This window comes from Varroa destructor, unplaced genomic scaffold, assembly GCF_002443255.2.
Source record: "Varroa destructor unplaced genomic scaffold, Vdes_3.0 BEIS01000001.1, whole genome shotgun sequence".
Lineage (NCBI taxonomy): Eukaryota > Metazoa > Arthropoda > Arachnida > Mesostigmata > Varroidae > Varroa > Varroa destructor.
Window position 1 is genome coordinate 25,441,579 of NW_019211454.1, and position 224,683 is coordinate 25,666,261.

General features: G+C 40.5%; 6 protein-coding genes and 3 long non-coding RNA genes across 31 annotated transcripts; 5 read left to right on the plus strand and 4 right to left on the minus strand.

Moving 5' to 3' along the window:
• Positions 1-5,089: 5,089 nt before the first annotated feature.
• Positions 5,090-15,455, minus strand: LOC111251070 (arginine kinase Lit v 2.0101-like). 5 transcript variants are annotated; one of them, XM_022807328.2, is made up of 8 exons: positions 10,839-11,165; positions 10,178-10,621; positions 9,527-9,615; positions 8,402-8,864; positions 8,050-8,198; positions 7,366-7,531; positions 6,546-6,729; positions 5,090-6,385 (listed from the first exon to the last, which is right to left on the minus strand). In XM_022807328.2, the coding sequence occupies exons 3-8, from the start codon at positions 9,601-9,603 to the stop codon at positions 6,243-6,245; spliced, it is 1,182 nt and encodes a 393-aa protein (XP_022663063.1). In that variant the 5' UTR covers positions 9,604-9,615; positions 10,178-10,621; positions 10,839-11,165; the 3' UTR covers positions 5,090-6,242. The 5 variants fall into 5 exon arrangements, with proteins under 5 accessions (XP_022663063.1, XP_022663084.1, XP_022663074.1 ...); XM_022807349.2 differs by lacking the exons at positions 10,178-10,621; positions 10,839-11,165 and adding an exon at positions 15,303-15,455; XM_022807339.2 differs by lacking the exon at positions 10,178-10,621 and having other exon boundaries at positions 10,839-11,166.
• A 17,465-nt stretch (positions 15,456-32,920) lies between these two features.
• LOC111251060 (uncharacterized) lies at positions 32,921-178,664 on the minus strand. Of its 6 annotated transcripts, none has more exons than XM_086977396.1 (19): positions 177,289-178,664; positions 162,379-162,890; positions 161,723-161,781; positions 94,429-94,936; positions 78,821-79,021; positions 53,154-53,195; positions 52,514-52,927; positions 51,433-51,506; positions 47,270-47,760; positions 46,640-47,018; positions 46,115-46,265; positions 45,550-45,921; positions 42,656-42,796; positions 41,904-42,194; positions 41,335-41,489; positions 40,943-41,012; positions 39,633-39,808; positions 38,671-38,844; positions 32,921-38,434 (listed from the first exon to the last, which is right to left on the minus strand). In XM_086977396.1, the coding sequence occupies exons 3-19, from the start codon at positions 161,776-161,778 to the stop codon at positions 38,350-38,352; spliced, it is 3,780 nt and encodes a 1,259-aa protein (XP_086833522.1). In that variant the 5' UTR covers positions 161,779-161,781; positions 162,379-162,890; positions 177,289-178,664; the 3' UTR covers positions 32,921-38,349. The 6 variants fall into 6 exon arrangements, with proteins under 6 accessions (XP_086833522.1, XP_086833525.1, XP_022663002.1 ...); XM_086977399.1 differs by adding an exon at positions 95,203-95,338 and having other exon boundaries at positions 161,723-162,890; XM_022807267.2 differs by having other exon boundaries at positions 51,433-51,503; positions 161,723-162,890.
• LOC111251124 (uncharacterized) lies at positions 75,993-88,424 on the plus strand. 3 transcript variants are annotated; one of them, XR_015319134.1, is made up of 5 exons: positions 75,993-76,235; positions 80,998-81,078; positions 81,653-85,321; positions 86,290-86,510; positions 87,557-88,424. It is a non-coding gene; the product is annotated as an uncharacterized LOC111251124 (long non-coding RNA). The 3 variants fall into 3 exon arrangements; XR_015319135.1 differs by lacking the exon at positions 75,993-76,235 and having other exon boundaries at positions 79,910-81,078; positions 81,653-81,828; positions 81,946-85,321; positions 87,557-88,423; XR_002673645.2 differs by lacking the exon at positions 75,993-76,235 and having other exon boundaries at positions 79,909-81,078; positions 87,557-88,423.
• LOC147758433 (uncharacterized) lies at positions 95,388-100,197 on the plus strand. Its single transcript, XR_015319131.1, has 4 exons — positions 95,388-95,920; positions 97,404-97,593; positions 97,984-98,083; positions 98,570-100,197. It is a non-coding gene; the product is annotated as an uncharacterized LOC147758433 (long non-coding RNA).
• Positions 106,146-107,493, minus strand: Pburs (bursicon subunit partner of burs). Its single transcript, XM_022807368.2, has 2 exons — positions 107,164-107,493; positions 106,146-106,838 (listed from the first exon to the last, which is right to left on the minus strand). Exons 1-2 carry the CDS (start codon positions 107,455-107,457, stop codon positions 106,680-106,682), a joined length of 453 nt encoding a protein of 150 aa, XP_022663103.2. The 5' UTR covers positions 107,458-107,493; the 3' UTR covers positions 106,146-106,679.
• On the plus strand, positions 111,458-124,884 carry Burs (Cuticle-tanning hormone bursicon). Its single transcript, XM_086977422.1, has 3 exons — positions 111,458-111,784; positions 118,885-119,001; positions 122,819-124,884. Exons 1-3 carry the CDS (start codon positions 111,479-111,481, stop codon positions 122,921-122,923), a joined length of 528 nt encoding a protein of 175 aa, XP_086833548.1. The 5' UTR covers positions 111,458-111,478; the 3' UTR covers positions 122,924-124,884.
• LOC111251106 (uncharacterized) lies at positions 149,520-183,263 on the plus strand. Of its 3 annotated transcripts, none has more exons than XR_015319136.1 (6): positions 149,520-149,629; positions 174,503-174,742; positions 175,167-175,311; positions 180,727-180,922; positions 181,483-181,689; positions 182,946-183,263. It is a non-coding gene; the product is annotated as an uncharacterized LOC111251106 (long non-coding RNA). The 3 variants fall into 3 exon arrangements; XR_015319138.1 differs by lacking the exon at positions 149,520-149,629 and adding an exon at positions 159,170-159,472 and having other exon boundaries at positions 181,483-181,713; XR_015319137.1 differs by lacking the exon at positions 149,520-149,629 and adding an exon at positions 164,734-164,919.
• A 3,069-nt stretch (positions 183,264-186,332) lies between these two features.
• Positions 186,333-188,470, minus strand: Srp19 (signal recognition particle 19). The gene is made up of 4 exons (XM_022813734.2): positions 188,114-188,470; positions 187,543-187,618; positions 187,039-187,225; positions 186,333-186,736 (listed from the first exon to the last, which is right to left on the minus strand). Exons 1-4 carry the CDS (start codon positions 188,215-188,217, stop codon positions 186,501-186,503), a joined length of 603 nt encoding a protein of 200 aa, XP_022669469.1. The 5' UTR covers positions 188,218-188,470; the 3' UTR covers positions 186,333-186,500.
• A 67-nt stretch (positions 188,471-188,537) lies between these two features.
• On the plus strand, positions 188,538-201,690 carry LOC111253765 (piwi-like protein 1). 10 transcript variants are annotated; one of them, XR_002674809.2, is made up of 21 exons: positions 188,653-188,842; positions 189,081-189,162; positions 190,217-190,293; positions 190,964-191,036; positions 191,673-191,771; positions 191,957-192,104; positions 192,259-192,487; positions 193,122-193,223; positions 193,436-193,626; positions 193,831-194,050; positions 194,206-194,320; positions 194,822-195,093; positions 195,366-195,557; positions 195,867-196,110; positions 196,382-196,533; positions 197,295-197,506; positions 197,895-198,066; positions 198,317-198,469; positions 199,271-199,319; positions 199,521-199,608; positions 200,824-200,922. XR_002674809.2 is itself a non-coding variant. In XM_022813692.2 (19 exons), exons 3-19 carry the CDS (start codon positions 190,261-190,263, stop codon positions 201,442-201,444), a joined length of 2,715 nt encoding a protein of 904 aa, XP_022669427.1. In that variant the 5' UTR covers positions 188,538-188,646; positions 189,081-189,162; positions 190,217-190,260; the 3' UTR covers positions 201,445-201,690. The 10 variants fall into 10 exon arrangements, 6 of the variants coding, with proteins under 6 accessions (XP_022669427.1, XP_022669436.1, XP_086833527.1 ...); XR_015319128.1 differs by lacking the exon at positions 199,271-199,319; XR_015319129.1 differs by lacking the exon at positions 198,317-198,469.
• Positions 201,691-224,683: the final 22,993 nt, after the last annotated feature.

Consider the following 224,683-nt stretch of genomic DNA (forward strand, 5'->3'; position numbering starts at 1 on the left):
TATATATACTGTATTGCGAACACTGAGACGCTCTAAAGGTTGGCAGAATCGTACACAATCTCACAGGTTGCGTTAGGTTTGCAGGCGTGTACAATATGCGTATGAATTGTGCCTTTAATACAGTTTCTTAGCAGTCAGCAATATTAATAATCTGACTGGACTCAAGGGGTTACACCCTATTATAATCCTTTTCCCATTCCACCCATATGTAGATAAACTGCCATGGATATGTGTTGTTAAATGAAGGTAAAATTCTTTCTATCAATCTAATAGCAAGCAAGAATAATAGTTTCTTAAGTAAATAAATTTCTTTAGTAAACAACCGTCACAGTTTTGAAAATCGTGTGACTATGCTTCAATGAAGGCGGAGGGGACTGAAAATTTGAAATCTCTTGAGAGGGCTCGTTCCACTGAGGGTTATCATTAGTATCCTATCGCTGTTAAAGTGAAATTTCTTCTTTGAACAAATTTATGATAATGTGTTTCTCAGCATGGCTTATAACTAACTAATACAAACTGACATATATACAAATGGTTAACGTACAACTCGGCCCTTATAAATCATCATCTATCGGAAGTGGGAAGTGAAATGAGCAAGGGGGAAAAAACTTTCACTCTCAGTATTTCCCATATTTATTCTCTTTCCTTCCATTGCTGAGTGAAGCTTGGACAGGGCGACAGAGCACCGGCCACTGAGACTTCCTATCTTGTCAAGTCACTTCTTGTCAATGTAAGAAAATTTCTTCTCCGAGAATCGCAGACGTTTTGCTGTGCACGTCACCGGAAGACACAGGAAGGTAGTGTTGGCCGCATGGGCGATCAAATCGCCTGATTGCTTGTCCCTCGCCACCGCTCTCAGCCTGTTCGCATCAAGGCATTCTTCTTTAGAAGAGCCCAGAGACCACAAATAATTGTGTCCTGACATCGCTTTGCCGACCCGCCGCTCACGTTTGAGAATTTAGGTCGTGGCGTTGAACTCTAGAGAGGGAGCGTTTGGACTAGTCCTTGGAGCTACATAGTACGAAAATTAGCGGAAACTTATGGGGTTTTTTTGCCTTTGGGTCCGATGAAGCACAGTGAGTGGGAAAGGCCAAACTGGGTAAACAGACATGTCGTCACTCGCTTCGCTGTGTTTCAGTGTCAATATTGACTCTGCGGCGAACCGGATTTCCAAGAACCGGACAATACAACTAAATGCTTCATATGCGAGGAAAATTGTGGTAGATATTATGCTGCTCGGTGTTTTCTGGAGCTATGTTTAGAACGTACTGGAATATATTCGATATACTGTCTTTGATGCTGGAATATTGTGTTGTTAATCTGTGTCTGTATGTTCTCACCAAATGTCAATAAGTAAAATGGAATCCCTTTAATTGCTTTAAAAACATCAAAATGTCGTGCAGTTCCGTGCAGGATTGTCTCCAATTAGGTTTTATGTGTTAAGAAAGTCTATCCTAATATATAATCGGAACCTCATTGGTGAATGAACTGAGAAATATTGAAAGCATTGAGCAGTTTTTATTTGAGCTCCTGGTTTCAACTTAACTTGTGTGAGTAACGCAAACATCACTACACTGTTGACCTATAATGTATGGGAAATTTTTTACCGGTTTACAGACAGCTTGCAGGTATATAAATGACTGCTCTTAATCACAAAAATGATATATATATATATATATATATATATATATATATAAAGCTTTAACAAAAAGATATGTAATTTTCATCAGTCCATCTTGAAAAATCTTGAAAAGACAGAGGCGTTTTAATAAACGCCTCTGTCTAGCGTAAATCTAACGAACCACACCATCTTGTGAACGGTTAACAATTTAGGAAACAGTCAAATTCAAAAGTGCGCTGGCTTTTCGAATATTTTATATTGCAATAGACAGGTTATATCGCCGAGATCTCAACGGAGGAATAATCGCCGAGGGATAGGAGACTAAACGGACTGTTTTCGTAATAGCATAGTTTATAACGTGTTTGCCTTCTAATCCTAAGGACACGTTGTAGTCAAGGCTTGAATCCTGGCATAGATGCACTTCGTTTCGTGCCAGGCATCTATCTCATGAAATGTTTAACGGCGGTGCCGGACCTAACGCTCGAAACACAAGGACTAAACGGATTAGGCTGTGTGACAACTTAAATAAGACGACGGGTTAACATTAGCAAAGGGATGGATTAATCGCACCGGGGAAAACAGGACAATTAATACCGATGAATGCACGTACAGCGAAAGGACCAGAATATATTCTGTAATGATCAAAACTTCTCAATATTTATACCGCTCCCATAGGCATTATTGAATTAGGATTCATGTGTAGCTAAAATAAGGCACCATAAAAGCAGAGGGCAGCGTTCCTCCGAAACAAGGTAACTAGGAATTGTGTTATGATGGCTGAGACGAAACATGAAGTATAACTGCCTACGGATGACTGGATTTACTGCAGTGGGGCGACAGAATATCTGTACACAAGCTACGTCCCTGTGATGATGCCATGGTGATGCGTCTCTTTATCCATTTTAGGTCCGCGTGCGAAGCTGGGCGTCGAGACACCTCTATCCCTAGAAAATAAGGATAGGAAAAGCAATGATGAGGCCTTCAAATTGCATGTTCTAAACAATATTGCCTCTTATAAACCCTTGAAGCAGTGCTGCACAAAGCGTTTTGTCTTTGCGACTGCTATGAATCAGGTATGAAAAATGCTCAGATTGGACTCATACAAAGGCTAAAATAGGAACTCCGAGAACGCTATTACATGGTTTCTGCTGTATGCCAAGAAATTTTACGATATTTGTAGCTTCTACTATTGGCTACAGCCATATCTAATTGCAGATAGAGGAGCGCAAAAGGTAAATGTTTCATGTGTGGACTATTTGGGTTTTTGCATGACTTCACCGTGTTAGTCGTTGTTGCTCAATAAGACACCGACTCTTGCCATGAAGTCGAATGACAGCTAACGCGGATAACAGTATATTACAATTACAGTTTCAAAATTGTGATACTTTTAGGTACCACCGGCTATAAATATCGCTTGCCGGGAGCAGTGAGCCTTATTAACAGAACCTAGTTTGTCCTAAGGCCTTCAATTTACAGAGTATATCTTTCAATCTATGTCATAGGTGTCACGATTTTTATATTGCAGGCTGACAGGTACTCTCAGCAGACAAGCTTCAGTATTCTTGCATGGTGTTGCTTCAGAAGTCTTGCAGAAGAGACGATATGATCCAAGGTCTAACGCATACTATATGTGTAACTTCCGTTTGATCTTCTAAATGGCCAGTGTACGTTTTCGCCGAGATTCGTATCTAAACCACACCTTTATCACCCCAGTTAGAAGGCAGACAGATTACCACTGCACTATTATGGGAAAGATCGTGAGGAGCTTACGTGTCGAGACAACATACCATGACGATGAACTTTTTTTTTACAAGGTGGGTTTATTCTTATTGATAGGATAGTTCAAAAGGGTCAAAAAATCCGATCGTATTGTTTGCAATTAATGTGAATTTATTTATTAATAGGCTTAACCAGCAGGGTAGAAGCTATACACACATACTCAAATTAAATGAAGATAGCCATGGTCAAAGTTATACCTTGGTATAGAGATATGGGTTCTATTCTCCTCATGACTATTATTAGCAACAGTGTGTATGACGTAGACTGAGATAAATGTAGTTCGTTTACTGTGTCTATGAAAAATAATGTTTAATTCAATTCCGTTCAATCCGTAAGCTAAAGTATAGTTTCATACATATTATGAACTTTACGTATATTATGCATTACGTATATTATTACGCATATTATGAACGTTTAACGTTTAAATTCAGCTCACTTACTGCTTGGTGATGCAGATTATGTTCTGATCCACTTCGCAGCATCATCATCATTTATTATAAAATTTCGCCCTTCAATGCAATTTCCCGTTTAATATAATACCCAGATGTAATAATATATGCACAATTAGACCTTACGGGTTATATGTTACGACAACGGGTTACTTATTTTCTACCTTTCAACGGATCGATCGCATAGTCAGCCTAACCCGTAAGCGCTGTGGGTTACCAAATTTCGTTGGCGCTATTTGGTCATCGTTGCCATCAAATTCCAAAAAGGAAAAACACAGCATGAAAAAATGCATCAGTAGACTACAAAAAAATGAAAAGCACATAAATAGATTGTGTGCAATTGTGCCAGAGACGACTGTAAAATGGATACCGTAAGAGCGCAATTCACCATTGGTTGGCTAATTTGTCTTGATACAACGGACAGAGTTTATCATCATGTCAATAATTAAAAGACGCGTTCTCCGCGGGTCAACAAGCGATTGTTGTTCTCAATAGAACCTTTTTACGAGATCCCCTGACATTTAAAAGTGTCGTTCCCGGTCAGCGCCTTTGAAACGGATGAGCAATTCGTACTCAGTTTTGATATTGCGGAAAATACTGTGACAGAATTTACCGCATGGACAGATATCGATTCATAGTGTTCACCAGCAATTAATTATTAGTCGTATCGAACTCCTGCATTTCGTCAATTACGACACGGACCTCATCTGTATAACTAAACACATGATAGTTGTTATCTACGCATCGTCTACTAAATTTCGGCTTTTATAGTCTTAATAAAACGGCTGTAGTTGTTCCTAGACAACTGCGCTTGTTAGCCACGTGTTACTCTTTCGTATTTACCTAGTGTTCGTTAAGCTTGCCCGTCAAATTTACTCAGGAACCTTCTATTCAGATTCTGCGGGGCAAAGCTATGCAATTTTCGTACCAGCATATCATAGCAAATTTGCTATTGTACACATACCAACCAGTTGCAGTATACAGCCGATACGTTTCGCGTTTGTCTCTTCATCGTTGAATCGTCGAATGACACGGTCCGGATCTCTCAGTGCTTCGGACGTATATAGAGTGGCACGAGGCCAGCTTCAAAATCACATACATACGATCCGGAGCACCAAGAGACCTAAACTGTTCTAGAAAAAAAAAACAAACGACTCTCGAGAGCTGTTGCGCCATGACGTTTCTTGAAGCGGTTCATCAATACTTGGAGAACTTACCCAACAAAAGTAATAAGTTTGCATTTTTACCACCTCAAACAGGGAATTTATTCACAATATAGCCTTATGTCCATTACGTCTCGTCTTGTTATACGTGTTGAGCGTACTATAATCGTTCGTAGTCAATATTTGCCCGGATTAGCAGTTAGCATCGTTGACTGGTATGGAGTTCGTCTGCTGTCTGAACCGATCGTATCACTTGCTTATTATTTTTCATAGCACCGAAAGTTCCTGATCTTCGTACCACCATTACATTTTGTTGTCATCGCTCGTGACGTTCACAGAATTCAAATTTCGTTTTTCTTTGCCTGTTAATTATTTTTCGATCGTGGACCAACGACTTCGTTGTAGCCATCGGCTTCATCATTAATGCTAAACTGTACTACATAGGGAGGAGTACACCCAGAAGCGGGACAGTTGAAAGTACCAATCAACGTTACCTACTCACTAACCGACGATGGTGTATATATTATCCGTTTCCAGAGAGGCCCTTTTGTGCGTCTGATCGCTGCTCCCGATTAGGACAGGACAATCAACTACATTCATCTATCTACTCATCGAAAGCATAATGTACACTTCTAGAAGTTGTAGATCGTCGTTCTTGTTTTCTTGTCTGCACCTCGAACAGCCGGAGAAAATCTGTTTAAAACCATGTTATTCTAATATTGCACATGGGCCTGCGTGAGCCTTAAATTCACGCAGCCTCGTTATTAACCCTTGTTGACTACTCTTTATCTTTAGATCTGATGCAGTCAAATAGTCACATTATTTGGCGATCCTAGTTAAATCTGATATTTTCCAATATTGAAGTGATTTTCGGATTATTCTTTTCGTCTCCCTAATCAAAGGGTGGATATAAGCAACTGTAGAGGCTCATTGTTTTATTTACCTAAATTCGACTACGGTTTTCTTTCTATGTCTTTTATTTTATTTGAATGGTGCTTCCTCTTTGCCGATTAGTTCTCTATACTAATTAATAAGGTCGTTTCAATAGCCGGCAGCCTAGTGGAGCAAGCGTTTTGTTGTGTGAATAACATTTATAAACACACACTTATAAAGTGTGGTTCAAGATTGGTGACAAGATTAGAACGTTCAGTGTGTTCACCGTTAGTTTCAAAAGTTACGGCCTCGCACTAATAGGTTCTCTTGCCACTCTGCCATATAGAGCTGTAAAGCTCAAGCCTCTTTTTCTAATTTAATTAATTCAAGGATTCCGTCCTGCATTTCCTTGACAGCCTGGTACTCTGTCAGGCCCATGCGACGTTTATTAGAGATGTCGTAGACGCCGCCCTCGGACTCGGTGTGCTCGCCTCGGGTTCCTGAACAAAGAAAAAAAACAACCGAACAGAAAAGGAAATCCATTCGGATTATGTAGGTATTGAAGATCGGAAGACGTATGATTTATACACGAATTATGTAATATCCTCGTCGCCTGCATCCACAGAAAAGCCGAAAATCATGTTATTGATATTTGCTAACCTCGAACTTGCAGGTTATACTTCGCGGCAACCTGTTCGAGACGTGCTTTGTTTGCCGCGAGCTTGGGCAACTTGATGTGTACGGACGCTCGGATGGTCGTGCCCAGGTTCGTTGGGCAAAAGGTCAGGTAGCCTAAACGACTGTCGCGAGAGAACGGAATATGCCTCTCGATTTCTTTGATACCCTGTGGAAACACCCGTATTAATGTGCAGCTAAAATTACTGTTCAAAGCGCGGTGTCATCAACGTCCGGCAGTTCTACAGTCAGAAAATTTTCATAAGGCAGCTGGTGAGTGTTTTTGATTTTGAGCATTTTCATTGAGCGAAAAATTCGCGGATCACAGTTGTTTAGAAAACAAAGATTTCCGTGGTCTTGTTTGTGATGCCTTGCAATGTCAAAAACACAAATAGAATGAAAAACGAAAACGCATATCTATTCAAAATAACCAATATGTTTCAAAATACCAAATTACCATTGATAGAACATTTTCCTTTTTACAAAAATGTCGTTTAAAATACGGCAGCAGAAGTAAGCTTTACAGAGGGTACTATGCCCAAAATAAACATACGAGAAAATACAAGTATAGATGATCGCCACGGAAGGTCAAGTTATGCAAGTGGCAGCGGTTTAATTGGCCGTATATTGCACGGTCGTATGACTAAGTAAGTTAACTTTTTCCCGCACGAAATATGTGACGCTGAATAGTAAATATATGCCGAACACAACAAATTAACTAATAAACAACATATACATAATGGAAGCTATCATGACAGACGATGAAAAATCGTATATATGGTACAGGCAATGAGAAAGCGCTTACATTGACCAGGCGGGTAAAAACTTCTTTAAGGTCTCCGCCCTGCTGCATAGAAATAATCCGGAGATGATCCTCTTCATTTACCCAGACAAGGAATGTTTTCGCATCGTTATGGTAAATGCCACGTCCGGTGGGCCAAAAGCGGCACGCGTTCGCCGCCTGTAGGAATCTGGAACAAGCGTTGATAGCAGTCAGATGCTGAGTGAACGTTATAATGAAGTGTAATATCAGGTATTCCTTTAATATCTAGTATAATACAACTAGTACAAGTAACAAGAGCCGGTTTAGCTATCAAATAACTTGATGTATTTGGATAGCTCAAAAAGATAAAAACAATCGGAATTGCTGAACTGTCGGTCAACAATAAGCATACGATGAGTTGAGTAGGCCTTTCAAGATTAGAGCCAGTGGTTTCATAAAACCAAACGTCAAAACGTTTCAAAACATACTTTCTCGAGGCATGCAAATACAACTATGAGATCATAAGAGGTTACTCGGTCACAGATGTTAATCTGCTCAACGGTACAGGTAGAAAATTAGCGAAATTTATATTCAATCGTAGCATTGCTCGATGGAAAAAACATAGATAGCATGTTTGTATGTTGAGATTTCGGTTCGACAAAGGGCTAATGTGGAATCAGTTTCACCATCGAGATCAATCGCTTCAAGAAAATAATTACAACGTACCTGTCACCTTCCTTGAACAAGAAGTGGTCGTCGATGAGTTGCTGTTGCGTAGCTTTGCTCATTCCGGTGAGGGGATAGTATGTACCCTTAAGTTCCCCTGTCAGTCCTTTCAGGGTTTTAGACACAATCTGCTCCATTTCTCGATATTGCTAAGAGGCAATCGTACCAAGGAAATGATCTTTGTTGTAAGTCTCGATGCAAATCAAGGAATAACAACTGCTGATTATTGGAGAATTTCATAGATAATGCTATAAGGGGAACACGACCTTTAAAACAACGCATTTCGTTTACGTCACGCTTTACTTAGTAATGGACAAAATGCTAGTTATAACAAGCATTCCTGTACACTCACTGCTTCTGTAAGGCAGGGATTGAACGGGTATCCCTGCAGAGAGCGTCCACAACGTACACGTGTGGAGATGACAAACTTCCCATCGGGATCGACGTTTTCGAACGTGTCAAGGTTGCCGAAGTCCGAAGGTGGGTGCCGGTCCGTAGGCTTGAATCCCTGATGATAGTCGTCAATGATGGGATCAAACAAAGGAGCGAAAATCTTGTACGATTCAGCGTCAGGAGCGTAAACACCGACGCCCGAGTCAATGTTGGCAAACCCGGATTGCACGACATCGAGAAGTGTCGCACCCATTCGAGTGCTTCTGCTTTGCAGACTCTCGAGCACATTTTTTGTCAGATACTTTTTTAGCAAAGACTTGCATTGTGGTGAGGCTTGGAGCTTCTGGTAGCCGGCCTGTAGTTTATCTTTTACATCATGGGGCACTTCCTTCCGTGGAAAAAATGCCTTCAGCGCGCTGGTGCTATTTAACAGAACACAATAAAAAAAAATCAATGTTAGTCGTCGCCGTTTACTTCACTAACCAACTCACTGTAATTACAACTTGCCTTGTGCAATGTGAAATTTACGTATTTAAAGCATCCAATATGTTTAGCCTGCGTACCGTCTATTAATAGCGGTGGTTGAGCTTACTGGAAGTAGTACAGCAGTCTTATGCCAGCGTATTACTAACAGTCGGTGTACTGCTCGACGACAGCGTCGGACATTCAGCATTCAAAGAAACACTTCCGAGTATGGAAAAAGAGGATCAGACATATCTAATGGAGTGGCTTATTCGCGTAGCCGGTACAATGGTACCTGTGCCGACTTCTCTACTCTGTTGCCTTTCATTCTTACGTTCGTACTACACTGGCATTTTTCGCGTGACTAGGACAAATGTCTTATCGTATTATGTACTCGCTTAATTGCGCAAGGATACTCTTTTCGCATGTATGCACGACGCTCCTATCAGCAACAGACAACAACAAATTGTAGCGAATGCAGTTTACACGAATATAAAGGTGTTGTCGCTTTCGCTGATGAAAGCGTTTTGCATGAGGCGGGAGCTATTGTATCTGTGTCCCTCTCTCTAGACTTCCGTCATACCATTGGAGGCCCAAACATTAGGCGCCAGGTACCACTTACCCCTGGTAAATAAGATAGCACAACACCGCCAAGGCGGGCACTGCGATCGCAGCTTTCTTCAGAGTCTCCTGATCCATCGCCAAAGTTATCTGCCGAAAAAATCACTAAAAACTCAGCAGCGCTTTTTATCGGATTATTTCACTATGCCTATATCGCTTCTCTGCAAAATTTCATGCTTCTCTCTTTCATATTATGCATTTGTAGTACACATAAGTCACACCTAAATGTTCTGCGCACTCTACGAGGAATCATTATAAGCAGGCATAAAGAAAACAATGTACTTCGGCCGCGGATGGCTAAGGAAACCGCTGAGTGGATGAGACGATGGTGAAGAAATGATTTAGGGAACAAATGCGAATATCTCTTTTACCGTTATCGTTAATTTGTCACTCCAGTCAGCGGGGTCACTACTCCCTCCTCCGGCAGAGCTAGACGATACAGCAACGATTCAATAGGGCAATACAAAACGGAACAAAAAGATCAACAGAAACGGTGGCGCCACTGCCAGCTGCCGAGATAGCAGTCGGTAGCAATAGCAATACGGGAGAAGAAATACGCAAGATTCAGAAGTTAAGTCACCCGTTCATTGGGTGCTCACACTGGGTCAACTCAACTTGGACCGGCCGCCTCATTGCCTGCGGGAAAACCTACCGACTGCGTCAGGACAGAGCAGGACTGCTGCGAATCACTATCCTACTGAGTAGACTAAGCTGGCTGGCTGGCTGGCTGGCTGGCTGGCTGGCTGGGGGGGAGGGGAGGGGGACGGGTTGTGGGTTCCTTGGCCGCCCAGCAAATAGGCACAGGCAAATCGGTAGGCTGCCGGCAGGCTGCCAGCAGGTTGGGCTGGGTCTTGTGGACTCTTGATTAGAGGGCGGCTTGAGAGCTGACGGCACGGCTTCCCGACTAGCCGCCACTGGTACTGCTGTTGCTGCTGCGGCTGCTATTGTCGACCAGATAGCGAATCGGTTGCCTTGGCAAGGCAGTACAGCACTGCCACGCATTAAGCCTAGCCCAGGTTAATCGCTTAAGCGCTCGCCGTCACGGCACTTGGGAACGTCACAACCGAACTCCCTTTACGAAGTCTTCTCCAAACACCTACGCACACGAGCAGGCAGACAGTCGACACTAACACTTAGTTGCCCCTTATACGGAGAGCGGAAAGATGCTGCAGGGTGGATCAGGAAAAATGAGGGGGTACGGACACACGAAATGGCAATAGCCGAATTCGAATAGTAAACTCCCAAACGCTTTTGGCTACCAGCACTATCACTGCTGCTCGTATAGGGTCATAGCGGCAGGCGGCTGACCTTACCTCAAGTGGCACCTCAGACGAAGCTGACTTCTTGAGAGCATCGCGGCTAGAACATCGGCTGAGGTACAGCGAACTCAAGCCGCCTGCAGGAGAGAGGGTTTTCTGTCCTGAGACTGAATGTAGTACAGTAAACAAGACACAACACGCTTCACCGCTTAGTGGATAGCGGTAGCACGCGGCCCTACAGCGGCCACAGCAGTGTTTGTACCACTAGCGAACCGTCTCTCGGTCTATCATCCCGGCAAACGCTTAGCGAGGCTAAAGCAGTAATAGCAATTCACGACATATATTCGGAATCATGCAGACTAAGTCACTGGCAGTCTGTACAAGATAAAGCTTGCTTTTCACATCAGACTCGGGGACCGACACGCATACACAAACCTTTGTTTGACCTGTACGCAAATAGACAAGCAACCCGTTCATTCATAGCCAAGGACCAGCAAGGTCAGAACGTGCTACAGTTGGCTTATGTAATGATAACCCCGAAGGGTCGAAATAGAAGGCTGTCAATCACCAACGTTGCTATATGACTTTAGAAACGTCGTTGTCGGAAAAAATTTGGTGTCTCATCTGCGTGTCGTGCGTAGGGCGATTGAGTGGCCTACATTTCGAGATAGGTTTTCCCATTTATTGTAGATGATACAAATAGTAAAATTATATGAGTAGTATCACTTGGTATAAGCAGTGGCGCACTCTGTCGTACCGTACTGTGTCGACAACCTAAGTTGAAATTTTAGTATTATACTAATAGGCACACCGTCATTGTAATCATCTTATCGAAACTGACTGTCGCTACGTACGGCAGGCAGCACCAGTTGGTTTCACCTACTTGGCTTCAGGCCCAACAAAAATCTATTGATGTAGTCAGTGAGTTCAGACTGGTAGAGGATTTGGAAGTTGTGCTCGTATAAATCTCATTCGTTGCTTGCAGAAATTTTTCAAGGATTTACTTCGTAATACACGGCGTATGCTGAGCCTCTTAGTGGACATTCAAGTGTTTACCAATGTCTTACGATAATCGTATATCTCCGGCGCTTTTCAGCCGCTGTTAACCTAAAAAAGCGTTTTGCATATGTTTTTACCAATTACCAAACAACAAAAGACCGAACGACTAATTTTGTACTCATCGTACTGCAACGAACTGACCGCTCGGACGGTCGACCAGTCTAACAACAAAAACGAATCGCGACTCAACCCATATCAGTGACGCTTGAACTTTTCTTGACGTTTGTTCTATTTGTTTGTCTGTTCGGCAGCGCGCTGATCTTCTGAATGGGTTGAGGGCTTAGAAAGGGGTGGCAGCATATGACAGAAAACACTAAGTCGCCAACAGCCGATCTGGAACGAAGATAAAACATTCCAGCACCACCGGTAACTGAATAACATCTCTGTTATCGCTTGGAGCCGTCTGCTTCAATAATTAATCCGGATTGTCATAAAGGGCGAAACCGATTCGAGGAGCGAGTGAAGACGCAGCATTTCCAGCAAACGCGCAAGAACCACGGGGCTTCTTTTCTGTACCCATCCAGCCTGACGTCCGCTTAACCGTATCCTGGAATGATGGGTTTGGAAGTAAAATAAGGCTACAGCCTTCAGGTACGTGTTGCACTAGTTGGTTCTTTGTTCTCCGTCAATATCGAGAATCAGTCGCTATACGCTAAGTCGGTGATGGAGCCGTCAACGATTTTAGGTCGAACGGATTGATTTGGCACGCTTGCCTGATACATCATTCAATCTTTGAACAGACAACATTGATCGCTTCTACTTTTTCAAAGAAGCTAAAAATACGCCCTTAAAGCGGATAGGGAAAAAAGCATATTGTGTGTGCGTAATTGCTCAGTCTTCATATCAATATATAATGGCAATTTATTAAATGCAAATAGTTTAGCTTATGAGAGCTATTTGCTGGCGTGTAGCGAGCGGTTTTATGTACACGTGACGTAACTTAACTTCCCCTGAGAGGTTTGTTATCAGGCGCAAGTGCGAACACAGGTCTTCAAGTACTCGACCCTGAGACCCAAATCTCACCTCGGTATAATGTTTTCTAATTAGTGGCCCTCCCGGGCCGATGTGCTATTGTCAGCGGCACGTGGTAGTCAGCTCCGGCAGGTTAGTTTGAGGACGCATCTAAAGCTTTATATTATATCTGAGTTAGCGTAAGATGGCGCACTCTGTTCTGTGTTCGTTAAAACAAGCCCGTGACCAGCTTGGTAGATCAGCCGTATGGTTAATTACTTGTTCGGCCTCGCTGGCGTATCTACGGGTAACACTGCCTTGGGACATGTGTCAGCTTGTTGTCCAATTGAAACAAGCATCCTTAATTGGAGGTCCTATGACAACTCACCCTGTCGGCAGCGGCTTAAGTGTTTACTACTTCCTCTTTCCTCGCTTACTTTCACTCACTAATAAATACAGTTTCAAACCATCGCAACGTGGCTTTGAGGCTGCATAAGGAACAGCTAAAAAGTGCATGAAAAACAGTACCTATATTTTACGCGAGTCTGCTCTCTTGTACTCACGCTTACCATATCATCATAAAATGGGTTTCCTGATCATTTCGCGATAATACATTGCGTTTTCTACATGCACACATATGGAAACGTTGCAGCCAACACCCGCATTTGTTTGGAGTTTCTGCACCTCTTAGTGACTCAGGAGAGGTACTCGGTAGTACTACTGTGTTTATAATTGCTCTCAGGGCAACGCTATCCTTTCCCTCTCATTGTCGATTCCCTGTGTTGTTTTTGAGTGCATATTTGCCAAACGTTCGTCTCAGCGGCTGATCTGAAGATGCCAAGTAGAAGCACTTGCGCGCTGACACCAAGCAAGGCAAATGATTGACCCTTCAGCGTCGATGACGGCACAAAAATGGAAACAGCCGCCTGCACCAGAACCACAAAGAGCGCGTTTCAAGGCTTCGAAAATCGAGTTGTTTCGTCGCTTGTCTTCGTACGGCTCAGTACGTTCTTCGACAGCCGTTGATTCGTCATCAAATCGACAAGGGGAATAACAGAAAACGACGAAAAGCGACTATGTAATGACAACCTCGCTGTTTTCTCCCGACTGTAAGGGAAGTCTACGGGAAAAGTATCCCAACCTCCTAGATCTTTCGACTTGACACGCGTGGGACGAGTGAGTTAAAGAAAAAGCGACAGTCTTTTTTTTTCACTGGTGTAGAGGTCTGGGTAGCCGTAGACGATTGTAGCGCTGGAGTCCCTTAACTCGTTTGGTTTATTCACTGTAACCAGTAGTTAAAATGATCGTGGTTATGGCACCAGCAGCAGCAGCAGCAGCAGCAGCAGCAGCAGCAGCAGCAGCAGAAGTAGCAGAAGTAGCAACAATAGTAAATTTACATTCGGTAACCTCGAGCCCAGCAGTAGGGGTAGTGGCAGCGACGTCCAGAAACGAGCAGAAGGGCGGGATGTTTGCCCCACCAAATCAGGTTACAGGGGAACGAAACGACGAACAGACCGGAGAACAAAGCTCGACTCGCTTGAGAACTTTGTGAAGGAGCTGCCGTGGACCATGAGAAACGTTTGGAAAGCTCACCCATGAAGCCATAGAACGAAGGGTGCGGATGGATCAAGGATCGACAGCTGAATTGAAGGAAGGGGAAGAAGACGTGGAGGACACACAAGGGCGACGGCCACGCAGATGGTAAAGGCGTGCACTAATAGCGACGGTGCTGGAGCTGCCAGAAATGGCGACACCTGCTGGTGCCGCTGCTGCTGAGTTCAGTGAACAGACTGTGCCCTGGTAGAAGGGAACAAGTTCATAGCCATACTTCCCGCTTGTGCTTAGCGCGCGCGTGCACACATCCTTAGATGGCCATGGCGATCAAAACCGTGAAAAATCCACTCGTTGCTATTCTTGTCTTGCTTAAACCCCTCGAGAGTAACGATAAAGGTGTGATACGACTTAACTCGTATATTAGTTTGCCTGCACTGTACCATGTGAAGAAAATAATTGACATAACTAGCGTTTCGGCTATGCTCCGTTGCTGGATAGATTTTAGGATTGAACAGAAGCAGTTAGATTTTCATTTGGGTAAAGTTCCATGCTGACTACGGATTACGAATCGCGATTGAAAACTATTGTGGGATATTGAAAGGAAGGGAAGCTTAAGTATCTGCTACATCTATACATCAAGTGTGCGTCACAGTGTACTCGTCTATGCGAACGTAGACAACAACCCGTTACTCTTTGCAACGGACGAGTATAGATGACAAAATGTGCTCGCTTGGCTTAAGTGGGCGGGGGCCTAGAATGTAGAATAAAATATTATGGACCTCTCAGTGTTTTTTTGCGCAACAGGATCGCAAAAGCGGTTCAGTTGGCTGACCCTTTTCAGGGACGTGAGGGTCACGGTAACCTGGCGCTAGCCGGTGGTCTAAGCCGAATACACTTATCTACGGGACAAAAATCTGTCAAATGTTTTAGTTTAAATTAAAATTATCTACTTACTCTTCCGCCACCAGAAACGCCTCCCACAGACAGAACATCCTATGATGACGGAGCACGACGCTTCCTTCAATGGCTGGCTGATTTTCTGTGTCCACCGAGGGTTAGGTCCAGATGAGAGCGTTTGGTAAGCCAGGCAGACAGCTCAGAAAACGGTACGATGGAGGGCAGGAGGGAAGCAGCGTCCTCTAGAGGAGCCGTCGCTCGCCAAACGCCAGCGCCCTCTGGTCCACGCGGCGAAAATCATTTTGGCCGCCAGCCGCCTCCGCCATAGCACAGAGTGCCTCTCCATTTTCCTACCCGCCCGCCTATTTGCTTAGCAGTTTGTTCTCCTGATGCACTGTTCTTCTTCAGAGAACTGAAGGAAACAGGCCTTAGCGGCCACACACATCCCCTAAGTCAGTCTCAAGCACGCTCGTCTTCGGTACTTCCTTCTTCCGGTGGGTCAGTATCTTCCTCTTTCTTACTGCTTAAGGCTTTCTTACTGCTTGCATGGGGTTATGTTCTATAGGAAAAACGCAATGCGCCAGCAGGCGGCTAGCCAGCAGTCCAGTAGAAGGTGAGGACCCTGTTTGCTTAGCCTTCGTTCGGCGCTCGACTCTTTGCTGTGTGCCGTTTCTCTCTTCCTCTGCCCGACGTTTGGGCAGGCCTCTAGTGGGTCGGTTTGAGCTGAGCTGAGTAGCCCAAGTCGAAAGCCGGAGGACTCCGACTGACTAGGTGGCTGTCGCTGTTGCTATTGCGAGAACAAGGAGATGGGGTTGTACACACCGTGTATTGGGGAGAAGTAGTGACATGCGGAACGTGACAATTCAATCTAAACGCCTCGTTTCATGCCTCTTGGCGTGCCAGCCTCTTACCATTTTCTCCAAGCTCAACTATGTGCTCTTCTCCGCGCGGTGCGCATTTTTCTGCAGTAGTGTAAGTCTGGCACGAGCTGACTCGGTTTGACCCGACGCTGGCGCCCCTATTGTCCGTTGCCGCTGGCAGTCGGCTAGTGTCGAACGAGTAACTCTCGAGACAGGTCGTAAGGAAACCAAACATACCCAGACAAAGTGTAGGAATGTTCTCCGACTTTTTTCTTTCCTAAATCTCCGTTCCCAATTTCGTCCGTCCCCTGCTCGTCGTCCTGTATCTCAGTTCGTTATCCCTACCAGCGTGTCCCTACAGAACCTAGCGGACCACCACGCCTTCCACGCTTTGTTTTCTCGCCTGTTTTCTGTGCCTCTACGTCTCTCGCTACGTATCGCTTTCTTTGTAGCTGCTTAACCAGCCATTCTCTTTCCTCTGTACTCTCACTATGTTCATTCCTTTTTTTTTTTTGTTTCTCCACCCTTATTCGCTTATTGGGTCTTTCGAGTAACCAAGCGAACCTCGCAGCCCTCCAGATGTTTCGTGTTTTGTAGCTGCTGATTGACGAGAAGTTAAAAGCCCCTGCTCCTGTGACTAGGCTTCGTTTAGAAAGGAATAGGCGTCCCGTCTTTCCCGCAGGCACGCTGCATCCCTCCTGTCGTCTGCTTTACGCTGCGTATCTCTTGCGCTGCTTAAAAGATAATCCTGAACCCTCATCGCATTCTATTGCATCAAGCTACCTGCTCAAGCTTTTACTCAAATGCTATCCTCTTAACGGGTTTTCTTTTTGTGGCGTTAGTCTCGACTCTAAACCTAAAGAGAAACCCGGACGGCCCTGTGGAGTCGACGCAATGGTCCGACCAAACGAACAGACGGAAAACTCTCTACCACCGTATATGGTAAGGCATCCTGCTTAGAAAGCCGTTCTGCGGGGATGGAAGGAAATGGGTTCGTGATGTTGCACTCAGCACAGAACAGTATAGTGTCGACGCATAAACAGCCCTTTTTTATCACTCGTTTCGACCACGAACACACACACACACACAAATTTCACAAGTTCTTAAATTGAACAAAAAAAAGTCGAAGACAAGAATCAAGGGCAGTAATATAATGCTAGGAAAGCAGATGGAAGATACAGTTTGCCATTGTAAACTCGTCGTCTCGCGATATCTCAAGGTAGCGCCGACTGTGCGTATACAAATAAACGCGACCGAGCTGGGTTGGAGCAATAACAGTAGGAGGATTTACAAAAAAGGAAATACTCCTACACTAAGATAGCTATTATTAGTATAGTTTCTACTATATTTCATCTAGTACAAAAGCAGAACTATCGAAGCAAAAGAGACAGCCACTGTGCTACGGTACCTCATCTATGCGGCGATGCGATTCATAAAAAAAAAAGATCATCGTTTCTACTCAAAGACTCCGGAGGGTCATCCCCATTGTCCTTTCATGATGTTTTACCCCATATTGAATGTTGTATCTCACTCTTCCCACAACTTCCTATTTGCCGACGGGAATGCTGCCCGAGGGCAGAAATTGCAGTTAACTAGCAGTCGAAGCCTGCTGGACCGTTAAAACTAGCTGGAACGAGGCTCAAGTACGGCTGGATTAACACCGACGCACAGTAACACGGCGGAGAATAGCTTGGTAGTTTTGTTTATTAAAAGGGCCGTCAACCTCTTCGAGAGAGAGAAGACTATAATTGGTTTTTTATGACAACATAGCGTTCTTGGTTACGACGCGGTTCTCGGTGATTTTTCGTACCTAAGTGATGCCTCATATGCTCGCAATACACTGCTGTGTAACACAATGCACCAGATGGCTAAAGCGATAAAAACGGAATCTTTCTCCATTTTCAGTCGGGAAGCAGTCAGACTTCAATATACTTGGACTCTTTCTAAGACCTACACCTAATAGTGTACGTAGGTGTACGTAGGTTATGACAAGAGCTAGAGCAACTAATAAGCCGTCCGGTCTTTCCATTATGTAGCCATCGTGTGCCACCTTGACAATAACTCAGTGTTTCTGTTCAAACGTTGAAAAATGAAAAAGACAGTTTCCATAGATTCGCAGTGGCTTACTAAATTGCGACGAAACCACTGCTTCCCCCGGTATAAATAACATGATATGGAGTATGTTGATCATATGAATAAATTTATAGTACATATTACTGACTAGGTCAGAAGGAAAATGTATTAAAAACGTTTGGACCACAAAGCGATGGTTTGAAACGATATCAGTATGGTTCTCAGGCACTGGGGAGCAACAGTGAGTGGCTGGTCAACATGGGCCTGCAAGGAATTCCTAGTCTATACTACATGATTTGTCACCACGTCGTACAGTCTACAATAAAAAAAAAATTCTTAACTTAATTAGAAGAGAGTGCGTGGATGAGAGATGTTGGCCCGAGTCCGCTAACACAGCGTTCAAGTCAATGTGGCGGATATGCTTTCTAGTAAGCACGCGATATTTCAAGTAAAAGCCAGTTGGATGCCCCTTATCCATTCAAGGTCCCGAACGAGGCAGAATATTTATATTGTTACCACTAGCGTACGTGCTTTATCGCATACACGTAGCTATCAATGCGCGTGATCAGAATGATAATACTAAAAGCTAGTATACAAGCCATCTTTACCTGGGCAATAACATTCAAAGATGCTGTACCATTAAATGAATTGCTTGATCGTGTATCTAACGTAGCATCACCTTTGACCGCTGAATAGAATCTTGACCTATTGATAGGTGATAATATTCCTAAAAAAATAGCAAAAGAAAAAAAATCTGATTCTTAGCTCTCGGAATACAGACACTAATTCCACGGCGTCCAGAATTTTGGGCTCAGTCCCTGAGTGAGATTCCGTAGTTTGTTTAAATGATTCTGATTTTAGCTCTCTGCATGGTTGTAGCTCAGTGAATATTATCGTTCTCAAGCAAGTAAGCTGCCAACACTGTAGATGGTTCTAATGAAGTAAACGCATGGAAATGGTAACCCAAAAGACACGCGAGCTTAATTACCCAAGGGCTTCTACAATAGAATCAGTCAAATTTGGCAATTGTTAGTGACTCCGCTATACTTTGAGTATAATAGTTTTTGCGTATGTTCTGTCTGAAGCGCGAGTACCAGTCTACGGATTTTACCGTTCGAAGTAACGAACCGTTATAACAAGCTCGAATAACGAGCTATTGGCGACTGCAAAGAAAAGCTCTCTATCGCTTCCCGTAATCAGGCAGTGCGTCCCTCTGCGAAATTTCTGTCAGGTAATAGGTAGTTAAAAACGACGACCATCTACAGTGCCAGTTGCATGACGAAAAGAATCAGTAAATTTCATTGAAATCATTTCTGCCAGGAGCTGCATTAAAATGTTTCAAATAAATTAGGACCTACAAATACGCCGGGAGACTGCTTACGATTGTAAAGAAAGAAAGCGTTACCGAAAAAAAATATCCTTCTATACTTACGTATATATGGCCTTCATTGAAATTCTACTGGAGTGGAACTGTAGACTATGATCGGATAAAAGGATTTCAATTTGTTGTAGTCAAAACGCCCTATCGATTTTTCATTCGATCCAATCTATTTATGACCTAAAAAAGAATTGTCCCTAAAAAAGAACTTAGCTACGTTACTATTTCATTAATTATGTTAGAAACTTAGCTGTAAGAGGACGTTCCATTTAGTATAGAGCGTAATTATCGATTCGCGGTGTTTCAGTGTAACAGAGACCACGCAGAAGTCACGTGGAAACAGTCGGTGAGATGGACTGAAATTTGCATACAGGATCATTGGACGAGTATGCTAGCTAACTGGCCACAATGTGTGTGTAAATAGGAAAAAAACCCAGATGTTCGTTTGGTTCTGAATTGCAATGTAATAATATGGCATTCGCAACTAACGATGAAGACACGAAACGTTTGTTTGCGTTTGCGAGCGCTTTGTTGTAAATTGTCTGTAAACAACACGGCTATCTTCCTCCTACTTACATAACGCTGGCAAGCTAGATCGCAATAATTAAAAAAAGCAAAACTAAGAAACTATGAAACTATGTTAAAGGTAAAAACAAATATGTTTGTTTCAATCGATATTGAGCAGCATATTACTGATGGAAGGTAATTTCGCTATGTGTAGTAAATGGAAACGTTCTTCTAAGATAACCGTTCGTTAGGGTGGAAACTTACTTGTACTTGTTGGCGCTACGTCAGTAGAATGCAAACGTTCATGTTACTCAAGTTATATGTGTAACGTTTAATAAGTTACGGAAGGAGTCGCTAGGAAGGACGCTCTCTAGAAGCCTAATCTAGCTTCAGAAAATCTTCCCTTGCGCGTCTTCGTACAAACCTAAATATTCACCTACGACCTAGCACGAAAAACACTGGTTGAGAAAAGTACACGAGTTAAAATAGGGAAGAAAAAGCCTATCAATATCTGATCAAAGAATGTCCTGAGGATTTGTCGCTCCTCAATGAATATCCGTTGGTATGGACTGCGTAACCTTTTGAACTCGCTGTACGTTTTGTACTCACCATATCAACAGTGAATGTTAGAGGGATACCTAATATCTTCGCGCAGGATACATTGTGAGCTTCCTTTAACTGAATCATAAAACGGATAAATGGTAAAACTATTTACCAATATTCTTTCTATTATAACGACATCGGTAAGGTCTCTGTCTCAATGCTGGTTTCGTGGTCAGATTAAATTTCCGCTCACGTCGGAGACCGATTTAGATAACATTCTCGCAGCGCACTATGAACTTACTATATCGAAACAACGACTAGCCGTGTAACATGTAGTACCGCTACGCTGAGCTGATCGAATAGATATGTTCGTATATATTTATTTATAACTGTCCCATTCGTTGTTAGACTGAACATCACCGGCTGATTTTTCAGCAGCGGCACTTGCCACTTCAAGCATCCTCACTCCTTAACGTGTCGGCGATACTGATAAATTGTAACGCTGATTCGACAGGCCGCCATCGATCCGAAGCTGTTGTCTAATGATACTTTAAAATAGTATGACCCCGGTGTGGCACTACATACGGCCGACAGTTTGAAATAGTAGCTTTGCTCGAAATGGCCAAGTGCGAAATATCGCTGTAGTCGTCTTTTCGTATCTCGGTACAAGCTTACTGTTATCTAGGAGTGTAATTGAAAAACAGTGGGAATGGACCTAAAAGCTCTGTTCGTATGTTTTACTGGTATAGTTTTGATCTGTCCACTTGTGGTGGTAAGTACGAAATGCGCAGCTTTATCTATGCAATAGTACCTTTGTTGTGCTATCAGAATGTTTTCATCACTACGAACGCGTTTATTGCGACAGAGGTAAAAAGTAGTCCTCTTGCTTTGAAGCAGCCCTCTAATGACTTGGGCTTACAAAGAACTGTAGTCACTATTGAGCTATGCTAGTGACACAATCGGCTGGGAACAGCCAGCTCTGCTTTAATCTAGCACGTTAGCTTTTTTCATCTATCCGGATGGCGCACGGCGAGCGTTGCGATTATGAGCTTCTCAGTACATCACAATACCACACATTGTGTCAAGGGCCTCTTCCGCCGCCGCCGCAAGTCATCTATCCTATATACTTCACAGCAACATTTTTGATATCGAGGCACCACTGAAGACAATGAATAAGATTTGTGCCGTGCCATGCCACTCTCCGTTGCTTATCATCATTTGGGACCTTTAGCCCCCCCCCCCCCCCCCATCTCAACCTTTGCAGGTCACAAACCGATGCGGATTAACCGATCGAGTTTTGTTAGATACTGAGCTCGGCTCGCGTCCATTCTACCACTGATTAATTCAGCTCGCCTGATTTCAAACTAGCCTAACTCCGGTATGCAATCACCCTGCGTTCGCTGTTCCGTTACGTGTTTGCAGTTATTTGGGGGGCGGACCTGAACTTCGTCTAACATGGAACACACTCCGACTGGAAGCCTATATCTTTAGAACTGTTTCTGACTAGAATGCTTCTGAGAACTTGTGGCACAGATTTCGTTATCTTGTTGTAGCTATTTCGTCACAGCGACAAATGTTGCCCCACATGTATATGTAAAGTGATGCGCTGTTCAAAGGCCTTGCTCTGTTTCAGTTGTTTTCGCGCTCATGTTCAGACCTTTCCGCAGAGAAGGAGAGTCAGTCTTGTCCTTCTGCAGAGACTCCTGCTACTCCCATACTCTCCTGCACTTTTTTGTTTCGGCATTTTAATAAATCCGCTCCCAAACTTTCCACGAATGTACGTTAGGCGAGGACCATCGTTACGCCTGTAAGCTGAAAACACAAAAAGCCGCGGTATACCTGTTTGAGCCCGGTGGTCGATTAATGGCCATTAATACAGAGTAAAACCATAACTGCTTTTTGACCCCGGAACTTCGCTTTTCCGTTTATTTGCTCTTGAGCAATAATGTTCCACGTAATTTGCCTTACTCATTCGTTTCGTTAACGTATTCCACCAATGACGAACGATTTCGCAGTTTCATTTTACTTCAAATCAATCATTTTCTTAAAAAGTAACTCTTCAAGCAGGTATTCCGTAAATTCTCTACGGCTGTCAAAGAGAATGCGCCGACTTTGACCTTGAGATTCTTCTTCGAAAAGATGAATCATACGATAAGATGATTCATTTTTAAACGACGTTCTATCGAAGGAAAAACTATCCTGGCAAGTATTCTTACATTTAAAGAATCCCTATTATATGTCCGGATGGTTTGTAATTGATGGACTCCCAAATAACGACGAAGACACGATAACTGTCTTGTACGGACTGAAAAAACAAATACATTTTTTTCCATATAAAGCATTGTCAGCTCTGTACGGTGGCCATCCCACAGCCATATACACAAGCTTCCACCGACATGTGCACATGCACACACCGATAGACTAAAATTAGTTAGCCTAATAGATAAATAAACGGATCCTAGGCCTTTGCGGTGCGCGTTTTGTTTTGCTGATTTCATTGATTCGATGCGTTATGATGTTATACTCTGGGCTGATCTAAGCTATATGCTGGATTTGCGTCAAATGTCATTTTCCTGCAATTTTCGCGCTTTACTTTCATAGCTGTTTTATCAGTCTGTTATAATATGAATGAAGTTGACACGGATTTCAACATGTGCTACTGCTTAATTGCACCTCCACTCCGAGTACAATACAGCGCCCTCTGTCAGGAGCACAAACGCACGACGAAGGAATACTGCGCGAGCTCGGTGAAAAGCATACCACGAATACACGTATTTTTGTTCCTCAATTTTGAAATAATAGTTCAGAACGCTCCAGCCAAATGTTGACCAAGATTATACTTCTTTGATTCTGACAGTCTGTTAGCATCACTTATCAGGCTGCATTTACCGCCCAAAGAACGATGCTCCTGGTACAGCTAGTTCATTGATTTAGTATGATTTTTTTTTAGCGTTTTTACCCAATAGCTACTTCGTTACTTGGTTGCGATTAATCCATTAACGCACTTGTATGTATGTTGCTGCTCACTGAGTTCAGCTTCGATATAGACCCGAACGAGTTTAGACGTCGCTTGTAGATGTGAAGTAAACCTCTGGGCCGCGATTGCCACGCCCAGACCCCAAACCTACAATTCTTCTCGCTGTCTTATCGGAATGTTGTTGTAATCTCGATACTCTCTTACAGTTCTCCCTTTTCTCTACTTTTGCCAATCTGCTTCCAAATGTCCATTGGCTCATTAAAGCAATTGATGGCAAACGACCCCCGAAAAAGCATTTCTTCTATCAGAGATGCCTAATATTTCATCGATTCCCAATTATTTCGGAAGGAATCACTACTTTGTCAGTAATTCGTAGAAATATGAACAATTAACAATGATTCCCTTAATCCGCTGCGGGCCTATTCTGTAAGGCCTGACAAATTTTCAACCAGCTAGCCTAACTAGTTAGCATTGTACTATCTCGTTTGGAGAGAGGAGCTATTTTCAAGGAAATAAACACTCGATTAAACTTTATCATCCACTAAGTTTATTTCAGGATAGAGCCTAGAAACAATCGGCTCAATGTGGCCATTCTAATAGCTAGGACAGACGCACAGATCGATAAACAGACAGACACTCAACTGTAGCAATATACTGTGTACAGGTTACAGGTACTGTGTACAGGTCGAACGGCTTTTTGTTTATCGCCGATAAACACATTTTTGTCTAGCTGCACGGGCCCTAAACAGGTGTAAGCTTCTACCCGAAAAAGCTGATTAATTGTATTAGATAAGTGACATTTAACGCTGTCTTCGAATATCTTGGCGTGTCCTTCTGCGATGCTTCATCTTGGATTAGGTGCTGTTTTTTGTTAGTGGCTTGGAGGAAACGTCGAAAAGGATCCAACCTTCTGATTCCAATTTTCTTTTGAATAAAAAATCTCAGCATTGTCTATTAAAATTTTATTGCAGAGTATTACGAATAAGGAACTTTAGCTATCTTTTCTATCGCTCGCTTTAAGGCAAACCTTCAAGTTCACGCGACTGCGAGCAACGTGTGGCTGATCCTGATTTAAATTGATTGTCTTCAAGAGAGATGAAAATCTTTCGATCTTCCATTTTTTGTCCTTGTACTTCGCTAATTGACTGAACAAATAATAATCTTTGAAATGTTTAAACCTTTTTTAAACAGCAATTAAGATGGGCTTCTTACAAAATCGAGTATGAGATTTTTCTGTTGTTGTGGGGTAGGTGGGGTCCGCGCATATAATCCTGTCTCACTGTTTTTTGTCTCTGTAATTTCGCTAAGATTAGTTTTTCGAAGTTCACTTTTAGCGGTATTAGAAACGATTGCAAGTTGTTGATTGTCAATATCGTTCAGTTATTATTAGTGATGAAGTTGTATGTATTGGAGTCTCTACAGATATGCCTTTGATACAGGGGTCTGCATCATCGGTATCGCTATTTCATTCACCAACTGGCAGTAGGTGTCATGATTTGCCTAAACATACAATTAAAATTAATCCGAAAGGTAAGCTTTAACCGAATATATTAGGGAGCGTCCAAACAACGCCTCTCGAGGCGTCTCGTTTAATCATGGGGCCAGAAAATACGTTTACAGTTTTTGAGTTTTCCTAGAAGTTACACACTATATTTTTTTAGATATGAATAGAGATAGATAAACTGTTACCGACAACGTCAAAGAGGCATATGGGGGCTCCGCGGCTACAAGGCTACTCGCACCTCATGATTTTTCCAAACAGTGTCGAAAAAACTTCAAAGCTGAAAAGTTATAGGGCTTTTAATGGCAAGAGTCAACAAGAAAAGAACCTGCTTGCATTTCTTTTTTTTGCACGGAAGTGCTGAAGCGGGAATACGCAGTTCAGCCTCTGAACATTGAAATTGACGGGGCTCTTACTAATGCTACTGCGATAGTCGCTTTTTTACTTTTATTTACTTTGGTTTCGATTAAACAGCTAGTGAAGGTCGTACCTGCTCTTTCTGGGGCGTTGAAATTGTTACTTTTATTTAGACAACCGAACATCTTCGTGGAACTTTATTTAAAAGTGGTTCGTGGACGTACACGATTTTATTTGCCTACAAATATTGTGTAGGGGTTTCTATAGAATGTCAGCGTTATCGTTTACTTTGTTGATTTTGGATGTCTGGTTCGAATCTCCTAGCTTTTTGCTCATGTGTCCTGGAAATATGTAATACCTTTATCATGATGAAAAGGTAGGATAGGCAAAGTAACGTTCTTCCTTGACAGCAGATTTTTACAGCAATAATTCTGAGTCGTCCTGTTATTGAAAAAGTTCTGTTTAATAAATTTAAACACCCAGAAATAATTTCGGATTCCCTGAAATATCTTCGTTTGTTCAGCATCCTCTATAGTTTGGTGCTAATGCTCATCTTCCAGAAGTCGCCCAGTGTGTAAGCGAGGATCCCGCAATGTAAAGAGGACGCCTTTATGCCTTCTCAGTTAGATCATGCATGTCGTTCTACACAGATGATGAACTAATAGGCTTGAGTAATAGACTTTATTCCCACGCTAGTTTGTTGTGGAGAAACGTTCGCCTTCCGTTTGTCCTAGTTACTGTTGGCCCAGGCCCAGTTTTGGGTACGTCAACGCGTAAGTTAGTAATAGTTGCGAAAAAGCTATGAACGGCGTTTTTTCCCGAGGGTTTTCCTTACTTTCTCTCACTGATGTGAGTACTTTTTCGTGGAAGTGTTTTTTCTAATGATATAGTCGTTCGATAAACGAATATCGCGCACGGATCGGGAAGCTAGATGCTTCTGTTTTTATTTACTGGTTAGTTATAGTTGGGGTTTATCCAATTCAAAAATAGCTCCGTCACTTTTTTGTATGTGTGGTTTTATCTTACCTTATGTGTGGTAATCTTAACTATTACTTTAATTAATTTAATACTTGATGATGAGTGTATTTAAACCCCGAGGTGGCAATCGAAGGTCTTCAGAAGCCCGGCATTCTATGGAACGATCACGACGTGCTCTTACAAGGGAGACCTTTGATTATTCAGGTATAGAATAGATCTTCAGATCCAATCTTTGTGGCCATATCGACGAGGTGTCATTGAAAAGGACAGCGTGCTCACAGTGAGTAAGTAAATTGACCTTCATGACTTATAATTTGTATTATCATAATGATATATTAGTTTTTCTTTTCCGTTGATTCTAACTATTTTCACCCGATGGCTCGGTATTGTAGGTAGCCATAAAACAAGCATGATTTGGAGTGGCCTTTGTTATGTCTGTTTTAGTAGTAGTGGATCATCTTCATACCTTTACGATGTATCGCGTTGTGCTTCTCCCAGAAATGGTTTCTTAGTTTCTATTCACGAAGTCCTGTCCGCGGCACTCAGTGTTGTGTTGCGGATTCATCGAATACAAAAGGATTCGTAGCGTCAATAGTTATTAATTCAAAATTAATGAGGGATCATAGGGTTTCTTCAGGAAGTCGGTGCTCTGTAATAACGCTAAATGAAGTCATTGTCAATTGTTTCGGACAATGTCTGTTGTTAATTTAAAGCTGGCATCGACTCGTATAGCGCTCTAACGTGTTGTATGCTATTTAATTCATTTGTTTTACGTACGACAAAGAGGCGATTCTATCATTGAATGTATGTATTTACTGGCAATAACAAATCTCATTTCATCAGTCAGTTTTATATTGCTTACATCTTCCATTGTCAGCGTGAGGTGGATTCTGTTTTTTGCGGCTTTTTCATTCTGTTTGCTTTCATCATCTGTGCAACGCCGTTCTGTCGTCATGAAAGTGCTGTTAGATTCAGCGGTTCTCTTTGCCCTATTTGCGTTTCTATCGCTTGACGATGACCGTTTCGGCATGGGGTAAATAACGATTACCTGGAGGCAAAAATACAACAAATACAATGGAGGCAATACGGGGTACTTGGCTTGAATGTAGCTTCACACATACATATTCTATGTATATATGTAAGACACATAAATGTTATATATACGAAGATAAATATTATACTGTAACCGTCACGAGACTTTTACCCCACTTCGTATAGCTCGTAACACAACGTTCTCAGCACAGATTTCCTAAACCTAAATAAATATATATAGACCTATATAAAATATAGGTTATGATATACATATAGTTTTAGGTTATTTTTTCATGCATAACTACAATATACGTTTCCTTGCTTTATATTTGATTATATTGCTATAACAGAATTTTGCTTAAGTGAGCGATACGCAGCTGAACTGAGGAAAGAAAAAAACAGAACTCGAGACGATTGATGTTATGATAGATAATTCGTTGAGTCACCAACCACCCGGTCGTGTTTACAGAACGAACCCGTTCACAGCAGTGACCCTCTATCAATGTGCCGCAATGGCCTTTTGAATGGTTTCCCATCGCAAGCAATGCACGTGTTCCATAAAATCTCAGCACGTACAGAGAGAGCAGATTATAGTCAGGCCCAACAGATAAAAACAATCGATTTTTTTATATAACGATTTTTGATACGTCTGCATCCGAGGCCATGTCCAAGGATGGACATCTGAGCCTAAAGCAGATATAGACCAAAAGGCATGTTTATAGGCGGGGGGAAATGCCGTTAGCTATACATAAAAGTATTATATTAAAAAACACAACTGAACAGCAACCCTGATTATATAACAATGTTAGATTATCGTTTTTGGCCGTTCGACACGCTCTTTGCTCACTCTTTTCGTGTGCAGCAACGTAAATATGCGCCGCAGACATAAACGAAGTCGTGTAAAAGGCACTGCAGTAAATGTAACGCTGTCTGAAACAAAAAAAATTTCATGTTCAAGCGAAAATGTCTTCCGATAGATTTGCGTACGAAAAAACATCTATACCTCTTGCATCCTCTATGTAAAAACCGAAAGAGTCATATACCGGCAACACCATGATGTTTCACCTGAGTTCCAACAATTTCAATCAGAAATCACAATTACACCCCTTGTTGAATAAATGCTTAAAATATCGTATTGTTTGTTAACACTTTCTATGTGGGAACCAGAAAAGTTCTTTTATACATACTAAAATATTCCATCAATTCCTAACAAATTCGGCAAAATCATCATTTTACTTTTAAATAGTAAAAATGCGAAAATTAAAGAAAAAACTTTATGGAAAGACGATATTTGAAATCAATCTTTCGTAAGCTGGTAACGGGCATCGAGAAGATCGTCGAAAAATAATCAAGCTATTCAAACGAGTAATATGCCTTGGGAAAACTTCCCTTGGAGAAATGTGGTGGAACGCCCACTCCAGAATGGACATTGAACGGCCTAGGAAGACGACTCTGTTGTATGTTTTGACTCAGATAACCGAAAATGAACGATCTTCAAGTTAATTTTCACTTAGGAGATATATAGTCGATTTAATCGGTCATTAGAAGAATGTGAGGCTCGACCTGATGCAAACAATGGGTAGAAACATTTGCATTGTTGAAGTTGCTATGCTTGCCAAGACAGCCATTCAATTCAAGCAAGTTGGCTGTGAAGACATATCTTGAGCTTTCCACGACAGCGTACATAGAAGCTAAGAAAGGTAGCTTGAGTACATTTGTCATGGTCACGATACAGGCGTGTTATATTTAGCTCTGTAGTAAACTGCTTCTACACTTTCTCTGGTCGTCATAATAGCGGTGCTACATCGAGTGCCATCATAAACATGATATCAGTAGATTCCCTAGTTAACGAAACACGATCCTTCCGTAGGTAATTGGCGTTCATTAATCTTCTTATTTTGGTCTAGTCGTCGTTTATTGTAATAATAATAAACTCCCAAATAACCTCAGAATCAAAATCGGAACTCGGTAAGCAAGGGAAAATATAGTCATATCGGCACGTAGAGCAAACAGTGTAACGAAGGCGCAATGGCCTGACAACTCCACGGCAAAATTTACCGCACTGTACGGAAGGTAAAATTAGGATAACGTAATGACGGTTTCCGACATAACGTGATTTGTACAAAGACATGGATCATTTCATACCTACCCTCTTCCGCAAAGCCATGTAAGTGAGCAGCGTGCGAAGTATGCTTTGATCTGAGGTAGATTTTGATTGTATCAGTCATGCCTTCGTACTGCGTGTGGTCATTTAATAGATCTGAACATTATCTGATCTGACTCTCCGTGATTACAATTACGTACGTGCGGCATTTAATAGTCATTATACACGCATCAAGTCTGGACCCAATATCGGATATCTTCAAAGGTGCTTTGGTACTCCTGTCAACATCCAGTTCGTTAGGCAGTCTACAGGTGGCGGAATATGAAGAATGAGGTCGTTATGACAGCATTCTCGTGTAATTGTGTTTTAACCTGAGTCAGTAAATAGATGATGCGAGAAATCGACACTCTACTTCTAAAAACCCCCTTGGATAAGAAGGCAATCATCCCCTTCTCAAGATATCTATGAGGCGTTCAAAGAGCTACAAAGAGCACTCTTAACGTAAACAGCCGTTACTTCGGAAGAAACATGACGTTTTTTTTTTTCATTTCACATTTGATAGACACGTTATGGATGGAAGAGTTGGCCCGAATAGTTGATTGCAGTAATCTTTTCAGGGACGGGCTGAGCTAGCGAATAAACGATAACTTCAGAATGCTTTTGATATACTCACGACACTCATTAAAGAAAAAATACTGAAACAACATTCGTTAGTCGGATCCAGATAGGCCGCGGCTCTTACTGTAATCCCTAAAGCTCTTTAGTGGATATTTTTTAAAGAATATGTGCCTACCGCTTAGCTCGAGCCTACTGTTTTTTGCAATCATATGGCTAGCTGAGGCATAATTCGAGGCAGGCTCGGTTGGTTTACGTTGCTATAATCAGGTGACTAAAAAAGAGCGCTGATAATTAGGCCCTTGCATTTTATCTTACCTATTCTGACATCTGTGCTGCATATTAAAATTAACACTCGCGTTTGAAACAACAGATGTTGAAGAGGCGTCTGGGGCAATATGCCATCTGGTACTTGTAAAGTTAAGTGTGGAAATTTTAGCAGTTAGCGATGCTCAGCTCATTTGTTTAGCCATAGCTGCTTTGCCTGTCGTTCACGCGTGCCAAGGAGTGTCGACGGATCCGTCAACGTCGCGTCACGTCGTTGGCCAGCCAGTCACAAGAGAACGTTGTTTACCATGCACCGATTCCATATATGTATGGATATGGTGCACAAAACGAGGGAGGCCACCATTCGCATCGCGAGGTGAGTGATGGACTGCGAGCACGAGGATCGTTCACGCAAACGCTCTCCGATGGACGAACCAGAACCATCGAGTACATTGCTGATGAGAAAGGCTTTCGGGTAAGCTAACCTTCGTAAAGTACGCAGCGCTGACGTGGATTTTTTGTTGATTTCGTTTTGCTCTCGATTCTACTATTGAGCATTATATTAGATCTTCTAATCGATGGGTTCGATTTTGACTAAGCTTACTGTGTTGCTCAAGATAGGTTCAGTCTGCGAAGTGAAGGAGCTATGCAATATCGTCGACAGAGACCTTTAATCTTCGCTTTAAGTGAGGATGTTATTCCATTGTAAAAGCGGATTATTTCGGGGTATAGTTGCACAGAAATGACCTATCCTCAGTGGTAACAGCTGCGAGGCGATATTACCTGCTCCATGGCTATCACGAGCTGGCCCTGTCCCTCTTTCCATAGGGCCCAAAGGGCAAAATATGTGCATAGCGAAATAGTTCGAACGTCGAAAGTAGAATTTCGAAGCTCCGATGTTAGACGTGTGCTTAGATCGGCGCATGTTGCAATCTTTCTATCACCTTCAACAACTTCCACGGTGTGAACAAGTCCTCACATCCTCAGTATGGTATCAAGAACTAGGCCCTATTACGAGTTCTAATCAGACTGAATCTTACTGGACCTATCTGAAGTTTCTCTAGCAGATGACATAGCAACCAGGTGCCATGGCAGAAATTTCGTTGAATGTTCATGGTCGGCACGGTAACGCACTGAAACGTATATCGTTCGCGTGCTATGTTACCACTGTTAATGTGCACCGTGTCACCGTAGTTATGAATAACTATAGAAAGTTCTGCACATTTCTGCTATGGCAAAAAAAATACAGCATGATAACGCTTTACGTTATGATATGATAATTATGATTGTGAGTCTCATATTAATGCTTTTATTTACTGTGGAAAGTTGCTTCGTTGGCTCTGACATATGCTTGGGCTTTATGTTACGATTGATTTATGATGCAGTATTGGCCTCGTCGTTTCTTACATTGTCATGCCCGGAATAGTATACCGAAGAAATATTTCGTCTGCTTGACGCATGGCTCAGTCCAGCATCATTGCGCCACCACTAGCTTTGATTTTAAACTAATGACCGCGTAAACTGAACATGACGAGAGGTATTGCGTCAAGTTATCTAGCAGCGTTTAGCTGTTTCGCTTAAAATGTTACTACGTACTTTTTATCATAAATGACACTCAAATATTTATGATCCATATTCGATGACGTATTACAGGTACTAGCTATGAGGGATGTTTACCACGACCCGAACGCTATCCCGTCTCCGAAGCCAACGGTCAAGCCAATTAAGGACGAAGCCATACCGCGATGGAATCCCGTGCGCAGGAAACCCAGAGAGGGTGCGCAAAACTCAGTCTGAAAGTGCCAGGGCCCTTTATGGTGAAAATAATTGAAATAATTTTTGCAAATGGCTGGCGCTATACATAGTCATTCGATCAATCGGAAAGCTGCCAGTGTTTCATCTTCAGATACTCGTTCGGTGCTTCAATATGTAATTGAGCTTTCTTTCACTCACTCGTCGTTTTTCATTCCGGAGAGACCAACAAGTACTTGGACTCTCGGACATCTTCTTCAAATTGAAAAGAGTCGCAAGGGACATCTCTATTGCTCCAGGCTTAATAGATTAAGAAATATCATTTCAACAAACGTGTCGATTCGAAATGCAATATGGCACTAAAATTCAGTGTAACCAACGTCGTTGTTCGCATGCTTTTCTGCAAGCTTGCTTTTTTTTTTTGGTTTGTTCTTCTGCTGGGTGAGGAACATCGTCTTGGAAGATCCCGGTACTGGGTCCCCCCATTGGAGAATTGCTTGCAGCGTGCTATAAGGCGCCATGTTAGCGAAATGTTTATTATCGGACATGTCGAAAACAGGGACATCAAATACAACATCTAAAGCTGCGTTAATAAATATACTTTGGTAATCGGAATAAGCTTTGTTTGGTAAATTCCACTTCTCGAAGCCCCATAGCATCCTGACTCTAGCGTCATGTATCGATTACAGTATAGGTCCTATAGCCCTATAAAATATAGAGAATCAGCAATATTAACAGTAGAAAATGACCAAAAGTGCTTTATTAATAATCATGTTTAATACTTGATGCAAAGATTGCAGTAGCGACAAATCGTGTTGAACCTTTACTTCAATCGATGTATATATATATATATTATAAAAAGTTATATTTCATATATGTAACAGTGCCAACACCAACGACAGTGGGACGTCTTTCAATGTTTTTTTCTCTATCGCCGGCATATAAACGCGCATCAGTAATTTCGACGCTTTTTCTCACTATCGCTCTATAGGAGGTTTCGTAACACGTTTCATGGTTCAATATCCTGTCTATATTGTTTCGTTAGATGGCTGGCTATTGTTTTTAATTTCGTTTGTAGGTGCTTTTTATGAGCTCGGCACATGACGCTATACTATGTACACCGTCCTTCGCTGCTACACCGTTGCTTAACTTGATGTGTACAAGAAGGGTACACCTTTTGTCTTGTCTTGTCTCGTCGACGTATAATCTATCTAATCATGTCTAGCGCGCTTCCATCCGAAGAAGGACTAGACTTTTTTACGACGGCTGGCTATTTGATTGTAGTTATTTGTAAATCGGGGGTGAAAGTTTGAATGCGCGAGTTAGCAAAACACTTCGAGGGGTAGTGCGCGTGCAGATGTGCGCCACCACGATCGCTTCGACCTTAGCGTCGTCATTTATCGTTGTAATTATTTTATATCCATTGGCTGCGATTTGTGTTTGTCTCGAGGACCTTTACTCATCATCATGAAGGTTTTCACGAGATGAGATATGGGCACATATTTGGGTTTGTGTGGGTGTGTATATGTGTAGTTTAACTCGTCTAAGTTGATGCCGACAAGAAATGATCGTCCTGAAGGAGTTCTTTATATGCCTATGTCTACACGGGAGTAATCCAGAGATTGTGTAAAATGAAACAGGGTCACGCTTTGCGGATGCGGTCGTGGATGAAGTGTGGTGAAATTATATTGTTTATGCTGTGCCCATATGTAAATAATGTGATTGATATTAGGCTTGCAGTTTACTCGCAACCGCTTTTATTAGAGATGTAAAACATGTGGGAACTCTATCTGCGAAGACCGCATTGAGACGTTTTTCGTAGGGGCGCAACCGTTTTCGCACGTCCCTTCGCGAGAACCCAGCTCAAATTTGAGGACCAAGCACTGAAAATTTATATTTTGATTTGATGCTGTAAAATGTTTTGAGCCTTTTCGTACATACCGCCCCATCAATTACGTCTGCTATGTTTGTTTGTTTCTTATTTTTTAGTCTCCTGTTTTCTTGGGCTGTTTGTTTGTTCTTAACGAGCCTGCAACTTACGCTCCATTGTCGTATATAACAATTTTTACGAGTGTCTTTCCCTTCTTCCCCTGTTATCGCGTACCTCATAAGTCGATATGGTATTAGTTCGTTTTAAGTCATTCATATATATATATATATATATATATATATATATATACATCAGTAAAAGACTTCGACTGTGATTCGTAGTGTTTTAACATTGTTAAAGGGCAGTTTTAGCTTTTTTGTATGTACTTGATCGATTATTATGACTGAATATATTTCATTTATTATTTGTTGCTGTTTTACTATGAGTATTATCTTCGGTCGTACTCATTGTTAGGATAATTAGTTGTCAATATTAGTTATTAAGCAGCTTTTTTGTAAAGTGTCGATACGGGACGACCGCTAAGCTGATAGACCGTGGGTGCAATTTTTTCGTGTTTATTTCTAAACGAAATTAGTTAGCGTAGGTGTCGTGTTGTAAAGCGGCATGTTCAGTACGACTCGAGATATTATACATGGGTCTTTGGGTCGGTATTCCGACTTACCTGTGTATCCAGTAAATGATGTGCTAAACACGTTTACTGGATGCACCGGTACGTTAAATCACAATAAGCACATTAAAAATGTGCTTATTGTGATTTAACCCGCCGGCGACGTACAACATCATCACGAACGGCAAGAAGTATAAACTTCTTCACCGTTTGTTTCATCTGATTTTTACTTGAACTAGTGCGATCTATATAGCACGCGTAGCGGATAGACCGCCGTGGCGTATGTGAAATTTCACTGAGTCACCGGTTGAGGCTATGAACATATCTTGCGAGGGTTGGATAATAGCTGGTAATCTATTCGTGTGTATATGTGAGTCTTCTTGTTGCTGCTGTCTGCGTTCCCATCAATCAATAATCACCTCGTGTATGCGAGGACCTGAATGATGAAGATTATTATAATTTTTAGTTGAACTTTTGTCAATCCCTTCCTTACCTCTTGCCTACGTACAGAAAATCCAGCACAATTTACAACTGTGTAGTTATTCTATCTATATATAGATACGTGATATATCTATATATGTATACCACCTATCTGCTTTCAGTGGATAAAGATCGAAAGGTGTGTCCTCAGCTGTCGTTGTCGTGACACCGTGCCTGTCATACAATGGTGAAATAATTAGCCATTGCAACAAATCCTAGGGTAGGTAGTAGTAGTAGTAGTAGTAGTAGTAGTAAGAATTGATATAATATGAAAAACGTGCGATTCTAGCCAGCTATCTTGAACAGTACCTATGACCTGGTGTTTGTGAGCAGAATTTTATGGTGGGGTCATATGTTATAAATCATTTCCAAAAAAACGCTGCAGCTACATCTGTGTAGCTACTACGTACGTATAGTAGTATTATATGTCTGCAGTTACACTGTTCAAGGAAAATGTAGATAATAGACTGATACGTTTTTGTTCACCTCTTTCTTTTCGGTTAAAGTTTCATTTGCTGGTGAGCGAACGTCATATACGGTCGGAGAGCTTTAAAAAGACCCCAAATTTTACCCTGTACAATGCAACAATTTGAACATTTCCATGAGATAAAAATTTCCCTTAGAGGTAAAATGACTACATAGACTAGAATCCAATTTAGGGAAAATCGGGAGACAAACAGAAAAAGCTTAAGCGGTAACTCATAGATAGGGGACACAAAATAGAACATTAAAATATATAACCCGTGATAAAAATATGAGACCCAAATCGCGTTATGTTTCAGTAGTCTTTTAGAGTTTTTCTGCGTTTTTTTTTCCCAACGAACCTCTATAAAAACCGCTTCAGTGGATTTTCTTCGTCGATCTTTTTTTCTACTTATTAACATATATTGTTACGGAATACTCCTTTTTTTTTCCTTTCTCCTTTTCGAAAATGGGCTTTGCGCGACAAAACGACGGCAGCAGCCTCCGAAAAAAAATCTCCCCAACGAAAAATTAGAAGCAAGGAATACGTAAGAACGGCTAAGGAAGTTGCATCAACTAAATGCATTTCCGTTGACGGTTGCAATAATTAGAGCCACGTTTCAAAGCATAACTCAAGTCTAAGTTGACTCCTATAGAATTTGCTGGTAAAATCAGATAGTCTGGCGGTTATTTAGAATCGAACAGCCACTTCAGTCCTATAATAATGTCTAGTATAACAGCTATTATAGGCTATAGGTCACGATAAGTTATTATAATACGTTACTGGTATTAATTGAAGCAGTTCCCGTTCGTCAAAGGCGGCCTATACTCCAATAATAATGAACTTGTATGATTTGATTGGTAATTTTTGTTTTCTTCATTGTCCGAATATGATGATCATGACGAAGATTAGTAAGTATTGCTGCCTTTCAGGATTATTGCCGTACTTTAATGCGTTCGATGGGTCGTAACGTCACACATTTACTTAGCTCGATTACTACCGTTGTCAATATTTGTGGTAACTTGAACAACGATCGTAAATAAGTAATTATATTATTATTGCTATGATATTATATATACAAGTGACAGAACGGTAACAATGGCCAACGGTATTCGGTACATTGAGAGTTCGCTGTATGAAATATGAAGGGGCTATCTGGTTGCTGGAAAGCTGCTGGGGCGTAGTTGTCGAAGGGCCTCCTCCATCTATAAAAAGTATCTTGCTGTTGATGGCTAATATGCCCCCCGAATGCTAGTGCAATTATTGGCGATCGCATATAGAAACTCATTACGTTGCTATTGGCATACTTATGAAATCAATTACTGTTCAAAAACTGCAATCGTGCTCATCAACGTTCTTCTGTTAGCAAAGGGCGTTGTAAAAAAAAAATCAGTTTTTTTCCCACGTCCCCTTGGCTAATGTCTACAAAGATATGTCAGCGTATATATATAATAGCTTTTTCATTGTCATAATATTTTGGTTTTAGTAATAAGTTATCGATAGGCATCTTCGTCATCATGACGAACTGTTTAGTATGATAGAACAACAGCGATAATGACAGTAACAAGTTTGCTCCATAAATTGGTCTGAGCTGAACCCGACGTATCACTTAGGACTTTATTGCCTTACATTTATGGTCGTTGCGATCAGTTACTTTGAGCTGATATCCGATCAAGCTTTAATTATCGGTAATGTCTATCAGATATCCTTATTTGATACTCAGCTATTACCATTATCAGGCAAAGGAAAATTTTATTTAACTGGAAAGTCTGCACAGGTCTATGCTGTAACGTTATCGCCGGATCGTCGCTCGTAATATCCTGTACGTGGCATAAGTGATGTTGCATTTCTCTCTATTCAATTGACGGGGCAAAAAGGTAACAATGGTTCCGTTGTAACGAATCCTTTACAGCATTTTCATATCGTCACTGTATCTGTGCATCTGCATAACGCGGTCTCCTCGAGTGCCCGCTTTGATTTTCCCAGGGTTAATTCATATCAAGAAGTGCTATGTTCCATTACTGCTCCTTAGTTGTCCTCAAAAATCTGTCGCCGCTACGACTCGTGGACCTCAACGAAAATTCAAACTGACCACTGAGTATAGGCCCGATTGGTTGTAGTGTTGAGTTCAACTTTTTCCTCAGGAAATATCAATGGCCTTGTCTTAAAATTCCAACTTGCTCGCCGTAATCGATGAAAAGGAGCGAAAGAGGGGCTTCTGATCTTCAGCCGTCACGTATGCGCTATTTGGCTGGGCATGTGTGCGATTGATTCGAGTAGATGAATTAAGTATGGAACTGGGCATGTCTGCGTGTGGGCCGTTCGAAATTAAATGAATGCTAACGCGCCATCAGTTCGGCACTCACAACCATCGAATGAAAAAAAAATGTGTTGCGAGGGTTATTGGCAAACAAGAAGATCATCACCCACCCAACATGAGGATGAATGAGTCAATGATCTAAAGAAAACGGATGATTTTATTGACTCCCTTTAGCGAATCACTACACAGCCATCATTCACTGCTGCTGTTATCAGTGGGTCCGTGGTAAATTAAAGGAAAAAGGGAGGGAGAAGCAGAATATTGCTTCCCGTTGGTGGGTATTGGACGGTAAGGCTTCTTTGGTTTTGAACAGAAGTTAGTTAGTTAGTTTGTTTCTCTGTGGATTAAGTGGACGTGCCGACGGAAGTGGGTTTAGCTGTTCTGAAGGGAACAGGCCCGCTAGACATTGGTCTCGTCCTTACATGTGGAAACAATAGAGGCCGCCAGCTGAATTAACTTGCGCAGACTTTTGCGGCTCCCGCCACTGCAAAGCATAAAAACACAAGGCGTGCAAAATTGTTAGCTAATGTAGAAAAAGAAGCCCATTTGGGTAGTTCAGTTGTCACCGAAGTGGATCAATGATGATAATAATATGATATGTATTTAGAGGAAACTAACATGGATGGTGGCATAGTGAAAATTAATCCCATACCCATACACCAATAGCAATGTACCATAACTAAAGTACCAACAGTATGGAAATTTTTTGGTTCTGCTTACGCCTTTCCTGCTTTGCGGTACTTCTCAAATTGTGTCCAAATGTTTTTAAGAAGCGTCCCAACCTCCTCCAAGTTGTATTCCTCCACCATATCCTGAATGGTACGTCCAAGTGCGTCCTCACGGCCCATGTTTGCTCCCCACGCCAACAGCGTTTTTACACAGTCAGCGTGGTTGCTGCGAACGCAATCACGGCGCAGACAATCACAAAAAACACATAACCCCACATAACGTCAACGATTTCTGTCCACATCCTGAGCTTATGTACAGGTAATTTACGAATTTGTACTGCAATGGACATTGTGTTTCAAAGTGTATATAGGCAACGATAGTTGAAATTCTCGTTAACAACGTATGTATCTATTACAGAAGCGTATTCGGCTGACGGCTACCAACAGATCTAACGGTAATACGGAGATACGATTGTTTCAACTGATGCATTCCGTATTGGCTTTTCGACCCGTGAACGGCGTCTCGCCTTTGAGCACAAGTTGGCAGCAGACGATTCGTTATCGATCACATCTCATTAGGAAATCCTTTAAAATTTTATATGCATCATTGTTCTGTTTGTTTCGTAAAGCTGAAATACATTCGGAGAGAACAATGTATTCAGAAGCTTATAGACGATTGGGCGTTTCGAAAAATTGGTCCTGTCCCATAATGAAAAACGGCTGTTGAATGTAGGCGGCTAAAAATAAAATCCAATCTATTGTACTTTGGCACAACAAGAACGTAGCTTAGTATTTAAATTTATGATTGCAGAGACCAGCAGGCGGGAAATCTATACATTTCCAAAAGTTCTCAGTCATATGCTGAAGATGCATTATTTCTGTTCGTGAAGGCTGCCTAGTCGAAACAGCGTATCCTATATGGAGCAAGCGTGTCGTACGAAACAAATAAGAGATGCAAGCTATCTAGTACGATCTAGTCGATCGTTGCGAATACCCTTATTTCTCAATACGTACTTGAGAGTGGCGAGATGTAGCGGTGTGAATCCGTCACTGGCTTCATTATCTACATCAGCGCCCATCTTAAGAAGGACCTGTAAGCACGGCTCGTTTCCATTCATTGCCGCTACGTGCATTGACGTATAGCCCGTCGGGTCCAACGCGCGTATATGTGCGCCCTCACTGCACAGGTACTGTTAACGAAATCAACATGTGTTAGCAGTAGAAGCTTCTGTTAAGTGTCGTCAGGAGACTGTGTGTATACACAACATGGATGAGATTAGCCAGGATCTAATGTTGAAGTACCGCGAAGTCAGCTACCACGTAACTTCCGAAGCATAAAAGCAATAAAATGCCATTCCAGAAATTCACTTCTCGCAGTTATTTCCATCTGGGTACCGCTAGTATAAATATATCGTAAATGCGTTCGGCAACCAGCTGACAGCCAAGATCAGCACTTACGTTCCTTCCTTAAGATTTCCTAGGCTACTAGCAACGACCGGATGTCATTACGGCACGATGGTACCTTTGTTATTGTTTTTATATTGCAGACATTGCCAAAAACACATGTCGCACAAGGCGGAGTTGAGTTATACTCTGAGCGAGAGACTTGAAAGGTACATATTTCGAAATGAGCTGAGTTTTATTCTATCGATAGATCTTTCAAGTTCTAAGATCCGAAAAAATACTTGTCGCTTCCGGCAGAGGTCTGGGGCCATAACTGCTCAGTTCGTGTTAGATGCACACTAGTAGCGATACATTTCGACCTTCGAATATGGTTGTTCAGCTTTGAAAAATAAACACCACACAAATAATTCAAATTGTCATCACATATGATTAAACTACCATTGCAGCCAATATCACAGTCGGCAGCGAGACCTGATATTTGACAAGGCTCAGGGCCTTGTCAGATACCAGTTGCAGTATCACATGCACTTCTTCGCCAACCGCAGGCCACACTTGATTTTCATATAATATTTTAATAAATGATATAGTAATAAAATTTGGATGTCCTCCATATTTTCATCTAATGGATTCCCGCGCGTGAGGAAGCTAGTGGGATCTTTTCATTGGCGAAGGTCTGTGCCATCGAAAACAAAGGCCACGGCGATAAGGGCGAACGTTGAGGTTGGACTAAGGTTAGTTGCGGTATCACTGTTCGCACACAGCTACGGATTCTCACTTATTTCTATCGCCAGATATTGTCATACAATGGTCGTGCAACATATTGCTAAGTGAACGTCAGCTGTCGATTTGATTTTTACGACACACTGTGTATATATTGAGGTACGATAAATCGCTCATAGTAAGGCGTCAAATTTGCTGACCTTTACAATGTCGGTATGCCCGTTCGCGGCAGCTAAATGTAGTGGAGTCCAACCCCGCTCGTCCACAGTTCTGAAACCAGCAACAAATAAAATTGACAATCTAACGCGGGAACGTATGAATTACGACATTATGCGTTGAGCTTGCCCGAGATAGCCTATGCCTTTCCAATCAGAAAGACAAATTCTTGAAGTTCTTGAAAATGAGATTTACTCGCGCCCAACTAATCCGAACCTGGGATTCGTAGTTCCAGATTGGATTATATATATTCTTAAGGGAATTTGACATTTTTCGATTGAAATGGAGAAGTATTTGGTGGCTAATAGGGTATTGCAAACTAAAAATGACCCGTTTAGTGGACAAGCCACGCATTGTTATTGCACTATATACTCACTCCATTCGTTTCTTATCCCGGCGAATCAGGAGTTTGATGACATGTAGGTCGCCCGTTTTGGCGGCATCATGGATGCTCAGGCGGGAGAGATACTCTGCCTCACTCATCTTCTTATACGTTGGTCCAATTCCATAGTCGCCTTCGTCGATTTCGGGCTGTAGCCGATCATCAATCGTATACGCATCAACGCGCGGATCGATAGCGAAAAGAATAAGACGATACCAAAAAAAAAAGCACATCATTTAGCTGTGCCAATGCTTTCTTCATACACTCCTGCTGACGTTTAGTTCGGCTGGGACATAAAGGGCTTCCACTGGAGATCCTCGATACGAATAAAATCTAGCATGTAAGCGTACCTAAGCCTGACTATCGACTCGAAATCAGCGCGACGATTCGGATGGGTCGAGTACAGCTTTGCTGAAACGCTCATCGTTCATTAGAAATTCGTGTCCTCCTGCACGCGAGCCGTCTTATATTGCTAAGCATTACCTAGATGTACACGTGGTTACGCACGCGTGTGCATATACATAGATACGATGCTATGATTAGTAGTATATTTTCAAGCGCACCTTGGCCGTGTGCAGCTTATCCCCGAAGTCGCAATCAAGCGAATGTTGAACGCCGAGTGTCGGAGTGGATGACGAGAGGCGCTTTTCCCGGCCTCCAGCTTGTTCGCGTTCACGGTCCGACTCGCGATCTGTCGACGTCTTCGACGGTTTGCGCTCGCGTCCGCCTGGAGGTGCGTCGTTAGCGTTGTCACCAGCGGTGCAGCGTTCCTGATCTTCTTGAGGTTTCCGAGGTCCGTCAGCACCCTCCTCAGAGTCGGACCTTTTTTCCATACTTGAATTCGTTGAAAGAACCTGCACTCGAATCAAAGCAGTATTCTTACTTGATTACTACGCATATTCTGACTGCTTTGCTTCTGTTCTTCCTTTCTATGGGCTGTAACGTTCCATCGCGCAGTCAATAATTATCTAGATCTATAGTTTAAACATAACATATGACTGGTTATAGTTAGGGTAAATTCTATAGAAATTTCGTAATTGTCGCAGACGTCCAGTAATTAGCTCCTATCGTGTGTCTTTTTTCAGCACATTACTAACACTTATAAGAGTAATACTGAGGCAGTCAGCCACCAAGTTCTTTGAGCTTGTAAACATCAGACGTTGGTTGTCAAAGACGGGGGAAGCAGCAAAAAGCAGATCAGGAACCTCCCATTTCGTCTTAATGTGTTTTCTGCCCTAATGTCGTTTAACCGCCTGGGCGTGCTGTACTAGTAGTTCTAGGAACATAGGTACAGTGTGCGAGGGCAAACGGTTACCTTGGATGGAGAAGCAGTCCCTCCAGTGGAACATCCATCGCTGCCCTTGTTCGATCGGGTATCGGTGCTGAGGGCCCTCGTCAGAGAAGGGGACACAGGAGAGCGGTCTGTTAGCTGGGGGCTTCTGCACTCTGAGATCGCCTAAAAAGATAACCGTAGCGAGTCCGGCAAAGATACGAGCATAATAAACATCATCTGCCACCATTTATCATGAAATTTGGTTTGTCCTTAAAAATAATGTGATTTGAATTTGCACTCGATGTAGATCCTTCTGTTCTCGGAAAACTTTGTATAGGGGAAGGGGTAGAGAGCGATGCTTGTAGGCACGCTGCACGCGTCGAATTGGACGGCCTAAGCTAGAAGAAGAACTGACTGAAAAACTGAGCGGCATCAAAAGTCTACGTTTTGCTTCGCCTGCTAGGTCAACAATCTTTTTGCGATTGCTTAAGGTCTGCTGACCTTGCCGAGAGAAGCAGAAGGCACGCCGACACCTCGATGCAACTAATCGCAATTACCATATAGGCGAGGTCACTCCTACTTTATGGAAGAAACTATCAGTGCAGACGCATCAGCCGTCTAAATCAACAATCGAATATCAAACTTTGGTGTTTCAAAGCAAAGATTTGATACCCAAAGCGCGTCCTACAGTTAAATGCTTTCTGTTAGCGGTGTTTCATTGCTATTTAGCTCATGTCTCTGTCGTTCGTCTATATATATATGAATATAAATGTTGTCTTCTTCTGAAACGAAGCATTTCGTTTATGTGTGTGACTCTTTTCCTTTTCTGATTAGATCTATCGTTTTCACGTTCCGTAAATCAACAGTTACCTCTTAACGACAGTATTAGATATCCTCTACGTCTTGCGGCGTAACATTGCTTTGATAACTTTAGCCCTAATCAATTAATGCCTGCACAACGGTGATAATATCTGCGAAAACTTCCTCAATGATGTATCCAATTCGAGTAAATCGAAAGTCTATGTCCTAAATAAAACCGCATATCCTCATGTATGAGGCCGTTCAAATATACCGCGTACGCCGGCTGTACATCCTATATTTTTCAGTCATATACACTAATTCTCTTTCATTTATATTTATTCAACTATAATATATAAGCAAAAGGGCCGCACTTGATTGAAGAACTGTCTAGGAGGTCGCTTTTGCGAAACTGTTTTTACAGTGTTTTACGGCTGCACTACCATAAAGCATCTATATGCGTAATCAGGCTTCTGCAGCGTTCAGATTACGTTATTGCATACCTGTGGTTACCCCTTCTCTTTTTTCTGTTACGAGATACAAGGAGCGCACGGACCAAGTAAGCGAATTTGTATGTATGCGTGTGCATGCGTGCGTACGTGGCTCTTAACAATATAACCCGGGCAGGATGAATCTTTCTCGCCACCCATGACGCCTTGATTGAGAGAATTCTATGAAACGTGCTTTCACTTTACTTTTGGAAATTATAGAATAATACCAGTTTCGCACATGTTGTCAACGTCCCAACGCTACAATAACACAGTGGACTAGTGGCCTTTGTAGAAACAAAACATGGTTACAGCGTAGTAAAAAATGTCTTTGCGAATATTTCACAATGTATCTTGCAATATCAATCTGTTTAGCTGTACGTTCGATACAACTGAGGCCTGCCTAGGTAAGCATGCCTCAAAACAGTATCAATTGATCTGGTCGTAGAGAGCGCACTGGGAACGAGATGTCTGATACATCGTGGTGTGGGTTCGGATCCGAGCAGGGGACCGAGTCCCCCATGCTGGGAGTCAACTGTCTGATGAAGCATTTAACGACGGTGACGGACGTAAAAGTTCTAAAAGCTAATTGCTGCAACAGGTGACGACAATATCAGACCTAGAATTCGAAATATTATTTGATTGTAAAGGAAGTTACAATGAAAGGGTAAAATTTGCTGCATCTGCTGATGAAAACGCGAAGCTTCCGTAGCGGAAAGGTGTGCGCAAGTGTAGCCTTCTTTTACACTGTGCTGAAGTATAAGGTGCGCCCGCAAAAAGCAATACACTCTCAAAAACCTCTAATCCATAAAGTAATACGTGGATATTTTCACTGTCAAATGTTATAAAAAGTTTGTACAATTTAGAGCAAAACCATGAACTCGTTACGGCGGAGCGTTATTCAGGACACGGCTTTAAAAAATTGCTTCTGAACATGCTTCGACGTAATGATAAGGAAAATGTGGGAAGTACTTGGATGTAGTTTATTCTCGAAAATCTCCTTTTAAAGCTGTTAAATGTGTTTTATTAATCATTCAGACAATTTCCTGTTACTCAATGTAAATTCTCATAACTAGCACTTCGTTTACGGTTCTGCTGAATTCTCAAGTTGGTAACTAGTCAGAAAAAAAATATATGTTTTTGTATGGATGAGAGTTGTGGTGATTCAAACGCTTCATTGTCTTTGTCTAAGCATTTGTTCTTTAGGAAAAGACGAAAGTCAAGTCGTTGGGGAGGAAATAAAGAACTTTTCTGTTATCCAATTTCACCGAAGCTACATTGACCTTGTCAACGAGCAGGAGCAGATGAGCGGAGTACGAAGAGCATCCAGTGGATCGGTTCTTTTCTATAATTTGAGGCAAAAGATTGAATTCGTAATGAAAAGATAAAGAAAACTATATTTCCATTTTGCTAAACGTAGCTTTTATGAAACGATCGCCTGAAAAGATCAGCTTACGGGGTAAACAAGAAATACTAGTCTTAAGGTCAAAAAGCTATCGGCAAATTTTTGGTGTGGTATTCAGCAAATGGACAGGAATCTCAGCGAGTGCTATGAACCTTTAGCGTTTACAAATAATAACGTTTAGAGTATTCCAACATTTTTCTTAATATATCTTTTATTTATAATAGAATATGAATAAACTCACGTACCGAGTCTTTCTCAATGCAGGGGCTACTTCGGTCGTGGCAGTAGGGATTACTATGTGGAGAGGCGCCAGCAGGAGACGGCGACTGGGAAGAAGCCGCCAACGAGATGAGAGGCGTCAACGGTTCCACGGACGACCCCGCGTCCTGCAGATGCGTAGAACTCTCGCGAAGGGACACAGGGGTTTGCTCGCTGACACCAATGATTTCGTGGGTGGTTTCATGTGATAAAAGGCTTGTCGGTGGCCATACAAAATCGCCTCGGCTACGAAGCGCCAGCGGGGCAGGGACTGCTAGCAAGGTGTCCTGTAAGTCGCGAACGGCCAAGAGCCGTTGGGGCCATGATGTGGCCACCGGGCACGACTTAGTACGACCTACCTGCGCTCGACACAAAATAACGAAACGGTCTGGGTAAAATTGCTTAACCCACGCTGGAGCTCTTCATGTACAACTGAAATATTTTAAATGACTCATATACGTTCAGGCCTATCTGGCAATATTTGTATCATATGAAAATAAAAAAGCTTCTCTAGGCGTGTGTGAGCAAATAGTGAAGTAATTATAAACTGACCTTTTTTGAAGGTTTTGGCGTCTGCTGTTGCTTTGAGGACACATGTTCATTTTCGACCACATTGTCGTCATCATCGTCGTCGTCATCGTCGTCGTCATCATCCGAAACTGAGGCCAGCGCTCCAGACGTGCTCGAATGATCGCTACTTGAGCTAAGTTCCGTGCAGTAAATATCGATTTTCCGAAAAGACACGTAAGTGTATATAGTTTATGAGTAGTCAAAATAACACTGATAATTCTGTATCCTGTAATAAATACTGGCTCCTCAAAAACAGATTTAACTCTGCCTAAAAAGTAATATGATTAAAGTTAATCAGCCACATGTCAAATGTTACAAAGTAAATCACTTTGTAAATAAGCTCAATTGTCTACCAAAGAAAGGTTAAGTCAGGTAAAATTCCTACATTGGATGCTATATATCCCTTCGAAGCTATAGACAGTATGCTGCAATAAACAACATCATTTAGCAGTTGGGCAGCAGTTAACGAAAACATCTAAGTGATGAGTGAAAATTGATTAGGTTTACCTGGATGATGAACTGGATCGGCAGGTCCCCTCGCTATAACCAGTGTCCCGTGAGCGCACCGACGACATGGCCGTTCTTGAGGGTGACAACGCGGGGCTGGTTAATGCGTTCGATAACGAACGACGCACAACTGACGTCGAGCTAACTCCGCGTGTACGCGGACCGTGGCTTCCCACATGTGGCCCATGCCCCCCTGTGAGCGGTACTCCCCCCTGCGAGTTGGCCGCGTGCATGGCCGACGACGAGCGACCAGAGCCCGCCGTTGTCTCCTCGCAATGCCCACCCCCGCAACCCGATGATATGCCGGTCGTCCAGCAGCAGCTCGATGATGCCGAGCCACTCATAATGCTCACTTCGTCCCCCGAGAGCCAGGCTTCATCTGGAACAACGATAGCAACCAATGGACGAATCATGACGATGTATTCTATTAGAAATGTAGTGCTAAAACTACTATAAGCTAAGATGTTGCAATTAATACGACCAGCAAAAGCGAGTAAAGTCCATGTAATTATTATATTAAAAAAAACAAGGCCTGTCCTACGTTTATTGTTAATTATAAAAGTAGCGTTGATAGGTGTAATGAAACTATTATAAAATAACCGAGTAACATGTCTTGAGGCGGATACTTACCGCAGTTACCATAGTATTCAGGCGTTGCATATGGATTAGGGTGAGCGTAAAGGGTGGCAACCGACGCCCGCGTCGGGGTGGAGTAGATGTCGACGCTTGTAGAGCGCGTCTTCAGGCGACGCCGCTGGCTGTTACTGTCGAGGGTCCCGCCCGACGAATGTTGCGCAGAGTAGCTTCCGGGCAAGCCCTGGAGTGCCGTCTGACTAGGACCGTGGCCCAGAGGCCCGATCGGTTGCGGGTCGGGCCTTCTTTGAAGTACGCAGCTGGCTTCAAGATCAGGCTGGATCGAGAAGTTCCGTGTAAGGCGGCGCGATTGGCGGCGTAAGCTCGCCCGCTGCTGCAGCAGGTGGTGCTGGGTAAAAGTGCTACTTCTGCCTGGACCGTCGATTCCTTCTAATTCGATACCGGATTCAGGGTTGGCTAGCTTTGTACTCTCGATCTCTATAGGGGCTGAAGACTCGAAGTCGCTCGACCTCATCGCTACACGCGAACTGAAATACACAAAATACCATGACATATGAGCCACTAACAAACAAAAGCGAATCCCTAATGGGCTTGGCGGATAGGTATATAATTTAGCCGATATAAGGTGTTGAACAGATGCATGTTGTGAGTACAGAACTTCAAGATATGGTCATAAGAAGTTTACGACTTTTTATCAGTTAGCGAAACGTAACAGAAGTAAGTTAGGACGTAGCTTAATAAAGCAATGTTTTCGGATTTGTATATGCGCGAAAATTTGGCAATATTGGTTTTTAAGATATTTGTACTGGGTTCCGTATGATTTAATCATAGCCAAAACATGCTATGAAAACGGAGATTTGAGTCTTTGTAGCATTCAAGTAATATGTAGATTCAAATTATCAGGTTAGGGATATTAGCCTCGCTCGGTCTGGGCCGAATACACTCCGGTCTGTTTATTGCTTGCTCAGTCGTTCAACTCTCCCAAGTTCCGGTCGGATCCAGCACAAGTATAGCACCGTTGTTTTTGTCTTTAAAAGAATTTCTCGAAGTTAATGGCTGAAACATGTTTTATGTCTGCTTTCATATTTTTCGATTTTGTCAATAGTCTTTAATAGTTTTCAGTCGTTTTTCAAGCTTTAAATAGGGAAAAGCAAGAGCGGTTTGACCTGGTTAATATAGGTGTTAAGGCAACACAGCAAAAAAACAGTGAAGTAGAGACGTATAATTTAATTCATTAATATTGCGGTAAAAAAAATGTATTACTTTTTAATTTTTCTCTCGTATAGCATATCTAATTCGTGTGCTAGTCATCTGACGATGATCTAACGATTTTCCAGGACGAGTTATTTTGGTTTTCTTACGTATTTATCCGTGCTCGCGCTGACGGACCGCCTAAGGCGAGGGTCGTCGTAAGGCTTTTTCGTCCGTTGCGAAACCGTTACGCACGAGTTATACTAACGGTGTATGCTTAGTATTAACTTAAAGCCTAGTCCTAAAAATCCTTCTATGCTTTTCGTGAACACTTTATTTTTAGCACTAAATATAATGCAGACTCTTTAATAGTCCATTTAATTTCCTTAAATAAAACATGGCCGAATATGCTTCTATCGAAGTGCTTGCAAAACACGAAGAACAATTCAGAATGTTTTAAAATGGGCTTTCAAATCGGAGGTACAAAGGCGAGCAGAGCGCCACAGCGTCTTTACAAGTTGGCCTGTAATCAGTGACGTTGGATCAATACTTTTGTATATTTACAAATCCAGTACCTAAATGTGCCTCAAAACGGGCAAACTTGTTATTGCAAACATCAAACGCTCTCACGTTCAAACAACATCTCGCGTATGCCCACTGTAGCTCATTGCGCTAAAAATGCTCGTTATCTGTGGGAATTCCTATAACGATGTATCATTCATGCAGAACAAGCTACGTACTCTCCTATACCATTGCAACAGAAACTTAACTTGAAGCGCGTCAGGGTTTTGTCAACATATTAAAGGGCTGGCCAGATTGTAAGCAGGGTTCAATGCCGTCTGTAAAAACTCTAGATTTGCCCTGCTCTCGTTTTACTTTGAATATACAGTATTATGTAGATACGTACTTAAACAAAAAAATATTCCACGGTCACCATGTATACCACTGGACACTAGTTCGTCTTCCATAGAATTGCTTGACTTTTTGAACGTCATAATCATAGAAGAATTAGCTATAGACAATTAAGTTTCCTAACTGCAAACTAGCAGTTAAGGGGTCTTCTGTTCGTTGTTGCGAAAATCTCATCTACGCATGGAATAAAACATCCACAGGAAACGATTTATGCTTCTAAATTCTGGTCTTTTTATGACTGTCGAATCTGGAATTAAATCCGTTGCATACTCGCACATGAGTAACAAAGGGTTGCCCCTATAGCTTGTCCTGTAGTTTCGGTATCCCGGGTGGGGCTTAGATTGAACATATTTGAAAAACTGAGCGCTTACTGTAGTATGACTACAAATTCTTTGCCCGAATTTTTTTAAGCTTAATCGGTCGAAGGTACGATACATACCGAAAGGTCGTTTGCGAAAGTTATGATGATAGGCTGGAAAGTGATCTAGAAGTCGGTGCCCGAACAATCCTTTAGCCTTAATAGGTTGCGGACTAGACTGGACTACAAGTTCAAAGATAGATTAACTATTTGCTGCTTCAATTATTAAGGCTTGACTTTTGAGCGCTAGAATATGTACTCTGAGCATTTGCTCGATAGTTTTAGTCGGGAAATTAGCATATTTACAGTTTCCGTTCGATAGCGCGCTGATAATAATCTTATCCACTATTGGCCGGGCCTCGTTTAAGATGATGTTACAAATTTGCTTTTGTGCGTGTGTGCGTATTCGAAAATAAACCTTATTTTCATAAGTGGTCTATGACCATTACACTTCTTAATTTCGAAAAAATTCGGTGTCAATATGTTTTTCAACTGAAATCATAATAACAGATCTGACAATTTCTGAATCAAAAAACATTCGACGTTTGTTTTGAATACGATGTGATGGTACTCTCAGTAAAATAATTTTACGTGTTTTTCTTCCTTATTTTGATAAGAGTGATAACATTCACAAATTTCATAATGTTCGATAGTAACAGAGCTCTCCTATATATTTTCCCTAGTTTCAGCAATATCAGTATAGAAAGTGTGAAGCAACTAATTTACGACGCATAGATAAATTTACCAGCTGAAACATTATGAACTTAGCTCTAAGTTTTTTAAGGATTAGATTTTTTTAATAAAACCTGCTCGAGTCTAGACATGGAATGTCTGAGAGCAAACAGGGCAAAGTCCAAGCTGCTCAAGTTTTAGAAAATAGATTTCTTTATATGGACAATAAAAAGTAACTTTCATAACTCCTCTTTTAACTGTAACAATAAGGAAGATTTCTTCGCCTTAAGTTAGGCCAGACAGATATCAAACCGTCTTTTTGTGATTAAATGTAACACTTATCGAAGCGGTTCTGGCTTTTTACTTGAAAATGAAAAGCTTAAAGCAGCTAATTTTGCATGGAAAATAATCACTTCAGGTTTTGAGTTGGTTATGTACTTACATTCCCCGTGCATGCCATGATACTTGCCAAATTACTTCGATGAAAATCACTTGGGCAGCTAAGAAAACTTAGCGTGTATGTAGGGTCACCCAAAAAGACCCAAGCCTATATTTTACTCAATTCTCTTTCACGCAAACCAAAGAGGAAATTGATTTGAGCTAGAAAAATAACTTTCATTGTACACAAAAATTCTACAATATTTATAGTTGCTAGAGCAAAAGAGCTGAAGTAAGAGACGGCAGCGGTTCGCGCGTCGTAACAGCAGCGAACATCGTTGCGATAAGTTAATTCCCCAAACGATAAAGCTTTCTTTATTCCTTGGGGAATCAACTTTAACTAGCATATAACTCTATTTGCCCTCGTCTGCGCGAGTAGTTCGATCGAGTGGCATATCAGTACTACGTCTAGGAAGTATAGAAATTCGTACTGTATATACATGCATATGTATAATGTGAAAAAATTTGGTGTCAATTAAAAAGCCACGATTTGAAGGCCAATTAGACTTTAACTCGAGTAGATCGTTTGAGAATGGTAGAAAATGAGGTAATGCCCATGTTGTTCTGACTCGTTCAAAATCAGTAAGCAATATATAGGTATAGGTGAATGCAGGGAACGTTTACGTACTTGTGAATGTTGAGGTCAGACGAATGATCCGGATCCCGATGAGGATCATAGCACACTTCACGACCATAACTCTGCTGGGACACAAGTTTTTGTTAGGCTTTAAACTCAAAAAACAAAGTAGTATAACTTCAAAGACATTTAAGTTATGCTCTTAACTATAAAAAAAAAAAAAAAAAAAATGTTGAGATTTCAGCACAGACTAGTGGTAGAATGACTATTAAATGTATAAAGTACACAATATTTTCTTTCTTTTTTGCAGCGTAGCACACATTATAGACCTTGCTAGTGAGACGACTGTGTTAGGCAGCGTATATTTTAGGTATCGAGTCTGTCTGTATTATAATTGCGGCAGAACACGCTAGCAGGATCAATAGTCTCTACAATGCAGTATCATGTAGACGTGCATATATATATTGCAGGAAACATGCAGTAAGGGCATTCTCGAGTGTAGTAGGAGCAGACATTGACAATCAGTTTTATTTTCCAGGCGCCAACAAACTACAATTGACAAACAGATATCGATATGCTGTGAATAGGTCTTCGAGTCAGGTCGGGCAATTAGCTTGCCCCGTTTCTAAATGAGCTGTTCGGTGATGCACTCTAGAAATCTACGGTTAAATCGAACTACTGGCTACCAACTCTTCAGACTTCATCAGACATTAAGCTAACTTCGTGTGAACGACTAGAGGACCTGGTTGGCTTTTGTGCTTCTACCTTCGGGCAGATACGCCATCTGCGCTGCCGTAAGCAGTTATAGCTTGCGTTGTTCAAAAATGCCGTAGCACACATCCGCAGAAGTATTGTTTCCTAGAACACCAAATGTACATAGGTCTTGTCCTAAAAGTGTTTACGTGAGTGACGGCTGAAATAGGATGTGATGTAGCCGAGCTCTCGTCTCTGCTGCTTTTCAATAGCTAATTGTAGAAAACGTGCAGTTTCAAATATGTGCTTTTAGGCTCTTTAGAAAGCTGTTTACGAGGACACATCCATCGCAATGTATCGGCGGCAGCAGCAGCAGCAGCAGCTGTTATTGTCGCTGCTGTTATTTGTGCCAGAGGAAACTGTTCGTATCATTTCTCACCAGATCGAACCGGTGACGATACTGCTGATGGCCTTGGTGATGCTGTAGCGGTGGTTGGCTTCCCGTTGTCAGCTGCTGGAGCAAGCGGTGGTGAGCTGGACTCGACCAATTATCCCCGTGAAGCTCGCTGTGAAGTTGCGCCAGTTGCGTATGTAATCGGCCGCTGCCGCCATGTACTGGAACTGCAGCACTGCTGCCGTATTGCCGTTGAGTCACCTTCCGTTCAGCGCTTTCTCGTTCCCGATCAGACAGTGTATGATGTTGGTGAGCGAACGTATTCCGCCGTTGGTGACGGTATGACCTCGATGCCGGACGTTGTGGACTGTCTTGTTCACTTACCCGATTGTTGACGTACAGCTGCTTCCTGACTCTGCGCACTTGGTCCTCGTTCAGCCACCCCTCGTGGATATCACACTGTATCACATGAATAGAAAGTAGTCTAAATGTTGAGCGTCGATAAACATATCGAATAAAGGATGTCTGATGCGTAAACCACTAGGATATGTAAGCCTTGCCACGCTTTTATATCAATCACATGGTGCCTAATTGTATTTAACTTGACATGGTTGTCACATGTGCTTTGATCTGCTGACCGTCGCCTATTGTTCTATATTGAACATACCTTCTTCAGATTACTTACATTCAGATTGCAGCTTCTCCATTGGTAGCGAGCTGGTGAGCCCTATAAGTAAGAGAAAACAAATACAAAATGTCAAAAATTAAGGTTAGATGCCTCGATTTCACTAAGTGTCAATAGTAACGTCTAGATACGTTTATACTGTTATTTCAAAAAAGTGGCCAGTTCTTCCCCAAAAGCTGTTTAGTTCATCAAATGAAAAAGACGTTCTGCTTTGAGGCAGGCTGGGACACCTCTTTTTGAAGCTTCAGACCTGAGTTAACGAGCTGTTACGCACTGTTCTCTCATTATTATTATCTTTTTGATCAAGTAGATGCAACCGTGTCTGTTGATACGACCCTGTCTGTTAGTTGAGAGTATTTCGGGTTTGACGAGAAGCGTTGGTCTACTAGATTACCGGCTAAATCAGGCACCGTTTGTTTTCTAATTTTAACTATTAAAAGCAATCCACACCACCCATATGTACTGCAGAAAAGCTAGCCTCTTTGAATGCATGAAAACCTTATATATATATATATATATACATAAATAATGTGCGTTTTTTATTCTACTTACACGTAGGGTCATTAATAACTTATTTGCTCTCAGTTCGTTTCACTTATATCCGTTGAGTAGTGAACGATGTTAGCATTGTTTGTTCCGGCACAATTCCGGTAAGTATTCCGGAATGTATAAATTCACATATATGTATACAGTAAGCCAGCGGTAACAAGTAGAACCTCTCTGGCTTTGAACAGAAGGAAGGCAGGAGACGGACGTACGTTTACTTATCACGATCGTCGGGAAAAACCACGCACGCACGCACGTACATGATAATCCATAGATCCGTAGAACGAAGTTTCCACTTTATTGGTGCATATGCAGGTGGTTAGCATTTATCAGCTACTTCAAAACTATCTCCGTCTATGAGAACGGAAAGCTCATTCCTATTCGTATATACATATATATGTATATATGGATACCGTATCCGTTGATATCGTATACCCCGATATAATTTCTCGCAAGGTGAAGCATGTATAGCAAATATATACCGAATAGAAATACCGAATTTAATCGCAATGGTAGCGGCAGGAAACTGTAAGCGTTTCCTACCAGCTATCCTACAAGCTACAAAATGCCCGTGTGTCCTTTGTTCATAAAACATAAATTCAAAAAAATGTAAGCTTTTTGCTTATATCAGTGCTGTTCAATTGGTAGACGGGTTCATATAAATGATGTTATTTCCTGCAATAAAGAAAAGCAAAACAGACCCTTAAAGTGAAAAATAGCTTTCGTTTGTCAAGCCTCCAGAATGCCCAGGTTCAAAATAGCATCAAAATTTCGTTAAAAACCTAAATAAAGTTAAAAGTTCAGCTCGACATTATGTTTTCCATAGTTTTTCTCTTCGTTCTTTCACAGAATACCTCCTGCAGGAATATAGAATCCTTCGCTATATAGACTATCTTTCATTATCGATTGACGGCGAAAACGAAAGCTGCGGGCATCACATAAAGACAAACGAACCACTAAAGGATTGTTTTATAGATCACGAGCTAGCACAGACCTTGACGCTATTGGGCGAACCATATGTAAGGCTGACTCTAACCAAACTACAAATACGCTCTATTATGTTGAACTCTTACTGAATAGCTGAAGCGAGCAAAAGTTTCGAGCTAAAACACGAACGATTATCCACAGGGAACATATACGGACGCTCATGGACCTCGAGCTTATTCAATTGGAAACAAGTCCACTCGAAACTTCTAATAGATCAGTTTTATAATCGCGGTGTCGAACTCGATTTGCAGGTTATCCAGCTTCCGATACCGTGACGACACAAAATGTTCGATTGGACGCAGAGCACGTTACAGCATAGAAGTTGGAAAACAGTAGTCTTTTCACCTAAAAATGCTGGGCTAGCTTGCTTGCGTACTTTATCATAGTGTCTGGGTGAGCTTCGAGAATTTTGAAGAACCAGCTACGTGCAGGTATTTGCCAATGAATTCTCCAGATTCACCAACCTCATTTGAGACCACTTCAATACCTGCCGTTTCGGTATGTTTGGGTTATAGGTACTCCTCTTTTAGTAAAGCTGTACGTACGCATGTGCCACAGCTGCCACAACTGAGAACGTTATATTACTCGGTGGCGAAGGTTCCCTTCGTTCATATCATGACAAATCAGCTAGTGTTGTTGGCAATGCCGAGCAATTGGAATTATCAACCCCCCCACTAACCTATGGATAACTCGGAAACGCCAGGGCCACGTTGGCCCCGCCCTAAGAACCCAGGCTCTGTGGCAATGGGAGGCTTTGGGCCTCGCATTCCCGACGATAGTACGGCACGATATAATAAGTCAAGGTAGCCTCCGTGAAACCACAGTGACGATGGCACCGCATTTTAGGCGGGAAGTACGACCGCAGGGAGCCAGGGGCTGGGCAGATCGGAGCCTTTGAAATGACCATTCATACCCCATAGGATATTATAATCTTCAAGTTATTGAACTTCAAAAGAGTCAGCTAGCCACGAATTTAAAGTCGAGTTACTAAACTGCCAGGTAACAATAGTACTGTGGCGCTGTCTAGAGAACGGAAGCATAAACATAGTTCGAAGTTTTAGAGAGCTTCGATATGCTTTGGCAAATTTTGCTTGACTAAATGGACTGTATTTAGCCTGCAACTTCGACTGAAACTAGGAACGAACTTTAAAGCCAAATAAAATAGTGACACTTCTAAGGAGTCCTTAGGTTCAAATCTCATCGTAAACTCAAAAAAAGTTTAGCACTAGAGGCTAGCAGTTTTTTATAACAGTGTCGCGTGCAAACCATAGCTATGTAATACAGTTTGTCTATGACGAAGATTATTTAAGTTTGATACTCCGCACCTCATAAAAAGGTAAAGCTATGTGGGACAATTTCGAAAGCAAAAAAGGGAGGGTTCAGTCGACAGAGCCCAGTTACTAATGACTTTAATAAGTCATTTTATCACCTCTAACTGCACATGTTTCTCCAAAAAAAAACACTTACAAAAACGTTTTCATTTTTGCTTAATTGAAACCGAAAAATTTTCTAAGCTAAGTAAAAGTAAAGCCTTTGTTGAGCAAATTAACAGAATAAAAAAGTTCTTCAAGCTTTTTAAAAGATACCGCGCATTTTACTCCATGATAGCCAAAACGCGATGCCCTCCAAACGACCACATATATACCATGCGGTAGTAGGACTATTAAGGCCATCATTATTTATTCAGCCGTTACGCTGACCTCGTCCCCTTTAAACACGCGGGACCTCGGGGAGCAATTGGTTGCTGGAAACAATACAGCGAACATTGCACTTTACTAGTGACCTTGTCTGTTTGCTTTGCAACTTCTTCTTATGCGGCGAGGGCTGCCCTTTTACCTTTTAAGGCGATCTTCGTTAACGGCCTGTAAAGCTTGCTCGTGCAAAGCCTCGCAATGAAGCAACTTAGTACTGTACATGTAACATGTTGGTAGCGAACGTACACGTGCACAAGTATATAGTTCTCTACCTTCGCGGACTTTTACACCTTGTTTCTGAGGTCCTCTTAGAAAAAGAAGCAATAACGATGGCGTCGTTATGACGACTTTAAAACGTAAAAAAAACGACTGTTTGTATGCGTAAAAACGTACCTTGAATACGCAAACAACTATTTTGTTTATATCGCAACCACCAGCATCTTGGACATATACCAGACCAAATCGCAGTTTGAATTATCATCATAGATAAAACTGAGGGTGATCATTTCAGGATATGGCAAAAGCTAAAATTAGAGCATGATTTCACACCTATAAATAGTAAATTTTCCATCTGTGAGGTGCTGTCCGATATCCTCTTCGAAAAGAGACGAACTGCATTTCTTTCTAGATTTTATTTAATACCCCTTCTGAATGAGGTTTCGAAGTAAACCTATCTTTTATTGGATACTAAAAGGATGGATGCATCTTGCCCTTTATATGTTACGCAATGAAATCTGTAACTTTTGTATTATAAACATAAATACTCCGCGCCAGGTGTCTTGCTTTGAAAACGCGAACGTCGTCATTTCCGGAACGATATTCGGTATACGAGTAGATACGCACGTTTTACTTACAGATCGAATACAAAATTCTCGCGTGGCAACCGGGTCCCTTCAACGGCGGATTGATGAGCCAATAAGGCGATTGCATTGGTGCATCTCGATCTCCGAGAGCGAACGGTTCAGCTTCGCTGGGTCAGAACACGCAGTGTAGCCCAGTGGGCAGATAACGTCGTGTGTAATGTAAGTAAAAAAATTCAGCTTGTATTTTTATGTTTAACTAAATTGCATAAACGAATGGGTCTTGAGTGCTCGATTTCGCTGGCCAGAGGTCTTCTCCTCGGAACAAATGAGGAGCAGAGGAAACAGATAGCGATAAACTTTTGTCACTCAGCACTCGCTTTCCACAATCGGTTGCTTCTGATACAAAGTACGTTACTATCTCCGAACGGCATCATATAATGTGTTGTTCTTTCGCACGCCATTGTTATTCAACGTAGATCCGTGGCATCGGCGTGAAGCTTAACTGTCGGTGATATTCGATTTAATAATACTTAACTTTTCGATGAAGATTCATGACTGGGTGAATAGTTTATTGAGTTTGTTGTTATCGACTTATGGTGTACAATCCCTTTGTGTTTCTATTGTTTGGTTCTTCGTATCTCTTCCACCATGACAAAGCTCATTAATTAGTTTGATTGGGCTCGCATTTCAGGTTATTCAATTCTATGTACTACAGATTATTTCTCTAACAGTACCGACAAGATGACCGTTGCTCCTTCGGACGTTTCCGTTTGATCAGATTCATTCTGAACACCGGAGATTAATAAGTTAATCATGTGATCGATAATTAAGTGTAACTAGGACAACGAAATGAAAAAATATATATATCTGGAGGCAATAATGGCGCCACTTAACTTTCCTGTTAAATAAAATCGCTTTAACACGTTAGTTGGTATTACGTGGAAGTTTTTATCATTTGAATGAAAAGCAAACAATCGCTTGTTTCAAACCCTGTTGATCCGCAGACTTCTGACGAATCCAAGTGAACTAATAATAAATAAAATTACTCTCTATGGAATGCTCTCAAATACAATAAGCCGCGATTCATTACTTAAACATACGATTAGATCGTAATCTTCGATAGAACCTTTACTACCTATTCCAACGATGCCTACAAATGCACGCTGTTAGCAACAATGAACTAGTCTCGTTTATATCGTTGTTCAAATCTAAACATACCTTCCCCAACTGGGGGAAAAAATCACATTTTTCATTATCTATTTTTGCGCATAATTACTGGAATCTGCCGTTTTTAGTATATCTATATATATATATATATATATATATATATATATATATATATATGTTTAGTTTGTTGGAAATTGGGACACGTCAACTCATCCACAGGAAGCGATGCTTGCTGCTCCTCATTAGATTTTTGTTCTCCTGTGGGGTTCGGATGTACTGTAGTGTTCTGCCGGAAGGCCTTAGGTGTTCCGCATATTTCCATAACAAGAGATGCCCCTATTAAAGCGACTCTCATGCTGAACCAAAAATAGTGCCGACTGGTAGGCCAGACTCCGCGTATGTCCACATAGACACGCAGTGCCATAAACTGCAAAGCTCTGTTCACACAGCCTGTTCTTCTGAGCCTCTGTACCAAAGTTAGATCTTCAAGACCCATCCTGGTTACGTAAATTGAGATAATAAAGCATACTGACTAAGGCCTCGACTTCTACGCGTATGAGTAGAGAAGTAACGCATCTATTTGCATCTTATACTCATGGAAGAAGTGTTCTATCATATACGTTCAGCTCTGTAATATATATATACGTCCTACGCGACGAATGAAACGCTTCTTGCGGTTAACGGAGGCCAGGAGTATAAGGCACTGTCTCTGTATTTTTAGTGGGCTATCTGCCGGGAGCTTCCTCATTCAAGTGGTAAAGTTAAGCTTTGAACCCACGACCGTCCAATAACATTGTTTACAAAACATGCCATTTGTATTCAGTGAACTTGCTTTTAATTTTTCGCGGATCCATAACAAACAACGCTACATTTCAACGTAGTAATTAGCTTATGTATGCGAGTAGCACCAAACAAGCTCCCCTAATATATATGAAAGAATGTAGGGGAGCATCATCCAACCATAAGAACAGGTGTAACGGCCCAACGTACGCCAGAGTACCCGTCTTAAAGTGATTTCACTCAGCTTTAAAATGACATGAAGAATCGAATATTATTATTAACTATTACTCTGAAAATACTCACAGAAAACGAAAAAAGGCCCGTTTAAGGCCTTCAGATCGTTGGTCATAGTTATTCGTCATCATCCGAAATGTTTAACTTGAGTCGGTCAACTGGCTCCTATATAAAAAAAAGAGTAAACCTAACCATACGTTGGCGATATTCTCTTATGGCCTAATATACGACAGTGGCGGATAAAGATTTCAAAATAAAATAGAACATCTGCGCTTTTCGATAGCTTTAAGTTAAAGTTCTTTTAAATAGCTGCTAAGAACCCTTAAGTAAGTTGTTTTTGGACATTTAGTAAGCTTGCAAGCCAGATTGCTTACGGGTGTGGCCGGCGCTTTGTAGCCGAACTCAACGCATGCTTCCGCTGTAAGAACCAGGCCTGAACTGATAACATGAAGAAACATAATTTTCATTAGCTTCAGCTATAAAATACGCTAGACAAAAATTAGGCAGCACGAATGGTCTGAAACAAACATAATTTCAAATTAATGCGCCAAACAAAAGACTCGCTTATTCCGGTCTCAAGCAAGCTAACAAATAAGCTATAAATAGCTTTTACAGTTACGTGTAGCGACCGTCATGGGCGTATAATTATGGGAAACGGCGTTAACTAAATAGGCGCGTTTTGGCACAACCTATAAACCAGCTACAATGATCTGTGGGTGCTCCTGCATATGTTAATTGGCCACTACTAGCTTACATAATGCCTGCTTCTATCTAAATGGTACGAAAAATCAATATCTGATAAAATAGACCGAAAAGCTTTGTGCTTTAAATTTCTAAAGCTTCAACAAATTCATTTTGATTAACATGATGAAGCTTATATATGATGGATGATCGCTAATTCAAGAATAATGTCACATTGTTACCCGTCTGCTCAAACAGGATAAGCTTTCTGGATGAGTTACCTTTAAATAAAAACTGAAAAACAATGAAAAGGTTATATCATAAATCTTGTAACTCACTTAGTGCCTGTAGAATATTTTACATAGGTAAATTAATCAAAAATGAGTTATAAAAAGAGGGCGACACAGCAGGTATAAAATTAGTTCTGTTATCCTTCCTCGTTTTACGCAAAAACCCACCAATACTATTGTATATTCCATCCCAGTTAATCTAAGGCAAATTGCAAAGAGAAAAAACACATGGTAGTTCGCCTACAAAGCGGCAATATGTATCGAAGCTCAGCACCGACCTTCGAAGCTTTTCAGAATCACCGGATTGATTGCGTTCCCCTAGAGATAACAACAGGCCTTGCCGATCCGACATCCCGTAAGACATGTTGTCGTCGTTGCTACGTATAGGCTATTACCGTATTACGAAATATGCGCCGTTACATACGAGCCTATTAGATTTACTGTTACAAATGGCCAGCTCTTTCACTGTACAAGCTTTCAATAGCATACGACTGATGAATTACGGCGACCGTACGCCCGGGCAGTGCTAACCTAACACAATAGGATATTATTGTTCTTTCTGTGACATAACGAAAATTTACAATTTACCGCGATGTATTGCCTTCGTGGTAGTTGAACATCGTATCTTGTTTTTTCGATTGAGTTATTGTATATATAATGCTCGTTCTAAGTGGGAAATTTCTATTATAGGTTGTTTCTAAGACTGTGTAAATAAAAATAGCTAGCCCAGTAACAAATTTAGATATGTACCATACGCCTCATTAGCTATAGTTACGTTTTCTCAATGTAATCACCTATTCACAGATTTCATTTTTCTCTAAACCACCATTTTTAAAAGAACCCTTTAATATGCAGATACTTTTCTAATGGCAGCCATGCATCAAGCGATAATAATAGGTGTAAATTTGCTAGATGATTCAAGTGTGCTACATAAAGAAGATTCCAACGCCACAGAATTTTGGGCCTGATAGCAGGCCGAAGGTACGAAAAATCAACGACTAAAAGTAACAAAAAGTATCAAAAAACTAACCGTTCGAAGTTGTCGGAAAGACTCGATTAGCAGTTAGTATACTACTCTCGAAAATGGCCATTAGTTTCCAAAGTTAAAAATTCCATATGAAAGTTGTTTGAGCCATTGTGATTAATTTTTGAGAACTTAGATAGAAATTCCATTAAGGAAAACGTTTGCGTAATGAAAATCTACTTTAAATCTTTCAGAAACCGCATAAAAACTTGCAATAATGTAGATTGTCGATTTAGGCCAAAAAAGAAAGTTTATAATCTCGATGAGGGTTCATCCCGGGTGTACACGTCTGATAATAGCTGATCTCCGCTCAAATTCCAAAAAAAAAAACGGGTTCCCGCTGTGGTGAGTTTGTTCCAAAATTGGCCTTGTTGTAATAGAAAGGCTAGTGAATGAACGCACGATCAATAGTTCACAATAGCCTAGGTGAGTTCTCATAGAGCAATAATACATAAATATATACATATATATAGCATGCGCATTTACAGTTCTAGACCGGTTCCGTTAAAGGACCGGCATCTACTCTCCAGTAGTTTAGGTCTGTCAACCCCCACAAGGCCCCAATACCCTTAGCTACAAATGATCAAGAGTAATTTACCGTTTTCTATCCCCTAAGATAGTTCATCACATGAAGAGTTAGAAGAATATTTCTAGTTATACAGCAATGGCTTTAAACCGTAGGAGACAATCAATCTGCACCATTTTCCGTTTCGATGCGGATGGACCAACGTCAATCTAATTTTATCGAGGAATGACAATGGTCCAAACAAGATAAATACTTGCATATCTCCATTAAATTTATCCGCAAAGGATTAGAACCCTTTGGACGCTTTTTCTGAGAGCTACACTATTAAACCTATCGTACATGAAGTTTCGCTATCAAATGGATAAAGCAAGGAGCGAAGTATAATAAAAGAGATTTTTAGTGTAAGCATCACTTAAAGGGTACTTCTAATCCCCAACCCCCCAGTCCTCCCGGTCCTTCCGGAACCCGTTTCTCTATTTAGGAACTGTGAGAACGACGGTAAAAATAACAAGCTACCCACACACACAAATCAAATCTATGCCTTTAGTCAGAGCTCAGGATCAAATTGCCTTGAACATGTCCCAGTGGACGAAATGTAAAGATATTTATTGTTTATACCCCCAGACTTGGACCAATAAAGTTTATTTGATTTACTGGTAAGTGATTTTTGGCTGAACTCTCGATTTCGTGGAAGGGAGAAAAAGGGAATGCGGACTCAAAGAGAAGTGATATTGGGAAAAAAACGGTATCTGATTAATAATTAGTTGATCGCTGTGCGCATTATTATTTATTAAGATTCGCAGTACCACCGCTGTTAAGCTGAATATAAGCATAAAAAGATCCAAAAACGTCCGTTGCTGCTCAGATCACGTTTACCATTACAAATAGCAATACCTTATCTGATATTACTATTTCTGTATATATCTATTAAGCTGTCAATATATTGATGAAGTTGTACGGCCAGCAGGGCCAGGCACCTGTATAACACAGTCATGATATAAGCCGAGTTGGGTATGTCGCAACGAGACTCGAATGCACGTAATAACCATCATTGTACATCCATGTTGTGGTACTTTATAGCTAGCGCCCTTGCCGCTGCAGTTGCACAAAGCTAGTAATAAATCAGCCCCGTTGCCCAAGCGTTGCTATTATGGTACGAACAATTCGTGTGAATGAGCTACTACCTTGTATCGATCGCCACAAAGCATACTATCGTCCTATTCCAGCCCTCTTTCATTTCCCTTCAGTTCCACTTCGTAAAGGCCACGCCACCGCAAACCGTAAGCCACGACCTGAGCTGTAATACGCGCTGACTACCGCCATTATATGCGGCTTCTTGAATAAACTATATAGCACTATGCAGGACATGGATGGAATTAATTGATCCTGCTTTCGAAGAGACAATGTTATTGACGTCTGAAACAAACGTACGCAGTACCCGCTCTTCGACCCTCAATGAGTTCAAATAAACATCCGATAATCTCCTACCTTATGTAAATTTATCTCATCGAATAGAATCAATATTGACGAATGGATAGTTAGCTCTATGACAGTAGACGTATCAATCCTCGCGACGCCCGATCCGACAGGCTCATAATAGTTACGACCTGCGCTCTCGTTTCTGTTCGCATCTGTGGCTTTGTTATTTAAGAAATCTATTACTAAGCCGTTCCTTTAGGAGCAGCAACGACGTATGTTAAATCAAACTCAACGAATTGCTGATTCGGTGCAACGACATACGAAGTCTATAGCGTATGGGTACTGCAATGAACTTTACAAACTATTTCAAGTTTTTCCGTAAAATATAATGCATTCTTTCTATGCCGAACTTGTTAATCGTGTTCTCGCAACGTTAATGGATGTGTCCACGTTACAGCCGCTTAAGTTACAGACGCTACGAATAGTTGCACGCAAAGACCTGCCTATTGGATGTATGATCCGCGTGTTTCTACCGTTAGGAAGGTCCAGGTTGTCGTGGCTTTCGTGCCTGTTCTGTTTTTGCTGAATTAAATTTGCTTTGCCCCTTAGCAACTTAGCGCTTGTTCCAGCAAACGGCGGTTCTATCTCCGGCATACCCTCTTCTGGTATTTGCGTGGCGGTTTGCGCTCCAGAACTCCGTTGAGAGATCTTGAAGGAAGAAGAACGCGAGAACAAGACAAAAACATCCTGCGTTTCGTTGCCATTAATGGTCTTTTCGGGCTTTAGACCGCCAAGGCAAGGGAGGGTGCAGGGTCAGTGAGGTATATTTTTCGGACCAGCTGATGGCAAGCGTATAGAATACCGAAAGTGGGGACTCTCGTAGGAGTCACTTGTCCAACGAACGGAAGGGCGGGCGATGCTCGTTAATATTTCAACACGTTCGCCTGCAGCGGGTTTGGGGAGATAGAAACGCCGGATGCGGGGGACGCCACCAGGGGTTAATTTCACTGAGGACCGAACCCAATGCCTTCGCTGGCTTACTGGGCTTATGCATGTGCGTGGTGCGTACGGATCGTTACCCAAAGACAGCCAGTCACAGCAGCGTGACAAAGGTTTGCTGGGTCGACGCTATCGCTGTCGCAGTTCTAGGCATGGTAGCCGATGCGACCATCTGTTCCCTATAGGCTCGCTGCAACAAACATAGGCAAAGCGGTTACATCTCTTGCAGACACAGCAAATTCTACGTAGTAACTCTAATTGACATCCGCAAAAAAAATCCACAACGGTCCCTAGATAAACGAGTTCGTGTAGCCTTATATACTTGATTAGTTAGACGACTGCAACAATAAAAAAGAAATGAAATATCTAGAACGTCCTACTGCAAATTTAAATCAGCTCTGAGGCTACTGATACATAGGTTGGCACTTAATCAGAATCCCTATATTTGCGTATCTTCGTGATCCTCTCTGGGCCGATATATATATGAGAACGTTCATGTTTTGTTTTCGAGACTATGTCCAAACAAAAACAAATATGTTTACGATTTTTTTGCTTATGCTAGAAGAGGTGCCATTCCTAGCGGCCATCTACGCCTGGGTAGTACTCGCTCTGACCACTTTAAAAGTAGAGAAATAGCGCTTTGATCGAACCTTGTAGTTTGAAACGTAAGAGAACTATGTGATGCTTCACTTTGTAGTCAAACATTCATTCATATTTTCTCTTCTATTATCTGAATAGTATAGTTTTCTTGGGCGAATCGCGCATATCCAATGAACTTTACAATGAGCTGTATCACGCACTTGGGTAATCCCCGAGTACTGATTAAATATGATAAACATATGATAAAAGCTGCCTATCGTTCGCAAATGATTCAATGAAACCTTGTTCGTCTTTAGTGGCAATAATCGAAAACTACATAAATACAGACCACCAATACAATATCCCAAGATCAAAGTGAGCATATCGAACCATTCAACACGCTTAGCGTCATATTTGCTTATGCGAGTCTTGTTGTACTAATTTGGGAAATTTGTTGGATGTCCTATAGACGATACTAGGGGGTAATGAGCGGTATGATATCTATCACATTTTTTTACGTGTCTAGAGTACCTACATATATTAATAGATTTACGAAGACCCAGTCTCCTACGTGATGGGACCCCTGCACAGGAAAGCGAGTGACGACATGTTTGCTTAACCGGTTTGTGCCTTTTCACCTGTTGCTTTTCATCGTACAGAAATCCCTATTATTCGCGCCCCCTGTTATCAGATAAAGGAAAATTTGCTTTTTACTGTGTACTCGATCTCGTTCAGATGTAAAATGTTTGCCATCGCTGGAAGTCGCATAGCCTGCTTGAATGCGTACCTAACTATTGATGATAACTGCAAGAGCAACGACTGCTCTTACTAATCTCGACATGCTTCCACTATTCGACAGCACGATCGATCTTCCTACTTCCTTACGGCTAACACGGTTGCGGGGTAACCGGTACGGCCGCCGACGACATCATTCTTCGTCTCTCTCTCTCTCTCTCTCTCTCTCTCTCTCTCTCTCTCTCCACTTTTTGGCTACTTCCCTTTCCCTCCATCTAGCCACTCCCCCCTTTCCTGTCCATTAAGCAAAAGTAATGTACAATAAGTCAGTGTTTACCTTCAGATGAAATGCTTAATAAATTCCTGGTCTTTGCGGCCAGAGGTTTTCGACTTGGCAAATTGGTATGTTCATCAATGACTGCTGATTTACGACTTGACACTACCTCAATGTAATCTTTATAATTTGATTCTATTTAAAATTCAAAGCTATATTTTCCTTTGATGCATTGCAGGGGGTATGGCGCAAGATTCAATTGTAAATATAAGTTATTTTTGAACCCTAAAACACTTATCTAGATTTTTGTTCATAAGTATGAGAGACGAGTATTAATAAAGGCTTTTGGGTTACACGGTTCCACGCTGCGCTGTTCCAACCTAATGGAACGTCATCGATACAGCTCAAGTGCATTTTTATAAAGATAAAACAAACGAATAACGATTTCCAGCCCCGTGAAGACATTAAAATGAGTATATTCAACGAAGACCAACAGATGCATCAAAAATACAAAACACAGAGAGAGCCGGCTGGTATATGAGAAGATCTCTATATGTGTACTTTTCCGATGGTACAGTGTAATTAATTCATCGCCCTTCGTCTAGGCCGCGACGTGTGTGTGCATTTACACACGTATGGCTGTTCATCTGTTCTTTCGCATTTTCGTTAAGAACAACCTTCCGCCCTAGCCGTGGGCAACTGTTTGCTTTCGGTACTTCGCTATGCATGGAATTTATAAGTGAAGCATAGGACGACAGGGGATACCTTTGCTTCGCGATGGTCGTAGCTGTTGAGGTGGCGAACTGTTTGGGGCATACATTTTCTCCTGCTCTTTCACGCTTTTTGGCTGGGGTCACAGAAGGGGGTTAAGGTACTAGAGGCTAGAGATAGGGAATATGGAAATCGGTCGACCGGCCTGTAGTTTTGATACTACAGTTGCCGGGATGGTGCGGCCGGCATGTTGCTGTTTCAGCCTTGTTGAATTTAGTGCTACCCCACGCGCATATGCTCTTGGAGAGGTTTTTTGTGGTGCACAGCTGCGTAAGATTTTTCCTGCTTCTTTTGTGCATGAATGTTGTCGTCATTCTCTGAGCGTGCCTATTGTCCGGCGTCATAGTGCGCTTTGTTACACGATGTACGCGCAATCGAAACGCGAACTTGCTTCGCGATGCTTCAAAGACGATTTCAGCGAGCATCAGTCTCACAGGCTTGTAGTCAACGGCGCGACCGGACCTCCCGTCCCAAGCCAGCCAGAGCCGCCGCTGTACGCATTTACCTCAGTCGTTAACCCAGAACTAGAGTTTGGCGGTTTAAACCAGTAATATATATATGAGAAAGGCGATGAACTGCGAAAAACGATGAAGCCGTATATATACACACAGAGCTTTAAAATTTCTTTTAAATTTATTATAGCAACTGGGGGCCTAGACCATAAAATGCAATGCATCAGATCGAAATAACTAATAACGCTTGCAAGAGCGGCCCCTATTTTATAGTTATGTATATATAGAATATGCATTTACTATTTACGGTTAAGAGGCCGTTATCGTGTCGTCGCTACTACGACCGTGGCCATGTATATGGGGTTTGCTGCAGGGAATAAGTAATCGCAACGGCTGCACCCTTTTATGAAAGATCATTCAATTCTCGTAACTCAAGTAGCTAGGTCATTAGAAGTCGTAGTTCTCTACGACTCATCATATACATGCGCATATTACCCTCTATTCCTTTCACAAAACAACCTCTGTTCATTTCTCTCGTTTGGTTTATCTTTTTCAGTTTATTATCTAATAAATATAGAGATAACGTTACCCATATATTTAAGCTAACGCGTCACAAAAGTGTCTACGTATTAGGCTATGAAACATAAGAGACTAGGAAAAGATGTAACTGAACAGAACCTGATAAATGAAGTCAATTTATTATTGGTTCATAGTAACCAATCAGCAAAGACACACGTCATTTCATTTACTTCTGGTCGAACGTAAGTAAAAACAAGAACAAGCTCGTGCTGATCTTTCTTATGGCTAGCAAAACAGCTTTTCCTATTTTTACTGCTACTACTATTTCTATTGATACAATTACGATTCTCCAGTTAATGAAAGACATTATACGGCAGCAATATTTTACTGTATTGGTCGTCTCTTTGATTTGTTTCCCTTTTTTCAGGTTCACCCCAGTCTAACACAATTTCGTGTATATTGATTAATTATCCTGGCAGGTTTCACATATCTCATATAATACATAGGTGTATAGCTATTCAGCATTGTGCGTCATATATGTCCAAGTATGTATGTATGTGGTACAGAGTCAGTTACAGAAGATCTGTCCGCAAAAAGTTCGTTCTGGGAAAAACGTGAGAAACGCCTAGACGAAGGAAGCAAGAATGGGCCTCACCTCGTACAGACTTTGTCAAACCAGCATATCGTTGTGTTCGTCTCTCTTATTCACCCCACTGCCCATGGCCCCCTTCCCTGAAAATGTCGTCAGCCAGGTCTATCAAGTCAGATGGAAGGCACAAGTCGGGAAAATAGCAGGATGACGTTCAGTACAAGTCGACAGTCGACAACTTGCCGCATATACAATAGGAATGGTCGAGGAAAAGGATATGAAAGGGTCTTATCGGATTTGCTTTTTACCAGCTTCACGTATACATGTTGAAAGTAACATTTACCTTATTAGCCTTGCGCGAAAACTGGGCATAGTAAACTGACTAAGAGCCGAAGTCTATCAGAAAACGTAGGGATGCTGTATTACCTACTATCAAGCTACTTGATATAATGCGTACACACATGTAGATTCTCATGCGGACAGCACTACGCCACTCCAATGCTGCCATTACTAATTCGAAGTGGAGGCAGTCAACTGATTCAGCCGAGCCATAGTCACGGATAGGGACGAACGCTTACGAAGACACGACCTCGACCTCTTCGTGGAAAGGGCTACATGTAGTAACCTGTTTATATATGCATATATGAAAATGCTGACGACGGGCTTGACCTTTTTGGGGTTTGCTTAACCGCGCAAGATTTAACTACTAGTCGAATGTGCTGACGCCAAACAGTGACCTATCAGTCTGCGGTGATATCGACCTTTAAGCGAGCGTCTTCAAAGATGGCTAGCGTTACTGGTGAATAGGTCCCGGAAGCCTATCCAAGATTATGTTGCACCACTTAATGTACCATAGAAATTTCCTATAGCTATTTTTGCACTATTGGTGTTCAATATAATATCCCGCGCTGGTTGCAAGCGATACGTGCACTTTTCTCGGTCTTCCTCCGCGTCATACGACTCTAAATATATAGATATGCTTGTATTTACGTTGAGATGGCAAAGAAAATCTTGTTACGTACGAACTCGTACCATGACCCCAACAAGGACCGAAATTGCACAGTTCAGGCACGTTTAAACATAATCGGAAATCGATAATACATTGTAAGCAGTGCCAGGTACACCGAAAGTGATCTCGATCGGTTTCTGCCTTCTATCCATGTACTGATCGACGATGTTATCAACATAAACAGTACATATATTTGCATATCTTCCGTGCAGAATCGCCAATATTTCTTCTTTTATATCGAAGAAGATTAAATCTTAATAAACAGATTCAGGTGTGATGTAAAGAAATATAACGATGACATAATATATATATATTCAGCCTTAGGTCGACACGGTTCAAATGGTGCAAAAAGCTAAAGTAATCGCAGATTTGACGGCCACTCGTTGATATTGGCATTGCGAATATGACGCATGTATATTAAGTTAAGATAAAAAACATATTGCGTTTTGTAGACTGTAACAGCATTTTATTGAAGCCTTGCAAAAGGGCGTTAGTAGGGTTGAAAAATAATAGAAGAAGTAGGATTTTAGGAGGGATAAATTTAGGAGGGGAACGAGCTGCGTTCGCAGTAGGTGACCTTCAGCCGTACGCGGTGAGTCGGGGTGGCGGTAATGTGACAGTGAGAATCCCAAAATCAGCGAGTGTACATAACGATGACGCGGTGTTGAATTGAAAAGCCGCTTGTGACAGCAGCGTGCTACACGTGCTAGGACCGAACCCGACTTTTTGAGCCTTAGTGAACCTGCTGGTAGCAAAGCACTATTCTCGCTCACGTTTTTCCACCTCTTTATCATTTGCTCTGAAGATGACGGTTTGAGTGACCACAATCGCTAGTAATGGGGGAAGCAGATTGTGTTTCAAAAATGGTGCGACCGTCTAAGTAATAATAATAATAATAATAATAATAATGGCAGTTTTAGGAGTTCCCAAACTAATGGGAAATGAATAAGAAATCAGAAAAAACCTTGTCTAGATGAGAAGCAGACGCGTATGCACAGAGGCACAGTTTACTCTACGAGATGTGGAGACCTGATGCTGTACAACGACTGCCTAGCGTACATACATGTATATCGAGAGAAAAAGAGTTAGCAGACGAAAAGGATATCAAGCTGTCTGTACGTCGACATTCTTACCCGTTACACAACAAACAGCTGATAGTTTAGTGATAGTTGGTTATTCCAAATAAACCTTTTCTGATCATGGTTGAGCGGAATAAACGTTGCTCTTTGTCCAAATTTAATTGGGTGCCTAAGGGAGTTAGGAAAGGCTGAATAAGCTACCTATTTGCGGTAGACAAAGGCCCTGCGGATCATAAAACTTGTGCAGTTCATATCTCAGGCTAATTGGACCAGATAGCCTTTCTTATACGATATATGTTAGACCCTGTTTCTCTCAGTGTGTATTACCAGCATTTTGGAATTCCATCTAAACATATAGATTAGATTTTCTATTTGTATGCTGTGAGAGAACTTTTGGTTAATTTAATCAGATCAGAGAAGGTAGGTTCCTGTCAAACCTAACCTTATTGATAATAATGTAGATTCGTTCAATACTATTACACGGATACGTGTATGTCTGCTACTCTAAAGCGGAGCTGGTGGTAAACAAAAAAAAAAACGTTATAATATTTGGTAAATTGGATTCTGGTACAAGAAACGAAACCAGACGCACTGGTCAAGCCATTGGAATATTGCTCTATAATTTAATGTACGGGTGGACATCAGCGTGGCATCGCTTTTTCTAGAAAATCTAACTTTGCAAGGTTCAGTTAGTTTTCTAACACGTGGCGGCACGTTCTATATCGTTGAAATCGAATTATCCAGAAGTTAGAGAAGTAATTTAACATGTCTGAACTTACGCGAATTGTAGAATATCTTATACTTGATGTAATACTTAAAAATGCCGGCATTACTCCCTTGAATTTGTCACGTTCATCACTACTTGATTGCTCTTGGGCAGTCCCGTTGTTGGGTATGTTCTTATTAGTAAACACCAGAGTTAATCCTTGGAAAGTAATTCATTACGGCGTCGTCACCTAAATCTAAACTGTCGCATTTACTGAACCCCAAAGCCTGCCCAACCCATAGTAACAATCCGAGTGAGAGGCGACGTACTTCCAAAGCTTGTTGGAAATTGGCAATTATAATAGCGGACCACTTCGACTGACTGACGTTGACAAACCTAACCCATAATGCCGATAGTGCTTGACTCTTCTTAGCATTATGTTGCAAGTGCACGCTTGTTTCTGCCTAGATTAGTTTACAAGAACGGTTTATGAAAATTTACACATATTTGGTATATGGCGTAAATATAACTAGGGGGAAAAGGACGGTTTTTCAGACTAACGGTGACGCATCAGCGTGTAACGGAATTTTTCTCTGTTACGAAAAATTGACATAGTTGAGACGAATGAAATCTTTGCGATGCTCCAAGCACACAATATTAACAAATTTCATCCATCCGATGTACGGAAACGAGTGTAAACATCGCTATACACACATAAATCTGTGCTTCAGCGGCCTTCTTGAAGCCTTTCTGGGAACTTGCCTGTCGGGTACCGCTTAACTAAAACAGCGACGTTACAGCGGCGTTTGGTCGTCCCGTACGAATGGCCTTTTTTTTTTTGGTTGAAACCAGCCAGCCAGCCACCCGCTGATACTTGCTTTTACACGCGACACGCTCAATTAGCTGTCGGTACATCGTTAGGTTAACACTTTTTTAAACCTATTCGTGTTAGTACGCGCTCCGAGTGGGATGTTTGGATGCCAATCTGCTCACGCTTTGGCCGTGACGAATTTTCGGTCCGGCAACTCCGTACAACCGCGAGGGCGAGGGAGGCTCGTTTCGGTGACCGAATGAACGTTCTACTTTCGACAAAACGTCGGCGTGTGCACGACGTGGGCCCGCTCATCATCAGCAATGGCTTTGAGGGTAAGTTCAAGTGGCATTGGCTTGTAGAAGAAGTTGAAGTGAAACTGCCACTGCGACTGCTTTCTCTAGTGTGTACATATACAAACACCCGCACCAAATCGAAGGCTGTTATAATTAAGTTAGTCTAGATCCCGATCTACATCGAGCTACTGAAATATAGACCAGTGTCAACAGTTCCCAAATGGGCGTGACGGTCGGCCGAAGCTGGATGCTGATTTGTGTCAGTTGGATTGCGTCAATATTTAATTAGCCTAGCCCATCATTCCAAGAATCAAGGATAGCCCATTTTACCAAAGATACTATTGAGATTGTGCTTATCTTAGTGCAGGAAGCCGTGTAAGATATATCCTACTATATCGAAAATATATCCATTCGGCCTTGTCTACCGTTCTCTTTCGACAACTATAATCCACTAACGATGTTTGGATTGGCACCGTGTCAGTGAAGTACACCGAAGTGTTAGAGATATAAAATCGGTGGACATAGAACTATAAGCGTAATAGTGCTATTGATTTCTATTAGCCTCCCATTTATTTAATGACATACATTCAAAAATTGATCCTCGGCATCGAAACTTCCACACTATCGAATGTTCGGCCGAAGTGCCCGAAGTCGAAAGGCACTACTGCATTGAACACATATCTCTGTAGCTGGTACGCATATTCGATACGCGTGTAACAACAGATCCTGCGGTTTTTAACTTTGTGTTCGCTACGACCCATTAGGCAGCGGAAAAAAATAAGTGCTGGAACTGTCGCTTCGACCTACTGGCGCTGATGTCAAACTTTGATCATGCTAAGTGATCGAAGCTGCATGATGAGCACGATAATAACAATAAGTCTTGGAATACATTTTACCTCGAACTAACTGGCGTCGCACTATACCGGCAGTCTCGTGCATGTTATGGCGCCCAGTGAGTGCAACTGTATTAGATTCAAAGCTTCAAACCAATATGAAATCCTATTACCGTGACCTTTTTATCAATAAGATCCTGACAGCTGTTCGCTCAATAATAGACAAGTACACTTTTTCAATGGGACGAATCAAGCCCACAAATAATTGGTTCGGCGAGAAGCCAAACGGGCTGAACTGATAGGTTTACTGTAGTTAATCAAACAATGGTACCTTGCGGATGGTGTTCCCGCTGCTAGCCTAGTATGAACGTTACTTATAACAACAGAAGTACTGCGCATATGCTCTTCGAATGAAAAACAATTGCAGTTCCCAACAACATAGGACAAAGATAAAATGTCCGTCCATTACCTATTATCATCAATCACTCGGAAGTATACCTTGTTAAATCTATTGCTTCTAAACCATTATAATGCTGCCGTAAACTTCCTGTTGTTTTGAGGCAAACAGCAGCCTCATGTCAGCGTCCCGCTACTAATTGGTGATAATGTTTACAATCAAGGCTTGGATCTGTACACATAGTAAGGCATTGCATAGATGAAACGTGAAGGTTAACCTTTTTTGAGTCTAATTTAGCTTTATTTTGGGTATCATTCCAACCAGGCAAAGGATAAATCCTAGGGCAAATGGCATCACGCGGATCTCCTAGGTAGCTGGCCAACTACATTAGATCAGAATCGAAGTTAGATGAGCTACGTAGAAGTATCAGAATCTATGAACTATAACACGTTTTGATGTATACCGATTCAGAAGAAGAGATCAAATGGTATAGTAATAATACAGTCCAACAGATCAGCGCGCTGTCAGCTCCGATACCCTGCTCTCAACAACGCGCATCAGAGTGGGACGGTGGTGCATGCAGACGGCCTACTCGTGCAATCATCTTCTCGTCTTCGTCTTTTTATCTGCTAATATGGTCCGCTACCACTGACAGCAGTTAATCGTTAAGTTAGAATCCGGCATAAATGCGGTCGCTGACCTGATGCTTACTGCGCTACTCGTAGTATTGAATCGAGGGATGCCTTTAGCGTTTGGTACTTCACAGTTGGGATAGAAACGCGCGAAGGGTTACGCGAAATCAATCTGGCGTCCTGAAGTGGGAGTGCCAGCGTTAATATGCTTTAAATTAAACATTTTAGTGCACTAATCGCAGAGGACCAAGTGAAAGTGGCCACGCAGACAAGCCCTACTCCATCCGTCTGCGCCGATCATATTAACCCACCGGCATGTCCGTAGAAACATTACATACAACAGACGGTTTATAGCCTGCTAGTTATGTCTCATAGACCGTACAAAATACCTTTTGCCACTCTAATAAATAGAGCAAATCAGGCCGTTTCTGTCCTATAACGTGCATTTGTGTAGAAAGCATCGTTGTGATATTTTGTCGAGAGAATCTACATAGCTTAGTCCTTCAGTTTGGATTATATATCGTAGATATATGTTTGTATCGGCCGCATAGGTAATCTTTAGCTGATATGCTTCAAATATATTTGATTTCGACGAACTAGCAACTTAACCACGTTTAAAAGGCTCTAAAAAATGGGTCCATTGGACCTTATCACACTCATTTTGTTTTGAACAATCATAACATTCTGGCGCGAAATTTAAACACACCCTTAAGGTCATCCTCCATCGTACCGCTAACTCTGATTCGTAAACGACTAAATTTAGTTCGAAAATGATTAATCTACTTGTGATAATAAAACATCCAACTAGCAACATCATTCTGCTCGCTATCTGTGCTTTATCTCGACCGAGTTCAATTGTTAGCCATATCTAATTCATACTGATTTTAGCAAAAACGAAGAAAATTATCAAATACCTTATACCAAAAGCTTCATCTAACTAGGGGAATGCTAATATCATTGTAAGGTGATCATACTTACAATATGTTGATGTCGGTGACGTTCGTAAGCTGCTATTGCAGATATTTTTTTTTCTATCTTATGTAATTTGTTTTTTGGAGCGGCTAATTTTGACCGGGAGATCAGCTCATATCAAGCGGAGTCAATTGAATGATTTGTACCAGAGAAAAATATACTTGTACAGCGTGCAATGTAGGCCAGTCGTCTTAATACTGATAAGCGCGGATCTCCAGGTAGAAGTGTAGCTCTAATCCCGCTAAGTTTTGACCAAATCACTATCGTTGATCAATAAACAATCATGTCCTTCCGTCACGCACTCATATAGACTTACTACTATTGGTCCTCAAGCCCACACAGAGCAGTTTGCAAGACACACGATTTCCAAAAAAAGAGGTTACCACTCTAATTTGGCCGCGCGTTTTACACGTATACCGCACTACACGATGTTCGAAGTACGACGATGCTCCTAGAAACACAGCTGTACAATGTAACAGAATGGTGCGATGGTACGCATAGCACGACAGGATAGATATTCCCTGTTGTAGGCAAGCCTCACCCAAATATTACCATAACTCTGTCTCCCTCCTGACAGCTACCTTGTTTCGTAACAGGACAAAACGAAACAGAAAGGTAACTTTAGAATTCGCCTGCAGTGTCAGTAAAAGCTAGCGAAAAGCGAGCAGTGGCCTGTAGCAAAACTAGCAGACACTAGGAGTGATGGAATCGGCTTGACTGGATCAGCCACTAACCCCAAGCTCACTCAGTTTACTCGATTGGCTGCTTCACGCTGTTTTGCTCCAGTTGGACGCTGGTTGGGCGGCTAGCTAGCTGGCAACCGAAATGCCGACGCTCGTAGTGTAGGAGGAAAGGTGGCCTGGTGGCTCACGATGGCCCGTAGCTGCCGCTGCCGCAGTTGGTAATGAACGTGCCTCACACCGACCGGTGAGGGCTGCCGTCTTCCGTGCTAGGCCAATGCCGCGCATGCGCCAAATGAACGAGGTACAAATTCTATTCCTCACGCATCTCTCGGCTCCTGAGCCCTGGCTACGACATCGCCTTACCTTTTCGGCTTACAAGCTAAGCGACGGACGAAGGCCAAAAGGGAGTTGTAAGCTAGGATCGTAAGGAGCTATGAGGAGTTCTGAAAGGAAGCCATCTTCTGTAGCAATTGCAGTCAGGAGCAAAAGCAACAGCAGTAGTTGTAGCTACTACTCCAGCCGGAGTGACTCGGAGTCATCTGTGTGATGTCCATCACTGATAGCCTTGCTGCAATCGGAATTATCCCGCTAAAAGGTTAAACAATATAATCGTTTGTTATCGAATGAGTAAAACTAGTTGGTAAAACTGGTATAAGTAGTAGGTCTAGAGAGGCCCCGCGATGGTGAAGTGGCGATGCATTTGTCTACTTAACTAGAAAACATTTGGTGATCAAGGTTTGGAAACATACTTCGTTTCGGGTCGAGAGCCAGCCGTCCCAAGCAATGCTTAACGATGGTATTGGTTCCTGACGGTTCGAAGCGGGAATTCAAATCATTGATTAGAATCAGTAATAAATCAGTATATAAGAACAGATGACGACGCAATACGTCTTGTGTTTTGGTCGAGTGATACTGACTTCCCAGAAGGTGCCATCCCTATGTAATACGCCGTCTAAACGCACGTACGACTTAAAAGTGAAAGAAGTGACACCCTCAGGGGTGTCAGCGTCACGCAACCAAAAAACAAGACGCGTCGCGATGAGTATTTATTTTACAGGTTCTAACAAAACTCAAAATTCTTCAGGTCCCTTGCGTGGAAGTAGCTCAGTTAAATGTGTCCTGGTGATAAAAACAAACAAAAACATTTCTTACCTTATATTCAGTTAGAATTTCGCACTGAACCGATAGAAAGCGATACTAACCATAGCAAACGTGAACCTGCAGAAAGCAATGGAAGTGCGGCGCATTCACGCCGTTCACTAATGTATCAATCTAGGGCTGTCTAACTTGTGGAAGGCCCTGGTGGTTTCAGCGTGCCCGGAAAGTTCACCAACGGCGCGAATTATCGACAGGTACTGAGCGATTTGTCCCATGATGGCACTAACCAGTGCTCAAAGCAAAACAAACACGTATTGCGCTAAATAAACGCGCAGGCCAATCCTTTTCTTAACATGTGAGCATGCCTAAGATAGCCTTCAGTCAACCTCCTCTCGTTAGTATTGAGATCGTCTGGCATGTTGGCTCTGAGCTTTCATGCAATCTCGTCCTATCCTGGCGCGGTACGATAGTTCAGTAGCTGCAAATGCCAACCTATTCGGTCTTTTGCCTTTCACCACCGATTCGGGTAAGATGCCACACGCAACACTGAACCATGATGGGCAGGTGAACGGCTGGCCTTTCTTTGGCCTGAAAGGGTGCCATGACCTTTAGTGAGATCATTTAGCACACTCTCGCTTAAATGTCATTATCACAATTATGAGCAATTGGTTAATGCATTACTGGCACTTAATCCGCTAAGCATCTTATTATACCGAATGTTCAATGTAAATGATCACGATTTTGAACATAGACAAAACGAACGCTAAGAAGATCGCCTAAAATTCGCATGAAATTATGAAGCACAAACAGTCCATTCCATAAAAGAGGCTAAGGAAACAGCTGTCTCTTTTGTGTGTATCTATAACTATATCAAGCTGTAATACTGTTTACCGCGTAACAGTATTTGAAAACAGTTTCATAGAAACTTTCCTTTTTTTTCGGTGAGTTTAACCCAGATTTTTTGTCGTTTGTTTATCAAATTGTCCCGTATATAATATACACAATCGCAAATGTAAAGTATTGTTCCACTCATCTATAATAATACCAAAGCCCTTGTAACAGAAATTTGCTGCGGTCCTTTCTGCTGAACGATTTTCATTGAGATTGAATCTATGACGAATGCATCGTACTTAATTTGGACTCACCAGACGCGCGAAATATTGATAAAATTAAGGCTTAGAACAGACAGTCAATTGTGTGCTTTTGTAATATGACTATCCAGTTTCAATCTGTGAGGAAGATCCCCACGATGCACCCTATAAGGTCAGCTCAAAATAAACATGGTCGAATTTTGACACCGCCGCCAGACAGGCACCTGTTTCCATAAATCCTTTTCCCTTTCATTCTTTAGTCTTTAGTTCAGACATGGCCCTTGCAACGTTATGCAATAGCTTTGGGAAAGTATCCAAGGGTCAAAATTTACCCTTGAAAAAGAACAGGCGATTTCATCGATATATCGAACATCTCTGCTTGAGTAAAAGCTGCTACGAGGTGTTTTCACATAGGGTAAATCTGCACTTCAGAGTGGGGCAAAAGGCTGGACAAGGCCGGAGCACCTTCTAAAATTCCTTCAAGGTACCTATACCAACGCAAACACCCCGTAAACAGCTGTATATATATATATATATATATATATATATATTATGTAATTGTTACTGGCTTTGTGAGAAACACATGTTGAATACCAAGAATAGCTATTTCGACGACCAGATAACGAACACTTTCCCAAACTGCGTAGATTAAAACCTTGTGTTATTCCTATTAGCTACCTCTTTACCTGCAAATCCATTAGCAAGAGATGATTGCTATTTTCCGGTTACTACGACCGCTGTGCTATAGTGTGATTTACTAAGTTATCAAAAATCTACCCTTGAATAGAGTTCATTAGACATAGAATAATAACAATAATAACGACTACGACCACGAACCTAGCTAACTTCAATTGAAGTTAATTTATCTAAGCAATCGCATCACCACCATGTTGCGTAATCGGTGGTCGTGATTTGAGTCATGAGTTTAGCGCATGTACAGCAAAGTCTAAGTGCCAGATTTGTTACGGGTGTGTCACTGAATGCTACAAACTTGGTCCAGATAGCAGAATATCCTTTGCGGGTGAACGGATGACGAGTCTGTATGACGCGAAATATGTACCCCGGCAGAAGGGACAGCTGTCGAGACTGGTTGAACCAGGCCGCGTGACGCCGTTCGGAACAAGGCATTGGCCAGCCGATTACCATGCGCCTCGCTGTATTCCTCTTCGGTGGAAGACTGCTGCACCACGTCCTGCAATACGTAAATATAGCTTGAGATGGGTAGCAGAGCGTATGATATAAATACGCAAAGCCTACACGAGCCAACCGCATTACTGTTATAACAATTGAACGTCCATATGCGCAATATGGCTTTTGGCTTAAGGGTCCAATCTGCAGATTATCCCATTGGAGTAATTGAAAGCCGTTGGAACGAATATTAATAAATAAACATGTACTTACGATGTCATTCGAGTGTTAAGAAGTCGCACGCATCTAAATGAACTCTACCGTTTTTCATCTTTATAAATCATCTTCGCGAGAAAGACAGTACAATTTTTGAGCGACACAAATGAAGTCATGATCCGGCTTTGAATCCGCTCTTTTCAAAGAGAGGCCAGATCTAATCGTTCGGAAAATCTGCTTATTATCTGTCGCCCATTCCTGAACGAACGATACCTTTTCTCTGAAGGAAGAGCTACACAGGTTACGGTGTTCGTTTGTGGACCCATTGTTCATGCCTGGGGCCCTGTTGGTCTGGACTCGCTTTTCGTTAAGACTGTCTTTGAAGACAAGTGATAATTTAATTTGACTTTCATCAGTTGATACTGGCCTTTCAGGCATCTCTGTACTAAGATGACATCCGAAAGGAAACTATAGCAAATAGCTTTGTCTATGCGGTGTCCTAAACTGAACCAGTTTACTACCCTCAAAAATTGAATATTACATGGCAGTTTATGGACTATATTTTCTACAATTTTATTCCACAGTTTTGTCCATTGGACAGGACAGACACGTTTAGCCGGTGTCGTAAGTTTTGCCTCAGGGCTAATCCTTTTTTTTTCTTTGATAAGAAATTTCCTAATTCATTTTTAAAGAAATTGAAAAATTTGAACTTCCAGTTCCATCTATAGATATGAGAAATGGACATTTCGGCCGCCTATAAAGAACATTATTGTAACAAATGGGCCGCCGACGGGTTAAAGGCGTTTATATGTGCTTAAAATATCGAAAGTGAAGGTTGAATTCCAACAACAGGAGGAATGGCTTCACGCGATCAAATTATTGATGGAAGCTATTTGAGCTTATGTTAGTTAATGTTTTCGGAAGATATTTGACCGATAAGAATACGCTTCACGAGGTCGTATTAACAGATCTCCAGTTCTTGCCGTGTTCCATAGCTCAGTAGAATAACCATAACCTCAATGACAGGCGCCTGCTCGACCGCTCAAATACTTGAACGAATCGGTCTACGGCGGTATCCTTATTTGGCTTCTATGAAAATTTCATAATCAAGGGATACCCGTTGATTTCTCACCGATTATTATATCGATATATAATAGTTTGGCTGAAATAAACCTTTATTTCGATTCATTCGCAATACTGCCAACACGCAAAGCTGTGTTTGACATAACTGGAACAGACACTTCGTTCAAGCAAAGGACGAGTACTGAAAAATTTAGCTGAGTTGTTAGCTAGATTAGTCTATTATACGCAGGATTATTATACGATTTTTAATCCATAACCGCCCTTCTGTTTCTATCAGCTCCACTGGGTATGTTTCAACTGGAAAGAGAGGCAAAAGATCGTGATATTGTTATCATAGTGCTTACGTGTCGGACGAACTAGTCTGATTGATATATCGTCAATTGTGTGTATAGTAGTCGCAAACACAGACGAACACATAAAATTTTTACTATGTAACTGAGACGAGGGCCAGAAGGCGCAGGATTAGTGTTGGCTTCCGCACGATACGTTCGACATAAATCTGGTGAATCAAATGGAGCGGGGCAACGCCCTGTGCCGTAAGTGTGTTGTGATTCAAATACGCAGGAAAAAATAGCCATCGCGCCTACAACTTGCTAGTGATAACTACAGTTGAAACTGTCGCCGAAGCAATCCTATGCTAACGATAGGATCCTCTGCATACGATTTCCTTTGTGACAAACGCTCCACTAAGAAGGAAAAGTTGGCTTAATGCCCAGTTTTAATTGTGCCCGTTCTTTTCAGCGCGCACACTGGGTCGGTTCGGCCCGTACGAGAAAATTCGAAGCGTTGACTTTTGATTCGTTGCGGATGAGCGCTGTTACGGTAAGTAAAAGAACTTGTCTCGCTAAAGCCTCAGGGTAGAACCCCTTCCCACGATCGTGCGAATGACGATTTGTTTCTTTTCTTTGAACTAATTAATGAGAAACTCGAAATAGAGTTCTGTACATGATTAAATCAAGTAACTTACCCATTACTATATACATACCATCGTTACAGGTTTGCTGTGGCTAATTGTTGATACTTAATTGAAAGTATACGCTCTTTGGAAGCAGAAAGTGCATATAACGGTATAGGAAATTGCTCTTACTAATATCGGAAGAGGTGGCAGTCCATATATTTTAGCGGCCACTCAAGTTGTGTAGGTGGTTTCATACATTATTTATGCTTTCTCGATGTTTCGTCATTAGAAACGTTGCATTCGTTGCAATAACGATGAACCAATTAGAATTGCATGGCTAATTTTAATTATTTCCTATATATATATATATATATATATATATATATATATATAACTATTTTCGTTTCATGGAGCGTCAGCATTTCGCAGTGGTGGCCGTCACGAACGCATCGGTAGGTCGTACAAGCAATTCTCAATACTAATATATCTGACTTACAGAGGAAATGGAATCGACACGAATAGAGAGTGATCAAGGTTCGGCAGGGAGGACACAGAGGAGAGTCGAATGGAATTGGGGAAAGTGGTGCAGCTAATGCAACCACGGCCATAAGCGAAACGCCTATTAACTCCCTTACGAACACCTACCTCTGGGGAACTTTAGCTCATCGCATTGGGTACGACCTATCTAACCCACACTAACGTTACGTAACTGGCATTCGGCTACCGTGCAGCCGACAAATCTTACCCGTTCGAATCATGGTTATATTCGTCTGTTCGTATATTTTCAATAGGTTACATTAAGTGTCGAGTCAAAACAAACGACCTGACAGGACGAAGGATCATCGGCTCGGCAGGATTGTCAGTCAACAAGAATAGCCGTGCTTGAAGGATGATGCGTCTCTGATGCGGAGGAATGGTCTCGAATTCTTGAAATTACGTAGCGACTTAAAATCAGCTTTAGGAATCGATCAAATTATATGAGAAGACTCGTAGTGCGGAGCTTTTTAAACGTTGTGTACATAGAAGCCTCTTTTGAGGACGAGTGTATGTTGATGCAATTTTACTTAGATACCGCCAATAAGCTATTCACAGATAGAATTATCTCAATAGGAACTTTATATGCACGTTCGAATCTCTTGTGTTGAAGCTAAAACCCTTAGGAATATTTTACTTCTATACAGTATAGTATCATTCCTCCAATAATAGCAGCGGATAGTGCAGACTCATCATACATAGACTAGTTATGTTTGTTCCCGTTAAGTGCACTGTTTACCTGTCTCGATCAAGCAAGATGGCTAATCGTTGTACTCGTTGAAACGAAAAATTTGTACGAAATACGAGTAAATATGAAAAATGTAGATCGCAGTTAGATCAATTCCTATAGTAACTAAGACATCGTCCTTTACGTTGCCTACGTCCAATGCTGACAGCCTCGAAGTTCCTGAGGGGCGTAATTTGGCTAAATGCCAATTGTGATTTATGTCGATTCTGCCAATCACTCTTGGCTATGACTTCACAGCTTTTCCTTAAAAGGCTTCCGTAGAGTCCAACAAAAGCTAATAACAGTCGCCTCATTTATGTGTCCTGGTTCAAATGACTTTAATCAAGACACGTGGTAGGGCAGACATCACTCGCTTTTCTCATCATATGTGTTTTGTGTTTCGTTCCGCTGTTGGTCAACAAAAATAGGCTAGCTATCATCCTTTCGGCCAAAAAACAAAGTGGACCTTCATCAGACTAAACGTTCATCTCTAAACCCTTTTAAAGACTATTGTTTAATATATATAAGGTTTAAAAAAAAAAACGAATAGTTTTTAGGAGCGGAATTATCGGCTCTTCGAGCGCACACTACTACAGACGATATAATCTCACGTTCTTCCATGCTATTTAAGACAGTAGACAAATCCTGTTTGCTAACCAGACCTACTTTGCACAGAGGATGTCTCTTAATTTATTTGTTTTGATGTTACTTTAAAATTAATTTATTTGATAAAATGTAAACCTTTATGAGAATTCAATATTGTTTCACTAGAGACCCATCAAATATAATAAATCGTTTATTTTGAATGAGACAAAGCCTTACACCTCATCTTCCAATTACTGTAGTCAAGGGGCAAGATTTGTTACAATCTACAGACTATATAATTCGCGGAAAACGCTGCATGTTTATCCGAGATCAGAGATTAGGTGATCTACTATCAGGTTTTTTGCCTCGGTAGTAACAGACCATCATAGTCGATGCTTCTCTATGTAAGTATATTTCAATAGCTTATTCGGTTCGGTTTGGTACCTAGGTCCCGTGTTTAATACCTTCTTGCCAACCGCAGATTTGTGGTATCTGAACAGACAGATTTCGATGGTATATCTGGGCGAAGAGCTCAAGTTCACTCTGCTTACCCGTGTCACTACCAACTTATATGCTTTAGTAAAAGCTTTTATGATTTCATCGTGTTGTGTCGACAATCCAGGCTCGTCGGTAGTTAAAGTTGCATCTTTAGCAATATTGTTTTTGATTCAGATTGTAACGCTTCTTTTACCAAATACGTTTACATCTATTATAAATATGTTCTCGTCTCTGTTCTTTGTTTAACTTAAGGAGTGCTCTGCAATATCGGATCAGAGTAGCTATTGATTGCGTGCCCTATATATTTTGTTGCCACCAACCCCGTTTCCGCGGCGTTGATATGAGATTCGTCTAGTAAGCTCGACGTGAAGTTGTTCACAGCTGTCGTGATCAATTAAATGGTTGGCTGATCTAGATAGCGAAGGACTCAGTAGTCATAAATAGAAGGCGTCCTGTAACTTTACCTCAACTTCTAGCACCTCATATTTAAACATTGCATGTAACCTCAAACGAAATATGAAGCTATATTTCGATCACGATGTCACTTTGAGCGCTTCTGGAACAATTTTAAGACAAGAACCTATTAACTTTTAACGTGGCCGTATGGAATAGGCGCTTTCATTTCTCTGATGGTGCGTATATTTGCGTACGTCTGATAGTGCATATATGAAATTAGAACGGAAGCTAAAATTTGTTGTCGACATGATTTTTGGGAACTCTTAAGTTATCGCTAAAATTTAAGAACTTAATTTGAATAATAACGCAACACAACAAAGAGATACAGAACACAAGATTGTATGATATCTCGTATTCAACGCATGTCATCTCGGTCGATAAATTCTCCCAAATTCAACTTTAGCAACAGACTAAATTTCTTCCACTTTTCCTGTAGTTTTATGGCAGAACCTTTCCGTGCTGTGTAGGTTAACCAGAGCATGTAAAGCATACATTATTTTATTGTATATTATAAAGCGGTGTACTTGGTGTACAATTGAACCTGCACTGTTTAATGATAGACACCTAAGTTTGTCTTAACTAAATATCGTAGACTAAAAATTGGGTAAAGCAAACATTTCATTCTATCAGCTGACCCTAAGGCTTATTTTCAGGCTGTTCGAATTCTAGCCGAGTACGAAGTTCACTGTTGCACAGACATTTGTCAAGTTAGCGGCAAAAATTCCAACTATAAGCTAGCGATTGAGACATAGGACGTATATTCTTTAAGAAGGTCTAAACGTTTCCTGCTTTTCATACGGTACTAAAGTCGTATAGCTTCAGAGCGAGGTCTGACTGTCCTATTCTAAGTTAGATGTGCGGATGTATTAGACGGTCCCCAATAGCCTACTCCGTATACCCTTGATTGACTTCTTGACGCGCTCGAGCCAGCTAGCGATTCTCAGAAGAGATCGTAATTCAAGATAATCATGAAATTTTAACGCCCGCATTGATTACACTGCTGTGGGTCGTAGAGCTGCTCCATAGTTTGGACTAGGCGCAAACTGCCAACTGTTAGCGAACCACCAGGATGAGTCCATCGAATGTCATTCTCATTACCAGCAAATCCCTCTGATCCCCTCCTTTGTCCCCCCCTCCCCCTGTAATACACTTGGCTACCACCTCCGCTGTAGCCTTCATTGTCATCGCTTGTATAACCCTCGCCGTTGTCGTTGCCCAAGTATTACCACTGTCACTATACTTCTTTCACACAACTCAACCCTCTCCTTCGAAACCACAAATAGATTGGCAGCACAAAGAACCGTACGGCATTTTGGATACGTTTGCATGCCCGCGAAGGGGCCTGCCATGCATCTCTACGACTTAAGGTACGTTTTCAGTATTACGGGTGCTTCTTTGTACGCACAAAGGACATCAGGTATATATATATATATATATTTTATCAAGCGTTTTCCTAGTGTTTCCGGTCATGTTTACGAAATATAATAAACGTTTTGATTTTCAAAATACAGGAACTCATGTTTTGCTTGTTCTTAAAGAGAAAGCCACTGTTAGTAACTTCTACATATGGATATGCATGTATATCCCAGTAAAAAACAATAAGGTGTCCCTTTTATTAAAAATAGATAAAAAGGGAACTTCTATAATCTGAAAATGCGAAGCATCCTTTTTTTTGTACGGCCGTAACCGGAAAAACAAGATATACACCTTTATTATCATAAACAAGATTACACAAAATAAGGCCACGAGGCGCTCTGCAAGCAAGGCTTTTTACACCAAAAGAATTACACTATACTTTTCGTTGGAGTAAGATAGTCGGATCTAACGCAAGGTACTTCTATGTGACAAAATAATCGCTGCTCTATGGACTGTAAAGGACCTGGTAATATTTGTCACTCGCAAGAGGACATAATTGATATATAAATTAAGGGCGCCTATCTATTGGGTTAGATTCCCCGTACATTAAACCTTGTATCCTCTCATAAAATCAGCTTCTTGATTTTTTCAGAAATATTCTGTATTAATTTCCGTTGCCTAGCGTTAACTTTGTCAGCGCAGGCAACTGCCATGTTTGTGTTCTTGGTGAATCTATTCACTAATATATATTTTGGGGAAAAATATAGTGAAGACATTTTAGATAGTATAAAAGCGTGCATAAGCTAAGTCACGATCAACAGTTCTGTTTATAGTTGCCGATAGATAAAAATTAGCACACGGCTTTATAGACTTGTCCTATATATATACAATAGAATTATATACAACGGTATCAAAGATGGTAGCCTACTTCCAATTAATAATTTTTTTCCATTATTTTTCTATGCTTTTTTTACGTCAGTGATAATGGCGGAGTGCAACAGAGAAAGTGGAGAGACGCGCCTTTCATTTTGACGATGTAACGACGACGACGACGACGACGACAATGGTGAACGAGTCGCGGCATGGAAAAAATTGCCCTTGGCTATGCTGGGTGAGACGCGGTTGATCTCGAGCTATGGACCTGTCGTTGGGAAATAATTGGTTTGAGGGGATACAGCGGACAGGGAAACAGAAGGCAAAGTAAGTCGTAAAGCCGATCGGAAGTCAAGCGGCGAACTGCTGGTCGTGGCCATTGGTCTTTGATGGTTGCTTAGCATGTTATTCTTTCCATTCAAAGATAGATGCTATCCATGTAAAAGAAAACGGCCAATTCGGCCGATTGATTCCAACCAGTCTGCGTATTAGTGTTCGTTTACAGATAAGTAGTTAATTTTATTCGAAATATAACAACGAATTAATATATGAGGTAGGAGTCATCGCTTCCCACGGTCCCTTCCCATCTGTCGATATATTCCTTTTTGCTAGAAATGTTCAGGTTTATCGTTGAAACGCTCCCAGAAAAATACAGCTTTTGAGGCTCTCTACTTTATCGAATGTACATGTACTAATTTCAGTTGTCAATGATCTGTAAAAATAATCCGTACGTGCAAGGTCTAACAAACGTGTTAGGTGCAAAATGGACCACCCTGTCAGGGCGTGTTTCATAATCTTTGCTATGTGCAGCCTGTGAAGTAGGAAGACTTTGCATTAACTATCGCATCTTTTTTATCGAATAGCCTTACCGGATGCACTTGAGCCTTGTACGAATCTTTGTCCTGCTTCTGTCAACCATTTCGCAGTGCATTAAACTCTTCTAATTCAGGTCGGAATCATGATCTTTTTGGGATGCGCATCTGGGTTAACTCGGAACTTAGGTTTAGCTATTTGATGCTTTCTCTTTTCTATATGACGTAGAGACAATCAATAAACAGCGAAATTCCTTTGTACATTTCACACAGTCAACAGCGTATTCAGACTCCTGATTTACGATGAAGTTTCATACATTCAACAATAATTTGGTTTTCTCTACTTGTTTTCTTGGTCAGTTAACGAGGTTCTCATCGATTTCGCTCGGTTGATTGGCGTGGGGTATATTTTATAAATTTACGATTTCACTTTTGAACTTACAATTTTTACTTTTGAGCCCGCCCATACAACCCTCCTAGTTATATGATGAGGTTGCTTCGCCTAATTTAAATCTCGATACAAAATACTGTAGGTGCTGATATACACTTTTTTTTTCTCAGCTCAAACCTCCATTTTCAAAGCCCGAACTAAACATAAAAATTCCTTCACTGCCCGATAAAACGATGGAAGGCTTACAAAGGAGCACAACAACCTACGAATGATAAATCGAAGTTAATAAGCAGTAAATATGTACAAGGAACAAGTAATATTAAAACCATACGAAAATTACGTACGTTGTAGCTTAACACAATACCGCATTTTTTATCGCTTACCAACAATGTCGTATGAATCATGTCTAACCTCCGGGGAACATAAGACCCTATGTATTATGTCATTCTTTACAATATGAAACTGAGTAAAAGAACAATTCAGTCAAAAGGTATTACGCTAAAAGGTAACTAGATTGATATAACCTAATTATTTAGTGAGAAGTAAAACAGTTTTGTATTAAACAACAAACGCGGTGCTTTTGCTAAAGAATCGGGTCCTTAATTTTCTTAGGTAGGGCGATACTCGATAATAGTGAAATCAATTAAGAAAACTTAGGTTAGTAATTCTTATCTTGGAGAATCTAAACCCTATTATGCTTCTACTGTGTTATGCTTATTAGTAGAACTAAACCTAGCCTAGTTACGCTACTGGTTCAGGCCAAGTATCGATCCTACAGTTGATAAATGTCCTTTCCGCATACCCATTGTTGACCACGTTCTAAATGCACGCCATCGTCGGCTGCTCTACCTGAATCAGCAGACATTTGGTCTATCTTAAAATTGCTGGCTCGCATTGCAATGCGAACGGAAAATAGAGACCAGGAAAGGACGGCGCCGAAGTAAATTGCTCTACGACGACCGGCAATAGTTATGCAGTGGCAGAAATGGCAGTGGTTGTTCCGATCGGCGTGAGAAAAATAAGCGGTGTCTAGGAATGGTTAGGTGACTTGAATAGGCAATGCCTCTATATATTTTTTTTTCGCCCGTGTCCTAGTCAGGTTGTTCCTACGAACCGCTTCCGTATGCTGTCCGAACGGGCCGCGCTACCACAGCGCAATGGAGACTGAGGCCTCCGCGATCGCAGCTCCACACGGTGGCCACCATTGAGGCGGACGGATACACCTGAATGCTACGAATCTGCTTGCCGCCGTTCACTGAAGTTGTTCGGGAGGAAGCGGCGCCCTGGCGGAAGTAGTTTGAGATGGTCACGCCACAGTGTGAACAGCGATACTAAGCAAAAGCGGCGGAAGGAGGGTGCCTAGTAGGGGATACGATTCAGTTCACCAACGCTGTCCTGGCACGCTGACATGCATAGCAGCGGCATAACGCTTGGCGGAGGACAGTGGGTTCTGTACTAGGCTTTCCCACTTCTGGAAACACCGCATGCTTCTACCAAGCTTACTTCGCTAAAGAAATGATTGCACGCTATGATTCCTAAGAGCGAGGAAACAGAAGAAAGAAATCTATGACGTAAAGAACTTCCTTTTTATACAGTGGTCTTCCATTCTCTCAACTTTACCACTGCGTAAGCCCCATTCGGTTACGTTCTTAGGCGGGCCTTCCTTAACCTGTGCCCTTTCTAAGTAAAAGTGGATGGTTTATTTTTGAGCAGTTCTTGGTCAGTCTACTCTTCACGACGGATATAGAAAACAACACTTGGTCCATAGCTTCGTAAGGCCACTATTTATAGAAAGCGGCTGTAGCTGAACTTGCAAAGGCCTCTACGTTCGCCATACCTACAGTGTCTATCGAGCGAAGCGGCACACGGTGGGAATAATATAATTCATATCATTGTGCTATACACTGCCAATATAGAAGGCTTAACTAGATAAACGTTTCATTACAAGCTTTGTCTACAAGTTCTGCAAACACGTTTGCTGATCATTTTCTTGGTCAGCTTGAAACGGAGATGGCGGCAAACTGCAACTATGCACTTTCCAATTTCTAGGTCATCCTTTGTTTCTTGCTGCATGAATCGCGGGCTTCTACCTTTAGCAGACCTTAATCGATAGACAGATCTGGAAAATGTCTTTTCTGCCATTGCAAATGACGTTCTACTTACTACAGGAGCACTATGATTGCAGAAGAAATTCTTGGTCCCTATATAAATGATACGACAGGAATATGCTTTATACATGTAGGTGGTCATACAAACAAGGCAAGAAAGTTTTACTGAAGAAAATTTCCTTGGACGCTGGCTTTTCTGTTTAGCGAAACCGGCCACTTCAAGCGCTGCGACTTTGTCAGACTTCAAATCTAGTGCGGTGCCTGATTCGAAGCTACGGACTAATGGATCTAAAAAAACATAGTAATGAAAAACTTCAAATAATTCTCTGACGACTGGGTGCCTTAGGTGAAATTATATGTAGCTAAATGTTGGTGAACGCGCTGGGACACGATCCGTTAGCAAAGGAACCCGATATGTGAAACTTTCAGAACTAGCCTCCGCATCCAGCTCGTACTAGAACTTTATTCTAAAGCGTACCGTAACGTATGCCGTAGTAAATTCGAATACTTTCTTCTATTTATTTATAGAGTGCCAGCGGTAAAGGGGCAAATAAGCGGTAACGATTCTAGAGACGACCAGGCTCTTTGATTTGAGTAACCCTAAATAATATTTACCTAATTCATAAAAAATATTTGTTCTGCGTTATCATACGCATTAATATAGTAAGTATTGCTTTTCTTTGAGAAATCAGCAGGCTGTAGACCAACGAGCGTGTGAAGAGTCGAATGGTCAGAAAAGGGCTTTGATGCAAAGAGTTTGTGTCCAGTGGCCACGTTCTATTGTAAGCCCACGTAAGCCCAAAAGACGGTGACGTGGAGCTATCGGAAATAATCGTACGCATAGTTCGTAATCAACTCCGCAGGTTTCCGCCTACACTACTGATAAAAACGATTACTCGAAAGTCACTACAGCGTCTGAGTAGATGCGTTAAATCTATGTCAACGTTTTTATCTGTACTTCTTAAAATGTTGAATGGACAAGGCTATTGGTGGATTTCTAAGGCGAGCTTTTCTGAAAGTTTATTCGTGACAGAGTAATATAAGTACGCCTGCTCGTGCATTAGTGTGTAGGAAAGTATACGCTAAGAAAAACAGTGATTATCTTAAGTATTATTAAACATTGATACTTCAATTGGTACCTGCAGCAGATACACATAAAGCTATAAAGCAAACCACGTAGGCTGTAAAATAGTATATAAAAACAATTCATGAAAAATACCATCGATACATTCACGTTATTTAGCCACCTAATCCGGTAGGAAGAAACGTTGAACGAATGGTAATAGTAGCGACGGCTTAATAACAAAGGATTGGGCAATAGTTAATGTTGGGCTCTTGGCACAGGGTCGCAGGATGCCCATAACACGATGGTGTCATATCTAAATTAGAGAACTGATTAATGAGCGTAAGATGATCGAATCACTAATGATAAAATCGTTGAAAGGTAATCAAACAAGGTATTAAAATATAGAAATGAATGGATCATGAAGGAACCACAGCGGCTAACTGCGACGAGAAGACCGTAAACGAAGCAGTAAAAAGAATAATTACAATTGGGGCGGTACAACGACTGCAGTGAATTTGGATCCTAAATTAGAGTTTGGGCTGAGCATGTCTGACCTAGGTCTAGGCTAGATTATGGGAGATAGCTTGCAAATATGATGAGCCTAATTTTAATAGAACTGCTAACGATGTGAACATACTGTACAGCCAAACCTTATCTTGGAAGTTTTATCCAGACACTAAGAACAAAAGTATCGTTGTGCGGCATATACTGGACATGGGTATTGCTACAGGTCCCGAGATTCATTATTATTAAGGACGTAAAGTTTAAATAGAAAACAACAATTCGAATCACTTACTGTTATTCCTACTATTACTATGATTACTTACGTAATTGCCACTAACTATTTGAATAGAGGTCAACATCCGCGTTTCGGAGATTATCTAATATCGCCTGGCCAGTATTACATCTTAGGCGTACTGCAGGTATGAATAGGTCCATTTTTAGGTGCGACGATAAAATTGCACATTTAGACGATAAGAAAACTATTACAAGTCTCGCTATGCCTACGAACTTAAGCGTCGCACAATAAAGATTCGTGTGACGTTCGTTGTGCCCTTGGCGTAACGTCCTTCATGTAAGAAAAAAAAGGTAAGCCGATAGGGCCAAAAGGCTCAAAAAAGAGTATAGAAATGAGATTTTCTACATGTCTAGTCTTGGATGACGTCTATTTACTTGTATAAAAATTATCTGCTGGCGACAGCTCTGTGCTGATATCTAAATGTGCACGCACAAAATAGCAATTAAAAATTTGTAAGTGTTTAAAAAATTATAGGTAATATAAAATCCTAGATAGGTAACCTGGGTTTAAATCTCGTTAAAGCTAGGTTAAAGATCAGAATAAATTAAAACACTAATTTTACTTAGAGAGAAACATGCTTAATCAATAGAAAATTTAATGTTGACTCTATGCCGTCAATTGTACGTAATGTTAACGATATTTCTACTGACTTTGATATTTATCAGCCTCCAATTGCGATTGCTTTGTATTTATCGTTTAGAAAAGCCTAAGATTGTATCGATTTGGTTGAACACATCGTGAGAAAATTAAGGTCATGGTTTGTTATATTATATAAACCCAGAAATATTATGAACTTAAAGTCCGTGAAACCACGTATTTTTGATTCATGTACCTGCACCTAAACTACGAAATACTGTTACATGACGCAAGTACCTACTTTGTCTTATAGTCTAATTGTCTTTTTTTTTTTTAATATCTAGAAAGCATGCTCTATTCAAGTTAGGATATGTGATTATATCACAGATCACACCTTGATGGCGCACACACGTACACTGTTACTATTTGAGCAACGGGGAAATCGCTTGCTCTAGGGAAAAAAAACACTAACACAACCCCTATCAGGCCCTATCGATCCTAGTCGACAGGGAAAATAACTAGCTGTTATCCACAGAACCTGTTGCCGATATTACACCTATGGTCAGCACACAACGACACCCAGATAATTGTTATATTATGCTACCAAAAAAATAGGATCTAGTCCTAGCGAACATAATTCGTCCTGCCACGGAAAACGATGATACCTGTTTAAAAAATGTTTATCGCATCTTTTTAATGACTGTTTTTTTAATATACGGAGGCGTAATAATAATAACGGGAAATAATATAGAAAACGTCAACTTTTCATGAAATTCTTTTGCCAGTGGACCTGTAGTAGGAACTGTGTGTTTTTTTTTTCCATTATGCCTATTGTCCTGCATCATCCCTTTGGCAAAAGACGCTGCACATTTTTTCTGGTAGTGTAGCTAAGGTCATATGCGGAATAGCACACCTAATTTTGCGGCCTCACTGGTCGTATAATGGGAGCGATTGTGAAGCTAGCGAAGTTATTACAAATATTATAGACAAATTTGTTTTACAATATATTAGTTGAACGTTCTTGTAACGAAGCAAATCCTGTTAGTAGTAATTTCTACCTCAATCCCAAGCCCAGCGTCTCGCTTAGGCTGTGTCGCATGAGATTTCGGCTGCACTATCGACGGCTGGTGGAAAGGAATTTGCGTAAACGAAGGCCTATTTAGGACGCAGATAGCGTAAATTAATGACCAATTAATAAAGTTCTACGCTGTCACAGATCTAAAAAAATATACGAACGACGATAGATATAGACGATATCTAAAAAAATGCATGAACACCGCGGTGGTTTGATATTTTTCTAATTTACTTATAGATTTTTTCATTGATACTACATTTATTCTTGTCATATAATTTCATTAGGTGCAATATATTTCATGGTATCGGCTACACTTATTGCACTAAGAAAGTATTATGAGAATGTGACGTACTGTATTGGTTCGGTCTGAAGAAAATCCTAAGAAAAAAATTTCCTTGGCTATTGAGATAATTTGTTTTGGATTTCTATTATCTTCCTCTACCGTTTAAGCAACGCACAAATCCTTCGACAAAGGAGACATTTGCAGAGGCTATATATATATATATATTTTTTTACTTTTACTTTTACTTATATTTTATATATATCTAGGCGACATTGAGTTCCAATTTTTGGTGCTATTCTCAATAAAACGAAGTATGAGAAGATAGCGATGAAAAATCATGTGGTTTAAAAATCATATACTAACTCGAGTAGAAGCCAGCTGCTGACGAAGGTATGTATTCATTATGATAGACAGGCACCGACTGTCTACGAAGAAAGTTCATTTATGAACCGTTGTTCCTCACCTGAATGGCCAGCGACAGTGACAGAACGAACATGTTCCGTCACAGATATACAATAATGACCCACCCAAGCTAATATGCCTCAGCCAAAAACAAACAAATTGGTAATCTACGTTTCGATTTCATTCTGTGCCGTGTGCTTGCGGCTGATCGAACTGGCTCAAATGGTAGGGTTTATGAAGAACTAAGGAACCTAGTTTTTAGGAAGACTTTCAGTGCTACTATATGTCATACGGTGCGAAATTGGATGATGGCCAATTGCAAGTTTAGCCTACAAAAAAAACAAATAGCACGTCGCGTATGTTTTAAGTGTAACTTCAAACGTTACACATGGAGCAAATTCATGGTTAAAAGTTACAGGTAGGAACATATACTGCTGTCGGACTACACCGTCCTCTAAAAAAAAGTATGATCTTTAAGAAACCTGTAGAGAAATAGTGAAAAGTGAACGCCTTTAAACTGTTTGATTACATCATGCTCGTTCTATAGCTTGATAGATAATTTCATCACGAATAAAAAGACATTAGACGAGAGTGGTGTTGCCACAACACGCCAATTGATAGGAGGTAAGCAGTTTAAATCTGGGTCAATCTGCTCATTGCGTTCGCTCTCATGCTTTCCGATTTATTTCCGTTCCTTCCACCCGCTCTGTCTGTGCGAAAGCGGCGGACTTACCTTTCGGGGAGGTAGGCCGTCTTGTTCCATTCGATTGGAGACTTGCGGGCTGCTGTGCAGGTGCAGCTGTTGCAAGCCGCCGTGATGACGTGAGGGCCGGTGGCGCTGATGGTAGACAGCTAACTGAGGGCAGTTATCAGGGGTCGCGTTGGCACTTGGAGTCGTCGCCGACGTCGTCGTAGGCGTCGAGTTGTTTTCGCCTAAAGGGGAATAGTGGTGCAGATCATGATCATTTGCCTGCCTTGTAACGCCCATCTGCTGTCGATTGTTGCCTAATTGAAGTTGTTGTTGTTGTTGTTGTCGTTGAGGCAGCTGGTTATGATGATTGTTGTATTGTTGTTTGTGATGTTGCTGTGGCTGCGCGATGTGGTTTTGATTTTTCACTTTGTTTTGGCTGTGCCCGCTCCGGCTTCGGGACGGCGATGCGATCCGACGCAATATAAGACGACGAGACGCTAACGAATTTACAACGTCGTTCTCGTCACCGAGCTCCCACTCGTCTGCCGACCTATAATAATGATAATGAAGAAGCGGCAAGGCAACATTATAAACGTGAATTTGAGGGAACCGTACGGGAATTAAAAACAACATAAGTGTTGATAAAACTATTATATTTGACAACAACAAAATCAGGATCAGGCAAAATTTTCTTATATACGTTAAGCTTTCTTCATTTAGGCACTAATTGGTTTGCAAATAAGCAGCAGGCCTGCACTGAAAAGCAGCGTCCTTTTACACTGTAAATCTACTTCTAATAAGAAGAACTAAACTTACGGCAGGACAAATCCTTGGCCCAATTTAATTCCCAAGCGTTAGCCGCCTATTCCCTTTCTACGTAACGATTACAATTAGGTAGACGATAAGGCCTTTGCAGAGGTGTCGGTGCCAAGAAGTCTCTGAAAAGATTCGCCTGCGTGCGCAGGCACAAGCATCTAATTTACCTTTGTGCTTGGAGCGTCGATACGTTGTTTTTGTCCCTAAGACATCGCGACATGCCAATCACCCTCTCGTTCTCACTCTACATGTATCGAAAATTTAATAAAAGTTTGAAGTTCAACCTAATTTCCGCAGGTAATATCCGCAGGTCATGGCGACAATTAGAAATCATTAATCAGAATCTGGCAGCCGGATCACCTCACGTATAAAGTATTGCTGCTGTTAAAATGTTCGAATGAAAGGAAGTAAACATTAGCTAGCAAAATACTTTAGGAACAGACGAGGCCCATTCCTCCGTGTGTCAGCCGTCAAAGAAATCGGCAGATCTGCTGTAGTCCGCCCCATCTGCACTTGGCCTAACAGTCGAGCCTGCTGAGCTTATGTGTCAACTGATTCGTGTTTCCTGCATTTCCTTCTACGCAGTCGAATAACCATCCTTTGCCGTTCGTGGAGTATGTCTTATTTTTTTTTCAGACGCCAACTAAAAAGCGGGGCAGCCATATCCGGATGTCAACACTACCGAATGGGTGGCAATAGTTCGTACATACACGGAAAGGTAGGGGAATCCAGGGGGAAATCATCGCCCCTGTGCAATAAATTCAAAAAAAGTTATTAATGAATTGCATTACTGTTTGTTCCATTGTTCATAACAGTTTCTGGGTTGGAGCTTTTGCAAGGCATTTGAAAATTAAGTTCTGTTTGTTGTACGATACAATGTATCGCTCAGTCCAACGTTGAGCTTAAGCTTTTTCGTATTGTGACCTATTAGAGTTTTAGACGCTGCGGTAATAAAACTTGCCCAGAAATGCTTGAACATGAAGATAACGTAGATCATTAATTGCTCGATGGATTTGTATAGAAAAACGTTTCGAAGATAATTCGACTTATCGATTCTAACTAGATTAGTGAGGCCGTCGTAGGAAGCTTGATAGATATTTTAATATGTATATATATGGGTCCAATAGAACGTCTGATATACTACGTACGTATGCTGGCATATGCGCTTCAAGCAATATTCCATCAATGCGGTCAGTTTCCTTCTATACAAAGCAGTTTTCGTCATACACTCACTTTTAGATAATAGTGGTGCCATATGTTACCCAAAATTCAGCTACTGGAATTGATTCACATCTTATCTCATCAATATCAGATATCTGATATCGATAGAAGATCTCAATAAAAAAATATATATACATCTATATATTTTATTGAGAGCAAGATCATTCATACTTCCAAACGAATCCTTCTTATTCCTTCGTGAAGCAAGTAGGACCAAAGACAATCAGCTTTCTGGCGAAAAATGTTGTAAGCATTAAAAATAAGCCTCGCTCGTACACACTTACAAACGTTCCTTTTTCAAGGACTCGAAATGCCGTCATAAATACTTTTGCTGAAATTCGTATTGCTCTAGAAAATACAATTGTACGGGTTTATATAGTGGTTCAGTTTCATACAAGGGATTTACATTTTGAACGCGCTTCCCACCCAAAGCTACGTTCCTGTTTCAATGATGAGGTGAAATTAATAGCTAAAGAGCATCAATAGTTCAGTTCTGCCATCATAATTTGAAAGCTGGCTATGTCAGATCCTATAATAAGAAATTGTTGGGAAAAGAGTACAAAATAGGAATGTGAATTTGTCATTTGTTGTTGATGGGAAAAATGCAGGTCTGACAACGTTCGCTTTTCATTGCCCCATAGCCTATCGCAAATCTGTAATTTTTCAGGCCAACTTGTCAATTCGACAATAAAATAAAATGATAATATGGAAAATTGTACTGCGCTAGAAGCAGTTCAACCTCCCAATAATAAACTTTTACCACAAGAAAGGCACTTGTTGGCTAGGACAGTTGAGCCGTAAGTATGAGCAAAGTAGACTTTTGTTATTGGTTAAGTGGCTAAAAAATTGCAGGTGTGCAGAAAAAAAAAGCACCCAGTCATAGTAGAGCTAAACAAAGCACTACAGCACGATCGTTTGATGTTAACCATTTGTTATGGATGCTATATGCCTGCTTTTTGTACATTGCTTGCTCTCCGTAGAGGAAAAACGGCCACTGTACAATCTTCAGTCTTGATAATCTTGGGACGGGACACCGATTCAGATGAGTAACAGCTTTCGTCGATCTGATACAATAAGGAACCCCAAATTTTTGCGTGGATTAACTGTAGCTAGACAGTCGGAACTCCATCATGAACAGCGTTTGCAAAATGCACGTGCCCTACTACAAAGGTACATGCGCTATGAGGTGTGCGTACTTAGAGGTGCACCGCTTAATTCTAGACGCTCTTTTATTCACTGTATCTAGACGTAGAATACAAATACAAAAATAACAGCTTCATATTTTTTTAAGCTAGCCACTTTTTAAACGTGCATGTCTTAAAAAAAATTAGTACCAGGAATACGGATGTGCTTTAAAGGGTTTAAAAGAGAACCCCGCAAAGTACGCGGTTTTTATCTTGCGACAGTAAGTGTTTCTACCGATATACGCGTCTTCAATATGAACGAACTTTTATAACTTATAATTTTTATAAAGGCACACAACATTAGTCATGAAAATCTTGGACGTTTTATTAACAATGTCAACAGCCGAACCGAATGACCCAAAATCTACTCTCGCAGGAACTCAACCTGACGCTACCTACGTAACTGTTGGGGCGTCGGCATCCGGCCCGGCTGGCGAGGCAGAGAACCCGAAGGCCAGTTTCGGCCATTTGATCAAGTAAGTTTGCCACCAACTCGTACTACTGTTAAATGAAGATCCGGACCAACAGAAAGTGAAACGATTGTAGTAAGTGCAAAGGCTCACAGTAACAGCTTTATTTGGCCTATATAAACCCTTGAAGCCGTCAATTTCTAATTAGAAAAAAATGGTCCGTACGTTTCCAATATACGAACTACGCGTGCGATCTAGTGCTAGGCAGCCATATATGGCTCAGATTCGTTTAGTAGTCTTGAAGGGATATTATCAAGCAGCGAGAACGAAATTCTCGTAGAATCTGCAAAGCGTAATACTGTGGAAATTCAATTACTTATTCACAAATTAGTCGCTATCTCGGAAATAGAGAGAAATACAAACACGAATATTTTGAAGCTGCTTTGGAGCTTTAATGGCATAACTTTTTTATTGTATCACAAAGATCCAGCCATTTCTTTTATTGACACCCAGTCACTTTCAGTGTACTACATTTTTTTTCTGTTTCCCTAGGCACATGTTAAGCCTGCGACTGTCGCATAGCCAAAGTCCTCACTAAATAACTAAGTGCCGCCGCACACAAAAAAGGCCCGCACAGATATTGTCCTTCATCTAATATGCTTTTCTCAATGGCAGACGATCTTGCCAGGTTTTAGAGGACACCCCTTGAGAATTCGACGAGCGTTTCAACAGCTTCGACAATAAAGATTCGCCAAGTAAGCAAAGAAAGTTCTACGCTTCGACAATTTCGTTCCTCTATAACTTACGAGCACTCGGTTGTCGTAGCAAAGCTTGAAGTCGATGTTTAGGCGAGGTAAATGAACGGTGCATGTGCCGAACGATCGGAAGCAACTTCAATTCATTAAAAAGAATATTGTTGAGTTATATATAAGTTAAATTTTAAAAAAAGCATAATATAATTAACGTACATGATACACATCCACTTTGACAGGATGGATAGGGAATGATTGTTGCCTGGAAACTCGACTCAACTAACGAAAATGGCTTTACGCATGTATCGAGCCTATACCGCTGACAGTTATACACAAGATTTTATTACAATTTACCCTCATTAGAAGTAAATAGGACTGACGATGGCAACAATATCATGTTGTCCCTGTAAAGAACTTCGCACAAGATAGGTTCTAGAATCGTTGTATCCTTAGCTACCTAGGTCTAATTGATATTTTGTTTTCTTCTTCGCATACTTTCCTACGCATAAAACGGTCCAGTTAGTTACTTAAAGAATATGAATGGAATTAAGCAGACCATGAGCCGCATTATCGTTCCATGTAAGTATATTGTAACGTTTCGTTAAGCTCTGTAATCAGAGCAAATACGCACGCACATACAAAGTCTGTAAAGGAAGGCACGCTCGTTCATTTCAATTCATTCAAATCTTCTTCAATCAATCAAACAAACTGGTGCCATCCGATTTAGCTCATAATCTTCTTCGATGACGAAGGTGATATCGTACTTCAACGTTTCGGGTTGTAACCCGAAACGTTGAAGTACGTTAGCTTATCTAGGATTAGCTAAGTGTATGTATATATAGTGTTTATGTAATAACTTCGTTCATTTGCTACGTATTGAACTTAATTGGTTTAGAAACTTACAGAATGAATAGTATTTGGACACCCAGTGCATACAGTAGAGCTCGACGACGATCTTGCCTAATAAGTATGTTGTAGTATTGAAAAACGGTTCGGCATAAATTAAATATAGTAGCTTAGTTATTGTTTTAGGTCATTATGAAATGTTTACGCGGAGTTTGCTTGACTGAAAATGGCCTAAATTATGGTGCAGACGAATGATTTAATGCACTGTAAGAAAACGTTCCTCCTGTCTCATGAGCAGCTTCGATGTATTAGATAGTTATACATAAGGATATTCAATAACTGAAGTAGAACGGAATTCAAATCGAGTAGGGGGAGCGCGGTTCCGACTCACCCTTAATGGGATTTTAGTAAGAAAATTGCTGTGAGTTATGGGAAATCAAAAAATTTGGGTGGTTTACTAAACTAAGTTTGACCTTAATAATAAAACAATGTACAAATCGGTAACCGATTTACTATTGAAAGCAGCCTGAGTTGTTAGTTGAAAAGACCTTAGAAAAAAATTCTGAACTTAGATTACTTCGGTAAAATTCATAAGATAGACGTTTGATCAATAAACATGAATCAGAAAAAAAACACGTGGAGATATTGGTTTTTGCATTGAATCGCGGCTTGTAATGGAAAATTCACTTTTTACGATAATTGGAAGCCATGATAGTGGTAGGTAGCAGTAACTGGACCGGGTAGACATATCCCCAAAGCCTTTATAAAGCTTTAATGTATGTCTGTCCTTTTTAGTCGATAACGGCTAAAGAATATTGTTAACAATTGAAAGAGACGATATACAGGGTTCGCTTTAAGTACCCGAACCTAGTGAACGAAGCTAAACCGCTAGTACACCTATACGACAGGTGTATTCTGCTAGTGTGTAAAGGCATCGAGTAGTATCGTTGCACAAGACCGATTTACAGAAAGAGTGCCCCGGAATAATGATCGGTAGTTGGAGTTGTATTAGGCCGATCTTCTTCGCCGTTTTGGCAGCTACGGGAAAGGCTGGCGGAGTGCGTCTTTGCGTGGACGATCTTCCCATCTTTTTGCCCGATTAGGATAGTGATGCCGGATATATTAAGGGTCAATGCGGAATCGATCGGTGTGGAAAACGTTTCAGGGTAGGTAAGCTCTTTACTTCGCCCTCTCTATCCGCTTGCCAATGTCTGCCTCTCTTCGAATTACGTGTAGTCGTGGTCTAGGACTGATCATGAGCACCGGGCTACTCAAGGTTCCACAAGGTGTCGCTGATTACTGACTTGAACAGATGATCCCTTTGTCTTTTCACACATATATTAATTTTCACATATTACCGTCATCTGTCAAATATAAAGCAATACAATCTGCAGTTGAACAGAGGGCCTATTACCAATGTTATCCTTGATTTGTGCGTTTTTTTTTAGCACGAAAAAATTCTTCACTAAACACGTTTTATCCACATTAGTTCATACGTTTTTTTCAAGGAAATCAGTCCAGAATTTAGAATGCTGTGTGAGGATTTCTATTGTAGCATACTCATTTGGCTGTTTCTGCAGATCGACCTTCACATTACGCAGAGGGAGAACGAGCCATATGGTTCCGTTTATTTTTCGTCAGTATCAATCGAGAAGTACATTTATAAGATTGCTATCTATTGTCAAGGGGTCGTAAGTACAATTGGAGTACGCCTTTAATCGATTAGTTTCAACGCTTTTGGACACAGCAGTGTTATACGCTTATGTTGCTGAAATTTATTCGGTCGCTAAAATGTAAAATGAAAAAAAAACGCAGAACAAAGGCATTATCGCTTCCTTACTCATATCGGAGCGCTAAGAGCTTTTAACGGCGTGCATCGCTTATTGCTTAAGGTCGTGCTAAGACAGTAATAATTGGTAATCGTTTGTCGTCTAGTAGGTAATGACAGCGCCAAGGCGGTCTTAAGTTAGCGAAGGTACGGGCACACTTGACTAATTGCCACGAAGTGTTGATTCCTGAGCTTCGAAATCGACTGTCTTAGTATATCCGCTTGAAGGGCGTTGGAAGGAGATCTGAACGGTGTTTATCAGCGAAAAGTCCCCCATTGTCTGCTTTATAGTGCAACGGTAATATGTGCGTCTAATAAGCTTAAAAACACGTGAGATGGGCTAGATTGGAAACCCAGAGTATACATGGTGGGAGTCATGCACGGCTTAACGCAGCATCGTACCGCTCTATGTACAACTCATAATATTCAATCCATCGATTGGAAGCATCGATATTAGTCATAACAGACCACTATCGCTCGTTGACTATTTATCAGAATTACATTTTCGGTGATTGGAGCTCAGCATCCTTAGCAGTGAAAATGTTTCAAACAAAATTATTTTGAAAAATTGGTAAAGCGCCGATATGATTTAGATCATTAAATGTAAGAAAAAAGAAAAGGAAATTGTTGGAAAGCTTCTCAGTAAGCAAGGGCTAACTTCGTTCGATCTTCACATAATCGTATATCTAGCTGGATATTTTCAACAGTATAATGTTAGTTTAAAACGTTCGTTTGAAATCAGGAAGATATTCATGCAAAAGATGCTATGCTACCATACTATATGTGAGAGAGCCCCAGCTAAAATCGAATTAGGTTCAAGCAGTGCTTCATAAGATATCGTCATGATTTCTTCTATCTGCCCATCATCGATGTTAAGGCTTACTTTTCGACCGTGTCAAATTGATATATCAAAACTTTACTACCATGCTTATAGTATGTGCTCATAATTTTTTGCATTGCAACAATTTGAGTGTTAAAATTTACGCAACGTAAATCTCACAAAATGTACGCTTCTCTGTTTTGCCTACGTGAACGTGTCTATAACGTGCTATTGTATTCAACCGTCTGCCTGATCGTGCGCACGCTCAATTCATAATGCACTCGCTCACGATGTTACTTAATACTACCAACACATTACGGAAGCATTCACTAAGGCCTGAAGCATATTCAAATCCTGTACTACTATCCTATAGTACTTGAATCCTTTGCAGCTCGAAAGTCGGTCCATCGTCCGTGATAAGGTAGCCTTTGGAAGCTGTGTCCTAGCGGCTGGACCTAGCGTCACCCGTAAACATTTGCTCTAAAGCTAACTTTAGGTCAAGCTCGGATCACTTTAATGACTAGAAAAGTTTCTACAACATTACAGCTTAAAATAACATCTCTTCGATAAACTAACATTATTATTATTATTATTATTATTGGGATTTAGACAGAGGCCTTTGCCATTCCGGATAGCAGATAGTGAGTAAATCCACGTAGCACACTTTATAATACACATATTATTAGACCGCTGCATAGGTACAGTGCGTTTTTTTCCAGTTTCTTTCTAAACAAAATTCACGCTTTCCGCTGGCCGAAAAGCCTTTTTCCCCCCTATAATCGCACCGTCCATCGTTTTGTCTCGGCCACAGAATTTTACCTCGCTTCTAATTGTTGATGCGGATAAATTCTTTGTCAAAATGCGGCGATTTCAAGATTCTAGAAGGAATACAAACCGTACTAAGGGTAAAAACAATGATAACATAAAATCCAAGCATATTACATTATATTTTTTTTTTTGTATAAAGATTGATTTTGATTTAAAAAAACGAAAAGCTTTATTGGAAAGTAAGAAACGGTCGTTGTTTACCTTCTAATCGGTTGTGACAACATTGTCATTGTTGTCTACTTAGCATTTTATGAAATGGCGAAATCGTTGTGCCTTAAAAGGTCTACCTAAGCTCTCCGATCTCGGGATAAGACCTTGTGAATTATACAAGCCAGACAAGAACAATTTCTATTTATGTGCAACTCTTGATCTTTTGTAGAGGGGAAGCTGGAAAATTATTTCTACAAAAGAAAAGCCATCAATACTCCTCGGCCAATTTAATGTTTCGTATTCGCGTAGATGATGGCATATGGTACAACCAGTAGAAATTTGTCCGATTTAACCGCGTGTTAGGTATTTCAACGTCGTTAACAGGCAGTAGCACAAATTCAGACAGACAGGCAGGCAGGCAGGCTATAATAACTGCGGGTTCGCGATGACTGTGAAACCTCGCGGAAACTAATAATTAACACTCTTTCGATTCTCTCGGATTAACAGTTCAGAAATACCTATCATAGTGGATACGCAGATTGTCACTTACTTTTTGCTTGCCTCATTACGATACGTTTCCCTCACTTCACTTCACTTATTGTGTATCGGGGGCTGACAACATTATAGGTACGTATCTATAATGTTGTCAGCCCCCGTCAGACGCCATCGTTGGCGGACGTAATTCAAAGTAAAACAGGTGTCGCAGAGCATTTTTGCTTGTCATGCCACGGACTACTTTGACAGTCGCCAGTCGCGAAGGGGGTCGAATTGAAAAGCGTTTCAAATTCGAATAGATATGCCTTCCTACCACAGCCCGCTAATTCATTCCTGTAAGAAAAAAGGGGTGGCTTCTTGCCGATAGCAAATAGCCTACCCTCGCTAAAATCGCAGTAGCAGTGGATACTGCGGCGTGAAGGAAAATATTGCTCTTCTTCTTTTCGTAGGCGAATATTTTGCCCTTGCGCAGTCGCAGTAGCAGGAGCAACAGCAGCAGACAATGCCAACGTACTTTGCCCGAGGCATTCTACCCTTCGTGATATTATTGTTGCCTGAAACAAGCAATCTTCAGTTTTGTTGCATTTTCAACTTCTTCTATGGATCCGTTCTTTTACATCTTTTTGTCATATTCTTCTGTCTTCTCCGCTACAGAAAAGAAAATCGGGTGACGCACACCGACTTCAAAACGACTACACCCTGCCCTGCCGTTTTTAAAGCGACAAATCCTCAATGGTTGATGCCAGCTTTCCTGTATCCAACAAGAGCAATAGCAGCAGCAGCACAAAGACATTGAACGTCAAAGAGTCGATGTACCTAAATAGCCCCCGTTGCTTGTCTTTCATCTCAAACGAACACAGTATTTTTTATGGAGGTACTTATTTTACGGGTAATATATCCTCGATTCAGTTTCAAGCTCTAACATTTAATAAAAAAAATGTCTAACTCAAATGAGCGTAGTCTTGTACACTAATCATCGTATTTTTTTTTTGCAAAATTTACCTTACGCTACGACAAACAAAATTTGCTGTCCATCTTCCACTCCGATTAGATCTGGGTTGCTTTACAACCTTTAGCGGTCGCATCACATTCCAGATGCGCAATAACCAATGACTGTGGAAAAGGCAGGCTGGTCGAGCCGTAATCAGACCCAATTACGACCCGGCAAACGATGGTTCGATCTCAAATCGTTTAAAAGGTCGAATACGATCATGACAGCGACGCCAACGCCAATTAAAAGCGTGAAACGGGCGTCTAGGTCCAACAATTTGTTCGTCGGCAAAAGTCTTACTTGAAGCGCTTCGTTCGTCCGGCATCATACTCTCGTTCCCGAGGGCTATTTGGATGGAGTTCCTGATGGAAGCTTTCTTACCTGCATCTCATCACCACTTTGAAAATTGTAAACGGAACGACATACAGTTTTGCAGAAAAACACCTTTAAGTTGTCCCGTAAGAATTTTTTCTGCGCATTTTACATTGTTTTGGTTATAACGTTAATCGAAATTATTAGATGCATATATATAACATCTTTGATTGTCCCTTTTTAGGGTTCATCGTAAACAAAAATAAGTTATTTTACATTATTGGAAATATATTATGAAGTTGTTGAATATTTCTATTGAATCAGCTGATAGTAAAAGTAATAAATTGCTGCTAGTTCGGTAGCTTTCACCTGTGACTCCATACATTTTCGGTCACTGCCAAATGCCCTAGTCTTTCGCATTTTCGTAGTAGTGACGAAGCGCACGCTCGATCACATCGGTGCAGGCGCTGAGCTACTACTCTTCGAGACCAAGAGCTGTCTTTTAGCCCGATTCCGCTCAATTGTAGGCCATAGGGAACGCAGCCAAAAACGCGGAAGCGTGGATTGCCAGCAAGGGCGGACGAGTTGACAGGCCTTTCTCGTTGAAACCGTTAGCTCCGCTAATGGCGCCAGGTTCACGCGGACGACGGCGCCAAAAGAAGGGAACGAAAGGGAGGGCTCGGTCACAAAGGACTACTAGCTCTGTCTGCAAACGGAAGCTTCACGTATAAAAGGAATCAAACGAATGCCCAACGAGGAACAAACGAACGTAATTGTTAGGGTCAGATTTTGAAGACCTTGAAGCCGGGAAGGCATCGGCGCCGTATTGCAATGATTAATCGAAGTACGGAAGTGCCAACGAAAAATCGAACTCCTCAATTGATTATTGTCATACTCGTACAACACCTGCATCTGGTTACATCAAATTGATTCAGTAACATTTCTGATGTTTTGATAATTATAAATGTTGTAAGCGGACCATACCTATTGATAAGTGTGGTCCGCTTACAACATTTATAATTCTCTTAACTTTCATTTGTTTTTAACGTTCATCATCGAATGGACACATTTGGGTTTTTTTTTCTCGTAGTTTAAAGTACTCAGTGTTTTTCTCAGGTCTTCACTTTCCCTCAAGAATATTTATTTGTTCATGTTTCATTCAGTTTGTTTACATCATTCTGTTATTGTTAGTTATTTTTCGTCAAAAGCCAACAACAATCACGTAAATACACGTGTATGTGACCGGTTTTCCTTTATTCCTTATATTACCGGTTGTCATTTGTCTCATATCTTAGCTATTTCACATGCATGATTCCCTACCTCTCAATCCACTTGTATATGTGGACCCTTACTGCCCAAATATCACGGTAGCGTATTTCTGTGAAATCTCAGTATTGTATCTTACGAAACGGGAGTGGCGGTAGCAATGGTGCTGATATTCACTATGCTACGATGCTCGGCGACTTTCTGCCGAAAGCGTGTGTTGCCTCTCGCGTGTCCACTGTTACTGTCGCCGACGGCCAATGCGGATGTTGCAGATCCAGTCCTGTTGTTCTATTTCTCATTCATAGATAGATGGTGGTGAGCGGCTGGCTGGGTGGGTCTGTGCAAAGGGGGGGACGTGACAGTGGGATGAGGATTTACAGGGTGCAGGGTACGCAGGTACAGCCGATGGGCACTCTAAGTTGCAGCTGCATGGCCCCCAACGGGCCGAGAATGCGCTCACCGTTAACGTCATAGCACTGGTCTAGGAGAACGTCACGGTGCTCCATCTGGGTTTCGCGACAACAGTTGCATTCCTGGAAAGCGATGCCACGATAATGATACGCGACTGCACGAATGTATTCACACATATCGACCATCATCATTATGTACCGCTGTGCACGAACGAGGTCATACATATATGGCCGTATCGATATGACTGGATACGATCTTTAATGAAAATGAGGGCGCTAAAAAGATACCAGAAAAAGATCACTGATAAATTACTTGGTCGAGCGTCTTCAAAGCTCTTCGACCACAAGCTCGATAACGAGATCACAGGCCGCGTCTATTTACGTAACCGCCACTTCCGGATCTATTGTTGGTGGTAACTGAAGTAATGAGGGCTGTTACTGGACGTACCTTGTGAAAGCCGTGAGGTGCAGAGAGGCTGGGCTGGACTTGGGAGTTGCAGGTGCCTTCGCATTTCGTAACTTCAACGCTTCCCTCGCAGCTCCGAAGGGGGTTGCCGAAATCGTCGTTTTCTTCACGACTGATATGGATCTTCGTCTGCACGGAGCGACACGTCTGCGCCATGGCAAATGGCTCGTTCAGAAAATTTGCTTTAACGACGCTGGTCAACGACGGTACCCTGCACATTAGCGTGAATACCAGGACAGCGAGTGTCGGCAGCGATGCGAGAGTACGCCGGGCCATCTTGCCACCCGCGCCCGCGTCTCTCCGGTGATCGACTGAACGCTTGCCCTATAGTTGCACAGTTATATCGGGTTGCGGGAGCGAGAAAAAACTCGTTGATTGCAATTACCGCAAGCAAGCACCAGGACGTGTACATGGGAAAGGGTACGTTCGTTGTCTACGGCCGTGGAGAACGATTCGGTTGGCGCGGCAGCGCCTGCATTCGGCCTGTCTGGCTAAACGCATAGCAACTGGAGATTCTCAGCAGGTGAAAAGAAGTCATTGAGAGAGACCGGCGCGGGCTGCTGCTTAGTCCTAATGGAAAAAGCATGCCTACAGCAACAGCGAAACTCAACTATATGAACACATCTGTATGGTCGACCTCGGTTGGCGACTTCCGTTCTGCAAAAGTAGCTAGATTACCTATATCTGTACAAGCATTAATTTAGCTGTTGTCGCTCGAACGGGATTGCCACATGAGCATGGTATAGAAACCTAGTCGTCCTACAATATGACGACTGGAGCACTTCGAGGACCCAATTCGCGACGCGGCCGAGAAGTCGAGGTGGGGAACACATACAAGGCCATAGAAGTTAACTTAATCACCTGCTTAGCAGAAACAACGTTTCTCGACTGATTCTAGGGCGGTCCCTAAAACTGAACAGTCAATTCCGCTTGCCTGATAGAGTCCTTGAGGCAACGAGCACTACACACCTTATTTGCGTGCAGCTGAGTTCAGATCGATTTCAAATATTCTTTTATATTTCCTTAAGTGCAGTTGGAACTTTTGTTATATATTGGTCAGTTTCGGGTATTTTTTCTCTTATCTAAGCATTTAAAGTTATATTATTTCCACTTGATTGAAAGCTGGCAAAAAACAGAAGTGAGATTATATTATACACTAAGAAACAGACAAATTCTATTGAGAGAAATCGTCTTTTTCGTTTTTACGAGCGTATTGTGACACGGATTTGCATGGACATAGGTGACTATGACTGTGTATTCCACGTAACGCTAGAGCACGTATCTTAGCATTTTGAAGGATAATCAGACCTTTGAAAACTTCCGGATGTAGGTCTTAACACTCGAGTGGCGCTCAGCATTACAGCCCTGGATATAGCCTTGACATATTTTAGATGACAGGATTTTATAAATACAAGCTTAAACTGTGCAGAGTATATGTCCTTTTCAACTGGGATAAAAAGTGCTTAATATGCCAAAAAAATCATTTCAGGTGTAACTACCTTATTAGCGCTTGCTGTATAATTGATCTGCCTTTTTTTTTTTTAGCTAATCTGAGGTATTGCCTCGTAGTATTCCCATAATAAGGGTGTGATATAAGACAACTGAAATATTTTTCAAGGTAAGATAATTATATTTTGTTAGAATGTCTATCTTGTATTATATACGAATATGTGAATTTCAGTAGCTTAAATAGATATTATTACCAACAACTGTTCAAGTTAAGTATTCTATGTTTGTTCTTACAAACTGCTAACTCAATCAACCTTTCACACATGTCACTATCATGATTTTTCATCGAGTCCACTGGTATATAATACATGAATAAAATTGTATTTTATGTCTTCTTTGCCTCCTCTTTTCGAGCCAAATGTCACAATTTTGAGGCAAGTGGTGTTTCGTCGAAACAATAAGAAACACGCTAACCTATGCGAGTCCAATACCACCGTTACGTATTCCATCATATGGTTAGCTACCAGTACAAAACAAAGTGTGTCGTCGCGCGGATTCGAACCCAAACCATCATGTGTCCCTTCGGCCTAGTGCCCCAACACGAGGAAACGTAGAGTCTACCTGTCCTAACCTAGTCGCCAGCACACACGTGGAGAGGAGTCGCTCACACCGTATCAATGACAGTCGTAGTAACGACGAAGTGGAGGGTTACGAGTATCGGAGAGATACATTATGGAGCCATCAATGTCAACAACGGCCGAATATGCGACTTCCCTTATGTCGGTTTATTCCTCCGGTTAGTCGGCGTTTCGCAGTTGTGCGACTGACTAGTCGATGACAACGGACAGCTTCACCTCATACCCCATCTGATTTAAATACATTCCCACTATATGCCGCAGTGTATCAACCAGATTGGTTAAGCATCTAGTAAACATATGTATGCATGTATACATACGTATATCAAATACGTAGCAGAATCTATACATATCCTACACTATAAATGGCAATTTTTATTGTTTAGCCTAAATTAGACCAACTTAAAAATAATATACAGCATCGGAAATATATTGATCTAAATGAATATGACGGTTACGACAACGATAAGCACAACGAGGTGACTTGCTTCAGTTTCCAAACCGGTAATCGAGTGAAGCACGACTAAATAAACATAGTGCGCGAGCTCTTAAGTCATACTATTTCCCTACAGATACAGCCTTTTAAAGCACTCTCTTACGTATACCAATCTTATTCATAAGCCAATGTTCGGTATCGACAGCTGAACTTAAAACTCTTGGAAACCCCTATACTCTTATTCTGAGCAGCTTATCTAATTTTTAAAACATGTGGAATCAACAGTTACCGGATCTGTCTTGATCAGGCCAAAAGCGCATCATGCGAAAAAGTTTGGGCCTCAATTTAGAAACAGCTTAACTTTAGGCTAATGGAAATAAGCTTTCCCATTAAAAATCCTGACCAAATTACGCCGTACGTATACCTGTCGAGTGTGCCACTATTTATCTGTATTCAATGTTTTACATGCATGTTAGAATATAAGGAATTACACTGTACATTATTTTAAATAGTTCACAGTGTTACATTGAACAGTAGGGCTGACTTGCGAGGGTTTCGCATATATAGATTGTGTCCATATCGCACTGGCGAGTTGTGAATTTATTTACATGTTCGTATGCATTAAATATAGGCTAAGACAGGGTTCATTGAAGCGTATGTCTTTTTTTAATAAAGCGTACGACGACGAACCTTGGCTCTAAAAGACACCATACGATTGAGGAGATGCACAATGTTATTAAGAGCTCCAAACGACTTTCCATCAGACTCGTCATAACCCTGTACACACACGATGTTTCCTCATTCTTTTGTGCGCCAATGTTGAATTTTTTTACAAACTGAAAGCTTCTTTTTCCCTTCAAGTAACTAAAAATAGACCTAATAAAGGGAACATATTATTTCAAAAGTAGCTTATGTAATGCCAAATGTGGAACGTTCCGAATCGACATTTTTAAATGGCTTTTCATATCTTCTATATATTGAGAGTTGAAATACAGTGGCTAAAAGGTTATGCCTTGACGTCTGCTACTCCGGAGCCTATATATCCGATGATATGTAAGCAAACATTTTTTACAAAAATGTTTGCTTACATATCTCATACAGTAAAGGGGAAGGTAAATATGTATTTTGAAATCGGAGAATATGCTATACGGCCTATATGAAAACTTCCTTAGGCCTATAACAAACTTATCTTTTGATCCGTCTGTGTAATACACACCTACTACAAATAACAATTATTTGCATGGTATACGAGGTCAATGGAATTTTTGGAAAAACGTATCTGAAACCAAGCCCTTATTTTGTTGATAAGGTTGTGGGCTTTTGTCATAGAAATTCACTAGATTCCCGCCAACCTATTTCTCCTTGATGTAACGAGAATAGCAAAACGAGCCGTGAGTTCGTCTCCTTTTGTTACCACGCTAGGTAGCATGTTTTTTGTTTCCGCACTTTCTGTCTCTTGACAGCATTTTTTCGGTGGCTGGTCATAACCTAAAGAAGTGTGCGCGATCGCCGTCACCGCCACCGTTACCACTCGGTAACCCGTGCACCCGATCTTATGCGAACAATCCCGACCCGGCATGATACCTTCGGTAATGTCGGTCGTTATTCGCCATTTGCAACACGATCTGGCAAGGCGCTTTTTGGCCGTTTCCCCCTAAGCCCCATCATCATGGGTGTCCCCATGGGCAACCCACCGAGTCTCTCCCTCGCCCTCGAATAATTGCCACTGCCTATAAGTCAGTTGTGTGGCTGCCAACTGTGGCCACTCAAGCTTGCCATGCTCTCCGAGAGGATGTGGCCCGACCACCTACGCCACTACGACTGTCGCATAGATGCAGTGAAAGCTACAACTATAAACGTTAACAAACACCGAAGCCGGGTCCAGCCGAAGCTTCGGTCGCCTGTGCTATCTCCGTTCATATTCTTAGTATTATTGCATTCATTGTTTCTTAACGGTGCTGAAATTCGCGCCGAGGAGAACTGCCAACTCAAGCCGGTGATTCACATTATCAAGGAACCGGGCTGCCAACCGAAACCCGTACCATCATTTGCCTGCCATGGAGCCTGCGCTAGCTACGTACAGGTCTGTTGATAATAACATAATGTTGCAACGTAGACGCTCTTACGAGTGCGCAGAGACGGCAGATTGAAAAATTTCTATTTAGTCCATTGTAAATTTTCATTCATACTGTGTACCCTTTCTCATTGGTGTGAGAATACGTGCTTGCTTCCCCAACTCACGCGATCCTTACTTTTATGCAAAGTTATACGTTCTCAACATGTATGCATAGCAGGAAATTCGAAGTTATAATGACAAAAAGTAGCTGCTGATTACACTAAGTTTAACCTATTTTAAAGTTTAGATCGTTTTTTTGTTGTTATTCAAAATGCATCGTATGCATACGTCTTGGAAGCGCAAACATTTATTAAGGGTGGTCACAATATATCGTAGCTTTTGATTTGTTGTTGTTGGAAACCGGGTCTTCACATCCATGCGAGGTACCGCTGAATTTACTGAACAGGTTACATTATCACTTCCGGCATGTAGTAGAGCACTTCCACGTACTGAAGTTGCATTAGATCTGAAGTAAATATAGCAAATAGGGTAAACTATCTCGTTAGTCATAATATGCAAAGTATTTTAAAACTCGCAGTGAGTCCTTAAGGGATAACAGAGCTTAGTGAACAAAGCCGTACTCGAAGTACCTGCGAAAACACGTATTGCCTATTTTCGCTGGTCTGAAGTGTGCATTTTTGAGCATTTGTCGTGATACGAACACATCATTGTTGTTACCCGGCACAGTTTCTTTCAGAATTTTTTTTATTTATAATTATTTTTCAGAAAATGCACAACGGATTTTAGGCCCTATACTTTCCTTCATACCTAAATAGTCTAACTTTCAATTTGATAAAAGATCCTGTCGTGCCGTCATTTTCTTAATGGAAATATTATTTTTAAAAGCGATACCTGTCAAGTACCTCTTTCTTGATAGAGTCAGATTTCCCGCGGTACAATTAATGTCAACGCTTTAGGCGGGCGTTGTGAAAAAAATTTGGTTTATTGATCGCGTGAAAATTTAGTTCGATTTTTAAACCACCCTGCAAATATTGCACGTCAGTATTCTTCTATTGTAACCCTCTGTCCTCTATTTGTAAGCTGGATATTCAATAGACCCTTGTCTTTTTGCAAGCGTTGCCCGAGAGGCTCACGTTATGAAATTGTGTCAACAATCATCTACTCTTCGTTAGTTCAATTAGTTTGCCGAGTGAAAGGGCGTAAGGACGATAAATGATACATGACGATTAGAAAAGGGGGCCTATTTGCAAAGCAGATCTGCTGGCAAGAAACAAGCTTACAGTGAGTATGCGTCAGCGTACAAATGATAATGGATTGAAATGAAAAAAGATCGATTCGCTGCTACATGAGAATGATCTACTGATAAAAACTACGTTTTATATATAAGAACAGTAAAACAGACAGTCGTTACTTGCACTCTAATCATGCGAAAAAAGCAAATCTTATTTGCATAGGTGCTCGTCGTTGTATCGGGTATTTTTCTAAAATCTGTGTAAACATCGTGAAGAATCGCTTAAATTGTGTACATGGGTTGCACTAAGTGATTGCGACAAGCCGATGAGAACAAGCTCAGCTTTTCCGGTTTTCGTAGACTGTCATTGTTTCTCCTTTGTACTTTGGCATAACGGGAACAGTCAGGTAAGATGACGTTGCCCGTACCCCTCCAAGGTTCCGAGTAATCTCGCTTGAAGGAGTAAAGGGCTTCAGCGAGCAGCATCAGCGCTGAAGGCTGTAGTGGATAGTTGAGCATGCAAAAGTCCAGGACAAGCATGTGATGTCGTTGCCGTCCATGCAAGATGGCTGTTATGGCGCTGCTGTTCGCGGTGAAGGTGGCAAGGTGGCCAGAAGGGGTAAGTTGAAGCTTTTCTTTAGCAGGCCACGGGCGCCTGGATGGGGGGAAAGAGAGGGTTACGATATAAACTATAAAACAAAGGATATTGCCAAATAGGCTATTCTTACTCATCCTCACTTTGCCAGCTTCAGTGTCGTCATTATGTTAGGAGCGACGCCTTTTGCTACTAAACATGGACCACTGCAACCCTCTGAAAAGCCTACCTCACAATAAGCGGCCTTAAAGGGTTTATCTTACTGATTCTTGAATCACTAATAAACGTAAAAATAATAATCATAGTCATATATATTCACGATTTTCTATTTCTACGTAAATATAAGCAAAATATGACGTAAAATGCAAACAATGAAGAATGCGGAATAAGTGGAAAACGTGACAGTATGTTTGCATGACTTATGCATGTGACTTATGTTTGCGTATCAATAAGTGGACAGTCATGATCACTGACTAAAACAGAAGGAGATTTTACAAAAGGGGAAGAAACTAGAAACGAATCTTTGGGAAAAATGTATTAACAGAATCTTACTTTATGAATTAGTTACTGTGTGTTGTTCGCCGAAGCCTTAATCGACGGCCTGAAACAAAACATTACATATATATAAGGGATGAGCCAAAAGCTTTTGAGTTTTTATTATGCCATTGTATATGCATCAGTATATGCTTAAGATAAAATAGCTATAGAATGCGTCAAATGTCCACCTTTCTCGTCTGTGTTTGCGAACAAACGAGGTCAGCTGCTGATTACTGCGAGATAAACACAGCATTGTCTGCAGCTTGCATCAATGCCCGGTTTTAAATGCAAAGTAGTATTTGCTTTTCGTAAAAAAATGAGAAGTCGATCACGATGATACTCCGCAAGCGTCACTTCGAATATGGACGATAGCTCTCGTTGACGAAGGTCACACTGAAGCCATTCATTAGGAGACTCAAAGGGACCGGCAGACTCGAAGATAGAGTGTGATCAGACGACTAGGTTACAACACCGTTGTGACAAAGCAGTATGCGTACCGATCCAACAAGCTCAAAATGACGTCGTGCTCAACGACTCGATGAGAACTCTACGGGGCATTCTCAAGCTGCGGAGCTAGTTGAAGGGCACCGAAAGTGGCCCACGACTGAAACACCGTATTGCTAAGATGTTCGATAAGGTCGATGTTGAGTTCTGTAAGACCGTGACTCAAGGTTATCTTGAGCGAATCGAGTTATGCAAGCAGTTCCTGGGAGGACAGGGAGGGTATCTGATTGATATAGTTTGCCATCGGTAGTGCCGATTAAGCCCCATGGGCTGGGCTAACACGAGAACAAAACCGAGCACAGGATTTCACTTTTTGTTCGCTACTATGTGGCCATTAAAATAGAATACTAACCCTTGACATACTCTGTACAACAACAATATTAAGGGTCATCATTCAAACGCTTTTATTCTATAATATCAATTTAAGTTTAGTAACCCCGTCTTTTGAACTATGTTCAAATAAAAGATCCTTGATCCGCAGACCTCTTAGCATTTCATCTAAAACGAACGAATATTTATCTACAGAGACGCGGCTTATTCAAGACGCATAATACGCAATTATCAGTTGGATAAAATACTCACTTAATTGTGCTTTCAAAATGTACCATGGTAATATCGTACTTTGTGTTTATGTTTGTAGCATAATATTAGAGGACTTGTAAGACTAATATTATGAAGCCTTTGTTTCTTTTTGTTGTGCTGTGGAATTGTCTCTCTATTGATCGCAGTCCTCTTTGCTACTCTAGCAGACGATCAACAACAAAGATGTTCCCACTGTTTAGAGACTCTTGGTCATGCATTGCCAAATGGGTTCATGGATTCTAACTTAAAACTAAGAGAAAACAATAGAAGTACAGTTAGAGTTGCCTTTTTATATGTTCGAAAATTGAGAAATGACTACAATTGTTTTCAGCTATTTCCTCAATGACGTCGTTCGTGTCGCATCGAGCTAGAGCAGCTTGAAGGGTTTGATGTCAACACAGACGAAACGATACATATAAAATCAGATTAAAACAATGCACATCGCCTACAGTGGATAACAGCGACAATAGACATAACATTATGTGATCTAATTACCTGCGGGCAAAAATAATGCTACTTACCAGAATACCCTGACGGGCAGCAGTGACAATAATAACGGTAGTCATTGAGCTCAACGTGGCAATGTAACTATTGCAAGACAGCCCACGGTCCGCCCAATTCCAAGACAACAATGGAATCGGAAGTTGTACTCTAGCACACGCTTTATACCGCCCCACCTCATTTGATACTGCATGTACTCAACTAGCGGCCATATGCCGGCCTTTCTTCCACTCGACTTCGGGCGGGCAGGCCAAAGCATTGTGAAGACCAAAGGCCAGGCCTTTTAAGCAGCTGGCGCTCAAGCTATATGGTCAGCTTGGTAAGACGAGCTGCGCATGACAACTATGGCGGTGCTTCATGTCTATGCCGAAAAATAATAGCGTTTAACATTATCGTGACGATGTCGAAACCTATTTAATCAATGCGACAATAAAAGTAAACGTACATAAATATGTGGGCTTTCGGTAGCCGCAGAGTTTAAATAGTTCCAAAAATCGGCAACAGCTGTCGTAGGCATACGTTGACTCATACAACCATGAATGAGTTCTTTTTCAGCTACAAAAGGCGTACTAGATGCTTTACATAAAGCGGACAACTGGAGAAGCATCCATCATTTCAAAGACAGATCATTAGCCCGGACAGAATTTTGACTTGCCGTACAACCAGCACCGCTTGACTTACCACTGTTTTCCAGTTAATTAGTAACTGACTTACTCAGTTGTGACATTTTTTGAAGGCTTATGAAATCATAATTGGGGAGATACGTGGCCAACAAGCGAAAGGCACTTTATTTTGATCGATGAAAGTTCGAGATCGAGGCACAGCAGACGAAGGACCGAAAATTGTGCGAGCGATGTCAAGGTAGCTGGTGAAACAATTGCCCACCTCACAGAACCGACTGGGGGAAAACATTGTCTAACATACGTTCGTGACAGATGAAGTGGCAGCTTGCCTAGTATGCTATTGGAGAAACGACTCTGGCGCTAATCGTGGCCGTCTTTCAGCGATGGCGACAGCAACGAACGTGGAGTAATAGTCGGTGGGCTACGACAGACGGCGGAAAACCGACTGCCGTGCATACAAGACCGGTAGCCTTTGGGCTCGAAAAATTAGAGAACCCCGTCCGGACTAGATTGCACTTGTAACGGACCAACTTGCCAAAAATAGTCGTAATACCGGTGATAGACGGCAATAACGATTCTACTATTCTGCCAATCCTATTTCTCTTGCTAGTTTTCCTTTAACCGTTCCTCACATGCACGTGGTGGAAATTATCATACCCTCAGACGTTGTCGCCATTTAGACTTAGCCGCTGTATGGCCGTACTGTGCATATATAATACGTGTTGAATCAGACCAGACACAAATGAGCTTTCTACATCCCAGTTAACTATTAGCATGCTAATGTACTGAGACATGTAAATACATATTAATACAGACACGCTCCGTTGGTAAATTATTTCATACCGCTCATAACAATGGACCTCAACATTGCGCAGGACTTACCGCGAGTCGTTGCATGGAGGCGCCGGAACCGTTCGTACGACGGAAGACGCTACAAAGCTTTAACCGGCGCAAAATCTTTAAATTTGATTACTTAAAAGCCATGCTATTTAGATGCACTAGTCATAACAACCTCTAACGATTCCTAGCTTCAAGCTATAATATATTTCCCAATCGTCCACAAATAATGTTGTGACAAAGATAACAGCTAGAACTAATGCTTGGACAATAAACCTAAGTTACCATTCCCTGCCTTCGTACTGGAAAGCTTGGAACTTTGATAGCCCCGAAGCTAGGATGACCTAGCATCGTGACGCCGTGCCTTTAGGTTAAGCACCGGTATTTCATATACTGATTCATACGAACCAGAGCTCAGAAATGTTCTGACGTATTTTATTCTGTTTAACTATACGCATAGGCGTATGTGAGATGGTCGTCATTCTTTTCTGGGTACACGCTTACAGTACGTATGGCTGGCAACAAAGACTTGGGCCATTATATTACGACGTATACTATTCTCTATGAATCACAAACCTTGAATCATCAAAAAAACATGGCATGAAAGAAATACTGGCATTCATCGTTAGGGGTTTCTATGAGCTTGCGACACAGTTGAACACTTCGCGACCAGCTTTCGTGTTTACTTCGGCACTGTATTAAGGTTAGGGAGCTTTCAGGTCTAAAATCATGAGTCCTTTTTTAGGAACGGCGATAAATCGGCAATATGGTAAATTTACTCAAATGATTTTAGCAACAATAGATGATAGACCGACTGTTATCATATTAGAGGATATGTTGTCACTGAGTAATTTGCACTGTGCAAAATATATAGGCAGTCTGATTGTGTATGATCTATATATATATGTATGTATACACTGAATTTTATTATAATAAGTATTTCTGAGAGGAACCGTTCAGTCCCTACGATTACAGATCAAACCAATGTCGAATAAACGAAGGTAACTCGTTTAAACGGCAGAAAATTACTGAATTCGAATAAATAGCCTTCTATGATCTTGCGAAATTTTTGGTCAGGGCATTTTGCTGATTATTAGGCTGATATAGGGGCTGCCACAAGGTGAGTTGGTTCGAGAAAGGAGCATGGGCATCTGGACGCTTGTTGCCAATTCCGACTGGCTTTCCACTTCAAGTAGGCCCCATTATGGTCGATTCTGAAACGCGTAGCTGCCCGATTGTGCCACGGCAAATTCCTAGAAAAAAAAAAAGAATATCAACCGAATTGCGACGCGTAGGTAGAACACCATTTCCTCCACGCTGCGAACTGTCTAACAGTCTGACTGGTGATGTTGACTGCTTGACTGAATCACATACTTCAAAGAAGCCGGCTCTCATAGATAGAGTTACTCCACGAAGAAATCAGTAGGGTATCGTTAGCAATTGAATTATTATTTCTAAAAGGAATTAAGTAGACTACACTTAATGTTACGGTTTGTAGGTGAGTTCGCAATTGTTTTTAATATTTGCTAGATTATTAAGGAAAAAACACACACTCTCTTTCTCCGTGATAATATATTTAACCGTAGATATGCCATCAAACCATTTCCTAATCAGGAAAAAGTACGTTCATTCGTACCTTTAAACAGAACTTTGCGCGTATCGATTTTTGCTTGTTTTTTATGCTCCGAACGTACAGGTGTCGGGCTCGAAATACTGGCAGGTGGAGCGATCATGTATGTGCTGCCAGGAAGTTGGCGAAAGGGAAGCAACCCGGCGGGTTTATTGTCCTAACCAAGCACCTAAATACAAGAAGGTAGGTCTAATGATACATGGTTGGTAGGTAATGTCGCAGATAGAAAGATATTCCGGGACGCGTCCGATTGATTCATAAAGATATTTCTCTCTACTTAATCAAGCATTCGTTACTCGCTCGACAAGATAAAAGTCTCTTGAGTTAGGAAAGGCACATGCAACGAAGTGATGACGCCACGGAGGCCCCTAACACCACCGAGTATACTTATGCAGATTCCCTTGACAATAGCCAGATAGGTTACGATCTACCTATGAATGCCATAATTACGAACGACTCTGGTACGACTGGTAGAGCTCCGCCGCTAGAAGTGCCCATGTTTGGATATCGGCTAAACTTGTTACAAGTTTAGAAGCTTACTATTCTTTTCGTGCGATACACTTGTAACGTACGAGCGAACATTAGCAATACGCCAGTGCGTAGATATACGATATGTACCCTTTGACGACTTCTTGCTCCGTTCCGTTAACATGAACGTACTATTATATTGGCCCTGAAAGGTAACGTATCAAAGACTTGATACTCGCTCAACAGAATTCCACAGAAGTTTCCGACGGGAATTTATGAGTAAATAACGTTTGTTTTAGGTCTATTCTTACGTATTCAACGACGTCTATTAAACAACAGTGATAATTGAACGTCGACCCAGTAATCACTACAGAACCGTGACCAGCTGGCCGCTGCAGAAAGCGTTCCAAAGCGGGTCATCAGATACTCCCGTTGAGTTCTACCTCGCTGAACCTTTGTAAGGATTAACCCGACTCACAACTTAATTTCAACTTAACTCTAATATAATTAGGATTAGTTTTTATCGTCTAATATTACCGGTTAAAAGTAACCTCAGGTCAAGCACATCGTAACATTAATTGTCAGCAGCTAAAGTGGACAATAGTCTTTGTTCAGGATACGAATAGAATGGATGGGTTTGCAAATCGAATATTGCAGTGTGGTTCCACAGATCCCAGGGTGGGTATGATGGGCCTATCTACAAGTATAAACCCTCGCAGAACACTGCTGGTTTAAAGCTGAATCATGTACAATATACAGAGACGCATCGATTAACCGGAAATATATTAACGGGAAATCAATAACAAACGATCCAACTGGAGCATAAATGGTTAAAATTTGGCAAGTTTAACGTATGTGGCCGACTCGTGGCCGAACGCATACAATACAATACAAAAAGCCCCTTTGCTAAAAAAAGAAGACGGGGGGTAATGTGGTACAATTGGATGAGCTTGTGCGTGTGACTGTGAGCCATACCAATGGTGACTGACACGGAAGAAATGATTTCCGATACTGGCAGTCGCCACCTTGGATGACCAAGCTGAAGTGCCTCTATTCAGGTTGTTTTTTCGCATTGTGTAGAAGGCTGACATCTCGAAGGAGTATATTAAACACTCGAAGATAAGCACCATGGAAGGGTGACTTGACTTCGGCAGGTATTGCATTGTCGAGAAGCACGTTTACGATGTGTCCGTTCGGAAGTTACTTAAATTGTATAATGGCTATTATCTAGACTTATCGTGCATTAAACACATCATAACAATAATGTCTCAAATGCGGGAGGCAGCTCTAGCCACAACCAGTTCGGAACTTTATCTGCCTGTCGAATATAGCCTCCAAATCTTTGCGACTAGCTACTTCTTCATTATCCTGCTCATTTATATGCTCATCCATACCGTGTTTTTATAAAAGATCTTGACGACAGCCTATTTCAGATCTAATATCTTCATTTGATTGGTCTCATAAGAAGAGGACGTGCAGTCAGAAACTTCAGCCTATTTTTGATATTTTTAATATTTGTACATATTTGAAAGCCATCCATGGACCTCCTGCATGTAACGCCTAGTTATTGAAGATGCGTAAATATTACGTGCAGGATAGGGCCTAGAAGTGAACCGGAACAGACGCAAAATCACTGACCACAATCATGATTCGTGAGGTACAATCGACACCGAGCAATTACCCTAGAACCGATCTCTAGAATTTGCATACTTGTAATGAAACATCATCATTAAACGCAGGCCAGAAATTTAAGTACATTATACATAGCTATATATTTCGGTTAGGTGCGATTGCTCAAACTTGGCATACATCTGCCAATTGTATGTTGGCAAACCACTCTATCTGAAAGTCATATTACCGGCAATCAAGCAGCTCGGAAACGCAGCCGGAAAGTGATAGACAGAGTCAACGATTAGCCAGTTTAAGCAACGGGTCTGAAGTTTCGAGGTAATGGACATGATGCTGTGCCGTCACGTCAGAATAACGTAACAGTGATGGGACGACATCATCATCCTCAAAACTGTTAGTGGCTAAGACTAAAGTGTGGCAGGAGAGCAAATAGCTATTTTTAACGATAGCGGCAGTGTTTCGTCTCGAGTCCTGCTGTATTGCCTCTTAATCTCATTAAAGTTGGCGGCAACGACGAGTACGTTCAGTGCATTTGAGGCATAAATTAGTCTATCCAGGTGCGTTGAAAATGGCTCCGCTTTACTGGAGATGCTATTAAAATAGCTTAATATAATAATGACTTCCACACGCTGCTGCTGCGAGTCAGAAGGGTAACTCTACAGTGGTCCACATTTGGCCATGGATCCCCATTATGTCTATCACTCACGTTTCGTCTTCAACATAGTCTAGTGTAGCAAGCCAAGAAGGTCCACAGCACTATATATGTATAGTACTGTGAACCTTCTTGAATAGAAACTGAGTCAGATAGACGGCCTTTATGTTTAGAAATACATCGTTATAGATAAAGGTATTTTCAAGTTGGCACGAAGAAAGAGACGACCGCAGTCCTAAGTAGTTAATAGAATATGAGGTTTACCCTTCTCTCAGCCGTTTGAAATGGAGTAGAAGATTCAGGTACAACAGATTGAACTGGAAAGCTAATGCGGAAAAAAATCAGCAAATTTTCCTATATTAAAAGTGTATCAATTTGAAATTTGCATCTCTTACATCAGTCACTTTAAAAGAAAACCGAAATTCCCCATTTCATTTTGTTGTATGTAGACATCATATATGACTGACAGTTGGCAGAAAATAACTAAAATCCTAAGGGATTTCTTTCTGAAACGTAATGTAATTAACATACTGCGAAACTAACTAGTTTTTCCGTTAGAAGACAATCCTTTTCTATGTTCGTATCAATGCTCGAAAGGTAGTTTTCGGAGCTCAGCGGACATTTTGATAGGTAAAAGCAAACATAACTGTATCTGTAACAACCATATTTATCAAAAATTCATCTAGATATGCTTTGGAGTAAAATATGTCCTTTGAGCTGTACGCCCGTTTCTGTTGTGGACTGACCCTAATGTAGAAACTTCCATGGAATTATGTTAAATAGTTCGCTTCACGTTGACTAACTTCCGATATAACGAAGACTATGAGCTTTTGCAGGTTTGAGACACACATACATACACCCGACCCCATACAATATGCTTAATAAGCCTCTAGTTCGTGCGGTCAAAGGCCACTGCTTCAGTTCCGCTCACGATACAACCGGTGTTAATAACAATACTCATTTAATTTGTTTGAGTTATCTGCGGACACAAGAGCCTTTTTTAACCAATAACATTTTAAAAGAAAGTTCCATTGAACGCAACGCATAATACAACCAGGAAGCAAAATCCCTATTTTTTCTAGATATTTTAGTATGGAAAGGTCCGGTCCTATTGCCTTCAGTTGTCCTAAATCATACCTGACTTTCCCATTTCTATCATACTTTTTTTTTGTTGAGACTTGATTCTGACTCACTTATAGCATTAGATACCGCACAACAAACATGAATAACCTTGTATTCCTGGGTTCACAGGTCGTGACGCGTGCACCTGTTGAATGTATGTGCCGCCCATGCTCCTCTCCAAATGAAGAGGAAATCGTCGCCCAGGAACTTGTGGCGGGTCTTGCCTCCAAATAAACAAATACTGTTAGTCGGAAACATCGTATTGTTGTCTTCGGGAGCCTCACCAGCCAGTAACTACATTACTACAGCGCAGCAGCAAAAGCGTTTGTTAACCCCGTAGCCACGTAAAATTTTGAGTCCCTAAGGATAAGCAGTGGTAAAATTTAAGAGCTTCTTCGTTGCAGGCTAACACATTTAAGTTAGCCAGGGGCAAATGTTATAGGCATCAGGCACGCGGAACTTTTAGCTCCATCAAGTCGAATGAAAATGATTTCTTATGGCAGTTCCGGAGTGTTTCAGTTCAATGCGAATGTGAGTGATTATTTTTTCGGAGCCTAGCAATTCCGTTACGTTTTTCATCTCACATTCGGTTCATCATAAGTTACCCTCCGAAATATGGAAACAGCGAAGACGCAGATGGTTATAATAAATGGTCCTATATACACACTATAACCGTAGCATTGTGGTCGTAACTGTAGCAATATGATATAATGATTATTGTAGAATGGCCTAGCACTACAGGATTCTCTGGCCGAAGTAACTGGCGCAAATGGTGCTAAAGGGTATACAGTATTTCCTGCACGACCCGAGCTGAAAAAGGATGAACAAAAGTGCAGTAGTGTATATTAACGAACAGTGGGGCACGTTTAGAAACGTACATGGGCCCCATGAGATACAGACCCACGTTAGCAGAAGGCCATGTCTGCGAGTCTGAAAGTGTTTGAGCCTCTCGACCTTCCCTCATGGCTCAGTCCCGTCGTTGGGCAGACTTCGTAACCGCGAACACAGTTCCGGACTCTCGACTAATCAGTGAACAGTTTTGGCAAGATCTTGTGGGCCATGTGGTAGAAAGGGTACACCGCTGGCTTCGGCAGTTGTGAGAAGACCGGTCGGGGACCTTGCAGCCCGGAATGCCCAAGCATAGCCCCACGTATTGGAAAATGGCAGCCCTTCTTCTTTACCGCTTTGTTGAAATATAGCCACGAACGCGGACTTGCCAGTTGGTGCATTGTTATTGATTCGTGATCAGGCGCCTTGGCGTGGCAGCCTGCCGGTGGCCGCCGCAAACTTGTTTGGCCTTTAACGTAGCTATGACAATGTAAATTATGAAACTAAAAAGTCACCTATTTCCATTTTGTCGTCCAGTACGCATCTGGTGTGTTAGCCTATTGGCATTATATATTTAAAAAAAAATTCCACTCAGATAGCATACCATTATACTTCTGGAAAACTCTTCCTCTGCTCAGTACGCTCCATGGAGGATTTTATGGAGCTGGTTCGAATGAGCCAATCTGGAGCAGTTAATTCGTTTACTGGAGCAGGGCTGTTTTACCCTATCTTCACGCATATGTCGTCTAACAATACGACGAGCGCTTACAACGACTAGGGACTATAAATAATCAATGTATTCTGGTCGGTTGCTTTGGATTCAATTTCAAACACCCGAAAGGCTAAGGGTGACCAATACTCAACGACAAACATAAAAATGGAGCTCGATAACACTAGAATTTACTATTCGACTATCTATGCCACATACGTAACTAGAAGAAACAGAATCGTTTACCCTAGGTATAAGGTCCTATAACGTGTGCACTGATAAGCAAACTATGCATAAAGATACCATAATATGGGATATGCCTAATTACGTTCCTACGTCTGATCGATTTGAAGGCACTCGATGTAACGAACGTTTAGATACGTGACCGTGGATCGTCTATTGGAGGCGAGTAAAGTGTAACAATACTATGTCTAGATAGAGAGTTAACGGTAATTAGAGCTACTGTTACCTAGGAAACATTGGAAAATGTAGTCTAGAATCTAGGTTTCATTCGAAAACGTAACCATGCTTTTCCCTTGCCAAATTCAAGGGCTTCATTTGCGTATTCTGCCTATAAATTACATAACACTGCTAAACCAATCATTCTAATTAGATAAAAACAAATAAAAATGGCCAATAATTAAATCCTTAAACTAAATCTGATATATTGTCAATGAAATTAAATAGCTAAAACGATTTCTTGGTACTTTACCTAGACCTCTGACAGTTTCCTGAATAAGAATATACGGAAATAAAAAGATTCATATCGCGTAGACGCCCATTGTGTACTTTGGATAAAATTACAATTAACAAAACTCAACCCTCTGATCTATGGTGGTCGTACAACTCCAAAAGCAGTGCTCATTTACGGTTTTGTTTGCAAACTTCATTGTTCCAAGCTGATAAGTGTTTCATCTCGTATGCGCCATTATTATTATTATAGCGTACTACAAAAACTTCGTTGCCAGCATGAGGATAGGCTGCCATCAATTGCAGCTACTAGAAGTATATCTATTCTTAAATGTATCTATTCTTTTCGGCTGTTATTGACGTCATACACCTTTAAAAGTGCATAGATTAAAACGGAAAATCTGGAACTTCAAACATGGTTTTGTTGACTTCTCGCGCGTTATATTAAGATTCTCAATTCGAATTCGGTTGCGAAGATGTGGCTCGATTTAAGATACACAATCCATCCATCTTTGATACCATCTCGTTGTATAATAGTAAGTACCCTAGCTTATGACACCACCATACAAACCTGGCTAGTATTATCGTAATATACCTGCAGCCGTTGACGTAGGTATTTTGCATATTATCGAAACTAATCGAAGATAGCTTTGCACGCAAACTGATTATCCAGACGTGGTGTCTTTTTCTCTTATAACAGCTGCTGGCTCCGTCTGCTTTCTAATGACAGTTACTAGAAAAGCATTTTCAAGCTACTGTGAAAGAGATGCCACCTACTTCTACTACTAATCATATTTGGTGCCTGTCCCTATCTCTGGCTGTGATTAGTACCGCAACTCAATCTTGCATACTCCAAATATACTTTTACACTATCTTCGTCACGCTCAGGTTCCAGTTGATCTGTGTGATTTTCGCGATCCTCTATCCGACCCTGACTCATCCGTCAAAATAGGCCATACGTTAACAATAAAACTCGGGTGCGGTGAACTTGCAAGCGGCAACCTTCTTAAGGACATAGTTGTCTGTATGACGAAGTAACCTGTTGTGCATGAACACATAGGTTCTATTCGAAAACCATTCTGATCCCTGTGGCAATATCTTCCCTGACTAGTCTCACCTTATTGTTATTTTTCCACCAACCCACCGAAAAAATATAGAGCTCCTAAATTATGGATGAAAATTATGCCCATTGTTATTTTGCTCGGGTGTTTGATTTGCTGCACTCGTGGGACCGTTTGACGACACGCAGTTGAACACGTTGAGTCTTACCGTGCAAAAACCAGAAAATGCTATTACTTGAAGAGCAGATATTTGACGCGTCTTCAACTTTAGAATTGTTTAACCCACTTGAAACGGGCATATTTACATGAAGAATTCAGCGGAGGTCTTTCGGCTGGTCTGCGATAGCTAAAACCGCTCATTTTGATATGACGGATCAACGGGTACCTTGTTGACGCATTAATAAACCGGTATAAAATGGCTTCTTTTGTAACACGCTTTGAATATTTTGCTTTCCGCCTAGTTGGGTACAATTTTCAGCTTTTCCTGGATATCTTCCTGGATGCCATGGGCATTTTATCTTTCACCCTCTGACCTATACTGTCAACTGCACACTTCGATCTTCTGACCTAGTCAGCAATTCTTCTATGCGATCGTTTTTCTTGTACAATTCCCACTATTAGAGTCCGCTGGTATTCGTAATCTCGTAACGAGTTAATGTATAGCCGCAGAAGCACGAAAGTTCACTTGAAAAAAAAACCTGGCGCCGCAAAAACGTCGTTGTTTTTGCAGAACAGTAGAGAGTAGCGATTATGCCTGTAGTACATCTTGTACCGAATGCAAACAGAAGAAATCGAACATCTGAATTGTACGTAATGGCTTGAACTTTGTACGACACGTCCGAGTAGATGCCTTTTCTTCCTTTCCCGAAGAACAAAACGCGTCCCTTGTAGGAGCGTCGTTGCATACACCATTATTAGAAAACAAAGCCAGCTTTCGTATAAAGAACCCGCATGTATCTACCGGTAGGCATACATCAAATTCGATGATTTGCGAAATTTTTAAGCGGTTTTGTTTAACTGGCCAATGGCTAGCTTATGCTGAGATGACCTCTCATTGAATATGCGAGTGCTTCCTTCTTCGATACGGGCATGAGGAGTTCGCATGCGCACAATAGAAACTGGTTGAAATAAAATGTCACTAGTATATTTGCCATAGTCAAGCTGTACAGTTGAAGGAAGATGATTGATATTTTGTAGTTAAATATAATTCCTCTACAGAACTATTAAACCATTGCCAAAAATCGATCCTGGACTTCTATTTTTGTTAATTTGGCGTCTTGGCCATACGACTACAGAAGCTGTTAATCTATGAAGTGTATTTTAGAATGAAGACGATAGAGAATATGCAGAATGCCATGTGCAACACCCCACAGAACCTTCATCAACAAAACAAAAAGGTCCCTTTGAATGAAATTATACTTTTTATTGAAATAAAATGTAATCGAAGCTTTACACTTCGGAAAGTGTAGTCGGTACGAAAGAGCGCACGCTATCTCACTTTAGTCAAGAAGCAAAATGTCGAGTGATCCACGCCGTATGTGACATTATTCCTGTTCCTCATAAGGCAGTAGATGCGTATTGTATGTCTACAGATTCGACATTTGCCGAAGCTCACTCGTCGCTGTACGCGCAAAAATGTCTGCCTTCAGTAGAAACTCGAGGATCGAAAACGGATTTCGCTACGCCGTTATCGTTGCGCTTTCCGTAATCCGAGGCTAGCTGGATAAGCTCAGCAGGCCAATGGCATTAGACACCTGTGGCCCCACGCGGATTACGGCGACGTTTCAAAACACCGCAGGAGCTTTCTTTCTATTCAGATCGTTTTACATTCCAGTCTACAAACGACGATTATACGCGCTTTTTTGTGAACGTGCCGTCGTTGTGAACGCCGACGGAGACAACGTCCGCTGACCTCAAAGACGCCCATTGATCCAACGTCGAAGAAAGTTGTACAGAGGAGCTGGTTGAGCGATCAAATCGACAGCACGGCCAGACAGTTTACAAAAAAGACAAATGAAGATAAGAGGTAGCACCTCTATTAAAGCGAGTGTATAAGCTTGTGTCGACTCTGAGTAGCATAATTTATGGATAATCTAAATGGCTCTCTTTAAAGATGAACGCTCGGGTGGGTGGATAGGTGATGCTAGCGAGTTTGTGCTAGAAGACGCATTAACTAGAAGAAAAATCGATCACCTGTACTATATCATTCGTACCTCTTTTTCCTCACTTCATATCAACAAATAAACGTTGACGTAGCCAACAGAGTAATGACTGGCGACAATTGAGTTGTCACTGATAAACATTTCAAACTGCCCTTTTGATAACGGGCGTTCATATAAAATTGTCTGCTATATTTTTTTTTTGTAAATGTATAGCGTTTATGTGTGGCCTTTGATTCATATTTATCACGATCATAGTTAAGTTAACAGATGGACAAAACATCATTATCAGGGCGTAATCTCACTAAGGAGACTATTGTTTGCTAAAGCTACGGGCGTCAGTTAGAGAAATACGATCGAAACAATTAAGTAGGAACTCGGAAATGTAGATGTAATGTCTCATGCAGAACTACAAGCAAATACGTGATGACAAACGTACGCTTTCAACAAGCTTTTGCCTCTCAAATGATATAAAACTAGGACTCCTTTTGCATATTTGACTGGGACAGTACTGCATACAGTTAAATATAACAAAGGCCCATATAACAACACATAAAAAAACTTCGGATAGTCTACTAATAATTAAAGTTATTTTTTTCCAATGTGTTTTACCTATGAATGTTATTAGACATCAGGTGCCTCCGAAAATAATTTGTGACTTGAAAGCGGTCATAGAAATTAGGGACCGGACAGGTCCTGGGTAAACAGCTTCATGTCGGATAACATATAGCCGTTCATCTCTAGAGACTTGAAATCTTGATAACAAAAAAAAAAAAAAAAAAAACCGCGTTTTGTGGTCCTATTCATATCTATAATACATCTAGCAAGAACAGACTGAAAAATGATGAAAGTAGTAGTATAAAGACACAAACTTATGTAACACTCATGCCACTTCATGCTCTGACAGAAGCAAGTCATTCTAATTGGACTCCAGAACAAAGTTGTTCGAAAGGTCGATTCAAGTCTAGGTGTAAAAATATTCTTGAACAATCAGGGTGAGTTACCCGTAATGTAATTTAAGATCCTCTTTCTATTTTTCTTAGAATTTGAAAGCCTCTGTCCTTAAGATGACTCAGATTTTCGGCGCGTCGAAGCGTCTCGTATCGGCCTTTCCTATTTGGGCTAGCTATGTTTAATACAACCAAATATCGCCTGATGGACCTTATATACAGTAATGTAGTTAGTTATATGTTGCGCGTATTTAATTGGTGATTTATACAATGTTGTTGATTTTAAGGGTGTCTAGAGCACAGAGTGAATCGGGACTGCTTATTTTGTGAAAAATTAGAATGGCGGTTTAAAGCATTTTTGCTATCTGTAGACCAGCATCATTATGAAGCAAGAAATTTTGAGCATTGCAGAGAATAGACCTTCCGCAAGCCTGATGACTTCCGTAGGTCCTGCAGGTATGGAGAAAAACTGTAATAGATATTATGTTGGTTACTGTCCCTCAACCACCTTTGGGACGCCTTGAAACTAGAGTTTCTAAGTTTAACTTGATACGTACAATTTACCTGGTGTGAAATATTCTCATATCTTTTCATTGGTTACAGCCTGTTGATATCGTATTGTCAACCTATTTGGCTACCAGTAGTAAAGTAAAATTAGATGAACTGACTAAGTATTTGTTCATATAACAAGGACTATAGTCGATGGAAAAAAGCTTAATACGTTGATCAATCGCTTAATCGTTTCATGAATTTCTACGTTTGATGACTAAAATACATGGGTTTTGTATCCTGAGACTCTTAGGCACTGCTAAGATAGTCATGTCCCCCGAGCGTTCGCTGTCCATCGTCCAGATGCGTCCCTCCGGCTGATATTGATAGTGTTTTTCCTCTTCTAAGAGGGATCTTTTCGTTCCTTGTCGGGCTCTTAACCAGTTAATGTCTCAGATCGTGTCCATAAGTTTTTGTGTACGAATTCATATCCTCTGTATCGCTCGTGCATGCTCTCTTACAGGCTTTTTACATTTTTCTCTCCCTTCGTTGCTTTCCGCATATGTCAACGCACGTGTTATTTGCGCGCGAATCCCTCACCGTGGAGCTTCTTTCTTATCGTGAGGAAGATAGAGCGTACAATATTTCGCGCGGATGCCCCAGTTCGAACATGTGGCGTATGTAAGACTGTTTTATGATACCAGCTTCACAACAGCCTCAACTGTCATCGGACTGCTTACTCGAATTGTGCATGCTGACGCGTTTACAAGCCAAAAAAGATTCTAGCTACATATATTATTCCTTCCTCGTATTCTATAGATTCCTACATCGTCATCTTTATATATATACATGTATATATATGGAGTGACTCATAGAATTGGAATCCCTAATCACCAAGGGCTTGCATTGTCAGTGTCCGTGGGCAATATTCTGCGTCTATGTATGCACAGAGGATTGTTCCAATTGGGCCAGTGGACTTTTAAAGTACACCACTGTAATACAATACGTTGCCATATATGTGTAGCACAATGTTATAGGATCAGTTTCCATTACAGACACGTGCAGTTAAATTAGTTTTCTGTTATCTATCTTCTGCTACGTCAACATATGTGAAATGAACATCTTCCAGTTGCTCGTATAGACCCGCGTATTCCAAATCAGAGGCAAAACAAAGAAAAAGTGTATCAATATAGTTGATATAATAGCTAATAAAAAATTGTTTGTTTCATCTTTTGTGCTTAGCTGCGCAGCTGACACCATTTCCAGAAAACATAGTTCAACAGATCCTAAAAATGACAACTACCCTCCAGAAATTAGTTTCTTGATGTCCTATAAAGTATATAGGACAACAACATAGTTTCGTTTTGCGTTTCGTAGATTTGAAAAGTTAAAAAACTGCCACAATCCTGTCCAGATACTTTCTCGTGGTGATGACGTTATTCGTGGACTCGTGTTAACTCGAAGAAACAAGATGACAGTAACAAATTTAACGTCAATACAAGATGCAATATATATATATATATATATATATAAACAAACTTCCAAATAAAAGATTACAAAAGCACATATTTTGCACAGGGGTAGGATCACTTTGCCGCATATCCAGGTCTAGTTCCAGTGCTGCGGTCGGGGGCTATCTTTAACTTCGACAGGTAGGAAGTGTGATACGATGCACGCTATCGGTTGTTGAGACTGCGTACCTCGTTTTAGATTAAGACAGTAACTAGCGGCAATTTATTGCGTTGTTACGCTTATCTTGAACTTACTTATACTTAACGTAGATTCCTCTTACTCCACTCATAGAAGAAAGCTGAACAGAGCTAATTCACTCTAACGTATCCGATATACCAGGAGTCTCTGATGGTTGTTTCCTTCTTTCACTCCTGCAGTTGAAGGATCGGGTACTGACAGCGTTTATCTATAGTTGAATAGCGAACCAGAAGTGACGGGATGTCTAACCAAGACGCTCCATGAAAGTGAAGAAGTAATGAATTTAAAACCAGCGCAGTAGAGATTAGAGCAACATAGAAAGAAGTATGCAAAGTTAATAAAGGAGATGTTTTCCAGCTAGGATTATACCGCTATAGCTACGCATCTCACGTAAGCTGAGGAAAGTTTTTTAAATCCTCTAAAAAGGTCAGGTCAAAACCTGACGTGAAAAGGTGATGAACTTGCCAAACTTATAAGTTTATAGAATCTAAGGGCTATTATTCGACAATAATTCTAGAGAGCTTTAGGCGAAGTGGTATGAGCTCTATATAAAAGACTGGCACAAAAATAATCGTAGAACTAATCTTTACTGCATTGATTTCTTTTAGTTACCCGCTTCGTTACCCAAAATTCATTTCTTTTCATACGTAGATAGGGACTTCGATTTACCACAGACCGGGGTTTAGGTTCTACACCTCACAAATAAAACATTAAGAGAGGAAATTGCGACAAAATTAATTAACTTGTTTAATACATTTCATATAAACGGGTATTTCTTTCCATTTGGCTCAACTTATTTCCACGTTGGTAAATGTTTTCAGTAGAATCAGCTCTCCCTCAGTGAAAACATTGCCTTAATTGTTTGTGGGCTGTTAATTGTATCCTAGAATGAAGGATTTGTGCAAAGCACCAGGGAAGTTTGTCGATTGGTCGAGCGTGCTAAAAAATAGACGAGGGTCTTTCGATTGCCGGTACGAAGCTTTGTTAGTTCAGTAATAGTAATGGCAGTCATATTAGGACCTTTTTATACAGGACTAGTTGCAAAAACTTACAAATAAGTGTCGCAAGCTTATGTCTCAGCGAATAGCAGTTGTCGCACTTGAGCAAGAATTTCTTATCCGCTCATAAATATTTAACACAATTTATTTAAGTATTCTAAATGTGGGGACAGTTTGACGTTCGCGCAGATTTAGATACAGCATGTTGAAAGACGCTCGAATACGTAATAGTTTTTCGTACAACGATTCGTTTTCTTCAGGCACTCTTCTATGCGGTTGTGCTATGACAACAACACTGAACAACAACAGGGGTCTTTTGCTAAAAGAGATCCATGATGTTAGCTTCGATTTTGACCCATCCAGACTAACGCACTCGATATTATGTATCAGCTACTACTACTACTACTACTACTGCTACTACTACTACTACTACTACTACTACTACTACTACTACTACTACTACTACTACTACTACTACTACTGCTACTACACGCTCGCTGCAAAGCTCTATATTTATATATACAGTAGTTGACCTGGTTTTGTCGTCGTCGTAGTACCACGTGTTAGAGTATGCGCTCACCCATCCTTATAGAGACCTGCGTTGCTGTGTACATAGCCAATACTTCTTAGAAGATACGCTAGAGGGGTAAGGCAAATCAAAGCTGTGTTTCTTTATATTCGTTTTTCCTTCCTCTCCTACTGACAGCGAACCCTGATGTGCTGCAACGCCGGTCCCTATCCCATCGATGCTGCGTTTGAAGATAGTGGTGGTCAAACAAACTGACAAGCAAAAAGTATCCTTTCTACATAAAGATAAGATAAAATAAACTGTCTGCCGCGTGATTCTGCCTGCGTGTGACTGATACCTTTTTTGTGTCTAGGAACGGAAATAGCCTGCGTGCTGAACTCGATTGCGGGCTATGATGGCGGGATCGTCGGTAACCGCTAGCGTTATCCCTAAGGTATTAAAATGAGACGCTCTCTTAATTTTCTCGTTAATAGGTCGTACACCTGAATGTTGACAAACAGGTTAGCTCTTAGCACGTAGAAACATCGGTTTATTTAGCGCGTCTGACTAGGTTACAGCACAGGAAGAGCAGGACGAACAGCAGAAAAATTGGAAGCATTAACTGTGGTTATGTATGCTCTCTGTTTTACAGCTGGCGAGGCATCGGAGCAGGATTAAGGTTTTTCCGGGGTCTCCCGCACTCAGTTTAACGCCTTGTTCTAGATTAAGCAAGTTCTCCATGGCTCGTTCCCCGTCCATCTTAGCCCCTCTTTTCTGGTTTTTCTTTCTGCGCAAGCTTTAAACCACCTATGTGAGTAAGGAAATCTGCGTGCACAGAACGATGGTCAAGCAGAGCAAGTGTCTTTCCTATATGGACTGCCTCATCTCTAGGATGCCATCAGCATCGACGTAGTTAAAAGTGGCTGGCGAACTTAATGAGGAGCAAGCAGGAGACAATATTAGTAGGAAAGGGTGAGCTGTTCCCATTGCATTGTTGCGTCATGGTCACTGTTGTCACGGGTTTGTCTATGCAATTTATTCGGACTATCGATACCCGTCGCGCTTGTGTTGGACACGCAACCGTTATGTATGCTTTTTCTGTGAACGCGTCGGTTGTTGGTTTCTTACGAAAGTATTTATATTTTTCTAGAAAACAATCGAAGCAGTTTAGATGTCAACTTTTCACTCTAACCAAAAAACGAATGGGGACACAATTAGCGGGGGCTTCAACGGCTGGGGACGTATGCCTTTTCGTAAACACATCTGTATTTACATCTAAATAAAATTTCGCGACCTCCCACAGCGAACGTCCGTGTACACCCCGAACCATTGGCGCCAGCCACCATCTCATGTTATAGCAGTCCGTTCACCATAATTATTATGGCGCACTTGTTCGTTTTAACGCATTTTCGTGTTGCTTAATCCATAATGTTCCATCATTTCTAGTAAGAAATGTTGTAAAGAACCGCCGGCGACACAACGTGTTTCTTCCCACAACGCGCCGAGCCATTTTCACCAACCCAATGCTGGTGATATTGTTTTTTTACTGGTACAGCGAGAACCTTTGAAAAGCTTCACTTTCTAAAAAAAAAGTAGTTACAAACCCGGAGAATAAAGAAATGGAGAACGCCGCTGCGTTGTGGGAACTAGAGAAGGAAACACGGAATCGGATATGTGGAGAACAGGCTTCTTGCGCATAATTTACAATCTGCCACTCTGTCAAAGAGTGGGTCGTATTCTTCAACATGTAATATTACTTAAACTCGAAATTAGATGAATTAAAACTGAGCTTAGACAATAACGATATCTATATATCAATACAAATGTCTGATTTGTCCAACATTTATTCCGTGATTTGGTATCGCGATCTCATGTCATGCATAGATAAATTAGAACAACAGTTTGCATCAGCCTCAATCAGGCTCAATAGAACCTATTTTTTTTCATTTCCACCACATTGGGCTAAACAGGAACAGGAAACTGCAACATCCAGCTCAGAAATCTATAGCAGAAAACACATGGCTTTTATGGAGGCTTTCTATTTTGCCTGTATATTATTCATTGACACAAATCTTCTAAGTGTTGTCCTCTAAACTAAGTAACAGTGGTCAACCTTTACTTTTACCGTAGTCCACCACTAAAGATATAAAATTCTTCGTTACGTATCTGGACATATTGATCATCAAATGATTATTTCGAAAATGGTTGGTAGGTTATTGACAGTTTGAGTTGTTATACGCAGTAATGGCTTAAACGTTACGGCCATTTCTAAATTATTGCTGTTACCTAAGTTTTTATTGTGAACTGCGAACTTAAATATTCATATCCACTATAGAAATAAATCCCAGGTAAGTAACAAGATAGCAATACTAACACTGCAGAGTGATTACTCGCAATTATTCCTCTGGCTTTAAACTTTTCTAAGACTATTATATTTGTTAGTTCAGTAACGATTTTATCATTGATACAGAAATGTTTGTTAGGGGAAATAACACAGTTTCAACGAAGCCATAGTTTCAGGGACGCACTATAAAATATATGAACAGTATTTAGATCCCTTCGCAGCAATTTTTTCTTCTTGACAAAATCAGCCGAATTACACCGGCGTGTCAAAGGGAAAATCCCTTTCCACTCATGAATTGCGGTCTTTGTCCAGGCTATGTTTACAACTAACAATACAATCACGTATCACTAAATACAATAAAAAAAAAGTTTGCTTTCGTGAATACCCGCTGAGGTTTGTTGAACAAATTCTCTCTCAACGGCAGCGTTCCTCGGTAGACTTATGTCGTTGTCATCGAACATAGCTGCATGCCAAGACTATAATAACCATATTCTAGGCCTCAGCTGAAGATAGAACCCATCGTTTCTTTTCGCATCCTAAAAGCTTTCCGAGGAAGCGAGTTGAACGTAAATAGAGATTGTGAAGGAGTAAAAGCTGTACGTTTCACTAAATAATGAGATACGCTATTGTGTAAAATTTTTCCATGCTTTTTGTCTGCCTGCAGTGCGAGAGGTAAACAAGCGTTCGTTGATCAATGCCATTCACTGTGGATCGTGTTTATCGAGTGCATCTCGTAATTTTTTACGAGGATATCCCAATGTTCTCTATGAGAACTGGAGTTTCACCTACGGTTGACGCCTATACCCAGTTGGCACACAGGTAGAAACAGTACCTACTGTAGTTCATGAACGCTTTTTACACATTACATACAGCGCATAAGACGTAACATGAGGCTGAAAGGTAGAGGTACACGTACGAGTATACAAGAGTATGCTAAATGAATTACGTACGGGAGTTACTAGGTAAAACCTAATCGTAGGTAAAACCTACCTTTCTACAAACTTCGAAGACCCTGAGTACAATTAATATATACACTCCTATTTTCGACAGCGACGAGAACACCGGCCGTATTGTTATTGCTCTTATACCTTCATAGATAGGAGCTAGCCGGAGGATTCCTTGTGTACGCCGATACGAGATTGGTCCGCCACCTTAATTTGAGTTGATGTACACAATAACACCTTCAGACGATCGATTGCATCGACAGTCTGCATAGACTTGAATAAGGTATCCGAGATCCGAGAATATATGTTATCGTGTGATTGCAAGCTAAAATAATAAATACTTGGCTTTTGTTATTTCATGCTTGCAAGTGACCGTATATATATATATATACACATGTCTTGATAGAAGGACATTTCTATGAAGAAAACCTTTAACGATCACTTTGGTTACTAAGCTCTATAAAAATATTTAATATAGAGTCGAAAAATGCTTTATGCCCTACGTACAATTACTGGAAACACAGAATACGAGCTGTCCTTACTATAACCCTGGACACTTTTCTACCCTAGAAGAATCATTGTTCAAATGCAGCTTTAACAAACATTTCATCTCATATTCTATGGATTATCTACATACATACATACATACTGTGCCCAAAAAAAATGTTAGCCTTGGCATGTTAGCGGAAGAGGTGAAAGTTTATAGCCCAATAAAGATAAACAATTTGCTTCAACACTTCGTCTTTTCGAGTTATTCCGTCGGTATTATTTTAGGACCGGGCTCACAGATACCTAATCACTTATAGGCGGCTTTTATATGCCATCCTCACATTGCATACACATGCCTACGTAGTTCTTTTCATATTCCGATTTTAGGCCAGCACACGAAACGACTCGTTATGTGTAATCTAATGTTTCGTATAATAATGTGTTACGTAACAGACGGAACAAAGCACGAAGATTTGGGATGGATATACAGCGAGACTGGTTTATGGGTTACCGTGGTTTAGAAGGCGATTTGAGATTCACAACACGGTCGAATGTTTGAGAGAGAAGAACTGGGTAATAATAAACTCAGTCAGACCATGAATATCAACCGAAAACTGGGCTGTACTCATAGACAATGGTGTAGCAAGCGAACGAAGCGACTCATACGAAAGGCTAGTTACTGGGTAGTATCGGAAACAAAATCGAGCATTAAAAAATCCAGCGTATAGAAAGCTGACTATAAACTGAAATAGCAGTTTCGTCTCTATCTAGTACAATGCACACCATCCGATTCAGCTAATAGGCCTACACTTACTTTCTTTTAAAAGAGACGGCAATTTTTTACACTAGAGATCTGTATGCATTTAAAAATCATAAGTAACAACACAAACCAAAGCCCACTTGACGTCTATGAACACCTGCGCGCCTGTACTTGTCTATCTCATATTTTGTGTCCTACACTCTATCGCACGCAATCCTGTTACGTTTTCCGATGTATAGCCTAATTTGAGTTAAAATTTGCCCTTTGAGTGCCCGAGTTAAGGTGCGGTACAACTCTTCCGCATAATAAATCAAGCAAAGGAACCGTCGCCGAAATAGCTGCCGACAAATATTATTCCTCATTTTAATTTGTACTTGAGCCTATAAGAAAGATCTTGGGCCTTTAGCCTGAAACTGATTTTGAAACGCTCCTAGTTGTCTAAGGGCCTAGAATAGGATCGAAATGTTATGTCAGGTGCTTTAGAGGTATCGTGTTTGAAAGTTCTAAAACAAGTGTAAAGAAAGGAATCGCTAGTTTGTTAAGATGGCTTGTCGTATATACTTCATGGTATTTACGGCGCGTGCATAGACGAAGAGGCAATGAATCATAAACTGTAAAATCCCGTGATAGCTTCTTTGCCTGAGGCTAGTCTAGTTGCCTGATAGCATAATCGTCCTATCAGAGGTCTTTGCATCAATGCGACCCAGCTTTTTCTGCGGTAGTTATAAATTGGTTACGTACCTGAATTCAGGGAAAATTTTGAAGGGGGATGAGCTGTACGGAAGGTGAACCAGCCGATAGCAGGAGATCCAATTAACACAAATTAACTGATTATATCATGTTAAACTAAAAGCTAACCAAAGGTGTTTTCTCCAAAGCGTCCCATACTTTGGTTTTATAAATGTTATTATTTATTTCAGCAAATATCTTGTATACAAGAGGAAGGGAGAGGATTGGTAAGTGTGATTAGGTCGATTTCCCTTTAGGGTATGTACTTTTGAAGTTTTCCCAGCCCGTTCTAATTTTGACAATGAATTAAAAATATGAGCGCATTTCACAGTTGCACAGGCACGGCAAAAATATGAAGGCACCTTCTTTTTTTTGCTACTTTTAACTCTTGGGTACAAAATGGTGCATCCAAAGAGTGACGGAAACTTTTATCACCTTTTAAAGCGCTTGAACAGGTTCCAACTTTCCCTTGCAGATTGTATACTAAACTGGTTTGGATCGAGCGTAAGTTTATTTGGATAACTCGAGGTAGACTTCATAAAATCTTGTTTTTACAGGCCTAGTTACGGCGGAACAATTACTCTACAGAAACTTTCGCTAGTCTGTCACGATTCCAACTGTCATATGGTTTCGATAGAAGTTTAGAGAGTGAAAAGTACTTGTTACCACTGCCTTTTTTTAGCATTATCAAGAGGGAAGCCTCTCTGACCAAACGTATATATTACAAACGTATAAAGAATAGTACGTTTACTGATAAAAAAGAAGAGTGTTACTTCTAATGAAAGACGTAAAAAACTAGACGAGCCGACTCATTAGGAGTATCTCGTTGTGAAAAGAGGAGAGAGAAATCTTTCACCGCTAATTACGTGGCCAATCCAATTAGATTTATCGGGCCGGTACCCCTAGAGTATCGTCGGAGCCTCACACTGGTTTCTGGGGGGCTTATGGTCACTGCCACCCTTGAGAGGGCCATGCCGGCCAGAATCCTCCTCGAAGCCATTCTGGTTTGACCTGCAAAGGAAATAAGCCGTCGGGGAAGATCGGGTTTGGCTATTGGTCTTACAATCCCGGCCCGTAGCCGCTTGACCAGCACCGTTTTCTCTAATGCTCACTATTCCACCACAGACTATTAGAAACGGAATTTAGGATTGCATAACGGCCCAAAAATCCTATTAAGTATTCTCTACAGTAAAGTTGAAAAGACTACCTATCTTTTTTTACTTAAAATCAATTTGAGAAATGGACGATTTGTTGAAGAATCAGCTAAGTGTCCGTGCAGAAATGATATGTCGAATGGAAGATAGACGTCAGGCTTAGAACCCGTTTAGGCAGTTCGAAGTGATCCATAGAGTGTTGTCATACATAAGACTCACGATAAGGTATACGAAGGTCCTATCTCTGCAGCGTGTATCTAGAATAACGATACGAAGCACTAGGACGAAACTGTCCGAGTACATATTGCTGACAGTTCCAGTAGACTGTTTTAACGAGGCACTACTACAAACTCCCAGAGTACTATTATAATCTTGTCGGACAATTCTGCTCTATAATCCTAATGGGCGTTGGGACCACTCATTCTGGGCAACCAACGAGGCGACCAGACGACATGAGAGGTGACTCAGTCGGTCGGTCTATCGATCAAAAATGCTGTATTATATGAATGCCCACGGGAACGTATAGAACAATCGTAACTTGCTAAATAATGACGCCATAGCAAGACTTGCCTGTTCGTTTGCAAGTTAAGTACGCTATTTATCGCAGAGCTGATAATTCTAAACATGAATGGTAACCCTGTAAGTGTGTAACTGAAGTTCAACATGCGGGTGAAGCATCAATATTTAGACGTTGCATTTTTCAGTAGTATTTGCAGTGGATTGCTACTTTTTCATACACGAGAATGGCAAACTATTCTATTACCATGATATATCTACCAATGTAATTTTTCAAAAGGAACATAATATTATTAGTGTGTTGTGGGGCAACAATGCCAGCCGTGCGCTAGATGCCTGTAGGGGGTTCCTTTTGTAACGGGATCAGATTTCTACGAATCGATAACTTCCCACTGGGAATAATATTTCAAGTCCCGAATCGCGCGTAAATGGTGGGCGTGGCTAACACCTCATTGTGAATTAACAGAGCCATTTCGAAAGATTACGCTCGATTGTTTTTATTAGATTTAATTGCATCCATCGGTTATAAACTTGTGAGCAATGTAAGAACTTCGTTGGAGCATAATTCGCTTTTTTGCCAGACGTCTAACAAAGAGCTTCACCTTACTTCAATGTACATAAAGTCTGCAGACGGTCCCGCAAAAAGAAATCGGGACCTATTTTAGTTATCGACTAACCCATCAAAACAGGTGGCGTTCAACGCATATAGTACCACCTATTGAAATGAGTCCATTACAACTAAATAGGAAAAGCGTCCGGCTCCTTGCGCTATCAAACTTCGATAGTATGGCGGGCTCACGATGCTTCACGAAAGCGACTTCGGACGGAGATAAGCAGAATGCCTTCGCATATCTACCTTTCGTTAAATTTTGTCATCTGGTTACTTGAACAGCGTTCAGCAAGTGGGACCCTTTAGTCTCAGAATTAAATCGCATTATAATATGAAGCAGATGAAAATGATTTCCGTCACTGTCACTAGTTAATTTATAACTAGAACACTACTCTTAATAATATACAGGAATTATCTAGTCGTATACCCCGACAAAACATATCATGATCGGATAATAGTCGACGGATAACACATTCTCAGCTATTGTACGTTAGTGGTGACAGATTTGAGCGACATAAAAAGATACACTTCTCCATACAATCCACCCGGACGGTACTCGAATTTGTTATGAGATGTGGTATTCTCTCTCAGAATTGTTGTCACATTTACATATGATAATTTTACAAACAGTAATTCATTTTACAAAAAAAAAAAAAAAAAAAAACGATTTAAGGTAACAGAGCGAATAACACTTTCGGAAATTCAAATCAAGACGTCAACGCCATGGAGCTACCTTTAAACTAAGCGAAACAGTTAACCCACATAATTGCACTTACTGGGTCTAATTGTAAATCTACACGCTACGCAGGAGTACCATGTAAACTTACCGGGAGGTACAGTGTGGCGCAGCATTTGAAATGAAGAATTAATTAGACCATTGTTTTGATAGTACAATGACTAGTGTCAAGTACTTGAATGTACTGCAAGAATTTTTTACCATGCGCTCGGAAGGACTTTGCTGTGGATGGCGAAGTTTATTTCCGCTAAGGCGGAGCACCTATCGTTGTCGTAAATGGATATACGGATGGGTTAGACCCACAGATGTTATTGAATACCGTACCTATTGCCTCGACTTGACGTGAAAAGTCTTCTTCTTATTGGGATACTTTAGATGCAAAATGTACGTCAGAACAGCAATGACATCGGTAAACTTGGAAGTACTACTGAGAAACAATGTGCCACATTACCAAATGAACTTCGTAGATAAATAACTCACCGTTATCAGCAATGTGTTGACCAAAATGATAACAATTATGAGTGTGTGGTAAAAGGCAAAGTTATATATTTAATGTGAAATCTTGTGTAATCAACGTAAGTAATATATGGATCAAAGCTGAAGCTTTGTTCTTAAAAACTATGTAAACATTTTCTGGGGATACGCCGTCTGTAGGGAACAAACTCATGAAGGAATTTTTATTTTATTAAAAGATCCATGTGCTGCCTGAAGAGAAGCAAACATCCATTGAAGGCCTTTTCCATCATAAATGTTGACAATTTGACACTTGTTTCAATTCACTATATTATATCTGGTTACTCAGTCCAAATCAATTATGGATGGCTTGAAATAAGTTCCCCTAACTATGAGGCGTTTTAATATCGCTAAGGCGCTGATATCGCTAAAGGCAGCATGTCCGGTGTTTGGTTCTATTTATTGTTAAAGGCAGTCCAGTTTGTGTTGCCAATAATAAGCGTCTACAGTAATTTAGGATGAAAGAAATGTTTGATTTGATAGCTAAAGACATTCAGGAATTTTGTCCTAAGCCACGGTTTCCTTTTACTGTGCACCCTATAAATTTTCCAAGAGCCTTAGCTAAGTGCGTTACGAGATAAAATGAACGTTGCTTGACAAAAATTTGTCATGTGAAAGATAACCTATGGCCGCATTTATGCTAGCAATTAACTGTCAACGATAATTAGCGATAGATAATAGAATAAATAGCGAGTAATCTAATGTATATCCCTATAAAAGAGATCATCATAGTTGTCTGTCAATAAATAATATACTTCCATTTTCGATGTTTAACCACCATTTAAATAAAATCAAAAAAAAACACATTGTGCTTTATCATCGAACAAAGAACACCTCAAAAATTAAGGATCGATTGGGGTGGCATCTGATGAAGGCTGGCAAACTAATCTTGTACGAGTTACATAACACCAAACCCAATATTATGAGTGTACGTTTGCCAAGGGCAAGAGTATGTGGGTCGTATTAGGTGCCAAACAGTCAATGGACCGTACATATTGGAACGTATAGCGAACGATAGCTCGAAGCAGGTTAAAGGCTTCATTTAATCCGGAGAAGCATGTCACGTCAACAGTTTATGCAAATCTGTAACTACAAAAGATACATATTGCAATGCTGAATTCTCGTATTTGATCATGTTCATGCGGATTCCGTAGATTTCACGAGACCTTTTTGAGCTCAGGGCTTATTTGGAGGCTGCACCAACGGTGAGAGAAGTCTTCTTTGTTGCGTAAACCTTGCTTGTGTACTGGCCTATTCTGGTAAACAGTTTTTCTAGTATATAAAAAAATATGCTTATAATATAATTTTCGGTCATGAACGAATGTTGAAAATTCAGGTCCATGAAGGCTTCGCACGCTCGCTGAAGTGACTCAATAGCACCTAAAGTTGGGTTGGATCATGTCAAATGCGAAAATCTGAAAGGATGCACACAATGGGTAAAGAAAACTCTGTGCTACAAATCACGGGAGAATTTGTCAGCTACTGTGACATACTAAGACAGGGCAAGATGAGAAAACCGTCCGGATCGAACTAACCTTTTTCCCAATATTCCCAAAATGCAATGTTTGCCATTTCTTTGATTGGCCAAACTGGTAACAATGGCCGTCTACCGCACTTTCAGGGCAATTTGCTATTTTTTTTTATAGAAGAAAATATCCAGTTTGTTATATCAGTTATGCAAACACAGTGATTTCGTAATTCTTTCGAGTTTGCAATACGGTGATTGTTTCAATTAGTAATTCAAAGAATGGATAAATAAAGAAGTATTATTACATGTTTATATATATTTGGTTGTAAGAATTCAAACTTAACATCAGTACATACGATTCCGAACGAATTTCGATTAGGTACGTTTTGGGAATAACGTATCAAAAGAGAATCAACGGAAGTAGTTTTTTTCTTTTTTTTTTTTTTACAACAATCTTTTGCGTGATACCTAATTCATTACTCAAACTTAGTAGATAAAGATATGTTTCTACCTTTTAGAATTGGAAACGAAAATCACGTTCAGTATTAAGGGATGTAACACGTAGGCTCGAACTTGTTCTGTTCTTTTCCTTTACCAGGCCGTCGTAGGAAATCGGGTCATTCAGACGGGTCGGCTTCACGTAACGTGCGCTTATACGTTCGTAGGGTTGTTCAAGCACGGTTTATCTTTACGGTAGCCGTTTAGACTGACCAGCAGGTATACTATAGCGTAACTAGCTCCATATTTCATCATGAAAACGTGCGTGCTGCTACCTATGGTTAAGCGAAGCAAGATAGATCTTTCGCCGTATATTGCTGTACGTATTTCGTATCGGTAGTCAGAATAGACTACCGATACGAAAAACTGAAGGTACCACTATCGCTTAAATTGATTATTAAAATAGTACCTTTTCACGGCGATCGTCTGAGAGTCAAGCCTCCATTAAATTTACTAGGAACATTTCATGGAACGATGTGCATATTTAAAGGACTGTTTCGGTTCAGCCTGCATTTTTCTGACCCAGATCCGTTCTGCCCATCGATACGATGAATAATTATAAAATCAGTATCATTTTCATCATTCTATCTGTCACACCATTACCGCTACCGAGTTTTCACTAAGGAGCTATGTGACTCAATAAAAGATGAGTAATCGTAAAGGTAGCATTTGGCATTTATTCTTAATATTTCCAACGATTTGATTACTTCAATGCTCCATATGTTTTTGCACATCTGAGTACCAGTTCTAGTGCAGCAGTAAAATAACTCGTCTAGGGGTACCTTTGCTTCGTAAAAAGCTTCAGACGACTTCGGCGCCCAGACGCTGCGCCAATATAGCCATTATTCCCCTCTCTTTCGTCTCTTCAGACGCAACCAAATGATATTGAATGATCGCTGGCGTTGTGCTTCGACCGAAGCCACTCAAAGGCACGCGTTTATTGCCACTGTCCATCGATGCTAGCTCATTGATTGCTGCCCAGAAGGAAGAACTGAAGGAGTCCCACTCATCAATTTGCCCGCACACAATGCATCCAACGAACTCAGAACGACAATAATTTCACTTCATTTGTATACGATGAATATACGAGTACACTCGATGTCGGGCGTGCATCGAGATATATGATGCCGAAGCACAGTAGAATAAGCCAAGAAAGCAACAGTTCCGAAGACACCAAGTAGTACTCCTAGTTCATTATGTGAAAACATGGCATAGACGATGCCCTGCCAAAAAAGCGGGCGGACATTGCCAACAGGAATACGGAAATAGCAAATTTCAAATTGAGATTCTAACAATCTCGACATAATTTAGGTAAAATTGCAATCGAAATAAACAAGTACAATCGTTCACAAATCTTCACGCAGTACGACGTTCTACATGAGAGAGAACGTGCGTCGTACAGCACGATCTTCATTCGTGTACGATTGGAAGCACGTTTTATATGAGTATGATATTTTGTCATGCAGCATTTCTAGGACTTCGTCTAAGCACTAATTTTTATGCTGTGACGTATGACAGACACAATTAGCTGGTTACCTTTTCGCGTGAGTAACTGATGCGTTAGATTATATGAGTAGCTAGGAATGAATTTGGTTTTCATTGTGAAAAGGGAATTTTTGAAAAGCCCAAATTATACGCGTGGGCATGATGAGCACGTCGTCCGTAACACTATTAAGCGTTATATGTAAAAATGGTTTTCACACTACAGTGACAATGCACTGACTGTGTATCAGTTTGTCAAGTATAACTTATCGCATAAAACATCTCCTTTCTCTATGTTGCTTGCTATCACATTCGTTTTCCAGATACAGTCATACAAGACAGCATGTAAGCAAAAAGATCTAAAGTTTAACGCCTCTCTGTACGTGGTTTTTTGCAAGAATAATCTGCAGCCTCCAAATGTAAAAAAATGATTGCTCAATGAACAATTTCGCATCTACCACAACTAAGATCAAAAAAAGAGAAAGGCGTCAATGCCCTCAAAACGTGGGTAAATTGGCGGAATATGTGGGCAAGCGAATCAATTAAAAAGTCCCGTGAAGTGTTTTTTTTTTTTGTTAATTAAAAGTAGATTATCGGCTATCTAGTTATCTGAGTAAACCGGCGAACTCCGAACGTGTGTGTCTCGATTTGACCTACACCCAATGCAAGTGACCATAATACGACAATATCTATAATTTAGTTTATTGATTGAACTATGGAACTGCAATTTCTACAGCGCAACGCTGAAGTAAAACCAACAACAAAAAGAGTGTCGCACTTACGTCCCGATATATAATTCCCGGTATCGTCGTTGATTGTGTAACAGTGGTACTTACGAACACTATTTGTATACTTCAGCAACAGATAGTTTATGTATGTATGTTTTCAATTCTTGCGTAAATTTATTTGGCGGGGAATACATAAGTTAACTCTTACAGAATATGGCTTTCAGTGCACCATTTCGTATGATCTCAGCCCAATGAAATGTTCTTTCGATAGCCATCTCCCCTTTACTAATCGATACTGATCATTGCACCGCCTCTTATGTAAGGTGAGACCAATCCACGTAAGTCAGTATTGCGGTAATTACATAAAAATCAAACTCTATCTTATTGAATCCTGAAAGATCAAGTCGAAGCAATTGGTATTCTAAGGCAACAAAAAACTGGGTCCCATCAAGAATAATCTGTTGCGTTTGGCATGTATAATTGGCACAAAATGTAAAGGGGGACGAATCAAAAAAATCCCGTTGTTAGAACGTGAAACACGGTATAAGTGAGATACACGTGGCAAAACGACGATTCATGCGTACGTGCGTACATGCTCATCCAGACACGTGCATTTTTCTTTTTCAGGCTTTTTTACCGAATAACTTTTGAAACATAATTCAAACTAAAAATAATTTACTAATGCCACTTGTCACTTGCGCTCAAATATTTATGAAGGCGCATTGGATTGTGGACAAGCTACATTCTGCTACTCTTGCTATTTCATTACGACGATGCTGGCTCGATTGTGAATTAATAAATAGAGAATATTACAGATCAGAAAGTATTATACTCCAAAAGCTGAGGAGTATATTTTATTTATATTGAGCGCTCGGTTACTCAACGGTCCAACTATCTTCCCTGAAGTGCGTACTAACTGGGTTTACGGTCATGTTTAAAAAGTCATAAAGACAACAGCGGACCATCGTCCAGGTGCAAATTTAAGCGTATGCGCGTTTCGCTACGGACTTTCTCTGCTTCGAAATTGGTAGGGTTGGCGGTTAAAAACATGGACGGACCTTTTTCTGCTTTTTTTTTGACCATCTACGTTTTTCCTTCTGTTATCTAAGGCCCTAAACCCTTACCCTAAGCCCTTCCTATGCCGTATCCTGGCGGGCAGAAGCCTTCAAAACAGGAACGGTTTCCTTTCTATTCCTTTTGCGCCTGTTGGCGCATCTGACTGTGAAGTTTCGTGCTCGGCCGCTGTCATCACTACATAGGAGCCTTTCAGAGTTCCAATGCTCTCAACTTGCTCCTGTTTGGTGGCTGTAGCTCAAACAAGACCGGCAGTTGAAGGAGCAGCCGCAATGGTTGACTGCGCCGATGCTGCCTGTTCTGCTCTCTGCACCGTACAATCGGCTTCCAACTAAGAAGTTGCATCCTCATAGTCAGCCCCTTCATTCTCACTTTCATGGCTATCGTCACCAAACAGAAAACAATGCAGAGAACCTCTCTGTGTATTCGGTCCGTTAAATAGCCGGAAGCGGGTACTTCTAATATCGATTTCGGCCTTGCAGTTGTTGTCCTGTATACGGGGACTGGTGATATGGGCAGGCTACAAATCTAGAGGTACTTGCTATTGACAGTGAAGCGTACGAAAAGTCCTGAGAGCGGAGTGCGAGCAGCAGCAGAAACATCAAGATTTACAAAGGTGTTGACACCCATGATGCCGGCCAAGGACCATAGTATACGCATATCATACATACCCAAATTCCTTCATTGTATGAGGTCTGCTGATGGGAGTGAGGCAGGAGCGGAGAGAACGCTATGACGTTAGTAAAAGCCTGGTGATTCGCGGATGGTAAGGGTGTCTGTGAGTTCGCCAGTGGATGAGCATGCGTACGAGCACGCTGCATACTGGAGACCAACGCCCGTCGACAGTTTACTATCGTAGGCAGTGTTGGAGGTGACTTTAGGCTACGTTAAAAGAGCAAACAAATCAAACTGGTGGACGAAAAACGATAGAGTGTTTTCGACAGCGCAACGAAAAACACATTTGCCATGCTAAAACGAAAGGAAGAAAAAGCTACTTTCTATCGAATAATAATGCACCGAGAAAAGCAGATGCAATTGAGGAAAAGGCAATGACTAGATACGAAATAGAAGCAGGTGTAGCGAAGAAAGGACAGCAAGCGCGAAAAGGACTAAAAAAGAAACGACTCGATCTCTCTGAGAGAATCCCTCTTTAAGCACTGCCACGCCTTGCTTCTCCCTCGTAGGATCGTTTTTTCACGCAGATATTCGGGCATGCTATATACGCACAGTAGGGCATGCGGTGTGCTCTTTGCTTCCTCTTCGCCCCGCTCCTTATCCCACGTTCGGGACCGACTGTCGTCCCGCATTAGACTATTGCTCATCTAACTAGCAGATGAAATGGCAAGCAAATAGCAAGCAGGCCATCCATGGAAAGCCCCCTCTGGCCCTTTTGCAGTGGCGCGGCTAACATCTCATATACTATTTCTGATACCAAAACCTCTCGTTCTTACATTTTCCGAGACCTTCCGGACCCAGTTACTTCTGTGAGCCTTCTTTCTAACCCCTAGGGGATAACAAAAAGCCTTTGCTACCGTACGCACTGTACTGAACGAAAACCCATTGGTAAAAATGCAACGCCAGTAAAAGACGAGTAGCGAACTAGTAAGTGATGAAAAAAAGAACAAAGAAGAGTACGATGAAGACAATGACGGCTGGTAAATAGCAAACTTGTTCTTAACTGCGGCGACTCTTAGACGCAATAAACTTGCTAGTTAGCAATTATAGCAACATAGCAATAACTCTATGTCAATGCTAATGTTCCTATCTATATTTACGCATCCCCTGAGCAGTTGTGTAAGTATCTAGTGTAGAAAATCGCTTATCTCAACGACGTCCACAAGTTCTGCCCCTGGTTTCGCCATTGGGCGAACCCAAAATACACTCAGTTGTTAAATATTTATCAACGATTTACGTGTGCCTCTTATGCAATGACCATCCTCTCTAATATTATATTTTTATTGTTCAGCCTATGATGAATAGTGATGCTACGGTTTTTTGTTCACCGATGCATAATGACCCACTCCTAACGGAAACGAACAGGTATCATCTGATTCACCGTAAAACTGTGAAGACCGTGAAATTCCTTACATTCTGTTTAATTGTCCCTTTGTTATTACTTCATGCACATTTTCTGCCTACACAGCTATAGGCCGGCACGTGCAAAAAACGCACTATATTCTAGATTACCTAGATTAGCTGGTCATGCTATTTGACTCGGAGAACAATACATACACAGTTACGCATCTGCACATAGCCATCCATATATTAATACAAGACTCAGTCATCATTGTGGTAAAAAGTACCAGTTCCCGAAGCTTGGCAGGCCTCAGAATCTATAGGAGAAGTTAGAAAAAGAGGTTTACCAAGCTACAATTACAATCTTCCAAAATGGGCCTTGCGCAGTGCCTCTGCGATCTTTCTCCATGGCTTGCCTCGAAGCCAGTGACTGAGGGCCAGCGAATTCAGAATAGAGGTTTAAACTACACCAAAATAGAGTTGCGGAGAGGTTGGTAGATTCGAGTCTGCTGGATGGAGAAAATGCCACGCGTTTATTGCCCGTCTATATTTCCGCATATCTTAACCCGTCGTTTCTTTGCTCATAGTTGTAATAACACATCGTTTTAATATGTTTACGTGTCTTTATAAACCTTTACAGGCGTTCACAGTTCAGCGGGACGATCAAAGAGGCAATGGTCAACAGCCAAATCTGTTGGACTTCTCCTCAATAATAAGAACTGGAATTACGAAACGTTTTTCAAAAATTCCAAGGTTAAAGCCAGCTACGGACAAAAGGTAAGAAATCTCTATAAACTCCTAATATGTAGATATTTTTTCATTATAGCCGTAATATACTTGCTTTAAGTACCATAAACGTTTGCGTTTTTTCTCAACTCCGAAACAGTATGTATTGAGGCAGCTAAGAAGACATCTCGCTACGACACATTCAGCTTTGCTTTCAACGTCAGATTTTATCCGCCACGCAAAAGCTACCAGCCAAAATCATTGGATCTGTCACTGCTAGCTATTTTATAATCCTGCTGTCTGGCAAGTATTAAAAGGATGATCAAATGGACACGGTCTATAATTTACGACGTTATCTGCAAGGGTCGAGTATCGACATTAATTGTGTCAAGGCCTTGAGGGGTCGTGACGCATCCACTGTACCATTCTTTTCACGGCAAGGACCCAGTATTTACGACCACGACTTTTAGGTACCGGTCGGTGTGAATATGACCAGGCCGTTGGCTGTTGTTCTGATAGACACGAACTCAGAAAGTTCTTGTACCCCAGTACGCAAGAAGTTAGCGGGAACATGTCGCCTTCCACACCTTCTTAGCTTGACGCGCACTGGTACAATAAAGGCATACCTAACCTTAACTGGAAAATTCACTTAAACCGACATCTATTACAACCGTCAGTTTTTGGCATTTATGAAGTGCAAGTTTGCTGGTCACGCGATATATCAAACAGCCAGATAGCTACTGACACAAACACACACACGATCTCAAGCACGGAAACATGCATCATCAGGTGGCTGATAGTGCCGCTTCAGTTAGCGATGTTTTACGCTGCGGGCGTCGCTTTGGTCTATTTGATAGACTAAACGGCACCTAGTTGCGCATGTAAAGCTTCCCCCGCTCCTCCGATGGAGTTTATAGTTTGTTATTATAGGCAGAAGTTTATAGTCATCACATAAATAGCAGGATGGGAACAAATACATCTACCTTAATTAGGTCTGACACATTTGTACAAAAGTGGCCTCAAACATACATTCATCGTGAAAAAAAGCACTAAGAAAATTACGCGCCATTTTAAGCTCCAGAATTTATGACTGAGTCGTGCATCGCACAGAAGTGAAGCACTAAAAAAAATGAATGTTTTCGTTCCGGACGTTTACATGAGGACAGAACAATCTGGAGTTATAATATTCAACTTTAAGCAAAATGATAGCACAAGATAGAACTAAGAACAGGACAATATAGAAGGAATAATACGTCACGAACTCTCTGTACAATTTTTCGTCTCCTGGATATATATCCATTACACAGCCCCATGCTGACAAGTCATTATTGGTGACTGGACAAAAACGGGCTCATTTCAGGTACGATAAAGACACACAAAAGCACAGCTATTACAGGATGGATTTCCAGAATGGTTTCTGGAAATGTTGTCATTTTTTCCGCATCATCCCACAGAATGTGTACGGCTCTTACTGCTGTTGCTCGTGCTGGTATTTGAGCTACCATTACAGCTTCTGCTTGAACATACGCACGATAGTAGAAACACCCGGTTCGAGCTGCCTCCCTCACCGATTGATGAGACTGTCGCTATCGTGGGAACTGCGGCCACCTGTTGTCAGCGGCCACCATTTCAATGGTGATACTGCGATAAAGCATCGCCGTCGCGAATGTGACCATTAGAACGAGTCCATGAGTATCTGCAGCTATTCAACTCAACACTGGACTGCGGAATTTGCTCGATCGAAGAACCAGCTTCGTTAAATGGGCATCGCGAAATTCCCTAGTTTTTGTATTGGCGCACGTAGGAAATACAGCGACCAACTACTTCTTTAGACAACACGCTCCCTAGTTAATACAAAGAGAGGCTTCAAGGACAAATGAAAAAAAGCTCTTTTCTAAGAAAAACATAGCAATGCACTACCTTTAAGCACGCAAAGCTTAGTGTCAATCATCTCAAAAACAGCAGATATTCTCTACTAGAAAAAACAATTGGAAAAACATGAATTGTCAAAAAAAAAAAGTCATATTGCAAAGTAAATATGCATTATAGAGAAAAGTATTGTGAAAAACCTTGTTTATGCTGGTGCATATTGCATACAGATAGGGGGGCTCCTTCTAGGGTAGATCAGCTGCTGTTTATTATTAAAGACTGCTAACTTTCCTACTGGCAGTAATGGTCGCGCGATGCTATCGTCCCCTACTGCATACAAACGGCCACAACAGAGACGCTGGTTACGGCTGTTAGCCTGCCGTTGATCTCTGGTGATCAGGTTGATGAAACTGAGAAATGGTAAAAGCGCACACTGGGTGGAAAGGCCAATCAACGTTTTAATTGTCCACCGTTTCTACTATTGTCCCTTTCCGTTTATCGTTGTCCATACATGACGATTAGACGTCAATCAGCCAAGGAGTACGTTGCCAGCCCTTGAGTGCCTACGACTTAGTAGAGAAGCTCCTACATCCGCAACATTTGTTCTGTCGTTTAGCACATTATCCAGGCGTATAGACGCTAATAAGAGTAATCTAACTAGACAGGTATGATAGTAGATCGTACTCGTATGTAAAAAAAATCCAAAAAACACAAGTATCCACAGGGTCCTTTTAGTAGAGGCTAAAGTGAACCGCTTGTGAAGAGCAAGGCAAAAAATAGCTGCTGGAGGACTTGGCGGTTCGTTCCCCATAGGCCTATGTGATTTAATATAGCTACCTGCTATTAACAACATGTGATGTATACCCAGTATGCATCTCGGCCCCAATGGAATTACAGTGATAGAGTGTGCAGCGGTATCTCTGCAGTGTGCGCATTTCCCACACATACGTAACAACATAGCAGCCGAAGTGGGCATTTTATGTCTGAAGTATTTAAATAAATTGCTTATCTCCCTTGAACGCTTGTATTAACCGGAAACATACACTGAAGCGACCTACTTCAAACTTGGTAAAATTAGAAATACGACGAAAAAAATATATACATATATATATATATATATATATATATATATATAATGGGTAGACACTGATAGGCATTTTTAACTATTCATGGGAAGTTTCAATTCATATCAGCTATTCTGCACCACATTGAACATTCCCAATACTACGAAATAATATATAAAGAACAATTGTTTCATCACAGTATAGAAACAATAGTTACATTGTTGACGGAAGCTAAATATCTATTTAATTCATTTCAACCAGCATTAGTACAGGTAGCCATCCCCATTTCAAAAAAACCGGCACGACGATTTCACTTATCAATATGATTACGATTTTCAAAAATATAAATAGGTATAAACAATTTGAGAAAAACACAAACAGGCTTAGAGAACCTCAATTTAAAAACACTGTTTCTGAAAGGTCATCTAAATCTGAAGCTTAATAGTAACGTTTGTTTATAGAAAATGTGTATTAAGCCACCTAATCGGTGATCGAGATCAGCCACACAAATAGTACACACTAATATATCACCGATCACCTGCAAATTACGTTATTCGGGTATTAGAAATGTCTAGCAAATGGTAAATAAGTACACAACATAAGCTGAAACGGCGATTGTTTTCTCTTTGTATTGTCTCTGCTCAAGCGGGTACTATATACTTATTCAGTAAATGAGATGGTGTCATATGGCTTGCCAAATGTAAAAAGTTCTCCGCACAAATTAAGTCTGATACATCCTTGATAACAGTATGGTGTTTGTTAGCGACTGAGTCTCGATTTAAGCGGTTGGCACCCAGGAGGAGACAATATGGATCTTGTCCGGCTTCGAGAGATTTTGTTGTTTGAACGGAGTACCTGGTAGACCGACCGTTCTCCCGAGACGTCCTTAGTGAAGTCTAAGTGTGGGACTACCCTTAAATTCGAAAGACACTTCTTGCTGTTGCTGAGGGTCCGGTAGGGGAAAGCGACTGCCCACTAACATCGATACTTTGGAAGACCCTTGCAACGTTTGGATCACATATTTTATAATTTCGAAACCAAGAGCAGCTTTCGAATTTCGACTGCCATATGTGCCTAAGTTTAATAGGCAACCACTTTGCTTTTGGCCCATCTCTGGAACTGTGCTATTACGCAAAGCTCCGTTGAACTTTTAGCCTGTTTAGAACTCCCAGACTTCTAGGTGAAATCGACTCTTATTCTTACTGGTATTTTTGTGTTGTACGTTCTGGTGTTTGTATAATTCTCACATTTAACGACATACATATGTTTGATAACGGTCAGTCTAAATAGTATGATGCAATCAAACGTTGCTCGTCTATCCAGTAGGTCCTCGGCATGTGGCAACTGCTTTATAAGTGTTACTTGGATGTGCCAGAAGTTAGCTGAAACGCGCGCTGTCCTTCCTGACCAAAGCCCAGAAGCGTTCGTGATATTTTACATACTATGTTATATTAATTACTTAATGCTTGTAAAAAGGTTCGGAACATGCGAGTCGTTCGTTGGCATAAAATAGCAATAACATGGTCCATGATACGTAGGAGTGCAGTGCAGTGGCTTACGCGGTAGCTCGACATCCTGCAGAAGATCCTGAGTCCAAAAAAAGCAGTTCTAACGTTGATGAACGCTGCCTCGGTAAAACTCAGGGCTATCTGCTTCGCATACAATGGCACATGGGCTCGGCGAGAAAAAGCATGGTGCTCAGTACTCTAGTGGGGTTAAATTATTCAGCAGTGCTCTTAAACGAAGGGTACAATAAGACGAGTTACGACAACTAACAAAAAAGAGGACAAAAAAATCAACTGCCAAATGACCCCTCACTCGCCGTTTATACGGATGCATAATTTAGAAATATTGTTTATTGCCGATAAAGCTAACAATCAAGACTTCTCCAAAGACAAAGCTTTCCAAAGCCTGAAACTTCACATAACCCAAAAAGGCTGTTACTTGAACACCCATCTCGCATAACTGTGCTCAACTCGTGACGCACCCAAATAACTTAACTGTTTAATAATCTGACAATATATACGTTATCAAACTGCTGTTTCTAGTGCTCTGAGCTATTTCGGATATAATCCTGTTGTCTGGTTGTCCCACTATTTATAATAAGAATCAATATTGGCTAAATTCCATATTACTTGCACTAGCCGTGTGCACAAGCATTTGTTCATTATTATTACTTTGAATACCTGCTAATTTCGATCCATAACTTGGCAGTTTCTTATTCAAGCAGGCACAAAAACTTATTTTTCCTATATATACATATATATATATATATATGCTTGCATGAGTAGTATGGTAGCCACGAACGTGGGAACTAGTTGGTCGTGTTGCAAGACAGATAATTTTGCAAAACAAAAGGTTAAAGTAACAACATTTGTACAACGTTATCGATTGCTAGAGCTCAAATCTTTATTGCCCCCTTTCAGCGTTCTAAATAGGTGACAATTGGTAGGTTTATTCAAGCCTTGATATTACCAACTGCTACTTATTTAGAAGTTGACACAGGTTCTGTACTTGAATTTAGGCCAATTGGTAATGATCACTTGCATATACCATTATCTAACACTGTCTCTATTGCTAGTCGTATCCGTAAGACATTTTCACATGCTAAATATATTCACGAGTAACTATTAGGTGTCTTAACGAACTGGAAGTGGAACAATAAATCATTTTCAATAACTGAAACAATTTGCGTTTTCAAGCTCTGTCTAACCAAACTCGATTAGTACAGCTTGAGGCTATTGTTGTATCTCTGTAATTAGAAAAGACATGATAGGAGGAAATTTATTTTATAAACTTCTTTAAAATACTTCAGTTTTCTTTATTTAATCACACACGTTGGCCCCTTTGAAATATGCAGCATAACTAAGTTTAACTTAACAGATTATTTAGACTGGGCACGACAGAGTATTGCACCTGTTAACAGTCAAACGGGTAACGTTTTTGGCTATTAACTCAAGCTCACATCGTAGTCTACGTTCTAATCCACGCTTAGCCATAGGCGTACTATAATCGACAATAGCGGGAAGTGTTTTTAATTATCATCGTTTCAACCAGATAGAACTATACGCCCACTCTGTAACAGACACCATACACACGAAGGATTGTACTTTGTAGCAGATTTACTTATATATTTCCGAGATATAAATCTCTCGTTATATGGAGGCAGCTTAATAATCTGGTTGGACGACAATACCTTCTTATTGCCAAGGGCTAAAAACGCACGCGAACGCACACATATAGTAAGTGCACTGGCTGAAATTTTATCAACATAAAATCTTCGCATTGTAGCTTATTTTGTAAGCTCTAGCAATCTAGGTACAATTTTCGCTTCAACTTCTAGAGTCACTTAGGCCCATACGACAGCTTGGCTCTGGACTATTCGTACTCATAGGCGACCACTTTGAACATTGCATCCGTGGTCGGTTGCTTATAGCTTATCTAAAAACGATAAGATATTTGCTTATCATACAGTGTGCTTTATCAATCGAAAAAACATAGCCGGCAATTACCTACGAGTGGTAAACGTAGATGCATCGAGCATCGTTCATAGGACTCGTCCATCATAGGGTTCGTTCGAGAGCTCAGTTCTAATGATGGAGCATGCAGTTAGTTAATCTTACTTCTTTCACAGGAAAATTAGACTGCGTGTCGTTCAGGCTTCATCTGGAGGCCACAACGTTCTAAAAGGAGCATCTTAGGCCTAGGCTGTCGAAACACTCTTACTCATACCATACAAATGAATTTTCAAATAAATCGAAGTAAAACGAGCATCTGCGCTAATTAGTTGACTTCACTACATTAGGAAAGTGCAAATTGTAGTGAAAATAATTTTTTTTACTTTAGAAATTATTACATAATATCTACAAAGGCATCACTAAAAATCACTAAAATCTCTAAAAATCACTAAAAATTGCTCTGAAAAATCACAAGACTACAATTGCCCTGTTAAGATGCTCATGATCTAATCTGTTACCGCGTTAAGCATAAGAAAATATCAATGAAATTGTGCGGAACACGTCCACCTGAGCCAAGTGTCTGGAATCAGCATTTAAATGGAGTCCTAAGTGGCAAAAACATTTTTCCGCCCTTAGAACCGAGTACGTTGTTATCTCGAATAGAACACAAGTCACCGAATGTTCAGCCTGAAACCCCAGCTGCTTGTTCTACATCTTACTAGTCGAATATATAATGTAATTAAGCTATATTTTTATTTATTTGTTTTAAGAAGTGATGAGCTATTACGTTCTCATTTCAGTTCCGAAACGATATGTCCCTGTTGCACAGTCTGCATTTGATCGGTAAAATATAGTTTGCATATAGGATCTGATCTTTGGTTCCTAACACATGCTACACAGTATACAACATAAATGGACGCAACAAGTGCCAGTTACATATAATCACAAATAGTACAACATAGGTGCAATGCTCATATCATTATTTAGCAATTGATAAAAAGAGCAGCTTAAAGGTAATCGATCCTTCCGCTTCAATTCGTTCTGTTTGTCCTTTATTAAAACCTCCAGTGATCGTTTACTCTGATCGGCCGGACAATACGCACGTGGAAATACGTCAGCAGACCTTACTTCCGTCACTAATCACAGGCAATCCGCTTTCCGTTTACCTTCAGAAGATCGCCAGAGCTCTATCTCAACTGTTACGACGAAGCGTCAATGGCGAACCATTGTTTATCCGATACGCCGCACTGTGAAGATACTCTTCTCCTCTTCAACAGCAGACGATGCTGCAGCAGAAAAGGAGGATTTGCAACATAACTAACCTGTTGTCTAAGCTCTCTTACCTGGCAATTGTAAATCATGTTTTGGACATGAGAAAATGGAAAACAGAGACGTTCGTCAAGATCATGATCGTTCAGAGGCAAACGAAGGCAATAGGTGACTACCCAGTAGCGGCCTGTTTTTACTGAAGGGGCTTTGAATGGATCTGGAAAAGCTCTGTAAAGGCCTTAGTAAGGATTCTCGTTTGCCTTTAGCCTCCACACAATGCTTCGATCAAACGGACTGGTCTAACGGGCCTAGCCGGCTGGGCCTAACGTCTACCATTGACCCCTTACTGTTACTCCAGCGACTACGACCAATTTGTTGGGCTGATTTTGGTATGTGAAAAGCTTTCAAGCTGCAACTTGTCATTCGCTTCAGTCAGTTTTCTTGCAAGGAAAGTTTTTGTAAGCAGAAACGTCAATTGCGCGGCCAATTTTTATGCTAAGAGTGCTTTTCCAATCTCAGCTTTCACCATTCAAACACTCATTTTTCAATAGTTTAAAAATTTACTGCGGAACTTTTTTTCATACAGTTCGACTAGAGCTGCTGTTCATACGGTCTTACCGAACGTTTGTTAGTTACAGCATTATGTCGAAGTAAAATTTTATTTTATAAAATAACATTGGTTATTATTTTCGTTAAGGTCGGACGACTTCGGACGGTTCAGCAAGGATATAAAATTTCATATGCTGTAAGCTTTCGTTGTGAACTAGTGAGTTGTTTGCGGTTAATAAGACCGAAGACAAACATGCGCAGAGCTTAGACATATATAATAGAGATATATATACGTGAATATAATGATTAACGAGGCTGTTCGGTTTAGCAGACTCAGCTGGGTATGAGCTAATAATAATAAGTACATCTATCGAAATTGGTTTTTCGTTATTCTTATTATTAAAAATTATGTGTTTGAGAAAAGCACATAATTTTTAATGATGAGACCTTGAATGCTCCTACAGAGCAACTGATCTATTTACGCATGATAAAAGGAACTGAAGCACTACAGTTGATGAAAAATAGACCTTTCGAAGCATGTTTATATAAAACACTAGAGCTATGTGTCACCTAATTAAAAGCTCGTTACCACCTTCCGTAACATGACAGAAAGTGATAGTTGCAAGAGTGGTGCAAGCGTCAAACGGTACCTCACTTGATGAGCGCGCCTTAGAATAAAACGTTTATATCTCTGGTCTTGCAATGGCTATATGCATAATGAAATTCAAGACGTAAGCATCAATTACGGATTAATCTTAACTGTACCATAAATGAAGAAAAGCTATTATATTCTAAGTTATCGCAATCAACGATACTACCTCTTTTGCCACCATTAAGGTTGCCGTCAAACAGTAAGGACCAATCTTAATCTCTAGTTAACCTTCTCCTAAATCTTCATCCATCCGGCATACTCAGCGGGACGACCATTCAGAGCAGTAAGCAGTAGCCGTAGCAGTAAGGGCAATATGAGCGAAGACGAGCCGAAACTGCTCCATTTACTGCACTGACCATTTGTACAGTAGAACAGTCAACGACAGCGAAGGGCCTGCTGTTTGCTTGACAAATGCTTCCCTGACAGCGCAAATATTCGCAGTGGCATGCGGGGGGCAAAAATCACTTTTACGAGCCATGCCCATACAACCGACCTTTTTGGGCAAGAGAAAACGGGGCTTAGGGGTCTGGAGACTATATAACGAATCTTCTTTCTGCTTTGATAAGCCTGCTCCGACTGCCCTTTTTCGCCATATTCTGGTCATAATCTTCTCTGCATATGTTCTCCGCTTAAAACTTGCGCTCCTGCAGACTATCCGTTTCCCTTTCCCTCACCTCCACCTTGGAGTTGTTCCAGGGGCTTTAGCTATCCCTTTCTGCGGTTAAATTATAGTACTACCATGCTGCTGTAGGCCTGACCGGAGACTCTTGGCCAAAACTAACTTCCGTCGCATATACAGGCATCCATCTGCCCAGCTCGTGTCGTCTAACGACCAGCTAGGCCGACGCTTTCTAGAATTGATGCCGCGAGCGAGGTGTACGTACACATGCATACATAGAACGTGCATTGTACGATCGCTGATAGTTAGTGGCCACAACCAACAGGACTGCGTTACAGCTACATCTCACTTAAATCAGTCTCTATCGTGGATTAACAAGCGATAGGAGACAAAGACTTCGGGGCGACTTTAAATGTAAGTTTCTCGTACAGTTACCGTTTGCCACAATCAAATAGTTTGTAGAAATATTTACCATGAAAGAGTAAAGCAGCCGATTAATGTCAGTAGAGTAAGTAGCCGACTTATTATGACGTGACGGTCTAGTCTGAGAGAAGTTTTACTTACGGAAACTTCTTACGATGCGTTGCTGTTAATAGGATGAGATGAGATTAGATGCGTAAAGGAACTGTAGGATAGGCTCTCCCTCATCGGGACAGATGCCCTTCCATTTGCAGACTGGAGCGTTCTTGCACAGAGGGAAACAAACAAATGGCTTTAAAGCGAATTCTACTTTTCTGGTGATGCTGTGCTGTGCCATCCGCCTTCTCCCAAACACACTGTAACTCTGGTAATTAGGGCTATAGAAAAAGAAGAGAAACGAATGATCAGTCAGGAGAAAGACGAAAGAAGAATGTGGGTTTCTCGTTTTACCTCATGCCCTCAGCGTGGAAGTTGGTTGACTTTTGGACTGGTGGTTTCGAGATCCTTAAAGATTTCTATGCTACCTCAGCAGAGAAATGATGAAGAGCCCTTCATGAAAAAATGAAAAAATACAGGATGAAGGCCGACCGGGAAATTTGGCAGGCGAAAAGTTAGAAAAAAAAAAGTCGAAGTGCAGACGAAAAACCGACAGTGTCGAGGATAGTAAACGCGCTCTTTTTCCGAACGTTACGAAGCTGAATTGACTGGCAGTTCTCCTCTCTCTTAAACTTAAATGAGATCAAAACTACGAAACTTTGAACCCGAAAGCGGAGGAGAGGGTAGAGTGCCCAATCAATCAGAAAAGAAGAAACTTAGAAGGCTATGTGATAGCGCCTGAAGTAGGTAATATTTTTTCTCCGGTAATTCGAATTTTTTTGCTACAATCGATGGCCTTGATTCCTTATGCCCTATATATACAAACCTACCTAGAAGTTATCGAGTAGCTATACCCAACTTAAAAGACAGCCCAAACTAACAGCTTTAGGACCTAATAAGCTTGTGGGGTTGACGAATCCTTACGCGTACGCGGATGTGTTCTAACATGCTAAAACCGGAACTCATACGTCTAGCAATGATATATCTGAAATGAAACGTCTTAGGGAAATTTATGAGCTGCCACTAATATAACTTAATAAAATAGTCTTATATCAACCAGGTGTTTTCGAACAAATAGTCATATGACGGAATTGGTTTTGTTTCCCAACCTGTGCATCCCATAATAGACCTTGCTCGCGTTCGGGGTAGGAAGCGCGCAAAGTCAAGGGCAGGGTATCATCATAATATCACCTAATGCATAATCATGCTTCAGTATCATCTTAGTGGCTTTTAGCAGTTTTTCCAGAGACTCGCCTCCTCGTACCTTACTTTAATATAAAATATGTGTGCATTTGAAGTTAATAGTTGAAATTATGTGCCTACGCATAAACCATCGCACAGCTTTGTTTTCTGTTTGCCTCTAAAGTAATATTACCCTAAAATAAAAAATACGATTTTTTAAAAATCTTTGATTTAAAGGAAATATTTAATTTAATGAGGTATATATATATATATATATATATATATATATATATATTTTAAAGAAATCTATTTTAATTTCTTCATAAGAGATTATTATAAACAAAATGCTATTGTTAATTTTTGAAACAGATACTTTTCTAAGTAAACACTCACCTTAAATCAAAAGTTTATACTTTTTTTGTGTAATAAATATAAATATTTTGACTCCTTTTAAGTGTTAATTTTTATTTACAAAAAAATTAATTTCATTAGCGAAAAATACTATTGCGAAAATTTTCACAAACAAAGAAGTATTTATAATATCTTTTGTATTAGAATAAATCTATGATATTTTAAAATTAAAAATTCTCGAAAAGATATCTAGCACAATTTTCCATACAAAAAAGAATGTTAGAACTTATATACTTAATGACTTGAAAAATATTTTATCAAGTCATTAAGTATATAAGTTTTTCAAGTTTATAATTATTTTGGTAAATTCTGTGAGAAATAATATTATTTTCGCATAGAAGAAAACTGAATAAAAAATATAAATTGACTAAATTCAAAATAATTAATTATTTTTTAACAATGTATTATAAATAAAAATAATATAATTATTTAATTAATATATTTTTAAATTTTTATTAGTTTAACCGGCTTGTAATTATCTATTGTATTTGCCATTAGAAAAATCTTAAACTATTTAGCTAATGTCACAGTTCTATACGTATATCCTGTACTTACACATTTAGATTCGGTGACCGGGCATCATCAGTAGAAGCTTCGTTTTGCTGTGCCATGGCCTGCGAAAACAATGAGACTGTTAATTGCTGGCAAATGCGTGTACCACCCAACTCTTCCGTTCGTTAGCTTTGTCGTTTTACTTCGATCCTCTTTCAGATTTTTTCGTTCGAGAAGATACACTGACTCTATAAGCAAGCAGTCTAATGAATCTTTCTCGTGCTGATCCCGTTCTTCCCACAACGTCGCGTTAGTCGTATCCGCTATTTTATCTATTGCTACTTCTGCCTCTAGCGGTGAAAGTTCACTCTGCAGTAGCGCCACCTCCAACTTTTCCCCTTCGTCCCGTCGTATTTGTGGCTGGCTTTCGTTTTTGTCCAGTTTTCTTGATGATCTTCCTCCCCTTTTTCCCCTTCTTTGCTACCGTCGGTCTGGCCACTATCACTGCAAGTTTTCCAATCGCAAACGGCGTGACTGAAGGGACTAAAATTACGGGGACGCGTCCATAAACGACGATCGCGCCCCGCGTTCGAAGTTCGCGGGTTCGCGTTTGCGTGCGACCCGTGCACGACAGCAGTACGTGGTCGCCTGCCGCCTACAAAATAACAACGCCAACAAACAGAAAATGGCGTGCGAGGATGGCCACCAATGTTCATTACCTGGCTGGAGATTGACTCTCTTCGTATTGGCCGCGCCGGCTTCCCCTCAATCTCAACGACTAACAGCTTCCCGTGGTAGCGACTGCACCATTCGTCAGTTTACTCTTCCAACATCAAATTGAAAGAACACCACTTCTATACACTTCACACACACAGTACTTACTGTCCTTTCTTGTCAGGTGATGGTGGAACGCCGTCGAAGATCGGCACGAAACTGAAAAACGCACAAACAGTAGCGCGATTTATTCCTCCGACGGGGTTCCGTCACACTACCAGACTGTGAAACGAATCGTTTAACCACGCGCACATCCACTACTGGCCGGTAATTGTAGCATCTAGGCAGGCTCCATCATTCTTTGGGATAACTTGTTTGAGATTTAAAGCGACAGATTGTCGGATTTTTGAACGATAAAGGTTCGCTAAGATGTTAGGGTCTAGTTTGTATAACGTTGTTCGTCTAACAGAATAAATGACGCTTGTCAAATATGGTCCAGCAATCAGGCCCGTTTTACCTGTAATAAAATATAGCCAAAGTATTGATATTAGTGCGTATCGTGATTCACGATGAAATTTCTCAGAATTTAGCTGACACATTAGATCTTGTACCAGTAACTAGGGATTTAGGCGAATCGAGGCCAACCAGGATAACACAGTGTTATGGCGGAGCTTGCTGACAACCACATGTGAAAATACCCAGACGTGCGTTTCTATGTCGTAGGTAGAGACCTACTTGCACAGCTAGATAGGCTGCGTCGTAGAAATAATCACGCCGGGTGTGTAGGCAAACAGGGCCGTACATTGCAGGGAAGACTCAACACTCAATGTAATTTTTTTTTAAACATGCAACTCACCCCGAATCATTATAGATAGGAAATAATAAAGTAATAATAATAAACTTAATAGTTTTTGGTCGCTTTTAGATTTCTATCGCCATCAACTCAGGGCTTATCTGAGGCAGTTTCTACTAGTACAGAGAAACTCAGTCAACTGCTGTAAGACGTTCAAAGCGCTTTTGGCCACTGAGCTACTGCAAAAAAAAGGCACCTTTTTATCGTGTTTTGCGTTTATGAAACTTTACGCCCAGCATTAGCAGTCATCTAGCGTATGAGTATGTTTTTGGGTTAGCCCATTTGCGAACTTCCGTACCGATTGGCACGGTCCTTTTTCTGTAAACTCCGTAAACGTTTACATATCGCTCAGCTCAATCGCAGAACGACGACATAGCAGCAGTAGCAGCAACAGCAACAGCAATAATAGACAAGCTTTGATGGCGGAGCCCCATTTTTCCACTGGGTGTATAGATAAAGTCTGATTATGGAACGTCAAGAAGCAACAGAACGTCTGATCCGTGCTGATCAGCTAGGTAACCAGTTCAAGATACTTTTACCCATACTTTTATTTACTGCAACAAAAGCAAAATGATTGTTGAGCCGAAATATGGGTTCTACGAACGAGGTTCAAGAAACTGAAATTATTTGCCCAGAACAGTCTAAGACAATAGAGCATTATAATAATTCGGAAGTTTATTATATCAACCAACAATGTGACAGCTAATTTATTTTTGAAAACTAGCAAAACAAATACGTGCTAATTACATTCTCATCAGGCTGTCGATATTTAATGATGATTGAAACTGAAAACGTTTTACTTTATTCAATTGTGATATCCGTATAGGGTCCCTTGATTACAAAAGTGTTGATATGTTGCCCAAGTGCCTAAATTCCAGCATTGTTGACAGATCACTCGGCCATAGAAAGAAGTATTGCTTGCTCATACTGCGCATTCAATAACGTCTACATCCAAGTGAATCGATGATATCGCGACAACGCATGAACATATCTATTTTTCCGTAGTCTGAAGCCACACTGTAACTCACGATTTCTAAAAGGAGTGTTTTAGCACCCTTCATGATTATGGTGTGCAAGCGTCACTATTAGAAACGCCATACAATTGAGATCGGTTGTAAAGCTTTTCATCGCACTTCTATTCTAAGCTGTAATGGCAGCAGTGATAAAAGTTACTGATAAAAACGTTTTTGCAGCATAAACCGCTGGGTTAGGTAAAAACAGTTTTCCTGCTTGCACGTATCAATAATAAACAGGTGTGAAAAGCGCCTGAAATTAGAGGACAATCTAGATTGTGGAGGACAGAGGAATGACCGTCGGAACAAACCTCAAATACTGCAGATTCTGAACCCGTACAAAGAGACCATTTGCTGCTTTTTCTAGTTGTTTTTCAAATTTCCCGCTTTAGTCTTTTAAAATCCTTTTGCTTTTTATAAAATTCGTCTGCTCGTTGCAATTTGACTTCAGGACATACAAAATGGTCAAAACATAACGACGAAGCTAACCAATTTTATAACGCATGTATGACATTATACATTTTTTTTAAACTCGTTCTCTAACAGATCATGAAACGGCCTGCGAAATCTCGTGCCCAGTTTACTTTTGTAGTGAATCTGGTTTGAAACGATAAAAGCTCTTTTCATGTCAATGTAGAATGGCAACGTATTTGGACCTCTAAAGTAATCAATAGCAAACGGTTAGTGAAGCTACTGAACATTTGTGAGGCTTTAAATCGATATGAAGCAACAATTGCAAATTGTACCGCCTCTGAATGATATAATGCTGTTCACAGCTTTGGTCGCACGATGTATAAGCGAATTTCTTTTGCGGATAAATATATATAACCTTGTTGGCATTATTCTGACCAAAATAAGCCAACTGGGCACTAGGCTGCAGAATTGCTGGTTATACTGCGCATGGCACTATAAAATAGTGCCAATTTGGTTTACGCCAATGTCTGTCCTTCTAAATTGACTGCCTATAACCTGCCAAATACCAGAGTGCCCTGAGAGCAGAGGAAGTCTGTTGAACGGACCTTAGTTTCCAGGATTAAACTAATACTTTGTTTTTACATGTTAAACGCCGCAAAAGTTGAGTTCAAACCTCCTTGAACAGTTGATATTGATCTAACCAATCGGACAGGTCCTGTTCCAATCTGCAGTTTAACATGCAAATTTCTTTTAAGCGAGTGCGAAAAGAACTGTGTATGTTTTAAGAAGCAAAACGGTATGAATCCATTACCATATTATAAATTAAAATTAGTGTTTAGAAACGTTCGTACGTATTGGCTTTTCCTTGTATAAAACGGTATTGACATCTTGGCCGTTATCGATGTTGCCACACGAAGAACAGACTAAAGCTGAGATTACTATAGATTTTTAGTTGTTGCAATTTGCGAATAGAGCGATACTGTATGTCGTACTGTCACGCACGTCGAACGTGCACGTTTGTAATTCTTACGTAAGCTACTACCATTACCTTCTATTGAAGTGATACAGTATCGTTGCTTTTCGGGCTCGAAGAATGAACGACCGCAGCAGCAAACAAAAGAAATGATGTGTGAGATAATTAATTTTCAATTTCTACTAATGCTGGTTTCCACCGAGACTCAGGCAAGAGGCATGCGAGTGCCAGTTTGTGAGCAATTCCAAACACTTTAGAATGACAAAAAAAACTACTCAGTTCTTATAAAATAACCCTCAGCTCACTGTTATGTTTACACCAGGGTATACTGAGTTGACACTCGAAAAATGATACGTAATGCCTTCAGTAGCTTATTAATTACACACATGTTCGAAAAGACGTGAAAACGTTGTTTACATTCCAATAAAATAGAGAAGATGCAACAACTGATATTTGGTAGCCATAGAAGGGTTCCTGTGTCAGGACGGAAAATTCATCAGTGCAATGATTTAAAAAAAGGCTATAAGAAGCGTTTTGTGGGGAACAAAGTGGCGTGTTCTTGCGTGATGCTATCGCTTTTCACGTTTTCTCAAGCCGGCCGCTATGTGTAATCTAGTATTAATATCCATATCATGACTCAGAAGCGCTGGCGTTGCATTTCCCTAGAGTACTATATGGCACTACGACTAGTGACACGATAGAACGAATTTTCCACCGAAAATACTTGCAAAAGACAATACTAATAAGTTGGGTAACGTATGGCAAACTTAAGCAATGCCATTCCTGCCCGGAACAAGCAAGTAAAACGAGGCTAGCTGACTTAAACCGTAGGAAAAATGTGCCATAAGTTTTACGAGCTGGAGTTTCGCGTCTCTATATAATTTCATTCGGAAATCAAGAAACTGATGCCGAACATTCTGAACTATGTTAGATCGTATTGTAGTAGGTGTAGTAGGTGCAGAAAGACATTTCACATATTTCTGAAAATACGTGTTTATATTTTAATTTTACAGTTTATCCTTCATAAATGTGGTATCGTCTCGCTCCATTCCAACTGCATTGTTTTGCACTTCGTAGCGTTTTGCTCCGAATCGCCATCATGGAAAGCTAGCGGCAGACACAACCTTACGGGTCGAAAACTCAAGCAATTGGAGGCAATAGAAGTCCGATCAAAGCACTGTAGAATAAGAGCTTGTTAAAACGATACTAGAGGTGGTAGAACTTTTGTACAATATATATATATATATATATATATATATATATATGTACGGCAGCCTCATCAAATCAGATCTTTAACAAGTCTTTTGTTTTACCACTTTTATGCACAGCTTTCACTCAAAGTAGAAATAATATTTGTCACTGATGTATATTTAATTTCCATAGTAGATGATGAAAAATGCTACTTTTCTGTATAAAAGCTTCAGTTCTGTATAAAAGTTTTCCAAAGTCAGTTAAATAGTAATTAGGATTAGGGTTAACACGTCGAGAATTAAGATTAGCCGCAGAGTAACACACAGACCTTCTCTAATGAGATGCCATCATTTCATGTGAGGCAGGCCAAGTGTCGTTTGTATCGTTAGCAAGTCGAATGAGTAGCGCCAATATAATCTGTTTCTTATTATCGTTATCAGAGAATGCAAGCAAACTCATGCTTTTGCTTACATGTCTCTTTTCGTTTGGCCTGCGGACTCAAAGAATCCGTAGCTAGAAAAGCCAGCTGGGACGGGAAGGGCAGCGTTTCTTCTAACGTTCATTTCCTTTGTACATTTAGTTATATAGTAAGCGCTAAAGGCGCGGTACAACGTTGCAGAAGGAACACTTTCTAACTATAACAAGAAGCGACTAAAAAGAGAGTGACTCTTTAGCTAAATTGTGTTCCGGGGTTCGTTTCCACGACGACTGAAACTATAGCTGAAAGACTTTCATCATCACTCATCATTTGCACGGAGTGACAACTTACTTTTAAATCAACTAGGCTTTTGTAACTATAAAGAACAGTCGTGGCATTATACATATAAAGCGGTGGTGCAATTTGACGAAAACTTTGGCGGGCGGTTCGTCGTAATGGGCATGCGTTCATCCACTACTCCTGGTATCAGACAAAAGCTAGTTCTTTCTAAAACAAATCAACAAATTCGTTATGGCAAATAACAGTGCGTCGTTTTCGGAATTAAAGTGAAGATATGCCTTTCTGCATGGGAGAATCTTGATGAAGTAAATCGGAAAATCCTCAAGAGGGTCTAGATCTAAAGGGTTAGAAAATTCACCAGAAAGGCTCAAAAAACCATTTTAGATATATAATCTAACAATCGTTTTAGGCGAGGAACTGCTAATTTCTAATCGGATCGTCCAGATAAGCTTTAATGGCTACTTCTTTTCAAACGTTATCGCGTTTTGGACTTTTTTAACTTTTCCCCATGTCACGCCCTGTATTTTTTGAAAATTCTGGCCTGTTATTAAGCCAAAATTTTATTTTATTGGAATTCATTGTGTGCGGCCGATCCAAGCAATTTTTTGACAAGCTTATACCCACTATTATAGTTTAAAGCATGGTCAGCAATAAAAGAATTGTGGATTAAAGAAAGAGTATTTTAAAAATAGCTATTTAATAGTTAAGGTCTCGAACGGAAGTTTTAATCTTAGTGACCTACCTGAATATTCGAAACTACCGGAAATGACACTATCAAGTGAACTATGAAGAGTTTGTTGAAATATTTATTTTTGTTTAGATACAATCCTAGAAACAAAGCTTAGGAAAAATGTAGGCACGTCGCCTGGTATACTGTCTGTTTTGTCTAATGAGCTTTGAGCTTTTCAATCCGTAAATCAGTAGTTAGTAGCCGTTGAAAAAATGATATATAACGAAAATTGTGTCGGTAAAGCTGGCCTATTGCTGATTACAGTAAAATGAACACTGCAAGCTGTTGAAAAAGTCATTGTTTGTCTGATAGATTATGAAAATTCGAGCTTCTTTAATCAAACATTTTCTGTTGTGCAAACTGAACCAGTCTTTTGACCTTACAGCCCTTTTCCTTAACAGTTTCTTTCTTGGGACCATTCGATGAAAATGCCACATCCATTAGATGATAGCTGGAGCGCTTATTTAATTTACCAACCCAGTCCTGATCTTTGAGATGGTCGTTTTTTACAGTATGAAAGCACATATGTACTTATATATAATAAAAGTGGTGTTTTTCCTCTTAAGTCGCTTTATGAGATTCAAAGCGTGAGTAGCTATAGTAAAGCACGATACGAGGAAAGAAGTATTCAAAAATTTACTTCTCATATGAATCACAAGACCATTTACGGAAAGGCTAAAAATAGTACGTCACTCAAAACCGAATTATTAAGCGTAGTACCATAGTTTGTTTTCATTCGGCTTTCAGTACAATTTTACATTGATCTTACAACATAAATTGCTATTTGCACACAGAATTACGCCAAGCGGCACCTGGTTGAATGAGTATCACAACGAGTGAAAAAGGCATTAAAAACCTGATCGAATACTGTGTTGTAATAGCTGAACGAAGCCTCTATGACTCTGCTCAGACATGAGGGCGGGAGGCGTGAAACAGTTCAGAGACCAAATTGTGCTATTTGCCAACTTGGAAGATCCAATCCTTTGTGAAAGACTTTATATAATAACGGTAGTCCTTTTTCTACGATATTTAAGATGTCGTTCTGTATTCAAATCAGTGTGATGTGATAATTAGAAGATAAAGCGGATGAGACGCCTAGGAGAGCAGCTAATAAACGTCTAGATACTCCAAACAGGTCAACTCTCAGATGCCGGAGGCAGACAACAGTACAGACATTGGGGGTACTTCTCGCGATTACCGCTGTTAGCGCCTTTTTTTAAAATAGTTTTTAACTTGTTCGTGGATACTCACATCCTTTGCTGACGTTATCCGTAACGTAATTTTTGACCTATCGCATCACACCTTTTTATAGATCCCACGGGGTACCAAAAATTGCCAACAGACAAGCACCGTCGTGGACGAGTGTTCCATTTTTAGATCAATATCATCGCGGGAACAAACCACATTAAGACCGACGGACCCTGATGTGGTGGAAACTCGCGCACTTCATAGAATGCGAACCGTTTTTATTTTTTTTTTGTTCTAAGATAATATAAATAATTTTTGTTGTTGTAATAATCTGACTTCTCTATTTGCGTCGTGTCAAAAACAAAAAAAAAAAGGACAGCTACAGCTTTTTGCGCAAATAGAATCTAGAGTTTCCGAGACTTAAATACACTCTGAAATTTAGACAGCGTTTAAATGCTACACTACTACGTCGCACTAGAAGGTCTCTCAGGGCTATGCGATAGTACATACACCAAGGTTACATAAATCCGAAAAAAGAAAGTTAATGCTTGCTGCAAACTGTACAGCTCTATGTAATCACCAGGGCACTTAAATTGTTTAAGCTCTTCTCCTAATTTACCTACTGAAGGTATGTGTAAGAAAACATTGTTTAGCGCCTTTTATAAGAGAACTATATGCCTAACACTAATGAGGAGCCGAATGAGAAAAACCTAATTTTAGTATAATTAACAGAATTTTCTTTAGCAACCACAAAATATAGATCTTGAAATCTACCAAGGCTAATTAATTATCTGGGTTTGGTTACGTTGCAAAAATCGGCCTTCTTCTCTTTAGCATCAGTCTCAAATTGACAATACATGACACGAAACCCTGAATATCACATTAAATAGTACGTAAATACAGTAGGTATTAAGTTTGGTGAGTCGCTATATAATACAATTTGAAAATACTGATAAATCCTTATTTGCAGACGCCACTGACACGTTACCTATAAAGGCTTGCATGACAACAATTTAAGATAAATCTGGAATTGTCAAACTATCAAACTCTATAAATATTAATCTGCTGGCCAGAAGGACAACGTGCGGCTTTTTAATTTATTGAAATAGGACTTGACGGCACCATGAGTCATAACAAGGACTATCTCAAAGTTCGTTCCTTGCAACTCTGTATGAGGTTAACGGCTTTTTTTGTTTGTTGCTTTTAGCAACACAGAGCGAGACAGATACAGTACAGAAAGTAAATTATGAATTATCTGATCAAGATTTGAAGTTCTTGGAGTTATAAGCTTAGGAGACGTATCTAAGAAGCTTTGTCTCGACACTTGCCACAATTACGACTCCTGATTTATATGTCTCGATCTATGTGTATTCGCAGTTCATTATTACAAACGAGGTAACAACACATTTCAATATACTTCAAAATGCTTATTTTCCTCTACTCTATAAACAGAATATTATCAATGTGAGGAATAGGAAGTAGGTTTTTCTAACCACTAATAAAGAGTTTCAGAAATGTTTGAGAATGTAAAAATGTCATCAATCGGTTTTTAATCGGGCCCCCAAAACCAAAAAATTAACCCAAGGATCGCAGCAAATAAACCGCCTTCAGCAGAAATAGTCCAACAGAAAAAAGCACGGCGAAATTCTCCAATAACGGTATAAATTTCCACTTTAGGTTATAGTTTCTACTTAGGAACGTGTAACCTCAAACTTCAAATGGTACCTGTTCCATGCGATAAACATTCAAAGCTGATTAAGGCAAATCAACAAGTGTTGTTTACAATAAGCATTATATATATGTTGCTTATTTTCCTGCAAATCAAGTCACTATAAAGGAGATAATGTGCTGCATGGATGCAGCTTTAGAAACACATCATAATCTGATTTGAGAATTGAGATGTACCTACGTGTTTAAAAGAAGGCCTTCACAGAAAGCCGGTGATCCTATTTACCCTTGTAGGGTTATAACATCTCTGTTCTCAGGACTGCAATAGCATTTATGCTTTGTAGGCAGCTAGTCCAACCTAAGAAGCCGTAGATAGTCTAAACAAGCGGACAGCCCCCAAATCCCTGTATTTATTTAACTTGCTCAGCGCTTATCCGATAATTTCAAGATAGTGCTTGAAAGAACTATCACTAGATATGAGCCATAAATCTGCATTCCGATTCACATATCCTCGTTGCGATATACAATACATTGTATCGTTTTAGAGATTTGTAGATTGCTCTGGATAGAAAAGCAACTTTAAATGAATCCACATTATATGCAGACTAAAAATCCATTACTGTTTCTGTGTACGCGAAAAATTCAGTTACCCGCGTTAACTGTGACGATGGTCTGTGCAGCTGCTGCGCGTACCGGTCACCATTCCAGGGGTACACTGTTTTTTCCGATATGCCACTTTAAATGCGGTTGCTACAAACGTTCTTATGGCAATTTAAATACAAAGGTTTGCTAACTTATCGTTTTTCTTAAACTTGGTATGCTCAATACCTGCATGATGCGCTATGTGACCATCCTTGCCTATTAGAGTGCTTTCTAGTTCATGACGCTTTATTTCGAATTGTTTCTGTTTCCCACTCCTACTTATTTCAAGGATGAATGAGGCCTCTTTTTTATGACATAATGAGAAGATCGAGCATCTACTGGACTATGTCCACCTACCTTGCAGTCGTGTATCATATGAAATTTTCATACGGCAGAAATGGTGTAATGATAAAGTTATATAATGGGATGTAGGCAATGAACATATTTTGGACCTATACAGACGCTAGTAAAATACACACGCAGGCTATGCACCTATTCGAGGTATTGCAAAACAAAGCAGGATATTACTGACTAATTCTGCTCAGACATATCCGTAGATGACCTATTTAGTGGCGCCAAAGTAACTGCACCCGAAAATAACGTTGAGCTAAATATAAGGCTTTCTGGGATATCGAAGCCAGCCTATTACTGGCAAATAACTCTAGTTAAACAGTTCCTTTATAAACTTGGATAAATTATAACCTTTTTCTTATCTAACGTGTTATAAATTACCACATATGCGTAGCCTAGAAAGCCAGGGCTTACACTGCACTTGTAGAGAATGCTCTGCATATTTGGTATCCCTACATTGTTAAATGTTTATTTACCGTCGTGCATATAGTAACAATCGTCGAGCAATTTGTTAGTTTTTGCTGTGTAAAAATTTTAACCCACTTCGACACAGTCGACACAACGTACAAAGCCATAAATAACACATATCGGCACCATACAGGCACGTTATTGAGCCTAGCGACCGCACAGGCCTGAGCGATCTCTTGTCGTGGTCATCACATATAAACGATCCATGTGAAAATAACGTTTAGTAGAAAAAAACAATTTCCAAGTAACTCAGTTTAGATGAGCCTTTACTAGGACAAAAAACGATGTATTCGTTATTTTGATTCATATGGAAATTCTTATGAAAATGAAAATAAAGTAAGTAAATACATGCGGAAAGCCATGAAGGTTTTACGATTAGTACACTAACTATTGTATATCCCATTTTGTCTGGTGATATGCCTGTTTTTATTACCTAATTAACCTGTTCTGATATGCACATTCAATATTACGAACTTATGTATTGAATAAAAGCTTGCACAGCCTAAATTATCTAAGTTAATCCGTTTGTTATAATATATAATACAAGTTTTTGAATGAATTTAAACCCTCATTTTATAGCAAAAGTACTGTATATTACGTCGAGATCACTGCATACATAGATCTACGGATCTATCGTTCTTAATAAATACATAATCTCTTGATTGCGCGAAGCATCTTTTTATATTGTCGGTTTCTCATGTATGCACACCTCTGCCCAGATTGATACACCCCTCAGATTCTGTAACTCTCGTCTCTAAATTAACCTAGATGTACTGTGAGCCTTGATCTGCAAATGTGTCTGTGAACTACGCTTAATCTATTTGTAACCGTGCCAGGTTTGTCAGGGATTTCTATCTAGGTAATTTTGAAAATTAGATCTGTTACTGCCAAAGAGGGCAATGGAGGGAAAATTGTCTTTGGACATTTTGTCTATTAATTATAACTAACAATTTATGCCACAACATCTTCATAAGCAGACGAACCAAATACAAAAAAATTATTTTTTTCTATCCATTTAAAGAATGCAAACTTGACCCGCTCAAAGGTACCTTTTGCTAGTGTAAAATCTACTAGATTAATAGATTTACGGAGACTCCATTGCCATCCGATTCCGGATAAGTTATTAGCTATCCGTCTGCCGTTACGGACATTCTCTTCTTTTGATTAAAAAAATCACCTCGTTCTAATACAAAAGTAAGAGATCCGCGCCCGGGCTACGAATAAAGATCGACTATTGTTTAGTGTTTTTGTGACCAATGAAGGCCTACCGAGATTAGGAATGCCCAAAACCGACTGCCTATTCCCATTAACTTCCGCAAAATATGACGAACATTTTCAAGACGCGTAGCTCTCTTGGGATCAGGTTAAGAGGACCTAATACGTATCAATAAACAAAAAACCATTTCCGATGATATCGGAACTTTTAGTTACCAACTGCTTTCGAAGGAAGAATAGCTGTTGCTCATTGGGCCATCTAGATCGACCCCCAAATGTCAGTGTCCTGCGCTTTTTTGCTCGTTGAGACCCTTGGATCCTTTGCCGCTTCTGACTTACCAGCAAAGCGGCAGCTTAATCCATTGGATTGTTTGATGTTTGGCGCGCTCGAACGAGTGTTCGACGAATCTACGCATCAAATACGCTCTGCTCACAGTTACTACTTAATAATAATTTCAAGAAAAGATTCTTAGATTACCTATAGGCGGTTAGGACTCCATATTAAAATCCTGATCGAAACAGACATGAAACAACTGGACACTGTTTTCGTTCGTACAGCTCATATGTATGCGACATCATGTTCTGTACATTCTGTATATATTATAATTTAAAAAGAGCCGCATGTCTTATCGTAAACGTGTTTAGTCGTAAAGCTGACTGATCAACAAGCTATTGAAAACGACATGATTCCTTTTGTGGGCCCAGATGAGTTTACATCAAAACTGTCGTCGAAGTCATCTAGATGTCGCAACGAATAGGAAAAGCCAGCAGCGCAGTTATCGTCGCAAGCGGATAATATACACTGAAAGTGATTCCTACGTGTAAGGACTATTTTTGCCTAATGACATCGATCAGTGCATCTGGCCAACACAGAGAGGTCAATTTCTTACTTGCAAGCAACAACATGCCCGATGCCAGCTGCTTACAAAATGTCCACCTGAAAAGGTAAACAAAAAAAGTCCTTCTTTGATTTTCATTTTAGTTGTGCGCACTTTAAAACATCCTTAGATCTCTTGTAATTGTTGCTCGCCATCAGTCTTTGCGGTATTGTACGGCTGACAAAAAAACTGGTTCTCCTTCCAGGCCACTTGAATGCTTAAAATTTCCAATGTCGTTAGGTGGCACTCAACGCACAAAAAGCCGTACTGCCACCCTCTGTCAACGAAAAATGATTTCAAAGCCCCATCAAACGATTGTTTTATCATATACAACGAACTCAGAATGAGAACTCAGAATGATAGCTAAGAAATGCAATACAGAGATCACGGTTGCGCTTATACTCGGGAAGAATATTTTGATACCAAATAGCCATACAAAATATAGGTATACAATGACTGATAAAGCTGTATTTCCGCTATATTTTTTTCAGGTCGGCTACGTTCTCATCAAAGTTATAACGCTAACGGTCAGAGGTGGTGTGAACTCTTAACGCGGGTGGTATTTAGGCCCTTGCAACGGACAGGCCCTAAATAGGCCGTGGTCAGTCCATTGGTGCCCACGCATTTCCACTTACGGTATACATTTAAGGGTTTTCTTAGTTCGTTAGGAAGGTTAGGTTTACCTTTCTAGCGAACTTTAGTCACTTGAGGCGCCCACGAAATACATCGACATCAGTTTGAATCTTTGAAGCTTTAAGATCTGATAGAGTTAGTGGAGGCGTGAATAAGTTCAGTAGACGAATGGTACAAGTTGAGAAGTTGTAGGACGGTAAAATTATTGAAATCCATAAGAAGTAAAGAGGTTTAGTGTAACGTTAGCTCTTTCCAATTGTTAAGGAAACATTCGTTTTAGGCTTCTTTATATATATGCAACTGACGCAAAGCAAAAAGTGCTTCTTTATATATATGCAACTGACGCAAAACAGATCACAACTTTTAATTACCTAATTGACACAAAGGACAAAATGTGAAAACGTATAGCAGTAGGAAAAACTATTTCTCTTTCCCAGTTATGCCGGATCGCATGCACACTTACAGAGTCACAAAAATACAGGCATCTGTGCCAGTAGTGAGACCATAGGAGTCGCCAGCAAGCGGAAACGGCCAAATGGAAGCCTGTGGGACTACGGCTCAGGCCCTGCTGCAATAAAGGTTGTTTGTCGCCTGCTTCGTAGCAAAATATTCGATGTTTTTGCTCGTACTACGTTATAGACGCCAGTATTAATTAATTGCGTCACAGTAGTAATACTTTCGAGTACAACAGACCTCTATGAGAAACCTTTGTTCAAACAAGGTTCACGCATTGCACTATCCAAGTTCACCAGTTGTTATCTTGCAATTAGATCAAATGTGATTTGGGGTCACCTAAGGTTGTCAGCTAATGTCATTTACGACGCTTCAATGCCTCAACAAAATCTAGCTTTAGCATGTACTGTTATGCAATGCAAAGATCCGACACAACGGATGTTACTTGCATAAGAATGATTGTGCGTGTCATTAAGGTATTTCACTTTAGCAGAGCCTAAGTTTTACCCGGTACATAACCAATTACTAACCTTGTACTTGATTGGCCATAAGCAAACAATTGAATTAGCTGTGTAAGTAACATGGATAATTAACAGGTACACAGACACTTTATGAGAGCACAATAAGGATCATAGAAAAGAATGTCACAAGCCTATTTAAATCGTTTGAAAGCTGAGTTAGGTGCAATCAAAGGACATGTTTCATTTGGCGCGTATGGCCACCAATTCAGAACACACGTTGAAAAAAGAGGCTAGCGGTCAGTGAGCGGTCAGTTATAATTCAGAAAATCTCGCAGGCCTTATAAGAACGAGGGGCCGTACATAAGCTGTTATAATATTTACCAATTCTAAGTATAGATCATTACCAAACTCATCTACGTAAGCAAGCTATTTACGTGTATTTAATCTAAGCTTTATACCGTGATGAAATACGCCTTCCGCTCTTTCTCTATATAACGGCAAGCATAAAGAACTTTGGCGAGAAAGCTTAGATCTAAAATTCCAGTATCTTTTAGCTCACTCATGCTTTGGCCATGAGTGTCTTTCTTTGCAAGGTCCAGCCGTCTCCGTATGTTCGATACGAGGCTCGACCGGGCGCACGTAAAATGTAATCCGTTCGGCACCTCGCTTGTACATGGAACACGTTCAAGTGTTACTGATTTCCTAAGCTCGTCTGCTCCTTTTGCAAAATTGAGCAGCGAGAGAGAGAGAGAGAGAGAGAGTTAGGTGCAGTGATTGAGGCCGTGCTTCTGTCGACGATTGTACATAAATCAATACACAACCACTGAAGCTCCTCCGCCAAGAGGAACTTTTATCATAGCTCAGATAAAACATTTCTTGGTTTTGCTCCGGTCAGCATGTCTGCTGCTAGACATAAAAAGGCATAAACGAACATGACCCTTTCGGGGAAAGAGGTTTTACCATTATTGTTGTTTTTTGTAAACTCTTTTACACTTATTGAATAGCGCTAGTATCTGTTTAAATAATACGAGTCAGATAATATCGACCCTATCTTGCGTACTCTTACCGGCAACTTTAATACTGAGTTAGTTTTTCCAAGTTTCTTCTATAGTTGACTTTCTTGCTGTAAAGTTATCGGACGCTAAAGAGCAAGAACACACACACAGTCAGGCGCACAATATGAGGACTTGGGAAAAAATAGTCTATCACTGTAACCACCTCGCCACCGCTAGATAAAATTCTTTCTATCCGGAGAAACGTTTTCTCAGTGGCCTAGCCCGAAATGTTTTTACATTTTTCGTCTTCTGTTCTTTCAGCCGCCTTTTAACTTCCCGTTTCCAATCCTCGTACAGCACCCTGCTAGTGCGCTAAGAACTTCGTTATTTTCCTCTTCAATAGTAGCAACCGATGCTCACAAGAAATCCCCCGTAGAACTCCGCTGAGTTCAATAGCAGCAGCGGCAACTTTCGGTGGGGACACTGCACCGCTTTTACCAACAACGCAAACAGACCGTCAGGGCAAAGTAGCAGCAAAAGAAAATCGAACATGGAATTTCTCTGTATAAAATACCTGTGTGTAGACAATAAACAACCTATTTTTGATTGTCGCCGTTGCGTAACGTGCGCATTCTTCGCGTCGGCGATGTAAACGATTCCTGATGATTTTGAGTTTTTCTTTGTTATAGCATCGCCGGTTTACATATGCATAGATTAAAGTTCTTCTTTTTTCTGTCTGCCCCTTTTTGCCTCGTTACGCTTTCATGACATTGTTTAAGTAGAACACTACACCATCATCATCATCGCCGTAGATCACCATGAATAACTGCTCACTGACCGACTGTAAGTAACACCTGCGAGCAGCGGCAACGAAAGATCCCCGTAGCAGTAACAGCAACGAGCAGCCACAACAAAGCCATGCGATTCTAGTCGCACAACCAATGTAGTCCTCCGTAGCGCGAAGTACGGAGCACTGCCGCCGAACTCTACAGTTGGTAGTCAAGTACATGCTGCTCTTACTCACTACTGCCTGCTAGCTACAGCCCGCCTATCCGATAACGGCGGGAGCACCAACCGGCTGGGCCGCTAGCGCGCGCGCCATCCGGAGCATTAGTTTATTTAAGCCACAGAGGCGCCACCTGCTGGATGGCCTAGAAAATTCCCTCTGTGTACGATTGAGCTGCCCCGTCCCGCCGCACCAAACCCCTAAGATCCTCAGTGGCCGCTAGATAGATAGACAGATAGATAGATAGGCATTTTACTGCCACTAACTGGTCAGTTGCCCCTCTTTTTACTGAGTCCGCAGAAAAGAACCCGTCTTTTCGGTCGAACCCAAGCGAAAGCACCCCCCATATCCAGACAAACGAAGGTCCGCATTCTCTGTGAGTACGTCCGGTTTGCTGCAGTGTGGAGAGGAGGGCTCTCTTTGCGTTGTACTGCACCCGAGAATAAAGCAGGCAACTTTCCAACCAGGTATTCAGCGAGCCAGCAGCTTAACTGTGGCAATGTAGCTCGAAGGCGGTCGCTTCAGGAAGCGGCAAGGCACCATGAGAAGGGAGGGCGAGGGTAAAACAGGTACCCCAGGGAGACAACAGAATCTGATCAGGGCCTGTCCATGGAGCAGAATAAACGTCGGGAACATGTTCAGAGAACCTTTAAATTCACATTAGTTTAGTCTAGATCCTTTGGCGTAATATGGTGATGTACTGCCAACTCCGTCTCTAGCGCACCCGACAACAAAAAAAGGGACTCTACACCCTTCTGTAAGCGGCGTAACAGCAGAACATCTCCTTCTAAACATCAACTCTTCTTTTAAATAAGCGACCATGTGAATACGACACTCAATCAATATATATATATATATATATATATATATATATATATGTATATATATATATAGGATATTTGTTAATGCCATGTTTCGAGAGATGCCATTTTTTTTTTGCATGTGCGATAAATGCCATTTCTAACGGTCACATTTATCCAATATCACCACAATCTACCGCGATTACAGCGTCAGTTCAGAGCCTAAACAATTCAACGATAGTCATTTCCAGAACACTTCTTGATTAATTGGTTGACCTAAAGGCGTTTACGTATCGCTGAAATACGCTGCACACGGCAAATTTGAAAGGGTTTCATTTTGGGGCTGGTAGCAAGCCAAAAGTCCTAAAAATGCAAGGATGCAAAACAGTGAAAAAAATTATCGTTTGGGCGGATTAGGTTATTTGGAGAACCAATTGTCAACTGACATTCTACTCTTTGAAACAAGCGGAGATTTATTCACAAAAACCTCATCTTTCTAAAATGGCTGTTTGACTTATTTTGGCAAGCGGTCTACTTTCGATTTTTCAAAAGCCTCATGAAAACTGGCAATAATATGAAGCGTCGGTTTGTATGTTGATAATAGAATCCATGCGCACGTTTATGTAATGACAGTGTAAGTTTAGGTAGATTACAGGCACTGGAATCTATCACTACATAATTTTTCATAGATTAGTGGCGCCCTATGGCGTTCTTCCGAGAATGATTGTACAAACCAAATGTGATAGTTGATCTGCATATTCGAGATAGTTTTACAATGATTCATTTGCGTCTCCTCGATTTTTTTTGGTAATACGCTTAGACTTAGACTGAAGAATGGCTTAATGGAGGCGGTGCGATTATCGCGGGAAGTTAATTCAATTAGTTCGACGTATCGGAAAAGTTGCTTGGAATCTTTAGACGTGAAGCGTAAATGTGGCTCCTATATTTTCGAAACTTATTGATTGATGCTTATGGAAACGTTCATTGTCCGAAAACAGTAGACTCATGGACATGCGGCGTATCCAGTTGAAATGGTCGCCCTATAGCTGTACAGGTATCTGTTGCACTGAGTGACCGTTCAATGCGTCCTCAACCACGAATAATCTAATATGGCACATTGCGGTCGATTACACTTTTGTGAAAAGCTCGGATTAATAATAACTGACTGTTAACTACAGGTCTCGCATTCCATAACACTGTATGCACTGTTAAAAAAAACACTGACAGCATATCCTACAGACGATAGTTATTAAAAAACCGATGGTGTTCAAACCACCATCAGTGGACATCAAGGTATTGGTTTTTAATTAAACCTTTACAATTGAATTGCCTATGCCTATAGAATTTCCGTAGTACGCTCTCGCATTTCGTTATCATTGTTATTCACGTTGCTAAGATAGTTTAGATAGGTACTTATCATGCGGAGTGAGTTGAAGGATAACTAAGGCGTAGGTGCGCGCTCAGTATGGCTACAGAGCACAATGAGCACCGTGTGCTTGATTTAAGTATGGCCGTATGAACAGAAGGCGAACCAAATGCATCCTGGCTAGAATGATTCTAGCCGTCATTTAGATGAAGCTGGGAAAAATATAGGGGCAGCTCGCTTCTGGTAGGAAGTTCATTCTCTGCAGCTTATTGTTACTAGACAGTGCGAAATACGTCACGAGGACTCGAAATTGAAACTTGTGTTTTTTTCGCACGAGGTATCGGACGTGCGAATGGAGCAATGGTTCCGGAAAAAAGGTTGCGAATATCTTCATGTGAAGTTTGTCAAAGCTGTGACTTTGAAGGGGGCAATGTAAAAAGGACCGTGGAAGCGAAAATTTTTTTCTCTACGGATGCACCGACTATATGAGTGATTGCCCTTGACTCCTTTTAACAGTTATTGCAAAATTAAAGGTAAGTAGTATTTGAATGCTAATGAATTTGAACGGCGTATAGTAGAATTATCGACAGAGAACCGAGTGAATGAAAAATAGTACGCTCATTGGTTGACGCAATTCTTCAACATAGCATACACACTTTACGGTTACTTTCAAGTATGCTACAATTTTTTATTTAAATTTTACCCTTTTACGTATGTATGGCAACGTTACATCATGACCTCCCCTTGCGCTCCATGCGCTCTGGGAGCCTATAGCACAAGTGGACTCGGAAGTTACTTGCAGATCATTTCTATGAATGATATCTGTTTTATTAATGGTCTCAACACCAGCGGCAGGCCTTGTTGTAAACAAGACGCTTAATTCCTTTAAATGCGGTAGAAATCAATTTTATCGTATCGGTTGAACCCATGCGTTGGAGCCGATTTTTTAGGTACTCTTAACAAAGCTAAACTTTTTATTTCAGAGCATTGATGATATTTGTGTTTTTTATTGTATTCTGCTCCCTTTGCCCAATTCGTAGGCACATCACACCATTCGAATGGTACCAAATTGATAATTTTCCGGCTTTTCTAGGTGAAACCCCTTAAGCAACGCCACCCTCCGCGTTTTGGCCAATTTCTTCTAAAGTGTGTACCTTGCATTTGCGGCTACGATTATACGCAAAAAATGCAGATCTACTTTGTTATTTACAACTTGATCGTCCGCTGCTTTAGGGGGCGATAGTTGGGCTTATAAGACACCTAAACATGGAAGCAATCCGGGTCATAGCTATTCGTGGAGGTCAGTCCCATTTTTCAAAAGGAAGTACGTAGCGCTCGAACTGTGCATTTGACAACTGCCAAGGACTCATACGCGTGGCATATCTCATATAAGCTCTTTTTTTTTTTTAAAAGTAACAAATCATTTCACGCTGAACATTCTGATTTATTTTCCCAATCTTATTCAACCATTACTCAGTAACTATAGCTCGAATTTGAAAAAAAGTTAAGCATTAATGGAAAGCAATGACCTTATTGTGAATTTAGGTAGACAAGCCACCTCTCCGCTCCTTAGAAGTTTAGTCTCAGAAGTGAGCTAAATCTAGCTACTTGATACTGATTAAATCTCACTGCGCAACCAATACTATCAGCCCTAGTGATCAAGAAATTCTAATCAATTTCTGTTCAGTACATTTACTTAGATTCAAGTTTTAAGAACCAGTGTCATTTCTAAGCCACTATCTACCCAGCAGTACTCATAGTAAAGCAATAAGCTAGAAAATTATTTTCCGAAGCTTGTGCTTTTTCTCCAACAATAGTAAGTAATAAAACAAGGACCGAGACCACTAACTATAATTAATATACTGAAATTATTATTGCTTTCATTATAAGAAATGTTTACACGAACCACAATCTAATAATTACACATCTCTCTGATGCACACTTTGAACACGAACTTTGAAGAAGAAGCCAATAAAAGTTTGCAATATGGTTAAAGTCGTAGACGAAAGAGCTTGTAGAGTTTTTAAAAAGCTTTTATGTTGCCATTTTCAGTAGGGGCTAAACGTAATGTAAAAATACTAAACCAAACATTTAGATAACGTATCGTAGATTTATACGTACCTTATAATTTACCTAGAAACGGAAGGTCTGTTATTACAAAGTTTTACCGCTGTCCATTTTAAGTATGGCATACAAAATAGACAATTTATTATACAATAATCGTAGAAATTAAATAAAAACACATTCAATTTAGCTTGTCTCGAAATATCATTGCTGACTGCATGTGTCAGGCGCCACTCTGCATGCGGTGGACGTCTACTGGTTAATTGAAGAGCCATTTTCTTTCTTTATTGTCACATAGCTTTTCAAACAGTTTGTTCAAATGCTTCTAAAGACTTCACTAGATGGTGGACCGTTGACGAGGCCCCTCACCTTAGAGCACCTTGGGACGTGTCTTTGAATGCGTACTTCAGTTGGAATAACGTACTTGAAAGGCACGTACACATTTTTTTCTAATTGGATTGTGCTTCATTTTGGTCTTTTGATTTTTTTCAGAGACATACGGCTTCTGGAGAATGGCCATAACAATTTCGAAATCATCATCAGGATACATTTTGTGGTTGCACGGACTATCCAATTATCGACCCTCTTCTCTATATTGTCCTCGTAAGGTCAATAACCTGTTCCTTTTGTCTGTGCCGTAAGCTTTACTATGGTCATTTTTTTTATTATGGGGTGTTGCACTATTCTTAAATAAAGCGTGAAATTATGCTTATTTGATTTATGAATTTTATTATTACAGTATAAGTGCAATAGCTCAAATGCAATATACTTATTATAGGTAAATGCAACTGGAAGAGCAAACAAGCTAATCATGAAACACGTATTCACACCTTTATATAATTAAATCTACAGTGTTGCATAAAACATGAAAGTACTTATTCAAGATATGTGGTAGCGTCTTTATACGGTAATTTATAAATTACGCATTATAATACGTCAATCAGGTAGTTTCCTTCCTGCGGAGATGGCACACCATGATTTAGGCACTTAAAATACTTTTAAACGATACCAGTACTTATTTCCGAAGAAGTAATAATATGTCAGAAAAATATTGAATTAATCCTGAACTCCTCAATTCAAATAACCGGCCACTACACTAACGGGAGAATACAATTTTTCTATTTATTGACAATACTCGTAAACTCCTTTACGAAGGCGCTGCGCTAACGAACTAGTATGTACCAATCTAAAAATGAAAATCTATATGAAATATCCTTAAATATTCAGTAGACGTACTTTTAGATGAAGCATAGTATTTACACTTGTGTTACATTGGGCGAGTAGTAATGTTAACAGACAAAATATAAATTCGCCCGCGTGTTCTTCGCAACACGACCTCGTTTGTAAATAAGAACACCGAAAAAATTTCAGTTGTTTTAATTGATTTAAAGACCCCTGACCTAATCCTGTTTGCGACGTATTCAAACACGTCCAATACAGACGATTACGATTAGGATCTAGTTGGCAGAAAATTTTTCTAAGCAGATTTGCGAAGAGATGTCACTTCTTTTTGAAAAGCCCTCTCAAAGATACGTCCTTGGTTGAGTTTCATTAGTAGTGGCGGTATTTTTGAATTTCAGACGCGCCAATCAGTCGCGAGTATAAAGGTATCTAAAACTGTGTATATATAAGTACATTTGTTTTTAACATCCGACTGGTCATGTTCTACAGCCCGGGATTAAATGACTTCAGCAGATCAACCCGAGTCACTCATCTAATCGAGAAAATCTGTAAAACGGGTTTCTTTATAGAAACGCATGTTTGTGGTCGTCTTTAGTCCTAATAAACCTAATCTCAAAAGTCCTACCTACCTAAAAATCAACCTAAAAACTATTTAAGGTTGCGAAGATTTCTATATTTTAATTTGAAGCGTTTCAGTTACTTTGGTATTTTTATAAACGTGTTTAAGGGGAAATTCTAAAGCTCACAGACAAGAAGTACTATCTCTACACGGCAGATGTGATTAAATAAAGAAAGCTAGTATTGACTTACTCTTTGCTCAAGTATTTCAGCCGTCTTATTTTATAGTTTATATCTTTAAAAATAATCCGAAACTAAAAGTGGTTTTCAGGGGAAGAAAGATCGACTGTAAGTCTGCAATTAAATCCAGCGACTATCGAAATGCAATGCTATATCCTGTTTCCACTTCATGGGCCTTATTTGCTTTATCATATCACTGAGATAAGTAGGTTTAACATGCTTCAAATGAGCGTAAGATTATATCTATTTTCATTAAAAAAGACTCAGATGGACAAGAATCAGCATTGCCTAAATTCCGTTTCACTAAATCAACGTTTATAGTCGAATGGCAGAAAAAGGTAGCACGATGAAATACCCTAATAACGATGCTAAACCCATTCAAGTATTAGGTGCACTTCTACAATGAGCAGAATCAAACTACGGTTAGCCCAAAATATTTTTAATGATTTGGACAAGTGGCATCATGGCCGCGTTCGGTCACTGCTTTCGGTGAGCAGATCTGTATTATATGAGGATTGACCGATAGATTTTAGCACTTTTAATTCTATCGCTAAGTAGATAGTATGTTATGTAAATAGTAGTATGTTTAGATAAAAAATGAGGTTTCTAACAACGTATTTCTAGTTTAAAGCATTATCTCACCATATACCTTTTGTTTTGAACTGGTTAAGGGTAACAAGTTTTTTCAAGAAAAAATTGTTTTTAAAAATTGTAAACAATGTAGATTGTTAAATATACAGGACCGAGCTGTGAATAAGAATGTAGCTTTTACAAACCGAATCATTTCAAAAGCTGTTTTTGAAATTCTCACGGTTCTAACAAGGCTTCAGCTCTGGCCAGTACTTGGTCCTTGCTCACGGGAATGTGACATTGTAATGTTAATACGGATTGTTTTGCTAGTATTTATCTTCCACTTGTTTCCGTGTTCATTGCAAATGCGTCATTATATGCCTTGTATCTACGAAATACTGCTTGAAAAATTTTCATTTTAGTAAAGTCCTAGAAATCATTGATCTGGTTTCATATAGGGACTGAAACGGGAAATTATTTTGACATAAGGGTACGCATTGACTATTTTGATCTGGCTTGGATTTGTTTCTTACAGCTTTTCTTGTTTAAATCTTTTCGTCATCGTCGTCGTGCATCGTAGTCGAACATCTTAGTTTAAGGAGGCAGAAAGACACTCCGGGTGGAAGCGCAGTATGTATATAAAACGTGATAAAATAAGCCATCCTTTGAACAGCTTCTTTGTAATTTAGCCCCGTTTTCTCTGTGCTTTCTACGCAGCATATTGTATCAGTGTTCCCATGAGGGAGACAGGGTCATCTGACCCTCAAAAGTTCATTTCGATCATCATTTGACAGGAACAGTGCTTTCCACACAATGATCATGTAATCTCGCAACAAACGAGGGTTTAACATTGGTGAACTTTTTGCCGAGTATTCGATCTTTAGAAAGGCATTATCTACCTGTCGAATTTGAAAAAATATGACATTAAAACAATTGTTTCAGCGTAATCGTTTCTCTCGCTAGAATCATTACATTACACGAATAATACTCAGTTTCATTTTTTCTATTCGCTAGACCATTCCTACGACACTGGATGAAATCGTGACTACTGCACAAATTGTATTGAAGTTATTATATGGAAAGCGTTCTTACAGAAAAAGGAGATCCAATGGTTAAGCCGAGCAGCTATTTTTTTAGGTCTTAAGTTACTAGCAAATTGTGCTACGGTGAGTCGGTAATCAATGCGATAAGTTTATAGAATCTTCATAATGTCAAACAAAATGCCTAGAATGAATAAAAATCTTAACATTAAATTATTATTGTTATTAGTATTATTATATAGTTATTATTGTAATACGCTATATATATATATATATATATATATATATATACATTAAAGATTTCGTTTCGTATTTTATTGTTAGCAGCAGTACTTATCGGTTCATATTACAGCTTAAAAATCTCGCAATACTGGATAAGTTTATCAACTACACTTCTCCGGTCAGAGATTCCTAATAAGAAGCAATAAGTAACAGGAACTGCCATAAGAAGGTTATATTATTTTCTTCCCCGTTTGTTCTTCTTCTTATTGGTTATAGTGGTTGACTGGGAACCACTGTTTCCGGGAGTCTGTGTTTGCGATTTCTCTAAACGCTCGAGGAAACGCTGCTGTTGGAGGACTTGAGGAGCAACCTGTGCCTGTAGTGCTCGCTGATGCTGTTTGAACATCTCAGGATCCTGCCGGTACTCGATGGCAGCGATCGATTCGCACAGCATACGAAATAATGCACGTTCTAAATATAAAAAAAAAAAAAGATGTGTAAAAAAAACAAGGCAAGCATGCTGCTAGACAGTCTAATTCTTCGTGTAGCGTCATGTTGTCCCGGTTTCTTTATGATGATGATAATATTTACTTTGGTTAGATAAATAAAACGTTTTTCGCAATAGGCTCCAACCGTACCATTTCCGTTCTAAAGAAAAAAATAAAAGCCGTATAGAATATTGATTAATAATCTTGATATCTAATTTAAGCAAGCGATATTGAAATGCGGCGCCTAAAATCTACGTAAAAACGTTCGACATGATTTTATCATACTTGTAGGATACTGCGGGTTAATGGGCTTCCCATCATCGTTTTTGAAGTGAACCCGGACACGTGATCTCATAAGAGCATTTTCCTTGTCGACCTCACGCGGGTGCACTTTGTAACCCTCAACAAACAGGTCGAAACCCTTTTCTTGTAAGGCCATGACAATCTCTCGTGCTATAGGGTCCACAACTGCCTGCAACGTATTTACTATGGATCAATCTTTTTGTAACCTCAAAATGGATTGTTTGCTTAAGATTTTCTTTGTTTACCTACGAATTTTTTCATATGGGTCTTAAACAGCGTATTGGATAATCAAATACATTACATTCCTTTATGATACATAACTAACATAACATACAAAACATACATAACAGCTACCATTAGCGACGTCCATTCATACACCCTCTATTGATACTCCTAAAAGTATCATACACTTTTAAACCGTAAAATCTAAAAAAAGTTTTACGAACGGACGTCGCTAATGGTAATTGCTGTTTTTAAAACACTTACAATTTCCTTAGGGACCCGACGACCTTCAGCGACAGTTTTGTTTTTATTCAGATATATAGGGTATACATGCACCCATCTGAAAGAATTCAAAAATTATTGATGCTGTTGATGTTAACCTATATACCGCTCAGTTTGACCCGTTGTAGAAGACTGCGTCTAAATGCGTACATATGGAGCCACCCGAAAGAAAGAAATTCAAAATACACGTTGGTAGCACTTTTTGTTAATTTATCTTTGTGTCTGGAGAACGCAGTGATCATTTCTTGGCATCACTGTCGATCAAAAACCTTCGGAGTTTCGTCCGATATTGAACTTCTTTTATTATTTTTTATCTCCTCGTCGAGCAATACTTTTTACAATATTGAATCAGCATTTTTATATTCAGATCTACGTCTTTTTCTATTCGTTCATTTTCTTTAGTAGTACTATTACCTACAGTGTACTGTATAAAATGAAAATGCATGTAGCCGTTCCTTTATAAACTGTTAACCATTATATTAACAAAACCGATTGGTTGATTTTCACTGTATTCCACATGTTATCCTGATGTGGAAGCGAAACTTAGACTTACCTTTCATGGTCACTGTGTTTTTTCGTGGGCATGAAGGGGCCTAAGCGAATCACATTTGGGTGGTTTCCCTGGGGACTCGTGCTGGCAACTTGAGGATCAGCCATATGGATCACAATCAGTATACTAACGTATGGTTCTCGTATGTATCAAGTTTGTTTTAATGTTTGTTGCCTATCAGATTTATAACCTGTTCGATTCTCCAGATGTAATTGATTTTTGATGCTCCCTATTTCAGACGTGCCAATCATTCATACATATGTACAACATAGAACGTAGAGCCAGGCCACGGTAATGTTATTGATACAGTGACATGTATTGAAAGCAACACGACAATGGTACCTAGATCTGCTCGCGTTCCAATGTTTATATCATAAATAAAAACATCCTAACTGGTCCCTCCGAAACAGAGAGCAGACGGAAAGGGGAAAGGACAGCTCTACACAAACAGCCCATATAAAACGTCTGCATGCGTTGCACCGCACTTCATCGATAAAATTGTCTTGTTAAGGTTATTGCATACTCTACACTCGTATGTGCGTCGAAGATTTCTTTATTTTCACAATGTTGCTTACAGTGTTTACAATTTCAAATGATGTTTACAAACAAGCTTGCCTCAGGAATTTTTAAGTATTTTGACATACAAAACAGGAACACGGCTCTAACCGCAAGTGTAGTAAAAACGGAAATTCCACGAGAAAGATAGAGAGATTACGCTCTAATTTGAATAAGGTTTGCGATACCAGTAAGAAAGTAAATCTAAGTGGATAAATATTGGGCATTTATTTTCTTTTAGCCTAAACAAAGTATTGTGTCGCCGTCACTTACGTATATTCCGCTTTTTCGTTTATGGGCTATTTGTGTTTAGTTATGTTCAATTCAAGTGCTATTACATCATAAAACGCAATTATTCATAAGGTTCTAGCGTGATTACATGACTCATTGAGGCCGTTGTTGCTTATCATTACAGATTGACGTGACGGTTTGGCTACTTTATCGAAGTGACTTTTGTACTGCGATCAACATTAAAAACAAACAAACCTAAGGCTACTGTAAGTATTACGATCTGTAGTTGAAAGCGAACATTTTGATATATTATTAAAGAAACAAATTAACCTACACGAGGAGATGTTTTTGTGTATTGGACTGTTTTTGAACGCGAAAATGCATCGATGTAGAAAACCTCTATAGGACGAATTTTATCATTGATGACGTCATATCAGGAGTGAACCTTTTGATTATTGAATTGAGATTATTGAAATATTTTAAAACTCATCAATGTGCCAGGACTTCCGTTAACTGATAGAAAGGGTACTCTCCAATTATTTCGCCTCTTACATGCAGCCGAGTTCGTTATGCCAGCCAAACCTCCGGCATGTTTACACCTTAAGAACAATAAGGCGCTTGCAGCAGATACTATTGCCATTGTCATTTATCAAAGTTATTGATTTTTTTTTTGAACTTATCTTTGTCTGTAAAAAAGTTTGCTCGACCGCTGTGCTGTCTTCAGGTTACACTTGCGTTTCTAAAACGTTTTACGAGTCGTTATTGGAAGTATTAATCGGTGCAACACCTGAACGTACCTATATATTCGTCAGTTTAAAGTAGCATGTGTTTCTTTGGTATTGTAAGAAAATATGGATTAAAAAGGAAGCCGTAAAAGTATACTTTAATTGATTATCTATTGTAGAGAGGCCTTCCTGTTTAGAGGTGGTGTGTGTCCATAAAACACATCTTAGGCACATATTCGTTGAAATTATTAGTTACGCAAAAAGGTATAAGGTTCGAAAAAGGAATATAATGCTTAAAGAGACGAGATATATTCGAGGAATGGTAGGAGTTAGACAGTAGCAGAGAAACATATCGGTGGATACCACCGATATGTTTATATGTAATTTTTATGTTGAATTAATCGCCCCCCTTGTTTATGAATTTTTCTAGTACGAAACCTTAATAAGATCTGCTTATATTGCGTGCTATTCATATTATCCGTTGTATTCGTTGACCATATTAGAAAATAGATTAATTACCTAGCGGATAGAGAACAAAAGCAGCATGGGGCTTTACGTTCAAGTATGATAATAACCGTGGCTTGTAATGTTGCAGACATTAATATTATTTGTGTGTACGTACCAGCCCTATAACACACGATGGACAGCCGGGAAGGTTCACAAGCATCGGTGGTTAGTATTCCATTACTATACATATATGATATTTACCCTATACCGACTAGATGCGGCAGCATTTAAATATGTAGACTTATGTACACTTGCCTCGACGAGAAGAAAGTTTAATCAAGGGTCAAAGAACAGCTTTTCCCCAAGAGGATACCTTTGACACTAACCAAAGTTGGCTTACTTTCTTTAGCTCTAAAAAAAGAGCGTAGGGCTCGATTTTTGATTAATAAAGTATTTTCGTTGTCTGACGACTGTAGAGTGTAACGTTTTCCCTGTGATAACCATTTTAGATGAATAGCAAGATTTTCATACTATTCATTCAATCAAGCGATTTATGTTAGCAAGATTTTGAAAATGAATCCCATGGCAAACAGTCGATGTCCTAATTGTGATGAAAGCACGAAATATATGTGGTGCGAGGAATGGGACATTTAGTGTTCGGTGACAGGATTATTTAGAACGACTATTAAATAATCGGAGCAACTGGTAGTGTGCAACGAATACGTTTATTATCAGTAATCTATGAATGGGGCAAAAATGGGTTAGTGTGCTGCTACACACATTAGAGTAGTGATTGCCGCTCAGCCCCTATCTTATACTTTACACTCCAAACAACTGCCGTAATTTTAATGTCAGTCATTATGTTAAGTCTAAAACGCACTATATAACTTTAAAGGCGAAACCAGGACGAGGCCGCGGCTTGATGTTGCGTAGCAGGTCGAAGAAAACAAATTCAGACTCTGGCATTGGTAAGTTCTAGTGTCTTCCGTGGTTTTCTCATAGTTCACAGAGAAGGCTCTGGACAAGGCTCAGTTAAATACAACTGTGCCTATAGTTTGCCATTGTGCCTTCAATACTGATAATATACTTTAGGATTAGCCATAAATATTATCGTTTAAAATAAACGCTTTGGTATTTATAGGTGGCTCTATTTGCGTTATTTAGCTATTTAAAAAGAGGTAAATAATTGGTATATCAGTAGGAAGTATGTTGTTTTGTTAGATGGGTTCATGACGTGGTCCGATGTTTTTAATTAGGTATGAGATTTGATCAAATAATACACGACGTCGTTTGATAGCCCGAATAAAAATAACATATGCTTCGACTCATCTGACCTACAATACGATATACGCAGTCGCAATGGTGACACAGTCGCGGAATCGTTCGCACTAAATGAGAACGAAGGAAATCTGAACATTACTCACATTAATCGCGCCACGGAAGTCGTGTATGTAAAGTATAACTATTTACTTATGTATGACAAATTGTAGAATCGCGGATCTTTTGCTGGCCCGACCATATGTACCAAGCGATGCTAAAATAAGCACCATCAACAACGTATCCCTACTCATCATTGTTTTGATTTTCTTCGTTACTTCTTTTAGGTCAGTCGATTGATACGAACTCAAGCAAGTTAATCAAATCATGTGCGCAAAGCGTATCATCAGTGCGCAGTCCGGCTAATGGAACATATAGCTTAGATGGTATGTAGTACGCTTTTATACACCTACTGTAGGTAAGTAAACTTCTGGGTAAAAAAGGGTTGTTAAATTCGTAATCTGTAACGCCTATTACCTGTGTTATTAAAAATCTTCAGTTCCAATAATAGGTACACAATCGTGAAATTATATTTTTACAGTGTATTCGACTTTGAACATGCTATTCACAGGGGCAACCGACACGAGTAATGATTTTATTACAAACATATTTCGATCCGAGTCATGTACACCGCGGGACATCGAAGGCACATTTAGCAGTGACATCCAACAATTAAAAGAAGCACTGCCTGCCGTACCAACGGAACAACAGAACAATATGTACGTTCCAAAGTTTTATAAGGATGGGGCAAGATTCTATCAGAAAAGAAGGTGTGCCTTTATTCTACGTATGTGAAACGTAACATATTATATGAGCCTGCCGAAGATAACACATACGATTTCACATTTTCTTGTGTATAATTGCCAATTGCAGAAGCGCGTTCTCCAACACCAACTGTCTCCAGTTCAAAGAGAATACGGAAGTGACGAAGTTATGCTATCACGTAGAGTTCACTTCGCACGAGGACTACGAGCTGTTTCCCATACAAAAAAAACAATTTTTCCTCCAGGAGTTTGTCAAGGATGCGCTTGAACTTCCGGCATACTATTTCGAACTACCGGACAAACTGTACACAGTCGGCCCACTACCACAGGACCATTTTGTATGTATCATTAACTAATTACTACGTTTACATTTCTCATTTTACTGATTTTCACTAGTGAACGATTATTTTTCCCATTTACCGCTTTCGTTTTATTGCTGCTTGACTTATCGAGCCTATGAGCAGCTCAACCTCAAAAATCTACCCTGTCCATTCAGTACGTCACATGGTCAAGGTTTTAGTTAGATATTGATTTGTAAAGGCGAGTATAAGTTCATAAACACTTTTTTTTTTTATTAAGCGCCTTCCTTGAAGCTCGTTTTGTGATTTTTGAATTACCACAATAATCTAATTTTCTGATCAATTACATTTAAGCACATACACATTTCTTTATCACTACTATATTATTCAAACATGAAGAGTGGTGTTTTAGACAAAATGCAATAACACCAAGTGCATCATTGTTTGACATAGGAAAGTATTTTATCAACTACAGCATTTAAGGAAATGCAGCGGCAAAAGTAAATGACGTAACATTAAAATCTATGGTTTGTTTGCCTAAATATTTTATGACATGATAGTGGTATACAGTGTCTTGTTCGCCAGAGTACTTTTCATAGAATCAGATTTAATCAGTGGCGCCTGCGGCGCTGTATTACTAATCAAAAAACTAACGGAATAATTGGTGTTATAGAAATTACAGGGTACAATCGATTCGCATCAGGTTACGGTGAGCTTTGAACTAAGCTCAAACCCCATTAACCAAAAAGAGTTTTTTGACGTACTTCTGCAGAAGGTTGGTAATTATTTTATATTTGGAAATAATCTTGAAGGTCTAAATTTGGATTAACTCACAGTAGGCTTTAACGACCTCTTCTTTTATACTAGCCAGCTTCTCGGCATTTACGATAAATAAATGTGAATATTTTGTTCGTTATTCCAGTGGATTATTCTGTTGTACTCTAAATATGTAAATTATCGTTGCTTTTCTTGGCCTCGTTTGAGCAGATCGCATTGATGATTACTTCACCAAAAGCCTTTGTGCCTCTGCAGTTAACGCCAGAGTATCGACGTTTTGAACGGTACCCTGGCAAGGTTATCGATGTGGTCAAGGTCGACGAAAATGACTTAAACGACCACAGAATCTTAGTCCGCTGTTCGTCGAATCCAGTAAATACTGGCACTGTACGCGATATTATGTACGAATCTCCTTCAGTTTCAGTTTACAAATCTTGAGAAGAGACTGGTAGACTTCAACATGCATACCATCATAATTGACAGTCAACTGTTGTAGCGAACTTGCGAAACTAGCTAAAAAATATATCTCACATGTTCAATAAAATACAGATATAGAAGTAACAATGTGATTACCTTGTGTGTTCGAACCGTTTTTTTGGTTATAGCTCGGAGTGTCTAATTTATGCGATTAGTGAGGGAGTAGATGAAAAATACTATCATCGATTAGTCTTGGACTCTCTCAAAAATCTCGTGGTACTTGCCGATATAGAGAAGACAATTCTAATAATAAGCGACGTTTTGTGGGATCAAAACATGAGGAAAAGTCACCATAGACAGAGCTTCTTCGAACGCCGTGGAGTGAGGGTACAACCGAGACCTATTTTGGTAAGTTTTTGGAGCTCCTCTTATCTATTTTCCCTAATCTATAAGGGTGGATTTTACGCTCAAATATTGATTTGATTTCAATACTCCAGTACTATTAATGTACCTCCTGTTACAATTTTTGTTGTTTTGTGCTCTGCGTTCTCATACGAATTCAGGTTTGTAGATACCTCCATAAGGAAACTACCACACATATGGAAGCTGAGAACCTGCGCATTCAAGGGTCTCGGAGAACGAAGAGTTCGCACCTTTTAGGGCGAGATCACGCAGAAGGCATGTAATTAAAAATTATTGATTTCTTGAATTTTTTTTTCCTGAATGATTTTGATGAATTATACGAAAAATGTGCGAAGGCTTTGTTTGGGACAAAAGAGGTATTAATTGTCTGTCAATCTAGTGGTTTAATGTGAAACATATGGCCGGCTATCATCATTAGCGTCATATAAGAGAAAAGCGAGAAATACGTAGACTTTCAGTAAAAAATAAAAACGTTATCGATTTGCTGTTAAAATGTGAACAACGGCCTTGTATCACAAATTGTCCGGTTTAACAGTTTCGTTAGTATGCGTATTATTAATGTGAAGAACGGTGAGAACGGTGAAACTGATTGCCGTTCCGTGTCTTCTACTTTCCGACGTCCCAAGTCAATGCACCATTTTCATAGAAACTGCTAAAGGACAAATGCCACACCTATTTAACATCATATAATAAATTAATAAATAAAAGGCCATAAATTAGACGCCGTTTATCCGGCTTGTGGCGCGCCTTGAATAGGTGGTGCTGATTGCGTTTCAAATTTTCTTGGGGAGCCCGTTAGTGGCCAACAGAGGCAACTAGCTCTCTTGCGTTACTTGGAGAGTGCAACAAAGAAGCGAATCGTTAATGAGTTGGCAGCTTGGGGCCTGCAGCTCCTTGACACCGCCGTGGTGTCAAACGGAGTTCTCCTTCAAAGCGACCAAATGTTGCATCTGGCTAAGAACTGTTACGCTCCGGTTCAATCACGAGGTTGGCTAGCTCGTCTGGCGGATTTCGAAGTGACGACTCCAGTAAGTATCAAGCACTGCGCGTAGTGGTTGTGTTTTCTCAACAATTAGAATGTGTCTTATGGCAAAAGACTGTTACAAGAGAATGGTAGATGGTTTGATGAGCACCGTTCTTAAGTGTATCAATTGAAATAACAACTCAACACTATTGTTAGTAATGTAGCTTCATATCTATTCAATCGATTAGCAAAATCAGCGCTGGCAGTCAAAGACAACAAATATTGACAAAGACAACAAACGAACATTAATACTCTAACAATTTCTGGATTTTGCAGGTTCGAATTTCGAGCTGGGTTGTAGTTGCGCAACGTGGTGATGAAAATATCGTCATAGCAATGATTGAAAATCTTATTAATGACGCGCCAAAGCTAGGGATCCAAATAGATTCGCCGAGAATGGCTAAGTACATTCTATCCGACGAACGAAAGGCGTATGTGCAAGCACTCAAGGCGCTTCAAGGGAAACATGTCAGTAATACAAGAATCAACAGAAAATTCTCGTTTATAATATGTGTCACTGCATCTAGCTACCGAAGTGACGTCATAATACCATTAGCAACCATGAAATAATACGCTATGTTTATTGGTCTTCATCTAGAATCTGCCATATGTCCTGGACAAGCCATGAAACAAACAGGTATGCGGATGTTTTCTATGATTAGTGCCATTAGTGTCCAGGACCGATTCACCACTAAATGTTAAGTACCTTGTTTACTAGCACACGCTGATTGAAGTATTGGTATGTTGCCATTTGTTATGTTTCCATCAAAATTGCAGAAAGATCTACAACTCGCCATTGTCATAATGCGCGCATCACGCGACGACATCTATTGTGATGTGAAAAAATGGGCGCTAATGTCGCAAAACAGAAATATTGCCACACAGGTTCTGATTCGCGACACTGCCCGAGCTGTTGCTAGTCGACCGCAAGTTTGCTTGAGTATTATCACGCAAATTAATTGCAAAATGGGCGGCGATTTGTGGACGTTAGACGGAACCCTCACCGGCATTATGGTCATTGGTAAACATTTTGAACAGATAAACCGTCTACAACTCAGCGTGTATCGAACTAGCGACTTGATAGAAATTTACCAATCGGTTGATAAGAGAATAATAATAATTAATACTGGACCGAAAGATTGTAAATATATACCTATAACAACGAACGATTTTTATCTCATTAAGGTGCGCTCGGTCAAACTTAGTTATCCGTGAATGTTATGGCGCCTCGTCTGCCCGTTGACACACACACGGCTCAGATTATACAAAAAAACTGTTTTTCGTTTTTCCAGGAATGTCCGCGTACACAGGCACTTCAGGCTTCCTATGGTTAGGAGTGGTTGCATCAAGAGACAGACTGTTTTCCAGATGGTATTCCACTGCTATTAAGGATATGCAGGACCTCAAAATAGTCGCGACGAAAGCTCTTGCTAAATACAGAGAAGTACGTTATATTAGAAGATTTAGATAATGAACCTATGAGTATTATGTAGCACTCAGCAGAAATCTGTTTGTAATGTTTACTACAAATTAAGAAGATTTTTATCGGGTTATCGAGTTGACAGGTCGTATTATTCAAATATATCTCAAAAACACTACGCGATTCACGATTGTCTCTAAGTAGATTCGATTTTTCTCAGCGGCTTTAGGTGTTCTCAACATTTGTAGATCACCTCCTTTTATTCAAAGCTTCTAAAAAAGTATAGCTTCGGTTTTCTTAAAAGTACCGTCTTGAAAGAAAATTCTTCGAAAGAGTCATCACGCTATGAATATTCTTCCCTATATAAATTCTCCTTCCAGCTTCATACATACTTTCTCTACAATGGTATTCCTTAACTAATCGGATTTTTCTAATAAAAATAGTTTTATAAAATATAATAAAAATTGTTTGTGCCCTTTATTCTCTAACGCTGTCGTCAAACTTATATATAATTTTTGATACAGTGGCTTCCCTCTATGCCTCTCACCTCTTCATAGATATACATATAATTTATGTACATAAATAATAAGATATACTAAGCATTATACTTTTTTCGTATGGTAATTTACAATTGTAGGTGAATTTTCAATTCTTACAGTTTATTTGTAAGTTCGTATCTAGTATTCATGTGGGTTTGTCGCTAATCGAAATAAATGTTTGTAGCGAATACACATATCTGTGTGTATTTGCCTACTGTCTAACGATGATCTTATTTTTATTTTTAGGCAAATAAAGACACTATGCCGGAAACGACGTTTGTGTTTCGAAGACAAATGGCACCTTTATCGCAAAGAGAAAAAGCCGACCTTCAGGGAGCATGCGGCCCAAACACTTCACTTGTTGTAGTTACTCTTCTAGACACCGTTGAGCTGGTTGACATCTTCATGACTGCTGCCAAATCGGACGATTGTGCTACTGCTTTGACAGATTTGCACAAGTTAGTGAAATATTTCGCACTTAATTGAATGGGCAATTGATGCGAAGCGCTGGAGCCCAAAATTAATACAATTCAATACAACGTCAACTATTCACTATTGATTTGATTGGGCTACATCGGACAATTTCTAAAGAACCTTTAATTTTTTTTTATAAATGTAGTGACCAAAGCAAACGAAAGGGGTCAATGCTAATACTGAAGAGTTTGTGCGAAAAAGACTCATACCAAAGTAAAAATCAGTAGAATTCACAATAGGAGACTACGGACGTTATAATCGTGGTTAGGAGGAGCATCCTAAATTCATTTATTGGCGTTGTCGTTTTCCTATTCATATTAAGGACTGTAAGTATTGATATTTTTGCTTCTTATTTTTCAATCGTTTCTACAGGAAACTCATTTATGTGCCTCAGCAAAAGGGCGTGCCTACTGACGTGCTTGTCTTTCTTCTGGAGTGCAATACAGCTCAGCTATCCATAAAAGTCATTTCAAAGGTTATCAAACAGCTCAAACATATGTACTTCAATGTGGCCGGCGAAACTTCACTACCAGCCCCACTACTGGTACGTGTAAAAATGTCTCACTTGTAATTTACGGTTAAGAACCTTCTGTAATGCACAACAATGCAACTGTAATCTATCTGGTAATATATGCTCCAATGTAAATTGAACGGACGCTTCATCATCGTGAATTGTGAACCCCACTGTGAACTTCAATTGTGGTTCACGTTGCTGCGTCCAGCGAAAAACGCATCGTGGCATCAAAGCATACGTTGTTTATCTAACCCGTATAACTAAAACTCCTAAATTTCAGTACGCCAGCAAATGCGCGGAGTTTGTCGCGGATGTTCTTGAAGATCAGCCCGAGGAGCGAGTCGAGGATCTGTTATATTACTTATAGTTTGGATCAAGTTGTTGATGAATTCATGAAGCTGTAAACATTTATTCTTCGGAATAGGGTTCAGTGGTGTGTGTTCGGCAGCTGCCTCTAATATTTTGGTAGAAAATGTGTCCAGATAATATATATAAAAAATCTGCATATTACTGTGTCATTTGCCTCATGAGATGTTATTTTTCAATCTAAGAGCTCAGGTATTTGCGGGCATCAATGAAGCCAAATATAGGTTTTAACTCGCTATAATTTAAGTACTAGAGCTATGCAGCATGCAACATAGCACAGGGACTAATAGCACGTAAACGGCTAATTATAGATTTTTTTAATATATGACAGGCGAAAACCTGTTTTAAAATTGTTACATTATTACTCTGTTAATTTATGGGTGAACAACAGTGACATAAATAATAGCGGCAAGTACATACCAATAACGTACATGTTATGAACAAAGTACCTATAGCTTATTGTCCTATTGGATATATTCAAATTTTTTAATTAAATTTTTCCGATAAATTGGTTCCTTTAAGATAAAGAAATAATAATTGAGGTGAATTTTTACTATTCGTAATTTTAGAAAATTGTACAGCAGCAGCAGCAGTATGCATTTCAAACCTTAAATAAAACAACAGCTTACATGTAATATTTGAATAGAACGACCATTCCTGGGTTAGTCTTGTGTAGGGAAATATCTCTTCTGTAATCTTCGTCAATTCGCGCACTTTTAGCGGTCCGAGTAGTAGCTTTGGTCGGAGTCTTCTTAAGCTTTTTTATACTATATTTGTGGACCATACAGCTCTCTCTCTCGTTTTTTTCACGCATATAGTTCAGCTTCACTACATAAAACCTAAAGGGCCGATTTCTTATCCCTTTTAGTTCGTTCCTCCGAGCCAGCAGAGCTGAAATTTCTACTCCATTGAATATGGTATGTGGGTATAAGCAAGCCTAAGTTAAGGCCTGAGCTTAGGCTTAGTTTCAAGGAGGTGAAAAGTTTTTGCTCAAAAGATAATGCTTTATGGCCCATAATTTTTTTCTTAATTTCGAAAATGTTTTGCATTGATGTTCAAATCAAAATGCGTGACTTGCGCAAAAGTAACTAATGATACTGGCGTTCTTCCCGCTTCAGACTTCATCGTGGCTTATATACATCAAGTGCATTGACCCGGTGCATATTGTGGTAAAGTCATGCTGTGGTCACCGACATATCTCACGTCGTATGTAGACCGCAAGAGCATGGGTTCGCGTCAACGTTATGTTGTGTGAATTTGAAAGATCAGTATTTTAGCTTATACGGTGATTTTAGTTTTACTAGTGTTTTTTTCCCATAGTATGAGTTCAACAATTTTTAGAACACAAAATATCCGAAGGTTGCTAACACATGAACTTGTAACGCTAGACATCAAAAACATTTCTTTCGTCTTACCTGATTATTCGTTTCGTAATCAAATTTCCCGCCGCTCTGGCTAATATTGTCTGCTTCACCTTAAAAACGAAACAACAACATCGTCGAAGGCCCTTGTAGGTACGTGGAACGATCTGTCAGGAACGAGCTTTCCAGGGAAAATATTCCCGCTCTGATAAACGGAACAATGGCCGGCACTGACTCAACATCGATATCAATAGATTTTGCCACTATAGAGGAGCAATTATCAGCTAGTCAAATCCTCAGCAGAGATCTAGCTGCAATGTTAAATGTTCAAGACACTGATATGGTGCAGAGTACACAAAAGGTGTGTTTTTTTGACATAGTTTATAGATTTATCTGCGCATTGGTTATATCTGTTGTTTTGATGAGGGGTCATCATACGGCAAAATAGCATACAAAAACATTACTTCTCATATAATAATACAATATTAGTCAAGGTAGGTTATCGAAGTTAAAGTGTGTAATGGGCAAAACGTAAGACAATCTCTCCTACTGTTCATAATGCTATACTTGATTATATCATCTGCGCAACATACTATTGTGCCATTATACAGTTCTAAAATCATCGTTATATAAATTGCAATATGGAAGCGTTCTTCGGTTTGAAAACCGATCGTTAGTGCCGAACTTCTTATGGATATGTAGAGTACTGTTTCTCTTGACACCCTCGAGCAAGTATTGGGAATTGAGGACGATACGCTGTTGATGGTTCCCTAACTTTAGTAGCTAAGTAAATCGGCGTGATAATTTAATCTGGTCTATCCACCTTATAATCTTAAAACGCAAGCAGTATTGGTTAAGCTTTAACGTACTACAGTTTTTCTTAGAGGAGGTTACATAAAATGAATTTACCTAAAATGAGCAATACGCTTTCGTTAGAACGATATATTCAACTGTATTATAGACACGTAGAATCTAAGTATTCAGCAGTATTATTAACTGAGCTAGTTTGATTGCTTTGAGGAGCGATATTTTTATCTAATTAGGTTGCTCTGTCCTTCAGGTAATGTTGGAACGGTTCGAAAAGTCTAACTGCATGTTAGCTACCTGCAATGGTCTCTCCCAGAGCCGTCTTGCTGTAGCAACAAAAGAGGTTTCCCAGGTTGGTAATGGGTTGTATTTGACGACTAATAACCCACACTTTGAACAGTTTTCAACCGTCTATTCGTCGTTTTATTTTAGGCTATTTACCGAAGTCAGACGACGTATAACATACAAAGTTGTGTCGAAGGTTGCAGAAAATCTACACTTCGTACTCTGTTTCTAAATCCCATTCTACTTTAGTGATAAGTTAGCTATGCTATGATGAATGCAGATCTATGAAAGCTTCTCGTATAGAGCTGCGTATGTCGAACAAAATTTCCTGAGTGATTACGTATGATCGTCTAATTAAGAATATGTGCATGTGTACAGACACTATATTATAAACTAATTTGTTCTTCGATCGTTCAATTCTTTTTAGCACGTCACGTTGCTTCAAGATCTCAAAAAGGACTTGGAAAACGTTTTTAGTCGAATACGTTTCTTGAAGTCCGTATTAGCAAATCAATACCCGGAAGCGTTCGCGAATGCTAAACTCAATGAGGTTCATGAAGAGGACGAACAGGATCAGCAACCTATTTAACTGAATCTACCTAATTTTTGTTAGACTCAGGAGTTTTTAGTACTTCAATTTTACAGTGCTGTGTGAATCTATGTACAATCTCCGTGACTACCCCGCTATTTATTGCACATCTGAGGTCGTACTTCAGTGAGACATTTGAAGCTACCAACGACGCGTATATTTCCCATACATTTCATATTGTAGCACTACAAAGGTGCATGCTACCGCTGATGCAACAAATAAATAGTGAATGCATTGTACCGCGTATCATTCGGATGATTTCTTTGCCATTCGAAAACTGATCGATTAGATAAAAATGTTTTGCTAAATTTTCGATATTCGAAACGAATTCTCGATTTGAATTCAGTTATCAAATTAGCCCTGTTAAATTATTTGGGAAAGATTCCCAACCTAACCATTTCGAAGTTTGGTCAAAATATGCAGTTTACAGGCGTGTAGTTTCTCTTTACTTTTAAATATTTCGATACAAAAAAGGCTTAAATTCGCATTTTAAAGGGTTTAAGGCCTTATAAGCGAGACCTTCTAAACAAAATTCAGAGTGAAAGTTTCGGCGAAATAATTTAGCAAATTGTTAGAGGCACTAAGGAAAATTCAAAAAAAGCATGTAGAAACATATCATTATCGTTAGGTAGATATGACTAGATTATAAATGACTGCTTCGCCACTTGTTTCACCCATAAGATTAAGAAGAAAAAAAGAACATGTAAAAGGCATTTGGTATAAAAACTACACTTTCAATTGGAAAAGTTCCGGGTCAATTTCAATGCATACTATTGTCGTAGCGAGTGTTAGGTCACAATTTAGAAGACGTTGTCAAAAAGCACAGCTTAAGTTAACTCGAAGTTTTGCTTTAGGAAGATAAATTGGAGTTAATTTATTCGTTATGCAATAAATTATCTTTTCTACATTATAACTAGATTAAAATTAGGCCTTAATGTACAATAGCACTATGTACTTTATCTTTGACGTTTGCCATGACCTAATGTATGCCTTTTTTAAACACCTTTTAATAGGTAAGGCTTATCGTGAGGCTCATCATTTATTAGCCTGCCACCAACATGGTTTTGATTTCTTAAATATTTACATGCTTTAAGTAGCAGAACGAGTTGATTTCAATATGATTTATTAGTTTCTTTGCTTCATTTGCGATCTGAGCCCGGTGCACTCGAACCAAGTAGCTTCTCAATTGTTGAGTACTATCTTTTTTGTTACCATGTCTAACTTCAGTACATATTTGTTTCCTTCAGGAATCCGACAGCTATATACGTAAGTTACCGATAGCGTTTCTACTTATGCAAGCAATCCAAATCACATGGGCTTTAAAAGAGGTTCATGGAATACACTGGACGGAGCTAGTCGTCTGATAACGTGATACTTCATATCGGCTATAACTTGAGCACTTCGACTTAAATGATCCATATTATTTGTCGAGTGGAGCATCAACTTTGAAGTCCACATCGTTTATCGGGGCAAATGCAGTGCAACTCTCATAATTATTGCTCCTATCGGTATGCCGCATTTTGCGACAGCTTTAAGCTCTCTAAAAGTGGTAACTTGCTTGTTTGATTCTGTCTAGTTTTGTTTTACGGAAATGAATTTTATTGACGCATTTACGTTGTCTTTTAGCGGCATGTTTCAGCAATAACTGTAACGGTAGTTTGTGGTAACTGGGTATGTTCAGTATATGCTCAATTTACTGCGAACTACATTTATAGTTATTGTTAAAGTTATCTATATCAATAAAATTCGTTTCTCCATAGACAAGAGACATAGTTCTCCAGTGGGGGTTTACGTGAGAGAGAAAGAGAGAATCGTGCATGCTTTTGTTGACTTGTCTATAGATCACTACGGTACAAATCTCTCAATGAGTGTGTCATTCTCCAGTCCCTTCGCATTGGTTTGTATCATACCTCATTGGTAACCCATGATGACATATTAGAATCAGATCCTTTTACTATTAGGTAGCTTTACTTGATACTTGCCTGTTAGTAATATGGCAGTTTCGCTGCTTTAACCACGCATAGCGGAAATTTTGACAAAGATTAAGAAAAGCGCATTGAAACTACGGGTAGAAAAAAAACACGTGACTTTTAGCATTCACTTTAGCTGGCGGGCTCTATAATGGCAGATTGAATTAGTGCAGGGGCGTTTTGATGCAGATAGGTGCACTATATTCATTGCTTCTTGTATATTCGATTTTATCTAATGCAAAACACTACCACATTGTAATCAACTTGCGCATGTGTCTGATAAAGATATAAATAAATAGTTGATATTCATAGATCTGTGGTCAAGTAGTACAGTTGACAAAATTTTAGAGATGTAAGATAGAGGGCGACGATAAGTGTAACCTTTAACCTTCTCTACTTTGTAAATACGAGTAAACCACGAGTAATTTTGCCTTTTTTGATGTAGTAAAAAGCGCGGCGTTCCGCCATTTATTTATTGTTATTATTTGCCGTGGCTCGCTACGACCTTCTACCGTCGGACAATTAATTTATTGCTTTTCACCAGAAACCTTCAGGGTTAGTGTTGAAGAATTCGTCCAGCTAAGTTGTCAGACCTCGTTCACTGACAAATGTACGTATACTAGTTTAATTGATCAGTGGTCGGAAAAGGTAATAATTTGTCGGAGCGAACTCTAATTAATGTAATAGATGTAAACAAACCTTCCATTCAAGCTCCTGTAGGGCTACTTTGATAACCCTTATCATATGCAACCTGACGTTATAGTGGGAAAAGATGACTTTGCCTCGTCTGTCGAATCTATTCCTATTGGATAGCCTGTTTCACTCGATGCAGTTGAGCCGTATATAGATCCATATTAATTATCACTCTCAAGTGTTCTACAGTTCAGAAGACCTTTTCAATCCCTTTAATCGCAAATCATTGCCTTTTTGGGATAGATATCTGACTTGACTGGGGGCTTGGCTATATTTCCTGAAGTTGGTTTCTCTTTTGACTGCTTTTCTTCAACATGAAAACTTCACCTGTCGTCACCAGTCGCTCTGTGTAGAAACCTTTGTTGTAGCTTCATGTTGCTTGCTGCCGAATGAACTGTTAAAGGGCAACGAAAAGCCCTGTTTTTTGTGATGCTTACTCAATTCGTAGCGCACTCAAGCTCCAATTTTTTTGAGTGAATACCATAGGTCCAAGATGTCACTAGTCATATGACTGCAATTTACTTGCTCGACCAAATTACAGATTATTTGGTGGTTATCTTCGATCAAAAGTTCTCTCCGTGCGTTCCGATTGATCTCGAACACCGACCGGGGCGGAGTACATCCTCCAGTTCCAAGGTACGATCCTCGATCTCTGCAAACCACTTTTGAGCAGTCTTACCAGAAGTAATTCTCAAGCTATACACGACACCAGTACCCCATACTGCTTCGACAGCTAATTGACCTTGGCAATGGTAAAATAATATGCGTATTGGAAATCTACTTTTTCCGGTTGAAACTTTGATATTCGGAGCTTGAACTCGACATGAAACTTCTCTTCACTTCACAGTTCAGGCTGACAGAGAAGACGTGTATAGAACCATTGAAAAACGAACCCGCGTCACTTGTGCTACAACCGGATTGCACGGGGTTTCGAAACTGTTTGTACGTTGTACAACTTGAATGATATCTCCGTCTATTCAAGATACATTCACATCTTATTAATAAGACTTACGCGCGACACTCAATATACGCGATAGCCTCTGCCGAAAAAGACTGTTCACTTATACTCTTGTTACTTTGAGGCGTCATACTAACACTTTTCCAAATATTGACCATATATACAAATTTAAAAATTGTGTTGTTAGGAAAAGCTTCAATCCAGCTGCAAGTGAAGGTTGAAGCAATTATATAAGGGTAACAAAATATATTCAAGCTGAATGTTCTTATATATAATATTACGAAAACAAACTGGCTGAGCAAAGTAAACATTTGGTGTACACTGAGGTTAGTTGATTTATTGCATGGTCCACACTGATTAGGTTAGGAAAACTATCTTCTGGTCAAATATCTTTCAGCGCGTATTATTAAGCCAAATGGATATCAATTATGCTTCATTAAAGCGTCGCGTATTGATACCTGTACTGCTACCGTAAGGCTGCGCAACGTCAAAAGCTCTAAATTCGTATTGAACCTAATATAAAAAAAATTAATAAACAAATGAAGAAAATATTTCTAATGGGTCAATGTCATTTTTTTATTATCCTGTGTTTCGGCTACTAATACAATCTATGGACTTCACGATGAAACGAACGTTGAATAAAACGCTGTTAAAACTCCTGGACCGTGCTTAGAATTCCTCGTACAAAAATTTCAAGTTCTATTATGCCACAGCGAGACAACAATGAAAAACCTCTGTATATAGGACAATCAGTACTGCATCTAGTTTAATTATAGGAAGAAAAGACGTAATTTTCAGAAGCAAATCTCAGATATGATTGCTGTGTATGTGTATGCCATTTAAGACAAATGACAAACTTTATGCAAATTAATTGCAAAAATCAAGAATCATACTTCACGTTCGACAAAAACAGATATCGAAATTCACAAATAAACAATATTTACTGAATATGCGAAGGCATGAAGCTATGTCTGCTCAAACAACTCAGAAAGTTGCAAGCATCTAAAACGCTGTGTTCTATTATACATTTGAAGACTTTAGTTTTCAATTTTCTAATTTTTAAAGAGTAATTGCCGACCTTACAACGAATCGCTATTGAAATTAAGAACTGAATAAAAAAGCTCTATTTATTACAAAGTAAGTTACACGTCACAATTGGACGATCATGCTTGCGGTTTAATAAATCATTCGCCAAATAAGAACCAATGTAATGTATTAACCATAACAACCTTAAACGGTCAAGCAAACGTCGTTAGCGTACACCTCGTACCACAAGTTACGTATTTCTTGTCTCGTAACGATAGTAAGACGTGGGAGTAAAGGTAAAAGTGCAAAGCTAGCTAGTGATCGTCAAAAGAGATCGTTGTGCAGTAAACTACGAATTACGCTTTTGGTTACATTGATATAGTAATGTAACATAAAAAAGCGGTAAGTTGGTGCACACTTGTCATACTTAACAATGCATACGAAGGTCGATTATGTAGTAATGAAGCTCGTGAATGGCATAGAAGCTCGCATGAATTACGTGGCAACTAACAAACTCGTGCTCTTTTCTTGAACATGGTGAAGATTAGGCATATGTACGACTTTCATAATAGTTAGCAAGAACAATTATTTCCTAAATTAATATGCAAGGCAGACTCCGTTTTCCGTTTTCTTATGCAATATCTCTATGGAGTTCTTTAACGTACCTTCAAATAATTTTCTGAAATGAACTTGTAGGTGGACCGTTTGTGAACGCTAATACTGAAGTGGATAGACTGAATTTTTCTGCATGCTTTTATAAGTAACTGCAGCGAACTGCATACGATGAAATATAGACGGGATGCCAAATTTTCGAGCGATGAAAAAAAACGCTGCAACGCTTGTTGATGGTCCCGCTTCATCCATGGAAATTAGGGACAGAAAAACAAACTCGAAGGCGAAAAGTCACTGAAACTTTTAAGGAACGGAACTGGAATATCCATTAGTTCTATTATTGACGATGATGACGACTTAATGGACGGATGTGTTTAATTTGTACATCCGTGATTCAATGTAGGTTGTGAACAAACGTTCGATTTCCAAAGTTCAGCGGTAGCTTCTGTATACCCTGCGTAGGCCAAACATAAACAAGGTTATGCGCCTCAAACGATTTTAATTCCAGCTTTACATGACTCGTTATTCTATTGAGATTTCGATTTCCTTTGCTGCTCGTGTGTCACGTTTTATTGAGGCCTTCCGCCGCTGCGCATTTTTGAAACATCTCGATGTTTGTGTGTACGAAGCTCTATCCAATCGGTCGTAACTCTCCCTTAATTAGTTGGGTTGTGTAGTAGTTTAAATTATACACGCTTAAGCAATAAACATGTTCACAATCGTAATAATAAGAGTAGTAAAATAATTATGGTCAGTACATTAATATTATATTAATGTCAAGATACTCGTAATAGCATGAACGTAGGCGTACCGTCAAATGGCGGCAGTATTTTTCAAATTTTCAACCTAAATAGAACTTTTCTGAACATTAGAGATTGGTCAAAATCGTAATGTCATCATAATGGTTTGAGCTAAAACGCTTAAGTCACATGCGCTATTCATTATAAGAACGACGTATTCCTTTTTTTTGTTTTTTTTTTGTTTGCTAACGTATACAGCAACAAAAATAAAGTCGATTGATGCTTTCTTGGATGATTTGCTTCACCGAGTCAAATGTTTTAATATAACTAGAGTATGTGTATGCCTTTTTTCGACTTTTCCGGGCTTTTGCGATTAGGTCGGAGCTACTAGGTCGAATCTGTATTTGCTATAGCTTTGCATGTACCAATGACTTGTGCAAGTAATAAAATGCGTGTGGTTACTAAAATGACAATGCAAAATTCATGCCGTATCATTACCGCTAATGCATTCCGTAGTGCTGCCTGCGGGCGATCACAATGGTCTAAAGTTTATATAGTAGTTTTTCAAGTACCTTGTAATCAACTCACTAAAAGACACTCATTATAACACCTCGCTAATGAATTTAAGGTAGATGTACGACTTTTCACGTTTAGAAGAATTAGACTGAGAACCTTATCACTGTTCCCTCTCATTGTACAATTTTGAACCGGATTCAGTGCGAATTTATTATGGCTAAAGTTGCAGCATCAGCAGATATCAGCAGATATCAGCAGAAACCCATACACGCTACCCTTAATGCCCGTAAAAGTTGAGAAGGGATTAATTATATATGTGACTGGTGTTGCTGTCTCTATTGTGAAGAAATTATATTAAGATGAAGAAAGTGTGGTAAGATCGATGCAGATATCTGAGTTCCAAAGAAGGATATGAAAAACGGAATGAATGAATGGCGAATGATTAAAATAACACAGATTTACAAAATAGATTTTAAAAAATGTAATATTTTTGGCATCGCATGTTAAACAATCTGATAATAGAAAAGCAAACAGAACAATACGACAATGGAAAAAGAAAAAGCTACATTGTGAAAAAAGTCACCGAACGTTTTCATACAAGAAATGATGCCCGGTATCCTGTCTCTGAAAAGAGCCGTTAGACACGCAATTAGGCATGCGCCTAACGTTCATCCATTTTGCGCGATACTTCGAACAATGCTTTGTTGTACACATTTTCAGTACATAAGCTCTTAAACAAACGTGTAGAATTCTGCTGCACCTTAGCCTTCAGTCTCTTACGCAATCCTTGCTGTTACCTAAATTGTATATTTGCCAATAAGGAAGGAACGAGTAGAATAGTGTTAGATCTGCAGTATTTAGGGCGCACGATTTGATAGATTTTGCCAAAATATAGATAATGCAGAGAGGGACCATGCCAAAATTCAAGGCAAACTTCTATATAAAACATGTGCATTCAACTTTTTTCAAATAAAGAGACAAATAAATAAAATTGATTAACATTAGAGATTTAAAAATTACTAGCTTTAGTTAAGTAAAAAGTTGCAGAAATTCTGTTTAGGCCCGCCTAATAGTCGAAGCGAAAGTAACACTGCGCTTTCGTATTGGGTTAATAGAGCGTGTCCAGCATAGATCTAATGGAATGTTTTACATTCTGATGAACTCCGATAACGCATTCAATGCTCGAAATATACTGAAGTGATTCCCATGCCCTTTTCATGGTAACCTCATATAACTAGTAGACTTGTGTCTTCATTTGATTTAATTGGCTTTTATACCTCTGTTCGTACTGATGGCTGCTAAGGTGTATCTTGATCATTTTACATATTCGAGCTTTTAAGCCGGACACCCGTCGCCTGCAATGCCTATTGGCCTTGGCCTTATTGGCCGCTTCCTAGGCTACTTAATGAGATGCCAGTTGTGTGTAAAAAAAAAACTTGGGACGCATGAACAGTCTGTAACTAATGGTTTTCAACAATTGTATTATGTATAGGTGCTCTCATGACCTTTTTTAAATAACGTAATTGACAATTTGTGTCCGCTGCCACGTGATGCTCATATCGTATAACATTTTCAATTAAATACAAACGAACATCTATAAGAAATATGGCAGTATCATTCCAGTAAAAATGTTTATCAAAGGCAAATATAACACATGAAATATCATATTCTAGCATATGTCTACTTATGGAAGTTTGAAGTTTACGTAACATAAATTTATGAGGCAGATTAGCGCTCAAGGGCCGGTTAGCGGATGGCAAACTGAAGTAAGTGCATAAACGACGCTAAATTTACTTTGCATACATACAGCTATACATAAAAGTTAAGCGGCTGTATACACATGTCTAATGATAGTGTGTTTGCTATCGATTCGTTAACCAACATAACTCTAACGCGGATCCGTCGTCTCGACATTGTTGATAAACTTGACACATAATGGGGCAGATAACTGATATTATGTCAACACTTCCATTTAGAAATCGTTCGAAACCACACTGCAAACCTTTAATAAGGCGCGCTATTCTTTAAACACGCCCTTACAAGATTGCTATACAAGCGCCAATTCCGCTCATCAAATTCAAGCTTGAAGATTGATGCGCTTCGTGGTCGTTACCAGTAGAGTTGCTATTCTGTATGAATAAACTAATTACTGTTGGCGAAATACATTGAAAATGAATCTCTTTTTGTATTTGCTAAGCCCACACATATATGCGGAACTAGACATTTTGCTGGACCTATGTTAACCTAGCTCGCCGGGTAGAACTCTACGAATAAGCGCCTAAGAATCTAAATGTTTCGCATTCGGCATTGCCGTTAGGTATTATATCAGATGGGTGGCCCTCAGTACAAAATGAGGTATGCTTACGCTAGAATTCGAACTTAGGCCATAACGTCTAGATCAGATTAATCGCGCACTCCCACCACGGACTCTCACCACCTGACCTCGCGTTTACCGGTACGTATCGCGTGCGGCAAGGCCACTACAAAACCTTCAGCCACACACGCCTATAAACTATATGGAATAACCGGTATTTTTAAGGTCCTTTATACGAAATTCTAATAGCAAGCTATCTGAACAAGGAAGAATGCGTGCTTTCATCTCGCTTAATGATATTGTTTCTCATTAAGCCGCATGGATTCATGAACGGTATGTCAACGTCCGAGGGCCGTGAATTTGATACGATGGAATTATTATTGCTGAAATTATCAATAATTCAACCAAGAATAATCATGCCGCTCGAAAATTAAAACAATGGAGATGCAACTGGCGCTTCATCGATTTCTTGCTCCAATGAAAAACCTTGCATTTAATTGATCCATCCTTGTTATCATCCTGTAGTAAAATAATTTTAAAACTTTGACATTTGTGCATACTGTCCTGCTTTGCCTCCGAGTTTATTTTCGCTGCACGTAAAATCAGTTACAATAATTATGCGAAATGTTCAGAATTATCTCAGTGCGCCTAATGAAAGTGTAATCTTATACTTCCGCTACCACCTTCTATTTGATTACAAAATGAGCTTATACACAGTTATCTTCGTGATGGCATGATGTTGCAAAAGTCAGCACAGAAGTAGGCAAAATTAAAAAAAAAAAGCTTCGGGTAGCAATTCCGCCTAGTTAGTTCTCTATAGCCACCAAGCTGCCAATGCGGTTTCCTGGTCCTTTAACAGGCATTTCCTGTTGGCCCGTCTATCCCGACCAGGTCCACCCCGTTCTCCCCTGTTCCTGTCCGACTAGCTGCTGCTGTTGCCAGCCTACCGTCCAAGCACACAGAACAAAACGAATATCTATTTCGGCGCGGTGGCCACCGGCACGGCCCAGGTCTAACTGAGCCTGTGGCCATGTAGCCTCGGGTTCACTAGCCTGGGGCTGCAGGGCAATGCCCCGCATCGTGACATACGTACCCTACGGCGGTAGCAGTACATGCGGTTGCCGCCACAGCCGCTGATGTTCGCTCACTTGCGTACTGATTCGCTCGACTACAGCAGAGGCTAGAGAAACAGGCGCCCTTCTTCCATTTTTTCCTACCGGTATTTCCTGTATTTCTCCACGGCCACAGCAACGGCACCGGCGGCGGTCGCTGCACTCACACCACGATCAACGTCGACAGCTTGTGCCAGCTTTACTCCTGCTGTTGCTAATACGCGGCAGTGATAATGACAAGGTGGAACACCACAGTATAGTAAAATAAGTAGTGTGCGCTTGTCGGCCTGTCTTTGACTGCTGGCGGTTACTACCCCCAGCGACAGCCGTTACCAGCTGTTTTTACCCTTCCCCTTTTGGCCCTCGCCCACGTGAAGCCAAAACAAATGCGAGCGCCGTCTGGCGACCCGGGCGCTCAGTCGCGCACAAGGAAGGCTCTGCCGGCCAGTTCGTAGTAGAGCGCGAGACGACTGTCGAGAGAATTATAGAAAAAAGTAGAGAAGACTGGAAATAATCAACCAACCTACTATAACCTCGCTCTCGTCGTTGTTGAACGAACAACCAGAATTTAAAAGAGCTGACGAGCTAGCAAGGAAGTTCGAACACATTCTGCCGTTAATAAGCCTGTTATTACCGTTATATCTTTTACCGTGATTTTACTGTTAATCGACCAATTGTAATAGTTACCTATATTTTATACGAAAAGAAAAAAGCGGGAGCGACAGCATCCTTAAATCGGCGAGGACGGTGATGACATATAACCGGATCTACTTACAGTGATACTGTCTGTCTATTAATTTTGTTCCAACAAATTTCACACGCCGTCGTCTATGCGTCCATATCGACCAGTTGTTGCGCACAGCCAGTGACATCGCGCTCAAGGCTAAATAAGAAGTGGCACTCGACTGACAGCGACAACTATCTACGTGGGGTGCAAGGGAAGAAAGTCTACTATGTGTATTTATCTGTGTGTTTCGTTTTTGATGTGAGTGCGCGCGTGTGTATATGTGTGTGTGTGTATGTATGTGCGCAAGGAACAGTGACTCGCCCGGACCGCGTATTAACATCGCTAATAAATATATATATATACATATATATATTCGGTATCGTGTACGCATTGATTGTTCGGATGTTTATATAGAGACAGCGAAAAAACAGGATACACTTAAACAGTGCTCAAGAATAAAACGATGTTCTGTGCGTTGAGAAACGGCTAACAAACGGAAGATACAGATCGTAAAAAAAGCGAAAGACACAACGAAAAACTGTATTCATACTACGGTACATTAAGAAGCAGATTATCAGGCAAATATATGAAAAAATCATGCTCATTGATCTGTCGTCGTCTTTTTCAATTTGATAGTGTTGCCTTTACGGAAGAGGATACAAAAATAACGAAGCATTAGTTAGATTCGGAAAGAAGACGGCAAGAGGAAAAGCACCAGTTTTCTTCTGAAGTGTGCTAGCGGTTACTAAATGTCGGCCTGCCGGAAGGGCCAACGGGACAAAAAAGTTCATTGACCTCACCAACGCAATCACCGTCATTTGGTAAGTGCGTGTTGGCTAGTCAAAGAAAGGATCACACTCTATCTTGTACTTGATCTCACTACTATTTAAACCACTCTGTACGACTATTGCTACCATGACTTACGGTCTTTTCTTTCTTCTTATAGTCAACAGCTATGAAATGCTGACGGAATGTACATTGAACGACAGCAGTTGCTACTGGTCTTCCTTCCTATACCTTTATCGCCGATGACAGAGGATTAATAATAAATGTCCGCTCCTTCAATAATAAAGCCCAGTTAGGGAGATATCCCTGTAACCGAAGTAAATGTGTCTGGAAACGTGCGCACCCATTGGCGCGTTAGCAACAGTAACGATTGTAATGCTATGAGTGGTCTCGAAAAAGCTCCGGTCACGCCGATGGGCGACGACGCCAGCGGCCGTAGTAGCAGCAGTAGAAGCACCGCAAGGCTAATTTAGTATCGCCTTCTACATACTTCCCTTCCGCCACTAGCAATCAGGAAACCGTTAAAGCCTAATATCGCCACGTTCACGTGCGTAGGCCTTGCGGTGCGTCGGAAGTGTGTACCATGTTGTCGGTACCATGGCGCGCAGACAATCTGTGTGCATTGTCGAGCGACATGTTGTCACGCGTTGTCAACATGCAATTGACGCGTGATTATGATAAATCGGGTCCATTGTACCAGTTAGTAGTAATAGCAGTATTAGTCAATAGGCAAAGCACAGTGCTAAGCTGTCCTTCCAGTCCGCCAGATCGCGCTGTCATCTCGCGATTCGCTCGTTTCGTTCGCTTGGCTGTCTGTAGCCGACTCGACTCAAAGCGATCGCTCGGTTGCCGTTTACCTATCGGTGTTTCGCTGCCTGCACACCTTGAAATCAGTTGTCGCCAGCGGGGGCGGCAGCGGCGGCTGCCTTTGCTCCTGCACAGCTGCAGAGGGTGCGTAGCTGCGTTCTCTCTTGTTGCTAGTCGACTCCTGCGGCCGTAGCAGCTGCAACAACGATTTCCGCTACCTGCTGCGAACGGCAAAGCAACCGGTATCTGTGTCTACCTGAACATTTGCATCAGTGTCGTCGTCGTGCTCCTCCTATGACTACTGCCATAGTTGCACGTATATAGGTAAATAGTTCTATTTGTGTACAGTGTTCTATATATCAGGATCTCGTCTCATCTCTAGGGTCCGTATATACATCTATGTGCGCCTTTTTAATGCGAATATGCTGGGATAACGTTTGTCCAAGTACCTGCGGCCACCGTCGTCGTTGAAGGTTGACAGATGTATGGAAGCTAGGATAGCTTCAATAGCCGACTACTGTTGCTTTGTACTAAAGCGGCAGGAGCCTTGATGTTAGCGTGCAATGATCTGGCAGCAGCAAAAAGGATCGAATTCCTTCAACGACCTACAGCTTCAGCAGTAGCAGCTGTTCTGTTTTTACTCGATCGACGACCAGCCAAGAGTTGAAACTGCACTGGCAGCCGAAGCTTAAACGTTTGAAAAGTAAGAGTAATGCAGTGTAAGGCTAGACACATAAGGTGGTTTAGGTTGGTTCAAAATCCAGCCATTGAAAGTACTACTCGAAGCATTTATTTAGTTATACGGGTGCAAGGATGGCGTAGTTCCAGTATCAATGGTACTATCTGAAAGCGTTCGAGCTACTTTCTTTGATCTTCGTCATCTGCTAGATAGCCGAATCGATAACTGCAGCTGCTCTCATAGTTTCTTATATATTTATATGCCACTACCAACTTGTTCCTCTTTATATTTATATTCCGAACAGGGAAACTGTTCAAAATATGCCTAGTAGGATACGAGTGTTTTTTAAATCCTATAAGTTTACGTACAGTGAGCAATCAGAGAACAAAGGCAATTTGTTTGGTCCATTAGAACTTGTTCAAATAGTAGTTCGCCTCGTCGTTGTGCGTATCTATACATTTTCTCCCGATCGGCGACCAGTCATGCCTGCTGCGCGGTGTCGCCCCAATCCTCTAACGATCTAGTTAACATATATAGTATATATATATATTTAGGTACGTAGCACGCGCTCGAACATAGCCTCAGCCTCTGTTAACTTTCCTGTTTTCAATCCTTTTGAGTTCAGTTTGTGCCTTACTATTTTGTATATACATATATATGGCTTCTTCCTCTGCTGGGTGGCGTGATCTGCTGATATAGCTGTACGTGTTCTGCCATTTGTTGGGTGTGTTCCGCGATCTCAAGCAGCAGGCGTCGAGTATCCAGTGGCCTGCACGGACGCACGCACGCACGCACGCACGCACGCCTGCCTGCCTGCCTGCCTGCCTAAGAGGGCCACAAAGCGGTAACCGAAGCAGGGCCCGTGTTGATCTTGTCGCTTGGCGCTTATTACATTGGGAGCAGCAGAGTAGCCAGACAACTTCGAGAGGAGAAAAGAGCGGTCAATGACCCCTCGAAGCGGTGACTGCCGCCGTTTCACTATGTTGTTCCTGCCGGTAGTGAACATTGTGTGGAAGGAAAAGACAAATACGGCACCGTCGGGTGAGCAGACAGACATAGCCATACCAATGGCGCGTTGCAGTTAAACCAATTATTGATATTGTTGAAGTTAAAATGGACGTCTCCGTAATACTGTGGTGGCAAGACAACTATCACTGTTATGATACCCTCAACACAACCGAAAAACTGCCCCAGAGGGGCCAGTCTAACATTTTCTGAATGTTAATCAGCAATCCTCGAGGGATTGTATCATCATGATAGTAGCGCGACACGGCCGACCTAGCTTTGAAGCAATAAAATAAGATTACGTTATATAAAGGCGCATTTTTTTCAGTTTTTTTTTTGGGAATTTTCTAGAAAAATGGAAATACTCGTTACAGCCATTTTCTTATTCGAAAACCAACCAGCGAGCTGCGTGTTCTTTCCGCAGCTGTTGCCATCTCGAAAATGTATTATCTGCAGCTGTGTATCGTGTCAAGAGTGTAAAATACTACAAACATTTAGTTGGTGCTTGGCAAATACATACTTTGTAATGTTTCAATCTAATTTTTGTTAAGCAAATCACAAGTTATAACTTACGTTTATAAACGAAAAAATAGATTACTCATTTGCGAAATTACTTCATCTGAACATCTCCTGCGACTTCAGAGCACATTGTCAAGGCTATCGTATATTGTTATTATTATTGGACTAAATAATAATTGGACTAAATAATATAGTTCGTGAGCTGCATTTCTGAAAATGGTCTTTCCGAGTTGCTCAACGTACAGTGTAGAGATTTAGCAAAAGGTGGTCAGGTAACTTCATCTCAGTTCATACGTCGTCTTATGAATTAATTATTTTTTTTCTTTTTTACTAAAAAAATTGATAATTTTTGATACTAAACAAGAAGAAACTAAATCGATTTTTGTGTTAAAATTGTCACTTCTGCTGGGAAGGCGTGCCACTTCGCTTGGTCTTCCGTGTACTAGAATCGATGGTTCCCTAACGCGATAACGATAAGTGTATAGTACAAATCTGATCTATTCATAACAGGAACGATAGCGATGCCGATGTGCGGCGTGAAAACCAGCGATGCAGTGGCATAACTCTCGAATATCTAGCTTCAGATTTTCAGCGTATGACGGCTCCTGTTTGTTGCACAAAGTACCTCGAACACGACCGTTACGATATTGGCATGCTACGAATCAGCGAAAATTAAATGAGCCGATATAGACTATTGGGGTAACGAGAACTATTAAGGCAGGCGCATCTTTGTTACATTAAAAAATACGTTTATAAAGTAGTATGTCGCTTTTATTGTTGTGTATAGTATGATATCGCTAGCTTCTTTAGCGGAGACGACAGCAGCCATTTTTATTATAAAGTGCTTCTATTCAAGAGAGCGGACACGAAAGGAATCATTTGTTTTTCTAAAAAATAGGAAACTAGGAAAACTTGACTCGTACGTTAGTTATCAGACGGATTTGAAAACCTGTACTAATGATATTTGAAACTTCTTACGCCTGATTTTCTACTAATAGAAATCATATATTGCTTATATGTGATATTCGAATTGGGTCCGAATCAGCGTTCCTCGAGGTCAGCTAGAAATGCGCTCGACCGACGCAGCGTCAAAACCTCCTTGATAGAAGTCGCTATTTAAATGCCTGGTCCGCTCTAAATTCCAACTCTTTAATGTTTTAATAAACGTTTAGGTTTTTGTTATAACATTACACAGAGCTTAGAACAATTATCCTCATGCAGCTGGCCATACCTCAAGCGGTGTCAGTCATATTGATCAGGCATTTTGAGCGCCCTTATAATAAACAGAATTGACCAAATCATTTGGAAGTGGTCCAAAGTCGGAAGCGACGTCACGTTCGCCCTTATACCAATACTATTCTGTTAATTTGTTCGACTGTTGCTTTGTATCACGATCAGCCTTTGTGTAGAGACACAAGACCGCTATTTTAGAAAGTTTATCGGTATATACCTAGCGACATTTACCTTGGAAGCATTAAAGAGGTTTCTTGCATAAACAGGTATTAGCGTTAGTTAGAGGGGCTAAAAATGGCAGCGATAGAATTTTCAGTGATGATGCCGGTTCTTGGTCTCGCTGTAACTTGAATTTTGCTAAAGTCAAAAGTGTCACTTTTGAAAACTAATTAAAAACGGGATACGTATTCAGCAAAGCTTAAACATGTACGTATGCGTTGGCGTTACTCCAATAGCTGCAATGAAAATTACTATAGCAAATCTGATCTTTAGTAGTATATGTAAATAGTCTAAGCCGAAAAACATGAAAGTCTTTTGAATAGCGAGAAATGAACAGCGGCAGAATTTGTCTGATCATCCATCCAGTGTTCCAGTGTTGTACGACTACGAGTGATAAAAAAGAATAAGCACTACCTTATTGAACATTCATTGATTGTTTACGGTTCTATTTAAATCTTGCTTGCCCTTTTATAAACTTATTTACCATAGGTATAAATGACGTAGAAGAAAACATTATATGAAAAGGTGCGGCTATAAATACTGTAGTTCCATGAGTTACCATATATTTTATAATAGATGCGCAGTTGGTCGTCAAGCATGAACATTCTATTCACTCGAATTCTAGTAACTTACCCTTCCAAGCAGAACACTTAGGGCCCTTGTTTTTTTTATTCTAATGTCAGAGCTCGTTTTGACCATGCTTAGGGGAATAAGTTCAAAGGCGTTACGGGAACCGCCTATATTAAACAATGAAAATAAGCACCGTTTCAACGTTGACTTTACACTAAGCTCATGATCCTTGGACCATTACTGAATATTATCTTTTTCCGAACGGCGTGACCTGTTTATTTATTCTGTTCAATAAACTCCCGACATTTAATAACTTAGATGTAAGACTGCGACTCGGATAGGAAAGACACACTGGAGAGGCAAGATCATCATTATAGAACAAGCCAAGGATTCTTCCGTACTCGACACAAAGAACATTGTCTGTAAAAGCCCTTACGAATACTACATAATAGCTGTGACTGCAGCTGAACGAACTGACTTTGTTGTGTTTGCGGTTGCTTCAAGTGAGCAAGGTGTCATTTGCCTTCTCGTTGCCGTAAATGATCGGTAGAATCAGGTCGCAGGAGCCTGCCGGGTTTTGTCGCGGACCTCGACTGGCGTTCAGGACGAGGGAAGGGTCTGATAAACCGTAAAGTGCATTTCTGCTTGTGGAAAGAGCGATCATGATTCGAACGGTTATACAATTTCTCATCACCAAAAACCGCATCAGATGTATGTAGAGCTAGCTCTCCTCTTAACTGGGCAGATCTTGCAAAGGTCGTTCATTGACGACGATTGTTACATCAGAAATAACGAACGGAGGGGCGTTTTTCTTGTAGGTTTCACCGTGGTTTAGGCAAATTCGCTGGAAATCGTTTGGCTGAGTTGTCGTGATTCGTTTATGCGAAACAGGATCGATGCGATCTACGCTATGACGATATCAGCTACATAAAACCAAACAACCAGAGAAAGCCTTATCACCGCAAATATTGCTCGAAACACAACTTGTTAGAAAACAAAAATCATCGTTTGGAGAGGAGATTGATTAGCGTGGTGGATTTGTAATGGAAAACCTGCGTCGCATAGATAGGAAGATTTATAATCACGATTTAAGGGATTTTTGTTATACGTATTTTTAAAGAAGAAACTTTTTAGCCCAGACCAACTGTTGCCGGATGATATGGCGAAAGTACGCGCGATTGATGTATATAATGATGTCCTTCTTTTGTGGTTCAACCAAAGCGGTCTACTAGCGCATACCAGATGCCGTCATGAGGATTATATAATCGCTCTCGAGTTAAGTAGAGCGAAGACCCGGTTCGCCGGACATTTCTATGTTAAACGCACAAATATGTTAACAAAAAGAAAACGCAATCATTTACGTTGCTTATATATGCGTACGCATGCACACTTTCAGTGATGTGGTCAGTGGTACGCTTTATTTCTGCGAAATTTTGTTTACAAGACAGAAAACATGCAAAAAAAAGCGTGTACGTTTCATGAAGTTTACTGAACGAATAGAACTTGAAAAGCGGAAGGGGCAAAATGTGATTGTCTAGCTGCATGCGCGCGGTCTGTGATGATCACCATTATTTTTTGGCTAACTGATTGACCGAATTGAAAATGTGGACTTAAAACGTGTCAGCATCACCTTTGCCGGATACACACGACTAACCGACTTTCGAAGTCTGGCTAGAAGAAATTCAAGGCCAGAAGCAGAAGTATGCCTTCACTGCAATAGAAGTTGGAACAACAGCACGTTAAAAAAATACGGAAAACGTAGTCGCTTCTCAGTAAGAGAAGGATACTTAGGAATATCAATGTTTTATAGGGGACTAGTTCTGTCTGGCCATAAGCTAGCCGACAGCCACACCATACTGTATGTCGATCGGGTCGGTCGCGAACTTTACAAAGGTGTTCGTATCCACCACTAAAAACCAGCCCAACAGGATAAACATTCACGTTCGTATTCCGCCCCACGAATCCCGCACGATAGACGAAATGTTTATATTTTCTCTGTGTTATTAGTCACTGACTAGTTACGATTGGTTTTCAGTAGCTATCTATATATTAGACGACAGAAAAGATGACAGTAACGAAAAACATCCTTGACGGGCTGACCTTCGAATAATTTGAAAGCAGGACAAAAAGGCAACTGGAACGGGCGCAGGGGCATCGATGTTTAGCGAATACGATATTTATTTACGTTTATTAGAGAATTTTAGGCGATCGATCGAATTGTTATTTACTGCCCTTACAGGTGTACATCTAAAGCATTTAGTATGCTACATAACATCATAGACTGGGCACGGCCTATGTATGAAGAAGACAGAGATTGCTCTTATTCTAGTTTAAATGCGTTTTGTGCACTGATGTGATGATCGTATTGTGTCAAAAGCACAGATGGGCTTAACGATATGAGGCTCACACTGTAGTAAAAGCCTGTACTACATGTAAGGATTTTCGGAATTGCTACACTGGGACGTAGAGGACGCGAACAATAACCGGTAGAGTAGAGGGACTCAGTTTCGCCGCTTATAGGTTAATGTTTCGCTAAACCACTAACCAGCTCGCTAATGAAGACATGCACATAATATACGTAAATAGCGTCTTCATTCTTCGTAGTTGTTTAGACAATAAAACGTCATCATCTAGTTATAGATACGTCAAAGCTACTTACCAATATATGGAGGTGCCGCAACTGTTTCCATCTCAATATTGCGGCCGAAGCTGCGATGCGGTCACTGTGAATTTATTTTGTGTTCTGAGCTAAGTCGCTTTCTGTAAGCGCTGCGCAAGTCAAATATACCGTACTCCCGAATCTATACTGTACCACTTTAGGCCTAGGAGAAATAGAATAGAACATTGAACAAATTTTCTATTTTTAAAAGAGGCTTAGTCGATACGACAGGACGATATTAGTTTGCTTCGTTCGCCAAGTAGGGCTGTCATTAAACGTTTATTTTCATACCGTTTGGGATTGTTTAGTTGTGTGGCGCGACGTTAGTCTGACCAAGCTTATTCAAAAGCCACAAAGGACGAAGTTTTTCGTAACCAGCTACAAGCGACAAATTCTTGAGTGTTACTTACTAAGCTTCTTACTGAAGACGCGGGTCAAAGTTCTGCCGCCTGTGTACCCATAATTACTCACTGCCGATAAATAAAGCCGAATGCGTGCCTTCCGTGTGTGTTATTATCTCTATATAGGTCTTTGGAAGTAAAACTATCACTTCAATGTTCTTTTCGTCATTGAAGGCTTACGCATGTTTCGCAAGGGGGCGCTCCTTGCATCATAGTCGATCGGTTCTTTTCGCATGCAGAATGTAAATAGATTGTACTCAGTTTACTGCTCAACTCAAAGCGCACGTATTTAGCCTTGACCTCGGGCGAAAACTGCCCCGTTTTTATATTGGAAATATCTAGCTAATGTCGTCTAGTAGGCTAGGTGCAGATCATGATTTAGACCTGAAGTACTCGTGTTCATTATTATACAGTTAAAGTTCACTTTACTGCTCGCACTGAAACATCGCAGGGCAGTTCTGGCGGAAAGCGTACCATACTCGGTTTACTACATCCGTTAGCTCTCTATTATACTGCGCTGTGTAGCGGACTGAGCTCTCTAAAGACGTGTACATCTATGGCCCAGTGAGGTATAGCAATCGATACTCACACGTACACAAACGCTCATATAGACAGACTCATAAACAGGCATATCATCATTTCACCATCCTCAGAACAAACGATAGTGGCGCCAGCAGTGATGACCCTGCTCTTGAACGTAGTGGGGTCGCCGAAGTCACCACGGCAATAACAGCAGCGATCGTGGCCGTCAGCGCCGCCGCTGTCATGGTCAGCAACAACAACGATGTTTTTCGCCTCCTATAGTTTGTCTGGAAACGTCAGTCTATCCGCCTGTCTGTCTTTGCTGCAACGGTACATCGTCAACGGCGGCAACAATAGTAACTCCAACGGTGGCGACAGCGACGACGCGAACAACAGCAAAACAGATTGCACTACGAAGGTTGCGCTTTCTGGGCCACCGTTAAACGATGACGACGCGAACAGTAGCGCTCTGACTTGGTATAGCAATAACGGTGCATGAAGCTCGTGCAGCCGTCGTAGATAGGACTGCTGACGTGTTAAGCAGCAGCACCAACAGTGACTATGACAGACCACAACACGGTGCCGATGACGACGATGGTATCCAGCTCCCGGTACGAACGGGCGACAAACGACCGAATCACGAATACCAGCAATTTATTGAATTAGTGCTATCAATATTGCTGCCAGACAGAAGTTGGCTCCGCGTACACCGTATTGCACTGTATGGTACGCGGTGATGATGCCGTTCTGGTTCAAGTTACTAGCACAACGGTAACAAAAATCCTGCAAACAATTCTTCGGCGTACGACGAATGATGTCAACGATCTCAACGGTGATTATTACAGGTAGTCAAGAAAAACCGTCTGAGCGTTGTTGTCGCAGAACAAACGTACGCCATGATATTTACAAGATAAAATAGAAAACTTGTACACTTTTTAGGTGAAGCTGTGTTTCGTATCCCGTGGAACTATCATACTCGATAGCTGCACACCGAGGACAAATCTAAATGAAATCAGAAGATCAAGACGCTAGGAGAGGTAGGTACGGAAGAATGAATTAGTACTTCGATATTGGTTTTCCTAATATGTTCATTCGATGTTGGAAAAATTAGTATCAATAGGTGGAAAAATTACATTCTGGCATATGGCCAGATGCTTTGTTTAGTTAATTACAGGGTATGATGAAGCCTTTGATTTATATTCGAGGCGTACATGCGTTTATTAGAGTGATTAGATGATTTAAATTTATGTTTCCTGACTTCTATACACTGGTTAATAACGCGGTGAACATATACGACTGAATGGAAAAGCGGACATGTTTCACAGTACTTTCATTCCTTCTTAAACGCAACACTGACCACTGAGCCATTTCCTTATTATTCAGTAGACACACTTTGCCTAAATGATCTTCCATTAGCCAGAGATGTGCTGTTTATACCATATGCTGCAAATTACAACCGTAAGGCTCGTACAGGAAGATTTGCCCACTTTCGTAACAAAGATTCAACCTATAAGTAAAATCGACGCGATTATTGTCGGTTATGTACTAATCCAAATGTTCATGTCCAGTCCGAGTCTTATTCTGGCCTAGGTACGGAGAAGTAGCTAACTAGCTCAATGCTTCATACATTTTTATTGCGCAGTTGGTGTCGCTGTTGGCCGCGCGTTGGTAAGTACGTTTTCTCTGTTTTTCATCGAAACCACAATAGAAAGAGTCCCGCCCAGTCAAAAATGAACTTACGATGGTGGCCATCATGGTTTTATCAGATTACCTTCTCTTTGAATTACTTCTGACATTTAAACGGACGATGGCACCATCGATCTCACGTTGAACAAAGTCAGGGATCACAATCAATCTTGAGACATTGGTCAGGCAACTGAAGATACCTAGTTTTCATTGAGCCGCTTCCGAAGTGACTGATGAAGTTCCATCTAATAAGCAGAACTTCATATTGCCCGTTTGTCCTGTACATGCGGAGAGGCGATAAGCTATTTTTCGCTGAGCGGGCCATTTTTCGCCCCTTTTCTATTCTAGGCGAATGTATAAAACTTGAATACTTACTGTCTTGTATTATTTACACCGAACTCTTGGGGTCTGCACCATGCCGTGGCAGAGCGGTCTAACTCGCTCGCCCACTAATGTGGGCACGCCGACCCGCTCTGACAATTTTCCCAAGATGAACATGTTGAAGCGGTTTGTCTACAGAAACAGCCCGAAGAAGCTCGAACAAATCAGAATAAAGGGGCTCTGCGCACCAATTCGAGTATTATGGGGAAGAACGAACTGCCTGAGCTTCTGAGAAGTAGTACGAGCTCTGAAAACAGGCTCCCAGTAAAGCGATGTGTTACATCACCAATTGTGAACGAGCAAACCTGCTGGTATCGACGCGTCTCCTTTCTTCAAGGATGTAGAAATCACCTATTTATTTGGGAGACTCTGCTCAAGGCTAGTACCGAGCGATGGTTGACTGAACACTTGTTCTTTGGCGTTTCCCGATCGAGACACGGAACCAAAAACAAAGAGAGAATATTGGGTCGCTTTTTAGCTGCTCAACCGCTTAATGGGCAGGGTGGCTTCGCCGTGACCGGGTTGATTACATCGGAACTCGCATACGTACACATGCATCTTCAGTAAAATTATGTTTTGTTTGACGCGACTATTTCAATGAACGAACTCCAATGAGACCGTACTCTCTGAATTAATTTCAATCACTGATGCCTAGCAGTACAGCATTTATGTATCAAGGCAGCGCGACGAGAGCTCGTAAATGAGCTTCACTTCGATGAGATGATGAAGACCTACCTTGATGTTGAACGTGTTAAAAAGGTAACCAATATAAACATCGCTGTATCGGTCATATCCGGACTGTTCCCTTTCAAGACAAGGCCGACTTTATTATCGGGATTGCTACTTGAAAACGTGCGTTCGCTGATTTCAAATGATACTGGCAAAATCCGTCAAGCGGTACGATTTTATATATGAGCCTGACTTGTATTTGCACTATTCGTGTCTAACGACTTAGTCGATGATTATCGATCAGGCTTTCAAGCCTCTTTAAAAATCGGCTATAAACAGATTAGGGTTTCATCTAAAATAAATCATTGTATATGTATAAGTTTCTTTTCCATACGTAATAGTCATTCACAAAAGTGATCGTATACAATATATATT

Excerpts from the sequence above, each read along its gene's own strand:
- Burs (XM_086977422.1), top strand. The coding sequence starts at position 111,479 with ATGCTCTCCGAGAGGATGTGGCCCGACCACCTACGCCACTACGACTGT. Across the intron at positions 111,785-118,884 it reads CCTGCGCTAGCTACGTACAG|GTGTCGGGCTCGAAATACTG; the intron begins GTCTGTTGATAA and ends CCGAACGTACAG. Across the intron at positions 119,002-122,818 it reads AAGCACCTAAATACAAGAAG|GTCGTGACGCGTGCACCTGT; the intron begins GTAGGTCTAATG and ends CTGGGTTCACAG.
- LOC111253765 (XM_022813692.2), top strand. The coding sequence starts at position 190,261 with ATGGACAGCCGGGAAGGTTCACAAGCATCGGTG. Across the intron at positions 190,294-190,963 it reads AAGGTTCACAAGCATCGGTG|GCGAAACCAGGACGAGGCCG; the intron begins GTTAGTATTCCA and ends ATAACTTTAAAG. Across the intron at positions 198,067-200,823 it reads CACTACCAGCCCCACTACTG|GTAATGTTGGAACGGTTCGA; the intron begins GTACGTGTAAAA and ends TCTGTCCTTCAG.
- Srp19 (XM_022813734.2), bottom strand. The coding sequence starts at position 188,217 with ATGGCTGATCCTCAAGTTGCCAGCACGAGTCCCCAGGGAAACCACCCA. Across the intron at positions 187,226-187,542 it reads GTCGGGTCCCTAAGGAAATT|GCAGTTGTGGACCCTATAGC; the intron begins GTAAGTGTTTTA and ends AATACGTTGCAG. Across the intron at positions 186,737-187,038 it reads TAACCCGCAGTATCCTACAA|AACGTGCATTATTTCGTATG; the intron begins GTATGATAAAAT and ends TTTTATATTTAG.
- LOC111251060 (XM_086977396.1), bottom strand. The coding sequence starts at position 161,778 with ATGGCACAGCAAAACGAAGCTTCTACTGATGATGCCCGGTCACCGAAT. Across the intron at positions 79,022-94,428 it reads ACGGCCTACCTCCCCGAAAG|GACGTGGTGCAGCAGTCTTC; the intron begins GTAAGTCCGCCG and ends TACGTATTGCAG. Across the intron at positions 42,797-45,549 it reads CCTGCATTGAGAAAGACTCG|GCGATCTCAGAGTGCAGAAG; the intron begins GTACGTGAGTTT and ends TTATCTTTTTAG.
- Pburs (XM_022807368.2), bottom strand. The coding sequence starts at position 107,457 with ATGGCCCGGCGTACTCTCGCATCGCTGCCGACACTCGCTGTCCTGGTA. Across the intron at positions 106,839-107,163 it reads CACCTCACGGCTTTCACAAG|GAATGCAACTGTTGTCGCGA; the intron begins GTACGTCCAGTA and ends ATCGCTTTCCAG.
- LOC111251070 (XM_022807349.2), bottom strand. The coding sequence starts at position 9,603 with ATGGATCAGGAGACTCTGAAGAAAGCTGCGATCGCAGTGCCCGCCTTG. Across the intron at positions 8,199-8,401 it reads ATCCCTGCCTTACAGAAGCA|CAATATCGAGAAATGGAGCA; the intron begins GTGAGTGTACAG and ends ATTGCCTCTTAG. Across the intron at positions 6,386-6,545 it reads GTATAACCTGCAAGTTCGAG|GAACCCGAGGCGAGCACACC; the intron begins GTTAGCAAATAT and ends TTCTTTGTTCAG.